Below are 262,898 nucleotides of genomic sequence, written 5' to 3' on the forward strand. Positions count from 1 at the left end.
TTTTTCATGATTGGGCCTATTGAAAGAGTGAGCAAGAGTCAGACATCTAAGACAAGGTCTTGTCCGACTCTACTCCTTAGCATAGAGTAGCTGTATTAGTTGAGGTGGAGGTTTGAAGGTACAAGAAATAAATCTGATGCCATCCTTCCATAAAAGGAGGAGGGTAGAAGATCTCAGTGGGAGTCAAGGAGTCAAACCTCAAAAAATGGCTAGCGGGTATAAGCAGCCATACCTCCATCATTCAGTATTTTTTTTTTGTCCTTGTTAAGTGCTTACTAGGTGTCAAGCACTGTTCTAAGTACTGGGGTATCCACTACTGTAGTGGATACAAGTTAATCCAGTTGGGCACAGTCCCTGTGCCACATGGGGCTCACAGGTTAAGTAAGAGGGAGTAGGATTTAATCCCCACTTTACAGATGAGGTAATTGAGGCACAGAGAAGTTAAATGAGTTGCCCAAGGTCACTTGGGAGACACGTGGCAGGGCCGGGAGTAGAACCCAGGTCCCCTGATTTCCAGGCCCATGCTTTTTTCACTAGGCCATGTTGCTTCTCAAAACCAGTATTCTTTTGTGTTACACAGGGAGTTTCTTTGAGGAACTAGCAGGAATTCTGTTCACTGTAGATCCCTGCTTTTAGAGGGTATTATTAAGAAGCATTATTAAATCAGTGGTGATCTCTCTGGGTTTGTTAGTACCCAGGGACAGTCTGCCTGGAGCGGTGAGGCCCCCGTTGGCTGTGCCCTCTGATCCCTGTTGAGCTGATATGTTTATCGTTATGAATAAGTTGCTTTTGTAGTGTTTACATGATGGTCTTCTGTTTTGTCTCTCCTCCCTTGCTTCTATTGTGAGCCCCTGTGGGCCACAGGTTGAGCCTTAATTAGATCTTGTGTTTTCCCCTGGGTTTAGAACAATGCAGTGCACATGGGGAGAGCTTAATAGTAGTAATGATGACCCTAGAAGACCCCCCCAACTCATATAAATTCTCTACCTATGTTTTCTTTCTCCAAAGGGGGTTCATGTCCTAAAATGGTTGGTATTTGCTGTCTAATGACACCCGAGAGGGTCAGCTATTCTCTATCACACACCCAGGTTTGCGGCTGAGTTAGAGACGGCTGAGGAGCGATGTGGCCTAATGGAAAGAACATGGGCCCGGGAATCAGGGTTCTCCCCACTGAGGGGTTCTGTGGTTCTCTCCTGCTGACAGCTTCTTCACTTTTTATACCCAAAGGGGATAGTTATGAAGCTGCAGTTGTGTAGCTTTACTCTCTGCTTCTGGACATCTTAGCAAGCAATAGCTTGGCAGTTTTATTGTATTGTGTTTTGCCAGGGGATGGAGAGAGAACTGCCAAATGCTTACAGGGCCAGGACCTGCAAGGGCTGCCAGGGGCCACCTTACACAGATCTGAATTTCCACCTTTTGGGGACAGGCCCCTCCAGAGATTAGAAATATTCCTTTAGGCTCTGCTCTGGGTAGACCCTTCCAAAGGAAACATTTGGCCTCCACAAGTACGAGCTGCCCTGTTTCTCGACCTCTGCCTTCCAAAAGACATTATCCTATCGTGTGACCAAAAGAGCTCACTTCCTCAGGGACACTACCATCGCCAACTCCTCTCTAAGGGCACATCTCTCCCCTCCCCTCACCCCAACCAGATCCAACATTTACGTACCCATGGCTGAAGCAAGCAGGGTTTCCATGGTGAGCAAATGGAGATTGTTTTCCAACTTGAGATTGTTTCACTCAGGTCCATATAGGTGAGAAGGAGAATTGTTTGTCTCAATCACTCCTCAGAAATTCACAGAGCAAGTCTGTGGTTCTCTCCTGCTGACAGGTTTTTCACTTAAATCGTGCCCAGAGGGGATAGTTATGAAGCTGTAATTGTGAAGATTTTCTCTCTGCTTCTGGATATCTTATCAAGCAACAGTGTTGCTGTGTGTGTGTGTGTGTGTGTGTGTGTGTGTGTGTTTTGGGGTTTTTTGTTTTTTTTTTTTTTTACTGGGAGTGGAGTTTGGTGTAGAGAGAACTGCCAGATAATTAGGCTTCGCATCCTTCCCTCCCTAGATTTCTAAGAATATATTTTCACTAGACCTGCAATTTGACATAGCTTGTATCCCCCTTTTACTCTTCTGTTTCCCCACAAAAAAGGGGAGGCAATGTACTCTAGGGGATTGGGAGTAGGAAGACCTGCATTCAAGTCCCTGCTCTACCACTGGCCTGCCTTGTGACTTTGGGCAAATCATTTAACTTCTCTGGACCTCAGTTTCTTCCTCTGTAAAATGGGGATGAGAGATTGAGAGCCTCATGTTGGATCTGACAACCTTGTATCTATCCCAGTGCTTAGCTCATAGTAAGTGCTAAAATGCCAAAATAATAAAAAAAGGGGATGGGATGAGTCCTCTGTAGTTCTTTGCTTCTGGTAGCCAATGAAAACTCCTATTCACTGCTCTTATTGGGTTCATTTGTGCCTTTATTTTCTATAAGTATGTAAGATAGTACCCAGCTGAAAGGCAACTTCTTTAAAAAAGTGATTCTTGCTGAGCACTGTACTAAGCACTAAACTTTTCAAATGAATCTATGAAACCAAGACAACTGATGCTCCTCATGATTAGTCATAATAATAACTGTGGTATCTAAGCACTTACTATGTATCAAGAACTGTTCTAAGTGCTAGGGAAGACAAAAGATAATCAGGTCAGATACAGTCCCCTGTCTCACACAGGGCTCACAGTCTAAGTAGGAGAAATGTCAAGTATTGAATCCCCATTTTACAGATGAGGTAACAGGCCCAGAAAAGTTAAGTGATTTGCCTATGGTCACACAGCAGGCATGTGGCAGAGCCTGGGTTAGAACTGCTACTTAGTAGTAGTGGTGGTATTTATTTGGCATCCAGTGAGTGTAATGCACTGTGCCAGCGCTTGGGAAAGTATAACAGAAGCATAGAGACAGTGGGCAGTGTCAAATTCACCTTGTATATTGTTTAAACTGCATATCATTTTGGCCCCATGCTTTCTCAGGCTTGATGGATACCATTTTATCACGTACGATCCCTGCTTACCATCTATATGAAAATATGGGAAGAAAAAGCACCTTCTTGTTATTGGAACCTGCTGCTTAGAAACAGTTATTTCAGGCAACAAAAATGACTGAATTTTCCGGCTGTTGGAGCTTTCCGAACCCAATGATGGTTAATCCTAATTGGCTACTGCGCCGATGCTTTATAAAACCCATTTTCTGACAGAAGTTGTGTATTACTGGAACAGATCCAGAGAGGTGGGCCCCAAAGTGGATGTCGGAGAATGTTAAATGGCAAAAGTCATTATTTTTCTGCGACTGTGATAGTGTCACTGATACCCTGGAATCATAATTCTATAACCTTCCTTAGAGCTCTCAATGTGCACACACCTGTGAGTTATGTTTTATACTATGTCGTTATGCTGCTTTGTCTTGCCCCTGTTATTTTGTAAGCCCTTAAGGGTGGGGACCTAGTTCAGCCTCTGAGCATGAGGTCACTTAACTACATACAGAAAGGCCCAAAATACAGAGCCCCATTCAACAAGTTAATGCTACCTGTGTAATGGAACACTGTTCTTTGCTGTAATGAACTCAGAACACAGATGAATGGTAGGCAAGGTAACCAACCTGCTAAGCTTGTTGACATAAATTTAAACTCATACTCCCAGCTTGGGTGTTTTTCAACCACTCTTCTGGTGAGGGCTCAGAGAAGGGAGGAAAAAAACCCCAAAAGCTTTAGTTACTTTCCCTAAACCTGGCCTATTTGTTATCTGTTCATGCTCTACCACTCCCTTGACTGTGTTCAGAATGTCAGCTCCTGGTGGGCAGGAATCAAGGGGGTGGAGGGTTTGTGTGTGTATGTGAAGTGACATAGAAAATTCTGTAGGCACTGAAAAGAAAATGGAAGCAGCAATCATGCCCCCTTTTCTAGCAAAGACTTTTTTTTTAGTGTTTCTTGTCTTGTACAGAAAGCCATACAACCACAGTAAGCAGCTGAAGTAAGATTATGGGGTGAAAGGATATTAAATTTAACTCCAGGTGTTTCCTCTTTCTCTGTACAGGTTTAGTTCTGGTAGTAAGAAATCTGCCCCTGGTGGGATTTTTTTGGGGGGGTATTGTTCCTGAAAGCAAATGCTTCCAAAAGTGCAAGAAGCATGTGAGGGGGAGGAAGCAGCCTGGCCTAGTGGAAAAAGCATGGGCCTGGGGATTGGAGGATCTGGGTTCTAATCCTGACTGTCATTTGCCTGCTTGTGTAATATTGGACAAGTTGCTTAGCTTTTCTGTACCTACATTTCCTCATCTGTAAAATGGAGATTAAATACCTGCTCTTCATCCTACTTATGCTTGTGTGACAGGAACTGTCTGACCTGATCATCTTGTATCTCCCCAGTGTTTAGCACAGTGTTTGAGACATAGTAAGCACTTAACAAATACCACAATTATTATTCAGTAGTGAAAAGGGAGGAAGGAGGGAGAGAGGTGACAACTTTGGGAGAATGGACTCCGGCAGGCTGATAGGAGAACAAAGAGGTGGCTTTATGAGGAGTTGAGAAAGTGGGACCAGTAAACTTCTTAGACACCTTCTATGTTGAAAGAAGTAGTCTCAATTTGCAGAATTGGAGGAGGCAGCAAAGGTAAAACAGAGGGGAAAAAATTCTTCCTGCCATTCCCCCAATTTTCTTGGACTTTGCCTACCTGCCGATTTTAACTGGAAATTGGGAATAAACAGGCAGGCAGAGTTGGTGGAAAAGTTCATTTCTCTAGTAGTATCCCTCTAACTTGGAAGGTTTACCTGATCCCAAAGTACCTGTTCAAAAGAGTAACTCAGTGCTACCTTGACATACCACATTATGAGTTAGAGTGCTCATTCTGGTCAGGGAACCAACTCTAGTATTGTACTGTCCCAAGCACTTAGTATGATGCTCTGCAAACAGTAAGCGCTCAAGTACGATTTGATTGATTGGAGCATAAATATACTTAATGGAATATTTTTCCACTCAGCCCGTCTCACTCAGCAAATACTGGCCTTTAAGTCTTGTAAAATGCCCCAGGCTCCTTACTAGGTTTCAGGGATGGTTTTTCAGTGGGAAAAATGTGAGGTTTCGAAGATTAGGTCTCCGGGTTATTTAGGTAAAAGATGTTCTGAAACCGGTAACCTAAAATCCAAACCTTGCAATTCATCCCCATGGTAATAATCCACTGTGTGACTCCTGGAGAACTAACAACATTATTAATCACTTGCACATTTTTTCACTGTTTTTTAAAATTCTGCAGAGACAGCCTTAACCTTACAGAGCAGTGAACTGCATATACACTGCCCTTTTATTTGAAGATGACACTTTTGGGTTTTTTTTTGGGGGGGTGGGGTAATTTAAGTGCTTACTATGTGCTAGGCACTGAACTAAATGCTGGGATAGATAAGTGATAATTGGGTTGCACACGGTTCCTGTCCTATTATAGGGTGCTCAGTCTTAATCTCTGTTTTGCAGATGAAGTAACTGAGTACAGAGAAGTTAAATGACTTGCCCAAGATCACATAGCAGATAAGTGGTAGAGCTGGGATTAGAACTACCAGGCCCATGCTGTATCCACTAGGCTATGCTGCTTCTCACTATTGACATTGAGAGTCTATCTTTTTGCTCAAGACCACAGCTCCTCCACTCTCCCAAGCCCTCCTGAAGCCCCACCTACTCCAGGAAACTTTCTCTGATTCAATTAATAACACGCCAGCCACAACAACCCAAGAGAGTGAATATTCATCTTCTGTGTATTCTTCCCAAGCGGTTAGTGCAGTGATTAGCAGTCAGATGCTCAATGAATACTACCGAATGATTGATAAACATGACTGATGCTTCTCTCCACTCTGGGCACAAAGTCCATTTTTGCACCGATTCATTTGCCACCAAATGAAAAATTGCTTGGGAGTCAAAAGGGCCTGGCTTCTAATCCCAGTTCTGTCATTTGTCTGGTCTGTGCCTTGGGCAAATCACTTTACTTCTTTGTGTCTGTTACCTCATCTATGAAATGGGGATTGACTGTGAGCCCCAAGTGTCCCAGGAACTGCGTCCAAACCCGATTTGCTTGTGTCCATCCCAGTGCTTAGTACAGTGCCTGCTACACAGTAAGCGCTAAATACCACAAATCAATCAATCAATCAATCGTATTGAACGCTTACTGTGTGCAGAGCACTGTACTAAGCGCTTGGGAAGTACAAGTTGACAACATATAGAGACAGTCCCTACCCAACAGTGGGCTCACAGTCTAGAAGGGGGCCTACCCTGAGAAGCAGCGTGGCTCAGTGGTAAGAGCAGGGGCTTTGGGGTCAGAGGCCACGGGTTCAAATCCCGGCTCTGCCAGTTGTCAGCTGTGTGACTCTGGGCAAGTCACTTAACCTTTCTGTGCCTGTTACCTCATCTGTAAAATGTGGATTGACAGTGAGCCCCCCGTGGGACAATCTGATCAGCTTGTATCTACCCCAGCGCTTAGAACAGTGCTTTGCACATAGTAAGCACTTAATAAATGCCATTATTATTATTATTACCCTAGCACTTAGTACAGTACCTGGCACATAGAGCTTAACAAATGCCATTAAGAAAAAATTCCCAAATGCTGTAATCCAAATGACCACTAGAGGGCATGGAATTCCTGGCCCATAAATTCCGTAATGACTATTGTACCGTATTGTCAGTGATATGGAAATGGTTACTCCAGTAGTGGAGAAACAGCGTGGCTTAATCAATCAATCGTATTTATTGAGCAATTACTGTGTGCAGAGCACTGTACTAAGCGCTTGGGAAGTACAAGTTGGCAACAGACAGAGACAGTCCCTACCCAACAGTGGGCTCACAGTCTATAAGGGGGAGACAGAGAACAAAACCAAACATACTAACAAAATAAAATAAATAGAATAGATATGTACAGGTAAAATAAATAAATAAATAGAGTAATAAATATGTACAGACATATATACATATATACAGGTGCTGTGGGGAAGAGAAGGAGGTAAAATGGGGGGACGGAGAGGGGGACGAGGGGGAGAGGAAGGAAGGGGCTCAGTCTGGGAAGGCCTCCTGGAGGAGGTGAGCTCTCAGTAGGGCCTTGTGAACAGAGCACGGGCCTGAGAGTCAGAAGGACCTGGCTTCTAATCCAGGCTCTGCTACTTGTCTGCTGTGGGACCTAGGGCAAGTCGCTTAACTTCTCTGTGCCTTGGGGATTAATACTGTGAGCCCCATGCGGGACATGGACTTGTCTGACCTGTTTAACTTGTATCTATTCCAGCACTTAGTACAGTGCCTGGCACATAGTAAGCGCTTAACAAATACCATTAAAAAACAAAGCCAACTCTGACTGTTTCCTTGTTCACTATCCGCTGCTTTCCCTCCTACTTACACTGTGATCCCCATGTGGAACAGGAACTGAACTGGACTTGATTATCTTGTTTCTACCCTAGCACTTGGTATGGTGCTTGGACCATGGTAAGCACTTAAATACTGCTGGGGTTATTATTATGGTATTCAGTGGGTTTTGCTCTGGTGATGCCACAAACTCCCTATTCTAGGTCCCTCCCCCATCTTTTCTAGCCCTGCTCATTACTGCTGAGTGGGTTTGTTATTTGTAGTGTGGAACTTGCCACATCAGCAGAATTGAAATATGATGGTGAGAGTCAGGTTGGTCTCCAACATCCCTGGGGACTCGTTGCATGCTAGGCGAGGCAGCTAGCAGCTGACAGAAACTTTCACATGTCCCCTCCCTTGGCAAGAAACAGCTGTCGTGCTCAGACCTGCTGGACTCCTCCTCAAGTCTACCGAGAAAGTAATTAGAAACAGAGGTGAGACTGGTATACAACCCAAGGCCTCTGCAGCCAGATCATTTCACCATAGAACCATAACACAAATCCCTTTAACTGGGAGCCCCATGAGGGGTAGAGGCTGTGATCTGATCATATTGCATCTAGCGAAGTGTGGAGAACCTAGTAAGCTCTTAATAATAATAGTGGCATATTTGTTGCTTGGTCAGGGTTTTCCTAATTTGGTTCAGAAATGGCACTTGGAAAATTGGTCGTGATGCTTCTCTGTCTTTCTGATCCAGATGCTTCCTGGGAACACATTTTTACCTTTAACTGCTAGTACTACTGAAGATTCACTTAAAGTGCTGAGGGTAGATGGTATTTCGATGGTAGACGATTTTGACACGTGTCTACATGTTTTGTTTTGCTGTCTGTCTCTCACTTCTAGACTGTGAGCCCATTGTTGGGTAGGGACTGTCTCTATATGTTGCCAACTTGTACTTCCCAAGTGCTTAGTACAGTGCTCTGCACACAGTAAGCGCTCAATAGATACGATTGAATGAAATGACAGACTAGGTTAATAGAGTATTTTCTATGTCTTTGGAAAACAAATTTCTTCAGCACATGTCAAAATCTCTGTCACTGAATGTCAGTAGCCTGAAGGAGAGTTGGTGTAGTTTATATTCCTATCAGAATTCTTACTTTCCCACAGCAAAGTTTCTCTGAAATTCCACCTAATTTTAGGCCTGTAGACTGAGAGCGTATGCTAACTTGCATTTCTCTCTCTCTCTCTCCCTCTCTCTCTCTCTCTTTCTTTCTCTTTCACTTTTTGTGTATGAATATGTGACTATTAGGGGAGGGGCTATCCCACTGACAACAGGACTGTATTTGAGTTGCTTTTCCAGTAATGGTGTACAGTAGGCCCTCCACGTTCTCCCCAAAGCGCTTAGTAGAATGCTCTGCTCAGAGAAAACATTTAATAAATACTATTGATTGATTCTCTCCTTGTGCCCCGGTGACTTAGAAGCATGCATAGTAAAAATAATTATGGTACTTGTTAATCACATACTATGTGCCAAGCTCCGTTCTAAGCATTGAGGTAGATACATGTTAATCAGATTGGACAAAGTCTCTGTCCCACATGGGGTGCACGCTTTTATCCGCATTTTCCAAATGAGGTAACTGAGGCAGAGAAGCTAAGTGACTTGCCCAAGGTCACACAGCAGCTGTCAGAGTTGGGATTAAAACCCTAGAGCCCAGATCCTTCTGAATCCCAGGCCTGTGCTCTATCCATAAGCCTTGCATGTATTAGAAGATGGCTGATTGGGGTAGGGTGTGTCCACTGTCAGTTGAACATATGCTTGACTTATTTTTCCAGTACAGGGGATGGTGTGCACTGAGCCAGGCACATATTCTTGCACAGTCTCCCAGTAGTTGGCAGTAAATTGTTAGCACTCACTGTGAGATAGCAGATTAGGGAGTAAGGGATTCAGTCCTAGCTAGACTAGGCCTTGTTGAAAAGATAGTTCCTGACCTCATTTCTGTGAATTCAGAATTGCCATTCTTGTCCCACTGGGGTTTGGTCTGATATCCGATGTATGTGCTACTCTGAGAAGTAATCCAGGATTACGGTTTATAGATCTGGAAAGGGAAGTCCATCAGAAAAACGGTATTAGCAGCAGATGAGTTGGCTGGCCCAGCTGACAGACCCTCGATTTCAGATACCAAACCCCACCTCCAGGCAAACCAACAGGGCGACAACCAAATCGAACAGGGTCTTGCCCTCAGGCTTGCCGGTTTGAGTGGAGTCAAAACTCCTCCTTTTCCTCATTAGCCACCCAGTAATGAGAATCAATGGCTTAATTTGTACCTGAGCTCCTCAACCTGCTGCATGTGGGAAGAGGCAGGGTTTAGCCCACCTGGTTGGCAGAGAGCCACAATGGGCCCAAACCATCAGGAGCTGTGGTGGAGCCCACATCATTTGTGGTATGTGCTGAGCATCTTTTGAGTGTGAAGCACTGTTCTAACCACTTGGGAGAGTACAACAGAAACAAGGCCCCCTCCAGGAGTTTACAATCTAAAGGAGAAGAAGGACAGTCAGATTATTAGTTTCAAACAGTGGGAGGAGGAAGTAGCACTTAGAACAGTGCTCCCCCTTTTAGACTGTGAGCCCGCTGTTGGGTAGGGACCATCTCTATATGTTGCCAATTTGTACTTCCTAAGTGCTTAGTACAGTGCTCTGCACACAGTAAGCGCTCAATAAATGCGATTGATTGAATGAATGAATGAACAGTGCTTGGCACTTAGTGCTTAACAAATGCCATCATTACTATTGCTTAGGCTATAATGCAAATGGATCAGGATGGAGTAACTGAATTAAAAAAAATGAATGCACTAATAAAACTATACCTAGGGTCCAGAAATGATAGTGTTTCTACTCCTCATCTCCTCCGCCCCTATTCTCATGGGTCTTGGCCAAGCAGTTTCACTTAGCCATGGGAGAAGTCCTATTTTCTGTCCCACTCCCTCAGGACCTCTCCCAGGTCTTGTCCAGACCCAAGTGCACCATTGATTCAGGACATGGCCTCCAAGAAGAGAGGTCATATGGGGAAGAAACTGTACCCTGGCTTTTAATTCATTTAATTCATTTTAATTCGCTCTCCTGGTCCAGGATTTCCAAATGGAGTACACATGCGCTTTGGCTTCAGTGATCCCCGTGATTTCTGGCAACATTCCCTGTGGGTGTCTGTGGGGTTGCCCCAGCTTTGATTCTTGGCTCAGTGGTTTGAGTAGCTGCTCCAGCGCTCTCCTCCCTCTCCACCTTCTCCTCCTTTCACCATAACTGAGAAATGATTTGGGATCCAGTCTTCAGCCTGTCAGAGACAGAGAAAGTCTCAGACCTGCTCTCCTGGGACTTTTTCAAGAAGGAACAATACCTCTGATTAACCTAACAATCCACTAGATGACAGCATTTCACACAGGCATGAAAACTCTATCGAGATGAATGCTGACAGCATGATTCCGTCCCACAGAAGGGAAGTCGGATGAATTCCATTTTGTGACTGGTCCCTGGGCTCATGGTGGTGGTGTGTAAAGTATCTGGACTGGAGTTTCCCTTCCATCTCCAAAGAAAGCTAAGGGAGAAACATTTGGCTCTGTCTTTACTTGGCTGGTTTTCCCATTACCATCAGCTAAATGTTGAATCAGGTCTTAAGCAGAACCAGGTGAGAACAAGACGGAGGTCTGAAATGGTTTCAAAATGGGTTTCTTTCTGAGTTCCTTTCTCTCCTCTAAGCTTCCCCCTTCTCACTTCCCCTTCCCTCCCAACCGCAAAAGAAGGCCCTGTCAAATAGAAATTTTGAAAATGGTGGTTGTTTTCAGGCGCACCTCAAATGTCAGAAAACTAGTAGGATTGATTTGTTTCCAGTGAGCCCGCTGTTGGGTAGGGACTATCTCTATATGTTGCCAACTTGTACTTCCCAAGCGCTTAGTGCTGTGCTCTGCACACAGTAAGCGCTCAATAAATGCGATTGAATGAATGAATGAGCATGTGCTCTCTCTCTCTCTCTCTCTCTCTCTCTCTCCCTCTCTCCCTCCCCCCCCTCCCCCTCTCCCCCTCTCTCTCCCCCTCTCTCTCCCACTCTCTCTCCCCCTGTCTCCCACCCCCTACCCCACCCCACAGTAGCCACATCCAGATTTGGCCCCAGCCTTTGGTATTAAAATTTTGAAAAATCGGCCTATGATTCTAAAAGTCCCCTGGACACCTACACAGAGTTGTAAAGTCAGATTACCATAGCCACCCCAGTGAAGTAAGGGAAACAATATAGGAGCTTTTTGTGCAACATAATGCAGCATGTAGAAGAGTTGGGGTTCTTGGTTCAAGAGCAGTCTCTGGCAGCCCAGGGCTCCACTGCCCACTGGGACCAAGAGAGCCAGACGGAGAAAGAAAGGGATTTTACCATAAACTGATACACTCTGGTTCGCCTTCTTAATTAGTGCTAGGAAAACAGCGTTGAGCAAAAGAATGCTTTGTGAAATAGTTTCCCATAGGAAGCAATGAAAAGTGTATTCCCAAGATCCAAAGAATTGGCCAAAACAGCATAAATATATTCACGTGATAAAAATGCATGCCAAATAGAGTTAATAACAATTTACATGATTAAGTAGAAATAAGAAAAGATTATGAATTTAAACAAATGTTAATAGACATGCACATAAGGAAAATCCATTATTGTCATCTTTGCTGTCCCCAACAAACCAAAAGTTTGGGTTATATGATGTTCATCGGAGTCCAAACACTTCAGCACATTTATCTGTGAGACTTAATCTTGAGATTTTTTTTTTCTTTTTCCCTGGCAAGCATAGCTAGCGTGCCATGCTTCAAGGACAGTCATTCATGCATTCAAACATATTAAGAGCTTACTGTGTGCAGGTCACTGTACTAAGGGCTTGGGAAAGAACAATAAATAGTGACAATTCCTGCCCACAATGAGCTCACAGTCTGGTGTGGTGGGGAGACAGCTATCAAATACAAAAATATAAAATTACAGATATATACATAAGTGCTGTGGGGCTGGGAGCAGGGGGGGGAGAACAAAGAGAGCAAGTTAGGGTGAGGCAGAAGGGAGTGGGAGATAAGGAAAAGTCACGCTTAGTCTGGGAAAGCCTCTTGGAGATGTGCCTTCAATAAGGTTTTGAAGGTGGGGAGAGTAATTGTCTGTCGGATTTGAGGAGGGAGGGCATTCCAGGCCAGAGGCAGGATGTGGGCCAGGGGTTCACTGTGAGGCAGGTGAGATCGAGGCCCACTGAGAAGGTTAGCACCAGATGAGAGAGGTTTTCAATATTATGGCCAAACCCAGCAGGGTTCTGTAACAATGCACAGAAGGCTTTTGTGTGCTCAACACACAGTATACGTGTACTCTGTTCAGAGCACACACGTGGCCAGACCAACACATGATCTTGTGATTGGAGGGGCTCTATGGAGTACTGGCATTTAACTTCAATAGCACCATCATGATAATGCACTAAAAGAAGAGCGCTGTGGGGGTGGATGAAAATAGAGAAGCAGTGTGGCCTAGTGGAAAGAGCCTAGGCTTGGGTGTCACAGGACGTGGGTTCTAATCCAGGCTCTGCCATTTTTCTCCTGTGTGACCTTGGACAAGCCACTTAACTTTTCTGTGCCTCAATTACCTCATCTGTAAAATGAGGATTAAGACTGTGAGCCCCATGTGGGACAACCTGATTACCTTGTATCTACCCCAGCGCTTAGTGCTTGGCAAATAATAAGCGCTTAACACATACCATTATTGTTATTATTTAGGACAAAAACCTTAATAGCAGGAACACTTTCCTAGAACAGGAGGAAATTCCTATTTCAGTGGGTGACACCTTGAGTGGGAGTAGAAATATGTACGTGAGATAGTTATTAATGTCTGTCTCGCCCTCTAGACTGTAAGCTTGTTGTGAGTAGGGAACATCACTATTGAATGAATCTTAGAAAAGCTAATTAAGCATCCCTGTCCCTCCATGTGTTAGTTTGGCTTCCTTCACACAGCTGTCTCCCAACCACCAGATCCTCTCATCCCCACCCTCCCTAAGTCCCACCTGGTGTGAGAGAAGACTGACAATTTTGGACAAACTGAGGTTTGAGGAAGAAGGGTGCAATCCCGGCTCTGCCAATTGTCTGCTGTGTGACCTTGGGCAAGTCACTTAACTTCTCTGTGCCTCAGTTCCCTCATCTGTAAAGTGGGGGTTAAGACTGTGAGCCCCCATGGGACAACCTGATCACCTTGTAACCTCCCCAGAGCTCAGAACAGTGCTTTGCACATAGTAAGAGCTTAATAAATGCCATTATTAACAAAAATTGGTTAAAATGGCTTTCAGTGGTTGTTGTACCAGTTGTGGCTACTCCAGACTTAGCTCCTTTTTTTTTTTTCTTGGCCCAGGTCCTGTGCTATTTCCAGACCTCAGTATGCAACACTGAAGCACTTAGATGGTTATAAAATTGTTGTTTTTTTCCAGGATTCATCGGCAGGCCAATGATGGCAGCTGCCTGGAGACCTCCTGGGAATGATTCTCTCTTTTGTTCCATAATGGAGTTTCTCTTCAGAAATAAACAGAAACTCTGCACCATCTGGGCATTGTAGTTCATTAGACTCCTAGTTGTTCTGTTTAAAAATTTATCGTGGGCTCCGGGCTATTTTAAAGCAGTTTCAGTACTAGCACATGAGAAGCAGCATGACTTAGTGGGAAGAACACGGACGTGGGTTCTAATTCCTCTCTGCCGATGGCTTGCTGTGTGACCTTGGACAAATCACTTGACTTCTCTGCTTCCTCATCTGCAAAATGTGGATTCAATACCTGTTCTCCCTTTTACTTAGACTTTGAACCCCATGTGGGACAGTGACTACATCTGACCTGATTACTTTGTATCTGCCCTAGTGCTTAGAACAGTGCTTGACACATAGTACTTAACAAATACCATAATTACAATTATACCAGCATTTGGCTGTGTTGTCCTGTGACTTGATCTGAAAACTCTCGTTTTTCCAGTGCTGACCTCCATCTCTGGGAAAAGCTGAAATGTGCATAGGCTGCTGTGCTGAGCCAGACACTGGAGAGATTGAGCTGGGCTTTGTGAGTGCCAATTAATGAATGTTTGCACTGCAAAGCAAGGCATACAAGCCCACATACAGCTGCTACCTCTGCTGGGTACCAAGATGATTCTCAAATGAGGAGCTGGTCAGGTTGGGCATCATCAGTACAGGGTACTGACATGGAAATATCTCCCGTATCATAGGGGAGCACTGTACTAAACGCTACCACTCAGTGCTTAGCACAATGCTCTGCACACAGTAAGATCTCAAATATAAGTGATTGAGAAGAGAACTCTTGGCTTCCTTTCCTCAGTTGTGATAAGGAAACTGGAGACAGCCAACTGGTAATTCTTTTTTAATCCTGGTTCAGGATGGGTTTTTTAGGATATTTGTTTATTATGTCAGGCACTGAACTAAGTGTTGGGTAGAAACAAGCTGATCAGGTTGGACACAGTCCATGTCCCACATAAGGCTCACAACCTTAATCCCCATTTTACAGGTGAGGGAACTGAGGCCCAGAGAAGTGACTTGCCGAAGGTCACACAGCAGACAGGCAGTGGAGTCAGGATTAAAGCTCAGGTCCTTCTAACTCCCAGGTCCTCACTCTGATCTGGTTGGCTCTCTTGAATTCCACAAGCTCCAGGGAGCCCACTCATCCCAGCTCTTCCAGGAGCAACCCTGGGCCTGCAGGTGGGCAATATGACCACCTTCTCTCCCCAGAGGAAGCCTATTGCCACCTCAATCTCCCCAGATCCCGGATAGATAAACCATTACTCTGAAACCTCTCTTAGTCACTGGAGAACATATGTATGTTTTTAATTATGCATTTATACATGTCTCTCAACAACCAATTATTTGTCCAGCTGTTTCACCCTGATGTATTCCTACTGCTTCCAGATTTATCTTTGCTCTTCCTATGGCCTTCACTATCTGTAAAATAATTAACTGCCTCTGCCATTGAACTACAAGCCATCTGAGGGCTGGGAGTGGGTGTTTTGCTTCTGTACCTTAAGTCCCAAGCACTTAGTCCAGTGCCTTAGCCTCAGTAGATACTTAATAAATTCTAGGGATTGATAATGGCTGAGTTAAGAATGAAGTCTGGATGCCTGAGTTTAAGTCTGGGCTTCCTTCTCTGAAGCTCTTACCTCAGTCTTCCAATTTTTCTACCCCAGAGAGGCTGGAATAGAAGAAAACATCCAGAAAGAGCATTATGTCACACAGAGAAAATCTGAGGATTGTCTCCTCCTTCTTTTTCTACAGTATATTTGTCAGGGCAGTGCAGTAATAGGCACCATGAAAAGGAGTAGATAAGGTTATTTTCATGTTATTAGGACTTGAAAATGGAATTCAATATTTCTTTTTTTCTGAATCCATGAGCAGGAGTGCTTCAACATAGCTTTGCTCCCCATTGCATTTTTCAAACATATGTTGTTCCCAAACACACTGTCAAAGTTAAAATTAAAAGACCAAATAGCATACATTATAGGAAGGTATTTGTTGTAAAGAAGTGTATAGTCTGCAGTTTAATGGAGAGAGCAGTGAAATGACAGAAGTAGAAAAAATATATACATTTATTTTTAAAAAGCAATGGAAAAACTCCCTATTTCCTAATGGAAATCTGAGAAGGGAAATACATTTAATGTAAATTACCGTAACAAAAATACTGGGTTCCTGAATGATGGATCAATAAAAATAATTGGGGAAGGGAAGGTCACGGCGTCTTCAGACGTTCACTGGGTTTAAAGAGAAAACTGTCTCACGCTGTTATCCCCCAACATTAACCTCATTGTGAGCCGTTTTCAGTGCTGAAGAAGGCAGTGAGGGCACTTGAAATAAATGTTTTGGGAAGAATGCAAGTAGAATTTATTTCCATTTCATTGCCATCACTACTGAGTCCTTTAGGTTATCTGGCAAGCCCTTGCAATCATTACATTGTAAGTTCCTTGTGTGTGGGGAATATACCTTCTGCTTTTTTTTGGTATTTTCCAACTGCTTAATACACTGTATTGCACTCAGAAGGGGCCTAGTAAAATCCCACTGCTACTATCACTACTGAATGATGCATAATAAAGAGTTACAGGGTCATGTTCTTGGGGTTAGTTCAACTGCTGGATAATGAGGAGAATATGCCTAGTCGGGAAGCCCTAGATCTTTTAGAACAACTGGTTCTTGAGAACTGCATCTTTAATCAAAACATAGAACAAATAATAAGGTATTTGTTAAGCACTTACTATGAGCCAAGCACTAAACTAAGCAGGTGTGGATACAAGTTAGGTCAGACACAGTCTCTTTCCCATGTTGGATTCACAGTCTAAGTAGGAGGGTGAATGTGAATTGAATCTACATTTTACAGATGAGAAACTTGGGGTTTAGAAAACTTAAATGATTTGTCCAAGGTCTAACAGGCAAAAGACTGAGCTGAGTTTAGAACTAAGGTTCTCTGATTGTGAGCCTCACCTTAAGGGATAGGGGCCAAGGTTAATTCCCATCTGTACGTTCTCTCCCAGCACTTAGTACAGTGCTTTAATGCACAGTAAGTGCTTAATAAATACTATTAAATACTACTAGAGAAGCAGCGTGGCTCAGTGGAAAAGAGCACGGGCTTTGGAGTCAGAGGTCATGAGTTCAAATCCCAGCTCCACCAATTGACAGCTGTGAGACTTTGGGCAAGTCATTTAACTTCTCTGTACCTCAGTTACCACATTTGTAAAATGGGGATGAAGACTGTGAGCCCCCCCGTGGGACAACCTGATCAAGTTGTAACCTCCCCAGCACTTAGAACAATGCTTTGCATGTAGTAAGCGCTTAATAAATGTCATCATTATTATTATTACTATTACCACTACAACTCTGACTCCCAGGCTGGTGCTGTTTCCAGAAGGCCACATTTTCTCTTTGGAGCAGTGTTATAAACAGAGGATTAGTTTCTGAAGAATAGATATGCTATTTTTACCTAAATTACCGAGTTTTGTATAATGACTTAAATTGCAGGTGAATAATATACTTACATTACTGCAACTAGACTGTAAGCTTTTTGGGGGTTAGGGAACATGTCTGCTAACTCTGTTGTACTCTTCCAAGAGCTTAGTACAGTGCTCTGCCCACAGCAAATGCTCAATAAATATCATTGATTGATATTTATATTGTCAGAGAGGTTCCACAAACTGGTAGGTGGCTTTTCTGTACTGGAAAATAAGTGGATGAATTTTTTTGTTTTTCATAGTATTTAAGTGCTTACTATGTGCCAGGCACTGTGCTAAGCACTGGGGTAGATACAAGCCAATCAGGTTAGACACAATCCCTGTCCCATATAGGGCTCGCAGTCTTTAATCTCCATTTTACAGATGAGGTAACTGAGGCACAGAGAAGTTAAGTACCTTGTCTAATGTCACACAGCAGTCAAATGGCTGACCAGAATTAGAACCCAGATCCTCTGACTCCCTGGCCCAACTTGCCACTAGGCCAGTCTATCTAAAAATTGTGTTTTTTTTAAAAGTTTTTATTCTGAGCCAAGCACTGAACTGAGCCCTCTAACTTCAACTGTGAGCTCCAAATGGGACAGGGACTGTATCCAAGTGTGTGCTTAGTACCTAGCAAGCATTTGGTAAATACTATATTATTATCGAGCATCAGGGTAGATACAATATAATCAGGTAGGATCCAGTCCCTCTCCCACATGGGACTCACAGCCTCCTCTGCTCTCTTTAAATATTTCTCACTTCTTTCCCACTCTTCCTCATCACAACTTTTAAAATGGTTTCTCCCTTTTCCTCATAGCTCCCTTGAGACTTCATGAGGATTCCGGAGCTAGTGCCATAAAGCGGGCTAGTCTTGTAATGTCGAAACTTACATATCGGAAAGCTGAAACTGATAGTGAATTTAGTGTCTTAAGTTGACTACCTCTAACTCCAATAGAATTCTTCCCTACTGTTTCAACAACCAAGAGTTTGATCTTCTTTGGAAATCATGCACTAAATCCAAAGCACTTTCTGATAAAAGGCGATAAAACCACAGAGGGCTTAGGATAAGGGAAACTTTCAGCATAAAAAACAGGAACTTGAGTTGACCCCGTGAGTAATGGGTATATACTCATGATTTCTGATTGATTTTTTTCACAGTGCAATAATAATAATAGTGGCATTTATTAAGCGCTTACTATATGCAAAGCACTGTTCTAAGCACTGGGGAGTTTACAAGGTGATCAGGTTGTCCCACGTGGGGCTCACAGTCTTAATCCCCATTTTACAGATGAGGGAACTGAGGAACAGAAAAGTTGTGACTTGCCCAAAGTCACCCAGCTGACAAGTGGTGGAGCTGAGATTTGAACCGTTGACCTCTGACTCCAAAGCCCATGCTCTTTCCACTGAGCCACGCTGCTTCCCCAACTGTGCAGTGGTGCAACTGAGGCAGCAGTGATCGAAACCACCAGGGAAGATGATGGAATTTATGGGTATCTCTGGCTGGGAAGATATAGAAGTAATAGTAATTATTAAGCATCTACTGTTTGCAAAGTATTGTACTAGGAGCTGGCCAAGAATAGCATGCATAGGAATTAGACATGGTCTCTGACTGGCAAGGGATTCTTAATAAGGTGGGCATGAAGAACCAAGACTCTAAGCTCTTTGTGGGCAGGGAATGTGTCTACCAACTATGCCATTTTGTACACCCCCAAGCACTTGGTACATTGTTCTGTCCACAGTAAGCAACAACTACAATTGATTCATTGAAATGATGCAGAGCAAGGATAAAATAAGAAAAAAGAAAAGCAATAGGGCACTGGGGCTGGAGGAGCCAGGTTTCAGGCTCCTTACGGCTCAATCCAAGTTAGGCTCACAGCTGCAATTGTCACTTGGAATTTATCTTCCGTGGTTGCTGAGTGTTGTTAAGAAGCCAGAGCGGCTTCTCTGCGTGGACCTGGAGAACACTTCCGGGTCCTGAGAGAGGATGCAGGGCCTGTAATCTTGAGCAAATAACTTTTTTTGAGGTCAAGGAAGCCTCTCCCTAAGTCTCGGGTATACCCCAAATAGGATCATTCTCCTAGAAGATTGTTAAACCTTTGGGGCTCCAGGAGGGAATGGAAATAGCTGGATGGTCAAGTGGCATTTTCACCCAACTATTTGTTTTCTTTTTCTAAAATTTATATAGCTGTGGAGAGTGGGGGGAAAAGGAGGTGATTGAGAGCACACCTTATTGGGGTTCCTCATGAATGATAAAGAGTTGGAGCAGTCAGAGAGATGCCTAGGAATAGGATGGGGAAGAATTTAAGGGACTTTGTTCCCTGGAAAACCTTTTATCTGCCTTTAGCCACTAGGGTTCTGTAGAAGCATGAAGAAGTCAGGCTGAGGAACCCTGGAGAAGAGGTCTTTTACGAAGAAACATCCTCTGAGCTCCAAAAAGTTGAGGTGCTCGTGAAAATGAACCTAGGGTCCTCTTAAGGATGAATTCAAACTTCTGGGATTTTAAAGAAATAATTATATTTTTATTTCAAATGATTTCATTGTTGTTTGTTCCTCCCCAGCCCCTATAACAGGTCTGATTAATTAACCTCATTTCTCAAGAGAGGAAATGGAGATGCAAAGAAGTGAAGTGACTTGTCAGGGGTTCCATGATGTCAGCAATAAAACCAGATTTTGGAACCCCCAGCTCCCCAAGCCCCCAGCTGGCTGCTTCACCCCCTGAACTGCCTGGCTCTCATGCTCCTGGACTACCAGGGCCATGGACAGGAAGCCAGTCAGACTTGGGAAAATTCTCTAAAGATCTTCTGCTGCAGGGGATTCCAAAGTCTTTTTAAACAGCACCTGAGCTTCTGGCTCTAGCACATCCCTACCTAAAAGGTTTTGCTTTTGGTTCCTATGATAGAAAGCTTGGATGGAAATAATGATTATTATGGTATTAATTGAAGGCTTATGATGTGCTGAAGCACTGTGTTGACCACAGGGGTAGAAACAAGATAATCAGATCAGAAAGAGCACTTGATCCACATGGGGATCTGAGAGACTGTGTCTCTTATCCCAAATTTTCAGAAGAGGAAACAGGCCCAGAGAGGTTTAGTGATTTGCCAAGGACACACAGCAAGGCCAGTGGCAGAGCTGGGGTGAGAAACTGAGTAGGGATACTATAAATCATTATTGCCCATAGTAAGCACTCAGTAAATACCATTGATTAATTTACATTCAGGAAGTGGTCTGACTATTAAATAAACGTACAGAAACCTCCTGATAAATCTAAAACCCAAATGTCAGATGCAAATCCCAGAGTTTTAGTGCTCTAGATCACAAGCTTCTCTCTAGATGTAAGTTTATTGTGGGTAGGAATGTGTCTGTTCATTGTTACATTGTACTGTCCCAAGCACTTAATACAGTGCTCTCTGCACACAGTAAGCGCTCAATAAATGCAATTGAATGAACTCTAAAAATAGAAATTCAAACTTTTCAGAGACACTGGGGCTGGGTAACTGGGCTCAGGGTCACAAAACAAGAAGAGGAAGAAACCACAACCACCCTTTCTGTCCTTAGTCTTGCTCAGCCTCCTCTATCCCGCTACTCACCCTGTCTTTTCTACTCAGCTACCCACAGGGTAGACAGCGAGTATTGCTTATTCTTCTCCTCCTTCTCCTCCACTCATCCCTACCCTGCTCAAAGAGGTGGATCCCGGGAAAGGGAGTGGAGGGGAAGGAAGGACAGACTGGATCTTCTGCCCACTGAGCAGGTGTGAGGGGACTAGATGGGGAGAGAATGTCTGCCAGCACCTAGAGAGTTAAATCCCTGCACCAGGCCCTCTGTGGTCAGAGACAGCTAGAACAATGCAGGTCCTGTTGGATATTCCAAGACAAGCAGAGACCTGTAGTCAATCTTATCTCACCCCCTGGGCTATAACAGTTTCTCTGTTCCAGTATTTTTAGGCTCAGAGAGGCTTGGGCTATTTATTATACACCGGAGGCCACTAAAGAGGCTGACGGCTAAAAGGCTGCATTTTCTGGGTAACAGAGCCACAAAGAGTGCCAAAATCTAAGGAAATCATTTTCAACAAACTTTGCAGAGGAGTTGGGGCGCCAGGGGGCACGAGGGTGTTTGAGAAAAATCACCTCAAAGAGCTGAGCAGAAAGCATCAGACCAAGTTTCTCCAAGGCTGTTGGGAGAATTGACCAGGGGCTAGCTCTCCTAATAGGAATGGTGGACATGTAGCCCCTGCCTTTTCTCCAATGTGAAACGACAGCAGTTGTTTCAGGAGAGTGGAGAGGGGTCGGGATCTTATTTCACTACCTGTCTTAGTTGATTCTGCATGAGCTGCCTCTTAGGATTGATTTATCTCCCTAACTGTAATCCCGTTGCTTAGAAAAGCCCTTGGCAAGGGAGCCAACTGAACAGTCACCCAGATGTGCTCTGAGGGACAGCTTAGCAGTGCAATGACCTTGGAGCTAAGGATCCCAATTTTAAAGGCCAAAACTGTGGAAGAATGGAAGTCAGAATTCCTGGATTCAGTCCTTTCCTTTTGCTTTGAACCTCTATGGGGTGAGTAGGGATACTATAAATCATTATTTTGATGGTATTTGTTCAGTGCTTACTGTGACCAAGGACTGAACTAAATACAGTGTAAGCAGATCGGACACACCCCCATCCCACATCAGCCTTACACTGAGAGAGAAAACAGATGTCTTTGCTCCATTTTTACAGATGAGGAAACTGAGGCCCAGAGATGTCAAGTGACTTGCCTAAGGTCAGACAGCAAGCAAAGGATGGAGTCGGGATTAGACCTAGTTCCCAGGTCCATGCTCTCTCCACTAGGTTGCTAGTTGGGTGATAACTATCCTGCAAAAAGTTTTTATTGCCCTGTTAATAACCACAAAAATTGCTCTGTTTACAGATCCTAGAGCAACCTGGGAACTCCAAAACAATGGAGCCCAGTATCTGTTTCTCACCCAGGAGACAAATGGCATCTGCCTTCCTCTCCAGGTCCCCGGGTCTTGCTACCATTGTCTTCCATAACTTTTGTACTGAGAACATCATTCCTGCAAAACCAAGATCAGCATGGCATGCTTTCTCAGCACATATAAACTGTTTTCATTTATTTTTGTGCCTTTTAAATTTTTTTTTTTTTGCCATTTTTCAAGTAGTCAATGGTATTTGAACTCCTACTATATGAATGACCATTTAGTCTCTAGCATCTGTTGGATAATTTATATTGTTGGGCATGAGGGAACTGGATCTGAGGTCTTTGGACTCTCTTCCTGTGCTCACTGTACCAGGTGAGAGAGATTAATAAAGGTCACTGTGGTCCAGCAGACCATGGGGGTCTCTTCAATGTCAATTTAGTCAATGATATTTATTGATCACCCACTGTGCGCAGAGCATTGTACTAAACACTTAGGAGGGTACAATAGAGCTAGAAGTCATGATACCTGCCCTTGAGGAGTTTACAATCTACCTCCTAAAATAAATTACAGGCAGGAGGAACCAATGATGTAAATATATATATATGTGTGTGTGTGTGTATACATCTGTGGGAAATGGAGGGGGAGGGATGTGAATACATAAGTACTTGGGTGACACAGAAAAGGCAATGTGACAGATATCAAGTGAGGAAAGAAGAGATTAATCATTAATTTAAATGTTAACCCAAGCAGCCCTCCTAACTTGCCATGGGAATATGGTTGCCTCAGTTTACCTCTCCTAGGAGTGAGTTTTCTCATTTTATGAACAAAGGACCAATTCACTTACCTCCCTTAGCACTGAGGTGAAGAATAAACCATAACTGACCAAGGAAATTGGATGTACAGTGTTATACTGTTCACTAAAAATTAAATGATCATGCAGGGCATGTGACTGGTCAGCCTCCGTTGTACTCTCTCAAATGCTTAATGCAGTGTTCAATTCTCAGTGCAGTAAGAAACTACTGATCAACTATTTGGCTATTCTGGGTATTTGAGCTTTTGTATTTTCAGTTATATTTATTGCTTTTCCAGTAAATTACAAGACTGGAAAAATCTTCAAGCAGTATAAAGCTCTACTTTTGGCAAAGCTGTATACTGTTCAACCTCTATTTTATCATGGTATTCTTTGATAGAGTATGTCATTTGTCCTTTATAGAATCCTTAGGTACAGGGACTCAAGGGTAGAGAGCTAGTATGCAGAAAAGACAAGGCAAGAGCAGACATCTCAAGATTTCCTGGATGACTGAATTTTCTTCATGCATTTGGAAGCACAAATTATCTCTGTAAATGTAAATGGCAAAGCAAACTTCTGTTGTATTTTCTTATTTTCTTGCTTTTGTGCAGTGCACTATGTTCTGTGGATACTCATTAATTAACATTACTACTAATATGTGTACCCAATGCTTTCCCCTGCCCAAAGCACAGTATGACTTCATACAGAGAAATATATCAATAAGAGGGTCCCGTATTAGAACTGTAATCATAAGAGCAGGGTACACATGTCTGGCTACTGTTTTACTCTCCCAAGTGATTAATACAGTTTTTAGCACTCTGATACTCAATAAATGCCATTGATTGATTTTGATTATGCATTTTTTGGCTGTGAAAAATACCATCCCAAGATTCTCGTGTTCATTCTCAATCAGTAGTATTTATTGAACAACTTTTGGGTGCAGAGAAACCACTGTACTAAATGTGTATGACAGTAGGATACAGGGAAGAGATATAATCCCTGACTTCAAGGTGCTTTCAATCTAAGGTGGAGACAAACACAAAATAATTTACAGAGAGGAGGAAAAAGGGAATGGAAAGATGAGTAGGTGAATACAGTGTGTATATATAGGTAGAGTGCTTAAATCAATACATGTAAATGCTACAGGTGGCTAAGTGCAAAAGTGGTGCAGTAATCAATCAATATTTGAGTGTTTACTCTTTGCAAAGCATTGTACTAAGTGCTGGGAAGAGTACAATAAAACAATGTTGGTAGACACGTTTCCTGCCCACAGCAAGCTTAAGGTAGTGGAGAGAAGAAAATTAATTGAAGAAAGCCTCCTGGGAGTGGTGGGATTTCAAGAGGGCTTTGAAGCTAGGGAGAACAGTGACTAGAAGATGTGAATTGTGGAGGGAGTTTCAGGCAGAAGGAAGGGCACAAGCAAGGTGAGAGTTGAGAACAAGACACAGTGAACTGGGGAGCATGGGAAAAGTGGAGAGTGAAAGCTTGGAGCTGATGAAGAGAGCTGATCAGTAAGGGCCATCTCCAAGGAGATTGCAGCCTCGATTGATACTAAACTTTGTTGGTTCACCTGGGCAGACATAAATGCTAATCTTTCATTTTGAGTGAGGGGGCGTGAAGGGAACTGGGATTTAGGGATAACATAGACTGGGAGGGGTCAAGCTTTAAAGAGGTAGCAGGTCTGAAGACCTCCATCTTTTGTCTTTTTGGCCTGGGCTGGAAACCAGAGACTTGGGGTAAGTGAGGCTGGTAGTTCAATGAATCAATCAAAGGTACTGAGCTCTTCCTATATGCAGACCCCTCTCAGGATCGCACCTGGAGAGTTTCCAGTACTCTACCAGTCCTGGCTTTGGGATGGAGAGTCAAGCAGAGGCAGAGAAGCAGCATGGGTAGTGGAAAGAGCCTGGGCTTGGAAGTCAAAGATCGTGGGTTCTGATCCTGGCTCCGCCACTTATCAGCTGTGTGACTTTGGGCAAGTCATTTAACTTCTCTTTGCCTCAGTGACCTCATCTGTAAAATAGGGATTAAGACTGTGAGCCCCACGTGGGGCAACCTGATTACCGTGTATGTACCCCAGTGCTTAGAACAGAGCTTGGCACATAGTAAGCGCTTAACAAATACCATCATTATTATTATACCCATTCCTTTCCTGGCTTGGGCAGTGGCTAGCGAGTGGAAGGCAATCTGTTAGAAGTCAAAACTCACCCATGCTGGGCAGCAGCAGCAGCATGGGAGAGAATCGAGGGCAGTGACTCAGGTTTACTATGCGGAAGAAGGCAATGGTAAACCACTTCCATATTTTTGCCAAAAAAACTCTATGGATGTACTACCAGAATGATTGCAGAGGGGGGCATTCTGGGAGAGATGTGTCCGGGGAGTTGCTATGGGTAGGAGATGACTCAACAGCAAAGGACAAGACTATATGCAGAGCACTGTACTCAGCACTTGGGAGAGAACAGGTAGGTGTGTTCTCTGCCCACAAAGATCATACATTCTAAACGGGGAGACAGACAAAATAAATTATGGCTATACATATAAATATGTGCTGTGGGACTGAGGGTGGGGTGAATATCAAGTGCGTAGAAGATACAGATCCCAAGTTCATAGGCAACAGAGAAGGGAGAGGGAGAAGGAGAAATGAGAGCTTAGTTGAGTTGACTTCAGCTAAAACCACTGTGGGGGCTATCACTTCTCCCCGCTCCACAAGGAGTGTTTCCCCGTCACCTGGCTCTCAGAGGTGGGTGATACTTTTCGGAGTGACTGCGGAGAGGCAGGCTACATCTGCAAATGGTCAGCCAAGTCTTTGGTATCATTCTTGAGAGGGACAATAAACCTCCTTTTTTAGGGTTTGCTTTTGAGATGGTGATCCTTTTCCTTGACTGCTTCTCTAGTGGTTATTTATTATTCTCTCAGACTTTCAGAGATCCAGACAGGAAAGAATAACTCAGCTTTCACCTCTCCTCCTCCTTTCTGGGTGCTAAGTGCTTTGAAAAATCAGAGTGACCTAAGGAAACAGGAGAGGAGATATTAACGGGGGAGATGGAGGGAATAGCTGGTCTGGGCATAAGAATCATTTTTCATGATGCCTCCACTTGGAGTTTTTCAGTGGCAAAGACTGATGTGATGACTCAGTTTGCTTTTATAGACTGAAACCTTTGTGAATTCCACCGGTGAGCAACAGATCAATCACTGCCCAGAGAGGTGAGGGGAAAAAGCCATTTCCTTTTCCGAGTCTCTAATCGAATCGACTTTTGTAACCCAATCACATAAATGACGGTGGCCAGTAGAAACCAAGCAACTGGTTATGTTGGAAATTAGGTAATGATCAAGATGGGCTATTCTCACTGTGGCTCAGGATCTGTAACTAGGTGCCATGAGATGGTAATGTCCATTTTGTTCCTTTTTTTGTGTTAGGGTTACAAGCTTAGTGGGGAAGGGAGTGCAGGAGAGGGGACCAGCAAATGATTTTTAAGATCTGCAAGATGAGGCTGGGCTCTGGCCCTGCTTTAAAACACCCAGATCCCTTTGATTCTGGTGGCCCCAACATTAAGGCATTCCAACATGGACTCAACGACCCAGTGTGACAAGCTGGGGTTCGGGGCTGAGGAGAAACAGGCTCCAACAGGCTGCTTGGGGAATGAGTGACAACTCTTGAGCCCGCCTCTTCCAAGCCGTTGCCTGGCTCCCGTTGTGCTAGCGAAAGGGCTGATTTCGTCATGCTGGGTCTTATGCTGGCTCTTGAGGAGTGGCAGCAAATTTCCACGAAAGGTGTTTTCTCCCCACTCCGAAGTATTTGTGAGGTTTTTAACTAGAAAATATGTCCGTGGCCTGTACCAATTCCCATGTTAAACACCCGCCTTCATCATTCATTTTTATTACTCTGTCTAAACACAGACTGTTTCAATGAAGGCCGTTTTACAGCATACAATAAAATTGATTCATTACTCATTTTCCTCTTATTATCTTTCAATTGCTATAGCTCTTGATGCTGTTTAAAGTGGACATTAGGCTTTGGTAGCCAATGCATTACAGTAACACAATTGATGATAACACTTAAAGCCCTCGAGCTGAGAGACAAGGGAGATGCTCTCTCCCCTAATCCCTTTTGTGCCGTTCAGCTTTTCATCACACTTATTCTAATTTTGTCTCATTATGCCACCCATTTTTCACAGGAAATTCTTCCCTCCCTACCCCGTATGATGCCTCCTTGTTTTTCTGCAATAGCCACAGGCTCCACTTGGGTGCCATAATTGCCTTTTAGCAAAATCAAAACAAAAAAATACCTCCCCACATTCACAGTTCTGATGAAGTAGGATTTCTCCTGGGACGGGCGGCAGCAGCCACCGCTGAAAATTAAGTCCAGAATTCAATTCCAATGTAGGTTGGAAGCAGTGCTGTTTTGGCTGGTTGACAGGTGGTTCTGTGGCCATCCAAATTTGGGATTTGAATTGAGTCCCTACATTTACCGCCTCTGAGATTACCCTCCCTCTGGCCTGCCTCTCCCTTCCACTAGTTGACCAAGTATTGAAAGGGAGCTAAATGTCTTACTCTCCCCTGAACCTGCAGGCTAAAGAGGGTTTGCCATTTAAAAGGCAATAAAACATTTTTCAGATCCAGATTACAGATGAATGTTATTCCTAGTAGTAGCATGTATTGAGCACCTGGAGTGGCACCCTGTACTTGGTGCTTGGGAAGGACAGAAAGTGCTCACATTCTTATGGAGGAAGACAAAAATAAAAATATTTACAAGACTAAAAATATTGAAATCATTGAAGACTCTTAAATGCCTGAGAGTGAAGGAGGGTGTAAATAAGTTTATAAGTTTATAATAAGTTTACAAGTGCTAGAGCTGTCGTGCTGGTACATGCCTCAAAATCTCCCTTGTGAGCTAAGGAGAGGGCACCAGGTGTTCTTTCCATTTTACAGATGAGAAAATTGAGGCCCAAAGATGAGCCCTGGGCTTATCCAAATTGATAGCAGAACATTGGATCGCTCCATGGCCCCAGATCCCATTACCCCCCCCCCAGGCCCACCTAGGGTTCTTGGACTTTTTGCAGTGGAAAAGTGAGTTTGCGTTTGCTCTGATCACACAAAACCCTATCACAGTGCTCCAACCACCTTTCCCCCGGTCCAGACTTGTAATTTTGTCTGTGCTCCCACGTACCTCGCTTCATTTGCACTTACCTTCCTCACCAAATGAAAGGTTGTTGAGGGCAGGGACCTTTCCATTTTGGTCAGGGACAGAGAGGAACAGGGGCATGAGGCAAAACCAGATTTCCTAGCCAGAGCAGCATAATAGGTAGATTTGATGAGATTTTTAGGGGACTATAGCTTTGGAGTTGTCTCTTCTGGCCAGAAAAATTGAAATTGATCAACCTTGCGGAATTTCAGAAAGCCTGTCAGTCCACCTCTTCCACCCCCAACCCCAGCCTCTGTAGTTGAAGTTTTTCCATGGAGACAGGTGAAATGTAAAGACATTCACATAAACTGAGCCAGCTTTTTCTCTGCTCAAAAAAGTGCCCAAAAATTGATTTTTGGGTCTGCATCAGCGGTAAGAGTGCTGTGCACGTTAATCTTGGAGACTGGAATTGGGAATTCTGAAAAGCTGCTGGTTGGGGCAGGATGAAGGTAGATCTTGAAAAATGAATCCTCTTTCCCCTAATTGATCTGTTCCTAATTGCCCTCCTGCTAAACCTGGTTTTTAATCCCTATTTTACGGATGAGAAAACTGAGGCCCAGAGGTGTTAAGTGACTTGCCCAAGGTCCTTCAGCAGGCAAGTGGTGGAACTGGGATTAGAACCCAGGTCCCCCAACTCCCAGGCCTGTGCTTTTTCCCGGCAGCAACATATTTATATGAAAACAAATAATACACATAAGGTCTAGGTATCTGGGTAGTTGAGCGGGAGAGAAGAGAGCATGAAGGTCATGGGAGGTCCAGAGTGAGGTGAAGTCAGTTGGGATGAATCTGGAACAGATTGATCTAGGGAGTGTAGCAAAAATTTTTGGTGGATTTGGAAGAGAGAGTGAGAGAGAGTGTTTCTGTTTCTAGAGATTGGATTTCAGGAATGGACTCTCCCACATCCGAAAAACAAAAATGCCTCAAATTCCAGAGTCAACATAGAGTATCATTCAGAATGTGGATGGAAGTAAAGCCCTCCTAAGCAGCTAGTCTAACACTTTTGATAATGTAGTATATGCCCAACCCAGCAGACGAATACTGGCTAGTGCTTCAGTTTCTCTTTTTGATGCACGCACCAAAAGAGTCTATGGAAAATAGGTCAGTCGATTTCCTGAATGCAACAGAAATGTGAAGACAAAGCTAGACTGTTTGAGAATAAAATAAGGATTGAAATTCCACAGTATCCTTACCTGCTTAAGTGTTTAAGCTTTAATCATCAAATGGCGGTAATGTATTTATTTAGCACTTACTATATACTAAGCTCTGCAGTAGATACAAGGTTACCAGACCAGACACAATCCCTGTCCCACAGCAGGCTTCACAATCTAGCTTACCCCATTTTATAAATGAGGAACTGAGTCCCAGAGAGGTTAAGTGACTCACTCAAGGTCACCCAGCAGGCCAGTGGCAGAGTTGGGTGTAGAACCCGGTTTCCTCACCCCCAGTTCTGTGGTCTTTACACAAGCCTTAAAAGCTGGAACTACCGTGTCCCGCGGACAGGTGCTGGGGCTTCTCAGCCTCAGTTTGAATTCATCCTGATTTGCGCCTTGTTACACTCTGGTCATGAAATTTTATCCCCTAACCTTGAGTGTGTCCCCTCTCTCAGTTCAAACATGCAATAATAAGTTGGCCTTTTTTCCTTGCCTTTTTGGATTCCCATTTGGAGCTGGAGTTGGTCCGATTTTCTAGCCTGTCTGCAGAATGCTGCTTGCTGCATATTATGCATCACTGTCTTTGTTTATGCTAATGTAATAAACTCTCCCTTGTGAGTTCTGGCTAAACATGGCATTAAACAGTCAGCAACAGATTCAATTATTTTACCAGCAGGAATGACGTGTTTACTTAATCTCTCTTTTAAGACACTGCCATGCTGAGAAAGGTGTTTGATCCAGGCTTCTTTTTGAAAGCATCAGGAAGTCACCATTGTTAATCAGATCACACAAAGATGATGGCTGGATGGTCTGTCAGCTGAGTTGACTTTGGCCTTGTAAAATTGGGAAAAGGAGTTCCAGGAAGAAAACCATGCAGTAACCTTACACACATAAGCGAGGGAAGGCTAGTAAAAAGTGTACAGGACGGGATGGGCAGGGATCATGTCTTTTTTAATGGTACTTGTTGAGTGCTTACTAAATGCCAGGCATTGTACTAAGTGCTTGGATAGATGCAGGCTAATCAGGTTGGACACAGTCCCTGTCCCACATGAGGCTCACATTTTTAGTCCCCATTTTACAGATGAGGGAACTGAGACCCCCAAGAAGTGAAGTGACTTGCCCAAGGTCACATAACAGACAGGTGGTAGAGCCAGTATTAGAACCCAGGTCCTTCTGAGTCCCAAGCCTGGGTTCTATCCATTAGACCATGCTGCTTACTAACTCTATTATATTGTATTCTCTGAAGCGTTTAGTCCAGGGCTCGGCACACGTTAAGTGCTTAGCAAATACCGCTGATTGATTGATTCTAATTCCAGCTCCACCACTTGTCTTCTGTGTGACCTTGGCCAAGTAGCTTAACTTTTCTGCAACTCAGTTTCCTCTTCTGCAAAATGGGGATTAAAATACCTGTTCTCCCTCTGTCAGACTGTGAGCCCATTGTTGGGATAGGGTCTGTATCTGATCTGATTGTATTGGATTTATCCCAGCACTTTGCACAGTGCTTGGCATTTAGTAAGCACTTAACAAATACTGCAATCATTATTATTTATAAGTGAGGGGACAGGGCCCCAAGCTGACTCTATCTCAGCAGGTAAGGCTGCCCAACCCAGGCTCGGTTCCATCTCGATGGCATGTGTTCGGTCAGAAACCCCTTGGACATAAGAGGTTCTGGGCTCATTCTACAGGGCCAATTTAGGGAGAGGAATTACTGTCTTAATCAATCAATCTATCAGTGGTCTTTATTGAGTACTTACTATGTGCAAAGCACTGTACTATGTGCTTGGGAGAGTACAACAGAATGTTCCCTGCCCATAATGAGTTTACAGTCTAGAGGGGGAGACAGACATTAATATGAATAAGTAGGTAATTTATAATATATAAAAGATATGTGCATAAGTGCTGTGGGGTTAGGGTCACAGATCCAGTGTATATGAGAAGCAGCGAGGCCTAGTGGCAAGAGCCTGGGCTTGGGAGTCAGAGGACATGGGTTCTAATCCTGGTCCCACCAATTGTCTGCTATGTGACCTTGGGCAAGTCACTTAACTTCTCTGTGCCTCAGTTACCTCATCTGTAAAATGGGGATTAAGACTGTGAGCCCCACATGGGACAACCTGATCACCTTGTATCCACCCCAGCACTTAGAACAGTGTTTGGTACTTAGTAAGCGTTTAACAAATACTATCATTATTATTACTAGGAATGAGAGCAAATCGGGGAAAAGAGGACTTAATTGGGGAAGTCCTCTTGGAAGAGATTATAAATCATATTTATTGAGTGCTTACTGTGGGTAAAGCACTGTTCTAAGCCCTTGGGAGAGGAGATGAGACCTAAACAATGCTTTGAAGGTGTAGAGAGTGGGTGTTCTGGCATATATGGAGGAGAAGGGAATTCCAGGCTAGGGGGAGGACATAGGAAAGGGGTCAGTGGTGAGAGAGTTGAGATCGGAACACAGTGAGTAAGATGATGCTAGAGGAATACCAGGAAATAAGTCCAATCTTTTACCCCATCTATAGAAAAAGTCTCATTCCAACCCAGAAGTGGAATCCCGGGTCAAGCGATCTGCTCAAGGCACCAAACCTGTAGTGCCAGACATGTACCTAGCCCTGCCAGCTAGCTCTCCAAGGATTAGCACAGCCATGTACATTCATTCATTCAATCAATCATATTCATTGGGTGCTTACTGTGTGCAGAGCACTGTATTAAGTCCTTGGGAGAGTACAATACAACAATAAACAGATATATTCTCTGCCCACAACGACATACCCTCCATCTGTTTCACACACACACATCCACCACAGACGCACATTCACCAGAGCCTCTAGATGTGGGCTTGCAAGAGCCACTGAGACTAGAGGGTCCAGCCACTGCTGCCATGCCGGAAACTAGAGGGGCCAGCTAGATGACCACACAACCTCTCAGTCCCTAACCACTTCTTCAAACAGGGATATCAAACCCTCAAAATGGGAGGAGGGGGGAAACACCCTTGTTTCTGCCACACTGTGGAGATCAGCAAGTAGAAAGAACAGATCAAAAAGATCAAAAACCAGAGAGGCAGCATCGAGGAATTTATTTTGATTTATTCTGACAGGAACAGTTTATCTTAGTGATTGAGGAAACACTTCATAGTAGGCCAGCATTTATTCTTCAGTAAACAGACATTTGAGCACGGAATTCTTAGCTCTGTGAATTGCATGGGAACTCAGAGCTATTGAATCTTGGTGGAGAAAAGAATGGAACAGTTCTTCTAGTTGGCATATTAAGGAAAAGAGAATCAGAAAGAATTTGCTCTGGCATCTTTGGATGGTGGTATTGTCTTTGATGGTTCAGCTCGTTGTTCTGTCAAGGGGGCTGAGTCAAGGCTTGAGTTCTATCATTCCCGAACAACATTTACCATCCAGTCCCTGAATTATCACAGTGCACTGCTGATTCCTCTAGCCTCACGACCTCCAACCCTCCAGGGTAAAACCTCTGGACAGCAATTCATAGCGGGGAGACTAAATTAACATTTCTAAAGAGGCCTTATGATTCTTCCCTAAAAAGAGTCTTCATAAGGGAAAACTGTTTTGTATTATGAGGAAAAAAATAGAGAAAGGTTGTTGATTTCAAATATTGTGGAAGCTACTGAACAATCAACAAATACCATAGGGATATAATTATCTCCTGAAAGATAGAGTATACAGCTAGACAGACTATAATACAGTGATGAAAGATATATTAAAAGGGAGTTTGATGAAGCCTCCAGGGCATTATTCCCAACTTTGGAGGTAAGACTGCAGCATACTCATATTGGAAACCAATCCCCTTCCCCATAAAGTCAAATCTGATCCAAAACACCCAGGAAGGAACAATAACTGAGTTAATATGCTGTCTGAAATGTCAACACCTTCAGTATTTTCTCCTTGGCACTAAAGCTGGTCTTCACATCTGTAATTGGGCAATTCAGATGGAATAATTCTGCTTTTGCCGCAATTTCTCAAATGAGGGAAAAAGGAGGAATTTGGGGGCTTGAGTAGTCTAGGTGGGCTGTCTACTCTGTCCCACTTCACCAGGTAATTATCACCTCTACCCTCACACTATGATGTGCAGACTTGTAAAGGATCTTGCAGTTTAGAAATGATCTTCAGTGCCTGTGTAGACAGCATTATATTTTCCAGGGGTGATTTTTCTTGTTTCGGAGTAGAAACACACTTCATTTTCACTTCACTTGTCAGCTGTGTGACTTTGGGCAAGTCACTTAACTTCTCTGTGCCTCAGTTACCTCATTCGTAAAATGGGGATTGAGTGTGAGCCTCTCATGGGACAACCTGATCACCTTGTAGCCCCCCAGCACTTAGAACAGTGCATTGCACATAGTAAATGCTTAACGAATACCATTATTATTATTATTATATCAGATAGATGCAGTCCTTGTTCCAGAGGGGCTCACAATGTAAGAGGTAGGGAGGTGAGGAAACTAAAGCCCACAGGGAGATTAAAGGAGGTTGCCCAACAGACCAGTGCAGAGTAGGTCTAGGACCCCAGGTCTCATGATTCCCACTCTTATGCTTTTTCCACTAGGCCGTGTCACCCCTACCTAGAAAAGTTGTCATGCCGGTACCTTGGTGGCCTGCCTCCTCTTCCAGAAAGCTACAGAAACCGCCTGTGCTTGTACCTCTATGCCATGGTTATCAATTCAGAGTAATGCTAACAAAACACCCATCCCCTCTCTGCCTCCGCAGAGCAGAGGCACTGGTGATAGGGAGTAAACCAGATATTGAAATGCAGTTGTGCCCAAAGGAATCATGGTTGGAGCCAATATGAGAATCCAAGAAAACCTGATTTCTAAAACTGATTTCCAATCATATTCACCCCCCACGCCTCACTTCAAACTAACAAGGATCCACTCTTTTCTGTCAACCACTGTCAACCATTATTATTGTTAAGCATTTAGATAGTGATTGAAAATTTTCAATATGCTTTTGAACACTAATTAGCCATTAACCATTGACAGGTGGTTAGTACCACATTTTCTTTCACATCTGAAATTGATGTGACTGATCCATGGATGAAAATGTAAAAAAAGCTCTTTTTTATCCTCCCAAAGAGATAGACTTTTTTAAAAAAATCAAATGCATTACTGGTTTGAAATGCTGCTGGGAAATCAATTGAGAAATTAAAATGAGTGATAATCATAGTGTGCCACTCAGGTGGTGCATTTAACATACATATTTTTAGAAGTGGATTACTTTTTAAAGATTGTTGTAATTATGGTATCACAAGGAAGACAGCCTAAATCTGTTGTAGGTGAGGGTGCGGATGGAAGGATACTTGGGTTTGGTAATTTTGTTCTCCTTGGCCTGCCTCTTTGCAGGATATGAACCCCAGACAAATGCCATTTGCCCAAGAAACTACTGATTTTTCAGACATGAGTGGGGCAGAGCTGTCCAGTTCAACTTCCTACCCAGAGACTAAAATGACCTCTCCTCCTTCCTTTCACCTTCCCCTCAGCCAGCTCAATCACCTGTGACCCTTCCCAGCCTCCCCTGGTGTCATCTGAATATGCCCCCGCAATCCGCTTCAGTGAGAATGTAAACACTGTACCGCAGTGTTCCTTAATAACTACCATAGTTTATTCCACTGCCTAATTAACTAGCTGTTCCCCACCCAAATAGTTTGAATTTTCCATTTTCTCTCCCAGCACTCCTTGTCTTGCCCGCCCATGAATAATTCCCCTCCCCATCAAGTTTCCTCCTCAAGTGTTTATTGTGTGCTTTTTGCTGCCTCTTTTGGATGCTGAACACACCGAAGGTTTTAATGAAGGCCACAAGCGTGGAATAGTGAAGTCCAGAACACCTTTATTTGGCACAACAGAGCCCAGCATTTATACAATGACTTCAGCACCTCCCCCCTAGTCACTTTTCCCTGGGCTCCATTTTTATACTCTCCCGATACCCAATTAACACCCCATTAAATCACAAGCCTGCAGTGTATTTGCAGTATGCTTCGCTTCAACCCCTGGTTGCTGCCTTCATCGCAAATGAGACAGTCCCTTTGGTTTTCAGGTTAGGGAGTAGAGTATAGAGCAAGGAGCTGCCTGTGTGTAAGTGTTCTCAGTTCTGCTCCGAATCCGAAACAATCCCCTTCACTCATCAATCAACCGATCAATCATTTGTATTTATTGAGCACTTCTTTGTGCACAGCACTGTACTTAACTCTTGGGAGAGCACACTATAACAGGTTGAGACTGAAAGCTCATTCTGGGCAGGGTACATGTCTACCAACTCTGTTGTATTGTGCTTGCCCAAGTGTTTAATACAGTGTTCTGCACACCTTAAGCTCAATAAATGCCACTGATGATAATTATTATGGTGTTTGTTGAGCACTTACCATGTGCAAGCACTATTCTAAGTTCTGGGGTAGATATAAGATTATCAGTTTGGACACTGTCCCTGTCCCGCATGGAGCTCACAGTCTAGGTAAGAGGGAGTAGGATTTAATTCCCATTTAACAATCAAACAATGGTATGTATTGAGCACTTACTATGTACAGAGCATGGTATTCATTCATTCAATCATAGTTATTGAGCACTTACTGTGTGGAGAGCACTGTACTAGGCACTTGGGAAGTACAAGTTGGCAACATATAGAGACGGTCCCTACCGAACAGCGGACTCACAGTCTAGAAGGCGGAGACAGACAATAAAACAAAGCATATTAACAAAGTAAAATAAATAGAATAGTAAATATGTACAAGTAAAATGAATAGAGTGAAAAATCTGTACAAACATATATACAGGTGCTGTGGGGAGGGGAAGGAGGTAGGGCGGGGGGGATGAGGGGGAGAGGAAGGAGGGGGGCTCAGTCTGGGAAGGCCTCCTGGAGGAGGTGAGCTCTCAGTAGGGCTTTGAAGGGAGGAAGAGAGCTAGCTTGGCGGATGTGCGGAGGGAAGGCATTCCAGGCCAGGGGGAGGACGTGGGCTGGGGGTCGACGGTGGGACAGGCGAGAATGAGGCACGGTGAGGAGTTAGTGGCAGAGGAGCGGAGGGTGTGGGCTGGGCTGTAGACAGAAAGAAGGGAGGTGAAGTAGGAGGGGGCGAGGTGATGGAGAGCCTTGAAGCCGAAGGTGAGGCGTTTTTGCCTGATGCGTAGGTTGACTGGTAGCCACTGGAGATTTTTAGGAGGGGAGTAACATGCCCAGAGCGTTTCTGCACAAAGATGATACGGACAGCAGCGTGAAGTATAGATTGAAGTGTGGAGAAACTGGAGGATGGGAGATCAGAGAGGAGGCTGATGCAGTAATCCAGTCGGGATAGGATGAGAGATTGAACGAGCAGGGTAGCGGTTTGGACGGAGAGGAAAGGGTGGATCTTGGCGATGTTGCGGAGGTGAGAGCGGCAGTTTTTGGTGACAGATTGGATGTGAGGGGTGAACGAGAGAGCAGAGTCGAGGATGACACCAAGGTTGTGGGTTTGTGAGACGGGAAGGATGGTAGTGCCGTCACCAGTGATGGGAAAGTCAGGGAGAGGGCAGGATTTGGGAGGGAAGATAAGGAGTTCAGTCTTGGACATATTGAGTTTTAGATGGCGGGCAGACATGCAGATGGAGATGTCTTGAAGGCAGGAGGAGACATGAGCCTGAAGGGAGGGAGAGAGAGTAGGGGCAGAGATGTAGATTTGGGTGTCATCAGTGTAGAGATAATAGCTGAAGCCGTAGTAAGTAGTAGTAAGGCCATGGGAGAGTGCAATACAACAGCATTACTAGACACGTTCCCTACCCATAATGAGCTTACAGTCCTCTTTCCAGGAAACTGAGGCACAGAGAAGTTAAGTGACTTGCCCAAGGTCACAGAGCAGTTAAGTGGAAGTCCTCTGACTCCCAGGCCTGTGCGCTTTCCACTCACCCATCCTGCTTCTTATGATAATGATGATGGTGATGCTCAGGTGGTTGTGTTTGAGCACAGAGTATAAGTGATGAGGAAAGGAGTTCTCTTTCCCCATGAGCTCAGTGGAAAACTTGGGACTCTAAGGCCACATTTTTACAAAGCTGAGTGAAAGAATTACTAAGGCAATTATCCATTTTTTGAGTTAATTACCTCCATTCTTCATTTCGCTTTTCTGGGAGGAACCTGGCTGAACTCCGTGAGTTTCTCTGAAATTGAATATTATTATTGCTTATTAAGCATTTAGGAGCATAGTATTGCTTATTATAAGCATTTACCATCTGTCAGGTTCTAGCTGTGGCCTAAGCTCTGCATAGGAACAGAGAGGAATGTGGGGAGAGAGGAGGAAGAGAGAAAAGGGGGTGGGGGGAAAGAGTATGTGTGTGTGTATAAAACACTTCACCAGTTCAGTTTTCCCTTCTTGTCTTTACAGTCAAAGAGATGGAAGGAACTGTGCAAACTGTGAGCCCCATGTGGGACAGGGACTGTGTCCAACCTGATTAGCTTTCATCTACCCCAGCACTTAGAACAGTGCTTGACACCTAGTAAGCACTTAAGAAATACCATAATCAATCTCTGGAGAACCTGGGATGTCTAAGGCAGGCAACCAATGGAAGTGGGCTGATCCTTATTTATCAACTTCCTTCAGAATTTGCTCCCACAGTTTATAAATGTATTCCTGAGTTACTCAGATTGGCAGCGACAGTCCTCATCCCCTTGGATAACTGTGCAAACCAGCTTTGTGAAGTAATGGAGACTTGGCCTTGGAGTTGAAATAATGTCAGCTGTTTGGAAATTGCCCTTTTGCATTATTACTGTGAGACAGCAGTGGTTAGTTCTTCCTCTCAAAGTGTTGACACAGGAAACAGGAAGTGAAACATGCTAGATCTGAGCTTGTTACTCTGCCTCCCTGTTTCTTCATGTTGACTGTATTGTTCAACTTCGGTCAAAACTCAATTATCCGGAAGGCACAGGACCAAGAGTAGGGTGGTTACCAACAGAGGGGATTGCTTTTTTTTTCTTTTCTTTTTATTGAAATGTGGGTTACACTGACTGCATCTCCTGTAAATGATGAAATTAAAAGTTGGGAAAGTCTCACAGATTTCAGGTGCTTCTTCCCTCTGGTTGGAGTCGAGCCATAGATACATTAGTGTCCATTTTATGTTGACACAGAACTTTGAAGTAGAGTACAGTGCTCCACCTTCTATGAGCTCATTTATGCTGCAGTGTCCCTGGTCATGTACAACTGAGGAATTTCTGGGCTAAATTACAGTAAGTGGCCTTGTGCCTCATTTCTGCTGAGTCTTCATTCGAACTTGTCTTTTCTCCTTTGGCTTAAAATCTTTCGGAAGCATTGTTTGAGAACAGAGATTATGCCCGCCAACTCTGTTGTACTCTCCCATGTGTTTAGTGCTCAGAAAATACCATTGATTAATAGATTGATTCATTGTACATGTACTTACTCCCCTCATCTCTTTGGTAGACAAGAATGTCCTGGGCCCACCCAAAAAAATACATATATATATAGTGCCTTTTCACAGAGCTCAAAAGACTTTATTCAGTTTAGTAGTAGTCATTGTAGTAATAGTATTTATTGAGCATTCTCTGAGTGCAGTGCACTGTACTTAACTCTTGAAGTATGAAGCAAGTTGCTCACAGGGAACTTAAATGGCTGGCAATGCTGGGCATGTGTACCAGGAGGGCAGGCCCCAGCCAACTGGCTGGCACACCCCTGAGTTGGCTGCACATGTCGGTTCCTCATCTTCTCCAGTTAGGACTGCAGGTCCAGAGCATCATGCCATCATCCTGGATCCTCTGCTGTCAGCAAACCTTCCCCATGTCCAGCAGAGCTAAAAAGCTGTGGGGTGGGGCCTACCTGTGGGACGGAGAGGGCACGAGGGACTGTTGGACTCAGCAGTGCTGGTGAAGGTTGGTGACTGAAACAGGTCTCTCACAGTCAATCAATCAAGCATATTTATTGAGCACTTACTGTGTGCACAGCACTATACTAAGCACTTGGGAGAATACAATATATCCGGGTTGATAGACATGTTCCTTTCCCACAAGGAATTTACAGTCTAGAGGGGGAGACAGACATTAAAGTAAATTATAGATATGTACATAAGTGCTGTGGGACTGAGGATGGAGTGAATAAAGGGTACAAATCCAAGTGCAATGACAACACAGAAGGGAGATGGAGTAGGGGAAATGAAGGCTTAATTGGGGAAAGCCTCTTGGAGGAGATGTAATTTTAGTAAAGCTCTGAAGGTGGGGAGAATGATAGTATGTCAGATATGAGAAAGGGTAAGTTTCAGGCCAGAGGAGAGGGACATGGTGAGATAGATGAGACTGGGGTATAGAGAGCAGGTTTGTGTGCTGGGTTGTAGCAGGAAATCAGCAAGGTAAGATAAGAGAGTGCAAGGTGATTGAGTGCTTTAGTACCAATGGTAAGGAATTTCTGTTTGACGTGGAGGTGGATGGATAACCACTGGAGGTTCTTGAGGAGTGAGAAATTATGGACTGAACTTTTTAAAAAAATGATGTGGGTGGCAGAGTGAAGTTTGGACTGGCGTATGGAGAGAGAGGAGGCAGGGACGTCAAGCAGGAGACTTATGTAGCAAGCATGGTGGGATATGTATTTGTAAAATGGGGATTAAGACTGTGAGCCCCACGTGGGACAACTTGATCACCTTGTAACCCCCCCAGTGCTTAGAACAGTGCTCTGCACATAGTAAGCACTTAACAAATGCCATTATTATTATTATTATTTATGTATATTAATGTCTGTCTCCTCCTCTAGATTGTGAGCTCATTGTGAGCAGGGAATGTATCTGTTGCTGTATTGTACTCTCCCAAGTGCTTAGTACAGTGCTTTGCACACAGTAAACACTCCATAAATACAATTAAATGAATGAATGATAGGATAAGTGCTTGGATAAGCAAAGTAGCAGTTTGGATGGAAGGAAAAGATGGATTTTAGTGATGTTTAAAGATAGAACCTACAGGGTAGATTGAATATGTGGGCTGAGTGAGAGAGATGAGTTGTGGATAATGCCAAGGTTATGGCTTGTGAGACAGGGAGGATAGTGGTGTTGTCTACAATATGCTATTCTTTCACCCATTATCACTAGACTCCCCACTACCGTGCAAACAAAAACACCTGGTTGCGCCAGGCTCGAGACAAGCTGAAGGCCTGTTTTGATCCATTTCATTAGTAAAATGCAACTTGTTGCTTCCAATTATATCCAGTGGACACTTCCACCCAGAAGATATAAGCATTTTATTAAATGTTTTTCATTATCCAGTATCAATCCAGATGACATCGATTTTAAGAAGCAGTGTGGCCTAGCAGAAAGATCACAGACCTGGGAGTCAGAGGACCTGGTTCTAATCCTGACTCCCCCACTTATCTCCTCTGTGACCTTGGCAAGTCACTTCTCTGTGCCTCAGTTTCCTCATCTGTAAAATGGGGAAACAGTGCCCGTTCTCCCTCCCATTTAGACAGGACAGGGACTGTGTCCTGATTAACAGACATCTACCTACCCCAGTGCTTGAGCTAAAGTAAGCACTTATTATCATTATTACTATATTATTATTACTGTGCCAAACTTCCAAAATTGAAATTAAAATCTATTATGCTTTTAAGGGCTGATAAATATTAAGCTGAGAAAAATATAATCTTAAAGTTTTGTTGAAACCAAAGCCTTTATGGGTGATTAGTAGCATTTCATTTTTAATTCGTCTTTTTAGTGCCACATGAGTTATTAGAATTTTGATAGTTAACCACAGCCTGGTTTTCTAGCTCCTGTCAAAGAGTTTGCCCTTGCAGCTCTCAATAAAAGGAAGTCATAGGAGTTCAAGTGCAGAGAGAGAAAAATAACCAGAAGGAAAAGTGGGTAGGGATGGAACTGCTTAGAAGGAAAAGATACAAAGAAATGATAGGAAATCACAGGATTGAGCAAAGAACAGGGCTTGCAGGTGATCTTAACTACCTGGCTATGTAAACTCTTTAAAGCAACCATCTTAATCAATTATTTAAAGCTTCAATAGGTGAGCCCTCAATTGTTGAAGTAAATAACTTTGGTCTTTAACCTCCTTGACTGTCAAAAATAATTTCCTTATATTTATCTTACACTTACTTTATTCTTGCTCAAAGTCCTTGTTATTTTTCCAGTCACTTGTGGCCAGAGTTGAAAAGATCGATCCTATTTCTCCTGCTCCCATAATTGTCTTCTTTTCGGTGGACTTCTTGTCATGCTGCTTCTTAGACTGTATACATCTAGGGCTTTCAACTATCTCTCCTTGTTAAGTTTTTTGAATCTTTGAATATTTTTGTAGTTCTTTCTACTCTCCCCAATATATCTATTCACTTCCCCAAATGCTCTCGCTGATAATCAAAACTTTGTGATTTCCAGACACGGAAATCTCCCCAGGATGGTTTACATAAAAGGTATTGCTCACAGCTTCAGATTTCTTCCCTTCTGTAATAATAATAATAGTATTTGTTAAGCACTTACTATGTGCTTATCAACCGTTTGCACTTACTATGTGCTTATCAACTGTTCTAAGCACTGGGGTAAATACAGAGTAATCAGGTTGTCCCACATGGGGCTCACTTTTAATCCCCATTTTACAGATGAGGTAACTGAGGCACAAAGAGGTTAAGTGACTTGCCCCAGGTCACACTTCAGACAAGTGGCAGAGCGGGGATTAGAACCCACATCCTCTGACTCCCCAAGCCCCTGCTCTTTCCACAGAGCCACGCTGCTTCACAAGCTATATTGTAAGCTTGTTGTGGGCAGGGAATGTGTCTGTTATGTTGTTGTGTTGTACTCTCCCAAGTGCTTAGTACAGTGCTCTGCACAACAGTAAACACTCAATAAGTATGATTTGATTATGAGCTACTTTGTAGGACCACCAGGTCTGTATGACCACCATTTTTTTTCTCATCCGTAGTCAGCCCTTTCCCAGTTTCCATTTGTTCAAATAATTCCTCCAATTTTGCATTGTGTCTACATAGCTTGGACTATGTGCTTTTCATCACATATAGAACTGAAAGATGTAGTCCCTTCCTCTGAGGAGTGTAGAATCTAATGAGGGAGACAAGTGAATACAAATTGCCTAATAAACGGTTGATAAGAATAGACTGTAAGCTCCTCGTGGGCAGAGAATGTCTAGTAACTCTGTCATATTGTACTCTCTCACGCATTTAATACTCTGCATATAGTAATCTCTCAATAAATATGACTGATTAGAATGACAGAAGGTATGCACATAATGAAAAACAAAAACAATCTCTCAAGCACTGAGTTCAGTACTGTCCACACAGTAAGTGCTTAATAAATACCATTGATTACTAAATAAATACCCAGATATTTTCATAGTCTCAAGAAGATCAAAGTGAGTGGTGGGATAATGGGATCAAGAAGGAGGGGGATTAATCAGGGAAAGCCTTTTGGGAGAGGGAGATCTTTGAAAGGAGGGAGGAATAGCGTTCAGTGGGTAAAGGGAAAGACATGAACAATGGGTTGGAGACAGGAGAGTTGGAAACAAGGTACGTAAGGAGCAATGTTGGCTAGCGGAAAGAGCATGGGCCAGGAGTTAGAGGACCTGGGCTTTAATACTGGCTCTGTCACTTGCCTGCTACGTGACCTTGGGCAAGTCACTTAACTGCTCTGTGCCTCAGTTTCCTCATCTGTAAGATGGGGATTCAGTGTCTGTTCTCCCTCCTACTTAGACTTAGAGTCCCATGTGGGACAGGGATTAATTTGTATCCACCTCAGCACTTAGAAGAGTGAAGCAGCATGGCCTAGTGGGTAGAGCACGGGCCTGGGAGACAGAAGGAATTGGGTTCTAATTCCGGCTCTATCACTTGTCTGCTGTGACCTGGGGCAAGGCACTGAGGCCCTTGTCCCCCTTAGTACAGTGCCCGGCACATAATGTGTGCTCAACAAATAGCATAGATAAAGAGTATTTAACACAGATTAAGCGAATAAACTCAACAGCAATAATAATAATAATGTTATATGGTTATCATGAGAACGAAGAATGTAAGCTGGGATGTAATGGGAGAAAAGAATGGGTAGGTAAGGGAAAGCCATTGATGGTACCAAATTCTTAACTGATCGCCCTTCTTGTGATGGTTTTCCATCTTTTGCTAAATCCACCTTAGTATGCAAGGAGAGATAAATCAAAACCAAATCAAACATATTAAACCTTTGGTAAATGTGTAAAGGAGCTGGCGTATTGTACCTGATTAATCAATCAATTGTATTTATTGAGCACTTACTGTATGCAGAGCACTGTACTATGCATAGGAGAGTACAACACAACAATATAACAGACATATTCCTTGCCCACAACAAGCTAAGGGGAATGAATTTACTAAGGTAGCGACAGTTTCCAAAGGTACAGAGAGGTTGGTAGGATGGAGGGTATGCAAAAACTACAAAATACAGTCAATTCAGTATTTTTTTCCCTTTTCCACAAGTCAACGGTGTTGACTTAATTACCCATTAACTATCTTTTTTATTTATAGATGAGTCTTTTTCCTTCTATAAGGTTTCCCTCTTCCCATGTTGTCTTGATACCACGAACAACTCGTTTGGCATTTTTCAAGGGCTTGAGTAAACTCAACTATTTCCAGAAATCCTCATCCCTTAAAAACTCCACTCTGTAGCCCCATAGGAAAAAAAAAACCAGGAGCTTGCCTGGGAAAATAGATAAATACTTCCCTAAAGAATCCTGGACTTAATGCCTGAGCCTACTGAGAAGGGGACTGTTTTCAGAAAGCTGTACAGTAAAATATGTTACTCATTTCCTAGAAATAGGTTGTTAGGACTGAGCCCATTTTTCACCACAGCTTCTGAATTTTTTCCAGTCACAGTTTATTATGTCAGGAGATAAAATTTTAATCCCGTCCCCAGACTCCATTATCTCCCACGAGGAAAAAAAAAAACCCAGAAAAAAAAAAAAACCAAAACAAAAAAAACAGAATGAAGCCATAATTTGTCTCCAGTAGATGGCACTGTAAATCCAGGCTTTAAAATTCCAAACTGTACTGATTCTTTAGGGTATTTGACTTTGATGATTATATATCAAAAATTAAATGTCATAGTGTGCCGAACAGCAGGTAGAAGACAAAAAAACATGGCCCTTGCCCTCAAGAAACATACATGATAAAAATAAATGACACCAGGCCAGGCATTGTCAGTACTGCACCTTTAAATCTCAAGTTTAAAATTGGGACAGGCATTCCGCAGATGGGCCAAGTGTTTCCTCATAACTGGCCATCTGATGTGACCTGTTAGTTATTTGGGCCAAATTATCCTGCTTGTCCCTTGGAGTTCCTTTCTTTTGCATTTTGCCAATCCCATTCTAAATATTTACAAAACTTTGACCATGTTTACATGCTTCAATTTACAATACACCAAAACCAGTAAGAAGAGTGTGTATATGTACTGTAAACACACGTACCTACTATATGGGCATGAGATATCTAGGATATGTGCATTTATAACCCGATGACTGTTTTGCCATTAGAACAGGTATCTTCTTCAAGAGGGAAAGAACCGTAACTCTAAATTGGCATATCCACAAGTAATCCAACCCAGAACTCAACCATCCCATCTCCTTTAAGTGAGCCGTATGCCAATCTCTGTCTTTTATCATTCTCAAAGTCCTTCAGTTTATGAAAAAAATACTAATTCTGAGTCTCCAGTAAAAGAGTTTGGAATGGATGTGAGATTCAGTTCCTACTAAGCCTAGAGACACAGTCAGTACCTAAAGTAGACCAAGGGGCCAGACAGACAGACAGACACACACACACACACACACACACACACACACACACACACACACACACACACACACACACACACACACACACACACACACACACACACACACACACACACACACACACACACACACACACACACCCCCCCACCTTACATGGCCAAGAAGAAAGCCCACACCAAGCTGGCCATGTAAAGGCCACATTCCCTTTCCTGGGATATATGTTGCCAACTTGTACTTCCCAAGTGCTTAGTACAGTGCAGTAATCGCTCAATAAATATAATTGATTGACTGATGGGCAGCCTGCTGTTGGACAGAGGGAAAAGAAAGGCTTAAACTAGGGGTAGAAAGGAAGAGGAAGGAGGAGGCTTGAGGAGGACATTTGCAGGGACTCAGATCTGAACTGTTTCTTGGGGATTTAGGGGAAAGTACCCTTGGTTCTTGGCCTGGGGAAATGGGGAACAGAAACCTTTTATTTTCCTCCCGCAGAGCTGAATGTAGAACGCTAGTGTCAAAGGGAAGATGATAAGGTCCTGAAATGTTAGGGATGGTATTAGAACACTTTGGAGAGTCGATTTTGTGCTAAGCTAGAATTAGTAGCAGATGGAACTATCTGCTGAGCCATTATGTGCATTAAGAACACATCCCCCTTATGACATTTATCATTCCTGTTGAGGAATGATAACTTAGGAGTGGCACTGCCATGAGTGAGTTGTTCTCATTCTCCCCAGAGAGTGAAGATTAATGTCATAAGAGATCAGCTATCATGTATCTCTTATATATGTGTATTGTATAGATGGTGTTTTTCTCTCACTCTTGGAGTAAGGAAACCATTTGAGGTGACGCTTGCAAAGAGCTGGAAGGTGTCCCAAATTGGTGAGAAATACACCTTAGGTGGTATTTTGGTTCTTTGAATAATGTGTGAATAGTTAATAGAATCACACAAATAGCTACAGTGTTTAGCAAAAGGTGGCACTACCCACCCTGTAGCAGTCCAGTGCTTTCCTAGAAACCGCAGTCCTGCACAGAGCTGCTGCACTATAGATGGTGTGACATCATCATTGTCCTCAACACTAAGACTAAAGAAGGGCTTGAGAATGAATTGCATGTAGGCGGTGAATAAGTGATGTCAAAGTAGAAAGCACACAGGACTGGGAGTCAGGAGACCTCGGTTATGATTCCAGTTCTGCCACTTGCCTATTGTGTAACCTTGGACAAATCACTTGACTTCTCTCCCTCCATTTCCTCATCTGCAAAATGGGGATTAAATATCTGTTCTCCTTTTCCCTTAGACTGTGAGACAGGGATTGTGTTTGACCCGATTATATTATATTCAGTACAGGATAAACCATATAGAGGACCTGGGTTCTAATCTTGGCTCCACCATTTGTTGTGTGACCCTAGACAAATCACTTACTGTGTGTGTGCCTCAGTTACCTCACCTGTAAAATGGGGATTAAGACTGTGAGCCCTATGTGGGACAGGGATTGTCTCCAACTCAATTATTTTGTATTTACCCCTCTGCTTAGTACATAAGACTCTAGACTGTAAGCTCATTATGGGCAGGGAACATATCTGCTAATTCTGTTGTATTCTACTCTCCCACACACTTAGTATAGTGCCTGCATATAGTAAGCACTTGATAAAAACCATTGATTGATGGTAAGCACTAAACAAATATTTAAAAAGCCCTTAAATATCACAGTTACTATTATTGTTATTAGTTTGGATAAAAGTGAAATAATGGTGTCAATTTATGGGTGTGAATATTGATGCTAAGATTTAGGGAAAGCGTAGAGGGATTTAGTGTCATTAATCAGGGGTTTGCTTGGCTAAATGACCTTGTATCTAAATGAAAATAGAATTCCTTCGGTAGAGTGTATTGTTTCTTTTACTTAGGAAAAGCCATCAGTGAGCTTCGACTGTGCTTTTCCTATGGCCCCATCTACTGTTCTTTCCTCTTTAATTGATTTACTTTGGCTGCTACCTTGGGATGTCTGTATCCCCAATGTACCTCCTTATGAAACAAAAATGAAAGTTGGATCTCTTGTGTTTCATAAAGTATTAGACAGGAAGAAGGATCCATTGTAACAAGCTCAGAGAATTCTCTTACAGTGTTCACTTTCCTAATTGAGGGTCTTAGAAAAAGGAGATTGGAAAGAAATGAATACCAAGAGATTCTCAAGTACTATAGAATGACTTCAGACATGGTGGGGGGAAAAGGAAAAGGGAGAGCAGGAGAGAGGGAACAAAGGAATAAATGAACCGCCAGGAACTTTCATTTGTTAAATGGAAATAATCGCTACATACAAAACCAAAATAGATGAATTGCGGGGTGGAAAAGCTGAACTCGGTGTTCTTTAGAGCATCCCAAAGCTCACTTGGCATATCTTCATCCTTCACCAGGTAATCCACTGTGCTGGATACCAACTTCCTAGGTCAGCATGTTAAAGCAGAATGTATTTCTTCCACATAGTTTTGGATCACATGCTTGCTGTGTGTGTGTGTGTTTGTGTGAGACAGACTCTGGACTAAAAGAGGCATTCAGATCACCAGATCGGTACCTTCTGGTGGATGCTACCCTGAGATTCTCCAACTGGGAATTGGGATGCTTTTGCCTATCATTCAGTTGGGTGACCCAGATCTCTAGGCGCCACACACCCTTTGGAATTGGAGATGGGGAAAAGGAGATTTGAGGCAGGCTGCTCGATTCCCGCCCCGTGGGATAAAGTCTGGGCGATCTCCTTCTCCTGCCCGATCCCTCCCTGGCACAGGATAGTAGCGGGGCAAGAGGGGGAACCAGGGGGCAATGCCAGGGGGCAGCTGCCAGGACTGCTCAGGAGCCGAGGAGGTGGAAGCCCCGTTCGTGCCTCTCAAGGAGATGGCGAGAGGGCACTTGGAGCGGGTGGTTTCCCAGCCGGGATCAGCATGCGGGAAGTCATTCATTCAGTTTGTATTTATTGAGCGTCTACTGTGTGCAAAGCAGTGTACTAAGCCCGCATTGGCCCGCCAGTCGGGGTTGAGGTGGGGGGAAGGGATCCCCGGGAGGAGGAGGAGAAAGAGGGAGCGAGGGCTGGCTTGGACAATAAATGGCAAGTCAGGGACGGCTCCGGGCGGTTAGGACACCGTTTACTCATTCATTCATTCACTCAATCGTATTTCATACCATTAATGAATGAATCGAGCCCCTACTGGACGCAGAGCGCTGTAGTAAGCGCTTGGGAGAGCACACTACAACAGTGACCAGACACATTCAGCAGCAGCGTGGCTCAGTGGAAAGAGCCCGGGCTTGGGAGTCTGAGGTCATGGGTTCTAATCCCGACTCTGCCGCTTGCCGGCTGTGTGACCTTGGGTAAGTCACTTAACTTCTCCGTGCCTCAGTGACCTCATCTGTAAAATGGGGATTAAGACTGTGAGCCCCACGTGGGACAACCTCATTACCTTGTATCTCCCCCAGCGCTTAGAACAGTGCTTGACGCATAGTAAGCGCTTAACAAATACCATGATTATTATTTTGGGCTGGCGCCTGGTGCAGAGGAGGTGCTTTCAGGCAGGGGTGTCCCCCGACTCTGACAGATCCCGGGTGTCCCTTGCTCCCGACCCCCAGCTCCGCCCAGCTGGCATCGAGAAGCAGCGTGGCCCAGTGGAAAGAGCCCGGGCATGGGAGCCCGAGGTCATGGGTTCAAATCCCGGCTTCGCCAATTGTCCGCTGTGTGACTTTGGGTAAGTCACTTCACCTTCTCTGGGCCTCAGCTACCTCACCTGTAAGATGGGGATGAAGACTGTGAGCCCCCCGTGGGACAGCCTGATCACCTTGTAACCTCTCCGGCGCTTAGTACAGTGCCTTGCACATAGTAAGCGCTTAGGGACCGTCTCTATATGTTGCCAACTTGTACTTCCCAAGCGGTTAGTACAGTGCTCTGCACACAGTAAGCGCTCAATAAATACGAATGAATGAGGTTGTCCCACGTGGGGCTCACAGTCTTCATCCCCATATTTATCTATTTACATATCTATTACTTTATTTTACTTGTACATATCTATTATATTTATTTTACTGTGTCAATATGTTTGCTTTTGTTCTCTGTCTCCCCTTTCTAGACTGTGTGCCCACTGTTGGGTAGGGACTGTCTCTATATGTTGCCAACTTGTACTTCCCAAGCGCTTAGTCAGTGCTCTGCACACAGTAAGCGCTCAATAAATACGATTGATTGATTGATTTAATACATGCCATCATCATCTTGGATTATCCCGGGACAGTTCTGGCGGCCGCTCCGTGGGTGCCAGAGGGAGTGGGGGGGTCAGACGGGGCTCCCCGCTCTCCAGCCTCGCCCTGTCCAAGGTCCAGCACGGTTCGGTCAGCTAATGGGGGGCGGAGCCCTGACCTCCCCCTCCTCCCCAGCCCCGATCCCCTCGGGGTCTCTCGTCCGCCTGTCAATCTTGCCCCGGGGTCAGTCAGCAGCGGGACCGCCTGCTCAACAACTTCAGCAGCTGCGGATGCTCCCCCCGCGCCCCGGGAGAAGGGGATGGATGGCTGGGTAGGGGTGGTCTCTCTTTATTGCTGCACTGAACTTTCCAAGCGCTTAGTACAGTGCTCTGCACACAGTAGGCGCTCAAGAAACATGAATGAATGAGGAGCTCCTTATAACCGGGCCAAGAGTCACTCCCGCCTCCACGCTGACCTCCTAGGAGGATCCCCCCCCGCAAAAAAACCCGCTTTCTTCTTTTGCAGCTGAAAAAATAAGAAGAAAAGGCACCGCTTCACTCCCCCTTCGAAAGCCTTACCGAAAGCCCGAGGCTAACCCCAAAGGCACTCTTCTTTTAACCCCGCTGCCCCATAATGATCATAATGGCATTTAAGCGATTCTTATGTGGCAGGCACTGTACTGAGCACCATGCCGCCGCGCTCGCCCCATTCGGCGGGCTGCCTTTGAGCCCGTCAATGCGCGTTCATCCATCAGGGCTCTGACGGGGGGGCGTTAAATGAGGGGTCCCCCCCCCCAGCTGCTCTTAATGGCCACGGACCCGACTTCGAATGAGGGCCAAGATGCTACGGCGTTGGGAAGAAGCCACTCCGCCCAAAATCGCCCATTGCAACTTTTCTTCTGCCCCCTCTCTCTAATGTTTCAATTCCACCTCCCTCCCCACCCCCCAGCCTGCTCCCCCCCACCCATCATGTGCCACTTTCGGGTGGCATTTCCTCCCAGTTTTTATTGCACAGTTTCCACCCCAGCCTCCCAAGAAAACGAAGAAAAGAAAAAAAAAATCTCCTTCCAACCCCCTTCCCCTGCCCCCTAAGGACTGACCCTCATCTGCCACCCCACCCTCCCAGAAGGGTTTTGTTTTTATTAAAACAGTGGGTGCCCCCTCCCCGCTGATTTTAAAATTTCGGTAACGCTCCGTTTCCACGGGGGAGGGGGGCAAATGAATATTTAACGTAATTGGATTGTCACCGTCCATCAGCGAAATCGCATCGGGGCGACGCGCGTGTCCGGCCTCTCGACCGATCCACGAACTATATAGAAGGATTAAAAGAAGGAGCAATAGGTAAAAAAAAAAAAAAGCCAATCTTCAAACCGAATCTATCGGGCTATTGTCCCTTACCGCGCGTATGTGACAAACTTTCTGCAGACCCTGTAATAATGTAGGGGAGCTGCAGAAAAGCAGGAGGGTGAGTGCATGGGGGGGCGGGGGGGGTGGAAGGCGGGTGGAAGACAGCCCAGATTGCGACGCGGCTTAATTGGCTTAAGAAATTTGGCAACCGCTGGAAAAGGTCATTGAAGGAGTTGGCTGCAACAAAAATCATCTTAAAAAAGAGTGCTGGGCATGCGCAGAGCGAGGATGCCATATTGGAATGAGTCTGTAGTGAGAGAGGGAGAGAGAGGGAGACTGACTGATCGCCTTTTCGCAACTGAGTAAAGAGGGGGGCTTTGCTATTTTAGACACTGGGGGGGAAAAAAAAACTTCACCCAGGTAAGACACCGCCCCGAGCCCTGGTTCTCGAGGCTGTGCCCCTCCAAGGCGGTCTTAGGCTGGCAGGTTGGGTGCGCCGCTCAGCGCTTTTTTTCCCCCCAGCTGGTAAAAGCTTGGGCAAAGAGGGAGGGGGAGGAAAAGAAAAGAAAAAAAAAAGCGGGGCGGGGGGTAGGGGGGGAAGCCCACCGTGGTTAATGTGCGTGTGAGCGTCGGTTGCATGAGTGCGCTTGTTTCTTCTTGGCTCTCCCTCCCCTTTTTTTTTCATTTCCCTCTGAAAAGCAGCGGTGTGTGCAGGAGCAAGTAGTTGCAAAGTGTTCGCCTCGTCTTGCGGATTGCGGTTCCCGCACCCTCCGGCCCCTACACCTTTCCTCCCTCTTTTCCGCCCAGCCGTCTTCTTCCCCACCCGGGCTCTCTACTTCGGTGGCGGTACGTTCGGTTTTATCCTTTTTCTTTTTTTGAGGGGGGAGGGGAGGAAGGGAAAGAAGGAGGGGGGGTGATTTATTTTTTTTCCTGAGTTGCCCTTGGATGGGTTTGCAGATGCATCGAAAATGAAGTCAGCCTCGGCTGTCGGAGGGTGCCGAGGATGGCCTCCCCTCTTTAAGTGAAATCCTGTTATTTGGGGGCTTTCCTACTGTCGAGGCGCGTGTGACCGCCTTTCGAATTTACTGGACGGATCTATTTCGGGAGTTTATTTTATTTCTGGGCGAAATCCTGCCGGCGGCGTAAACTGTTCCGGAGAGCTTTCTTTTGGCAGGGGTGGGGGTTGGGGGGGGGGGGGGCGCCGAAGTGGGAGAGAGAGCTGGAGCCTGATCCATACATGTTTCCCTCCGGAGCTTCACAACTGCGGTAAATGAATATTTATAAACCGTGTCAGTTTCAACATGGCGGGCGAAGGTGTCTTTTAAAAACTGAAAATAAACAGTTTGAGGTGGGAAAAAACCCCACCCGGGCGCCTACCCTCTCGGTTCCAGTCTCTTTTGTTGGCCAGGACGGTGCTTTAGCGAATTAAATGAGAAAGGGAGGAGGGGGGAGCCTGCTCTAATTTTTTCCGCGGTTTAGATCCTCGCCGTTTGGTGTGTAAAGTCCATTACGAGAGGGAGAGAAGGGCAGCGAAGTACACACTGCTTTGCGCGCGCGCGCGCGCTTGTGTGTTTGTGTGTATATATGTATATGTACGGAAACATACATGACTTGTGTGTGTGTGTGGCGGGGAGGAGGGAGAGTGGGCGGGGGGCGTCGAAGTCGGAGTTTAGTGCGTTTTGGAACCAAATCTCTCCTTTCCCGGACGTGCCAAACTGCCGACACGGTGTGAGAAATACACAGCGACAGATGTAATAATGTATTTTTTTTGTTAACCCGAGGCGAGCTTTTTGTTGTCGTTGTTGCCCCTCCGCTGTCAAAGTCTTTCGGAGGATGGCGGTGCCTGAAAGGACTCAACTGTCCAGGGGATCTCGTGGTTCGTTCGTGTTTGGGGTTTCTTGAGCGGGAGGAGGAGAAGGGGAACGGCGGGGAAGTGGTTTGGGAGGGAACGCGAACCGCGAGGGTCCTCCCGCCCCTTGGGCTGGCACCTTTCGGGCGGGGCGTCGCCGGGGGAAAGGTGTGTTGCTGGAGGAGCCAGCTGAGCTCCGGGAACGTTTTGTTTTAGGGAGATGCGGGTTGGGGGGGGAGGAAGGGCCGGTGGGTGGGTGGGTGCCTGCCTGCCCTGCCAACCTGCCTGCAGAGAGGAGGTGTGGGTGCAAGATGGGCAGCGGGGCACAGAGTGGAGATGGTTTCTTTTTTTTGGGGGGGTGGGGACGCGAAGGGCAGCGTTGTCACCGAAACGGGAGCGGAAAGTCGGGTGGTGGTTGGTACTAGGAGGGGAAATCATCATCATCAATCGTATTTACTGAGCGCTTACTATGTGCAGAGCACTGTACTAAGCGCTTGGGAAGTACAAATTGGCAACATATAGAGACAGTCCCTACCCAACAGTGGGCTCACAGTCTAAAAGGGGAAATGGGGAGGGGGCGCTGCTGCCAGCTACCCCACCGGTAGGGGGCGCCAGCGGGAAAAATGCCCCCCCCCCCCCCCCCCAGCTGCCGGGTTGACATTTTTCGGTGGCAAGGGCGTCCTGGCAGCCCGCTCCCCGCAAACTCACAAATTTAGCCAAAAGGTACGCAAATTTATCGGAATTTTTTTTTCCTTTTTGGCGGGAGGAGACATGCGGTTCAGCAGCTTTTTCTGGACATTTTCAGTGCGTCGAGAGAGGGAGGAGTTTAAACTTTCCCCCCCACCGTCTCTGCTTAAAGGGATGCTTCATTGTTTTGGAGTGCCTACATATAGTTGAGGTGGGGGGGGGGGGGGGGGAAGGGGAGGTAACCCCAACCCCAGCGGGGAGGTGGAGGTGAGGGGCGGTCGAAAAGCGTGCCTCGCCCTACCCTTTTACAGTAGCACCGCCTTCTTCTCTGTACTCTTTCCTCCCTCTCCCCAGGAACCCATCGCTCAGGGCTGGGGGGGGGCGGGGGGGGACGGGGACGGGGGAGGGTCTGGTAAAGTCGCCTAAAATGGCTCTTTGCTCGTAAACCGCATTTTCAGCCGGGAAACCTTCCCCCTCCCCCTGACGTGGCCCACGACCGGCCCAGAATTTAGTGTCTGCCTTCGGCGTGAGCGGCGGACGGGAGGGACGGTCCCCGGCAGAGGAGCAGCCACGACCCCATTTGTGTGTATTTTCCGCCCCGGCGCGGGGGGAAAGGCCCGAGAGAAACCAGAGCAACAGGCCCACCCACCGCCCCTCGCCCCACGGTAGCCATAAAGGCAGCGTGCCCGGCCGGGGCGATCGCCCTGCCATCAGGAAAGGAGGAACGTGATAATAATAATAATGTTGGTATTTGCTAATCGGTTACTATGTGCCAAGCACTGTTCTGAACGCCGGGGGGATACAGGGTAATCAAGGTTGGCCCACGTGGGGCTCACAGTCTTGATCCCTGTTTTGCAGATGAGGGAACTGAGTTACTATGTGCCAAGCACTGTTCTGAATGCCGGGGCGATAAAGGGTAATCAAGGTTGTTCCACGTGGGGCTCACAGTCTTAATCCCCGTTTTGCAGATGAGGGAACTGAGTTACTATGAGCCAAGCACTGTTCTGAACGCCGGAGGAATACAGGGTAATCAAGGTTGTCCCACGTGGGGCTCACAGTCTTAATCCCCGTTTTGCAGATGAGGGAACTGAGGCTCAGAGAAGTTAAGTGACTTGCCTAAAGTCACACAGTTGACAAGTGGCGGAGCCGGGATTAGAACCTATGACCTTTGACTCCCAAACTCGGGCTCTTTCCACTGGGCCCTTCTGCAGCGCCAGGAGGGCAGGCTTTCCTCCTCCTCCTCCTCCTCCCCCGAGGGCCCTCGCACTTGACTTGCTGGAGTCGGGGCGGCCGCAGGTGGTTTGATGCGGGTTCCGCACTGGGGATCCGAAATTTCCTTTTCGTGTTGGCCCCCCAACCTCTCCCGGGAGCCGGTGGACAGCGGATTAGGACCGGTTGTGTGTTGTCCCCGACCTCCGGCCTGCCGCCGAGACCAGGTTTGCAGGGAGGCCCCCGCTGCCTCGAATGGTTCATTTTTATCAAGGGCGCAGGGACGTTGGCATCGGAGCCCGGGAACCCCTTTAGTGCCAGTGGCCTGGCACATTCTCCACGAGGTTGGGGTGGGGACCACGTGGGGGGGGCACGGGGCACGCAGACCTGCTCGCCTTTGGCGACTGAGCCCCTTCCTTCCTCTCCCCCTCGTCCCCCTCTCCATCCTCCCCATCTTACCTCCTTCCCTTCCCCACAGCACCTGTATATATGTATATATGTTTGTACATATTTATTACTCTACTTGTACATATCTATTCTATTTATTTTATTTTGTTAGTATGTTTGGTTTTGTTCTCTGTCTCCCCCTTTTAGACTGTGAGCCCACTGTTGGGTAGGGACTGTCTCTGTATGTTGCCAATTTGTACTTCCCAAGCGCTTAGTACAGTGCTCTGCACATAGTAAGCGCTCAGTAAATACGATTGATGATGATGATGAAGATTTGGCCGGTGGATGGCTGTTGGGAAATGCATTCTTGGCTGCCGTGGCCGGAGGGTCCAGGGTGGCCTTTACTTATTTATGGAGCTATTTATTTTCTCTTTGAAACCTTAACTCCTGGCCCGGCCCGTGGAACTGTTAACCCGCTGGGGCCAGACCGCGCTCCCAGCCCCGCCGGTTCTCTCTCCCCGAAGGGAAAGACCGAGACCCTCGATCGCTCAAACGGTGGTATTTATTGAGCGCTTACGGTGTGCGGAGCGCTGTACCAGGGGCTTGGGCAAATGGTCGGTGCGGGGCAGCTCCGCAGAGTGCACCCCGAGCCCGGGTTGCCGCCGGGGAGCGGCTCTTTGGGGGGAGCGGCCGGGCCCGCGGGGCGCTTAGGAGAAGGGCAGCGCGCACGCGCGGCGCGGCGCGGGGCTGGGGACGCGCACGCGCATCCCGCGCGTATTTCGCGCGGCTCGGCTCGTGGGCCCCGCCACCAAGGCCGGAGCCGGGCACTCCCGACGCTCCGCCCGGATGAGGAAAAGCAACCTGCCCTCCTCATTCTTTTCTTTTCTTTTTCTTTTCTTTTTCTTTTCTTTTCTTTTCTTTTCTTTTCTTTTCTTTTCTTTTCTTTTCTCTTTTTCTTTCTTTCTTTTTCTTTCTTTCTTTCTTTCTTTCTTTCTTTCTTTCTTTCTTTCTTTCTTTCTTTCTTTCTTTCTTTCTTTCTTTTTCTTTCTTTCTTTCTTTCTTTCTTTCTTTCTTTCTTTCTTTCTTTCTTTCTTTCTTTCTTTCTTTCTTTCTTTCTTTCTTTCTCTCTCTCTTTCTCTCCCTCCCTCCCTCCCTCCCTCCCTTCCTCCCTCCCTCCCTCCCTCCCTCCCTCCCTTCCTCCCTTCCTTCCTTCCTTCCTTCCTTCCTTCCTTCCTTCCTTCCTTCCTTTCTTTCTTTCTTTCTTTCTTCTCTTTCTCTCTTTCTCTCTTTTTTCTTTCTTGCTCTCTTTCCTTGACTCTCTCTCTTTTTCATTCTTTCTCTCTCTTTCTCTCCTTTCTTTCTTTTCTTTCCTCTCTCCCTCTCTCTGTCCCCCCTTCTTCCTTCCTTCCTTCCTTCCTTCCTTCCTTCCTTCCTTCCTTCCTTCCTTCCTTCCTTCCTCTCTCTCTCTCCTTTCTTTCTTTCTTTCTTTCTTTCTTTCTTTCTTTCTCTCTCTTTGACTCTCTCTTTTTCATTCTTTCTCCGTTCTTTCTTTCTTTCTCTTCCTTTCTTTCTTTCTTTCTTTCTTTCTTTCTTTTTCTTCTCTCTCTCCTTCCTTCCTTCCTTCCTTCCTTCCTTCCTTCCTTCCTTCCCTCCCTCCCTCCCTCCCTCCCTCCCTCCTTCCTTCCTTCCTTCCTTCCTTCCTTCCTTCTTTCTTTCTTTCTTTCTTTCTTTTTCTCTGTTCCTTCCTTTCTCTCTTTCTCTCTCTTTCTCTCTCTTTCTCTTTCTCTCTTTCTTTCTCTCTTTGACTCTTTCTCTTTTTCATTCTTTTTTCTCCTTTCTTTCCTTCTTTCTCTCTCTCTTTTTCTTTCTCTCTCTCTCTCTCCCTCTTTATCTCGCTCTCTCCCTTCCTTCCTTGTCACAATTCTGTATTCTCTGCAGCTGCCTGCCCTCCCCACCTTTTTCTTTCTTTTTTGTCGCCACAGTTCTACAGTCTTTGGGTCTGCCCCCAAGGATCTGTTCATTTCTCCACCCTAACTCTGGGCTAGGATGAGGTCTCAGGAATTGTATCCTGATTCCCTCTGCATTAGGAATAGAGACTTAGCTTCCTCTTTTTTTAAACCCCCTCCCCTCTGTTTTGAAGGGTTAGGTGGTGCAGTAAAAAAAGAATCCTAAATTCCACATCTCCCTAGGGAATTGAGGTTGCCTGGCCAAACTTACCTTCATAACAAATGGTCAGAAAAAAGCATTAAAATCTTAGATACCAGGAGATGTCAACCCTACTCTAAAGATGAGTGAATATTCCCAATTGAATGTGAGTCTCCCAGTTGTCTTTATAATAATAATAATGATGATGGCATTTGTTAAGCCCTTACTATGTGCAGAGCACTGTTCTAAGCACTGGGGAGGTTACAAGGTGATCAGGTTGTCCCATGGGGGACTCACAGTTTTAAACCCCATTTTACAGATGAGGTAACTGAGGGACAGAGAAGTTAAGTGACTTACCCAAAGTCACATAGCTGACAAGTGGCAGACCTGGGATTTGAACCCATGACCTCTGACTCCAAAGCCCAGGCTTTTTTCTGGAAAGGTTGTGTCTTTAGAAGTGCCAATATACCTCATTATTCATTCAGTCGTATTTATTGAGTGCTTACTGTGTGCAGAGCACTGTACTAAGCGCTTGGGAAGTACAAGTTGGCAACATATAGAGACGGTCTCTACCCATCAGCGGGCTCACAGTCTAGAAGGGGGAGACAGACAACAAAACAAAACATATTAACAAAATAAAATAAATAGAATAGTAAATATGTACAAGTAAAATAGAGTAATAAATATTACAAACATATATTCGGGTGCTGTGAGGAGGGGAAGGAGGTAGAGCTGGGGGGATGGGGAGGGGGAGAGGAATGGGGGGGCTCAGTCTGGGAAGGCCTCCTGGAGGAAGTGAGCTCTCAGTAGGGCTTTGAAGGGAGGAAGAGAGCTAGCTTGGCGGATGTGTGGAGGGAGGGCATTCCAGGCCAGAGGGAGGACGTGGGCCGGGGATTGACAGCGGGACAGGTGAGAACGAGGCACAGTGAGGAGGTTAGAGGCAGAGGAGTGGAAGGAGAGGAGAGAAAGAAGGGAGGTGAGGTAGGAGGGGGCGAGGTGATGGAGAGCCTTGAAGCAGAGAGTGAGGAGTTTTTGCCTGATGCGTATGTTGATTGGTGGCCACTGGAGATTTTTGAGGAGGGGAGTAACATGCCCAGAGCGTTTCTGCACAAAGATGATCCGGGCAGCAGCGTGAAGTATAGATTGAAGTGGGGAGAGACAGGAGGATGGGAGATCAGAGAGGAGGCTGATGCAGTAATCCAGTGGGGATAGGATGAGAGATTGAACCAGTAGGGTAGCGGTTTGGGTGGAGAGGAAAGGGCGGATCTTGGCGATGTTGTGGAGCTGAGAGCGGCAGTTTTTGGTGATGGATTGGATGTGAGGGGTGATGGATTGGATGTGAGGGGTGAGCGAGAGAGCAGAGTCGAGGATGACACCAAGGTTGCGGGCTTGTGAAATGGGAAGGATGGTAGAGCCGTTAGCAATGATGGGAAAGTCGGAGAGGGCAGGGTTTGGGAGGGAAGATAAGGAGTTCAGTCTTGGACATACTGAGTTTTAGGTGGCGGGCAGACATCCAGGTGGAGATGTCTCGAAGGCATTCACTTTTGAGAAAGAAAATGTAGCAGAAAAATTCCAGTGCACTATTTGTATTTGTCAGATGGAGTTTTTGACAGAATCTGTACTTAAAGCTCCCACTAGACTGTAAACTCATTGTGGACAGGAAACAACATCTACAGATTATATTATGCTATACTCTTCCAAGAGCGTACTATAGTGCTGTCAATAGAGTAAGCACTCAATAAGTACGATTGTTACTATTAAGCCATTATCTGGGAAACCTAGGGGTAGAAAGGAATTCTTCGTGGTATTTGAGCGCTTACTGTGTGTACAGTACTGTATTAAGCGCTTGGGGGAGTACAGTATACCAGAATTAGCAGAAACATTACCTACCCATAATGACCTTACAATGAAGACTGAAACCTGACTGTCCAAAAAGAGTTAGGACAGTGCAGACACAGCTTTGGGCTACTCTCTCAATATTCCCTCAGGTGTTAATTCTAAGGTGGATGGGTAGAGAAGTATATTTCCTTTTTTAAAACTGGGGGAATGACTTATGTGAAAGTTAGGTTTTATATATCTATGAAACTGGCCAGACAATGGAAGCTCTTCGGCACAAGAAAAGCCATCAACTTTTGAAACGCAAGGCACCTGCTAAAATTTTAGTTGGTGCTGTTTTTCTCTAGTGCTCTACATTCCAGCAATGTGATGTGGGTGTTTATTTCACCCTCTGGGAGGATGCATCAGCTGAACTGTGAGGTAGGCTTATAGAGGGATTAAAATAGTGTGATTGAGTGTACACAAATTTGTATGTCAGCAAGACTGAATGAAGTGTCAGTGCTGCTTAGATTATCAGGTGTTGGTCAGTCTGCACTATTGTTCCTGTAGGGTGTCTTCTTGTACTCAAGTGTGAATAGGGAATGAATGCAGGCAGCCAGCATAGAATCATATGTGAAAGTGGGACTTGTCTGATATGGTTCAGTTCACACAATCCCAGAGGTGGATTGGCAGGAAAGCACCCAAACCAGGCCAGACAAATGGAACCTGCTGGAAACCTGTTCTTCTGCTGAAAAGTCTGAAATGATTCTACATTCTTCATTCCCACAGTTACCAGGCCTTATTCTCACTCCCTCTACAAAGCTTTTTCATCTCTTGCCAACCCATGCGGTGATATTGTCCTGGGGAAATATACACTGTGTACTCATTTTGTTTCCATTTCCCTGTAACCAGATGTTTATGGGTAGACTAATGTATGAATTCTTGGGATAATAGCTTGGGTATGACATGCCATGGCCAGGACTCCCGTAAAATTATTAGCTAAAACCCCAAACGTCTGACACCTAACTACGGGAGTTATACCACTTCCAAACCTTTCTTTTTTTTTAACCAATCCATTTTCTTTTAGCCTAGCTTCTATCATAAAGATCGAAAAATGTTTTTTGAAAGCATTGGTTCCCTTGGTCCACCATAAATTGCCAGTAGTGTTGGATATGTGTTCAATTGGCAGCTGTCTACAAAGCTGCAATCATTAGATTTGACTTTCCACATAACCATTCTCATAATGAAACACCTTGATAACTCTTTTAGAGAGGGAACTTTTTTTGAATTTCCCTGTTTCGGCCTGTTTTGACATTGATAAGACTGACCTATCTGTCTAGGTGCAGTACTCCAGAGGGGTGATCTGCTATAATAAAGCATCCAGTGAATTTTGCAAAGTAGGGCAAGGAACAAGTGTTGCAGACTATAGCTACTGAGAAGACTCAGAGAAATGCAGTCTAATTCTCTGGGGGATATATTTTCATCCTCTGATTTCTCCCAGGGAGTCTCACAGACTGACAGAAGTATCTTTGGGGAAAAAGACAATGAAGTCAAGCTCATCCACACTCATCCTCTTAGCAAGGTGTATGGATCGGCTTGGTTCCATTGTCTTTCGTTTCAGACAAAATTAAACAAAGAACTGAGTCATCAGAGAACATAAGAAAGATGAGTCTCAATTTCTTGTGTCACCAAGCCTGGCTGCTTGCTATATGAATCTTGCATAAGTTACTTTAACCACTTTACCATTTGAAACATATGCCTAGTATTTCTTAACACTAACCTGTGTCTAGTAGGTATAAGGATTTAATGAAAATAATTCTAGATTTCATTTGAAAGTACAGAACTTAGTAGCAGTGTAGTAATTAATTATTCCATATTTCTTGCTTTGATATGCAATGCAATGCTGTTCGCCCATGTTAGGAGACTGTTTTATGGTTTAAGTTTAAAGAACTTCATTTTTGGATGGAGTCCTTAACACAATGTCCTGATCAGTTTGATTGCAATCGGAAGCCAGAGATGGGCATTTCAAGGCAGTCAGCGTCGGTTCTCACTGAGCCTACAAAATACAAGGGAAGCCATTGATTGAATAAAAATAATCATCTAGACTAGGCTGGAATGATGTTCCCTTTTATGTGACCTGAGAAACTTTTATCAGTGGCAGAACTGGAAAACTGATTTTGAAAAGGCCGACTAACGAATGGCAAAGACACATCAGAATTTTGGCCTTTGGAGATTTTGAAGGACTACAATTTCTAAAAGGCCATTTTTTTTGAAGAGTGTTAACTATTAATCGAAACTGATTTCAATTTCTTTGAGGGTGAGAAAAACAGTGTGTGAGATTCAAAATGTTGGAAGAAGTGAGGAGTGGAAATCAAAAGACACTGTCAAGGGGTAGGGACCTTTCATTTCCTGTTTTTAAAAAAGCATTGGCAGGAGATGAGAACAGATTTTCAGATTTAAACTTGTTTTTTTATTTTTTTTTCTGATCATGCAAAGAAATCTATTGATAAAAAACAAAAGCTTCCGTTTATGTTAGCCCAACATAAACACTATCTCGTGCTTGCTCCGTTGGCTCATTGGTTGTTCGAGACTCTATTCCCATGCTAGGACAGACCTCCTGCTGTGATGTTGGTAAAGCAAAGATCCTTTACTGTGTATGAGCGGAAGTTAGTTTTTGCTTGTTTCAAAGCACAATAGAAAGATCAATGTTTGTCAAGTAAAAATAGGATTTTAAGAGATACTGATTTAAGAGAAAAGTTTCTTAGAGGAGGTGCTGAAGGCAACAGAAAATGACAAGGTCCGTCAATTAAGCAAGACACAAGAAGTTTTTAAGCCCTGGTTTTGGTCCTTTGCTTTTTGGGGGATTTTTGGTAAGTCCCTTACTTTTGGGTTTTATTGTCCCAGGGATTGAGCTCTGAAGACCAAATGGAGTGAGTTAGCAGGGTTTCTCATCCTCGAAGTTTGGGCAAAATTGAAGTAATCTTTGTAAATTGCTCTGACAGCCTTTAAAACAAGTTTAACTGTCCTGAATCACAAAGATAAATGCCTTGGAAGAAATAGCCCAAGATTTCAGTGGAGGGAAAAAATAGCCTTTAGCTCTGCTACAAGGAACTTTGAAATTGCAGAAGCAGCAGTTGTATTCTCAGTGAGTCATTTTTCTTCACCCCCCCCCCCCCCCCCATAGATTAGAAAGGATGTTTCCCTTGGGGGTTTTTTTTCTTTCTAAATTTGTACATCCACAGTACTTATTTTGTCTGTGTACTAAACAAAAACATTCCCTGAATGTTCAACATAAGAGAATTTGTCACTTGATATAAATGGTGGCAATTGATGCGTGGCTTAGGTTGAAGTTCTTAAATTAAAAAAGATAGACATTCATAAGCATTTGTTCCTAACCGCCTTGCAGTAGGCACTCTGTCTAGGAGAGACAAGTTACTTTTGTAGAGAACTGTTTGAGAGGATTCAAAACATGGAGTATTTTAGAGTCCTCGGCAACAAACGCTTTGGAAAATCTGTGTGAATATACAGGAATAGGTGGTCCCAGTATTTAGGCTGGGCCAAGGTTATGTTGGCATATGAAACCAGGGGTGAGTGGCTTGTTTATCCACCCTCCAAGGCCCAAGAGGCGGTGGGAAGAAGTCCACTAGGATGAAGAGAGGGAGGACAGAAAGGAAGGGAATATGGAGATAGTCTGCCCACATGCAGCTGATGGAGGGCAGGTGTGGCTGCTGCAAAAATCTGAAAAGGCTGAACATTTTTGCCAGCAGCCAAAGGATGTTTATTGTTCTAGCCATTGTAACCATACTATAGAGGATCACATTTGTTTTCAGATTAAGATTACAAGAGTAATTATGTTTATTATTATAGACATATCCATGTTTATTATTTATTTAAACATCAGTGTTTACTATTGTTCTACTAGCCATTGTAACCAATTCTAAAGGATCACATTTGTTTTCAAAATAAGATTACAAGAGTAATTATGCAGTCTTTCCCTTTATGTCCTCTCTGATTAAAAAGACTCCAAGTGATAGATAAGGGTTGATGAGTTTTGCTCAGTGGGAATGGCCTAATCCTCTTCCCTCTCCCAACCTTGCCCACCCTTTCCCCCCGACTAAGAGTAAGCCCTTTGGAAGAAGGAGTAGAAGGCAGACAACACCCTCTTCTGCCACTCTGTTGCTGATCTCTGTCCCCTTTTCCAGTTTTAAGTGCCAAGGGTATCAATCCTCGAAATCGTAAGTACACTGTGGGTGGGGAATGTGTGTATCAATTCCGTTATATTGTTTTCTCCCAAGTGCTTAGTGCAGTGCTTTGCGAACATTAGGTGCTCAGTAAATATGATTGATTGGTTAAGAGATAAGAAACGTTTGTACTTATAAAGGGAACCCTTGTTCTCCATTTATAGCAGTGAAGGGGCACAATGAGTACTTTCCAAGATGGTCCACACCCCCGGAGGGATGGGGCCTGTTTGGAGGCATTGCAGGGCAGCCCCTTGGAAGGGATTCCAGGGGTGGAGCTTCCTGGCTCCCGATCTGATGATTGGGGAGGACTGCAGGGGTGCTGCCGGGTAGCCCGGACCCACTGCTCTGATGGCAGCAGTGCCAGCGTGCCAGTTAAAGCGGCAGAGTGCGACTCGCGGAAGTTCAGTATTGAAACTGACAGTTTTGAAGGCTCCTTCAAGCCCCCACGGTGCGGTGTGTCTGATTCCTGCCAACTTGATTTTCTGTGAGTTTCTAAGAGGGGATGTGAATGGTTTGGTCGGATGCTGGTCTTTGATACCAGCTGACACTTCTTGGAGTACCTTTCATCCATCAATCGATCCTTGGAATTTATTGAGTTCTTACTGTGGGCAGGGCACTGTACTAAGCACTTGGAGAGAGTATAATAGAGCTGGATATGATCCCTGCCCCAAGAAGCCTAAAATCTAGTGGGGGAGACAGACATTAAAATGAATTACTAGTACGGGAAGCAGTAGAGTATAACCTAAGTGCTCTGGGGTGGGGTGGGATGAGTATCCAGGTGTTTGGAGATATGAAATCATATGCAGAGGGGAGGGAGAATACCATGGGGAGATGAGAGATTAGTTAAGGGAGGCTTCCTCGAGGAGATAAGATTTTAGTAGGGATTTGAAAATAGGGAGAGTAGTGGTCTGTCGGATATGAAGCAGGAAGGAGTTCCCAGCAGGAGAAAGGGCATGAGCAAAGTGTGGAAGATGAGGAAGATCAGCTGTTCCTATCCCCTTGCGCTGTGAGCTCCTTACCAATTTCATCTTACATTGAAATGCAGCTGGTTCTGCAGTTGAATGTGTCAGCACCTAATTTTGAGACAGTGAATTGAGGGACAATCTGTCCGTAAGGGCCACCTGGCAACCCTCTTAATGGCCATCAACAGCAATTGACTGAAATGGTCAGAAATTCTTAAAGGAGGGAAATATTGAGTAATTTTTTTCTTTAAATTAACCCCACTTAAGTCCCCACCTTGGGGTAGCTCGGGAAACCTGGGGAAGTTGACTGGATCAGTGGCACCGATTGAGCGCTCCTTGTGGGTGTATCCAGTTGGCTTTGTGCTAATGGAAGTTGCCCAGTTCTCCACTGTAGCATCCGATATTCAGCCCTTCAGACTACAGGGCCCCAAAATGGGCAACAGATGCCGTAGATTCAGCTCACGTGTATAGCACCCTCGGACCCTGGTGTCGATTCCTACACCACTAGCTACTCCTCCTGCAGCTTCTCACTGGGGCTTGCAGCTGATTGTGGGGAAAAAAAAATTAGCATTGCTTGTGCTGGGGCAGCAATTTGTGTCAGATTTCAATCTATTTGGAGTGAAAATTGATGAGGCCAGGATGAAAAATGGGGAATAAATTGCTATGCTAATCAAGGTAGTCAAGCTCCAAACATATGGTGGATGGTGAAATCCCTTGAACCTCTTGCCCTCAAACAATCAGCTCCTCCTGCTTGACAAGGGAATGAGGCCAGGACCCTTCCTTTCCTGGAAGCTGGAGAGTTGGAAGGATGAGAGTGTGGTGGATGGCAGGCATTATTAGCAGAGTGATCTGGGTGTCAGGATATGGATAAAAAGAGAAACTAGCAATAAGGGTAATTAACACATTGCTTTTCATCTTCAAAGCCATTTGCAAACAATGGCCCTTGAGGTGCCCTTGAGGGAAAGATGATGCTATTTGCATATTACCCAGGAGGAAACTGAGGCAGGGAAATAGAGAACTTCCCGAACTTCTTAAAAAAATCTCCAGCAGTGTCCTCTTAGATCTTCCAGTCTGACTTAAATTCTTTTCAAGGCTCTTTTCCCAGGCTGCCGTTTCTGGGCTCATTTTAAATTTTTCGAAGTGTGAAATAAAGCAGTTTTCTCAGTGATGTAATAATAATAATAATAATAATGGTAATAATAATAGTGGCATTTATTAAGCGCTTACTATATGCAAGCACTGTTCTAAGTGCTGAGGGGGATACAAGGTGATCAGGTTGTCCCACGTGGGGCTCACAGTCTTAATCCCCATTTTCCAGATGAGGTAACTGAGGCACAGAGAAGTTAAGTGACTTGCCCAAAGTCACACAGCTGACAAGTGGTGGAGCTGGGATTTGAATCCACGACCTTGACTCCAAAGCCCGTGCTGTTTCCACTGAGCCACACTGTTCCTCTGTTATGAACAAGCTTGATTTCTAAAGCCATTTCCTAGATGTGTAGGAATTTCATACCTTCATATTTTGTTTTCTTTCTAGAGGAAATTATTTTTTCTAATTCTTGGTGGGGCGGGAAGCTTCCCAGTTAGGAGGAGACCACCAAACCTAACTGTTTTATCGGTTCTGTAGTCAACCATTCTTCACAAAGTGATTACGGATACAGATTTAATATTGATTTAAAAATTCCCAGTTTTCAGTGAAACTTTTTTGTAAGGGGAAGTTTTGACAGTTGGCAATAGGAGAGGAACATTGAGAATGGATTGCTTTGTTTTTGCTGGATACCTTTCACTGATCGGGGACAGAATATGACTATGAATACAGTCTCTTTGAAAGAAAATATGAAATTTATTTTACTTAAAGGATTCAGGTCTGACTTCCACAGTGTAATGTCGTGCCCTTGAAATGTCTCATCATTTTCTTATTATTTTTGCGCTAGTACTGTAGCATAAAATGCCTCAACTTTGAACAGTTTTGAGAGACTGGATTGATTTAGTATTTCTGCCATTTTTGCTCCAAAGTATTGGGTTCAGGCCAGCACCCGTAAGGATGTAGTTTCTGAGGACAGAGTGAGTGGGAAATGGACTTACCTGCAGCAGGAAGGATCAATTAATTAGTGATAATTATTGAATGCTTACTATGAGATAAGCACTGTACTAAGTGCTTGGGAGACTTCAATGCAACACACTTGGTAGTTGCAGTTCCCTTGCCCATTGGGAGCTTAAGGATTAGAGGGGGAGACAGACATTAAAATAAATTATGGATGTATAAGTGCAGTGGGCTGAGGGTGGGGTGAACATTAAGTGCTTAAAGGATTCTGACTCAAGTGCCCAGGCAAAGCAGAAGGGATCAGGAGTAGGGAAAATGAGGGCCAGGATTTTGGCTAGAGGGAATGGAAAAATTTGCTGGAATGGCTGAGGAGACTCCATCACTGGAGATCTTTTTAAATAGAAGATCCAGGATCATTAAAGCATGCTGTGGACAGGGAATGTGTCTGTTGTTACACTCTCCCAAGGGCTTAATATAGTGCTGTGCACACAGTAAGTGCTCAATAAATACAACTGAATCAAAGGTGCAGACTGTCACTCTTGCTGCATACTGTAAGGTACTGAGAGCTCACCTCCTCCAAGAGGCCTTCCCAGACTGAGCCCCCTTTTTCCTCTCCTTCTCCCCATCCCCCCACCCTACCTCCTGCCCCTCCCCACAGCACTTGTATATATGTGTACAGATTTATTACTCTATTTATTTTACTTCTACATAGTTACTATTCTATTCATTTTGTTAATGATGTGCATATAGCTATAATTCTATTTATTCTGATGATTGACACCTGTCTACATGTTTTATTGTCTTTCTCCCCCTTCTAGACTGTGAGCCCATTGTTGGGTAGGGACCATCTCTATATGTTGCCGACTTGTACTTCCCAAGTGCTTAGTACAGTGCTCTGCACTCAGTAAGCACTCAATAAATACGATTGAATGACTGAATGAATAAGCCTGCTCAAGGGTGGGTTCCCTAACAAATACGGTTATGTGAGTCTCTACATGCTTTTGATTAGATGCATTGTTTACCCCTCCCTCAGACCTACAGCACTTATGTACATATCCGTAATTTATTTATAATTGTGCTTGTCACACCATCTACATTGTAAACTCATTGTGGGCAGGGAACGTGTCTACCAACTCTGTTACATTGTACTCTTCCAAGCGCTTAGTAAAGTGCTCTGTGCACAGTAGACTGATTGATTGTTCTCATAAATCCTAGTCAAGGGTCCCTAGAGCAGTGATCCTCAGATGGAGAGAGCAAGGACCAGGGCTGGGGTTGGCACAGCCTCTTTTTAGTGAAGTCTAGTGTGAGCAAAACTAAATTAAAGTGAATCGGGAGGGCCCATGTTGGAGCTTAGTGTAGGGGAGAAAAGGCTCAGCCCTTATTCCCCAGGATCTTATTGTGTAATTAGGGACAAACATAAAATTCCCATATTATAGATGAGGACACTGAGGCCCATAGAGGTTAAGTGACTTTCTCATGGTCACACAGCAGGCAAGTGGCACAGCGGGATTAGAATCTAGGTCCTCTCTCAGAATTAAATGGAGAAGTTAATTAGCAACTATCCAAGTAAATACTGCAAATGCCTGGTGGACATTGAGTTTTGTGAAGGATCATCATTTTGCCCTGTCAGAATAACGTGAGCATTTCAAGATTTCAACTATGCCACTAAGTAAGATGTCTTTCTCATTGGTATTTATATTGTTACCCTTGAGTTCTATTTAAATGATTGATTTTATGCATTTAAATTGATGTCTTATTTTACAGTCCCAGTTTACCTTTCTATACAGTCTAGTTAAAGGCGAATGTATAAATATCTGAATCACCAAGGAACCATAAAAGCTTCAGCAAAACTTTTTTATTCCCTAATAAGTGTCATGTAAGCCGTTGATATTTAGCTGATTTATTATTGGTTGTGTTTATGGAAACTTCCCAGCTCCTGTCTTAGAGAAAACTTTGTGTTTGATTCCCCCTCCCCCACCTTTATTTTCATGTATTTATATTTTGGTGGGGGGAGTAAGTGATTTTTCCCAGATTTTCAGATAATTAAAAAAGAAAATTCACTGGAGATGACTGATGCTAGTTTGGCTTTTGGAAATGGGGTTGATAGAAATGCAGCCGATTCGATCAAAATCCAGTGGTTAGTGAGGACCCAAGATGAAAGAGTTGCCGAGTGTTATCGGGGAAACTGTTAGTTTTTGAGCACTTACTGTGTGAAAGTTATTGAGAATTGGTGTTGGGAATGAGTTGATTTACTCTGAAAATCTTGGGGAGCTACTGGGAAATGATTTGATGTTGATGGGCCCCGGCTAGACCCAGAATGCTGGCTCTATGGATTTCCTCACCTATTTCTTCCATTTTAAGTGATCTTCTCCTCTCCTCCTACACAGCTCCTATTCCCCTCCCCCCAAACCTCTCCAGTTTTAATAATAATTTTGTAATAATATAAGATTAATATTTGTTAAGTGCTTACTAAGTGCCAAGCCTTCTGTTAAACAGAAGGAGTAGATACAATTCAGTCAGATCAGACACAGTCCCTATCTCACATGGGCCTCATAGACCGATGGAGGGAAAAAAGGTATTTATTCCCCATTTTACGGATGGGAAAAATGAGGCACAGAGAAGTCAAGACTTGCCCAAGATAACACAGCTGGCAAGTGGTGGAGTCAGGACTAGAACCCAGGTCTCCTGATTCTCTGTCCTGTGCTTCCTGGGTCAAGCTGCAGTTTTTTGGTAGGGATGATCCACGTATTTGTTTTTCATTCTTCTCTCTCTTTGACTAAGTGCTTGGGAGAAAACAGCCCAATAGAGTTGCTAGTCATGATCCCTATCCACAAAGAGCTTACAGGTTAGAATAGGAGATAGACATTAAAATAAATTACAGGTAGGGGAAATGAGAGTGTGAGGATATGTACATTAGGGCTATAGGGCTGGTGTGAAAATGAAAGGCTTAAGGTGTACATATCCAAGTACAGAGGTGATCAGTCAATCAATAAATCTTATTGAACACGTACTGTGTATAGAGCACTGTACTAAGTGCTAGGGAAACTACAATAGAACAAACACATTCCCTGCCCACAACGAGCTTACAGTCTAGAGGAGGAGACAGGCATTAATAGAAATAAATTATGGTTAGGTACATCAGTGCTGTGGGGCTGGTGGGGTGAATAAAGGGTTGAATGAGAGAGACGAGTTGAGGATAGTGCCAAAGTTACAAGCTTTTAAGACAGGGAGGATGGTGGTGCTATCTGTCATGGTCCTCCCCTTTGGAAGCACAGTGCTTGGTACTAGAAAGCGCTGAATGTAGTAGCATAATTATTATTAGGAAATTAGCATTGGTTTTGGTAATTCTCAATACCTGCACTCAGAGGGTAGCAAGGTAAGTCATTCTCATTGGAACTTCCAGGCTCTATTGGCATAAGAGGCACTGTTGCCCAACTTCTGGGTTGGCCGTGGCTCTTCTGCACAGGCAGTGTTGCTCCAAGTGGGAAGTGGTGGCCTCAGAAACCTGGGATATCTGTCCTGCCAACCTGGGCACTGCATGCCATCATCTCTTCATCCCCACAGGGCACCGTTGGCTGTGCAAGGGAGGGGCACTGGCTTCTGTCTCTTTTTTTGAAGTGTAAAGTGTGTGTATGTGTGTGTGTGTGTGTGTGTGTGTGTGTGTGTATTTTCACATACAGTTGTATATTTACATGCACATGCAGATGGCATTTGAAGACGTTTTAAATGATGTCATTTTGTTTTATGAATTTTAAATTAAAGTTTTGATTGTGAACTTGCTCCTGAAGCCATTTATTCTTTCACGAAAGGCCTCCTTTGGTGCCACTTTTGGAGGCCAGCTACTGAGCTGCATGGACACTAAGGTGGACTCATACTAGAACTGCTTTTGTTATGCCTGTCTTCCGAGAGGCAAGGCCGGGGTTGGTTGTTCGATGAATGCCCTCGATGCATGCTGGGTGAAGGGGACGTGTTTGGATCCATTCTCCTCCAGACATCCACCGCATCCGCCCAGACAGTCCTGCAATGTATTTTCTTGCCCTTCCCTCTGAGCTTTCTCCGTGGCCATTGTTTGGGTAGATGTTGCAGTGGCCTGTTGCGGTGGAGGCAGAGGCAGGTGCTTGCTCTAAAGTGGGCTGGAGAGGGTGAACTGGGCCTAGAGACTCAGGGCTGCGTAGGTTCCTGCTGCTCTGAGCTGATCATACCCTTAGTGGGGTCCTGCCTGGTGAATATGACCCTTTAATAAGTCCTTTTTTCCTGTGGAGCTTGTGGTGATTATAATGTTTCATAACGTCTTTTCATCAGGAATCTCCTGAATGTTCCTAGTGTCTTCCATTTTATTGATTTATGAGTTTTCTTTGTCACTGCAGTAGCTATCTTTCCAGATAGGTATTGTAAAGAAACAGCGCTTCGTGTACCCCTTACGTCCCACAACAGGAGCCATGTCTAATACCCACCTGTGTATTCTCTCCCAGGGCTTAGTACCATGCTTTGCACAGAATAAATGCTTAATAAATACTATTACTTCTACTGCAACAGGGTGACTGACCCTCCTCATCCTGGACAGTCCAGTTAATTAGTGTGAATAAAAAAAGTCAGCATCTGTCCAAGAAGATCTTGTCTTCTTTATGTTGTTACTTTACTAGTTAATGCTGGGTCTGCATGAGGCAAAGGTTTTTAAGCTGTTTGACTGGAAACATCTAAGAGTTCTTCCCTCTCTCTCAGATTGTCTACATGGAGGCTTTTGTCTGAAAAATTCCCCTCAGTTAAATGGGAATAAATGCTTGGAAACAAGGTAGAAACCCAGGGGAGAATCAGTTTGAAAGTCAGGAGATCTGGATTTAAAGCCCAGCTGTGCCACTGGGTTACTACTCTGTGACCTTGGGCAAGTCACTTAACCGTTCTGAACTTCAGTTTCCTCATTTCTAAAATAGGGATAAAGTAGACTGTGGGCCCTGTGTAGTTTAGGGACTATGTCTGATTTCAAACCTTATATCAATTCCAGTGCCTAGCATATAGTTAGCGCTTAGTAACTAGTTTTATTTATTGAGTGCTTACTGTGTGCAGAGTACTGTAGAGTACTCTGAGAAGCAGCGTGGCTCACAGGAAAGAGCATGGGCTTTGGAGTCAGAGGTCATGGGTTCAAATCCCGGCTCCTCCAATTGTCAGCTGTGTGACTTTGGACAAGTCACTTAACTTCTCTGTGCCTCAGTTACCTCATCTGTAAAATGGGGATTGAGACTGTGAGCCCCCCATGGGACAACCTGATCACCTTGTAGCTTCCCCAGTGCTTAGAACAGTGCTTTGCACGTAGTAAGCACTTAATAAATGCCATAATTGTTATTATTATTACTGTACTAAGTGCCTGAGAGAGTACAAAATAACAGAGTGTATAGGCATATTCCCTTCACACAAGGAGTTTACAGTCTAATAAATGCCAATCTTATTGTGTAGGCCCAGGTTCAAGGCAGAATTTCTTCTGCCATGAGGCCTTTCCAGTCATTTACTGGGAAATTCACATAGCATCTAGGAGATAGGGGTGAGTGTTAAGAACTCCATTTTGACAGGATGACCCTAAAGTGCATTCATTCTTTGTCATATTTATTCATTCATTCATTCAATCGTATTTATTGAGCACTTACTGTGTGCAGAGCACTGTACTAAGTGCTTGGGAAGTACAAGTTAGCAACATATAGAGACGGTCCCTACCCAACAGCAGGCTCACAGTCTAGAAGGGGGAGACGGACAATAAAACAAAACATATTAACAAAATAAAATAAATAGAATAAATATGTACAAGTAAAATAGAGTAATAAATATGTACAAACATATACATATATACAGGTGCTGCGGGGAGGGGAAGGAGGTAAGGCGGGGGGGATGGGGAGGGGAAGGAGGGGGAGAGGAAGGAGGGGGCTCAGTCTGGGAAGGCCTCCTGGAGGAGGTGAGCTCTCAGTAGGGCTTTGAAGGGAGGAAGAGAGCTAGCTTGGCGGATGTGCGGAGGGAGGGCATTCCAGGCCAGGGGGATGATGTGGGCCGGGGGTCAATGGCGGGACAGGCGAGAAAGAGGCACGGTGAGGAGATTAGCGGCAGAGGAGCGGAGGGCGCGGGCTGAGCTGGAGAAGGAGAGAAGGGAGGTGAGGTAGGAGGGGGCGAGGTGATGGAGAGCCTTGAAGCCGAGAGTGAGGAGATTTTGCCTGATGTGCAGGTTAATTGGTAGCCAATGGAGATTTTTGAGGAGGGGAGAGAGATGCCCAGAGCGTTTCTGCACAAAGACGATCAGGGCAGTGGCGTGAAGTATGGGTTGAAGTGGAGAGAGACAGAAGGATGGGAGATCGGAGAGGAGGCTGATGCAGTAATCCAGTCGGGATAGGATGAGAGATTGAACGAGCAGGGTAGCGGTTTGGTTTTATTGAGTGCTTACTGTGTGCAGAGCACTGTACTTAGCTCTTGGGAAGTATAAATCAGCAATATATACAGACGGTCCCCACCCAACAATGGGCTCACAGTCTAGAAGTGCAGAGTGATATGTCCAAGGAGGCAGAGTGGGCTAGACAGGATTGATGGTCATTGAATCGTGTTTCCTCTACCCTAAATTGCCTTCAGGATAGGAATCCCAGCAACAGTGTCAATTGACTTGTTTAAAGCACATTAAGTGCCCCTGACCAATTGTTTGGTTGTCCTCTAGGAACGTCTTACCTCATGATGAATTAGGAAAGGAAGAGAATTTATCTTCAGAAATGGAGAGCAGTGCATCCTTGAGTACTAGCGTGCAGAACGATTCCCGCCCAGCCCTGGAGAAGTGTCCCAGTCCAGCCAATGGAACCAGAGAAATGGATTCAGGTGAGCTCTCACTCTCGAGAAGATCTATATCTTTGGAAAAATCTGTAAGAAATTTAAGGGGATGGGGAATTGGATGGTTTGGATTTGCAATAAAGCATTTTTTTCACTCCAAGTAATCTAAACTCAAAAAAGAGCCATGAATTTAATTTTTAATATTTAGCATATGAACAAAATGAGGTTTGCTATATGGATATTTGCTTAATCCCTTCATGGTGTATCTAATCAAGAATTACAGCATCTATTAAACAATAAATACATACAAAGGCAGCACAACTGCCAGGAATCACTCAAATTTTGTACCACATGGAGTCATTTTAAAATAATTTATAGATTATTTACAAAATATTGGGCTCAACCATAATGTCACCCAGAACTGGTGATATTTTAATCTGTTCAAATTTGGAGAGAATGCCAAAACATTCAGTCTTCTAATGCCTTTGAATTCAGCCAATGAAATTCCTAAACCTGCATTCCTTTAAGAGCCCCATAGAATTTCTTTAGAAGCGACTTGAGAACTTGGAATGGTTTTAATAGAATCAGCTTTGTCTGGTTTTGTTCGTAGATTATTGCTATTATATTTCGATGAGGTGAGTTCTGTATGCCTGCATGAATATATTTTTTTAATCATCCTAGATTATATTAGTAGGTATTAACTTTCCAGTCAACTGTATGTTTTCCTGATGTCTTTAATTGTGTTGTAGCCTATAGTGGGGTTTCAGTTTTTGAGCCCCATGAGCTTTGACTATGTCTCCCTAGCATATGGACTCCAGTCATTCCCTTTCTGCCACTGGGCCTCTGTCCCATAAGCTTTTGAAATTTGGAAGCCATCTGGGACATAAACCCTTCTTCCATGGTCCTCTTCCTTTTCCGAAGTGGTCATCATCGTTCATTTTGACCTCTCGTCAGAGAAATATTCCTACTTTCCTTCTGTTCGGGACAGTCCCTATGTATTAAAACAACCCTTCCATAAAGCACTTAAGAGCACCACACAGAAGTCAGTAGAATCAGGCCCTGCACATTTCTTTCCTTTCCTGCTTGTTTTCCTTCCTAGCTTACTGCAATGAAGCTGTTGTTGAGTATATTTATGTGGTTGAGGGTGGTAATGGTATTTATTGAGACTTGCTGGGGCTCTGCCATCAGTGCAGAAGGGTTCCCCCCCACCCCAGAAGAACCACTTAGGGCATCTTGCTTAAGTGGAGAGGCCCAGCAGGCCTCCGAGTAGCCAGCTTGTGAGATGTGATGATGGTGAAGGTTGCCAGTGGGTAGTTGTCTGCTGCTTGATGGCCCTAAGGGCACAGTATCAGCCCTATGCTGGAGTTACTGTGGCCATATGTTTACTTAGGAGTTTTGCAAGCACTTCCCAGTCTATTTCAACAGGGCCACCTACTCACTTGCTGCCCCCAAGAGGGAGGGGACGAGGGCGTGCCAATGGCACCGGGCCAACTTCTAGCACCGTAATCACTGCGTGCATGTTTTCGGCCACAAAATGTTCCTGCCTGGTCTGGGGCTTATCTGTTATTGATGAAAGGGAATTCCATCATTTACTGAGCCTCCACTGGGATGCAAGGTATTCATTCATTCATTCAATTGTATTTATTGAGCGCTTACTATGTGCAGAGCACTGTACTAAACTCTTGGAAAGTACAGTTCAGCAATAGAGACAATCCCTGCCCACAATGGATTTACAGTCTAGAAGGGACTGTACTGAGTGCTTGGGGAGGATAAAGTAGAAATATAACACAAATTCTCCGCCTGCCTAAAGCAAGCTGTCACTCTCAGTGATTGACTGTGGTAAGGTGTTTCTCAAGGTTACAGACCATGGCCACTTTGCTCACTTGTTTCCCCATCATCTCTGCATCTCTCCTTTGAACGTCGGAGTCCTTGCCATTTTCTGAAGTTTACTTCCTTAGTGGAGCAGGAGTCCTAAGACTGTGTGAAAGCGATCCTTCCCTTTATGATTTCTGCCTGGTCAACTTTTATCTCTCGCTTCCCGGATTCATGGAGCCAGGGGGACATGTATGTGAAAGTGTGTGAACATTTTTAAAAAGAAGAGATCTTTAAGGTATCGGAACTCTGAAGTGAAAGTTGCTGTATGAGCAGAGGTGGAGGCCTCTGGGACAATAGCAAAGCTCTGATCAGCTCTCTGAAAGTGGCTCTGGGAGGCCGGAAGCAGCCAGACAAGGGAAGTTAAACCCTCTCCCCACCACACCACTCCAGTGCAACTTGGGACTTTCTCTTAGGAAGAGGATTTCTTCAATCAATCCATGGTATTTATGGAGCACTTACTCTGTGCACAAAACACTATACTACATACCTGGGACAATGCAGTATCTTCTGCCCCTCTAATGGGACTATCCTGAGGCTTTCTAAGGAGGGAATGATTTTTAGAGTCTGAAAAATGAATAAGCTCAAAACTGTGTAAGTGATTTGATATAATGTGGTGCTAAACTGATATGCCGGAGTTCTTCTGGATTAATTATTTCTGTTCCTTATTAACATTACATGTCTAAACAGCATGCTTGGGCTAACAATCTCTTGTCCCATGGATTTACAGCCACAATCAGACTGTACTCCAAAGTCAGTCATTCAAAAAAGACACTTAAAGCACCCATGGTGACTTGTAAACCAACATGAGGGATTTTCTACAGCAGCTACAGAATGGTTGAAGAAATCCAGGACTCTTTGGACACCTACCAGACTAAAGACTTTTCGGCAGTGCTGCAAGTGAATGTATGTGAATCGTAAAAACCAGATTGGCCTCGCAGCAGAGTGAAGGCGACTCTGCTTTTGATAACTGTCAGAGAGCGAAGTCTTAGGGATGAAAGCGATGCTTCAGTAGTCTCTCGATCTTGCCATTCACGTCCTTGCAGTTATGTAATATGGGTGCCCAGAGCCAAGATGCTACAATATTGAAGAAGTCATTCCAGAATCAGAGCAAAGAGCAGGAAAGTCTCTGGAGCTGATGGGATTTTTCAAACTGGGGGGTAAAGGACTCTGTAGACCCCAAGCGATGGGGCTGGCCTGGACAAGGAGCGCCCGCTTCTGATGGCCGCAGGCCCCGAGAGCATCACATCGGGACTACTGCTGGGCTTGGTCTTCCTCTCTCTGCCTGATTCTGTTTGGCTGCTCATCTGTCCTGTTAGATTGTAAGCTCATTGTGAGTAGGGAATGTGTCTATGTTGTGTTGTACTCTCCCCAGCGCTTAGTACAGTGCTCAACACACACTAAGCACTCAATAAATAGCACTGATTGATTGCAGGTACCTTGAGGGCAGGAATTTTCTTTGATTTGTATCAGTTGTTCCGAGGCATTCCCAGAGAGTAGGCACTCAGTAAGTGCTGCTGCTGCTGAAGATCCATAAGTCTGACAGGTAGATAGAGGGCGAATGGGCCATATTCTTTCTCCAAATCCTGGAATTCAGTTTGCTCTGGGATCACTTGGGGATTGATCCAGGAGCTCCAGGCCCACCTCATGTGGACCCAGAGCTCAAGGGCAACGTAGAGTTGAACTGACTATAGGGTTGTTGGTAATGGAACCCTCTTTATTGTAGAGTGGACAACACTCGCCTCCCTGAGAAGTGTCCGAGGTTTCAAAGACGTTACCACACCATTGTTAGCCTAAAAAGAAGAGAAAGAAACGAAGGCATATCAGTTCTCCCAATGGCTACCAAGATCTCAGTGGACTGGCCCTCTCCCATCATATCCCCTGGGGACAGCTGGGATCTTGGGGCTCTTGTCCCCATGAGGTTATACCCCAGGTCACTTGCGAATAAAAGCCCCAAATCTCATTATCGCCAAAATAGTTTTCCCCTTCTGCCCCATCAAATATTTGATCACAGTTGTTAAATGAACTGATTTCATTGCCTCTGTCCTCCTTCCCCATGTGTCCTAAGCAGAGCTACTCGTGAATAGTGAAATTTCCAGAAAGCATATGTCAGAAGGGGGCTAGTCCTTTCGAGAATAGTTGAGAGTTGATGTGTGGGAGAGAATTTATAGCTGTAGATAGTGTGACTAATGACGAGATTTTATTTGTGGGTGAGATTGGTGCTGAAGAGACCAATGTGTGACACTATCCCTTCTGCATTGGGTGCCTATATAAAGATGGTCCCTGACTGCATTGTTGCATTTACTACACACAGTGCTTGGGTTTTTTTTTTTTGTTTCTGCCTCTAGGTGTTGCAATCCTCTCAAAACCCGAGTCAATAAGTGAATCAGTCAATCAGAAGTATTTATTGAGTGCTTACTCTCTGCAGAGCAGTGTATTGTGCAATTGGGAGAGAATTCCCAGCCTCAGGAATTTACAGTGTAGCATGGAAGACAGATATATAAATCATTTAAAAATAGGAGGAAGGGGAAAAAGGAGGTATGTCTATGAGTTAAGTGCTTAAATAATAGGGGATGTAAAATGTATGCAAATAGTATGGGAGATTGTGAGTCCATAAATGGCACAGAAGTGCTGAAGTGGGCAATTGGGTGAGTATGATCCGGGGAAATTAGAAATTAATTGGAAGACCTGGCACAGTTGTGATTTCAGAAAGGCTTTGAAGAAGGGTGGGGAGATCTGTGATCTGTCGTATTTGAAGACACCAAGATTTTCAGTCAGGCGTGAGGAAAACTTTGGTGATGGGAGAGATGAGAACGAGGCACATTGAGTAGGCCTTAGAGAAATGAAGACAGTGCATTGGGTGTAGTGGAAGAAGATGACTTGCCCCCTCCAGTGCTTAGAACAATGCTTGGCACATAGTAAGCGCTTAACAAATACCATCATCATCATTTCTAATAGTTATGTCTTTTATTGGTTTCCACTCATTCTTTGCTCTGCCATATGGATGGCTTTGGCTTTTCTTCATTGAATCTTCAAGGAGTTTTTTCTGGTTTTACAGTGTACCCACCTGAGTTCACCATTCAGAAGTTGCTGGGAAGTCGTGCTGTCATCCATTCTCTTCACCAGCCTCACCCAGTGATGGTGTAATGCAGGGAGCATTGCTTTGATGTTTGCTAGTGGACTAGCAAATTAGCCAAACCACGACTTCATTGTTTATGATCCTGTCTTGGCATGTGATGTTATACGTATCACATGGAGTAATCTGCACTGCCGCACGTCCACTGTAGGACCTTGGGCAAGTCACTTAGCTTCTCTGGGCCTCAGTTGCCTCATCTGTAAATTGGGGATTTAGAGTTTGAGCCCAGTGTGGGACAGGGACTGTGTCCAACCCGATTAACTTGTTTATCTACCCCAGCGCTTAGGACAGTGCTTGGTAAATAGTAAGCACTTAACAAGTACCATTATTGGTATTAGAGGGAGCTGATGGAACATTCTAGAAGTTGGATGCAGTATCTTCAGTGGACCAAATGGCTGCTCTTCAGTCCTTCACTTGTGTCTGAATTTTGAAGACCCATCATCTCACTGGACAGGAAACCAGCTCAAGAAGGCCAACTTTTGTTTTTGTTTGGTTTATTTGGTTGAGGTCAGGGTGACTGTCTCTTTATATCTTCTTGCAACATAGATAATAATTTGCTGCCTAAGTAGCAGAACTGATTGATGACATTCAGGTCTGTGTCACTGAAGGAGATCCTTGGTTGTGCGTAAGGATTTCCAACAAGAGAAGGAAACAGAAACAAATGTATGTACCCATAGTCTGCTATGATACAGGATTTGCTTGCCTGTATTCCTCTGGGACAAATGATGGTTTCCATCAGGCCTAAGAGCCTGCAGATGAAACACTGGGATGAGGGAAAAATCCTTCCCACTTTGCTCATAGGACCTCCAGGCTATTTTCCCCCTCTGTGGTGCTGGCCATTGCTACTGGTCAGGCAGCTGCTGTGATTTCTGACAGTGATGGTTCCAATGAAACAAGATTTCAGCCGCAAACAATGGGCTCTGAATCACGAGAATGGCTCCTTCCCCTCACATATCTTGGCCTCTTTTTCTTAAGAGAGCTCAAATAATAGTTGGGATCAATAACTGACCACCCAACTCCTGTAAATGAAATAGGCACAACATAAAATTACTCCTCATCTCGGTGAACACTTGGAGTACGTGACTGGAATGAGCACAAACAGATGAGGGAGCCTAGGAACAGAAGGCTCTGCCTCCAGCTGACTGAATCAGCAGTCTGATGATCGCAAGAAGCACAGAACAGGGAATGGACTAAAATACTGCTTTTGGACCTCTCAGTTCCTTTCATTTCACAAGCAAAGCACTCTGTTGACCCAAGAATAAGTGGGTTCCCTGACTATTTTCTTACAGGCCCCTGCAGGGTAATTTTCTCATGAAGTTGGTAGGTAAAATACCTGGTAAATTGTGCCTGGGTGTAGCGGGGAGCGGCAAGATGAGAAGAAACAGCATCAGAGACTGAGAGAGGCAGTGTAGCCACTGAAAAATCACGACACTTCTTGGTTCTGGCTGGGACGGGGAGATTTTTGAAATCCTTTTGGGGAAGAAAGGAACATCGTACACTGGTGCATCTCTCATTTTGAGATCTATTATTGGGCATCCTTGGGGTTTCTTAAATACTTTCATTCAACTCAGACTATGGCTAGGGGGAGTGGCATCTATCTTCCAGTCGATTCTATCCGGCCCATCACCGTGACTGGAGAAAGTGGACACCTATAGAATATCAAGTTTCTGGTGTTTTCATAAGGATTGTAAATCTGTGGGAGTGCCCGGAAGGGTTCTCTGTATAATAGCACCATAACAATTTTATCGATAGGCATTGTGGAGGTCAAATATTTTATGGGAGCTGCCCTCAGCAGCTTACTGAAACACTTTAAATAGCCCTTCAGCCTAAGTAATATCAATCAATCAGTCAATCGTATTTATTGAGCGCTTACTGTGTGCAGAGCACTGTACTAAGCACTTGGGAAGTACAAGTTGGCAACATATAGAGACGGTCCCTACCCAACAGTGGGCTCACAGTCTAGAAGGGGGAGACAGAGAACAAAACAAAACATATTAACAAAATAGAATAAATACCCTTCTCCTGGACAGAGCTGACTTCAGACATTTGGCTGTGGGGGAAAAATTTTGACATTTCCTTCTGTTCAATATGATGCCAATATGTGACCTTTAATGCATGGAGTATCATCATTTTGTGGAAGTCTTTCCAAGACCCCTTCAATCAGGAGTGTTTCTTCTTGGGGTGCAGTGTGGAGAAAACACCCTTGACCCGCTATTCCACTTATCGAAGAATTATTATGTTCCATCAACATGAGCTCTGCTTCTGAAAGATGGATACAGACTGGGCACTTTGCTGCCCAACTGCCCTCCTGGCTGCCATCTTTAATGGTGCGCCCTCAGGCAGTTGCAGCACCACGATCCCTCCTTTTTGATGCCTCATTTTGTTAAACCAGCATCACCCAAAGCCGTGGCCCCGCTGTAGGAAGGCTGCAGAGAGATTTACTTATAATACTTGCCACATCAGCAATGGCAGCACAGCAAAGGGCAATCTAAAATTACCGTTGGGTGAGTCCGTGCCTTCTCTGCCATACCCTCATGCACAGAGAGTGGTTTCTGCCATTCTGCTCGTTGAACAGGGAGGACTGCTGTAGGTATATGGCGCCATTTAGAGAACTGATCTAGAAGTATAGAGGATTCTTTTCCATCCCTTTCTAGGAAGTCCCCATGTCAGCCTGCTGTCTTCTCCTACTCGATTATAAGCACCTGGAGGGCGGGGGTCAAGTGTGTTGCTTGTGGGGTGCTCCATCACATACTTAGTAGCACAATGCTCTGCAAACCCCTTTATTATTCTTAAATTCTGTTATTCTGTTGATAACATTTTATTATCCATCTCTCCTTGTAGACTGTAAACTCCTTGTGGGCGAGGATTATATCTACCCACTCTGTTGTTTGTACTTTCCCAAGTGATTAGTATAGTGCTCTGCATACCATAAGCACTTAGTAAGTGCCACTTATCGGTTGATTGATACCCTTGATGGTATTATGTGAAGGCTGGAAAAGATCCTTGGTACTGAAGTGGTCAAAACTTGTTCAGGATTATTCTGCTGATACCTTCCCCATGCCATTTATTTTTATGCAGTTCTGCCACCTGGAAACAGAGCCCAATAGAGAGGAATTTTATAGATAGGTAAAACGAAACACTCCGCTCCCCCGGTTTCATCTGATGTTCTTCCCCAAATCCTCGAAAGCATTCCCACTGAGGCCATTGTCAACTTTCTCAAGAGATCCAGGAGTCAGTCCCAGTTCTTTGAAATCAATTAAAATTCCCTTTCTCAGTGTTCACTAAGTTCTTCTGGTTTTTAAAACTGAGAGCCTCAGGGCTCAAGTACAATTGAATAACAAAGTCCTAAAATATGTAAAAACCAACAGGGGGCCAGAGATGACTGAAACTTAAGGAAGAAATAACTTAAGAATATGCTCATTTTTCCCTTCCTCCTCCCTGCCAATACCTAGTTCTTTATTTGAGTAATGATTTCTAATTTTTTTGAATTTATATTGGCTGAAATTGGCTTTTGAAAAATTTAGTACGTTGGAGCCTTCTCTCTCTGCGTTTCTCTTCCATCCGTCTTTGATCTGTTGGTTCATTTTTGACATCCTATATACCCCTTTTATCACCCCCACCCAAATCTCAGCATCCAATCCGAGTGGTTTTACTTCATATTCATGTCAGAATATTCTGATCCAAGATATAGTTTTTTGTTCTCTAAAGCTGGGGCCTAATGAAGAACACAGGTAAGTGGGGGCCCTGGCCACTGTTTAAAGTGACTAACATTATGCTCTATGGCAGTGGAACACAGTATTTTCTTTAGAGGGAAAGGGCCCTGCCGAATTTCTTAATTTCATGTATAGGGGTTTTGAAGCCAAAATTATGAGACCTGAGTTTACGTAGTGTCAATGACAAAAGTTGTGTGCCAACGCGTCAGTGTCTGGCCATTGAGGATGATGCCCGCTGGAACTCTTGCTCCTTGGGAGGTGTTCTGTGTTAAAGATGCAAAATCTCTGTTCCGGGGACAATCCTACAGTTACGCATGGTATGCTGGACAAGGCAGTATGCTGAATGTCAGCAATGCCAGATTTGAGTTTCACATTTTTCCCACGAGGGGCTGCTTTTGTTTCTCCTCTTTTTAGTTTGCATGTGAGCTTTTGCGGAGAAGCAGCGTGGCTCAGTGGAAAGAGCCCGGGCTTGGGAGTCAGAGGTCATGGGTTCAAATGCCGGCTCCACCACTTGTCAGCTGTGTGACTTTGGGAAAGTCACTTCACTTCTCTGGGCCTCAGTTACCTTATCTGTAAAATGGGGATGAAGACTGTGAGCCCCCCGTGGGACAACCTGATCACCTTGTAACCTCCCTAGCACTTAGAACAGTGCTTTGCACATAGTAAGCACTTAATAAGTGCTGTCATTATTATTATTATTATTATTATTATTATTACGTGGAGTTTGCTGAGGGGCAAACTTTCTGTGGCTAGCTGCTCCCCTGATTCCTCTGGGTGCTATCCCGATGTGTGGTTACACTGTGTGATCTAGTGGAAAAAGTACAGAGTTTTGGGAGTTGGAGGACCTGGGTTCTAATCCTGGCTCCTCCATTTACCTACTGTGTGACCTTGGACAAGTCACGGAACTTCCGTGCCTCAATTATCTCATCTGTAAAAGTTGGGATTATTATTAATTATTACAATTATTAATTATAATTAAATATTTATATCATTCATATCGAATAATTAATAATATTAATAATATTAATAATAATGGCATTTGTTAAGCACTTACTATGTGTTAAGCACTGGGGAGGATTCAAGCTTATCAGGTTGTCCCATGTGGTGCTCACAGTCTTAATCCCATTTTACAGACGAGGTAACTGAGGCACAGAGAAGTTGTGACTTGCCCAGAGACACACAGCTGACAATCTCTACGCTGATGACACCCAAATGTACATCTTTGCCCCTGCTTTATCTCCCTCCCTTCAAGCTCATGTCTCCTCCTGCCTTCAAGACATCTCCATCTGGATGTCTGCCCGCCATCTAAAGCTCAGTATGTCCAAGACTGAACTCCTTATCTTCCCTACCAAACCCTGCCCTCTCCCCGACTTTCCCATCACTGCAGATGGCACTACCATCCTTCCTGTCTCACAAGCCCGCAACCTTGGTGTCATCCTCGACTGCTCTCTCGTTCACCCCCCACATCCAATCCGTCACCAGAAACAGCCGCTCTCACTTATGCAATATCGCCAAGATCCGTCCTTTCCTCTACATCCAAACCGCTACCCTACTGGTTCAATCTCTCATCTTTCCCAACTGGATTACTGCATCAGCCTCCTCTCTGATCTCCCATCCTCCTGTCTCTCCCCACTCAGTCTATACTTAATGCTGCTGCCTGGATCATCTTTGTGCAGAAACGCTCTGGGCATGTTACTCCCCTCATCAGAAATACCCAGTGGCTACCAGTCAACCTACACATCAGGCAAAAACTCATCACTTTTGGCTTCAAGGCTGTCCATCACCTCGCCCCCTCCTACCTCACCTCCCTTCTTTCCTTCTGCAGCCCAGCCCGCACCCTCCGCTCCTCTGCCGCTAACCTCCTCACTGTGCCTTGTTCTCCCCTGTCCCGCCGTTGACCCCCAGCCCACGTCCTCCCCCTGGCCTGGAATGCCCTCCCTCCACACATCTGCCAAGCTAGCTCTCTTCCTCCCTTCAAAGCCCTACTGAGAGCTCACCTCCTCCAAGAGGCCTTCCCAGACTGAGTCCCCTCTTTCCTCTCCCCCTCCCCATCCCGTCCTACCTTCCTCCCTTCCCCACAGCACCTGTATATATGTTTGTACAGGTTTATTACTCTATTTTACTTGTACATATTTACTATTCTATTTATTTTATTTTGTTAATATGTTTTGTTTTGTTGTCTGTCTCTGCCTTCTAGACTGTGAGTCCACTGTTGGGTAGGGACCATCTGTATATGTTGCCAACTTGTACTTCCTTCCTTCATTCATTCAGTCGTATTGAGCGCTTACTGTGTGCACAGCACTGTACTAAGCGCTTGGGAAGTACAAGTTGGCAACATATAGTGACGGTCCCTACCCAACAGTGGGCTCACAGTCTAGAAGGGGGAGACAGAGAACAAAACAAAATGTATTAATAAAATAAAATAGAGTAAATATGTACAAATAAAATAGAGTAATAAATACGTACAAACATATATACATATATACAGGTGCTGTTGGGAGGGGAAGGAGGTAAGGCTGGGGGGGATGGATGGGGAGGAGGGGGAGAGGAAGGATGGGGCTGAGTCTGGGAAGGCCTCCTGGAGGAGGTGAGCTCTCAGTAGGGCTTTGAAGGGAGGAAGAGAGCTAGCTTGGCGGATGTGTGGAGGGAGGGCATTCCAGGCCAGGGGGATGACATGGGCCGGGGGTCGACGGTGGGACAGGCGAGAACGAGGCATGGTGAGGAGATTAGCGGCAGAGGAGCAGTGGGTGCGGGCTGGGCTGTAGAAGGAGAGAAGAAAGGTGAGGTAGGAGGGGGTGAGGTGATGGAGAGCCTTGAAGCTGAGGGTGACGCTTAGTACAGTGCTCTGCACACAGTAAGTGCTCAATAAATACGATTGAATGAATGAATGAATGAAAGTAGAGGAACTGGAATTAGAACCCATGATCTCTGACTCCCAAGCCTGTGCTCTTTCCACTAAGCCAAGACTGTGAGCCTAATGTGGGATAGGGGCTGTGTCAAAATTGAGCATCTTGTATCTACCCCAGTGCTGTGCTTAATATAGTCCGTGGCATAAAGTAAGCACTTAACAAGTACCATAAAGCAAGCACGCATGCACGCATGTACACACACACACAAACACACACACCCCACGCACACACACCCCGAGAAATTTTTATTTTGATGATTCCCCTAAGTACCAAATGCATTCTGGAGTGTTTTAAGTTATTGATTAATCCAGGAAGACTTCCTGGAGGAAGTTGTCCCTTACTAGGCCAGTCTTCCTTAGAATCCTGCACTTCTATGCTTTCCTTACCGCTAAGGCATTTTGGGAATATTCCAGGGTGATCCATTTGGGAAGTTCCAAAGAACACATCAACATAGAGGAAAAACATCACTGTCTCACGTATGAAGCATGGCGCTCTCTATCTGCTCCACAGATCAGTCTTGGGGGACCCAATCAAAGCTGTATTATCTGGTCCTTTGGCTCGTTTAAAGGTACAAGAACAGCAAGCAGCTACTCCCTTGATGCCATCAGGGCAATTCGTTATAATACCAAGTGTTTTCCAGACTGGCTTTGGAGCTAACACCACTCCCTCTTTCACTGTGGAATTAATACCTTTCCTGGCTTTTGTTTTTGAACAGATGAAGGTTCAAGCATGGAGGACACTGATTTCAACTGGGATGAATATTTGGAAGAAACCGGTGCAAGTGCTGCTCCTCACACTTCATTTAAACATGTACGTTCAAGCCTTTTTTTCCCTGCTTGTCCCCTTCCATCCCGTAGAGAATCAGGCCAAGCAGCATTACACCGGTGGAGGACAATAGGAACACCAGGGTAGGCAGGAACTTGTAGGAAGCACAGAGGCCTAGGTGCTAATGTGGAGGGGCAGAGAATCAGGCATCTGTGGAAGTCTCTGCACACTCACTGAGGCTTCAGATCTCAGGGGCTGCTTGGCTCAAGCGCAAATCCCTCACACATACAAGACCTCGACTCCATCTGGAAGTGAGGCTGGGTTGGTGCAGGCTTCAGTCCTGGAGATCGAAGTCTATACCGGTTCCCCAAATTTATATCCACGCAGGGCTGTATTTTGAGTTTAAATTTAAAGTAGTATGATCTTGTCCTAGGGGGAGTGGGTTGCCTGTGGGATGGCAGGTGGGGTCAGACATCCCCAGTTCCCTTGGCATTTTATAAACTTGCAGTGGAGGCTTAGTGTTTTCATGAGATTGTGTTTTTTCTGGCCCCAGAGTCTGTATCCGAGCTAGCCCTAGTCCTAGTCCTCCTTTTTCACCATCCTCGGTATTTAAATGTAGTCTTTTAGCTGGTGTGACCCAACTTTGGCAACAGATTTGAATTTCAGGCCAGAGGTAGGAGGGGAAGTCAAAGTGAGTTAACTGTGATCAGAAAAACCTTTGTAAAGGGAATCTTCATTAACTTGCAGAAAGCAGCTCTTATTTAGCGTAACCAAACCAGGAAGTGTGACTAATGCTTTGGCTGTTTGCTTTTCGAATAATTTTTGGTGTATATTCAGTCCAGGATAAACCTCAGGAGAAAGTACTGTCCTTTCCCAGAACTACTGATGCTAAAGAACTAAATAAGTTGGACACGAGCACTGTAAGGATTTAGGGTGGCAAATTCCTGTACATTACTGGAGCCTTGTAGATTGGTTCATAAAGTCCTGGGTCCTACAGATAGTTGGTAGGCTAAAACTTCACTACTACTCATAAATGGCATTTATTAAGCATTTGCAGTGTGCTACTTTCTGCAAAATTTGGCCTGGACTGGATCCCACATTGGTCTTTTCAGCCACAAATGCACTTGCAGGTGAACTTCATGTCTTCATCTATTACAGAAAACAAGTATATCTATAAATAGTACTCCACAAACATTCTGTTAAAAAGCTGGGGTAGATACAAGATAATCAATCAGGCACAGTCTCTGTCCCACATGAGCCTCATCATTTAAATGGAAGGGAAGTAGCATGGCCTAGTGGATAGAGCACGGGGCTGGGAGTCGGAAGGATCTGGGTTGTAATCCTGGCTCTGCCACTTGTCTACTCTGTGACCTTGGACAAGTCATTTCACTTCTGTGCCTTAGGTACCTCATTTATATAATGGGAATTAAGACTGTGAGCCCCTTGTGGGACAGGGACTGTGTCCAACCTGATTAGCTTGTACCTACCTCAGCGCTTAGAACAGTGTCTGGCACATAGTAAGTGCTTAACAAATACCATTAAAAGATAACAGAGGGAAGAGCAGGCATTTTGTCTCCATTTTACAGATTTGGGAGCTTAGGCAGTAAACAAATTCTCCTCAGTGCAGCATGTTTTGGGTCTGACTAGGTGGAAATCAGCCTGCAGAGCAGCTTCCAACCGGGGATGAAGTTAGAAGTGGCGAATAAGAACAATTCGGACACCTACTGGGTAGCCACCATCATCACCACCTGCGGGCAGCTTCTGCTGCTGCGTTACTGTGGTTACGGAGATGACCGCCGGGCCGACTTCTGGTGTGATGTCATGACGGCCGACCTCCACCCGGTAGGGTGGTGTACGCAGAACAACAAGGTGCTCATGCCACCAGACGGTAAGTCCGTGAAAGTCTCTGAATCCCGGCGGCCGGGTGCACTTCCTTTTCCGGGAACTTGGCTTCCCGGCTGCGTCATCCCGGTCCTTTCTAGAGAGATGACTTCTGTCGGGTGAATTGCAGCTGGAGGTGTGCAGTTGGGGGAAAGAAGCCAGGGAAGGGCCTTCTTAATTTTCTCTTTTAACTGCTGCAGTATTTCATTATTCAGAGGATCCCTGGGAAAAACAGGATCCCTTTTAGATGTCAGAGTCCTTCCTGACCACTTAGCCAGCAGTGACCTTTTACATATAAAAACATTTGAGTGTAAAATTCAAGTTGTGGGGTTTTTTTTGTGGGTTTTGTTGGTTTTGTTGGTTTTTTTGAAGGAAGGGAGGGAAGAAAGGAAAACTAAAAGGGGTACATGCTGAGAAGGCCCATTTTCTCTTCGGTGATTGATAATACCATTTTTCTTTTAGTTGTGATGGTTGACATTTAGTGCCAAAGTGCAGAGCATCTTAAAAAAAAAACTTTGCCTTAATTTGTCTTGCTGTCGGGAGTGGAGAGCGCAGAGAAGGTTGGACAGATATGGAAGCAGTCCAGTGTCACTGACAGAAATAGAAACTCCACCTTCCTTTAGTCAAGTATAAATGAGAGGAGGCCAAACCCCAGGAAGGTCTCTTAGAGGACCATCCCACCTAAATCTTTGAATTGGAATGTGCACGTTTACACACTCAGTTCTGCCCTGGGCCGGTTTTTCATCCTATGCTCTTGGGGAGTGCGAATTAAGGGACCCTCGACCCACACCATGTGGTTGTCAAGATACATCATGGGGTCGGGAGAAGCGGCTTGGTGCAAGCAGGTGACATTTGAGCGGGTGAGTATCACAGCGCGAGTTCCCTCATGTGATCTTCTAAGAGCGCAAACCCCAGGTGACAGCAGAACTGAGTTGCTGACTTGTACTCCCCAAGCACTTAGTACAGTGCTCTGCACACAGTAAGCGCTCAATAAATATAATTGAATGAATGAATGGGTGTTTGTTTATTTTCATGCCTGTAGATTAGAACAACGTCGATTATATCTGTTTGTCTCCAAATCTATTTAATATCAGGTTGGTCTGTATTTGGTCTAAGTAATAATAGTAGTAATTATGACGGTGTTAAACACCAAGTGCCAAGCATTGCACTGAGCATTGGGGTAGATGCAAGATAATCAGGTCAGACACAGAGAATCACACCTGGTTTGTAGACCAGGGCCTTTCATGGTTGGGATGTGCTGGATGTGGCACAACCATAGGGTGACTCTGAACTGGACAGGTGTACATGCAGGACAATGCATATTTTGCTAAAAATCCCGGCCACAAGAAGTAAAGAAAGATTTCCATGTGCCTGCTGTAGAAAGCTGAACAATACAAGTGGAAAGGCTTCAAAATCGCACCATTAATTTTATTTTTCTCATTGAAAATCTATGTCATTTGGATTACAAACTTTGGACTCACAGTCTAATTTGGAGGGAGAACAGGTATTGAATCCTCACTTTACAAATGAGGCAGCGTAGGCACAGAAAATTTGTGACTTATCCAGGATCACACAGCAGACAAGTGGGGGAGCCGGGATTAGAATTTAGGTCTCCTAACTCCCAGGCTGTTCTCTTGCCGCTAAGACCATGCTGTTTCTAAGTACTGTAAGATCTTGTCTTGTATTCACTTCAAATTCACCTCTTGGGTGGTTTGAAATTGGAACATTTTGGAGCACAGCATGTGCATTATAAGGGATTAGCTGTGCTCCACAAGCCAGTGGCTGTCTTGATCTAACACAGAATATTAAATCTGTAAAAGGTGCCAGTGTTTGATATTGTTTCAGTTGGAGCCTGCATGTGAGATTAGATGAGAGAGTGGAATACCTGGGTTTCCAGTTCACTAATCAACCAATTAATTAGCGTGTCTTTTTTGAGATGCCTCACAGTGAATGGAAACCAGATGTGGGCTAAACATGCTGCTTCTCAGGCCTGGGATCAACCTGCTTCTTTTCAGCGCTTACCTTGAATTAAAGGATCCGTACTGCCACTTGAGAACATGGTGTATTAATCAACTCTCTTTCTTACTTGGATGAAAAATATGTTAGCAGTCACAGTTTCAGAAACACCATCACATTTGTAACCTCCTGGCTTGGGCTGTTAGGCAAGACACAGGGCCACTGAATTTGACAGATTCCAAATGAGAAACCGGAAAACTTGTTACAAAACAGTACACCAAAGTGGAACACAGTAACGCAGCACTAATGTGCCTGAAAGGTTTATTATCCTAACAGTAATAAATTAGGCTAATTTGAGGAGGCTTCTATTTTTTACTGCTCTTTTGAGAGGGAAAAAGGTTTTTCTCAGAATTTATTTAGTCGATAATCGATGTGGCCTGGAAGTCTACAGCCAACAAGTAGAGTTATGAAATAGCAGGTCATGGGGCAAGAGCTCTTATTGATTGGCATAGTACAAGATCATTATTACTTGGGAGCAGGGAGCTGCTGTTCTTTATGGAAATGGGTGATCCTACTTTTGATCAGGACACTTGTCTGTGGGGTTTTAAACTTGGTACAGTCAAGGAATGTTGGGGCCCTAGTTCTGCAAGAAGGGGAGTGCCTTCAAGGGCTAACCCGACCGTGGTGAAGGTGTCTGACTGAAAAACCGCTGAAGGTGTGGTGTGAGGTGGACAGGCCCAGCAGGAATTTTAAAAATACAGCTGGGTGTCCTGGGTGGCGGAGACCACCGTGGCTGCCAGGGCTACCATCTGCTAGGTTACAGGACTGCAGGTAGCATCGGCATTATGGTGGGATCACTTTATTCGGTCAGTCAATCAATGAAACACACTGTTGTTTCTCCTCATGCATAGATGGCCCCGGGGGCAGTTGGCTTGGTGGCTACTGGCCCGGACTTTCTGTATGAGCTAGAATAGGGACATGGGTTTGGGGCTGGGGTCTGGATGGTACCAAGAAGAGAGGTTACTGCTGGTAATCTTCTTCCTCTACTGAGTATCTCAGACCTTCCCTCAGGCCAGATCCCCTCCCATCCAACCACCCCAGGACCATTCTGGGGTTGGTTAAAGGGTCATTGTGCTTTCCCAAGCCTTTGCTTGAAGATGGAGGAGTTATATAATTTCAGAAGATGGTTTTGAAAAGCACTTGGAGCTCTTCACATTGCCACATTTTCTTTCATTGCCGCTTTAAATTAATTTAATCTTCAAATTAATGGGAGCAGCAGTTATGTTAAGTGTTATGAGGAGGCAAACAGCATGGCGGCATCTCAATGGCCTGTCATTAAAATTTGATTTTAATCAGCAGTCGGAGACCTCCGTTAAGAAGGATATCTTCCGAGTGGTCCTGGTTTAAGTGGCAGTTTGGTTGTTCAAAGACCAGTGTTCCTGCTTGGGAGATACACAGAACTAATCGGTACTAATCTCTCCTATTTAAAGTATTAAGAAAAAATACTACTAAAGTATCACTAGCTGCTACGGAGGATTAAGTCTTTTATTAGAGGACTGAAATGTGAATGTTTTAGCTTAGTGAATCAATAATGCTTGATTTATTCATCAGCACCTACAGCACTTCCAAAGGGCAGCTGCCAAATAATTATTGTTTACAATGATAATGTAAGGAAATCACTTAATCCTCTGATTTTTTTCCATTGTTACTCATTAAGAGATAATAGTAACATATCACAGGGCTTGGAGGCCAAGTTCTTTCACATTTGGGATGTGCTGGACATGAACCAACCACGGTAGTAGATAGAGCACGGGGCTAGGAGTCAGAAGGTCATGGGTTCTAATCCCAGTTCCACCACTTAGCTGCTGTATGATCTTGGGCAAGTCACTTTACTTCTCTGGGCCTCAGATACCTCATCTGTAAAATGGGGATTGAGACTGTGAGCCCCACATGGGATAGGGACTGTGTCCAACTCTATTTGCCTGTATTCACCACCTTGCTTACAGTGCCTGGCACATAGTAAGCACTTAACAAGTGCCATCATTATTATTACTGTGGGGTGACTTCAAACTGGATAGGTGCACCTGCAGGGCATTCATTCATTCATTCAATCATATTTATTGAGCGCTTACTGTGTGCAGAGCACTGTACTAAGCGCTTGGGAAGTACAAGTTGAGTGCACATCTCGCTAAAAATCCCATCCATAAAAAATAAAGAAGGATTTATAAGGACCTTCCGTAGAAATCCTAGCAACACAAGTGGAAAGGCTTCAAAATCACACCATTAATTTTATTTTTCTCATTAAAAATCTATGTCATTTGAATTGCAAATGACATAGAATTGTTTGCCATTCAGAGCAGAATCACAACGTCTGAAATTAGTTAATATATAACTTATTTGAATAAGTGGATGTTTATTCATGAACTGTTGGGAGAATGTGTGAAGCTGGCCTTATGTTCCAGAGCTTCAGAGCTGCCAAACCACAAAATGATGTTCCAGTACAACTGACCGGTTCATTGTGGTTTTAGTGGAAAGCGGGAATTGATGGGGGTTATTACTTGCAAAGGTGTACTGGGTCCCCGATGGATTGGAGCCCTGTGCCCAAGAGAGTGATAGTTCTCAGCGTGTCAGTGGCATCCCTGGGAATCATAGCCCGTGGACTGGAGCTGAGCTGGAGCTGCTGACTCAGGGCTCAGGACAGCTTCCTGGTGCATTCAGAATCTCAGATGGTGCCGTACGGTGCTTTCTAGGTGCTAGGGTGATTGTCTTAGTAATTAGTAATAATTAATGATTGTGGTATTTGTTAAGTACTTACTATTTGCCAGGCACAGAACTAAGTGCTGGGGTGACTACAAGCAAATCAGGTCCCTCTCCACCTGGGGCTCAGATTCTTAATTCCCGTTTTACAGATGCAGCAACTGAGGCATAAAGAAATGAAGTGACTTGCCCAAGGTCACAAAGCAGATCAGTAGAACCCAGACCTATACTCTAAGCAGTAGGTCATGCTGTTTCTCAGCTGCTTCTTGTCTTAATGGAAAGACGACGAGGAAATTCAAGTTTGCTTATAGGAATGGGAGAAGATTAGTATTTTCCCCTCAAATTCCCTCCTCAAATCCTCCAGAGAGTTAGGAATGGGAGAAGAGTAGTATTTTCTCCTCAAATTCCCTCCTCAAATCCTCCAGACAGTTATTCTTCCCCCACCTTCAAAGCCTTACTGAAGGCCCATCTCTTCCAAGAGAAGCAGCGTGGCTCAGTGGACAGAGCACGGGCTTTGGAGTCAGAGGTCAAGGGCTCAAATCCCAGCTCCGCCAATTGTCAGCTGTGTGACTTTGGGCAAGTCACTTAACTTCTCTGTGCCTCAGTTCCCTCTTCTGTAAAATGGGGATTAACACTGTGAGCCCCAAGTGGGGCAACCTGATCATCTTGTATCCCCCCCAGTGCTTAGAGCAGTGCTTTGCACATAGTAAGCGCCTAACAAATACCATCATTATTATTATTATTGAGGCCTTCCCTCACTAAGCCCCACTTTTCCTCACCTCACATTCCCTTCTGCGTTGCCCTGACTTGCTCCCTTTGCTCTTTTCTCCTCTCCCTGCCCTACAATATTGGTGTATATATCTGTAATTTTATTTATTTATATTGATGTCTGTTTATTTGTATTGATGTCTGTCTGCCCCCTCTAGACCATGAGCTTATTGTTTGCAAGGATTGTCACTCTTTATTGCTGTAGTGTTTTCCCAAGCACTTAGTACAGTGCTCTGCACACAGTAAGCGCTTAGTGAATAGGGCTGAATGAGTGAATTTTCTCTTGAACCTTCAGGGGCAGAAAGCGGCTGTTCCAAGCAAGTTATTGCCAGATGGAGGGGAAGAATGAGAAAACAGGTTCTGAGATCTCATCCTGCTAAGTCTTTGGTAAATTACTAGACCCATGTGGCTTCTGGATTTTCTTTACACACCACACACGTCCGTGGTGAGAACAGTGAGTCCACCAAAGGAGTAATGTTGGGCAGATGACATCTTGGCAAAATTTATGCTCTATTCTGAATGGGTAGGAGGAACGCTTTTTGGCAAACAGTAAGTTCTTAAAAATGCTTTTATTATTATTATAAAACAGAAGGTTCTGGCTCTTGAGGAGCTTATAATCTAAAGGACTTACATTTTATTACCCTTGAATCTCTCAATCAATCCAAATCCAAAGTGTTTATTAAACACCTACTGGGTGCGGAGTATTGTACTAGTACTGGGGGAGGATGGTAGAATTGGTAGACCCAATCCCTACCCTCAATGACTTGCAGTCTGGTTGGGGAGACAGACACTAAAATAAATAATGGATAGGAGGTAGTAATAGAGTAAAAAGATATGTACAGAAAGAGTCTTGGGGACAGCAGGTGTGGTTACGCAAGTGCTTGGGTGGCCTGAAAGTGCGAAGTGAAAGTAGGGGGATAGAAGCTGGGGTGGTTTACCCACAGATCAAGATGTGTGTATTAGGGGAAGAACCAGAAGGAGGTGGGGAGAAGAGGAGGGTGTAGGGGAAGGAATATCTGTTATAGGGATTGCTAGGTCATTTGGAAGCTGCATGACCTCAAGGATAGAGTCAGAAGGATCTGGATTATAATCCCAGCTCTGCCACTTGTCTGGGTGTAACCTGGGGCAAGTCACTTAACATCTTTGTGCCTCAGTTACCTCATTGGTTGCCTTAATGGTAACGGATTAAGTTACCTTAATGGGGATTAAGACTGTTAGCCTCATGTGGGACAGGGACTATGTCCCACCTGATTAGCCTGTATCTACCCCAGTGCTTAGAACAGTGCCTGGCACATAGTAAGTGCTTAACAAATGCCATAAAAAAGGCCTTGTGAGGGTTGTGCTTGGAGGAAGTAGGGATGCATTTGGAAGGGGTTGGGTGAAGGAGAGCATTCCCGTGAAGCACAGAATGGCAAAGAGGAAGGTTAGGTGTCCAGAGAGTGAGGGCACAGGAGTGACTGGTAACACAGAAGTTCTAGGACTTCCTCCATATACCTGTAACCTTAGTTGCCACTTCTGATGGTGTGGGTTCTGATGTTTGCGGGGAGCATCATACCTTGGCTCTTGTTGGGTTGACCCTCTTCTGTTGCCTTTTGAGTGAAATTAGATCACCTCTAATAAGTCAGGTCAGGCGATCCCGTGGGTAGGTAGTTAGCAACTAGTACAGTGCATTGTGCAGTGTAGATGCTAAGTAAACAGGATTAATCAATGGTAATTTAATACTTATTGTATGCCAAACACTGTACTAAATGCTTGGGAGAGTACAATACAGTAGGTAGACACAACCCCTGCCCTCAAGGAGCTTATAGTCCAGCCGACCAGTACTGTTGTCGCCTTTGGCTTTGTTCAGTGTCCCTTTATGGTCACTGGCTTGGCTGTTGCACCTTCAGTCAATCAATCAAGTAATGGTAATGGCTCATTTGTTTTTAGACTTCAGTGCACCTCTTTCCCATTTGGTATCTGTTTCCCAGTTTTGAAAATTGGAAGTCTCCCCATCCCCCTCCCAGCCAATCTTGCAGAAATAGTGGGAAGGTAAAGATGAAGAGGCCACTCCTGCCATTGGCATAAGAGGGAGAACAGCGTGGCCTAAGTAATGTAGGAATGTGTATGATGTCATCTTCCATGGGGAAGGGAGGGAAGGGAGAAGGAGTACCTTAATGGAGTTGGAGGAAATATCTGTACACCCAGTTCTTCTAAATGCCTTCCTTTAAAAACCCTCATTAAGGAAAACTTGCACTGTAGCACTAACTGACATGTTCTGACACTATACACATATGCACGATGGTTTCTTCCGGCCCCACGTCGCATTGCATCCACACCCACGTTGTTAGAAGATTGTTCCCTGATTACCTACAATGTTCTAGCCAAAACACATAAGGAGGACATGATTTATGGCAGAACTGAGTGTACTCAACAGCTGGAAGTACATGTATATACTCAAGAGAAAACTCTTGGGTATCCACCAGTATTTGTATCTGGCAGAACAGATTTGGGGTGCGTTAAAATTGCCAGCCAAATTTTGTTGAGCAAATAGATTTTAAATGAGCTGTGTTTTCCTAACTGTCCAAATTGTTCTGCTAATTTTTCCATGGAAGCCCCGGGAGAGTTATCAGCATCCAAGAAATCTTATGGAGAAGGAGGAAAGAAAGCAGCCGGCTAGTGGAAAAGTCTGCAGAAGGGGCCTTGCAGTTAGAGTAGCCCACAAAGACATGTTTCGTCACACTTCTGGAAGTAGATGCGCATCATTTTCAAACCCTTCACATTTTCAGTGAAACAAGTGTTTGAGCTGATCATTTTAGTTTGGAAACACGAATGATTCAATAAGGAGAAGACACAGTGTGGACCTGTGCCTAGAAAACAGCCCAGTTCCACATCTTATCTCTGGTTCTGTGGTTGTTTCTGCACCAGCGGACTTCTGACTTGATTTTCCCAGATCTCGGTGCAGTCTATTGGCTGGGGCAGGAATTTGAAAGTGTGCTCTTTGGTAACAGGCAGTAAATCAGCAGCTGGTTAGGAGCTTCCTTTTGAGTTATTTTTAATATAATTTTTAACATTTAAGCTCCTAGAAGGGCTATTAGCCCATAGTGAAAATTTACTGCGCCTGAGCTGAATCAAAGCAGAGGCGGTGAACTGTAACTTCTGGGTTGGCATACCGGTGTCGGGTCAACGATTACTAAATGAAAAGGTCCCTCTGGGGTGTAATCTGCCTGTTTTACAGTTTGGAAATTGGAGTCCAGAGAGCTGGGGACTTTGGTTCTGTCACTGCCTTGCTACAAGTGTCATCTTGGGATGTGGGCCAGATTGTGGTAGCCCTGGCAGGTGACCATTTGGAGAAGGCATCTTCCATTTGCGCAGTAAATTTTCACTATGGGCTAATAGCCCTTCTAGGAGCTTAAATGTTAAAAATTATATTAAAAATAACTCAAGCTTAGAACAGTGCTTGGTACTTAACAAATATCATAATTATTATTATTTATTTATTGAGCACTTACTGTATGCAGAGCACTGTACTAAGTTATCATCCTTCATATTTGAAGAAGACCCTGCTGACGTCAAAGGGGTGAAAATAGAATCAGGGTGTCAAATATGGTCCCCGTATCCCAGCACCAATCTCTCACGGGTGTGCCATAGTCTCTCCTTTTTCAGAGATTGCTGTATCCATATACCATGAGGACACCCAGGTGCAACCCTTTGAGAAACCCTGAGATTTTCATGTCAGTGACTCCTGAAGAACCAGTGAGCAGAGCATTTATTTCTTCAACAAACTGAACGTGTATTAGTGTTTTCAGGGTGAATGGCAGATGATCCCAATCCCCAACAAGAATTCCCAAAGGGCCCCTATCACTATGCTTCTTTGCCAAAGTGGCATGTGTTTAGAAAAATGCCATGATTGTTTATTTTTATGATTGCCTCTTACCAACCAAAAAAGCTGTTAGGGATAGTTGAGTAAACAGTACTAATTTTAAAAAAAGCTATAATGACATATTTATACAATAGTCACTAATGGCCTCTAAAAGCCCATTATGGATTACAGAGAAAGTTATGGCCATTTTAAACAAAAATTCTGTAATTATTTTTACACAAAAGACAATAATTGTTCCAAGCCATCAGCATCTGTTGTGCTCATTTCTCAGAAAATTGCATGATGAATTCCTTTACCATTTTGTCAAGCAAAACTACCCTCGTTCCCCCCCCCCCCCCCAAAAAAAAACAACTAACCAAAAAATGTTCCAAAGCACCACCCGGAATTTCAACTCATTTAATTACTTTTGTAGTTAATATTTTTCTCACCTTTCAGAAATCAAATGATAATTTATGTGCTTTGGAGCGTATTTGGTGATAGATTTACTTTGTTTTTTGGCTGACGAATATTAAAATAAAGAATTCAACTCTTTGATGAGTCTTCTTCATCTGAGGATTTAGTTTGTAATTTGTTATCCCAGAAAGAAATTAATTTTAGAACCCTTAATATACACAGGCTTCTAGATTTACAAGTACTGTTAATGGTTCTTCCAGTTCATTGTACGTATTCATGTGCCTTTCGAGAGTGGGTTCTGTGAAGTATTATACAGGGAAGGCACTCAAATAAATAACCAGTCAGCAAATAAATGTCAATTAAATATTCTATTAACATAGCTGGCAGCAGTCTTTATGCATTGAACACTCAATGTTTAGATCAAATTTTATTTTCTGAAACACTTGCTAGTTGAGTTTACCCATTTGAATATTGCAGGAAATCTAACAAAGAACATTTTCTGTTTTAAAGGGGAATACTGATGTGAATTCAATCATATTTATTGAGCGCTTACTGTGTTCAGAGCACTGTACTAAGCGCTTGGGAAGTAGAAGTTGGCAACATATAGAGACGGTCCCTACCCAACAGTGGGCTCACAGTCTAGAAGGGGGAGACAGAGAACAAAACAAAACATAGTAACAAAATAAGATAAATAGAATAAATATGTACAAATGAAATAGAGTAATAAATACATACAACATATATACATATATACAGGTGCTGTAGGGAGGGGAAGGAGGTAAGGCTGGTGGGATGGAGAGGGGGAGGAGGGGGAGAGGAAGGAGGGGGCTCAGTCTGGGAAGGCCTCTTGGAGGAGGTGAGCTCTCAGTAGGGCCTTGAAGGGAGGAAGAGAGCTAGCTTGGCGGATGGGCAGAGGGAGGGCAATCCAGGCCGGGGGGATGACGTGGGCTGGAGGTCGACGGTGGGACAGGTAACGAAGTACGGTGAGGAGATTAGCGGCAGAGGAGCGGAGAGTGCGGGCTGGGCTGTAGAAGGAGAAAAGGGAGGTGAGGTAGGAGGGGGCGAGGTGATGGACAGCCTTGAAGCCGAGTGTGAGGAGTTTCTGCCTGATGCGTAGGTTGATTGGTAGCCACTGGAGATTTTTGAGGAGGGGAGTAACATGCCCAAAGCGTTTCTGGACAAAGACATGTGAATGTGTTCAAGTCTTCTTGTAGAGACTCTTGATTATTTTTACAATTGGAAATCTTTATAAAACAAGCAGATTTTGGATGTTTAGGGAGTACCCAAGCATAATAGCACATTTTCTACTTTCGATTTTTTTTTTCAGGATTCCCAGTCTCCGCTAAATTGGAGGTTCTTTGGGGGACTGCAGTGCAGTAAGAGGGGCCTCCAGGAGGGGTTGTATTCTAGGGAAAGAGCATATTTGTGTGGGTGCTCTGTTATCACCGTAATATTTATTAAGTGCTTACTATGTGGCTTAGTGGAAAGAGCACGGGCTTGAGAGTCCGAGGTCGCGGGTTCTAATCCCGGCTCTGCCACTTGTCAGCTGTGTGACTTTGGGCAAGTTACTTAACTTCTCTGTGCCTCAGTTACCGCATCTGTAAAATGGGGATTAAGACTGTGAGCCCCATCTGTATCTATTTCAGTGCTTAGAACAGTGCTTGGCACATAGTGCTTAACAAATACCATTATTATTATTATTGTTATTATTATTATTATTATTATTATGTACTAAGCACTGGACTAGATACAAAGTAATTAGATTGGTCACATTCTTTGTTCCCCTGACATCATAGTCTAAGATGTCAGGGGAACAAACATCCTATTGCTGTTTTTACAGATGAGGAAACTGCAGCCCGGAGAAGTTAAGTGACTTGCCCAAGGTCACACAGCACTCCAGAGGTGGATCCAGGATTAAAACTCAGGTCTCCTTACTCCCAGTCCTATGCTGTTGCCACTAGACCATGCTGTTTTGCATTTGTTCAGTTTAGGGGTGAGAGTATCCCCCAAGATTCTACCCTCCATATTTCTCCACATTCCCACTCCTGGAGTCTTTCCCTATCTATGATGTATTTCACTGTCTCTTGCCCCCACTAGTTTGTAGGTTCCTTGAGGACAGGTATTGTGCCTACCAACTCTGTTGTATTGAACTTTCCAAGTGCTTAGTACAGTGTTCTGCACACTGTAAGTGCTCAGCAAAAACCATTGATTACGCCTAATTGAGCACTAGGCCCATAGCTCTAGGAGAAGGGAACCAAGGAAGGTACCAAAGGATCCCTTGGTAGTTGAGGCTCACTCATTTTCTCTGTTCAGAAATACTGTGCTATATGAACTGGATTGCAGTCCTGACAGATCTACAGCAATGATCCCGCCTGCTAAGTGTCTCTGGCTGAATCAGATCCCGGTGCTTAGTACCTAGGGATCAATGTGTCTTTAACTGTTTTCCAGATCGACTAAATGTCAATTTCTCTCTCCTCTTAACCATTTGTTTCATTAATTTGCTGTGATTCTGTGAATTACTCAAGGGTTGAGTAGAAGGACCTTTGATACAGTTCCTTGGACTTTTGGGTGAAGACTGTGGGTTGTTAAAGGTGAATGAGGAAGCCTAGATTAGTCTTGTTTACCCAGTAAGGCGGTTGAGGTTCCTTTTATTCAGTAACACACACAGGGGACTTTTGCATGACTCTCAGGTGTTTAGCCAGCAGAACTCTGGCTCTGGGTTATCCATTTATTTTAAGCACAGGCAGAATTGTGTATGGGGTTTTGGGGTGTCACTCTTCTGAGTGTGCTGAAAAGCCCACAGTAATGCTGTTATTCATATATTCTGTATGAGGGCCCATTTTCAAGAGTGGATTCTGGTATTGCGGATAGAATTGAATTATGACACCAAAATATTTGCCTAATTCCATTAATCTTAAGGCTCAACTTTCAAAGCCTTTCCTGTGTAAACCACCCACAAAATGTGGTATTGACCGCTGCCAATTTGCATCTTTACCTTGATGCATGCTGAATTGGACTGACCGTGCTCCAGTATTTCTTTGTTTGTCACCCAGTATTTAATGCATTTGATGTTGTGTGCATGAAACTCACATTGTTGGACCCGCTCTCCAAGTTGGATGGGGTGCCTGTGGGCGGGCCATGGTAATACCATGGATCTATGTAATCGAAGAACTCCTTTCTCTAAACTGTAATTTTGTGTAATAGGATCCTGAAATTTACAATTCAGATCCTATCAGCCAACTATTGACTTAGTTCTTAATAAAGATTTGATATTTTAGAACACATGTCACAAAGGAATTTTAAGGAGGGAAACTGTGTGCCACCAGAATTGTCATGCATGAAACCGCTGGCCTCTTATAAGACTCTGTGTTTTGGGATGTACTTTATGTGTTTTCCAGTTAAGCCTGTTCTCTGTGGTGACAGGGCAATCGAGGAGTAAGTGTTGATTTCACTTTCACTATCCAATCACCTCCTCAGGAAGAGTGATCTTTTGACCACAGAAGAATGTGTAGGTGTGAATCATTTATGCCCTAATTTGCAAAGCCGATTATCATTACTGTTTGTGGCTGAGATGTCAGAACTCCTTATGTCACTGCCAGAAGCTTGTGGAAACAGATTCTGGAGAAATTTAAGCTATTATGCAGACAAGTATTCTGCTTTTAGTTTGAAGTCTGTAAACCCAGCTCCTTATCTCCATTCATGTGTACAAGCTCAGGGCCCTTGTTTCCAAGGAGCAGTTTGCCTGCCTGGTTATCACGTTCATCTTCACAGCTTAGATTTGTGCTGTTGGACTATGTTGGTGTGTGGTTGTAGCATGCAGGGATCTGTTTCTCGCCATCGTGAAGTCAGCCTTTTCCCTTAGTCTGTGGGCGCATTCTACTATTAGTTGGCTACTATTAATTTTTGAAACTGCGCTTCTGAGATAGCGCCTTCCCTATCAAGGAGATGATCAAAGAGGTTAGACTCTTTCCCTCGTCCCCAAAGCAAGGCCTATTAGCTGTTCTAGGTCAGGGTGCACTCTTTTGTACAGCAGTTTGTTAGAACTTTATGATATCTGGAAGGACTGTCTATACCAAACAGCTATGAGAGTCTAGTGAGAAATAGTAATCGTAGTAGTAATTTTATGTTTACTGAATACAGGGCCCTGAATGATCTGCTTGGGAACTGCAGCAGAAACACAAGACACATTCCCTTCCCAAATGGAGCTTGCACTCCAGTGTACAGGGAAGATTCAATGATAGATTGCTGATATTTCATGAACTCTTGCTTATATTTTTAAAGACACTAACAATACCGACCTGTTTAGCTAACTTCAGAGAGATTTGATGCAGGGTTTTTTTTGTTGTTTTTTTTTTTTTGGTAGCAACTGAGCTCAAAAGGTCTAAGGCATGCAGGTTAAGTTCTTGGAGTTGGAGCACTTAGCAGCTAGAAAAGAAATGTGTGAGATTTCTTCTCTGAACTGCTAAAATGCCAGTTCAAGAAGACTCTTTTTTGTAGAGATGCATAATTCAAAATGACATTCTATAGGAGGGAGTCTATGAAAAAAGGAGCCTGGGCAGAGAGGGGCTTTTCAGCCCAGGCAACTGAGGCCAGCAAAATTTCTTTAGGGCCAGGAAGGGAAGCAGAAGAGAAAATGAAATGCCCAGGAAGGTGTGGGCTCAGTAGAACTATGGCCCTTGAGCGATTCTTGCTTTGTTCATTGAAATCGTTGATTAAAATTTATTTCTGAGCCCATGAAAGCAGCCTCTGGGTGCACTTAACTGGGGATAATAATGAGGGGGAAAAGGTATGGGAGAAAGGTATGATCTGTCATTTGGGGACTGGAGGTAGTAGAGTGGCAAGTTTGAAGGTGGAGCCATAATGAGGACAAAACATCCCTAATAAAGGTTTAATTGTGCAGCTAGGAAACCAGTCCCTAGGAGCAAGCAGTGTGTGCTAATTTTTCTATGTAGTAAATTAGCTCTTTGGCCAACTCCTTGGAAAATTTCCCTATGTTCCAGATTGGGCAAAAAGCACTTTCACCACTAAATCCAGTGAAATCCCACTGTAATTTGCCATTGGAAGGCCAGTAATCCCCTTTTGGGAAAACCAGCTTAAGCTCTCTGCCATCCCTGTTGAGGTGGATGGGTTCTCCGAGGAGCACATGGTTGGAGCAGTGGAGTTTCTCCAGAGGAGGTAGTTCTGTTGCATTCCCTTGTTAGTCCTTGAGCTTCTATAGAATTTTATAGGAGTCTAGAATTGGACAAGACCTCACTCATTCAATCAGTCAGTGGTATTTAAAGAGCACTTACTGTGTACAGAGCACTGTAGTAATCGCTTGGGAGAGTACAGTGTAGTAGAGTTGATAGACACAGTCCCTGCCCCATAGGAGATTTTAATCTAGTGAGCTAGACGCTTATTAAAAAAAAAATTACAGATAGGCAAAGCGGCAGAGAGTAAGTGCAGTGGGACTTGGGGATGTCTGTCAAAGTGCTCAAGGGGTACAGATCTGAGTGTAAAAGGTGAAGCAGAAAAGAGGAGGATAGGGTGGGGAGATGAGAGGTTAGTCAGAGTATGCTTCCTGGAGGAGATCTGATTTTGGTAGAGCCTTGAAGATGGGGAGAGTGGTGGTTTGTCCATTCTGGATTTAGAAGGGCTGACTGGGCCAGTTTTCATTTATTCAGGAAAAACTTCTTGTATATCCTAGTACTAAAAGTCTTAGTTGTAACTGTTTCCCCAACCAGATTGAAACCTCCAGGGATCATGTCTAGTAACTCTTTCATACTCTCCTAAGTGCTTAGTATGGTGCTCTGCATAAAGTAAGCTCTCAGTAAACACTATTGATTAGTTGAGTGAGGTCAGCTTTGTTTGGATTGGACCAAGTCAGTCTGTTTCAGCGTACAGTGGAACGTTTATATTTTTCCAATAAATTAACTACATCAAAAACAGTAGTCTTCCAGTATTCCCTGGTGCACATACAGATTGTCGGCTCAGGATCTGGTGCCCATGGGGTTAGTGGCTGCTGGAATCGAATCCTGCTTTGCCTGTGATTTTACTGCTTGATAGGCCCAAGGCACTCACATTCTTTGTCTCTTGGATCCCTCAGATGCCAAATGGAGCTAATAATACGTATGTTTCTCATCGGATTGTTGTGTCGATTAATTAGTTAATGTTTGTAAAGCGCTGTGTAAGTGCCAAGTAGTGTTATTGTGTAAAGGTTGAGCTCCAGCTAATTCTCGTCTAAAGAAACCAGTGAGGAGGAAAGGAAAAGTTAATTACACAGAAAAATGTGCTTTTATGACTCAATTAAAGTATTACTCTATCCCACCTTTTTATTATTTTAAGGCAGCATTTCATTTGTGAATTATTCTGGGCTTTTTCTGTGGCAACAAAGTGGGTTGGAGGTTCATGGGAACTGTAAAATGGTGGCGTTTTCCTGTACTGTCTTCCTGAATGGGCATTTTGTGTGGGTAAGAGGAATAATGGATCTGGATTGTTTCTATTCACTCTGGAGTGATTCAATACAAGTAGAAAAAACATTCACAGTGTGATATTGCTTCAAGTCTTTCAGCCCTTAAAAGTTTTGAATGTAGGGACTACGCATGCTTCAGAACCAAGACGAGTAGCTTAGAAGACAGTAGACCAGGAGCTTTTACCTCTCTTTTTCAGACTTTCTCCTTTGTCATCTCAGAGAAAGGCATGCAGTGCCTGCCTTTGGCCCATTATCTGCAGTGTGACTTGAAAAAGGCATCTTTTTTGCTCAAGAAACAGCACAGTCTATTGTAATGGACCTTAACATTTATATCGCACCCCTCATATGAGTAGAACTGAGTGAATTTCTTTTCTGAAATTAAGTGAGATTTGAATAGCAATTTATAAAGCCCTAGGCAGAGTTCTTCAAATCCAGTTCCCTGGGAAATAAATATTTTGCATTTGAGATTTTATCTGTGATAGGCTGAAAATTTTCCATAGCGACCTTGGGATACACACTGACCACTTGAAGAATGCAGAATCCTAAATTAACAGTGGCCATTATGAAAAGCTACCCAACAAACCACACCATGGAAACAATGGCATGCACTTCAATATGTTAGTTCCATAAAGACCATATATAATGAAATAGTAAAGAATGGTTTATTTCTCACAAGCCCTCTGTTCTAGATCATCATGATCATATAGGTCAGCTCACAGTATAGATTTTTAGGGAACTTGGAAAAAAAAATGCCAGTGAAAAATTCAGCCCCCTCGAAAGGAGGCTTTTGGAGTGAGTTGAAAACAAATGCCTTCTCCCGCAGACCTAGATCAAGTTATCTATTGGGTTGAGTGGGTGGCTGTCCAGAGCATGCCAGCTTTTGGGGAGGGGAAGACATTGTGATAGACTCTCCCTGCTCCATCCCTGATGTTTCCTCCACCATGGCCACTTGTGCTAGGCCAAAATGTGCCCTAGCTACCCCTGCCTGAGAGAGCCCACCTGTGAAAATAGAGCTAGCTCATCTCTGGAAAAATTGGGGAGGGCCAGCTTTGGCCTGCCAACCCCATCGCCCAGATCTGTCCTGGCTGTGGCTCCCAGAGAACCCACCTCGGGTGCTTACGGTATTTACTAGCCTTGCCAAGCCTTGAAGGGGGCTCGCTGAAGAATAATCAGATCAGACACAGTACCTGCCCCACTGAGGGGCTCATACTCTGAGGCAAGAAGAGCAGTGTCTTATCTCCATTTCACCGATCAGGCTACTGACACACCTAAGGCTGTATGGATCTAGAACTCAGGTCTCTTGAAACCCAGTGCCAAGATCTTCCCACTAGGAAGATTTTCCCACTGCTTACCACAGAGAAGCATTGTGGCCTAGTGGAAGGAGCATGAGTCTGGGAGTCAGAGGACTTGGGTTCTAATCCTGGCTCCACCATTTGTCTGCTGTGTGACCATGGACAAGTCACTTCACTTTTCTGTACCTCAGTGACTTCATCTGAAAAAGGGGGATTCAATCCTACTTGCTTCTACTTAAACTGTGAGCCTCATGTGGGACAGGGACTGTGTCCAATGTAATTAACTTGTATCTACCCCAGTGCTTAGAACAGTGCTTGGAATGTTGTATGCTCTTAGCAAGTACCATAATAATAATAATTATTTTTATGATACACTTCCTCCCATTAACAGTGATAAAGAGTCATGAGAAGATTGTCAACCCCTGGTGGAATAACATTTTAGCATGAAAATCTGGGTTGATTGTAATTTTTTTTTTCCTCCTAGAGCACTGTCCCCAACATCCCTGAGTTAGGATTGGAAACCAGCAGCATTTGGAAATCAGTTTTCCAAACAGTTGAGGCCAACACTTATAGTTGGGGAGGCTTGAATTACCCAGATGCTTTGCTAGAGTAGATCCAGCCTGCGTTTCCCCGTTGGTTAAATGAGAGAAGTAATACTGAGATATCCTGCTGAGGAATAACTAATGAACAAACGCAGAGTACTCGGGAAGCACGAAGTAACAGGCATGAAGTTCTATTAACAGGTTTCTAGGGCTTCACATTCCCGGTAGGAATCTTAGTTTGTTATTGTAGAAAGAAAAGTCAGAAGCCTGCACAATCACCACTGCAGCATGTTCCCCGTGCCAGGTGGATCTGACAGCTAGATGCTGGGCCAGCTGTGAATTGCACTTGATTTTTCTCTCATTATACATCATTATGTTGGGCTTATAGTCATCAATTAAGGGTATTGTTTCCTAAAGTAGACCATATGTTCCCGTAGTCTAGGGATGAAGCTGCAATGCAATACATGGAATTTATTCAAGCAAACATTGGAAAAAAATAGGATTTCTTCCTAATGGTGACTAAAAAGCTATTTCTCAGAGAGCAAATCTTGTCCCCAAAGATCCCAAGGCCTCTTTTCCAAGTAACAAAGGAGGTTTTTAATCTTGACATGGAGGGGTTTTCACCAGCGGGAATGAGGTGAAACAGTACTTGTGCCTTAGACCATCGTGCTAGAGAGGAGAAGCTCTCTGTCAGAGGATATGTTGCCACCTGTGAAGGGCTGGACATTTCTTTTTCTTGGGATTTGGCATTTGAATCCTGACCTTGCTGCATCTTGGAAAAAAAGAACAAGTCAGAATCCTCTGGTTTAGACATCTGCTCTTCAGGACCTTGAAGATTATTCTTTAAACTCATATCATATATGCTCATTTAAGTCCAGGGCAGGAGAGCCATCTGATGATAATTATGACATCTGCAAAGGAACTTCATGCCAACCACTGTATTAAATGTTGGGGTAGATACAAGCTAATCAGGTTAGACATAGTCCCTTTTCCACATGGGGCTCATAGTTTAAGAAGGAGGGAAAACAGGTATTTTAATCCTCATTTGACAGATGAGGAAACTGAGGTACAGTCAGAGAAGGTAAGTGACTCGCTCAAGGTCACACAGCTGGGAAGTTGGCAGAGGCAGAATTAGAAACCAGGTCCTCTGATTCTCAGCTCTTTCTACTAGGTGACACTCCGCTAATCCATGGTGAATTGTACAGGTTAGTTAAGGATTTAGCTGATTCTCCCCATTCCTCCTCAGTCTCCTCATTATTCTCATCCTCATATTCATCCTCCTGTTTGTCCTCCATCTCTTCCTCATTCTCGTTTTCATTGCCATCACCAAGCATATTCATTCAATTATATTTATTGAGCACTTAGTGGGTGCAAAGCACTGTACTAAGCACTTGTGAGAGTACAGTGTAACAGTAACGACAGACATTGTGAGGGTCGTGAGGATCTATGCGAGTTCACCAGGTGGGCAGAGGACAGGGTGGTAGGACCTGCATGGGGGGGGGGGGGGGGGGCACTTTAAGGCTTGAGCAAGAGGAAAGCCGCTCTCTCCTCTGAGTGAATGGAAATATGGAATGTACAGTGAGTTCTTATGAGAATACTTCTGTATAGACTCCATACATTTCCCACAAAAGCAGTTCATCCACCAAAGGGCTTAAATGGAATTTGGGAGCTGGGTGTGATGGGGATAATATATCCATTTTTCCTGTCAGAGAATTTGAGGTACAGAAAAAAACGCTATTCAGCCACAGTGGTGATACTGAAATTAGATCTTGTGTTTGAAGATATGGTTCAATGGACAACTATTCCACCATGTTTGTAGGGTGGCAGCATTCTCCTTCTCTAGACTGTAAGCTCCTCATGGGTGGGGAACATGTCTAGTAGCTCTGTTATATGGTTATCCTCCAAGTGCTTAGTACAGTGCCCTGCACACAGCACTCAATAAATACCATTGATTGATTGGTAACATTCTTCCTTTTTAGATGATATCATGGCATCAGAGAGATAGTGATAATGTGAGTTGTAATATTATGGCTGCCTTTACAGTTCTGTGTGTATACATATGTGAGTGTGTGTGTGTGTGTGTGTGTGAGTGTGAGAAAGATAGAGTGAAAGAGAGAGACTGGGTATGAAGGGTTATTTCATTATTTTTTTAATAACCCACTTGCTGAAGCAAGCCAGAGAGTGAATTTGAAATTAATTGCATGGTGAACTCTAAAATGAAGGAAAGATCTGATAAAATCTTAGTCTCCTTTGGATTTATGAGGTGTCAGAGTATAGTAATGATGGAAATAGCTTTACTTGTATTTCTTAACAATAACAAGATACCTAATAAAGATTTGATAAACTCAAGTCCTCTCATCAGAATACCAGAACAAAAGGGGAAGTGTGCAAAGAATATAGCCGAGAAGCTATTAGGGAAAAACAAGAGTTAATCAACCAGCTATCTCTGGGTCTATAGTGGCATTTAGAGTGGTTTTAACTGTGCTGTATTTGTACACAAAGCATGTTACACCTGTGTTTTACTGTACCCTAGATTTGAAAGTGGTTTCCAACATGCTGACAGTCACTCATCAACAGAAGGCTTTCCCAAATGCTTCAGAAGTCTGAAATTAGAGAGCTTTTTTTTGTGTGTGGTGGTTTTCTGCTAGCAGCAAAAGTGTAGTCCTGATATTAATTTTCACTGCTTCTATAGAACTAAATAAACCTTTCTGTTGAGGAAAGGGGTATGTGGAAAGAAAGAGATGGACTGTGGTACCAGGACAAAAGGTGGATTGATGGAGTTCTTGATTATTTAATTTTGTTGATTATAAATTAACCCCCTTACTTAGGCAGTAATACACCCCCTGAGGTTATGTTGTGTTAAGGTTGCCTGATTAAAGGCATGAAAGCCTGTGTGATATATGTCCATAAGGCCACCCCAGTGCTGATTTACTCAGCTTACATGCTATATCCGTATGGGACTAGAGGGATTAATTAGGGCTTGATCGTAAGAAGTCAGGTGATGTAATTCAAATTAATTATGGGAATGTGCTCGGAAAGGAAGAATGGACCTTAAGTAGTTGGTTTTATGAGATGTCAAAATAGCAACCGTGGAGCTGGCTGGAGTCGTTATTTTTAAAAATAATGAGAAATGTAATAAAGTTGGCTGATGGTATCGATTCATCTTGCAAGAGGTACTGAAAAGAGTCTGGAGGCTTGAGCGGAGATGCACAGTGGTAAGAGGGGACCATGCAGGCTATGCCTCATTAAAGCCTCCTCAGGAACTAGGGAAGAAAGATGTGTGACTCCAATACCCTGGGGTGACACACCTCTCCAGGGCACTGGGTTCACGGGGGAGGCTGCCCACATCACCCGTAGTCTCAAAATAAGGCATCTCAAAGGGCACAAGGGAATGTTGGGTGAGTGTGATCCTTGCCAAGCTGGCTCTGCTTCCCAAAGGGCAAGGGGACCCTGCTAGAGTGTTGTGTGTGTGTGTGTGTATATATATGCCTTTATTATGTGTATATTATTTGTGTATATACCTTTATTCATTTTAATGACTGTCTCCCCCTCTAGGCTATAAGCTCATATGGGCAGGAAGCATGTCCACTAATTCTATTGTACTGTACTCTTACAAACACTCAGTACAGCTCTCTGCATATAGAAAGTACTCAGTAAATACGATTGATCAATCGATGTACTGTTCAACTGTACCTCCAATCACTGCCTTTGATTATTTGTAAACATTTTTGTTTCTATCTCCTCTGGGAGAGTGAGGGCTCCTTGTGAGCAGGGAAGGTTTCACTTGCTTGTTTTGTACTTCCCCAGAGCAGTGCACCCAGTGGAAGCTCAATAAATGCTATGACTGCTGCAGCAACTTCTTGGTAGGGGCTAAATGTTGGCTCATTCAGTCTCCTGACCCCTGTGGGCTGGGGAAGAGCTTCATTCATTCATTCAGTCAGTCATATTTATTGAGCACTTACTGTGTGCAGAGCACTGTATTAAGCGCTTGGTAAGCGCTCTCTAAGTTGGCAACTTAGAGAGATGGTCCCTACCCAACAGCGGGCTCACAGTCTAGAAGGGGGAGACAGACAACAAAAGAAAACATATTAACAAAATAAAATAAATAGAATAAATATGTACAAATAAAATAAATAAATAGAGTAATAAATATGTACAAACATATATACAGATGCTGTGGGGAGGGGAAGGAGGTAAGGTGGGGGGGATGGGGAGGGGAAGGAGGGGGAGACGAAGGAGGGGGCTCAGTCTGGGAGGGCCTCCTGGAGGAGGTGAGCTCTCAGTAGGACTTTGAAGAGAGGAAGAGAGCTAGCTTGGCGGATGTGCAGAGGGAGGGCATTCCAGACCAGGGGGATGACGTGGGCCGGAGGTCGAAGGCGGGACAGGCGAGAATGAGGCACAGTGAGGAGATTCACTCTAGGCCTCCTGCCTTAGGTTGCAGAAGCGACCCTTCAGGGTGTCTCGCTGGGTTAGGAGCGAGGTCTGAGTGCTGGGAATACCCAGAGATGGGGTTGTGGAGGTTCAAGATGATGATAATAATAACGTTATTTCTTAAGTGCTTATTTTATGCTAAGCACTGTACTTAGCTCTGGGGTACATACAGGATAATCAGGTCACACACAGTTCCTGTCCAACATGGGGCTCAGAATCAGAGCAAAGGAGAACAGGTATTGGGTTTTTTTGATGATATTCATTAAGCACTTAGTATGTGACAGGTACTGTACTAAACGCGGGGTTAGATACAAGCTAATCAAGGTGGACACAGTCTGGGACTCACAGTCTTCTCCATTTCATAGATGAGGTAACGGAGGCACAGAGAAGTTGTTACTTGCCCAGGGTCACACAGCAGACCAGTGGCAGGATTAGAACCCAGGTCCTTCTGAAGCCCAGGCCCATGCCCTATCCACTAGGCAGCACTGCTTCTCTTCAACTCCCATTGTACAGATGAGTAAACTGAGGCACAGAGATGTTAAGTGATTTGCCCAAGGTCACACAGCAGGCAAATGGCAGAGCAAGGATTAGAACTAGGGTCTTCTGACAGGCCCATGCTCTTTCCATGGGCCCAACTGCTTCTTAAGACTAGCCCTCCAGCAGCCACCCATCTAGTCTTCCCTTGGGGAGGTTTAGGCTGTGTTTAGTGATGGTGCCCAGGGCATTATCAACATCAGTGGAGTGGGCAGGGAGGGGAATGGTAGTGCGTGGGCACATGGATCACAGTTAGTCCCCTGGGTACACCTACTGGAAGACTGGGGCAGTCGAGAGGAATAGCAGGTGGCATTCATTGGGGACCCGGATTGAACTAGATGTGCTCACTCAATCAGTCAGTGGAATTTGTGGAACACTTTCGTTGTGCAGAATACCGTACTAAGCTCTTGGGAAAGTACACTGCAAAAGAGTTGGTTGACACAGTTCCTGCCCAGAAGGAGATTATAGTCTGCAGGGGGGAGACTGACATTAAAATAGATTATGGGTAAGAGAAATAATAGAGTATAAAGATATGTATATAAATGCAGTTGGGCTGGGGTGAGTAACCAAGTGCTTAAGGGGTATTCTGCCAAATGCATAGGTGACACAATGGGGAGGGTGAGCAGGGAAAAAGAGGGCTTAGTCAGGGAAGGCCTCTTGGAGGTGTGATTTTTAGGAGGGTTTTGAAGGTTAGGTAGAGTTGAATATGAAGTGGGAGGGAATTCCAGGCCTGACAGAGGCAGTGGGCAAGGGATACAGAGAGAGTATGTTGGCATCAGCACCTAGAACAGTGCTTTGCACAGAGCGCTTAATCAATGCCATTATTATTATTATTATTATTATTATTATTATTATTATTATTATTATTATTATTATTATTATTATTAGAGGAGTGGGGTGTGTGGATTGGATTGCATAGGAGCAACCCTCCCTCCAAGGGTGGGCCTCAAAGTCCCCGCCAAGCAGATGTCAGAGGGTCACCTAGAGCTGAAGGATATCACTAGGATGCTGGGTTTTCAAGAAGTCCTTAGGGACAAAACATTCCCAGGATGTAGGAAGAGGAGGAGGAAATAAGCGTGGATAGATGTGAAAAGATAGAGAGTTGAAGCCATCCATTTTCAAGGCTGATTGATGGGATTTAGATACGACTCAAGTTGAAGGTTAATTAGAGTCACACAACAAAATTGCCACGCACGGCTTGGAAAATGGAAAGGTAAAAAAAAAACTTTCCTCTGTGTGCTGCAGTGAGATAGCTTTATTTCTACACAGTGTAGGGTGTTATCAGCATTTAGGTTGTTAATATTTGGTGTTTGTGGAATGGCAGAAATGTTCCCAGTTTTGAACCAGGTGCTGAAGAAAACCCATGCCCTAAAGTATCTACCCTTCCTAGGGGTCCTATAGATAACAACAGCAGACAATGAAGTGAGTAAGTAGGCAAAGGGCATCATAGCTGTGGAAATGTCTGCCCTGGGTCTGGGGGCGAGGGGAGCTTCCTCCCTACAGCACTGTCAGATAAATCCTGGGAAGTAAACCCCATTCTGGTGTTACATTGAGCCTGGCGGCTATCACTGTCCTTGGGGCCTCTTTGACTGTCCTCAGTTTACCCTTCCCAAGGGCTTGCCTCCCCTCTCAGCTCTCCACCCATTCTTTCTCTCCCATCCCTTCCTTACCTCAACCTTTTTTGTACAATTCACATTACTGTTATTTCGAAAGTGTTCATTGACTTTAAATTGTCGTACACAACCATCAATCATTCAGTGGTGTTTATTGAGCACTTGTTGCGGGCAGAGCACTGGACTAAGCACTTGGGAGAATTCAAGGGAGAAGAAATGTATTCATCCAGCAAGTGGGTAGATTTAACAAACCTTGGACACCCTTCCTCCAGGCACTGCCAAGAAGCTCAAACATTTGGATCAAAGGGAGAAAAATCTTACCTAGCAGTTTACTCCGATTTCCCCTCCAGGATGGTTGTTCGCTTGTATACACATGAGTAATCCTGTAATAAAATGTGTCAAGTTATTAATTGAAAACAGTGCAAGTAGGATCCAGGGGGAACTGACTATGGCAAAAGGATTCGATGCATTTTGAATAGGAATCCTTCTAAGATGGAATGCCATTTCATTCTCTTTCCCAGGGCAGAAACGGTGGTGTTAGGGGTTGAGGGAAAAGGCACTCAGGAAAACATGTTTGGGGGCTCCCCGCCCCTCCATCTTGGCAGTGGAATGCCAGTGTCTGAACATCAGGGTTCTCAGAGTAAATCATTGTCATTTCTGTCACTGCACAGGGACGGTCACATGTGGCTTGTCAGATTGTTCCCCTCCTCTCCCCACTCCCCTGGAATGTAAGCTCCTTTACAGGCAGGGGATATGTTTTTTCCTTCCATTGTATTTATCCAAATGTTTAGTGCACTGCACCCAGAGCATACTGAGTAGATGCTATTACTACTACCACCACCACTCCTCCTCCTCCTCCTATTATTACTCCTCTTATTGTTAGTCTTAAACACTTTGTACAGTGCTTTGACCCAGTGATAATTATGGGATTTATGGAAAATCTGATGTCTTTAAGGGAGCAAGTTGAATTTTGGTTGGGTGAATTAAGTTTCTGTTTTTCAAGTTGCAGGGAGTAAAAGTCCAGGTTCTATTCACAGACTAGAACAATGGAGAGGCCGGAATGGCTGGTCTGCTAAGGGAGATGATGCATTTTGGCTTGTTTAGCGTATCACCACTGTGTGTGGCGGGGTGGGGGTGGGGGGGGCGGGGATAGGGTTTTAAATCAACACAATATTTTGAAGATTTTAAAACTCGAGATTTGATTTGCATTGTAGGTGTGTACATCCTTTTTTACGGTATTTGTTAAAGCACTACTATGTGCCAGGCACTGCACTAAGTGCTGGGAGTAGATACAGTCTAGTCAGGTTGGACACAGTCCGTGTCCCATATGGGGCTCACAGTCTTAGTCCCTGTTTTGCAGATGAGGTTACTGAGGCAGAGAGAATTAAATAACTTGTCCACATCGTATAACAGACAAGTGGTGGAGCTGGGAGTGGAACCCAGGTCCTCTGACTCCCATGCTCAAGCTGTTTCACAAGATGGGTTCAGTTGCCTCTGCAACTGCCTGCTGGGCATAAATATGAATCCTTTTGGAAGCATTTAAGGAGAGGGCTGTGACAAGTGGCATCTCGGCAGATTAATTTAACTCATGTATTTTATCTACATAATCTGATGGTAATTTATATATCTTCAGTCTAGATAGAGTAAAGCCATTTCTCATTACCAAATTTTTCTTTTTGCCAACATGATGTGAGTGGGATATTGACTTTAACTGAAAGATGGTGATTAATCAAAGCAGTTTGCAGGGAAATCATTTATAGCCAGGGTAGCTGCTCGGATAGCTGTGTTTGCAGGAGTCAATCAAGATAAACCCAGGTGGGTTAATGGCACCTGGATTATGATGATGGGTTGGATTTATTAGCCAGGTTTTCTTCACAATCCTTTAACATTCTCAGCAGCCTAATTTGCAAGTAGAAGTACCCAGACTGGCTCTCAATGACAGAGTGTGCTTCCTTTTATTGTACTGCTTATTAAGTCAGCCCAACATCATCGTAATAGGTTAGCATCACCATAATATCCAGGGGCCTCATTTAGCATAGCATAGCTAAATGTTTAAGATGGCTGTATTTTTTAAAGTGGTGATATTTTTTGGAGGCAGAGTGGGGAGTAGAAGAAAGTCAGGAAAGGAGGGCAGATTAAGAGCCAGACAGAAAGGAAAGAGAAATGGAAAGGTAGACGGGGGTGATAGACAGACAAACTATCCCTATCCCCCAAGATGGTGTCTTCAGTGAAAGGTAGTCAGCACCAGCAGGAAGTGCACAGAAAAGGCTGCTGCTCCCACACGCAGCTGTGGGAATACAGCTCCGGCCATCCGGGCACACAACTTCTGTAGGCTCCTTTAGGGCTGTATGCAAGGTGGCCATGGTGGCTGCAGTGTGCCTAGAGCAGCAGGTGGAAGTGTCCTGGTTATTTTCTCTGTGTGTTTAACTGCTGCGGCTGTTTTTTTTTTTTAATGGCATTTATTAAGCACTTACTATGTGCAAAGCACTGTTCTAAGCACTGGGGAGGTTACAAGGTGATCAGGTTGTCCCACGGCGGGCTCACAGTCTTAATCCCCATTTTACAGATGAGGTAACTGAGGCCCAGAGAAGTCAAGTGACTTGCCCAAAGTCACACAGCTGACAAGTGGCAGAGGCAGGATTTGAACCCCTGACCTCTGACTCCAAAGCCCGTGCTGTTTCCACTGAGCCACGCTGCTTCCCAGGCTGTTGGTGCCTGACCTGTATTGGACTCTCCAGAGAGCCCCCATCACAGGTGCCCCTGTTATCACCTCTCTGGTGGCTGGCAACAGGAGGCTTTGGTGTCCCTCCAGCTATTTTTCTGGTGGGAGGACAGGTGGCCTAGTTTAGGATGATTCTGCCCAGAGTGGGACTCCTGGTCACTGTTCACCTGTTACATGCAATATGAGTCAATTCTCTTGCACAAAATTCACATAGCCTAGGAAGAAGAAAACATTTCATCCCCCAGGGAATGCGTTTTCAGTGTGAACCCCCATGTGGGACAGGGACTGTGTCCCAACTGATTAACTCATATCTACCCCAGCGCTTATAACAGTGCTGGCACATAGTAAATGCATAACAAATGTCATAGTAATTATAGCTCTAATTATTATTGTTGTTGTCCAGTTTCCTGAAGGTGTCAGGATCACCAAGAATGTAGTCTCTGCTGTGATGGAAAAGTGGAATTTGCTGGTAAATCTTATTTATAACAAAGAGTAAGGACCAGGCACATTCCTACTGCATAATTTTTTTCTAAAGAAATGGAAAATGAAAGAAAGTACTGAGTTCTGGTCCAGTCTTACATAGTAGGACTAGAATGTTAAAGAATGTCAACACCCATCTCTCTGTGGTGGGAGATTCCTCTTCAGATTCTTTCCTCCTTTCCCTTCTCTCTCCTTCTCTCCCTCTCCCGTTTCTCTTCTGCCTCCTTCTCCTGTCACAGGTTCTGCAAAATTCCTGATTATCCTAGTCATGGAAATGAGGGGAGGGGAGGGGTGTGAGCAGCATGAGAGTTCAACCCTTAATCAGGGTAGACAGTTTAGACTGTAAGTTCATAGTGGGCAGGGAATGCGTTTTTATTGTTATATTGTAATCTCCCAAACATTTAATTCAGTAACAGCCCAATAAATACGAATGAATGAATGAATGAATGAATGAATGAATCCTGTGTGCAAAGCGCTGTATTAAGCACTTCGAAGAGGGGACCCCCCCCCCCCCCACCCCAGAAGCAAAAGACATGGACCCTGTTTTCAGCTAGCAGAATGAATGTGGTCTATATGCCTCCTTTTAAAAGTAAAGGTGCTCACCTACTTGAGGTAAATTCCCTCTGCTGGCCTGGCTACTTACCTTCAAAGAGTAGCGTAAGATTTGAGCCAGTGGTTTATAAGTGTTTGGAACTCCTTGCATGAGCAAGTTCATTCACTCCATGTCCAGAGATAATAACAATAATAATGATGGCATTTATTAAGCGCTTACTATGTGCAAAGCACTGTACTAAGTGAGCTCTGGGATTGCAGTGCCTTAGCTTTTTCTTGTGCTGAAAATGATTTCACTGTCCATGAGAGAGAAACCAGGAAAGCACCACTTAATTCAGGTCATTAAGATTAGAGCAAGATCTACTTTCTGCAAGTTGCTGTGACTGCTGACCGGATTGTATTATTGAGTGAACGAGGGGTGTGTGTTTGGGTGTGTGTTTGTGTGTGTGTGTGAGTGTGCGTGTGAATAGTGAGTCTGATTTTATTAGATGTAAAAGGGATGTATGTGTAAATAGAAAGCGGGATTTTAGTATTGCATGAACAAGTGTGTGTGTGTGTGTGTGTGTGTGTGTGTGTGTGTGTGTGTATGTGTGTACGTGTACCCTGTTGGGTGAACAAAGCGTGTGTTTGTGTAAATAGAGAAATTGGTTTTATTAAATGAACAGTAGGTGTGTGGGTGAGGATCAATAGCAAGCCCAATTTTAATATTGGGTGAACAAGGGATATATACGTTTGTAAATAGTAAACCCCTTTGAGTGAACAAGTGGTGCATATTTGTATAAATAGTGAACAGGATTTTATTGGATGAACAAGGGGTGTGTGTGTATATAAATAGCAAACGAGAGTGAACAGTATTTTATCAGATGAACTAGGGTGTGTGTGTTAGTGTCAAACAAACCTGATTTTATTGATGAACACGTGTGTGTTTGTGTGTGTGAATAGTCAACATGAACGTCTTGTCTGAGGCTCCTGAGAGTGAAAAGTGCTTCATGGGAATCGTGGAGAGGGAAGTTACTGCTCCTTACCCTCTCCCTTGGGTTCTGTTTGAAGCAGCCTCACTGACTTTCCCACTGCAGCTCAGTGCGCTGTGCATCTTCTGGACAGAAGCAAAACTTCAGGGGTCCTGCGGATGGCAGGGCTAAAGACACCACACTGTCTCTGCCTCGACCCAGGCCCAGGGTGGGGATATAGTATCACCTCCATGCCCTGGGAGTAAGAATGGGGGAAACAGCACTCCTTGCTGGGAGGGATCTTGACACCAATTTGAGCTAGTTCTGCCCTGGGCAGCAGGGAGAATCAAACCCAGAAATAAATATCATCCTTACTGTAATCAAGGCTTAACAAATTTGGAATTTTAGTTTCTTTCTCCAGTAAGAAGACCAGTCAGTCAGTTTGTAGTTTTTGCCTGTGACTGTGTTTGTGTGTGTATGTGCTATGAGTGGCATGTTTCTTTGCTTTGCGATAATGTCAATACCTCTCTACCTCCCACTGCTTGGTTTGCTACTTACCCTGTGATGTCCAGCGAATGGGCCACACAGTGTCCCCAAAGAATCACAAACCTTGTAAAATAAGAAAATGATCATGATCAAGGTCATGATGTAAAATGTCACCTTGCAGGTCCAAATGTTTACCAACCAGTGCTTTTTTCTTTTTTTTTTTTTTGAACCCAGCTACAATGGAATGGGCAGGTCGTTATATGAGGTGAACGGTTTTAATTTGTACTTAGTTGCATTAATTGGTTTTTCCCCTGGGTGAAGAGGTTAGTGGACAGTCTCAGGGCCAGCAATAATTTTTTTTGTATATTTATAGGAGTGATGTGTAGCGCTAAAATGGATGAGCACAAATCAAAAATAACGTTAATCCTTTTACCCCTCTAATTTTTATAAAGGATAAATTGCCTATTTATAAATATGACCATTTGTGAAATCCTTTTATCGTAAATCCAAATTTTGTAAACTGTTTGATCGCAGCTTACAAGTAGGCCTAGGAAGGATTTGGAAAACTCATCCTGTCTCAGTGGAGCCTGCTGCCTCTCGAAGAACTGGCAAATGAAGTAATTGCAATGAATTCCTTTTGTAAAATAAAGCAAGTGACGTGTATTGTTCTGTCCAAGTGAATTACTGTCAGGCAGATATAGTACACTTCTTTTTACGAGTGTAGTCCCTGCTGGGCAATGTTTACTGAAGCCATTTGCAGAGGGTTCTAGTACAGGAAGACTTTTTTGTGTTTATAGAAATCCCAGAGAGGTGGGACTATTTAGTTCCCTCCCCTTATTGATACTCTCTCCCCACCTGGAGAGGAGAGGTGGAGAGAGTGTCAAGCAGAAGATAGCTAGGTTTGTGTGCCACAGGTGGCAGAGAAATCTTCAAAAAGAACTGAGCTTGGCTAATAGCTTGGATTCAGACATTTGGCATTTCTGACATTGGAAGGAAAAGTCACACTACAATTTGGCTTCCCTACGCCTTTCTTCTTCTTTTTTCCCCATTTACTTGTAGTTTGTATATTATTCATTTATTTAAAATCTCATATATAGAAGCATTATTTCTAAGCATGGTCCTCTGAACTTTTATATCGGAGCTCTGGCTTAATGATTGCATTTATTAAGTGCTTACTATGTGCAGAGCACCGTTCTTGGCTTCCATTCCATGCGTTCCAAATAAATATATTTTTTACTCTAGATAACCAATTGCATACTTATAGTTCTTGTACTGTCATTGTGATTGGTACTTAAAAATCTGGTCAGGTCCTTCAGTATAATTGTCCCTATTTTACAGTGATTCAGAGAGGAATCCAGGGTGAAACAGAATCTGTGGCAACATTGGCATTATAACCCTATGTTCTATAACCTATGTTCTAGCCAGTGACTTAGCCTCATGAGTGGTGTGGGCTTTCTGTAATGTTAATTAATTAATGCTAATTAATTCTCACAGCTTTCTGGCTGAAACAAATGCTGTGGCTGGGACAATATTAATTAAGATTTGGAAGATGAATTATAACTATTAAAACTGAGTTTATTACCAGAATATTTCAACGAAGTGAGCAGAAGAGAGGAGTCCTTTGACTCTTTTGAACCAGAATGGTAACCTGTTGTTTCTCTTTTTTCTCCAGTGAGTTTAAAGTGAGAGGAAGTAAACTTTGACGCACCTGTAGGTTTGGTAGAAGAGAGAACCTTAGAGAAGCTTCAATGCCTAGTGGAAAGAGTCAGTCTTGGGAGTCAGATGACCTGGGTTCTAATGCTGGTTCTATCACTTTCCTGTTTTGTGACTTTGGGCAAGTCACTTAACTTCTGTGCCTCAATTTCCTAATCTCTAAAATGGGAATTCAGTATCTTTTCTCCCTTCTACTTAGGCTGTGAGTCCTATGTGGGATAGGGATTGAGTCCATTTAGTGCAGTTTGGCAAACAGAAAGAGTTTAACAAATGCCACAATTATTATTAGTTCTTTTAACCTGCTAATGGGAAAGGCTGTTAGCTAGTGGAATAGGTTACTCTGAGGTGGGAACCATTGGGAGGACAGGAAAAGGGTCAGCTTAGGGGGAGTTTCAGTTCTGCTGTTATCTGTGGGTATCCCATTTAGTTCCCCCAGGTTAGGGAAGAATTTACCAGCTCTCCTGTTCCATACTTCAGTATGTTGTTCAGTGTGACATCGTGTAGATGTCCAACTGAGGCTCTGAACCTAGAATGTTTCTCCCAGAGACTCCCTCACCTGTCACCCCTTCCCCACGGTCATTATGTTCCCCTCCCATGTCCTTGTTAACACAGGCAACTGAGGCAAGTGCTTTCAGTCTTAACAACCCCTGTCTTGGCCTATCCCCTGCTGCCTTCCCCAGCTGGGCCCCTGGGCAAGCGCCTGTCCCTTGGGGTAAATGCTTGGCAGCAAGTTAGAGTCACTGTCAGAACTAAGAACAGGATCCAGGAATCCGCCCTTTCGTCTCCATCCCAACAGCTACTACGTTGATCCTAAGAATGTACATCCTGACTCGACTACTGCATTCTACCCTGCTTTGAGAGCTTTCCAGCCAGGAAAGCTCTCTATCATTGCCATCCTTTGCTCCCATCCAAAACAATTTGATTATTCATTCTCTTAGTTTCCTTAAGTTCGAATTAGATTAGGGCATCATCTGCCATCCAGGGAACAAAATGTCTGGGAATGGCAGCTGCCAGTAATCAGCCAATCAATCAGTGCTCTTTACTGAGTGCTTATTGTGTGTAGAGCACTGTACTAAATGCTTGGGAGAGAATTCATTAATTGGTAGACACATTTCTGCCTACAGGAATCTTAGTCTGGAGGGGAAGGTAGCTTTGATTGGGTACTCCAACTTATTCCATGGTTTTTAAGGAGTTTTTCACCTTTCTTTTTGCAGCAATTAAAGAGAAGTACATCGATTGGACGGAATTTCTCATTCGTGATTTGACTGGTTCTCGAACAGCACCCGCCAATTTACTGGAAGGTGTATGTATTACATTGTTCTATCATTTCTCTGTGACTCTGAGTTGTTGCGTTTGTACCTGCTCAAATCCTTCAAACCTGAAGGGGAGAGCCATAGATATTGCAATGTCTTTGGGTGCAAGTGACCCTGCTGAAAGTATTTCCCCACTGTGTATCTCCTCCTGAGCAGGGTGAAGCAGATGCCTTATTCTTATGGTAAAAAGCCCCCAAATGAATGACTGAGCCTTAAGCATGTCATCCTGTCCTGCCCACAGAGACAGGTGAGCACCTTCTCACCCACGAGATCAAGCTACTTTTTTCTTGCTGTCAAATTAATTTGTTCCCTAGTCACCAAACAGATTTATGTTCTCATCCATGGTTTTAACCCATTTTTGTCTGGTAATGCAGCGACTTCAATGTTTAGAGGTTCCAATTTTATGGAATGTCAGGATTCCAACATTTGATGCGGAACACACTTTGTAGAAGATACATCTCACCGCATATTAGTAAATAGACTAATGTCCTGTAGACTAGTAGTAGTGCTTGGAACTGTATGTGCTGAACTTTAGATTCTTGGGTTAATCCTAAAGTAAAATATTCACTATAACTGAACCATTTAAACCCTTAGGTAGTGACAATAAATGAGTAAGCCTTTACTTACAAATCAGAGGGGAAATATTTAGCTATGAAAAATATGATTATGGCCATTATAATTTGTAGGAATGAAGTTATACATTGTACTGAAGAAAAATAGCATTACATGGCTTATTTTGAAGCCTAATCATTTTTAGGCAGCATATTCTGACAGATTGTATTCATATACTTACCACATGCCACAAAATAGCTAATCCAGTAATAACATTACTGGGTTAAAATGTGAACCTTTTTTATGTTTTAATTTTTCTTTTACCCAGTTCTCCAGAATCTGTCTTTTAGGAATCCCCTGAAAAGGCAAATCTTTTGGTTCAGTATACTCAGTTCATGAGTAATTAACTATCAGGAAACATCATTCCTTTCCAATGTAAATAACCCATTCTGCTTGGTTCCTTGCTTTATGGATTCAAATAGAAGGGAAGTCTTGGGACTCTAAAACAGTGCTTGTTTTAAGAATAATGGCTTCTGGAAGTGTTCTTTTTATATTATTAATATCTATTAGGTGGGCTTTAGGAACATTATTTTATTAATCCCCATGAGATCCATTTTATTGGGTAAGGAGCCATAATTCTTTCTCTGGATGAGCACACTTTTAGATTGCCCTGGACCAGTGAGGAATAGCACTCTCTTTTAACATTTGAATCATTCAGAAGAAATCTTTACAGAAGGAGGTGTGGGGTTATATTGTGAGAGATGAGCACAAACTGTTATTTTCTGTTTACTTTTGATTTTGTTGCTAGAATGCAGACGTGGGTAAATTAGTGTGTGTGTGTGTGTGTGTGAGAGAGAGAGAGAGAGTGTGTGTGTGTGTGTGTGTGTGTGTGTGTGTGTGTGTGTGTTGGGGGGGGTATATGGAGGTGTGTTGTGTGTGTGTCCCAGGAAGGGTCGGGGGAGGTTGGGAGGGTAAGACTTTCCAGATTGTTTGCAGTACCTTGGATGATGGTGGGACAAAAATGTAATCTTCTGCTGTCATCTGTTTCCATGAGAAGTCTTTAAATAAAGTTTAAAATAAGGAGTTTTGCTTCTGTTTAAACAGCCTCTGCGAGGGAAAAACCCTGTAGACCTCATTACAGTTGATTCCTTAATAGAGCTTCAGGATTCCCAGAACCCCTTTCAGTACTGGATAGTTAGTGTGATTGAAAATGTTGGAGGAAGATTACGCCTTCGCTATGTGGGATTGGAGGAGACTGAATCCTATGACCAGTGGTTGTTTTACTTGGATTACAGACTTCGACCAGTCGGTTGGTGTCAAGAGAATAAATACAGATTGGACCCACCTTCAGGTAAAGGTTGACAGCTGCAGTAACTTTGGAATGACTACCGATTTTTTTTCAGCAGGTGGTAAATGCAAAATTGCAATTTCTCTGCATTTCTCTTTGACTTTGGCACTTGGGAATGACGACGAACACAGAACCGCTGGAAATCCTGAATGGTCTTTGCTGTCTTTTTTTTTTAACTTCTTGGCGATCAGCAGGACCCAGATTGGGGTCTGGCACATCAGCCGGAAGCCACTCTGAAAATGCCCCGGTCATCATCTATGGGTTGGAAAACTTCCTTGACTTTTGTGTCATCTCATGAATGGAAACTCTTGGAAGAAAAGTGTCATTTGACTAACTTGCTAGTATTAATGCTCACTAAACATTATCTAATGATGGTACCTAAGGCGTTGTATAGATTCAAGGAGACAGGATCGTACTTAGTCCCTGTCACACATTGGGCTTACAGTGTAAAAGGGAGGGAGACAGATATTTCATCCCCACTTGACAGGGGATGAAACTGAAGCACAGAAAAGTTAGGTGATTTGCCCAGGGTCACATGGCAGGTAAGGGATGGAGCCAGGATTATTCTCCCAGTCCTGGGCTCTTTCCAGTAGACCTCATTGTCTGGAAGTGATCATCTTTTGAAGAAGATTTCACTCATGCAGTTGTTATGTAGCCAGAGGGATTGCTGAAGTACTCTCTATGTGCAGAGCCTTGTATTACTTAAGGATAGCCATAGAAGAAACGGGATATATTTCTTACCCGTAACAGAGGAAAACACATAAACATAAAGACACAAATGTATTAAAATGTTAGTCACAAAGTCAAATAGACCTAATAAATATATACATATATATATATATATGTGTGTGTGTGTGTGTGTGTGTGTCTGTGTGTGTGTATATACATATAAATATATATGTAAATATATGTATAATATACCAGAAATTGCTGAAAAGTGTAACCAGTGTGACTAGCCAAGTGGGTTAGTCGGAGTAGACCCCATGGACCAGGTGAATTTTTAAAGCAAGCTTTGAAGGAGAGAAGGAAAGGGAGAGGGGTTGAAGAGGCGATGAACCCAAAGCTAATGGAGATCCCAGAATAGCTCAAGGATTGTGAAACCCTTAGACTGGAGAAGAAATGGTTTTGCATTCTGCCTTTCCTCTGCAGAGGTATTATCGGCCTAGAGCAGCTTTTGCAAGCGAGCTTTGAAAGTGTTCACCCTCCATATCTTTCCCATCTGTCTCCGAAGGTAATACACAACCTACTAGTACTCAGGTAGTAACACACTTAAAATCAACCTTCTCTGTTACTGGCACCTGCATGCTGGCAAGTGGCCAGATGAGAATTGTGCCCATTCAGGCTCAGCATCCCACAGCTCTCTGATTCTATCAGTCCTTGGGAGAAGTCTGAAGTAAATTCAGGGGCCTGTGAGAATTAATGGTGCTGGAGAAATGTTATTTTCCTGGGGGTTTGTGGATCTCAGTATTGAGCCAAAACCCGACAGAGTAATTGAAGAAAGAACTGACAGTTGTCCCTGAACATGGATTGTGGTGAAAACTTCAGCTTGAGTAGCTAAATTTTCTGGACTCTTCGTCCAGGTTTTTAACAGAATAAACCCTGGCCTCTTCTCGCTTCCAAATGATCATGTTTGGGTTCGGATTTGTGGAGAATTTTAGAGGTGGAAGATGGCTCTCTATAGCAAATATTGTTTTGGGGAGTATTTAGCAGGAAGCCAGGAAACCCATTTCCACTTTGGGTAATTGTGGAGTCTGATAACAAGCAATCTCCCCAGGCAGGGAAACAAAGGGCCTGTCAATGCTGCAAGTCTTTCTCAAGACAGCTGTGTAAATCTTAACTCAGTATGTAGTTACTTTATAAATCTAGGGGAAAAAAGCAGCTTTTGACTCCTCTCTGAATTATAACAAAGCAAAGAGTTATGATTGGGGCACCTTGTGTTGTTCTTCTAGCTCAAAACACTGTCTTAGGATGCACCCTTATCCAAAGAGATTGAAGTGTCACTGCCCTCTTTCCCAACAGGGTGGTAACAATAATAATAATAATGGTATTTGTTAAGTACTTACTATGTGTCAGGCACTGTTCTAAGCCGCTGGGGTAGATACAAGGTAATCAGGTTGTCCCACATGGGCCTCAGTCTTAATCCCCATTTTACATATGAGGTACCTGAGGCACAGAGAAGTTAAGTGACTTGTCCAAAGACACACAGCTGACAATTGGCGGAACAGGGATTAGAACCCACGACCTCTGACTCCCAAGCCCGTGCTTTTCCCACTAAGCCATGTAGCTTCTCAACCAATGGTATTTATTGATTGGTACTTCAATCTCAATCAATCAGTAGTATTTCTTGAGTGCTTGTGAGTGTGGAGCAGTGTACTTAATGCCTGGGAGAGTGTAAAAGAAATAGGAGACATGATTCTTGTGCCCAAAATCTTATAATCTTAATTTCTGTCAAACTCCAGTCACTCATCCAGTAGTATTTACTGAGCATTTATTCTGTGTAGAGCACTGTACCAAGTTCTGGGTATACTGGGCTGGAGTTACCAGCATCCCTTATATGCTGGACACCTTTTATTATTTGCCAGACATTGATACCATATCCACTTATTCTATTAATCATTTTTGCCCTATAGAGACCCTATAAACTTTTAAACAACTTCCTTTCTAAATCACTGTAACCGTGTATCAGAAGAGGGATGGAAGGGAGACAGAAAGTTGGAGGGAAAGGAGGCATCCATCAAAGACCTTTTTCACTCCAGACATACTACCCTCTATGGTTTCTTTACCAATTTAGTGAGGTGCCCAAGTCATAATAATGCTTTAAATTTATATGGCATTTTAATTTTCTGTGAGGCTCTCACATTACTTGTATTTTCTCCTTCCAGTATCTGACATACTTGCCTCTTGCTATTTTACACGATGAGAGTCTTAGTTCACCTCGCATTGCTGTCTTCCAGGGTTTAGCAGCAGCCTAGAAAATAGAAACTAACATTTCTCTTTGGAGACAAAATGGGAGTGGTCCATTAAAAGGAAGACAACCTCATTTCTAAGTTGTTTTCTGGATAAGGATAAATCAGGACTCGATTCAGTTGCTTAACACTGCCAATAAACACAAATTGACATGGGGCATTTTGTTAAATTACCTGCAACACTGTCATTTAAAAAATTATTTATGCCCCCTAAACAGTGCTGTTTATTGTCCATAAACTTACCAATGTAACTGAAGTGCCTCTATCTAATGAATTGCTCACACACAATATTGCTCATCACTTATCCAAGCCATTAGGGGTTAGCCTACGGTGCTTAGAGTGTTGAAATGCTGAAGAAATGGTTTGTAAAAGCCTCTACTTCTGAAAAGTCACAGTGATGGGCCAGGAAGAAAAATGCCACCATGTAAGTTAAACCTGTCAGCATCAAAAAATGCCACCATGTAAGTTAAACCTGTCAGCATCAGAGAGGTTTTCTGGCCTAAAAGTGAAGTGACTTTTGCCCAGCAGTTGAAACACTGCCGAGTTTATTTACTATCCTCAAAGTGGTGGTGCATGTTGAGAAAACACTTCTGTCAAACAGTACCCTTTGGGCAGCTTATTTGCTTGGCTGGGATAACTGGAGCCTCCCCCTTTAAAATTGCAAGTGTGAGCATCCCCTGAAAGAGTCCAGCTTCTGCTGTGCAGAATTAGATTCCTACACAGAAATGGAAGGTTTGGGAGCAAGAATTGTTCTTTGCTAAACCAGGCCTAGATCATCTGGAGTAGTGTTTTAAGATATACAATCCCCCAAGGCCAAAGTGCAAAGATAAGGAAAATTGGTGAGTGTTTGTCAGGTTGAGAAATGCTCCCTGATGTTTTCACTCCCCCCATAGGAGGACAGAGAAGCAGTGTGGTCTAATGGAAAGAGGTAGGGCCTGGGGGTCAGAAGATCTGGGTTCTAATCCCAGCTCCACCACTTGCCTGCTGTGTGAACTAGGACAAGTTGCTTAACTTCTCTGTGCCTCAGTTTTCTCGCCTGCAAAATGGGGATTAAACATATGTTCTCCTTTGTACTTAGACTGTGAGTCCCATGTGGGATAGGGACTGTGTCTGACCTGATTGCATTATACCTACCCCAGAGCTTAGCACATAGTGCTTAAGTACCACCATTATTATTATTAGATCCAGTGAACTCTTCTGATGAGGTAATCTGCACACACATCTTGCCAAGAACTCAGAGTAAGGGGTGACTCCCATAGTTCTGAGAATCAAAATATATGTCTGTATGCTACAGAGATGACATGTGGAGAATTAAAAATATAGCCCCAGAGGTTTATTGTTGCCTTTTAACTGTGCTTAAATTCATATTCATATCCTAACTCTCAGTCAGAAGTAGTCTAGGTTGATATAGTGATGGAATACATATATCCACTTCCAGTGAATGCTTCAGCAAATCCCATTTTGATAAGATCTTAAATCTGTACAGATTAGAGCATAAAATTCCCCTGCAATTTCAAGACTAGGCAAAAACAGGACTCAACAATTTCTTTATTTTTATTTTCTCATTTAGTCTGCTAACTTGCATTAGTCATTTTTGTACATGCATGTCTTCCTGTGGGAAACCCGTGGTGCATTAACAGCAGCAGTTCAGATGTAAATATTAAACTCATTTGGACAATTTTAATTTACCTTTTTAAGGCTCACACTGACTATATTTAGCATGCAGAGAGTTTTTAGATGTAATAATCAATCTGTGGTAATAACTTGTGACTTCCAGCAACAATAGTCTTTCTAGTATAGAAACACATTAGATATTAAGTTCTTCATCAGTGGGTATTGTTTCCTAGATGATTTATGGCATTTTGGGTAATGAATCACTGAAGGTTTTGCTAATGTGACTAATACCATTAAACCCCCTTTGGAATGCTAACAGAAGGTATGCAAATTTTCCCTGTTCAAGAGCCCTATTAAGGCTATTCTGCTTTTCCAGTGGTATCTGAAGTTGCCGCTAATTTCTGATTGTGATGTCGGCAGTGAACATGTATTGTGAAGCAGGACTGTTTCAGTTGTTGATTGTGTAGTAGGTTGTTGGGGAAAACTAGGGAAGTAACTATTCAGGAGGTAACACATGGAGTCAGAGGAATTTCTTTCAGTCCTCATATCTGTTGGATTTTTGTGTTGTTCTTGATGCAGAAATCTATTCTTTGAAGATTACATCTGAGTGGAAATGTGCTCTTGAAAAATCCCTTAATGATGCTGCAAAGTTTCCTCTTCCAATGGAAGTATTCAAGGTAAGAAAGCTCAAACTCACCTGGAAAAAGAGGGAATGGGGCAGTGATTTTTAAATATGGCATCATTCCAAAACTGTGATCCCCATTTTAAGATTATTCCTCACAGATTGAATGCTACAGAATGGAAAAAAACTCAGTTTTTCTAGTAAATGTCATTCATGCACATTCACCCCCCAGATCACCCTGGAAGCAGGGTTTGGACATTGCTGTGTCAGTGAGCCCCACGGACAGGAAAGGCCAGTATTAGCCTAAGGCTAGTGTACACTGTACATCCTGGGGAGGGAGATGAGGGTGGTGGAGAGGGTGGGAGGCAGGTCAGAATTGTCAACAAGATCACGGTCATTTTTATAAAGCCCAGATCCAAGGTGAAGTCCTGTGTGAGCAGGGAAAAGAAGTGGCTAAATTCATGTCCAAGATTTCACCTGAGCTTCGGAGCCATTCTTTATGAATGGTTTTCCAAACCTCCCAGGGAACACCTGAAAATAAATCCTAGCATGCACACGTGTCCACTTCCGCCCAAATTCCCATTTCAGACACATAACTTGGAAGATTTTTCCCATTTCCATGTTTAAAGGGGAAGTAATGTTTAAAAGTCTGTAAGCATTCAATAATCCTGTATCCTAAATCAGGGATCACATCATCTTGGCTTCAGGCAGCATTTCAAAAAAGAATCTGAAAGTTTAATTGTGGTTTCTTGTCTCCTGCACACCCTATGCTTAATAGGCAGCAGGTTGTATCACCCTTCCCCCTTCTCAACTATATGCTATGGCTGTGAAAGTGTGTTAAATGTTCAGTTGGTTTGAGGTAGAGAGTTGCTCACAGAAGTGCTTGAAGAAAACCCTCTTGATGGGAAATCTTAAAGGAATTTTAGGGTGGTTGTGGTTTTAACACCCGCCAGAGAGTTGGACTGCTAGGAGACAACAGTGTCAAACAGAGCATCCGGGAATGGTGACACTTTTCGGGCAGAGCCATCTGCAAGTCTGTGATGCAAGAGAAATAATCAAAATCCATGCCAGTCACTGCAAATTGCCAAAGCACCATAAAGGAGGATCTAAAATATGTGCAGTGGGAGAGGAGTGGCTAGCCATTAAAATTTCACTGCCCTTAGCTTTATCTTGAAACAAGGGTAATTTATTAATATGCGTGTCTATGCGCACACACATAGGGTATATTTTGGACAGGGAATTCAAGAGACGTGACTCCTTTTGTAGGGCTAATAAACTCTACTGTGCTCCACTGTTTCCGAGAAGAGTAAAGGTGTGGAGATGTTTGGTTTTCAGACATTTGTATCATGTGATATCGTATTTTAATAAGGAAAATTGGTTGAATAGGTGCTAGTTGTGATGTTATGAAATGGACCTCAGCACCCCATCTGTCCTGCAACATGGATCCTTACCCAATATCCCAGTTTTCTCTGATTTCTGTGACTCTTTTGAGACTGGCAGATTTAGAATATGGGGAACATACAATGCTGGGAAACAGCCTGATAGTTTAAATTATTTATGTTAATGCCTGCCTCCCACTCTATACTGTAAGCTCAGTGTGGGCAGGGAATGTGTCTACCAACTCTGTTATATTGAACTCTCCTAAGTGCTTAGAACAGTGCTCTGCACACAGTAAGTGCTTAATAACTATGACTGTTTGATCAATTGATTGATTTTTGTAGGCTAGCTAAGTGCAAAGTGGAGCCAGGATCTCTGCTTTACCTATCCTGTGAGCATGCTTTGTAACCCAATGGGAGTTGCTCAAAACCATATAACTACATTATAGCGCTTATAAAATTAATAATAGATGATTACAAAATATTATGTTTTCTAGGAGATTTAATGAAGAATTGTAATGCATATTCCTTTGAAAATGTTATCCAAAATCAATCCTCTTGAAGTTATGTAATATAATGAAATATCATATAATCCCTTATAAGTCTTGATCCTCTTATTAATGGATTTTGTATTTTGAGTTGATGTGGTATAGTACAGGTTTATTCTTCAGAACAAGGATTGATGAAGAGAAGTTACAAATGAACAAATCCTCATGAAGCCTTTTCTTTTTAAAAAAAATAATCACCGTATTTTCTTAGTTTGAGAGGTCCATATATATTTTCTGCATTGTCTGAATTTTACTTGGGATAATTTTTTGGTAGAAATTTCTAGCAGAGTGAGTCATGGAAGTTGCATAAACTGCACCAGATTCTGCCATTCAGAAGCATCCGTTTCCATAGACTGAGAGACTGTCCTATGAGACTCCCTCAGTCTTTAACTAAGTGGTGCGAAGTGAACACTCCAATTTTTAAGATTTAAAATACTGAAAATTGACCTACCTCACTTGTGAGTGCGTAATGTACTCACTGAAGCTCCTTGTTCAATTTGGGAGGGGAGGAAGGACGTGACGGAGTCTGAAGTGGGAGCAGCAGATGAGGCAGACGGCGAGAGCCAGCTCCGGAGAGCTGGGGGAAAAGGGGCTGAGAATTGGTGAGAGAGGTAGCTTGGTTTTCCACATGCCCCCACCCCCTGGCTCAACTCTCCTCAGCTGAATCTCTTCTTTCAGCTTTTCCCCACAACCCACTTCTCTCCTTCTTGGAACATCTCTCTCCCTGGCTCTCCTTGCGGTAGCAGCAGGTTCTTTGTTGATTGGTCGGAGACTATGGTGCATGCTCAGTATTTGAGATAGCTAATCAGCATCTTTACTAGAAGATTATGATGTCCTTTTGCCATTAGGAAAGTTTCTGCCAACAAGGGTCATTATTTCTCCACAGGACCCTGTGCCATTAGAAACGTTTCTGCCAGCAAAGGTCATCGTTTCTCCATAGGACAACCTATTTCAAGTTCTTTTCACTATGGTACAAGGAATCTGTATTTGGATTGAGCTGTGAATCATCCCGGTTGTGTTTTGTGGTGGGAAAGTGCCATAATGTTCGGCCGAGAGGAGACACACTTCAAATCAGAGGTCCTTTAACGGCCTGAGATGAGCACTGTTTCAGGGCCTTTCTGTTTGTTCTTCTTATGCTTTAGATGGGATGGACATTTTAATGGATGAACCCCTCCAGCCAACAAAGATCCCCACCATATAGAAGTAAGAGCTTGTCTTGCCAGAGTCTGGGTTTTAGCTCTTCCTTGTAACAAGTATGCTTTCAACAGTGCCATGAAGGCACCATCCCCATCAGAAGGGATGCCCCAAAATCTACTCTGGCTGCTCGTTATCCCTTTCTATATTAGAGTGTAAGCTTCTTGGGGACACATATTACTTCTCTGTTAGGTGCTTCTCAAGGTCTTAGTATACAGTGCATTGGACTCAATGGGTGCTCAGGAAATGCTACTACTGCTAGAAGCCATGATCAAAGCCAGAGATCTTTTCTGCCATGGAAAATAGGGATCTGTATTTAGCTACCAGATCCTTTCTTTCTGTACTTTCACCCTCCAGTACTTCAGGGAAAGAAAGAGGTCCTCACCACCAATTCCGTATTTTCTGCAGGCAACTGAAGCATCTTGTATTCTCAGAGGCCAGTGCCTGGCCTGTCCTTTGAAGGCATTTGGAACAAGTCCCAGCTACGGAGCATCTGCTCCAGGGAAACCTCAAATGGACCGCAGTGCAGAGCTGGCTGCTTTGTCAGCCTGGCTGGAACTGTGTCAGGGCTTGGATAAGCTACTGAGGACCAGGCTTTTGTCATTTGAGATAATGACTAAGATGGTGCTTCATCCTCAGGATGAACCGTGTGAGGCCCACCATATCGATCAGTCAGTGGTACTTACTGTGATGTGATCCCTACCCTCACAGAACTTACAATCTAATGTGGGAAAATGGTCATTAAAATAATTCAGTAACACATCAGCTTGGTCAGTGCATGAATGGAGATGCCAAGTAGAAGGTTCCGTAATCCTCACCTCACCTCACTTGTAGAGCTCTCTAGATTCCTTATGCAGTTGTAAATGTCAGGATACTGAGCTGGTTGATGACTGGGCTGCAATTAGGGCAGGGACCTAATGGCTGTAATTAATGAAATCTTAGCCACCTTTAGCAATCCTCTATCAGACATGTACCTGGCTGTGAGTTTTGGCTGCCGTTTTTATTTCCTATTTTCCTCCTTTGTTCATTTCACCCCTTTCCAGAAGAGTTAGTGAAGCCCTTCTCTTGAAAACAGCAGCACCTAGAGTCAGTGAAGGGTTTTATGCTTCTCCCGAGTCATCTTTTTCCTTATAATTTATGTAACTTCATCTTCCCTCTTCCTAGTAACTCCAAACCCACACCCCCCACTTGCTAACCCATTTTAAATTCCAGCTGCTTCCCCGGTAACTGATGTATCTATCAAACAGAGAGTCTGCAAACGAGGAAAAGACTCTCCCAATCTGCTAGCTAATGGAAGCAAAACTATTTTTGTCTCCAAAGGAAATGCAAATACATCAGAGAGAGAAGAAACTTTGTCAAGCCAGTCTCATTAATAAGCCCCCATGTAGGTAGGCGGAAAGAAAGAACATTACTTGAAATGCCACTAACAATCCATTATCCATTTTTCCCCCTTTAAAAAGTGACATCGTTTGAACCTTTGCTATTTTCCCCCTCTGGAAAAATGCAAGAAATCTTGCAGTTTGTGCTTATGAGTCATTTTGTCCCGGTGAAGGAACCAGTAGCTAAACAAAGACAGTCAAGACAACCGTACAGGACTCTCCTCAGAAGACGAGAAACTTGTGGAAACTCATTAATTGTTTTTACTTCTCCACTACTTCTTTACTTTCTAAGCATTTCAGATGGTACATAGAAAGATTAAGAGAGCTAAATGTGCTAGGTATGACTGCATTGTGACCTCTGGTGAAAGCTATGTGATCAATCAAAAATGTGGCCTAGCCGTAAATATCCACATTAAGGGGAGGAAGTTTGAAGGCAGCACAGGGACATGTTAAGGATAAAATGAGGTCGAAGGGTATATGATGCTTCAACAGCAAGTGTCAGACTTTGGAAAGTCACAAGATCACCAGTGGTTGAAAGCAGGTGTGTTTCAGGTGGTAATCCTTGCTCTGTGTTGCCTCCTGTTACCTCAGGGAGGGAGTGTGTCGGTAGGTTAGGTGTTCTAATAGGTGCTTTCTGGCCCAGATTGGGGGTAAAGGTGCTGTTGAACCCTTGGCCTGTGTGGCCCTGCCTTTAACTCGGCCACCATTGCTGTCCCCATCTCTGACTCTCTCTCTAGCCGGGTGTGGTGGAGGGGATGCCAAAGGGACCTCCTGAGATCTCAGAACATCAAGAGTTTGCTCTCTGTAGCAGGTTTAAAGTTTAGCTGCCTCATGCCACTCTTGCCATCCAGTTGAAGATGGTCTCCTCACTGGAGGAGGGGCTAGAGCGGAAGGAGGTGTACGGAAACCGAAAATGCAAACCAATCTGCTAGAGGATATACATTCCTTTTACCAAAAGCTCCAGGCTGATCCAGTAGGTGGCAATGGTGATGGCTCCTTCCCCCTCGAAATTAAATTCCAGCAAGAGGCTGGGCTCTGCAGGTGTCTTCTAAGTGAGTGTGTGCAGTGTACTGTTCAAACCATCTTCTGACAGACACCAACACCCTTAGCTACCATTGGGCTAGCACTGCCTGGACTTTGGGGAGGGGCTCTGGGCTTGTTTGAGTCCCACCAAAGGCAGCCGAGGAAGGCGTTAGTATAGCCATAGTGTGACAGAAATCAATCCAGGGCCCTGCCCTGCTTCAGAAGCCTGTCCAGGGTACAGATAGTCTCCTAGACCTTCCTGTTCCTCAAGGTTGTTTTTTAAAGATGGCAAGAAGGTCAGCCAAGGAAAGGCTAATTGAAGAAGAAAATACCATGTGAAACGATCGATCTTCCCCGAGGCAAGTGAATCAACCACACTTGTTTTGATCATACTAAGAGGTTCAAACAGTATCACCGTAAGATGTGCAGAAGATTTCACGCCTTTGTCTTTCAGGCCTAGACATAAGCATCTGGTGTAGATTTATTCCTTAGGAAACCATCCCTTCTCCCATTGCCACCTGAGCATTTGGAAGAGGGCTAAAGAGGGGAGAGTAGCTCTCAGACAGAGGAAAAAGCTTCATTCCACCTGGAGTCCCCTAAGTGGGAAGAGAAGAAGAGCTCTTTTGGAGTAACTACGTTGTGGTGTTTCTATGGTGACTAGTTTTTGAGATTGTATAGCAGTTAATTACAGTAGCGCCATGAATCCCGGGACCAACATTGCTCCCTGGATAGGCAGGTGAATTTTCTCTCAATTTCAACCTGAGCCATCTGCCTACAGGGCCAGAATTTATCCGAGTCATGTATCTGCTCCTGACCCTCTGGGTGAGGAAAGCACAAACAGTGTTTTGAAGGAAGATTTTGTAGAAAGTTGCAATGATTGATCGATTGTTTGGTCCACTCTGGTGTTCGGCTGTTTTCTGCTTCTGCTTCTCCTGTGAGTGGAGACCTGTGCCGTTGGCAGCATTTGTTGTGGAGTTTCCAAGGCTGAAACAGTTTGGCCAGGGTTACGCTAGAATACACCTCCCAGAGTAAGCCAACCCTCGATGAGAGATGAGCCCCTGGAACTGGCTACTTTTGTGTGAATGAATACTTTTCTATAGCAGAGCATACTTTCTTGTGTTTTGCATTGTGTGGTTTTGTGTGTGTGTGCGTGCTCATGCTCACACACTTACATTCTGTACTGATGTTTTTGTGTGTCCTCAAGGTGACTGGGGCCCTCTGGCTTTTTGGCCTGCCCTGTGGGTCATCTAAACTTCCAACATAATGTATTAGGAGAAGGAGGAAGGAGGGAGTAGGAAAGGGAAGGCAAGATAAATGGCCTCTATGTCACTCTTTCCTCCTGCAGGTTTTTTTTAATGGCATTTTTTAAGCACTTACTATGTGACAGACACTGTACTAAGCACACTGGGGTAGATATAAGATAGGTTGGACACGGTCAATGTCCCTCATAAGGACTCAAAGTTGCAACCCTCATTCTATAGATGAGGTAACTGAGGCACAGAGAAGGTCACACAGCAAGTAGGCAAAGAGAAAGAACCAAGACTAGGATCTGGGTCTGGCTGGAGTGGAGTCCCTGTTGGAGCATCAAGGTCTAGGCCAAGTTCAATGTGTGCCTTGTGTTCTTGTGTAGGTGTGTTTGTACTGGGGAACTAATGTCTTTGCAGTTTCCCGTGTGCACATTTGCCCTCTTAGGCTTTCATTCATTCAGTTCTATTGAGCGCTTACTGTGTGCAGAGCCCTGTACTAAGTGTCCCAGACCTTGAGGTTGTTGCCAACTTGTACTTCCCAAGCGCTTAGTACAGTGCTGTGCACACAGTAAGCACTCAATAAATACGATTGAATGAATGTACATGCCCAAAGCCACCACACTGTTGGCAACACCGCAGCTGCTCCCCCGGTCTCTTTTGGCCCAAAGCCTGGAGACTGTATTGGGAGACATTGAACCTAGCCAAACCTGGGCAGCCTTGGCCCACAGGCCCTTGGGAACCCTGCAGGAGCTCTCAGCTCCTCTGTGGCAGAGGCGTCTCCTCTGTGGCAGACTGGGTTGGCTGCAGGGATCCACAAGACCAGTCTATCTCCTCATTCTTGAGGTGATCCTACCCAGGGGCAGGGTGGTCCAGCAAGACAGGGACAGTTCAAGCGACAGGACCTTTGAGACCTAGTTCTGGCTCTGCCACTGACCTGCTGACTGGCCCTGAGCAGGATACAGCCCCATAAACCCCCTCCATGCCCCATGGTTTTCTCCTAAGTGAGGATATCAATCTCCATCACCCTTGCCATACTCTTTGTATTTCTGCTACATTTCCATGCCCCCAGCTGCATGTGTTAGAGGGTTAGCTTTTTTACATCAGGAAGATTATTTTTCATATCATGGAATGGCGAACCCAATAAAGAAGCAGCTTATTTTTCTGACTTGTATTGGGGGTGAGTTGATGTAGTGAATGTTAGACTATTTTGTGAATTTTTGTGTTCTGTTTATTAATTTTAATCAAATGAGGCCAAGGGATAGTTAGGACAATAGCAAAAATTTCATCTAGCCTACCTGAAATTGCACTGGGAAGGGGAGCCACTTTTGAAAGGAAAGAGAAGGGTTTGGTTGAGACAAAAAGCACAGCGTTCAGTGGGATGAAAGCAGATTCTTTGGGTGAGTTTTGAGGAATATAAGGAGAAGGAATTAAAGCATTATTAAAGAACTTTAGAAAAGGACTTTAGCTGAAAAGATTTGGCATGGGCCATCATGCAACACAAGCAAATGCTTTTCAAATGGTAACATAAAGTTCACAAAGGAGAAAGACTTAAAAGCAGAAGGCCAGAAATGAGACAACACATTGGAGATGTTTCTAGGGGCCAAAGAACCTGCGAAGCAATGGGCAAACTAATTGGAAAGGCCCCAGATTACAAAATTTGAGGTGACATTTTGCTGTCATGTAAAGCCATAGAATGCCCATGCCTGAAAAACTGAGTACACTCTTAGAATGGACTTAAGATTTGGAGAAAGTAGAGAAGAGCAGCCAAGAAGATGGGGAAAATGGAGAACCTTCCTTATGAGAACATTCTTGTATTTTCTTTAATTAATTTGATGTGTTGTCTTCCCCTCTAGATTGTAAGCTCCTTTGGTCACGATCGTTTCTACCAACTGTAATGCGTGCTCCCTAGCTCTCTATACAGTGCTATGTACAGAGCAAGTGCGCAGTAAATGCCACTGATTAATTGACAGGCTTAAAAGATTATGACTTTTCATTCTGGAAAGGTGAAGACTGAAAGGGGTCATGCCAGAAGCCTACAAAATCATGAGGGGTGTGGACAGGGTGAAAATGGAACTATTCACCAAATTCCAATCCACTAGGGAGAGGGGTACCCCCTGGACCACCTGAACCCCCTGAACCTTGAATAAGGCAACTGTCAAACAAACCAAAATCAATCAACCAATCATGGTATTTATTGAGCATTTACTATGTGCAGAGTACAGTACTGTACTAAGCACTTGGGAGAGTACAGTACAACAGAATTAACAGACACTGTCCCTGCCGATGACCTCTCTAGACTGTAAGCTCGTTGTGGGCAGGTAATGTGTCTGTTTATTTTTGTATTGTACTCTCCCAAGAGCTTAGTACAGTACTGTGCACACAGTAAGCTCTCAATAATTACGACTGAATGACTTAACTTAATCTGCTTCGTCACACAGCAAGTGATGCCAATGGATTTCATTTTCAATAAACTGTGGAGGGTGACAATACCAGCAAGTTCAAGCGGGGTTTGGATAGTAAAGCAATGTGGCCTAGTGGATAGAGCACAGGCCCGGGAGTCAGAAAGACCTGGGTTTTAGTCCCGGCTCTGCTGCTTGTCTGCTGAGTGACCTTAAGCAAATGCCTCTGTTTCTTGATTACCTCATCTATAAAATGGGAATAAAGATTATGATCACCATGTGGGACGTGGATTGGGTCTAACCTGATTAGTGTGTATCTTCCCCAGTGCTTAGTACAGTGCCTGGCACCTAGTAAGTGCTTAACAAATATCATTAAAAAAAAAACCCAAATAAAACAGAAACAAAACTCAAGGACAAGCAGTAAGGAAGGGGAAAGTCAGGTCCGTAGTTGGGGTATGGGCTAGTTAAAGATATTCACTGCCCCATCCCAAGCCATGAACTTGGCTATTATTCTCCATCTTGTTGCCGCTGTTGGCACCAGAATGGAAACAGCGGTCCCAGCAGTCTCTTTTGTGGAAACAGGTATTTTCTCAGAAATATTTTCCCAAATAACTCTGAGAAACAGGCAGTTCCGAGTGTTCAGAGTCAGGGTCCCCGTGTTCCTGGAAGGAAGAGTCCCAGCAGTAACATGGCCAGAGTCAGAAGGACATGGATTCTAAAACCAGCTCCACCACTTGTCTGCTGTGTGACCTTGGGCAAGTCGCTTAACTTCTTTGTGCCTCAGTTACCTCATCTGTAAAATGGGGTTTGAGACTTCGAGCCCTATGTGGGATAGGAACTGTGTCCAACCCAATTTGCTTGAATCCACCCCAGTGCTTAGTACAGTGCCTGGCACATAGTAAGTGCTAATAAACACAATTATTGTTATTATTACTACACTTCCTTGAGCTCCTCAGTGCCCTGATCCATGGGTAGTGAACTAAGGAGGGGTGATAGTTGGGTGGGAAGGGGATCACTGTTTTCCTGTGGGTATAAAAGGAGAGTTCTATTGGCTCCCTCAGAAGGGGGCTGGATATAAGGGTGTATTAGTTACCACTTATAAAATGCTTTAAAAGCACTAAATGCTGTTATTAAAAAACTGAAGCCGTTCTCCCAGGCCTTGGTATTGCGGGCCCAGCCAGGGGCCTTTGGAGAGCCAGTGGTGAGAACACTGTGAAATAGTTCAGAGGTAATTGCAAGTAACAAATCTTTCAGTTCAGCATGCAGGGTGAGGAATCACCTTTTGTCATCACTCTACAGTTTTTTAATGTTATTCTTTAATGCCTGACTTGTAAAGAGCAGCTATTTACTACTGTAAGTAGAAAACGGAATTACTCATTATGCATTCAGCTTATAGATTCCTCATTACATTTTTGCTATAAATATTTCATTGGCTAAATTTAATCCAGTGCAATGGAATTGAAATATAGTAATCCTATTGATTTAATAAATACTGGCAGTCTAATAGCTATTTCTAGATGCAGCCAGTATTAAGGGAGTAATCTTCTAATTTGCAGGGGGTATTTTCAAAGGTTGTTAGTAAACAGGCATTGGGTCAGCTTTGAGGAAAAAATGGGAGGGACACGATGATGGATTATATTGAAAGCTTGTGAAATATGTCATATGCTGATAGGAATAAAGGAATTAGAGAGCAGTTCATTACATATTGATTGGAGAGCAATACTAATTAAAAGCCTTCCTTTCACTTCACTGAAACCTAGTCTTAGAAATTATGCAAATTAATTGGGGCCTTGAAGAAAAGCAAATGTGATATACTAATTCCCTATAGATATAGAAAATCAGTGCATTGGAATCGAAGAATTGCATTGTACCTACTTTGAGTGGAAAACTGACCTTCGCTACTTTTTTAGATTTCAAAGGGTGCTTAATTTGAGTTTTTCTTCCCACCCCACCCTACTCCAAAGCAAGCGATAATTGAACAAAGAAAGTCGAATTCCCGGTACCCTCCGCTAGGGAAAATGTTCTATGGTGTGGGTATCTGAGTATATTGTATTATCCACTAAAATCCTCTCTGAGAACATTTTCATTTGATTGTGTTAATTAGTTTGAACTCATTCTCCCTAGGGTCATGTTCCTCTTATTTTGATAGCACTCGAGTTGTAGTTATCTAATGGAGCAGAGGTAGAGGGAAACGTAGCTGATAGGCACTCACCAACGGAGTCTCCCATCGAGATCGAAGGATGAGCCTCAGTATTTGCCTCCGGGCACTCACCACATTTCCTTCAGTTGTTTTCAGGTGTTTGGGGTTCTGCTCCCTATGGGTTAGAGAGCTGCCATCAGCTCTAGTGGGACTGGAGACAAGTACCGTTAAAAACAACCCAGTCAATCAGTTTGGCTTTTCCCTTATTTTCCAATTCTTTTAAGTCAGGTTTGATTTCCCTCTGCCCTGACACGTGTTTTCCCTTTTCTGTTTGACACAAAGCTGCATCTTTTCCCCCATCTCGCATGTCCTCCTCTCCTACGTGATACATTGCAAGGTAACGTATTTATTTTGCCAGCAACAACACCATGCAGTGCTCTAGACTCAATAGTGACAAGCGATCTTGGGGAGTTCTGATATCCAGCCAGCTCTCTAGCTGTATGATTTATTAACTGACACACTTTGTTCTTGGGGTGGATAGCACCTAGTGCCTCTCCTCCAAAAAGAAACCTCTTTTTCTCCAGATAGGAACATGAAACCCAAGACACTTACCCAGGGTGATTTATTATTTATCACTTGTGTGTGCAACAAAATTTATGCTTGGTTTGTAATCATTTTTCCTTGGGGAACCCAGTGAGGTTGGCCTTCTGGTCCTCTGTATTACAGAAACAGAGGCCGAGAGAGGTTAAGTGATTTACCCTACATCAGGCAGGGTTGAGCCTCCTTGGCAAGAGTGGGTACGTTTGGGCTGACAAGTGAGCTGCTTGGGGAACAAGCAGCTGCTGGGCAAGGGGGATTCACCACATTGCAGGGAGCTTTCCAAGCAGCAGCATCCCAGTCTGTTGTCAGTGAATGAGTCCTGGTCAGTGGTAGAAACCATCGGCTTGACCTAGTTGGGTAGTAGCTCACCCTTTCTTTCCAGCAACTTCTTCTCTAAGCTCTCAGTCAACCAGCAATATGGAAGGGTGTGGAGGTGGGTAATATTTTGGCCAGGTAATAAATTACAACTTGGAAACACCTGTGGACCCAGCCTATCCAGCACTACTGTTTATTTAGTGCTAGCACAATCTAGTGGAAAAAAGCAGGTATTTGAGAGTTCAGAGTTCTGGGTTCAAGTCCTGGGACTTTGGGTGAGTCACTTAACTTTTCTGTAAAACTCGTCGGTAAAATGGAGATATTAATAACTGCCTCTCTTTGTTTCACAAGGACTAGATAATTGTAAAAATGCTTGGGATAAAATGAAAGCATTAAACAAATTCAAGGTTATTTTCTTTCTCAGGAGCCCCATGAATGTATTGGAAAACAGTTATTTAGAGCACAAAGTGTTTGGTTTGTGGATTAGTCAAGCCAGCTGGCTGACCCTTTGCTATTCACTCTCTTTATAGAGGCATTGTTAAATTTTATGACCCAGAATTTTATTTAGTTTAAAAGCCTGTGAACAGGACTTCTAGTTAGAGATTGGTGTGGTTTCTTATATACTTAGCAGCAGGCTTTCCTTGTCATTCTTATTACTATTTCCACTGAAGAGGTGTTTGGTGTTTCTCCTTACAAATAAGTGAGTGACAGTACAGCAGGGGTTGTTGATAAAGAAGGGAATACAAGGAAAGGAATCAGTCAAAGTGACAGTGTGAACTTCACACTGTCATGCCTGTCTGCTTTATGGCCATGGTGCTCCCCTCCATAGTGAGTGGAATTGAATAGAAATCTGTCCTCCAAATTTTACCCGGGGGCGTGTTGTCTTCAACCACATCTTGCAAGTTGTGGGTCCATCATGTATGGACGGGGGCTCCCCCAATTGCTGTCAGCACCCCTCCTTATGACCTAATTTTTAGAGGTTTTGCCATGGCCAAAGCTACCAGGTCCTTGACAGCTGGGGTGTCCCAGTCCCCTGGGGAGGTCTGGGGGCACCTAAAGAAACCACTCTGAGCTCACAGCATCCCTCACTGGGATCCAGACTGGGCCCATTCTCGATTAGCGGCTGAAGATTCTCACTAGGTCCATTTTTATCATCAGTCGCTTCATCCTGCAGGGAAATTTTACAGCTCCACGGAAAGACAGCCTTAAAAAGAAATGATTGGAATTTTACTTATGATCAACATAAAATAACTCGAGGGCAAGCAGAAAGTGGGTACCAGAGCGTGTAGATGGGAACAGCGTGGCACATGCTTGGTAAATGGAAGTAGGTTTTCTGCATGTCATTTGATGGGAGGCAGCACATTTTAAATGGAATAACTCCATCCTTACCATGTCAGGCGTATTTGCAGGTGGACTAAGTATTGGGAAATGCTTAGGGAACGTAGACGTCTTGTCATTCCTGATCTAATGTATGCAAGACAGAAACTGCTTGCCAGTGTTGTCCAGAAGCAAGAGTGAGCCTATCGCACCATTTGAGTAGAATGACAGATATCTCAGTGGCCAGATTCCAACCCATTTGGCAAATCTGAATAACCCAGGGGGAGCTAACAGAGAGGCAACTGGGCAGTTATCCTTGGGGCATCCAACACCCTAACGGTTGCCCTAAAATGTTTCTGCACTGTGAGTTTCTAGAACTGCCGTGTCATGGGCTTGGACCATGCCCAGGAAACTCGTTATAGGTAGGGAACATGACTGCCAGGCAGGACTGACTGGTAATTCCCATGTTGAGGCTCAGAAGAACTTCCTTTCCATTGTCCTTGCTGTTGCTTTCCAATTGTTTGAGGATCCATGGAAGAAGGGAGCTGCAGAAACTCCCTTTCCCTTAAAATCCTTTCCTGAAGATTTAGTCAGGGTGGTGCAGAAATGTTCAACTTTCCCAACAGTGGGAATTTGCACTATGGTACCCACATCTTGACCGGCAGCTGAGCCCCTTTGGACTCTAATCTTATGAATTTGCTGGAGAAGAGCTTGAAATTTGAAACCCAAAGGAAATATGGCTCTCCAGATATTTTTATGCTTTATGTCTGATTGAAATATTTTGAAATCTGCTACCAGCTCCATAGCTACTCCAATACTTGGTATAGTGCTTGGCATAGGGTAAGACCGTAATGGATACTGAAGTATGTTATTATACCACAGTATATTATCATCATCATTATTATTCTTGTTATTATTACTAGGATCTCTTTCCAGCTCTTAGTTCCTCCGAGGAAGGCCCACTTCTCTTTACCTGGTCTGCATCTTCAAGTTTGAGATATCGAACTTGCCTCCTGGGGTGGAAGAATTCTGGATATTGGACTTGGTTTTCTTTAAAAGATGGGCAATCTCCCTCGGGAGTGGTTTTGAGTTGGTCATTACTCTGACAGAGCAGGAATAAACTGTGGCTGATCTTCATAGTTATGGAAACAAGGTCAAGTTCTCGTTCTCCATGAAGAAATCACAGCTCCCATTTTCCTTCCCCTGAAAAGAGGTGTCTTCCAAGATCAGTGAACAGGATGTGTCTAATGGCAGGAGGCAGGAGTATGCTATAGTACCCTCAAGGAACTCTCCGAAATCAATTGTAACTTCAAAAGCAAGAGGCTTAAGTTTATGGAAGATGCCGTTCAACCCCGTCACTTTCTTTGCCTTGAAGATGAATGATGGCCTCTATTTGCTGTGTTTCAAATGGAAGCATCTCTGCCTGGGAAAATCAAAGCAGAGCTTTGAGAATTTGTGGCTTAGTCTAAATTTCAAGTTTCGTTCAGAGCTTTTTCATTTCCCCCCTGGAAAAGCTATTAGCCTGCAGAAAATAATCAAAGCGGCAGTACATTGCAATAATTAGAAATTTGAAGGAGTGAGAGTTAATTATTTCAGGCAAATTTTCGATGTTGCCAAATAAAATGTTCACTAAGATCATCCTGCCAGTTTCTGAGTTAATTTACAGGACCGGGATTGTGTTCATTATCACCATGATTTTTTTTTCCCCCTACTCCTGACAGGATCATGCAGATTTAAGGAGCCATTTCTTCACAGTTGGGATGAAGCTGGAGGCTGTGGCCATGAATGAGCCATTCAATATCTGTCCTGCATCAGTGACTAAGGTGAGTCCCCCAGCAGAGAAATCTCAGCTAGAATGGTCCTCTGAGGTAACAGGCAAGGACACTTTTGCATCACACTAGGCTCAGATGTACCACAGTTGATGTCATATGTGCCAGCCAGTTGGTGGACGCTTACCTGAAGCCACCCCTAACCTGTCACCCATCCCTCCTGCCCCCCACCCCTTTCTTCTCTACTCTAGAGCCATTGTATCCACTCCCAAGGCCCCTGGTAACACAGGCATTGGTTCTGAACTGTGGAACTTGGCAGCTGGAGCCGAAGCAGAGGAAGCCTGGGTGCTTAGAATGAAAGCACCAGACAGGGGCTGCCTGGTATAGAACCAGATGACTGGTCACACTTCTTTTGGCTGAGGTTTAAGACCCAGGCTTACAGTCTAGAGGGATGAATTCAGAATTTACTGATATGCTTGACTCTCAAAGGCTGTGAGAGTGGAGAAATGCAGCCACAAAAGAATGGGGAGAAAATGGGGGGTAGAGAAGAGCCAATTCCTGTGTCCTCCTTTTCCCCTAATCAATCAATCCATCAATTGTATTGCGTGCTTTCTGTGTGCAGAATACTGCACTAAGCGCTTGGTAGAGCAGTGCTGGACACAGCAGTGTGCAGCCATTTGCCAAAACACTCCTCTCCCTCTCACTGCTCTTTAAACTGAAGCCATTGAAGGCAGCCCTTTGGGGGCTACAGACAAATTGGTTCTTCCCGTCTGGGTTCAGTCAATCAATCAAAAGTGTTTATTGAGTGCCTACCATGTATTAAGCCCTTGGGAATATAGATTCTGAATTCACCCCTCTAGACTGTAAGCTTTTTGTGGCAGGAACCTGCCTACCAACTTTTTTATATTGTACTCTCCCAAACACTTAATACAGTGCTCTGCACACAGTAAGCACTCAATAAATATGATTGGTCATAGAACAGAATTGCCAATGAAAAAACCACCATCCATCATTATCATCAATATTTTCAGCAGTCTCAATTGTATTCTCAGCCGAGTATTTGGGAAAGAATTATACACTGCAATAATTATTCTCCCCATGATGATATTAGCAATCCTCTCACTGCTCCGTTGACAGTCCACTTAATCTGCTGGTACTTTAAAACCAATTTGACCTTAATCGGGATGAACATCCTCTTCTGGGCAAGTATCCACCCCAAAGCATCAGTCCTTGCTTGGGGTTTCCTCTTCCATCGTCTTTGAGGTGAAAATAGCTTTCTTTCCTGACTAATGGAAAAATCTGTGCAGGTAAGGAGTTTGGACTTTGTGTTAATGAAAACATAATCCATCAAAAGCAGGCTTTCTAAATCAAGGCATTTATAGCCTGAAGCATTATTATTCTTAAAATGCTAAAAAATATTATTTGTCTCATGCAAGGCCTTGGTGCTAGTTTTTAATACATGGGGAGACTGAAATGGAAAAGCGAAATAATTACCCTGTAGGTTCTGTAAGGAGTGAGCCCTAGCCAAGTTATTTATTGTTGACCTCTGCCCTCTGGATGGCACTTGCAGAAGAAAACTCTTTCTCCCCCTGTCCTTCCTTTCCCTTCTTTCCTCTCTCACCCTTCTTCCCTTGCTACTCTCCTGCTCTCTCTCCCTCTCCCTTTCTTTTGTTCTCTCTTTCTCCTGCTACACTCACTTCTCAAACCAGGCTTTCACCTACCTCCTATGAAAAGTCATTCACCTTGTGCCAGTGGTGTTACTGGCCACCAGTTGTGCAGTTTGTTTATACTACTCTGCAAGTGATCCAAGGGTTGGCAGGATAGCCATGCCCTCTTCTCAACCTTGATCCTGGACCGAGACATGGGGGTACCCCAGTGTAGGGTTCTTGTACCCGTGCATGGAGGAAGTCACAGCTATTCTCCTCTTCCCTCCCTTTTAAACCCTCCCAGGAGAATGAGGGCAAGTGAGTCATTGGTCCCTCATGCAGGCAAGGGGGCTGAGGAAGGAGAACTAGGTTCATTCATTTCTTCAGCTGGGCTGATAAAGATAGGGCCTTAAGGATTCATTATGGTACAGCTTAGGAGGTCCCTAAGGTTTCTGGCTCAACAAAGGAGTGGTGAGAATAATAATAATAATAATAATAATGTTGGTGTTTGTTAAGCACTTACTATGTGCCAAGCAGTGTTCTAAGCGTTGGGGTAGATACAAGGTAATCAGGTTGTCCCACATGGGGCTCACAGTTTTCATCCCCATTTTCCAGATGAGGGAACTGAGGCCCAGAGAAGTTAAGTGACTTGCCCAAGGTCACACAGCTGACAAGTGGCAGAGCTGGGATTAGAACCTATGACCTCTGGCTCCCCAGCCCATGCTCTTTCCCTTGAGCCATGCTGTTTACTCCATAGGAAGGCCTGCCCTCTCTCAAGACTAGCTGGCAACATTGGTTACCAACTTTCTAACCCTTTGACTGGGGCTGTCTCCAGGCCTCCCAGCAACCCCATGCAGTGAAGTCCAAGTTGTAGATTGTAAGCTCCTTAGGGCAGGGATTGTTCCTAGGGCAGGAGCTCTGTTGTTTTGCACTCTCCCAACTGAGCAGTACAGTAAGCACTCAATACAATGATTGATTGATTGGGAATGGGGATTGGAATTGACATGCTAATTCTGATAGCAATTGGTATGGCTTTTTCCCCCACTCTAGAAGGCCACCTTCCTCCTTGTTCCTAGCTTATTTTAAACGTCCCTGAAACAAAGCAGAAATCTCTCCCCGAGAGACGGTTTTCTCTCTGAACAGATCTCGTTTTCACAGTGGCCTCTGCTAGATAGCTTTGATTACCCTTTTGTGAAGGCTGCATGTTTCCTGTGCCTTTAACATTTCCTCTCCTCTCTGTCCCTAAGCCATTTTATGTTGTCCTAGTTTAGTTAGTAATGGTATTTATAAAGCACTTAGTATATATCAAATACTGTCCTAGTCAGTAGCTCTGTTGCTTATTACCTATGGACCTGAGCATGTACAGAAAGATGAGCTTTGAGCAAAGATGAGGTAATGTAGGCTCTCTTAAGAGTTTGGAAACCTAAGCCAGCCAATACCCGACCACTTCTCTTTCAGCATGTTGTGTGATCTGTGCCAGAATGACTCAGCATAATGAGAAATTTCATTGCTTGCCCAAGGCTATTCACTTCAACAAATTTAGTTTCCTGGAGAGCCTTCTTTTTAATAACAGAGTAAAATGCATACGAGGAGAAGCGGTTTGGGTTGTAAGAATCAGCAGTGGAGAACTGTGCTGGAGCAATCTGGAGAGATGACTGGCACTCGTAACTCGAAATAACTGCCCACGGACAAGGCACAGTGGGTAATGGAGCTGTGCGGTGGGGGGCTGGACCAACTGACATCGAGGTCTCTTTCTGTTCTTAGGTTGAAAAGTCACCCCTTGGTGGCTGAAATTATCATCATTATGATTTCTCATGGAAAGCAACAGGAATGGAGTGGAGGTGGGGTGGAATGGGCTGAAATCTAAGAGGAGGTGCTGAAAATGAAACATTTGCCAAGGAAGAGAGTGGTCTAATGGTTAGAACAATAACCTGGCAGCCAGTCATACTTCCTCTTCTCCTGGGAGAGGTCAGGCTCCGTAATTTCTTTGCCAATTTCATCTTTCTGAACAATAGCCCAAATGCCCACCTGTGCCTCTTGGGCAATCACATCAGCTGGAATGTGTCGGTTTCTGCTCGAATTTAACCATGTGACCTAAGGTTAACAATTGACCGGTCTCTCATTTTAGGTTTTTAACCATCATTATTTACAAGTGACGATCGATGACCTGAGAATGGAGCCTAGTGAGATCTCAATGCTCTGCCATGCTGATTCCCTAGGGATTTTACCTGTTCAGTGGTGCCTTAAAAATGGAGTCAACCTCACACCTCCGAAGGGTATGTTTTAGCGGGTAACACACTCTGAACTGGGAGGTTTGTGGGGAGGTGGTGGTTTGGATTGGGTTTTGTCTAATCCAAGTTGACACGACACTGACTTAACTGTAACAGTATCTGACAGCAAAGATTAGGGGGAGGTCCTGAGTGGGGCATTGTTTGCAGAAATGATGGCAGAAGCAATGGAGGGCTGCTCCTGCAGGTCCTTTCCTGCAGTGCTCACAGGGTACTTGACCTCCTCGGGGATTTTGACTCATTGGTTGGGTCAGTTGGGGAATAGACAAGGACTCATTTCCTTAAATGATCAGAATTTATGGGTTTCTTAATGGGACAGCTGTCTCTGTCCTTGGGGGAATGGGAAACCAGCTAGCTTTGCCTCAGTGTCTTCTGACCAACTGGAAGCTGTGGATTTCTGCCCACACAGTGGGTTCGTGGGAATATCCCCTCCTCGGCCGCCCTTAGGGACCAGATCTGCCCAATTGAGAGCTGCTTCCTGGGAGTGCTGTTGGCTCTGGGCTGCTCTCCTTGCTCCATTGCGAGCTTCCTGCCCTTTGGCGGTCACTGTGAGCCCTCCCAGAGCAGCAGTGGGGTGATAGCAGTGCTCTTTGGCTGCCAGAAGTAAGCGCTGATGGCAGAGTCTCCAGAGAAACTCTGGGGTGGCTTCAGGAGTTCGGGGCCCCATAAATGCTTCCTTCTAAGCCTTGGTTTTTGTCCGGCATTAGAACCCAGGTCCTCCGGCTCCAAGGCCCATGCTGTTTTCAGTAGGTCATGTTGCTTGGATTAATTGATGTGCTCAGGAACTCATTCATTCAGTCGTATTTATTGAATGCTTACTGTGTGCAGAGCACTATACTAAGCGCTTGGGAAATGCAAGTTGGCAACACATAGAGACGGTCCATACCCAACAACGGGCTTACAGTCTAGAATTGAACTCTCATTGCTGTTGTATTCACCTGTCATCAGCTTTCAATTTTCTTCCTATTTTAGTGTCTTATTTACACTCACATTTATTATGCCCACTCTCTCTTGGTCATGGAATTGTGTTCCATGCTATGCTGCCTTAGGGTTTGCTCATCTTCTAAGGAGAAAGCATCACAGATAACAGTTTTCTTGTCTCCATTCACCCTTCTTCCTCAGACTCAAGAGAGAGTTTAGGTGAAACGGGTTGCAAAAGACTTGCTGGAAATGAGAAGGCCCAGTCAGAGAAAGCTTCCCAGTGGGCAGTGATTTTAGAAGTTGACCTGTAATGGAGGAGGTGATGCCTTGTGTGGTTGTGAGTTGGAAGTCAGTTCCAGTATGGAAAAAGGGAAGAGTAGAATAGGCAGTATCTTCTGAAGTTAACTGTACCAGACTTGGCAGGAGCAAAGGTACCCTGTTAAGGAGAGGATTTTTCTTTCCTTAAAATGATTGGGAACAGTGGGCATGGGAAAGATATAATAAAGGACTCAGAAACCAGTCTGAAAAATACTTTACACTTGGGTTGCCTTTCAGCCATCAGGTTTCATTAGTTTTTTTCCTTCCCTTTGATCATGGCCTGAGACATTCACTTTTCTTTAAAAGGAAGTTAGCAGAAAGCCAAGAGGCTCTGCCTCTCTATAATGACCTGGCATCTTCCCTGGAACTTCCAAATCCAGGCCAGAGTTCGGAGCATCCAGCCAGTAGCCCTTGCTTTAATCAGAGGCCCACCTTCCTCATCCCTCCCACCCAACAAGCCATGACCAGAATCCCCTGGGATTTTTCTCTGAATTGAAAGCTTCTGAGGGACTTGCCCTGAAGTGTGGCAAAATAAATCTGGGTCTTCCCTCCCCAAGAGCCAAATGGAAGATAGGTTGCCACTTCCCAGGAGCCAGCTGGGTAGGATTCCACATGGGGCTGTGATCATGGATCTCTGTGGCATTAAGCGCCTGCATCTGTTCACTATTCTTGCTCGCAGGGATGTGCTTCCTTTTCTGATGGAACCACTCTGCGGCTCCTGGCTTGTGCAATCACCATGGAGTTCGCTTCCCCACCCCCTTACAGTATAGTCGATAGTGGGCCAATGGCCTGTCAGTGGCAGACCAAATTCTCACCTGCCCCTGGCACAGACTCTGCCCTTGGCCTTCTTGGAGAAAAGTTCCAGAGCTTTAGAACAAGTTAAAGTAGGTGAGAGTTAAGGCAGGGCCTTCTCGTCAACAATATTGTTAATAAGTCACGTAGGCCCGGGTGTCATTTGTTAGAGTGAACCAAGGATCACACTGCTGTATCACAATAGCTCGCCAACCAGGTGACCCTTTTTTTTTTTTAAGGATTTCTGCTATTTTCTTGGGTCCTTGTGTCTTGGGCGGTATTTCAGAGAGGATTCTTTCAACGATTTTCATCCTCATCCTGGTGATTTCTATACCGCCAGGCTACTTGTCCTCCTTTCCCAATTGTGGGGACAATGCTACTAAAGTTCCAGACTCCCACTGCCTGGATCGACTTGAGGGTGGATATGAGTTGGGACAGCGACTAGCTCCTGGCCAGATGAGAGACCGTGTGCTTGGGAGTGAGGTTGCCTGCATCACAACGCCTTGCAGAGTCAGAGCCCAAGGTCCCAGACCATTAAAGAGGTGTCACCTTCCAAATGCCCGTTGGCAGTGCGACCGCTTGTCTTTTACGCCAGGGGCCCCGCTGTCATCGAAGCAGTATTAGAAAGAGGAAGCAGTATCCCCTCTGAGTCCATGAATGTTCAGTTGGAAGAGGACGATGCACCGATGAACCTATGAGTGACAAATGATCCCGACGTGCCTGGCCGCTCCCAAAGATGGGTACCTTCACTGAGCTGTACAGCTGGGTGTCCTGTTAGGCACTCAGTTCCTTGCCCAAATTCTCCTCCCATTTCACTGTTTCCACTCCCGAAGCTCCGTCGGCTCGTTCCTTTTCAATCAATCTGCCACTCATATTTATTGAGTGCTTACTGTGTGCAGAGCGCTGTATTAAGAAGTGCTTGGGAGCACAAAGCAAAGTTGGTAAACATGATCTCTCCCCCAAGGGGTGAGTAAACTAGGAAAGGAGACACACATGTAAAAAATTACATGTAAGTTCCTTGCTGGCATGAAAGAGTTAATGCAGCTTCAGAAGGAGTAGTTGAATCCCAGGAGTAGTTGAATCCATGAGACAATTAGGATCTTTTGGGGTGGATCTTTAAGGAATCCTTCCCCAGAATGACAGGCATAAGAGGTACTCTTTGGCCATGCTGGCCCAAAGAAGCGTTAATTTTTTTGGACCAGTCGAACACTTCAGAATATCCATTTACTGGTGTGCAGGAGAGCAGCAAGGAGCTGGGTGCCAGTTACTGGAACGACACCTCGATGACACCTCAATGGACCCCTCTCTCTTCCCTCTCCACCTCCTCCCCCCTCAGGCGGCTCAGTTTGGAGCTGGGACCCCGAGCCATTGCATGCTTTTAATTGGAGATGAGAGACCCTTGTGGGGCAACTGTGAAATCTCTTTTTAATTTCTTTTGACACTAGTGTGTTTTGACAGCTGGTCCCTGCATGAATCTCCTTCTCTGGTCACGGATCCGTTATTCGGAGGCAGTGGGATTATAGCCCTGGGATCAGGGATTTAGGGAAGCCTCAGGATCTGCTGGAGTCGGGGTAGAGACTTGTCAACAGGCCGGCTGAGTAACATGTTGAGATTTGTGAAGCAGGCACACCTGAAGTTCAGGACAGTTGGATTAGCATGGCTGTTATTTGGTTTCATTCGCAGCTTTTTCTGTTGTGGTTTGCCTCCTTCTCGCTTCCCCTGTTTGTCACGTGTTCATGCCTCTGCCTTCCTCTCCACTGGCAGGATTCCCTGTTACTTATTCTATTTCTGAAAGCTGCCCTGGCTCTGAGAAGCACAGATATGCGCAGCCAGTAATAAAATTTGACTCTCTTTGGTCACTCATAGCATATGAGGGACTGGAGTGGAAATGCAATCAAGAGCTACACTGGCCTCAGGAGCTACTCTTCCCTCCTGCTTAAACTTCGAACCCCAGGTGCGATAAGGACTTGTATCTACCCCAGCGATTAGTACAGTGCTTGACATGTTAAGCGCTTAAAAAGTACCATTTTTAAAAATGGGGGAAACCAGAATTTAACTCTGGTTAAACTCACATTCAGAACTGGGGCAGTTTTTCAAGAAACTGTGGTGTAGCTTCTTTGGTTCTGAATGAGCCAGCAGAAAGCCAGAGCAGAAGGAACAGAAATCACTCTCTAAAGGGTTTTCTGGGAAAGGAACTCCAGAAAATTGGGATTTTGGCTATGGTAAATGGGTAATTGGGCTTGCAGTTTTGTCTCGAGGGAGCTTAGGAAGCACATGAGGAGGCAGAGGAGCAGTAGAAAATAGAGGGGACCAGGGGGAAGAGGAAAGAGGGTGATGGGGTAGGGAAAGGAAGGAAGAGACTGTTGGAAAGTGGTGATTTCAGAGTTTCTCTGACCCCAGGAGATGAATGGTTTTGCAAACAAAGTAAAATAAATCCCAGGGCACCCTGAAACAGTCATGAGGGTGGCTTGAGCCACCATACAGATAATCAGTCAGTGATATTTATTATGTATCATATGCAGAGAACTGTCTTATGGCTTGGGAGACATAAGGAAGAGTTGGTAAACATGATCCCTGCCCTCTAGACGCTTAAGTAGGCAGTGCCCAAGTAAGCTGGCAGGTTTCCTATGACGCATCCCAAGGATGATTCTCGAGGCAGCTCCATTTTGCCCAACCCCTGTCAGTTTCATCCCTGTGCCATTTGCTTGCTGCCTCAGATCCCAAAAGTCAGCATAGATCCAGGACAGTCAATAATGGAGATGATGTTACCTGCATCTCTGGGTTCCTCTGAAGAGTGAGTTCAAAGGAGGATGGAGGGGAGTCTCCCAGCCTGGAAAGATTGGGGTACATTAGGCCAATTCAGTTGAGTGTGTAGGAAATGGTTCTTGCCCATTCCTCCCTCTTACACCAGGAGACAATTCAGTCTCATCCTGAGCAAGTCCAAAGAGTGAGTCAGTGTCCCTGAGTTGGGTTTCTGCAGTCTGTTAGCAGTGTGAGCCAAATATTAGAGAGAGAGAGAGAGAGAGAGAGAGTGTGTGTGTGTGTGTGTGTGTGTGTGTGTGTGTGTGTTTTCTCTTCGGGTTTACAACACATTTTCCTGACTGCAGTGAAGCCTTGTTCCTCCTTGTTCTGTCTTTGTTGATTAATGAGGGTAATTGACCCCTGTGGTCTTTATAATACAATCCAAAGCAATTTGTTTTTATGTAGCTTTCTCTGTGTGGCTGTCACAAGGAGCTTTACAAAGAGAGCTCATTATCAGCTGAAAGGAAGAGAAATTTAAAGAGATGAAGTGACTTGAGTCCCCAAGGGAAAGAGGAGGAGAATTCTAGACAGGTGGTATGGCACAAGGGAACAATAATATTGCGGGGGGGGGGGGATTGTAATGAGCCATCAGACTGATGAAGATGGTAAGGTAGAAGGATCTCTGGGATGTGGTCAGAGTGGAAGGTGGGATTCAGAAGAGATTTGGCTCAGGGAAACATTTGGCTGTGCCAAGCCATGGTGTAACCAGAAACTGAGAAAAGAAGAGGAGCCCAGTGGGCTGGCGGTGACCAGCAGAGAGCTGTCCCTTTAGTAGGACCCTCTAGGGGACTATGTCTTAAAATTCCTTTATTATCCCCCTCCCCAACAGTGCCCAGAACTGAGCTCTGCACACCCTGAGCTTTCATCAAATAAGGCTGATTGACTAGTGACAGGTGTCAGCTGCCTAGAAAGACAGAAAGTGGCCCAAATCAATCAGTCAATCAAATTTATGGAGTGCTTACTGTGCACAGAGCACTGTGCAAAGCGCTTGGGCGAGTACAGTATTGCAGAGATTTTAGACAGATTTCTGTCCACAACAAGCTATAGCAAAGCCATTTGACCACCCAGTTTCATTACTGGCTTGGGTTGACATTAAACTCATTAGGATGTATGTCAGGAAGCGTGTGATTTATGCAACTAGCCCATTATACAGCTAAGGAGACCGAGGTCCAAACCCACTGATGAATTGTATTCTGCTTCCCAAAGGTGGTAAATTGTCCATGGCTCTTACTGAGTGGATTTGCAGCTCAGTGTTACCCCCACTCACTGTCTAAGTCTGCGAACCTTCAACTGTCCCCTCCTTCCTCAGTAAAGAGAGCAAGACCTATCCCAGGTAGGCGAAATTGCAAAGGAAAAGAACATCAGCTGGTGGCTCGACAAGTCTCAAGGGGTCTGAGTCCATCTCCCATCGGTGCCTGGGGCTTGGGCAGGTGCAGGCCCAAAGCTGCCCAGAAAGTGGATTGAATGAGCACCTTGACTGTGTCCAGTTCAGCATCATGACTTGTGTTCGATCCATGTCTTGCTGCATCCAGGTCACTCCGGCCAAGACTTTGACTGGGCGGACTACCAGAAGCAGCATGGGGCCGAGGCAGCACCGCATTTCTGCTTTAGAAATGTAAGTTGGTCACTCCGTGTTCCCGGGAACAAAATACGGCTCTTTTTCCCCCCATTCCTGTGTTTAGGACACGTTGACAACCAGTTTCTGTCTGTTTCCCTTGATAAACTATTCCTTCTCCCTCCCATCCCACTGCCTGTGTTAAGACGATAGATGGTTGTCTCCAAGACATAAATAACTAGAGCATCAATGTTCTCACTATGGTCTCCTGGTTCTGGAGTGTTGTTTATGAGTTTCTTTAATAGAGTGATGGTAATGTGCTAGGATATGATACATCATTAGATTGCAGGGCCGTAAAAGCTTTGGAGTTTTTGAAGTGTCCTTCCTCTCCCTGGTTGGCCGAACTGCCTGCATGCAGCAGGACTACAAATACCCCAAACCCCGACTCTTGAAGCATAGACTTCAAACACCTTTTAAGTCTCTGGGCCTTTAGTATGACTCATTGTCAACAACAGAACCACTCCTGGCTTGTCCTAAGCTGGTATCTCTAGTCAAGTGGAGGTTTCTGGTCAAGGAGGCTTGGGGGCAATTGAAATAACCGGCTTATGTATAATAACATCTTGTTGCATTTAGTCCCCGAGTTGCGTACAGTTCTTTCCTGGCATTGTTTGTTTGGTCTCGGTGGCGACTCTAAACTGGGGGGTGGGAAAGTCCATGAGATCGAGGCTCCAGAAGACCCTATTATGACGAAGTTGGGATCAGACAGCAGCCAGTGTTCTGAGCCAGAGTCCTAATACCTTTTCCACCTGTACCACAAACTCCACCACGCTAGCCAGGCAGCTTCAGTAGACCCCGCCAAATAGGCTAATTGGATGCCCACTTTGCAATCTGCCATCACTACCCTTAATCATTCCTTACCTTAATAATTTTAATAACAACGATACTGCTATTTGTTCCGTGCTTACTATGTGCCAAGCACTGGTGTAGCTATAGTTCCCGTCCCACGGTGTTCACAATTTAAAGGGGAAGGAGAACAGATATTTAGTTTCCATTTTACAGCTGAGGGAACTGAGGCACAAGAAAGTGAAGTGATTTGCCCAGGGTCACATAGCTGGCAAGTGTCAGAGGCGGGATCGGAACCCAGGTCTCCTGACTCCCAATCCGGTGCTTTGTCAACTAGGTCATGCTGCCTTCAGTTAATTAGTCATTACTGAGGCCAAGCAATGAGCTAAGTCCTGCCATTGGTACAAACAACAGTACGTCTTGCCAGGAACTATGCCAACGTCACTGTCGAAACCGTGGTGTCTGAGAACTGAATTGTCATATGGTCCTTACCCTCTCCGTTGCCCATTGCTCATCCCCTTTCCACTCATTGTGGGGGTGGTATCTCATTACCTATCATGGACTGTTGGATCCCCATATTCTTTCCATCCCTTTTTCCAATTTCATGGTTGTAATACACACATCTGCTGCTCATACATGGAACTCCGTGGGTTCTCCGGGGTCACAAGATGTTCATTAAACATAAGCTTCTTGAGGGCAGGGGTCATGGCTACCAAATTTGTGGTATTCTCCCAAGTGCTCAGTGCAGTGTTTTGCACATAGTAAATGCTCAGTAAATACCATTGATTGATTGATTGGCAAATTAATTTTCCAGTCAGTGGATTAATTAACATGTAGACTTGGTTGAGCACCTGTTGTGTGCAGATCCCTTTCACCTAACTGCACATGGTCAAAGAAGGAAATTGGGCCATTTCTTTCACGTTCATATTTCAGCACTTTCCAGTTGTTGTTCCTTAAATGCCTCCTTGATGTGCCTTCTTTCTCTCTCTGCCTCCTATTGGCTTCACCTTTCCTAATAATAAGAGTGGTACTTGTTAAGTGCTTACTATGTGCCAAGCATTGTACTGAACTGTGGTAATCCAGTGCTTAGAACAGTGCTTTGCACGTAGTAAGCGCTTAATAAATGCCATAATTATTATTAACATGAGCAGGTTAGACACAGATTCTGAGAATGTCTAAGGGTTTGCAGGTCTCGGAGCAGTGACCACATTCCCAGTTGGCTTTCCAGGGTTCAGGAACATTCTCCCAAGATTACATCCACTTGGGTGAATTTAATGGTAGGTTCGTTAGCTGTGTGCTTTCTCTTTCTGTCTCTCTCTCTCTCTCTCTTCCTCTCTCTCTCTCTCCCCTCTCCCCCCCCAATGCCTCTTTGTTTCCTTGCTTTCATTTATTTAATCTTCAGGACTGAAATCTGCCCATTGGCATATGCATTGCATTACTGGCAGGTTGTTGAATTTGTTAACTTGTTCCAAGTGCTCTTTGATGGAATGCTTATTTTGAATTCATTTTTTAATCACACATCTCCAGTGTGGCACGTCAGATCCGATGTGGATGTGGATAGCTTGTAGCTATTTCTCTGGGGATGCTTAACAATCAGAGGCAGTTATGAGATGGATTGATACAGCCAAATGCTTAGTAAAATAAACTCACAGGTAACTGTTTTGCCATTGATCCCTTATAAATTAGCCTCAAGCAGTGAGCCGAAATGAAAGTAGGTTGGGTGTTTGTAGCTTTCCTTTAGTAACTAGGAGAGAAAGCAGTCCCACTCATTTGAAGATTTTTCAGGCATTCCATTGGGGCTCTTATCAGGAAAAAGCATGTGCGCGTGTGTGTTTGTGAGTCTGTGTGTATTTTTGCGCATGCCTATGTTTTGTCCCAGTGGCGAAGGTTATAAGAAAATGGTTTGGGTGTGAAATTTTGATCTGGTTTCCACAAGAAACGGAAAGGATGAAGCAAATCTATCTGGGTTCAGGCAGGGGACAGATTCTGGCTCCAGCTCCTTCCCAGGTCACGTACTCTTGCCCCAAACCGAGGACAGCATTTAGCTTTATTTGAGGGTTTGCTCCTCCAGCTAAATACCTGAATGCAGCTGCCTGTCGTGGTGGGGGTTTAACAGCCCCTGGGGAACTTAGCACTCTGGCCACATCACCAAGAGAACCTCACAGAGACCCAGAGCAGAAAAGAGAGAAAATAGGTTGCAGTTGGAGGCCGGAAAAGGTGGGAAACACCCAGCTTCAGCTTTGGAGTAAAAACAGATCTGAAATAAAGCATCACAGACACCCTCTAGGGTGGATCAGCCTGTTTACAGATGGTTCTTTATTTTCTGTAGTACAATTGCCCACCTTCTGCCACTGCTTTCTTCCATGCAGTGTTAGCAGAGTGAAAACCAGGGCAAACACAGATCGAGTTCCAGGTCAGTTCATTTTGCTGTTGACTGGCAATTCTGGAGGCTGAGGCTAAATTTCTGCTGGCCACAAGAAGGCTTAGATTTTTTTTTAATGGTATTGGTTAAGCGTTTACTCTTTGTCAAACACTTTTCTAAGCTCTGGGGTAGATACAAGTTAAATAGGTTGGACACAGTTCCTGTCCCACATGGGACTCAAAGTCTAAATAGGAGGGAGAACTGATGCACAGACAAGTTAAGTGACTTACCAAGGTTACACAGCAAGCAATTGACAGAGCTGGGATTAGAGCCCAGGTCCTCTAACTTCCAGGCTTGTGCTCTTTCCAATAGTCATGCTGCTTCTCCAGGATGTTGTCTCATCCTTTCTCCCCATTCTCACCAGTGAGTGAGAGTTAACAAACTTCACAACAGCAGGATGGGAGGCTCAAGATGGGGCTCCTTCCCATTCCACCCAGCTGCAAGTGGAATCAGAAGTGCTGGCTTCCAGGCTGCAATTGTGATCAGGTGAATTCTCCTGCCTGGGCCTCCATTTTCTCAAGTGTAAAATGGAGCAATGCTGCCAGAACTGTGGGAGTGATGGGGGTTATCCCTCAGCTTGTGCCAACCCTGGGGATAACCGGCACATATTTTGCCTGCCCCTTTATAGTATTTCCACTCTTCTGCCATCCCTCCTTCTTCTTCTGCCCTCCTCAAACCACCACTTCCCAAGCAAGGAGGAGTAAGGAGGAAAATGAATGATAGCAGCTTCCTCCCTGCTCCCCAGTGCGACGCAATCTCAGGAGACCATGCTTAGCGACAGAGGCCTCATGGTTGGGCATTGGTCTCTTTCAGACTTCATTCAGTCGGGGATTCACAAAGAACATGAAGCTGGAAGCAGTGAACCCCAGGAATCCTGGAGAACTCTGCGTGGCCTCCATTATCACTGTGAAGGGAAGACTGATGTGGCTTCACCTGGAAGGTAGGCATCAGGGTTCTGGTTGGCAGCCAGCTCCTCGCCAGAGTCTTCCTTCCCTCTCCCCTTCCCGCTCCTCTTGCCTTCCACTGCTCCTTTCCTCTCAGGCACACACATATTAAATAACTGAAACTAATCAAATGTAAGTCCATCCTGAGCCTCTCTTCCTAACTGAGAATTTTGTGAAGTGTGATGGGCGTAGGATAATCATGTTTGGACCCCAGTTGTCTTGGGCTTGCATGATCACAGAAGCTAGTGTTACAACCAAAGACACGGGAGCCACTAAGATGGAAGGCTCAGTGTCTCGCTGATCGTCTGGTTGGAATGTTTTTGGCAGAGCACATTCCTTCTTTGCAGTAGGTGTTTATTTAACGTTACCTGAAAAGAGAAATTATAAGCTGGCTTTATCCAGAGTGAGAATTGAACCCAACTTAGTGGAATTTCTCAGGAGCTCTGAGAAAACTCATAGGAATTGTGCATGGGTAGACAAATAATGGACAGGGCTAGTATGATTAAGCACAGTAGGTTTTTAGAGAGGGTTATTAATCAGATATTAGACATACAATACAGTCAATACAAGTTTTTAGTGTTTTTTTGTTGCCAGCCTTTCAGAATGAAAGAATAGATGTGTGCCTGTGCTCACTGACATATGCTAATCAACCCTCCCCCAGTTCTTAATCCTGTAATCTCTGAGCCCCTTCCCTGTAGTACTCTGGGAAGCGGCAGGAAACCAATCCATATGGGGCAGTCAGTCATTGTAGGCTTTCAGAAGAATAAGTTTTATCTTGGGTTCCCTCTCCAGGAGTCAGCAGAACAGGAAGTGGTAAAATTCTGGGAGTTTTTCCTGTCACCTCCATTTTTTTCCCCTCTCCCAGTTAAGTGAAAAAGACTTCAGTGATCAATCAGTGGTATTTATTTAGTGCTTACTGTGTGCAGAACACTGTACTAAGCATTCATTCAGTCAGTCATATTTATTGAGCGCTTACTGTTTGCAGAGCACTGTACTAAGCGCTTGGAAAGTACAGTTGGATTGCACTTGGGAGAGTACAATACAACAGAGTTGGTAGACATGTTACCTTCCCACAAGGCGTTTACAGTCTGAAGGGGAAGCTTATGATCCCTGTCCTTATGTCCTTTCTCCAATCTCTAAAGAAGAAATAGGATTTTTAATATAAAAGCATTTTAAGATTGGGCCTTGACTTAGAGGCAGAGGACAGCAGTGCTAGACACCCCCCACCCTGCCACCCAACTGCCTGGCTGAAAATTACAGTAAGAAAAGTGTGGCCTAGTGGAAAGAGCACAGGCCTGAGAGTCAGAGTACCTGGGTTTAAATCCTGGCTCTGCCACTTGCTGCTGGGTGACTTTGGGCAAGTCACATAACTTCTCTGTGCCTCAGTTTCTTCACTTGTAAAATGGGGATTCAATACCTGTTCTCATTCCTACCTAGGCTGTGAGACCCATGTGAGACAGGGACTGTGCCTGCCCTGAATATCTTGCATGTACCTCCTTGCTTAGAACAGAGCTTGAAACACAGAAAACACTTAAATACAACAACAATAGTAATAATGATAGATGTGTTGAGGGTTCCATCTCTTCCAGGCCTGTACACCCCCTCCAACGCAGGGATACAGTCCCTGTCGTACATGGGGCTCACAGTTTAAGTGAGCATCATGCTCTCTCCATAATGCGGGAGAAGGAATTGGGGCCATTGTGTAGCTGATATTTGCAAGCCCTGGCCGGCCCTTTGGTTTGGCCATTTGGGAATATACTCTGCGCTGCATTGACCCACCGCTTTTTATCCTGTACACTTTCAGCTGGATTCGGGAAATGGAAGGTCCGGTTTCGGAGATAAAGTATGCTTTCTTTCAAAAAGATGATCTTTAGAGCTTTGTTACACCATTCGATTTTCTTAGCCAAAATTTTGTGAGCCAGCTGAAAAGCAGATGAAAACCTTGAGCCTTACCCGTGACGGTTCATAGCAAAGCCCATCCATAATGCGCTTATGGGCTGTTAGCCCTCCCGGCACATTTACCTTGGGAAATGACAGCCTAATGGCACGGATTTCTCATTAATAGCCGTTTTGCACTTAACCTGTTTTCTTAGTCTTTTGGAAAGCATAATGGCCATTCCGTGGTTGTTAAATTATTTTTATGGCAATGATTCTTCTGATTATATAGCACTGACATCACACAATGAATTTTCAAATGTCTTTACAATCGTTTTATTTGTTATTTTTATGAGTTAAATTGATTTGTAATATTTTCAGCGCATGGTTGATTGACTGTTTTTATGTAATCAAACCGGCAACTTTAGTGTTTGATTTTTTCAGGCAGATATTTTTTTCAAGGGCTTGTGAAATTAGCTGCCGTGGAAGATAAGGAATGTAGAGCATATTGAAGTAAACTGTATTTTTCTTTTAGGAACAAGTTTGGAGATGATCCTTTTGTCCTTAAAAAAAACAAACCCAAAACTGATGACATCTAACCAAACCCATTTGAGCCTCAGGTTTTAGGTCTTCTGGCATTTTCTTAGGTGTAAATAATTTCCTTGAATAATAATTGCTAAAATGAAGATCATCTTTGTTATGGTCTATTGTGTGACCTTAGGTGAGTTTTCTGTGCCTGTTAGCTTTTCTGTAAAATGGGGATTAAGATTGTGAACCCCATGGGGACATGGACTGTGTCCAAACTGATTAGCTTGAATCTACCCCAGCACTTTTGTAAAGTGCCTGGCACATAGTAAATGCTTAATACCATTCAAAAACCAAAAACCCAAATTTACTTTGGCGAATGGTTCTTGCGTAGTATCCTCAGACCCAGGATTGAAAGTCCTGGTTCCTGTTCCATTTGCTTTATACCTGAAAATGTACAGGCGAGTCTGATTTTTGCACTGATTTAGCTCTTTACTTGAAATCCACAATTTCTTTTCCACACCTGCACTGTTCTCCAGCACTTTACCCAGTGTTTCCGGGCTTGTGGACATTTTAAACAGGTAATTTATCAGGCAGTGTTGCTGCTGCGGAACTCCCATTCCCAGCTGCCTCCTGGAGCAGTGTCAGGGGGTTTTGAAGGTAATTTTGTCCACCTTTATGTTTGTGGGGCCAGGTGAGAGGCAGGACTTCCAGAATGGTGGTTAAGAAAAGACTGGAAGATTATAAATCCCTTGAGGGTGTGGACTGTATATCTTAATTTTGGTATTTGTTAAGCGCTTACTATGTTCCAGGCACTGTTCTGAGCACTGGGATCCAAACAATGCAGTCAGGTCCCTTGTAGGGCCCACAGTGTAAGTAGGAGGGAGATCAGGTATTGAATTATTTTCTAGATAAGGTAACTGAGGTCCAGAGAAGTTAAGTGACTTGTCCAGGGTCCCACAGCAGGTATATGGCGGAGTCAGGATTAGAACCCAGGTCCACTGACTCGCAAGCCTATGCTCTTTCCACTAAGCCATGCTGCTTCTCTGCTTACTGTTTTTGTAGTCTCCCATGAGCTTAGTACGGTGCTTTGAAATCAGGAGGCACTCCGTAAATACCATTGATTGATTGAGGCAACCCAGAGATTGCTGCCAGAGGGCTCAAGGACCAGAGTCCACAAGCAAGGACTCATCAGAGACCACATGGAGGGGGGAGGGAGGGATGGAGACCCAGATAGGCTCACTGTAGCTCCAGTGGGCTACTGTCAAATGGGGGTAAGCTTAGGCCTGAGCCAGTATTTTGGTGTGTTCTAGTTTTTTGGCTCTCCTAGCCAACACCAAGGGGGAGGGGATAGGTAGCTATGGTTGCCCCCAGAATCATAGGGGTGAAGTAAATAGACCTGTGAATGGTTAGGGAGGGGGCAAATTTCTTCCTTGCGATTGGAGATCCCAAATTGAAACAAGGAAAGTAGGCAACAGCTGAATTTTAAATGATTTCTCTTATGGTGGAGGTCTGGATTTTGGTTTTAGTATAAATTTGAACAGACTAATATAATTTGGAAAAAAAAAAAGGACTGGGATCAAATCGAGTACAGATGTAAATTTACAACAGTCTTGCAAAATATTCTAGTTATTTTAGTTGTAACTACCCAGCCAGGTCTGATTTAAACATCCACTGGGTGCAGCCTGGGGAGGTGCCGTAGCCAGTGATAGAAAGAACAGGACAGCGGTCCTTCCCCGCCATGAATTTACAGCCCAAAGAGAGAAGCAGCTGACGATCAAATCTGTAGACATCGAAAAGAAAAATAGTGCAAGTGATTGAGACCTCAAGTGGAAGAGTACAAACAACAGATGAGAGGTGCATATTTATCTTTTTTTATGAGGAGTTGGGGTTATCTTCGTATACCTTGGGACACTTTTAAAAAATTGAACTACCCCTCTCCAAAATAAAGTCATTCTGGCTAAAATGGTACTACAGTGATCCGGACGTTGTTTAAGGAGCGAGGGCACGAGGTGAAGGGAGACGTAACCACCAAGCAGTTTCAAGTGAAGTCCCGAGCAGGGAGTTTAGGAAATGCTGGTGGTGTGTGGAATGTTAGGGGAATTGGTTTTGATCCACATCCTTTTAGCAATTATTTTATGAAGGTGTAGCATCAAAGAGATTGACTTATACAGCATTCCAGGTGTCTGTATCTGCAGGCCACCACCCAGGGGGAAATGGGAGGATCCCCAGGAGGAATTTTCACTTTTCATGAACACTGTGGAGTATCACAGTGTCTCCCCCCATCCGCCACCACAAATCCACTGGCACCCCAGGATTATGGAAAACAGAGCAACACCACCCGGGTGGCAAGTGGTTCCATCCCCTTTCAGATGACGTATGCCTGCCATGGCGAAAGCAGAGTTGGGAGTGGAGTATCCTCTGTGTGTGTGTGTGAGAACCTGACTCTGGGGACCCCAGGCAGTGTACAAAATGAGGGTTTATGGTCACTTTGGTGTTGCATTTCATCAGGGCCTCCCTGAGCAAGGAACGAGTAGTGTTGTCACAGTATCCATAAAGGCTCAGTGAGGCCCAGCAGGAGTACAGGGTCAGGTGGCTCAGTGGCCTTTGGTTGGCCAAGCTGCAGAGTGGTGCCCTGTGTTCTGTCAATCACTAGGAATGGTGTAGAGTACTTACTGTATTAAGCCCTTGGGAAGTTGAGGTGGTTATTGCCCTCAGGGAACTCAAAGTCTGTTTGATGAGGAAGGTCTCTTCTGGCACGGAAACATGAGAAAATGTACCTTTTCCATTTCTGAAATATCCAGTCCGGTCTTTAACTTTTTCAGCAGGACCCACTCAAACTAGAATGCTCTCAGTCAGTCAGCTGAGAAGCTGTGTGTTCAGTGTTTATTGCTTGTGATCAGCGTTGTTAAGTTTTACTAGTTCATTTTAGCTGGAGAGCCCAACTTTTTCTGGTTTGTGGATAGAAAGCGCAGAGTGGATAGTCAGTGCAGCGTCATAAAGCTTTGAACTTAGGAGGTTTTGCTCATGGCATAATGGTGGCAGACGTACACATGCATAGGCATACATGCAGAAGCACAATCTTAAAAACTAGCTGTGATTTATTTTAGAGTTCCACCTCTTCACGGTTATGGACAGTCTGTATATTATTGCATTCATAGATCATTGTCTGTGATTGCCAGTGGGGAAAAAAAAAAACCTCAACCATCCCACTGGCTTTTTTCTTATGCATATTTTATATGTCACAGAACCTGGAGCTTGTACATGAATTTTACAGTTTTGATGTCAGGATCGTTGAAGTGGGACATTTAAATTTGCTTGCATACTTTTGTTGAGTGATGTAGAATGAGATGGCAAATGTACACAGCAGTTGTAATTAACAAACCCATACTAAAGTCAGGGGAGTGGTCTCCCTTGTGCTCCCTTCATTGGTCTCAGAAGGGGTGACACTGCATGTTGAATGAGTTATGCAGAGTGCAGTGTGTTCCTGCTGTTTATGCCTAGACCACTAAGCTATTTGTCACCTGACATGGCAGAGGGCAGAGAGTCAGTTTAAACAGATCATGCATTTCAGGAACCAGTGAAACATAATCAGTCCATCTCCCTAAATATACATTCATACTGTATGCCTCGAGATTTTCATTTACTTGTTAATTCCTGAACCAGCTTCAAGCCCTAGTGTCTCCCATTGTAGTCTGGGCCATTCTTGTCCAGGGGAATTAGCCATGAGGTGTCTTGGTCCGAAAAGGTGAGGAAATACCTGGGCGGAAAGGGAATTTCACACATTGTGGGTCTTGTCGTTCCTTTATTCCCTTTCAGGCCCAGGGATGGGTGCTGAGCTTAGGCCCTCGCAGTTCCCATTGCATCATAGCTTGTGTCTACTGCAGGTCTGCAGGCTCCAGTTCCCGAGTATATTGTTGACGTCGAGTCGATGGACATCTTCCCAGTTGGCTGGTGCGAGGCGAACGCGTACCCCTTGACCCCACCACACAGAGCGCTTTGTAAGTATCGCCCGTTACTGTTCAGCCGAACACATAGTCGTGCCTTTGGTCTGGTAGAGGAGGGCTCCAACTCCTCATTTTACACCATCAGCGTATGTGATTTCCCAGAAGCGGTCTGTACACCTTGTATTAGCATTGGGCCTTCTTCTGATAAACTCAGATGTTCCCTCAATATTGGTGGCAAGGGGAGAAGCTACTGTTGCTCCTGGTAGGTGAGGAAACTGAGAAGCAGAAAGATAATACTATCCGTGTAATACCCCTATAATCGGGGTGGCTTGGCACTCATGTGAAACCAACCCTACATCGAGGGAAAACTCAAGCAGTAACACTTATCTGTTTCAAAGCTAGACTCACACTGTGGGGGGGCTGCCCTGGAGGGGTGGGGAGAGCATTCTGTAATTCCCTAGCTAGGTTCTGGGCATTATGGCCGGACTGAAAGTACCCTGAACTGGATAGCGTAAATATATTTTCTTTTATTCCAAAATGCTTTCAGATCAATTATCTCATTTCATTCTCCCAAGATCCCTGTGAGGTTAAGATAAAATAATTCCAAGCCTAAAGGCGTGGACTGAAGTGTCCAGCTAGTGTCCGATCTACTAAGTGTTGCTAAAACCTCTTTAAAATGAGACTGAAAGATGCTAAATGAATTCCAAACCACCAGTCCTATTTTTTACATAATTATTATGTGAAGGAGGCTAATTTTTCCTCCAAGATTCACAATTGGTTCCAGTAAATTACTGGTATAAATAGCTAACAGCTAACCAAATGTCCTGTCTACTTCATGGAATGAATCAAATGTATTCCATTGGATCGTTGTGATCCCGGTTAGTTTGGCCCATCTTGGTGTATCCAGACGATTAAGTTTGTTGTTTCCTACCTCACCTTGATGTTCCATAAAGGAAAGTCAGCAAAGCTACAGGGTTTTTGGGTGTTGGGTTTTTTTATTTATTTGTTTAATAGATCAGATCCATGTAAGACATCCCAGGTACAAATATATCATGGTTCTAAGAGCTAAAGAATGGAAAATTGCTTCATCCTGTAGCTCCCTGTGCAAGACCTTGGCTTTGGATTGGGTCCGTCTTTCTGACACAGTGAGCGAGCTCTTGAATTGCTCCAACAGAGCCTGGTTTCTGAGCCGGCAGGATGGTTTGCTGCATGGATAGAAGCCTGGGAGGCCTCTGAATGGACCATCTGCTGACCTAGGCAGGGAGTGTCCAGCACCCATAGTTGAACTCATGCTCCCTCTAAACAGAATGACATGTAGCTTCAACTTCTTGGGGAAAAGGGTCTACCTAAATGCAGAATAACTGCTGTAGGACCACAGCACATCTTCATATGCCAGATGAGATGTCAGCTTCTTTTCCTAAATGCTGGTAGAGCATAATACAAGGTAATAATATTTTTTTCTCCTTGGATCCAACTTTACAGTTCCCCACTTGTGCATTTGATCCCTTTCACTGATGTGCCTGGAATTCTCATCAGGCTCAGAGAGAATCAGGGGAACTCAGAAGCTGAACCAGGGGGATCAGGACACATGATTGAACAGTCCCAGACTTACCTGTCCAGTCAGCAATCGGTAAATAATCATCAGGTTAAGAACTGCTCTTCCATTTCCTAGACGCCTGTTCCTAATGCTAAGTTAAAGCCCAGCCCTTGACCAGAAATTCCCAAGACCTGGGCCCTGTTCTTAAAGCTGCCACAAGCCACAGAACTGAGATGAACTTTAGCTGGCCTACACAGTCTCATCTCCTGTGCCACCCAGGCTTCAGCAGGCCAGGGTGAGCATGGAAACTTCCTTCTAGCTTGGTGGCTGGGCCACCTTCTTGGGCACAAGAATTACACTTGGGTGGAATTCCTGTGTGATCATGGGGACTACAAGTCCCCCAGTGTCCCATGGGAGACTGTGTGGGCCCAGACTGGCTCCTTCCCTCTCCACTTCCACCCCCTTGAAGTGAAGACAGGCTGAAGTGCTGGGAGCCTTGCTTCCCCGGGGCCCTAGACTGGGCCCAGATTTGCCAAAAGATTTGGGTTTGTGGAAACCAGATCACCCAAGTTGTACTGTCTTCATCTCAATATGCCATGTCCTTTTGCCAGTGAAGACATTACCTCAGAAGACACAAGTATGTGAGTTTTCTTCCTGCCTCTGCCACTGAATGTCTGTGTGACTCTGGGTATTTAACTCTGCCTCCCCAGTTCTCAGATTTCCCTCGTGGGAGGTGCCACAGGGTGTGAGAACAAGTCACTGCAATGTGGGCACTTGGGGAGTGGGATTCTGGACTGAGCTGGACTCCTGGGTTGGGGCCCTTGCGGTCGGGGACAGACAGTTCTAGGGTGTCTGTCCTTTCTCCCCACCCCCTCTGCCTCCAGGTTCTGCTGCCCTTGCAGAGGGTCCTGAAGAGATGGAGATCACACTAGCCCCAACATTTTTCTGGCCCCTTTCCCACTTCCCAGGCCAGTTCTTTGCAAGTTCTCCTATCCCTTACACCCTCTGGATCCTGGTGGCTCAGAGGAAACTCTCCAGAAGCACTCAGACCGTTTCTGGCCTCAGAGCCTGCCAGCCTTTAGAGGGAGACTGTGCTGTACATCTGATTAATATGGCATTTTGCATCTAGCCTAGGGTGCGGTTTAGTCATCTGGATAGGGCCCAACTCAATCATCCCTCCCTACTCTTTACGAAAGCCCCCAGGGTGCCCTTAATGCAGCTGGTGAATTCTCGGGGATCGAAAGGGCTGTTCTCTGCAGTCAGTGTAGAAACTTTAATTATTTATTACCCCCTCCCTCCCATCTGAGTCGATTCCGGACACAGCTAGGCTTGGTGATGCCTTTTTCATTTGTTGTCTGCAAGTGATTGATTATTAATCAAAAAATGGAGACTCTTTGTTTTTCAAATCCCAATGTGTGAGAAGATTTACCATTAAGTAGCTTGTGTTACTTGTGGTGGTGGAGGTGAAGCTGTTTATGTCAAAATTCATAGTTGCTCTGAGACACTGGTTTGACTTCTGACTTTATTAAGGGGATGCCCAGGCAATAAGATGGGTAAATGAAAACAAGTCTAATAGGAGGAAAATTTCTTCAAATGAAAAACTGTCATCATTTTGTTTATGTTAACAGGTGACAGGCAAATGTTTAATGTGTCCCCCTCTTTCGATGACTAAAATATGTTTCCGTTAAAAATAATACAGCTCAACCTAATTTAGGGTTCTGCATTGGCACATTATTCAGTCTTATCACTATATACAGTGAGGGGGAGAATCACATTGGTAATCATGCTTGTAACAATTTATCTTACCCTGTGTGTTTATTCACCATATGATATTTGTGCTGTTTTCTTTATGTCTTTCTTTAAAGCCCATCGGAAAACATATCGGACATTTAAGGGATATGATTAAATACACTAAGTTCTATTTAGAACACATTTCTGAAGAGGCAAAGTCCCTTTTTAGACCTGAAGATATTAGTATCAAATTTGGGCAGGCAATAGATGACATTTCTTGATTAAAAAAAAATATTTTAAAGCCAGTGAAGTTTTTCAGCAAGCAGTTTATTAAACCAACCCCAGTTGCCTGGATGGCAGAACTAAACTGTGTTTCTTTCTCTCATTCCACAGTACAAAAGAAGAGAAAGATTGCAGTCGTGCAACCAGAAAAACAGTAAGTTCCTCCAAACTCAATCTCCCGCTGCATTACTGATGTGTTCTTTATTCCTGTGAGAGGCTATTAACACCAGTTAAGCCACGTAGCAATGACAGGGTTAGTAAATGACCAGATTGGGTTCAAAATAATACACTGCAGCTTGCTGTAATATAGGAACCGAGAGAACCGAGATACATGTCCCTGTAATTTGACCCGCTTTGCACCTACCAAACGCATGTGGGTTCAGAGCCAATGCTGTTTAAAGATGGTAATCTTCATGGTCACAGCCCCTAAGAAGGTAAACTCAGAATAGTTAATGACAAGAAGGACATTTAGCCACATCACGCTCACCACTGAGAGAGTCCCACCACAAATCCCCTGCTTGTGGGCCCTCAGTCTGCCTTGCAGTGAATGAAGCCGGCTTACAGCAAGCCCCACGAGATCTCGGTGATCTCTGGGTTTTCCATTGATTGTCCGGGATGCCCCCTCCTTAGGTTCTGGGAATGAAGGAAATTCATGTGGATGTGTTGAGATACATGGCTCCAAATAAAGGGTTTTGTACAGTACTCTGGACCCAGTAGGCATTCAGTGGGTGATGATGATGGGCTTGCTAGAAAAAGTGCATTTTATCCCTCTCCTATTGCAATTGGGAGGTTCAAAATGTGTTTTGCTCTTGTTCCTTTTATTTCCTAAATGTCATTCACTTTTAAAAATTTGAGTATTAAAGCAGATCAGGAAAAAAAAGGCAAGGGGGAGATGGCCAAAAGAGTCCTAAAAACAGCCATTATAATAAGAATACCTTGCACTTTTTTCTTTTTCCAAAGTCCTTTCCATTGATTATCTCACTTTAGCCTCACAACTTGCCTGGTGAGGTAGGGAAAGACAAGTATTATTACCCCATTGCTATTATTTTTGACAAATAAAGAACTGAAAATCACAACCCACTTGTAGGAAGAGCCCAGGTTCTGGGGTCCTCTTTTCCTGGCAGGACTAAGTTCACATGTTTGACCTCATTTCAAATGAACAGTAGACTCTGGTGCCTTTTAAAGTTATTCTTCTCCCTTAAGTCATGTCTGCACAGGTCATTTTTTGGCATTCTTTGAGAGGAAAATTGAGTCCCTTTGTGTTTGTTATAAAGAGGATATTTGGTGGGAGGTGACGGGATGGAACTGAGCTTTGTGGGGATCTGTAAACACAGGCCTGGACCAACAGTAAACATTCACGGAATTACACTTGCTAAATCTGCATTGGTGTGGGCCAGAGTGGTCCATGGTGGTGAAGGTCATTTTGTAGGGAAATGAGTTCCTCTCTGCGGTGGTTTACCCTGTCTGAGGCCCTTGAAATCATCACAGATCCCTCCAGATTGCCTTGGTTCATTATTCCTACTGAAATTCGGTTAAGCTCAGTAGTATCATTGCCTGCCTACGTATGGCATTCCAGCCAATGGGGGCACTGAAAAGTTATTCGGTGTGATTCCCAGCCCATGTGGCAGAGTCAGAGTTGCAACTCTTGTCCACTCTGCCTGGAAACCAGGTTCTGTTCATTCTCCAGTTTGGCATTTGGCAGTATGACACCTGTTTGGTGCATTTTCGCCTTAGGAGAGGCCTTAAAAAATCACCTGCTTCTACTCTGTGGGTCATATGCCCTCGATCTTAGCCGACACCACTACTGCTGTCAGTAGTGCCCAGCAGCCTCTGGATGCCTACATTAGCTTCTGGCAAGGCTGCATAAACACAAAGGAAAATGTTGGTCCAGGCCTCGATCCCTGCTCTCAAGGAGCTTCCAAACTAGCAGGAAGAAACAATACAATCAAAAACAACAAAAGATGTGGGCAAAAAAAAAAAAGAAAATCAATCGTCATGCAGTTGTATCTTGTTCTTTTCTCACAGATTGCCGTCCACAGTGCCTGTTGAGAAAATACCTCATGACCTTTGTTCGCTCCCTCAGCCCGACACAACAGGTGAGTTTGGCCCTGCCCAGCATGGGCAAGGGTGATGTGAAATGTCAAAGTGAATTTAGGACCTTCCTGACTTTATGGCCCATGGGTTCACTCTTGGGCTGGCTGCAAGGGTGACTGGAATTGGGGAGTGGTTTTGAGGTATTGAGCATTTAGTCTCTGAGGGTCAAGGCAGGACCCTGACTCTTGTCCTGTGGGGAGCTGCCAGTGTTGCGCTGCTTTGCCTACCGAGACCTCCCTCCATCCACTGGGGTCTCTTAAAAGAGGTCTGGTGGTCAGGGCCACATTTAGAGAGACTGTGGGGAAAGGCCTGGTCTGTTCACCAGCCCCGGACCCAGGGATTTCCTTTTTTTACCACCAATCTTTCCTCCCCCAGGAACCTGAAAGCTCACTACCCTCTAGCCCTCAACCTTCCACCAAGAGAGTTTTGTAGGGGTTTGGGTGCCCAAGGGCTTTGTCTGTGTAGGGAAGTAGAGAGTTGCTCTCTCATCCGGCCCTCCCAGTGTGTGAATCGTGTATTCAAACGTGTGTAAACAACTGGGGTGAGGGTGCTTTCCAATGTTCAAAAACCTTTTGCATTTTTCTTTAAAGTCTGAAAATGCCAATGTGATGCTACCCTTTGATCATCAGATTAAAAGTAGGGCTGTAGCTTCCTCCCATTTTCTAGCTCCTGCCTCGAATGTTCTGAATGCTCAGAGCTAGTGGGAGATGCCTGAGAACACAGATTCCAAGTTAGAGGATGCACCCCCTTGGGAGAACAGGTCTTCATTTGGCATTAGCTTTGCATTAAGAAAAAAATAAGACTGTGATTTTACAGGCAGACTTACTAAAATGGTTTCTCTCTATAGGACCAGTGTGGGTTAATCCAGGTGAAGAATTTCCATGTAAATGTAAAAACAGACAGAACTCTGCATAGTTGGGCAGAATTCAAACTATAAAATGACTTCAAGGAACCATGTCTGATGGTTTTTCTATAGTCTATAATTGTCATTTTACTCTTCCTAGACACAGAAAGATAACATTTCTACCCTCTACCTATCACGTTCTTTGTCTGGGAACCTGGAGCAATATTAACATTTTCTATTCTGCTAGGAAATTCCCAGAAGGCATTTTGCTCCCTGCAAAGCAAAATGCCAGTATTTTTATTGCACTCTCCCAAGTGCTTAGCACAGTGCTGTGCACATAGTAAGCACTCAATAAAATGCCATTGATTGATTAAATCCCTGGGGCTAAGAGAGGACCAGCTGGTGGGCTGGCAGCAGAGCTAACTCCCTTGATGGGACATTATGTCTCAATGAGAAGCAACATGATATAGTGGAAAGAGCACAGGCCTGGGAGCCAGAGAACCCAGCCTCTAATTCTGGCTCTGCAACTTGTCTGCTGTGTGACTTTGGGCAAGTCACTTAACCTGTCTGTGCCACAGTTACTTCATCTGTAAAATAGGGATTAAGACCGGAGACCTGTGTAGGACAGGCACTGTCCAACCTGATTATCTTGTATCTACCCCAGCACTTAGTACAGTGCCTGGCACATAGTAAGCACTTAAATACCAAAAAAATAAAAATGGGTCTGATCCCTTACAGGTATTCTCCTTGGGGGATGCCCTGGCTCCATTTTCTGCTGGTGGCTCCCATTTTCAAAGGACAACCTGAAACAGAGAGATTAAAGGACCTGGCTTGGGCCTCTCTCAAGTTGAGAAGCACAGGCAGAGTGTGTCATTGTACTATATCACCTTCACTTTCTACAGTGCTGTTCCTTCAGAGAGCCAGCTAGGAAAATGAAGGTCTACCAGAAATCCCATTCATCCAGGGCCACACTCCCTGCTCTTCCTGCCTCTACTCCATCGCTGGAGAGCCAGGGAACCTGCCCTATTGGCCCAGTGAGCAGTGTGAGAAGCCTCAGCATTTGAATTGAAACCCCAATTGACATGGCTAAAGGGAGGGGGAAAGCTGTCTGGATTTCTGTTCCTCTGGGAAAATTTTAAGTCCTCAGAGTGCCTGGTTCCTGTCAGTCTGAGTTGCTCCATGAAGCAGAGTGGACAGTGAAGAGCCCTGGCCCAGTTCAGTCTTTCTAGACCCAAGTTAGGCTAAGTCTCTCCAGCCTGTTTGCCAGCGTAGGTGTCTGGCCAGGCCAGGCTCTCGGTTCCTCCCCTAGTCAGTTTGGCCTGAAAGTCTGTGAAGTCGTGAGGGTGAAGGGAGACACTTTGTGGGCTTGGCAGTGACCGTGTTGCACTCTCCCCACAGGTACCATCAACGGGAAATACTGCTGCCCCCAGCTCTACATCAACCACAGGTGTTTCTCAGGCCCGTACCTCAATAAGGGCAGAATAGCAGAGCTACCTCAGTCCGTTGGGCCAGGCAAATGTGTACTTGTTCTTAAAGAGGTAAGCTATTTTCCTGGTTGCGCTGGGTGGGGGTGGCTCTATTTTGATATCACTGTTCATACGCTAGTGGGACTGGGAAGGGGGTAGGAGGAATGGGAAAATACAGCAGGAGATGGGACACAAAACAAAGTCAGGGGTGAGTTAGAAGTTTCCACCTTGCCCCTTCCTGCTTCTCTGGGGCTCAGGCTTCTAGGTCTAGCCTCTAGGTCTTGGTATCCTGGGCTGGAATTGCCTGGGGCAGCAGCAGCCCAAAGAATTGGTCCAGACCTGGGGCCTGTGACATGCCTGTGATTGTGTCCCTGGCCTACCAGGCCCAGGGGTCCTTCCCATTATCTACTTCCATCTTATAAATCTGAACCATTGCGATAAAGCACCTAAAATGAAATACCTTGAAAGGACAACTCAGCAGGAGGGTGATTTACAAACTTGGGTCTCCCACCTCAGGCCTCTCCTTGACCCAGGAGATGGGGAGGAGCTAAGTTCCCTAGATGAAGCCCCTCTAATAATGATGGCATTTGTTAAGCGCTTACTATGTGCAAAGCACTGTTCTAAGCACTGGGGGGGATACAAGGTGATCAGGTTGTCCCACAGGGGGCTCACAGTCTTAATCCCCATTTTACAGATGAGGGAACTGAGGCTCCGAGAAGTTAAGTGACTTGCCTAAGGTCACACAGCAGACATGTAGCGGAGCCGGGATTCGAACCCATGACCTCTGGCTCCAAAGCCCATGCTCTTTCCACTGAGCCACGACTCTAATCATGCATCTGGGTTGGAGGTGGCGGGGAAGGCAGTTGCTGCCTGAAGGAGGCCTTTTCTATTTATCCAGGAGTCTTTTTACCTCTGTCTCATGGGAGCTTTTAATCTTTACAAATGGTAAAAGAGGAGTCCTCGTGCCAGGCTGACTCCCGGGCTGAGTTTGGTTTTCTGGGGGCCCTTGTCGGGATTGAGGGTAGAGATTATTGGATGGGAAAATGAGGCTGATGGGTCATGGGACGCAAGACTGCTACTTGGGATATGATTGGCTGCTGGCCCCATCAGACACTCCAGCATCTCTGGGATGCTGTGTCAAGCCAGCCAGGCTTCCAACAGGGCTGCTCCTTTTCTCCAGGGGGAAGATTTTACTCGACTAAATGAAACAGTCGCCAGAATTCTCTGTACCCCAGCAGGAAACAAAGCCCTCTTGTTGTGGGGGGAGGAGGAGGAGGTGGTGGTGGTGGTGGTGGTGGTGGTGGTGGTGGCGGCGGCCAGATTTAATAGCCTGGCCTGAGCGGTTTGCTGATCGCAGAACTAGTTTTCTGCTGATGTTCGGAAAGTGTGTGAGGCGGAAAAAAAAAGCGCAAGCTCTTCAGTTTTGTGAGTGTAAGAAAAATGTAAGTTACGCCAAACCAATATTTATGCTAATGGTCTTCCCTCAGCATCAGTGCCTTAGTGCGTTTTAAGAGCAGAGGAGGTAATTGAAGAGGAAAAGCTAAGTGCTGCCACCTCTCCATGCAGGCCATGGTGTTCCAGGGTAGCTGCTTGTTTGTTGGCTGTCTAGTCTCCTAGAAGAATAGCAGAATATGTGTGGGTGGGTGCTTGTTTTCATGCCTGCACTGTAGGGCAAGAGTGTAGAACCATGATGTGGATCTTAAAGAAGGAGCACGGTGTAGTGGAAAGAGCACAGGCCTAGGAGGCAGAGGCCCTGGGTTCTAATCCCACCTCTGCCATTTGTCTAATGTGTGACCTTGGGCAAGTCACTTAACTTCTCTAAGCCTCAGTTTCTTCATCTGTAAAATAGAGATTCAGTACCATTTCTCCCTTTTATTTAAACTGTGAACCCCATCCAACATGATCATCTTGTATTTACACCAATGCTTAGTCCAGTGTTGGGCACATAGTAAGCAGTTAACAGATACCACAGTTGTTATCTACATCGCCAATGCCCATGGCCTCTCAGATCCCAGGAACAGTGGTTGGTTCTGAGTGTAGGGCACAATTCAGGGTGGCTCAGGAGAGAGTAAGCACTCACCTGCCCAAAGGTCAGGCTGCAATCGAGCCAGTGCTGCCATCAGGGAGCAGAAGAAGGGCCACAACCATGCTCCACAAGGCCTCAGCACGGGGCTTGGACGGAGCTGCCACTGAAGGTGCAGGTGGTAATGGAGAACAGTGCAGGCTGCTGGGGAGAGAAGAGTTCCATGGAAACAGCCATGGATTATGAGCATGGGTTGGCAAGAGACAGAGGCAAGCCTCACTCTAAATCTAGAGTGGCAGAGGCAGGTGGTGCAAGGTGCCCAGGGCAGCAACACAGATGGGGACATAGCGAAACTGGTAAGAGCTCTCAGGAGATGCCATGCCCCTCCCCTCCCTTCCCCTTCTCTCCTCTCTATTCAGTTTGGATGAAGTTGCTAAAGCAAATGTGCTGTTGACTTACCTAAGTCTGAAGGCTTAAAAATGATAAGACTACTGAACTGGCATTCTGGCAGTGCCACCCCAAGAACCTTGGATCTTTTCTTGCCCTTTCACGGCAAAGCACTATCAAAAAGTATGTGACCTGTCTGGGGAGGGAGAAATGTAGTTATGCAGGGACTTGGGGAGCGTTTTCCCCATCTTCCTGCACTTTTATCCACAGGGATCAGAATAGGCTTAGGAAATTGAGTCAGATTTACATGACATCTTCCTGGTCAAATGGATCTTGTTATAAAGTTGGAGAAAGGAAAACTGGCAGCCCCTGGACAGGAAGGACCACGGTGTTCAGCCCCAAGGACCTGAGGTGGACAATGGGACTGACCAGAGGGGACCCAGATCGGGATTCCACACTAAAAAAATCCTCACTCTCCTCCTTGCCTTTCCTGCTGCTGCTGGGATGGGGGAGCCTTACCATCTGAGAGAAGCAGGGTGAGCCTGCGAGACAGGAGACCAAGGTGCCAGTCACAACTCTGCCACATGCCTGCTGGATGACCTTGGACAAGTCACTTACCTTTTCCATGCATGTTACCTCATCTGTAAAATGAGGATTAGATACCTGTTCTCCCTCCCTCTTGGACTGTAAGCCCAAAGACAGAGACTTTGATTTGATGGTATTGTATCTACCCAGTGCTTATCACAGTGTACTTGGCCCATGGTAAATGCTTAACGAATACCATAATTCTGATTACCAGATGCCAAAACAGTGCAGTGCTGATCAGAAGGGCCTTTCTTTCCCTGACGCACTAGGGATTGGGGAAATGGAGCCGTAGAGACATGAAGATAAATTCCTTTGTGCTAAGTGAAGCGCTGCCTCTTCAGTACTGTAACAACTACAATCTCATAAGAGAGCAGATTTTAAAAATACTTGCCTCTGTACTTGGTGTGGCATGGGGCGGAGAGACATGTTCTTGTCTCTATCCAGTCCTGGGGTGAGCAAAAAGTGCATTTGAAAGGTTCCAGTCTGCAAGAAGCACACTGACCTCGGTCCATTTAGCCTGACTGGATGGAGGGTGGTCGCTGCTGAGCAGAGCATAGATGTTGGTTGTGAATTCCTTTTGAAGTAAATTTGCTCCTTCCCATCAAGGAAAAAATAACAGCTTCACCCATCAAAGATGGGATTTTTGCTGAAAAACACACCAATGAGAAAAGCACCGGTCAGGTACCTGGCAATATCAGAGGAGTGGCAGTTACGGCTACTTTGATTTCTTGTCTGCTGCCAGTTTCCTGGGAGGCAGAAAGGAGGTGATCCAGCTAGTCCTAATTGTGAGCACTTGAAAGGCCTAACATTTCCTAATTTGGCCTGGGCTAATAGCTCTTCTATCACTGGGGTACCTGAATGATCTAAACTGGGTGTTGAGCTCCTGTGAGGAGGCCTGGGCTTTGCCCAGGGCTTAAGGAGACACTGGGGGGAATCCATTTCTGGAGATGGGCCAGGACTGAGGCTGATGGGACCCAAGTAACAGCCCCAGTGACTGGCAGAGAAAGTCCAGTTTGGGGGGCGGGGTGGGGGCAGGAGTTGGCTGCATGTTTGTGATAGTGGTGAGCGCTCCGCTCCCAGCAGCATCTCACAGACCTGAATTCTTAATGCCAGCGATGTTCCCAACACCCGAAACTGGAGAGAGGGCACAGTATTGTCCTGCACAGTCAGGCTCCTGCTGGACAGAAGCCTGGATCATGCATTGGCACAGGAGTAAGGGCAGGTCCAGGATCCTCCAGTCTGAAGGGCTGGAGAAGGTAATTCAAAGTAAGAATGGGAACACCTTATCTCCTCCTTCAGTCTCCCATGGAGGTGGCTTGGCCTAGAAGGTTTTTCCCAGGGAGGTCAACAAACCTTCTGCTGGATCCAGGCAGTAGAGGAGAAGGGATGAGTGAGTCTGTCTGTGTGTGACAGCCCTCTGTCGCCGTGGTCCTCAGCAGAACCACTTAGGGTGAGAGCAGCCCAGAGCCAGAAGGACATGGCCAAGCCAGGCACGGTGGACAAGTACCCCAGGACAGTCATTCCATCATTTGCATGAGAGTTGTGGTACAGAGTCAGTCTCCTGACCGCCAGGCTCTGCTCACTTTTAACGCGGCTTCGCTGGGAGAGACATGAAAAGAATGGGCTCCAGCAACAGCTGCTACACAGACGCTGAATCTGGGAAACTGAAAGCCAGGAGGGCAGAGGTAGCATCTTAAGGACACGGTAGAACAAAACTTCAGACCATGCTGTTACCCAGCTGAAAATGGGGAGTTGTTGCAGGGGACAGACTTGCATGGCACACGGCCTCAGAAGGGAGTAGTTCTCTGAGCAACCTTTGGGTGAAAAAGGAGATGGAGGCAAAAGAAAAAATGGGGATGGGGGTTGGGGGTGTCAGGAAATAGAAACAGATGAGAGTACAAGTGGAGAGAGCTGTGTCCTTGAAGAATCTTCTGTTCTGAGAAAATCACAGTGCAGTTACCTTTGATTCCATGAGATTTAATGAGTCAAGGAGTAGATGGTTAGAAGATACCAATCACCAACACTAATGGTTTCAGTACCATCATTTCTAAGTTGAAGTCAGCACTGGCATAATGCTTTTCCCCCACTTGCCACTCCCTGATATTGACCGTGTTAAATTCTGTAACACTGCAAATACAGACAGACCTGCATGGCAGGGAAGGGAGTAGCTCTCTGAGCAACCTTCCTGTGAAAACGGACAAGGAAGGAAAAATAGAAGATGGGGGTGGGGGCACCAAAAAATGGAAATCCATGAGAGTAAATTCTGTAACACTGCAAATACATGATGAAACAAAGTGCTATAAAGTACAATAGGGCAGAATCTGGGAAATGTAACTGCATTTTGACATCGCATATGACACCAGACATGCACACATTCAACTGTTCCTTCACTGAATCTACCTTATGCTCAAGAGTTAGGACTCATCCTTTTTGATCCCAAGCTATACCTCCAAAGTAGCCCCTGTAACCTAGCTTTAAAGATTCATGGGAGAAAAAACATCATAGTCATTGGGATGACATTTGGGCAACTGTCCTCCACCTCCCTCAAATCATTTTATGTGCACAAAACTATTGGGAGAAGTGCTCTTTCCCAGTTGTACCTGCTTCTCTGGTGGTGAGTGGAGAGGAGGGCAGTTCCATATGCTCTGGAAACCGTCTCTTCATTGGTGCCTCCCACCTTAAACTCTTCTTTCTAATCATCATAATAAGAAACATATTTATTAAATGCTTTCTATGTTAAGTACCAGGATTGAGACAAAGTTATCAAATCAGATCCAATCCCTGGCCTACCTGGGGTTCACAGACGATCTCATTCTCATTTAACTGATGAGACAGAAACCCAGTGAAGTTAATTGACTTGCTCAAGGTCACACAATCAGGGTCAGGGTGGGCATAGGTTCCTGACTCATGACCTCATACTCTTTCCACTAGGTCATGCTATCCCAGGGAGTTCTGTTTCACCCAGTCAGCCCTGTTCCTCTGCTTCCTGGGTACGAGCACATTTTGCTATCTGGCTGCCCCACTCCACAGTTTTTGTAAAGCAGCCTTGGGGTGGAACTGGTCTTGGCCAGCTGGGTACGGTGCCACTCAGAATTCTTTACCCAGCTGTCTTCCCTGTTAGCCCCCCAGACCTCACCCAGTCCCCCGTCACTGGACTGGGCCAATCCCTTGGGATTCCACTCCTGCAATCCCAGCAGCCCCCTGACTGCAGACTGCGGCAGAAAGCCTGGGATCGGGTTTTCCAGCAACGAGCCAAAAAGATAGAGTGTGTATAGGATTAGAGTCGAAGAAAATTAGGACACAGTAACTTGGCTCAGAAAATCGGAGGTTGTTAGTTCTAATCCCTGGCTCTGCCGCCGTCAGGTGACCTTGAGGAAATGACTGAGTATTCAGGAACCTTAGTAAATTGAACACAACCATACCAGCCTTCCTCGCGGGGATGTTAAAGGAGCAAGCAGTCACCTTAAAGCACTCCCCAGCTCCGCTTTAGAGCTGGCGTTGCATTCTTGCGGAGAACACCACATTAAAGAAAAACCATATTGTAGCGCTCACCTGATGACCGCCGCATCACGTAGCATGCAGAACGTGGCTGGAAGGAAGTTCTCCGATTCGGCCTTCGTATCCTAGCCAAAATGCAGAATGCAAAAGCCAAAGTGAAGCAAGTGCTGTAGCAGAACCAAGTGTACGTCACCGATACAAAGTGTCACATGTATATCGCTTCTGCCCTGTAGTTGGGGGCAGCCCTGCTATGGGTCTGGGGAAAAGAGTGGGAATCAAGGCACAAGTCTCTGTTCTGCCTGGAGTTGGCTAAAAGGGGCAAAGACCATTCGAGCATTTCGCACTGTGCTATACCCCTGCCCTCCTGCAGACTTGTTGCACTCCGTGCCTCAGTGGGAACATGATCGGCAAGGACAAGAGAGAAAGAGTGCGAGTGCAAAGCTGCTAGCACCATCATCAATTCCTTCACATGGGCTCGTGGTCTCAGGACAGAGTCTCAGCTGTAGCTCCAGATGATAAGACTCCATAACTAGGGGCAATACTCTCTTACAGAATCTTGGGCAGAGAGAACCATTTTGTGAGGTGTGAGCCTCTTCCAGAAACAACGGAAATGCATCAGTAGTTAATGTTCCAGACAGACAGCTCTGTCTGAGGAACAGTTGCCACCCGAACAAAATCAATGAGCAAAAAGCACATAGCAGCTTTAGACGTGCGAATGAAGACCGAGTGGTTTGCTTTAGGGGAAGTGGGAGTATATTTAGCTGAGGAAATGCCTTGTGGCTTCTTCATGCTTGGTCCCTAATAAGACCGTTTTAGGAAGCAGAACTAAACTGGGTCCCATTAGTAAACAGTGCCCCATTCCAGACTCGGCTATTCTAAACAGTGTTCCCCTTGAAAGCCTGAAATGGCCACTGAGCGTGCCTGTAATGTAAAAGCAGCTCCTTCAGGCTGGGAGGCCCCACAGTGGGCAGAGAACAACGACTTGCTGGATCCCCTGGGTTGGGGCACACTTGCTTGGGATCGCCTAGGTGTTAAGGGGGCATCTCAAGAGTCCTGGCTCCAGTATCCAGGAGGCAGGTTGTTGGATGATTCATTCATTCATTCATTCAATCGTATTTATTGAGCTCTTACTGTGTGCAGAGCACTGTACTAAGCGCTTGGGAAGTACAAGTCGGCAACATATAGAGACGGTCCCTACCCAACAACAGGCATGATCCCACCTGTCTTCTGACTTTGTCTTGTAGAGCCTCAGAAGCATGGGCTGAGTGGAGAACCCCCCCCCCACCCCAACCCCAGCCCCTTTCTCCCAGCAGCCACTTCTACAGTTGACGTTCCTCAGGGAATCCACTGGGGTTTGCACTATCAATCAGTCAGTGGTATTTACTCTGTGTGGAGCACTGAACTAAACACCTTGGACAATACAACAGAGTTGGCAGGCACATTCTCTGCCCACAACGACCTTGCAGTCTAAAGGAAATATGGGAGACACCCAAGACTGCTACCTCTGTTAATACCTCTCCCGTTTGCCACTGGGTTTACATTACCCCAGCCACTCGAGTGCTCCAGTCAGACCCTGTATCAGGAATCCAAGACAGGATGGGGGCCCACGATAGTTCGATAGGTAACCCACTCGGGCCACAGCTTCACCCATAAAAGTCAGTGGCATTTTAACAGATATTAGTATGCTCCAGGTAGCCCACCTAACTGGATAATGCAAGAGAAAACCAAAATTCACATTGGGTCCCCCAAAATTTCAGATTGGCTCCCTCCACTGATCAAACCTCAGTAACTGCTAACCGCATATGCTTGCCAACTCAGTGCTTTCCTTGAGGCTGCCCAGGCTTTGTCACCCTTGAAGACAAGCTCCTTCCTAGAACTTGTCCTTCCCAGCTACACCATGGGGGGAGGCGAGTCATGCCTGGAACACACCTACAGTTACTTGAACGAGAGATGCTACTCTGTCCGCAAACACTATTAATATGCACAATCCCGATGCTTCCCAAAGGGGTTGGAGAATATGGAGACAAACGATGTGGCCAGGCGAAAAATCACAGCATTCATCTTTTGTAAACGTAAGGTATGGGATGCTTTGTACAATGTGATCGCTGCCTATTTCTTTATTAAATTGATTCAGACTGTATTTTTATAAGGACAAAGTACAGTTGGATGCAACGCCAAGAACATCAAACTCCCAGGCCTCTTTCGGCTGAACACAGAGAGAGGCATCAGCTGAAATTTTATTGTCTGTTGGTAACCACTTTGTGCATTATTTCCTGCAGCTCTAATTAGATTTATTTTAAAGCTCAGTTCCTATAAAATGTTCGAACATCTAACAATAAAATCAAATGCTGATTCTAAAAAAAAAAAAATGCCAAAGAGCACTGAAATGGTTTGCTATACACCGGGGCAGGCTTTTATTGTTCTCACACACAAACCACCACCGTGACCCAAGCAGCCACCTTGGCCCTCACACCTGGACAGAGGATGGGTAGCCACTAACCACTAGCCACCCCAGCGAGGTGTCAGAAGCCATTCCCTAGGTGCTAAAAAGAAGAGAGCTTTGTTGCCTGAAGTCAGTCTGATTCCAGAGCCAGCTGCTGCCCTGCCCATACAAATGCGAACATTGTTCCTAGGAGATAATTGGTAACAACTTTCAACATTTCAACATAAGGAATCAATCGAACCATAAGTCTAAGGGCTGCCTGGAGGGTGGAGTTAAAGTCATCCTGAATTCTGGGGAATGTATGCTACAGGTATAATAGTTACTACCAGTGGGTTGTTTTTTAATGGAATTTGATAAGTGTTTACTCTGTGTCAGGCACTGTTCTAAACGCTGGGGTTGATACATGTTAATCTGGGTGGACACAGATTCTGAGCCCTACATGGGACAGGGACTAAGTAGGAGGCAGACAAGTTGAATCCCCCGTTTAGAGTTGAGGAAAAGGAGGCAGAGAGACATTACATGAATTGCCCAGGGTGCCCAAAAGCAGGTTTATAGTACACAGGTATAATGATTACTACAGGAGGGGTAGATCCAGCTAAACTAAGACATGTGGTAAACCTATTATATTGGAACAAACCCAAAGACACTAGTAGTAGTTACTCGAGAAATAAACACATTCAAAGTATATGGAGCTGGTTTCAGTTTCAGAACAGGAGAGCGAAATCATTTCTAGTGAGTGAACCATTCAGCCCTTCCTAACTGATGGGAGGAAGCCCAGTTCTTATGACCTGCTTTATCCAGGAGACGGACCATGAAGGATCAGTGGTTTTAGCTTTCAGAGAGACCCCATTAGTCTTGGCTTTAGTTACGTTTAAAGCAGTGGCTTCTCAATGCACTGCTAGTTTGATCCACCATGAGCATCTGTCAAGGATACCCCGAGGTTAATGGCAGGTGGGGAGGGTCAGATTGCAGCCAAGACCTGACACTCTTCCTCTCCTCCACCCCCTAGAACCCCACCCACCTTGTAGTGGATGAAAAGGGAGAAGGGGGGGAAGAAGTGGGACAGATTACATGGCTACTAGATGGGGCCATTGACCAGAAAAGTGGAATGTTGGATGCCACTCCAAACGTTTGCCCTTTGTCCAGTAGGGCCTTCAGCCTTGTATGTGGTAGCTGCTCTCCTCTTCACCACAGGCTGGACATGCCTCCCTGCCTAGTGTACCTTGAGGAGAGAATGGGTGAGGGCTGCATTTCATCTATGTTTAACTAAGTGGTTGTTGTCCCTCCAGGAATGAACCCTCCTGGAGATTTTAGTTGTGATTGCTTTGTTTCCTCCCTAGGTTCTCAGCATGGTGATCAACGCCGCTTACAAGCCTGGAAGGGTGTTACGGGAGCTACAGCTCGTGGAAGACCCCCAGTGGAATTTTCAAGAAGAAACCCTAAAAGCAAAGTAAGCGTTTCACGTGCCAGTAAACCTGCTTGGTACTGTTAGATTTCTTTATTGATAAGGGGGAAGGCCCACAATGAATGACCACAGGAAAGCAAAACAATCTTAAGGAAAAATAGAGCTCTACCTTGCCCTTCACGGGGATTGCATCCCTATCTTCCAACCCCATGAGTGGTGGAAAAATAGGGTGTTCACTCAGAATATTTGGACACCACACTACCTGACATCTAGGGAAGAGCAGTTACTGTAAAAAAAATTCTTCAACCTGCTTCCACCCAAATTTACAACCCTTTCCAGCAGGCAAATAAACTTGATATGGGGTCACTCCTGTGCAGTGATGCTGCTGTCTTATTTTTTAGACATAATTGGGGGCTGGAGACAGTCAACTGGAGCTCCCGGGGTGACCCTGGGAGGTCATTTGCCTTCTCTTGGACTTGTCCATCCCTTGCCTCCAGATTAGGTTGCATCTAAAAGATCCTGAAAACATGAGGCTTTATCCTCTTCTCAAAGCCCTCCCGGCAATGACTCCTTAATGGTTCTTCCAGACAGAAGTTAGCACAGAGAAGTTAAGTGATTCACCCAAGGTTACCCAGCAGGCAAGTCGGGAAACCAAGAATAGAACTCCCAGACCTGTGCTCTCTCCACGTGGCCACACTCCCTCTCCCCACTTGCCACATATCTCAGTAAGCAATCCCACTCAAACAGGTAAAACAAACAGAAATGGAAAACTTCAAGATCATTTAACTTCATGAAAAATACTAGTTGCCCTAAACCAGCTAGAAGCCAAGATGGGGAGAGTTTGTTTTGCAGAGTTTGCCCTGGTTCTCGTGCTAGCAAGTCAGTCAGAGCTTTTATTAAATCCTGCCTGATAGAATCAAAACAGACATTGTGAAATCCAGCCCAGCTGAATTCTAAAAGCGACACATTACCTATTATATCAAAAATGACAGTAAGTTCCATTGCTGAATCTTGCAGAGCAACTTATAATGAGAAAGTGTCTGTCTCAAATGGGTTTCAAGTGCATTAGATCACAATAGCATCTCTGAGCAGCTGCTAATGATGACAGCTTTACAGTCAGCAGGAATGTTCCTGTTCTACTACTACATGTTGAGTCATCTCATTCCTTCTGATGTAAAACGACAACTTTTTAGATCTTGACAACTTTGCTGTTTACTTGAGAATGTAGGAGAGGAGGGAGGCCGCTTCCCAATAGCCTAAAAGCTCAAACGTTTGCTGTCATGAATAAATTAACTCGGCCGAAGAGTAAACTGCATTTAATGCACTCGGTTGTCACGGGGGGGATATCACCAAATCAATCCCGAATAGTGTTTCAAGGAAGATCGAGACAATTTGGATTGTCTACGGAGGCGGGGTGATTACTATCACTTAGGATCAGGGTTTCCTGCTTACTGGAAAGGGCTAAAAGTGTGATTGCAATGGCAGTGAGCACATCTATAAATGTGGGGCACGGATAGCACGCAGCAGAAATCTGCTGGCATTTTCCATTTATGTATTCAAAATGAAGTGTGGGGCACTTTCATTAAAAGAGATTCTTGCTGGGCTTCTTCTGAAGGAGGATCCATTTTCCTTAGTATTTAGTAAAGGGTGAGTGTCCTAGTTACAGCACAGAACATCAAATTAGACCAGAGTAGCTAAACCAGACAGGCGGGAGAGATAGAGAAGTGAGCTGAAGATGAAATATGCAGTTCTGTTGGTGATGCTTCTCAGAATCTGGGTCCGTGTTAGATCAGTCGATCAATCTATTGTATTTATTGTGTGTGGGTGTGTGTGTGAATAAAGTTTGAAAATTTATAAAATAGAAATATCTGAAGGCAGTATGTGAGGGTTCTTCAGAACCATAGCGTTTGTGTAGGTCTTGAGGTTCTGTTGGAATCATTCTCTGGTTGTAAGCTGTGTGTCACCCTACCAATCTCTGGTATACGCTGTGAACAACCCCATCGCGTTGGTGGCGGCGGGCAGATCAGGGAAGCAACATGAGGTGGGTCCAGAGGATAGCACCAGCAGTGACTAAAGAGGAGGAAATTGGCCCCACAAGGAAAGGCTAGGGGAGCAGGGTGGCATTTAGCCTGCAGAAGAGAAGGAACAGAATAGCACCACATATCTACAAAGAGAGAAATGCATGGGAGCGGGTTTTCGTTTCCATTTCCGACCGAACGAGGGAAAACGGACTCATGTCACAGCAAAAGGGACTTGGGGCAGACACTGGTGGCACTTCCTGACCGGCAGGGCCAAGAGCTGTTTGAGTGGGTGGCCTGGAGTGCTTTTCTCCACAGAAGTTAAGGACTAGAGTAGGAGGTCTGGAATGCTTGTTTGTCATCCTGCTTGGAAGCAGGAGGGAAGCCATTTGATGCTTCTAGCCCTCCGGTTCTCTGACTATAAGTAATCGGGATATCCTCGCCACAGAGCAAGGGCCAGCCCCGGGGGTGCTTGTGGGTGTTTCTGAATGAGTCTCACCGAGCCATATGGGAGGGGCCAGACTGAACTACCGACCCGCCTGCTCTTGCCAGGGGAACAAGGTCAGCTCTCTGCAAATAGTCGCTTGCTCATTATGCAACTCCCTCTTAACTCTTTGGCTTCTCTCTTCCTGAAGTGCCTATTCTGTCTGTGGCGATCCCCACTTTTGGACTCTGCCACAGCCTGACTTAGGGGCAGCAGATTATTTAATATTATAATCGTTTGACACCAAGTGATTTATGTGACCGTGAAAAGAAGCAAGGCTTCGTAAACCAGAAAAGTTTCCCCAGTAAAACTTTACTACCTCTCAGCATTTAACACTGTTTACTCTCACAAAGCCGCAAACAGTTGAAATTGGCTTCGGGCCACAGTCCTAAAACAGGGCTAAGTCATCTGGACAGATGCAGAGCTGAATTCAGATGAGGGTATCTGGGAGTCATTGGGATGATGGAACCTTCAGCCGTTCAGAAGATGAACATCCCAGGCTGCCTCTAATTTTAGCAGGGGCCAGGTAGGGGTGCTTTATTTGTCACTTCCCTGGGAAAAAGCAGGGACAGGTTTCAGGGAGGTCGACGGGTGAACTGGGAAGTTCTCTAACCATCTCTTGACTATGCTTGGGTTGGTGGGTCTAATAAAAAACCGGGTCCCATCTTCTTCTACCGTGACGAGGGATGAACTCTGATTCTGATGATCCTATCAGTTGCTGATGGCGATAACCTCGCCTCCCCCTTTACTGATTGTAACAGTGATAATATTAATTGGGGTATTTGTTATTATGGGCCAAGCCCTTTACTAAGCACCGGGATAGATACAAGTCAATCAGGTTCGACCAAGTCATTGTCCCTCATGGGGCTTCTAAATAGGAGGGAGAACAAGTATTTAATCCTTTAGACTGTAAGCTTGTTATGGGCAGGGAACATGTCTATCAGTGCTGTTATATTGTATTCTCCCAAGTGCTTAGTACACTGCTCTGCACACAATAATAATAATAATAATAATAATAATAATGATGATGGTATTTGTTAAGCGCTTACTATGTGCAAAGCACTGTTCTAAGTGCTGTGGGGGGGATAAAAGCACTCAATAAATACTATTGAATGAGGCACAGAGAAGTGAAGTGGCTTGCCCAAGGTCACACAGCTGACAAGTGGCAGAGCTGGAATTCAAACCCATGACCTCTGACTCCCAAGCCCACGCTCTTTCCACTGAGCCACGCTGCTTCACATAGTTAGTGCTCAATAAATACGACTGATTGATTGCAAATAGGAAGTGCTCAATAAATACCATTGATGAGGAAACTGAAGCACGGAGAAGGTGACTTACATATTGTATACCTAAGTGTTTTTCCCCTAGGGTGCAGAGTTGTCCAAAGTGACTCTATCTTCTCAATAGAGAGGCAGTTCGTTGGCTCTCAGGAACCCTTGCAGGCAGATACAAACCTCTGGGTGTAGTCTCCATTCATTCATTCATTCATTCATTCATTCAATCGTATTTATTGAGCGCTTACTGTGTGCAGAGCATTGTACTAAGTGCTTGGGAAGTACAAGTCAGCAACATACACAACACTTAAACAATGGTGTTGATTGAGCCCTTACTGTAAGCAGAGCATAGTACTAAGCATCTGAGAGAGTTTAATACATTAGAGTAGGTAGACATTAAGGATAGAAATGTAGATAAGTGCTGTGGGGGTGGGGTGAAAAAGTGCTCAAGGGGTAGAGACCTAAGTGCAAAGGTGATTCAGAAAGGTAGATTATTGAGTACATACTGGATACAGAGTCCTGTACTAAGCACTTGGGAGAGTACAACAGAATCAGTAAACATGATCCCTGCCCTCAGGGAGTTTAGGATTTTGTAGGGGAGGCAGACACAATACCAAATTAGAGGTGGGGGAAGCAATAGAATAAAGATCCGTACATAAGTGCTATTGGGGCGGGGGCAGGGGGGCATGCAGGGCTCCAGTGACCTCCCTGGGTATCCCCTGATGACTAGGCCAGCCTTGGCAGGGCAGCTGTTCTGGCTGAGCAGACAGAAGGTCCGTGCTGGTACCCACCAGCAAGAATCCAGGGGTCGGGCTCCAGGCTTAGATCACATGTACCCATTTTACTGGTCTGATCGGAGGGGTCCAACCCTTTGGGGCTCAGGCACCACAGGGTCTGGTCAGCCCCGGAGCAGCCACTCTGGGTGCAGCAGCATCATAAGACTGTTCTCCCCCAAAATTGTCCATGTGTGGTCTTGCAGGCATCGAGGCGCTATTGACCAATTTCCACATCCAAGTGAAACCCAGGTCACTTCGGTGCAGCACCCCCAATTTTGATTTCTTTGCCTCACATGACCCTCCTCTGTGCTCCAGAAATCCCCAATTGTTTCCTAGCTCCTTGCCTGCCCTCCCTTTTACAGATACACTTCACTGAGTTCTCCCCATGTCCACTGGCAGTGGCCGCTGAGCAGGCCCTTCGCAAAGGTCCTAGCCATCTGGCAAGGGGGTCAGGAATGCTTCTTCCGGGCATGCCTTGTCTTGCTGTCTGTGGGGCTCCTTAGAGTGGAGCTGAGATGTAGCGAAGGACACTTACTCAGCGATTTCATTCTGACATATTTGTACTCACCTAGACTATGAACCCCATGTGAGACAGGGACTGCATCCAGCCTGATTATCTTCTATCTACCCCAGTGCTTAGTACATCATCATCATCATAATATCACTACCTGTTTTACCCTTGTTCTAGCTCCTGCTCCTACTCTTTGCAAATACCATTTGTCTGTCTCCCTCATTATATAATGTAGAGACCATATGCCTTGCTTCTATTGAACTCTGCCAAACACTTATTACAGTGCCCCACACACAGTAGGCTTGCAGTAAAATTCCGTCAACCAACAGACTGATAATTGCCTCATTTTTAAGCCGAGCACTGCGGTCACCAGCACTGAACCAAGTGACTGGCTTTTTTGTAGATCTTTTCGTTTGCTGGAAGGGCAGCTGGGAGACCAGCTACCACGTTTCAGTCTCAGGCCCCCCTCTGGTTGTTGCCTTTGGGTAAGTCACTTAGCCTCTCTGAGTCTCAGTTTCTCCATCTGAAAATTGGGGATAGCGGTATTGACCCATTCCAATTTCCCAGATAACGAGCAAAGGGGTGGAAATAAAGGCACCCTGGAAAATGCAGTTCATTTGTATGATTTCCAGGATGTTCATATTATAAAGTCAGTGATCCTGAGGAGAAACTCCAAATAACCTTTCATCTCTCTAACCTTTGACCTGTGCAGCACCGAGGTCTGACTTGCAGGCTGTTACTGTAGCCCTCAGGGTATTTCAACTCTCCCTAGCCATTCCTAGGTGGACTCTACTGCTAAGTAAAGAGAGTTTGACCCCGAGAGAGAGAGAGAGAGAGAGAGAGAGAGAGAGAGAGAGAGAGAGAGTGTGTGGGTATTACAGAAGGACTAGTAGGGCCCGCACAAGCTCAGAAGACACCCTAGGTGTCTAAACTAAAACGTAAACTCCCCTCTTGGCTGGCCCAGACTGTTCAGGGCCAAACCCGGACAGCAAAGGTAACCTTGCAGGCCAGCGTATGGTCTACCGGAAAGAGCATGGGACCGGGTGTCAGGAGACCTGGGTTTTAGTCCTGGGTTTGTGTGACCTTGACCTTAACAACTCACTGGGCCTCAGTTTCCTCATCTGTCAAATGGAGATGGTTTGATAATTTGCTTAAAAAGACCCTGTGAGTCAGAGACGGCTTCTGAGCTGATACCCTTTTAATTACCCCAGTGCTTAGCCCATAGTAAGCGGCTTCAGAAATGGCCATTCTTATTCCTTGCTGTGCCTACTTGGGGTGATTCTTTCTCCTCCCAACAATGGTTATCATTTTTAGTGGAGAATTAAGGCAGTCCAGAAGCCTCTGCTGTAAAGAGGAGGCCCCTTCTCCATTTAAAAGCCTTCCTGCTTCGACCACCTAGCTGAGCCTTTGAAAGTAGGTCTGCTGATAACCCATAAAATCCGAGTGCCATCAAACACGAACGCTGCTTGCATGCATGCAAAGGCCATGCTTATCACGGGGGTACCTCCGCCTGCTACTGTGTTGCACAAATGCCATGTTTGCATAATGGAAATCAGCCCTGCTGGAGCCACGAAGCTGACGCAGCCCGATTTGGGTGAAGACCAGATTTTTGAGTGCTGGGAATTTACACCAATTTCAAGGCTGAATAACAATACTTTCTGCTTTCAGAATTTTTCAAAATGGAAACATTTCAATCAAAAAAACACAAGTACTACATCAGTGCACTTGACTTTTGTTCATTGGACACATCACCTGAAATACCAGTTATCCATGGAACTGAATTTTGTAACTGGATCTCCAGATAAAGCTAACTTTTAAACACGGATCCTGTTTTAGCACTTGAAGCTTTTTCATCAAACCGGTCCAGTTATTAAGGCATAAACATTTTCTGAAGCATTTGCTAAGAAATATAAAACAAAAGCCATTGGAACCCCCTTAGTGCTTTGGTGATGGACCATGTGATGGGCTAGCTATGTTGATACTTGAGGATTGGGGACCAGTCACGATGAATAATGGCACCCAGTGTTTTCTGATGCATTTCTCTCCCCTTGGTTTCTAGATACAGAGGCAAAACTTACAGGGCGACTGTCAAGATCGTGCGCACATCTGACCAGGTAGCAGATTTTTGCCGGAGAGTCTGTGCCAAGCTGGAGTGCTGCCCGAACTTGTTTAGTCCGGTGCTGGTCACTGGAGTCTGTCCAGAGAACTGCTCCATCCACACCAAAACCAAATACAGTAAGTTGGCCAGAAACATCTGCCTTTCCCCCACCCACACCCGGTCCAGAACCAGAAATACAGGTGATTCTCCTAGGATTGGTCGAGGGGAGGTTGTATTCTTCTAGAAAAATTCAGTATTTATTGAGTGCCTACTATGTGCGGAGCACTGTAAACCCCAATATGTAATGTAGTGCTCACCTCATCCCTGAAGCCCCAGCCATTTCTTCCCACACCACCACATCTTCCTGTATTTAGACAGTTGGTGGTTGTCGGAGCAACGTTCCTCAGTTCCTTAACAGCACACTGTTCAAACACATACAGTAAAAACCCACGGTGTGCAAGACCCTGATTCTGAATCAGGTTGGGCCAGATGAGACTAGGCTGCTGGCCTGAAGGAACCAAGATACGCTCTATCTCTCCTTGGGTCCCCTGGGAATCCTGGATTGTAGGAGAAATTGTGCATGTGGTGTATGTGGTCTCATCTGTAGCCTAATTTCCGAAAAACATTGCTGGGGACAGAGCTAAAATGGAAAGTCCTTTAGCCAATGTGGCAAAGGGTCATTTTGATTTTTTTTTTCTGTTTCCCATTAACCAGGTCAGACTGTCAATCACATGGCAGACACTGGGGAACGGAGGGGATTGGACCAGCCAATCCACTGCCCGGAAAGCTAGCTACCAGGGAGACAAGGAGAATGGGATTCCCTGAGTTGTCCTGGTGCTTGCAAGAGTTAGTGCTCTCCTCAGTCAGTCAATCAATCAATCAGTAGTATTTATTACTTACTGGGTGCAGAACATTGGTAAACACTTGGGCAAGAACAACAGAAGCAAAAGGCCCGGCTCCTACTCTCAAGATGCTTAGAACATAACGGAGAAGACAGGCAGACACATTCACAGAGACTACGGAAGCTAGAAAAACAGGGATAGTAGGGTCCGTAACCCGCAGATGTCAGGAAGAAGTAACAATCAAAAATTGAGTGTGAAATTGTGTGGGCATATAAACAGAAGTACCGAAGGTGCGTATAAATACAAACCTGCTAATGGCGGCTGCTGGGTTGATATGACTTGGTCAACTCAACAGCCATCATTAGCATGTGAGCGAGAGTGTCTCATCCCCGTTCCCGGGCACCTCTGACACCTATAGGACATAGTAGGGACATGGGGTGGGGATGCGGTTGGACAGTCCGGAGTGAACACCTCCCGGCTCAAATTCGAGGTCTTACTCTTCTGGTGGTGCCAGTGGCCACTATGGTTTCATGCCTCAAATCCATTTCTTTAAAAATGCAAAACGACAATAGCAAATGTGAAATCCATTCAGGTCAGGGACCATGTTTATATCTTATCCACGTGTTTCTTTCCCACTGTTCTGTAATCAATCATTGAATGGTATTTATTGCGTGCTTCCTATGTGCAGATCACTGTCCTAAACTCTTGGGAGACAACACAACAGACTTGATAGGAGCGTTCCCTGCCCACAACGAGCTTACATTCTACAGTCTGTGCTTTTGTGCAGAGTAAGCGCTAAATAGATACTGTTACTACTACCAGGTCAAGTGGGGAGGCCCTGGGGGAATGTGGAAGCTGGAAGCCTCTCCCTAAGCTGCTTGTGCCTCCCGCCCCCAAGGGGCCAGGGAAGCAGCCCCACCACCCAGGAAGTTTGTCAGGGGGCGCAGCGGATCTTACCAACCAGCCATTCAGCCTGTCAACCGGCAGCATTGGAACTCCCCACAAAGACCCTAGGGGACAGGGCCTGGAAATCACTGCCGAAATTTAGGTATTCTCTCCCAACTCCTCCACAAATCCTGTGCAGATAACCCATCACATTTGGGTGGCGGTTGACCCCACCCCAGGGGGGTTTGCCACTGTGACAGGCACAACCGCCTCCCCCTTCACCCCCAACCATCAGCATCCTGGTAACAGCTCAGCCTTCCTCTCCTTTTCTAGCCCAGGGAGATTTGATGACATTTTCTTTGCTTTTAGCAAAGCCCTAGATAGAATGAATCCTTTCCTGCTATAGCCATCAGAGTACAAAACCTGCTTTCTGTAAACTAATGGAGACTGGATTAAGGACAAAAACTGGAAAATTCTTTTTTACCCAGTCACATACCATTATTTATAGGGAAGCAGCATGGCCTAGTGGAAAGAGCCCAGGCCTCGGAGTCAGAAGACTTGGGTTATAATCCTGGCTCTGCCATTTGCTTGTTGTATGGGCTTGGGCAAGTCACTTCACTTCTCTGTGCCTCAGTTTCCTTAACTGCTTGACCCACAGTAAGCACTTAACAGATAAAATAATAAATATAGTAATGATGATAATAATAGTAATAATAATAAAGCCCTCACTTGTGCAGAGTATGGCATGGCCCCTGTCAGAGGGCTTACAATCCAACAGGGGAAAAGGGCAAACACAATTTACAACAAAGAGATAGACCTGGACTAGGATTGACACCTCAGTACCAACAACTAACACATCATGTTTCCCCTCTGGCATTACTGGAGGTGGGTGAAGTTAGGTAGGCTCCCAGGTAGAGATGGATTTTTAGGAAAGCCTCAGAGGAACTGAAGGATTTTTAGGGATAATCCCTATTTGTATGGAATCGTTGCACTATTCAGGCACAGTTGTGCAATAACATGAGTAATTCTGTGTCCCTGGGATTTGGACAATTCAAAGCCCTTTTTCTCCCCTCCCACAACAATGTTCCCCACCTTTGCTCCCCCTATTTCCGAATGACAGTCCTAGAGAGATCATCTTGTATCTTATCAGTCAGAAAGGCCATGCAGCAGCACCTAGCACTGCCAGATTGTGCTGACAATCTCCTTCCTGTGAGGTTCAGCCAATCGTAACTATCTCCTAGTGCAGAGCTCCATGGATGTGCGTAAGATTGCCCTTTTCGGGGGTCTGGCTGTGAACCCTCTTCAGGCCCAGCCCTTCCAGAACAGCTGCCCAAGCCATGAAGGGAGTTAACTTTGGGCCACCAATTTGCCAGCTCTGGCCTCAGGAGGTTTCAGGGGGAAATTAGAAAATTACCTTCCAAGCTCTGCCACCTCCTCCTCTTCCCTCTCCTCTCCTTTCCTCCCCCCTGCAGGTTGCCCCCACTCTGGCCCTGGCCCCAGCCCCCTGGGCTTGCAGGGAAGCAGGTGACTGCAATTAGAATTAAATGCTATTGAAAAGAAATCTAAATATTTTTTCTGGCTCTGGTCCCAAGAGCTACAAATCTCAGACATCCCCAGGGAGGCTTACAGCAAACCCTGCTGATGGCCAGATTGAATTTCCACAATAGCCAGTCTTCAGGAGGGATGGGGGACCCCAAATCTACAACTCTGAGGTGCCTGGCCTCATTTCATGTCATCAAGACAAAGGTCCAGGAACCCATATGTGACTTGTGATGCCCATTTCGGCTACCATGCTTCCCTGAATAATAATGATGGCATTTGTTAAGCACTTACTATGTGCAAGGCACTGTTCCAAGCGCTGGGGGGATACAAGGTGACCAGGTTGTCCCATGTGGGGCTCACATTGCATGCTCACTTGTACCAGTGAGCAGCGAGTTCACTTGATCTCTCCCTCTATCCGCCAGTCAGGGGTATTCGTTGAATGCCTGTGCAATGCACAGGACTGAACTAAGCTCTCGGAAGAGTACACTGGAAGCAGGACACCCGTCCCCTGCCCACAAGAAGCGTATAGTCCAACAGGGGAAACAGAAAGTATTTTCAAATAGTAAATAATAGCAAAGAAGAGAAACCACTTAAAGATTCTTGGGTATATTCCACGGCTTTCAAGAAACGCATCGGAGAATGCAGCTAGTCCCAAATCCCATTGGCCACGATATTCTTTTCTAAGTCCTTGGGTGGGCTCAGGATGGATGGTTGGAGGGCTAAGAACAGATACATGTTGGAGGTCATCGGCATGGACCCACTTTCCAGATGGTGATGACCTCAGGTCAGCTCAGATTTCAATGCATCCGAGGTTTAGGGAGGAGGATTTTTGGCTAACGAACTTTGTGGGTGGAGATTTCTTCCAGTTGTGGCTATTCTCACTCCCAGAGAGCTGCCTTCCCGCTTGTTGCTGCCCTTTTGAAAAGGAGAGCCCCATGGTGAGACAGCTGAGTCTCTGATTAATTAATGAGCTCTCTTGATCACGATCATAACGGGGGCACTTGGCTCTCCATTGCCATTTCAATTGCCTGAAAGATTATGAATTTTCTTCATGAAATGAATGACTCATTCGGCAGAGCTATTCAGATGTGCCCATTTCCCACTGGCCTGTGGATGCTGGTATTGGAATCATCACCTTCTTAAGCCCGGGGACCAAAGATTGAGATGCCTTGTAAGGCAGAGGGGGAAGGAAAAGTCCAGCAGGCCAAGGGGCCAGCGGGTCCTTCTTGTTTTGGTCTGAAGGAAGCTGGGAAGCTCAGGACCAAACTCCACGCCCCTAGTTACCCGAGGTGGACAGTCATTGTCGCCAGGGTATTTTAACGGCCAAGGAACCCTATAAATGCTGAGCGCGATTTGGCCCCATTGCCCTTCCCCCCGTCAGATCGGGAATCCCGGGAAGAAAGACTGCCTCCCCTTTGAAATGGATAGAGCCCTGTTTTCCTGATACACGCAAGTCCCCTCAGATTTCTGATTCCCTTGACGAGAAGAGAATCAGTGATAGATGTTGAAAGATAAAAGCGGCCCTTTTTTGAGCTATGTTTCATCTTGGGTACATTTCTCCTGCAGCCTATTATTATGGAAAGAGAAAGAAGATCATTAAGCCCCCAATTGGGGAAAACAGTTTGGAAAGTGGACATACCAAGCCAGCCAGGCGCAGAAAACGGCGTAAATCCATTTTTGTGCAGAAGAAAAGGCGATCGTCTACAGTAGATTTTACTGCAGCATCTGCAGAGGTACACCCCCCCCACACCCCTCCCACACTAAAAGCACCTTTTCCTGACACCCCCAACTTGACTCTGACCTGGCCGGCTATTCTGACCACCAAGTCCACACAGAAAGGCTGACGGCATATAGATGATGCTGCCCCGAGGGGCAGCTAGAAGCAGGAGCCTAGGACAGCACCCAGGCTGTTCTCTCATTTGAAGCAGAGTGTGAATGGTCCTTGGTTTGGTCTGGGGCTGGTGTTGAAGACTCATAGGGCACAGAGTAAAGGCAAGTCTGCCAGCCCACTGGCCTTGGGAGACCCTAGCACCGTTCTCGGTCACCTGAAGGTTTGGAAGGTGGAGCTGGCTCCCCTTGTTCTTTGGAAAGCTCTCAGAAATGCTTTGGAGAAGGGATGATAGCAAATGAATGCCGAGTGTGGCACCGTGCAGAGCACCTGCCTGCTGTTCAGCAGGCCACAGGGGCCCAGAGTCTGCCAAGGAGAGCCCAGGCACCCAGTGGCACAGTGGCGTGGGGAGCTCAAGAGAGGCAGAAACCGAGCAGAAGGCATCCCTTCCCATCCTCCCCTGTGTTGGGCCCACCTCTTTGCCATGTTCACATGTGCCCTCTTCCTGACAGGAGAGTGAAGAAGAGGACCCAGATGCTATGGAAGAAGATACGGGAAGTGAGGAGACCAGCTCAGAACTCCGGGACGATCAGACGGACACATCGTCTGCCGAGGTCCCCTCGGCCCGACCCCGGAGAGCGGTCACCCTGAGAAGCAGCACGGAATCTGACCGCCCCCCGCCGGTGGAGAGAGCGAGGAGGAGTCGGCGGACTCCAGCCTTCTCCTATGCCGAGGGAGACGCAGGCCCCCAGGCCAAGCAGGAGGGGACGGAGGTGCGGTAGCCCCAAGCCCTTTGGGTTTGGGTCTGGGCCATGAACTGCAAGGGGCAGGAGCGGGGTGTTGATTTTATTTGGTTCAGCAGGTATGTCTGAGTAAAGTCATGGTGGACTTATACGAATTGGACCAATGAGCACACAAAATAATGCCTGAAGCAGTAAAAATGGATCCATTCGGCCAATTAGAGCCCAGGGGAATTAGGAGGGGGGTGGTCATTCGTCCAGCATTAAGCTCTACAGAGCACTAAGGGGAGGAAGAGAGGGTCGGTGGGTGGCAGTGGCGGGGAGAGTCCAGGATCCTGAATGCCGTCGATAGCCACCGTAATGAAGAGGCTGACCGCAGCCATTGCTGGAAACCTCCAGTTCCGTGCGGGCAGGGGGGCCATTGGCCCCTCAGGGCCTGAGGAGGATGTTTGAAAGATGCTCCAGAAAAGCAAAGCCATGAGGATGATGTCACTGGCCTCTGGTTTCAGCCATCAGAAAGGGGCGGCTTGGCCCCAGGTACTGGCAGTCCCTAGCTGGGCCCCATTGACCACATTCTTGGAGGGCCCCCGAGTGGTCTGAAAGAGCTCGCTCAAACTCCCCTCCAACACCCACCCCCCCGCCACTCCCCGGGGAATTGCTGACCTCTCCAGAGAGTCTGGCTCAGAGAGGAGGAGTGAAGAGATTCCTGCAGTGTGAGACCTACCCGGCCAGAGAACTGCACCTTCACCTGCTTATTTGGACTTTTGCAGGAAGTTAAGCAAGAGGAAGAGGAGAAGCTAGTCCTGGAGAGTAACCCGCTCGAGTGGACAGTGATGGATGTGGTGAGGTTTATTAAACTGACAGACTGCGCTCCGCTGGCCAAAATATTTCAAGAACAGGTATGGGACTCTGGTGGCCGTCTTTCCACCGGCTCCCCTTACCCCAACCCCAGGTAGTTCTGGAGGCTGACCCTAGCAGGGTGTCTGGGTGGGAGGGTCTCTGACCAGGGATTGTTTACTGGCCAGTAGCACTCAGATTCCACTCTCCTGATTCTTCCCCTCCCCAGCAACCAGGAAAAGTTGAACCCGGACCTGACTTTGAATTCTCCCTTGGAAAAGAAAACATGCCAGGTGTAATGGATGATATTTTTTTTCATATTTAGAATCTAACATTTTTACCCATTCCAGTAGGAGACTATGTCCTGCTGAGCCTTTTGAAGTGATCGGACACTTGAGCCCTTTTCTGCTCAATCAGGCTTTTAATTACTCTCGTGTACTAATTAGTTATCACCAAGCCAAAAACGTCTCTGCCCACGAGCAGGGGCCCGGAGTTGGCTGACTGGCGGTGCTGGTTTGGCTTTTATGTGAACCCCAAGGCACCCGGTGGAGGCCGCAGCGGGGCCAAAGTCAAAGGGCAGGGAAATAAAAAGTCTCTGAGTCCACTCCGGCAGGGATTACTGACTGAGAGACCGTCATAATTACCCAGAAAGAACAATGAACCGGTTGAAAAAATTGTAGCTTGTTAGATCACTGGTGTCTGACACCGTTTCATCCTGAAAATGGAGACAACTGCTTAGGAAAATGGCAGGGGCAGAAATCCAGTGCATGTAACATGTACAGAAATATGGGGTTCCTGGACAGAAGCATGGCTATCTGGGGACTTTCCTAGAGTAGGTTTAAATGTAGTAATAATAATAATTGAGCATCCACTTGGTGTAGAGCACTGAGATGCTTGAGAACAACAGAATAAAGAAAAGAAATGATCCCTGCTTACAAGGGACTTATATCCTGAAGCAGGTTCATTCCCACTTGGCTACGTCAGCGCTGCCAGTCTTTGCTGCAGACAACTGCCCCGATCTCCTCATATTTGCTTTCAGGGCCTCCTTTCCCACGCATAGGTCTTGCCTCTGGGCCCACTGGGGGCCACAATTCATGGCCCATCCAGAAGGGTGGCCAAAGTAGGCCGCACAGGTCCTGAAGTTCCTTCAGATGCCCAAAAGGCTCCCTCCAGCAATGAGAGATGCATGGGCCAGTTTTTCTAACAGCTAAAGTGAATGAACCAGTTGAAACAACTTTACAGGTAATTGAAGGCAAATACATTTTCCTAGACTGTTGTATTGTACTCTTCAAAGAATTTAGAAAAATGCCTTGCACTCAGTAAGTGCTCAATAAATACCATCTATCAATCGATGGTATTTACTGAGTGTTTACTGTGTGTAGAGCATTAACTTTTTTGATGGAATTCATTCAATAGTATTTATTGAGCACTTACTGTGTGCAAACTACAAAGCACTGTACTGAGCGCTTGGGAGAGTACAATACAACAAATAGATCCATTCCATGCCCTCAACAAGCTCACAGTCTAGAGACTCTTAAGTACTTACTGTGTGCCAGGCACTGTACTAAGTACTGGGGTAGATACAAGATGATCAGGTTAGACACAATCCATGTCCCACAAGGGGCTCACAATCTTAGTCCCCATTTTACAGATGAGGTAACTGAAGCACCGAGAAGTTAAGTGCCTTGCCCAGATCACACAGCGGACAAGTAGCAGACCGGGATTAGAACCCCCATCCTCCTGACTCCCAGTCTCCTTAATTCCCTTTATAATTCAGGGAAAAGTCCTATTTTTTTCCTTTCTGCCTTAAATACCCAGATAGTTGGTGGTGCTGTGTAGCTTGCTTGGTAGACGGACCTTTCTCTAGCAGGCTCTACCTGGGTGACATGATAACTCTCTATTAGAAAGCCAGAAGCCAATACTCTGACACTCCTATATCCTGATTCTCTGGTCCCATAGTCTCTTGTAGAAGCTGGAAAGTGTAGAGAAAGCATCTCAGAGAACTGTTTATTTAGGGTCTGAGTCCTGAGATTGTGGCCTAAAGACACACTGAAGTCAAAAATCCCATTTTAACAGGAGCCAACAGGGAACCAGCGTACTTAGTTGAACACCTACTGACTGGGAAGCACTATCCTAAGTGGTTGCCCAAGTTCCCTGCATTCAAGGAGTTCACTGATGGGGGAGAAAGACAGACCAAAATGATTCACCAATGGGGGAACAGGAAAAACAACCAGCTTAGAACAGGAAGTAGTATTAGTGCAAGTCAGGATGTAGCTCATCTCTTTTTCTCTTTCTACCATCTTTTAGCTTAAATCAAAAGAAAGCTCCTGCAGGCAAACCAGATTTTCTCATGGGCTCCCCTCACCATTGCCCTTGAATTCTACTCCCCAGCTGGCTCTTCCAGATGGCCCTGTTGAGGACTAGCTCACCAGGGGAGGGAGTACCAAGTTGCCCCAGAGATGGGCCCAATTCCAAGTAATCTCCCTCTCCCGCTCCGATAACCTGCTCCATTATCCCTCGCTAACCTGGTTCTTCTCTCACCAGGACATTGACGGCCAAGCGCTGCTGCTGCTCACCCTGCCGACGGTGCAAGAGTGCATGGAACTGAAGTTGGGACCCGCTATCAAGCTGTGCCACCAGATCGAGAGAGTCAAAGTGGCTTTCTATGCACAGTACGCCAACTGACCCTTCAGGCTCCTCGGCCTGGCTGGTGAGGGGAAGGAAGAGGGAGGGCATTCACCTGAAGGCCACATGCTTTCCAAGCAGGCAGTTGAAATGTGCAGCCCCAAGACACCTCTGTAAAGGATGCGCCCCATGCATCCGCCCTCTCCCACCAGGCCTGCTCAACATTTCCATGTTTATAAAGCACATCCAATTGCTGCCACAGCCGCTTCTCAAGAGCAAAACTGAGTGTTCTACACGGTGGCCCGCCACAGCCTGACAGACGCTCCGGTTTCTGCCCTGGCTACCCTCCCGTTGAGATTCCCCAACCAGCCAGACACATTCCCACAAGGAAAATGTTCGGGATCAAACTGGTTCGTCCTTCATCACAACAGGATAATGGGCTCTGCTGAACACAGTGATCTTCGAACACATTCCTTACACACTTCTTTCATATTGAAATGTGTGTCTGGGGTGGTGTAGAGTGACCTTTGGCTCCCTCGCCCTTTACCCTTCTTGGTGGTCAATCTCTTTCTGCCTTGTACCAATGAGAGCCTTGCGGGCCCTAGTAACACGACGTGATCGAAAGCGAAGCTGAAACGTAACTAAAGCTCCGTTCTGGGCCGGAATCTGTCGCTCAGGAGAAACATTTGAGAAGAAAAGAGACATACATGAAGCAGCGGCGGCGGAGCCAAATGTGGTGTTAGACTCTCCCTTCGCCCCCCCAGCCCCGCAATTTCCCCAGAACCAGGTCAGCTCAGGGGCAGGTTCATTCACAGTCTGACTGCAAGGAGCCCAGGAGGTGAAGGCACACGACTAGATGTGTAGGCTTCTCAAAATCCACATCCACTGGGGCAGAAGCAGGAGTCAAGGCTCAGGAGTCAAGGAGCAGGAGTCAAGCTCAGTTGGGCTGGGGCGGGGGGGTCCCAGATGACTCACACACCTGGAGGCCTGTGGCCTGGTTAGCCAGGGCTCATTAAATGTCTGTGGTCACCCTCCTGGCTCGACCCCCACTCTCTCGGAAGCTGCTCGGGTCAGGAGACTGGGGATGGGGCCGAGGCAGGAGGGCCCATAGAATCAGGCACATCAAAGCAGTCCCCGCTCCACCCTCCATCTTGCTATGAAAAGGGTAGCTTCCCCAGCTTGAGCCTCCCTGCAATTCTTCTCGATACAGGATTTAAGCAAGTCCTTTTTCACATTCACTGTCATCTCTACCTACTCTGCCTTGATATCCAGTGAAGACAGATTTTTTTCCTTGGCACCACTAAAAGTCTCACTTCCTTTTTTGGACCTTTGACTGCCTATTATCATAAAAAAAAAATATCTCCTCTCCCTGGCTTGGGGCCCCAGCTTTCCTTGACTGCTTAAACTTTGGTGAGTCTCTTTACCCTTTGCCCAAGTTTGGAAGCGGCTCGGGGATGTTTCCTCTGCATCAGTAGTTGTTTTGGACCTTCATGGTGCTTTCCAAGGAATCGTTTTAGTCCTTTGCGGATCTGAAGAGCACCCCAAGTTCCCCAAGGATTCGAGTCATTCAGAGGTTAGGCTCAAAAGCCATTGTTTCGCCCCCTCAAACTGGTGCTTTTTGAAAGGATCTACCTTGATCACTAGGTATCTTTCCCCAGAAAAAAAAAAAAAAAACTGCTGTAATTCTCTTGAAGCCATCATTTTGGCTCAGTTCCTTTAGGGACAATGTGAAAGCTTTTTTACCTGTTTAAAAGAGAGACCAGAGATAAAATAATAAAGCATTTGAAGCTAAAATGAGAAAAGAGAGATCACCATTTCTCGTGGAGTTGAGTCCTTTTGCTTTGGACAGAAAACAAAAAGTAAAGTTCTAACCTCCAGTGCATGGATTTTATAATGGGGTCCCTGATGGGTCATTAACTGGAACACTGCCAGAGGGGCCTATTGTACTGTGAGAATCGTAGGCCATGACTTATGGTTAAGTTGCAGCAGCATTTCCCCTTCTGCAAACTAGAGTTTTGTGGCCATCTGATTTTCTCTCGCCTTTTAGCCTTAAACACTCAGTCCAGGACACAACTGAGCCATGACCATCCCAATCCAGGACGCAACTGAGCCACGATCGTCCCCGTTTCAAGAAAACCGGGACCTTCCCTGTGCTGAGTCCTGACTGGGCCTGCAGAGGGGTCTCTGTGAACCAAGCGGGTCTTGAGTCTTCAGGATCTGGAGGGAGGAGGGGCTACCAGCGGCCCAGCAGCACATTCTGCCAATGTCCTGCTCTTCAGTCCAACCCATTCACCCTTCTTCGCTCATCAGGAACTGCATACTGGTGTCCAGAGAGGAATTACGAAGCGGAGAGGGCATGTGGATTGAAGGCAGTGGGAGGTGAATCCTACCCAGCAACTTGGGATAAGCAAGCTTTCTGACTTGGTCTCACTTCCCAGTCTCCGTCCACCAACCCAGTCTGGAAACCATTCCTGTCTCCAGGACCTCCAACGAGGGACTGGTGGGCAGACGCTGTCCATGATGCCGACACCTCTGCTTGGGAGGTGTCAAAAGACAGACACCTCCATTTCCCTGACCTGCCCTATTCTCCCTTGGCCATCGGCTGCAGTGGGGGACATTTTGGTCAGGAGTAGTTTTGCACCCTCCGGTCTTGCCGGCAAACCTATCTCCTGTCGGCTGGACATTTTGTTTCTGGCCTGTGGAGCAACGAGATTATTGACTGTCCTGTTCCTGGAACCGTCTCTGCATCATGTTGCCAGAGAAAACCCGAGATGTTGCCAGGTACCATTGGGCCTTGGGCGAGGCCTTTGGTTTGCTTCGCCGTCACGGCTCGTGTCTTCCCTCCGCTCCCCTACCCTGGAGAGCCTGGCAGTGTACGAGGTTGCCAGGGATGCCGATGTGGGTGGGCTGTGCAGGGAATTGGGGTGGGGGGACTGGCGGGGTCCATTGTCAAGATTTTGCCAGTTCCCCGCCTGGAGCCGCAGCTGACCAGTTCTGCACTCAGCCCAGCGTGGAATTCATCCCCATTTGGAGCCACTGCTAGGGCCAGAATCCCACCTTCTAGAATGTGTGGGTCAGCCCCAAGACTGTAGCTCAGTGGGAAGCTGCTGCTGGCCTGAGGCATCCTTGGCATTCTCACCTTCAAATTCCCAACACCTCCTGGGGCCCTGTGGGCCCTGGGCCACAAGCTCGTGGAGTTGCTCCAAATTCCTCCCAGTTCCCTCCTCCTCTTCTGCCCATCTCTGGACTCAGGACTCCCCATCCCCTTCCCATGTGGCCCCCCCCTACCCTGGACTGCCCCACTCTTCTCCCTGTCCCCCACTTTGCTGGCCCACATGGAGTGTGAGCAATGGAACAAAAAACAAGAAATGTCTGGGATCATGGGCTGAGATAGTCATTTACGTGTATTCTCAACCCAAACCAGAATCAGGGGTGAGGGGTAGTTTTAGCCTTGGTGCAGTCAAAGCTTTGTCATCTCGCCTGACTGGTGAGTGGGAGGTGTCGGATAGACGGGGCAGGGAGAGGGCTGCCCAGCAAGGGGCATGGGAGAACCACACAGAGGCTTTTGGACTGGTCCCCCAGTGGCCCTTGAGGGTGGGAGAAGACATTTGACTTATCAGGTTAGGAAATAACCTGTATGAGTTAGAGCGCTTGCTCATTATCTTAGCAGAGCCGGAGAGGAGGGTCTAGAGTGGGGAAGGGGAGCAATCCATAGTTTGGGGTGGAGGAGGGGCTTCAGACTTTCCCATTTCTGGAGGCTTGCAGATGATAACGGGCCCAGATAACAAAGCTTCTATTATGTAGTCTTGGTGCAGTGAAAAGTATTCTCTCCCACTGCTTCTCCTTTCCTCTAAAGGCTTTAATTATGAGATGGAACTATGAGGCTGAGAGAGTAGAATTATACTTGGGCTGAGCAGAGAGATGGGGCCATTCTAATGAAGGCCTATCTGAATCTCCCCATCTCCTCCCAGGTCCCTGGCAGGCAAGCAGGGACCTCGGCAGGCGGGGACAGCCTCTTGCTTTTTCTTTCGCCCAACTATTTGCGCTAAGCAATGTTTCCCATGAAACAGCTATATTTTGGAAGCACTAGGGTTTTTCATACTTACTTTGTAACAACAGTTTCTATTTCTTTACCAATTGTACATAGGCCTGAAAACAGAAACCATGGGCTTTGGATAAGGTTAACCCATGATGTGGAGATTTGAAATGTTCAAATCTGCTTATTCGTCAAGATTGTGAGTCCAGTGTCCCCACCCTAATCCTTTCGGCTTTAAGGGTCTGTAATGGAACATGCAGTGAAGTGAGTTGAAGGAAATCGGTTACTGAAGAAGAAACCTTTGGATGTGGGGGGAGAAGGGGAGAGAGAGAGAGAGAGAGAGAGCACAAGTGCAAACCTAGGCTCTTGGGTGTCTCTGGTGCAATAATCCAGCAGCCAGTGAAAGGTATGTAGTGCTGTGGCAACTCTTTGAGGTTTATGTTTTCCCCTCAAAATGCGCTATTTGTTTTTGTGTAACAAGCCCTGTGAAAAGGAAACCTTGCCCCTTTCTCCTCGAGGAAAACTGAAGATGGTTCAATTCTATAAATGCTTTTCTCTCATTTCCCTCAGCTCCAACCCCCAGCCCAGAGTACCCACAGCACACTAACGACTATGGCAAGAACCAGTAATTAGTCGGAGACCGTTTATTTTCCCTTGCCCTACTCCCTCCACACCCAAGACCGTTTGCCTAGTTATTGCTGAGCTGGCCAGTAATCAATCAATCAGTCACGCAGTGCTGCTTACTGAGGGCTTACTGTGTGCAGAGTCCTGTACTAAGCACTTGGGAGAGCACAGAAGAGATGGTTGTCCTTGAGGGACTTACAATCGATTGGGAAATTTGGTCTACTTGTTTTGTCCAGCCCTGTGGTTTTCTCCATTTTCTAGAATTCTTAAAACGTCAGCAGAGATGGTTAAGGTGTGTCCCCCTTGAGAGTGGAAGGAGGGCAAGAGGCACAGCCAAGGAGTCCCAGATGCCTTGCCTGCACAAAAGAGCAATGGAATGAGACAGAACCTCTCAGAGTCCATCTTTTCCAGACAGGTCACCAGAGGCTGGGGACTCAGGGCCAGATGGGTCGAAGAGGATTGGGGAAAAGAGACAACCGTTTTGTCTAATGTGTCGTCAGAAATGGGAACTAGCATGTCGTCTATACAGCATAAACCATTCCTAGTGGCGAACGTTGAAAGCTCTATCTAGCGATGTTTTGCATTCCAGTTTGAATAGTTTGTATTGAAATTTGATTCCTATGTGGTGTACCCTTTGGTGTGGAAAAGAGGAAAAAAAGAAAAAAAATCGATGGTGTTTTTACTTTGAAAATTTTCAGGGCACGGGGCATGTGGTTCAGTTTGCTGTAATATTATATTCTGTATATATGATTTCATGTAAATAAATGAAAATCTATATTCAGAGTTATATTTTAATTTTTATTCTAAATGAAATAAATCCCTTTTTACTTGAAGACTTGTAAGCCACATTGTTAATAAAGTGATGATAAATGCTGTTATTATCTCCTGGGTTTTGATTGAGTTAATGATGACCAACTATGACAGCAATACTGTAGCAAGAATTTTTGGAGTCCGTTGTTTCCTCACTGGGCTGTGCTTTGTGACCTTTTCCAAGTTACTTAAACTCTCTCAGCATAATGATAATAATAATAATAACAATAATGGCAGTTGTGGTATTCGTTTAGTGCAGTGCTTGGCACATAGTAAGCACTTAGCACTGGGCTAGATATAAGATAATCAGGATCTACATGGGGTTCACATTCTAAGTAGGAAGAAGTACAGGTATTGATTTCCCATTCTGCAGATGAGAACTAAGGCACAGCAAAGTTACGTGGCTTGCCCAAGGTCACACAGCATATTCATGGCAGAGCTGGAATTAGAATCCAGGTCCTCTGACTCCCAGGGCCCATGCTCTTTTCCATCAGGCCATGCTGCTAATTTGCCCCAAACTGTGGTATTCAAGTTCGATGGTGATGGGAAATAAGGACTGTATATGTGAGAATTTGGGCCCGAAACAGCTTGGCGTAGTGGAAAGATCATGGGCTGGGGAATTAGAGAACCTGGGTTCTAATCCTGACCCTGCCACTTCCCTGCTGGGTGACCTTGGATAAGTCATGTAACTTGTCTGGGCCTCAGTGTGCTCATCTGAAGAACGGGATAAAGTACTCATTCTCCCTTTGTCTCAAAATATGAGCCCCACATGGGACTGAGATTTGTATCCTATCTGCTTCTATGGTATCTTCCCCAGGGCTTAGTACAATGCTTGGCACAGAGTAAGCACTTAAACAAATGCCTCAATTAGTGATACTATTATTACTATTAGATGGTTAGCAGATTCCCCATCTACACATCTACCAAATCGCACTTGCCTTCCATGACTAGAATGAGCTGTCTTCACAGCCTAAATTTACCAGATCATTGCTCGCCTTCTGCTCTACTCTGTGCCAGGCAGCACTGCGAAAAGAGGAGACCTAGGGGGAAGGAAGGAAAGTCTTCCCTTTCCAGGTGCTGCCAAGGCCCAGAGAGAAGCTATGCTTACTCAGTAAGTGGTCCAAGGACCCACGTCAAAGGGGCCGCTTACACACACGCAGTCCTTCGGTGAATTGTTCGAAAAGACAGGACATTTTGTCAGCGAGGAGAAAATACAGCTGCAAATAATAAATGGGCTGTGGAGATTTACAAGGAAATAATTCCATCAAGGGGTTTTTTATGACGTCCACAGCAGCTTGAGATGGAATTCGTTCTGCACAACTCATTACAGCTCATTTTTTGTTCTGAGCTCCAGTGTCCAGAAAACTCATGTAACTGACACGTCTAAATGGTGAAAAAAAAAATTCCAACCACCGCCATCCATCATCCTGAGGTCAGATCGATGCCTGACGCTTTTTTCTGGAGCATGGTTGGTGATACAGTTACTGCCACCACCTACATGTGATCTATGGAACTGTGACTGGGCTAAGGGGATATGTATGTGAATATGCCCATGAGAAAATCATTCCAAGAGGTTTAGGCTGTCTTGGAAAGTCTCTGGGTGATCGGGGCCCTGAGAGGTTTTATGAGAATGCTGGGACTCAGAGATCAATGAATCCACTGATAGGCACTGCAGCTTGTTGCTGGACATCAAGGTTCGACAGTCTCAAAACAGATGTCTTCCCACCAACCCCCCAAAAAAATTCCAGTAGCCCAACACTGCTCTCCAGGTTTCTGAACACATTGTTGGAGATGGCACAGAATAATAATAATGACAATTGTGGCATTTGTTAAGTTCTTCAATGTGCAGACACTGTACTAAACACTAGGGTAGATACAAGATAATCAGGTAGGACACAGCCCCTGTGCCACAGGGGGCTCACAGTCTAAGTAGGAGAGGGTAAGACTCCATCTCCATTTTACAGCTATGGAAACAGAGGCACAAATGACTTCCCCAAGATTGTACAGCAGGCAAAGGTTGGGATTAACCAGGTCCTCACTAGGCCATGCTCCTTCTCAGAGTGTTGAGACCAAACAAAAACTACTCTGCACTATTCATGTGGTGCAAAAAAACCCCTCTGCCCTCAAGGAGTTTAAGCTACTGTAGGGGAGAAGAGGAATCATAAGTGCATACCCAGTAAAGGAGCATACTAACAGGCAGAAAATAACAAGCCCAGGTAGAGAGAAACAGAGAGGAGCACCCATAAGATGGCAGAGTTGGCTGAGGCGATGGTATGATCAGGAGAGGTGGACTTGAGTGGCGCAATGAGGATATCCCTCAGACTAGATTAGTTCTGGGGTGAGAAAAGAAATTCAGGAGAGCCTGACAAGAGGGAAGAGAGAGCAGGGGTCCGGATTGGGATCAGGAGGGGAGCAAGAACTGCCAGTGAAGGGAATGGCAGGAGAGGGAGTGGACCACGTTGGAAGTGGAAGCCACAGACTTCTGAAGAGAAGAGTTGCCTAGAGTCACCTATACAGCGAGTCGAGGATTCTGATCGTCTCCCAGTTCCAGCCTAGAGTACCCACAGCACACTAACATGGGGATTAAGACTGTGAGCCCCCCGTGGGACAACCTGATCACCTTGTAACCTCCCCAGCACTTAGAACAGTGCTTTACACATAGTAAGCACTTAATAAATGCCATCATTATTATTATTAGGGCAAGAACCAGTAATTAGTCGGGGTCCCCCCTTGCGGCTTTCCCACAGCACACCAAAGCAACGCAGACCAGCTTGACCTGCCGCCTACGACCCAGCAGGCTTTGGGCCCAGAGGAAGGCACTTCATTTTTCAGACGGTCTGTGGTGTTCTCAAGGGTGGGGGCTATTCAGTTCGACAGGGACGGGGAACATCCAAGAGGTAGTCAGGGGAAGAATCGGTGAAATGGCTGGTATCGCTATGGGGCCATTATACAATGGGTATGTTTGTTTATCACACTGCTGGTGATTGATCAGGGGAAGCTACTCTTATTTGCATAGTTTCCTTATCGCTTTTGTGCGGTGCTTATATTTTTTCCCATGTTATGGATTATAAATGTGACAGAAAGTTGGGCAAATTACAGTCTTTGGAGCATTAATTGTCTGTTTCGAAGAGATTAATTATACAGTAGTTCATACACCCACAGACTGGTATTAGCACAACAGAAATTATTTCCCAGCATCTCTTGATGAAAGCCCTGCTCAGTCTGAGCTGAGTATAAACAGAGGCGAAGTGGTGGGGGGGGGGGGGGGGGAGGGGAGAGGGAAAGACAGGGAGCAAAGGTAGGGAGAGAGGGTGGTGGGGAGGTAAAAGGAAGGAGGGGAAGCCTGGAGGGGGAGAAAGGGAGAGAGACCAGACCAGAAGGGAAAATGGTTTTAACTAAAATTTTGCTCTTGTGCACTGTCCACAAAAATAGTCCATAACCCGCCCATATAGATATTAACCCCTCTTTGGCCAGGGACCACCTCAAACCACCACCCTGACCCTCAGTACAGTGCTTTGCATCCTGGAAGGCTGAAATAAGTGTCATTACCCCTCCTCCTCCTCCATCTGAAGTAACAGCTGGTTCAACTTGGGACCCTTCTCTTTTATCCTCTCCGGCAGCTGCCTCGAAGGTTTACAGCAGATTTGGGAATAGGAGGCTGCTCCTTTTCTCAGAACTGACTGCCTGCCTGGCCCCAGTGGCATAGCTAGACCCATTCACAAAAAGAACTCAGAATCCCTTTTTCCCCCGTTTATGTCTACCCACCTTCCCAAAGAGCCTAACGCAGTGCTCGGGACCCACAAGGTGCTTATTAAAAATGGTGACTAGTAGTAGTAGTAGAAACAGGGTATTTATTAAGGTCTGACTAGGTGCCAAGCCCTCTGCTAAGGGCTAAGGTAGATATGAGTTCATCAGATTGGATACAGTCCATGGAGCTTACAATCTAAGCACAAGTATCTTAGCTCCATTTTACAGATAAGGAAACTGAGGCCCTGAGAGGGTGGCTCTCTCAAGGTCACAAAGGAGGCCAATGGCAGTGCTGGGACTTGACCTCCCCATGCAGTAGGCCATGCTGCCTCCTAGTAACAGTGAATATGGTTGATGTTGATGGAGGTTGTAGTGCAAGCGTTGATTTCACCAGTAAAATTGGCCTCAAAGGAGGTGAGGAGCATGGGCCTCGGAGTCAAAGGATCTGGCTTCTAATTCTGCTCACCACTTGCCTGCTATAATAATAATAATAATAATGGCATTTGTTAAGCGCTTACTATGTGCCAAGCACTGTTCTAAGCACTGGGGTAGATACAAGGTAATCAGGTTGTCGCATATGGGGCTCACAGCCTTAATTCCCATTTTCCAGATGAGGTAACTGAGGCACAGATAATTTAAGTGACTTGCCCAAAGTCATACAGCAGACAAGAAGCCGAGGCAGGATTAGAACCCACGTCCTATGATTCCCAAGCCCGTGCCCTTTCCACTAAACCACGCTGTTATGCAACCCGGGGCAAGTCACTTAACTTCTCTTTGCCTCGGTCCCCTCCTCTGTACAATAGGGATTTCAATGCCTGTTCTCCCCCTCCCTTAGACTGTGAGCCCCATGTGGGACAGGGACTGTCTGATCTGATTCTATTGAATCTCTCCCAGTGGTTAGTATGTTATACCGTACTCTCCCAAGTGCTTAGTACAGTGCTTTGCACACAGTAAGTGCACAATAAATGCATCTGAATGATTGGACAGTCCCCAGTCTAACTAGGAGGGGGTAGGATTTAATCCTCATTTTACAGATGAGATAGCTGAGGCACAGAGAAGTGAAGTGACTTGCGCAAGGTCGCACAGCAGACATGTTGCAGAGCTGGGATTAGAACCCAGATCCTCTGACTCCCAGGCCTGTTCTCTTTCCTCTAGGCTACGTGAGAGAGCCTGGGCTTTGGAGTCGGAGGTCATGGGTTCAAATTCTGGCTCTGCCAACTGTCAGCTGTGTGACTTTGGGCAAGTCACTTCTCTGTGCCTCAGGTACCTCATCTGTAGAATGGGGATTGAAGCTGTGAGCCCCCGTGGGACAACCTGATCACCTTGTAACCTCCCCAGTGCTTAGAACAGTGCTTGGCACATAGTAAGCGCTTAATAAATGCCATCAATATTATTATTATAAGGTGGCTCCAGATGGGGAAAGACGGTGGGTCAAGGCAGTCCCCAGCACCAATGGGATCCAGCAGGGTCCAGTACATAGCATAGTGCTTGGCACACGGTAAGCATTGAATAAATACTACAAATACTATTAGTAGTAGTATTATATTACATGGTACATTCATGTAAGGTATTCATATTAATGTCTATCTCCCCCACTAGACTGAAAGCTCATTATGGACAGGGAACATGTCTGCTCTATCTGTTGTACCGTACTCTCCCAAGCACTTAGTACTGTGCTCTACACATAGTGAGCACTCAATAAATACGACATTGTCATTCCAGCAGCCGGGTGACAGTTAATGTATTTTCTAGAGGTCCTATTTTATGGGAGGAAATCAAATTACTCCTCTTCAAGGGGGGCTGGGAGGGGCAGTGGAGTGAGGAGACAATCAAGACTGTATGATGCTGAGCTGGTATTCCAGTGAAGAGTAGCACACTCTTTTTCACTGAAACCCGGCCCTCAGAGACTCTTCTGGGGCTTGGGAACTCAAATTGTCTTATTAAATTGTGCAGAAACTGACACATTCCAAACAAATAGAGAATGTAATCATTGGAGAGTGCACAATAATCTGGCAGGATGGAAATTACAAATGATAATATTTCCCTCCAAGAGAATGAAATATGCAAGAGAACAATTTATGATAGAGGCTGTGTAATCCCTGGGTGACTATGTTTTTAATGGTATTTGTTAAGCACTTAGTATGTGCCCCACACGGTACTAAGGACTGGTATAGATACAAGAAAATCGAGTTGCACATAGTCCCTGTCCCGCACAGGGCTCAGAGTCTTCATCTCCATTTTACAGATGAGGTAACTGAGGCACAGAGAATTTAAGTAACTTGCCCAAGGTCACACAGCAGAGAAGTGGCAGAGCCAGGATTAGAACCTAGGTCCTCTGACTCCCAAACCCGTGTTCTTTCCACTAGGCCATGTTGTACTCTTAGTTAACAAGGTATTCTACCACACTTGCGTCCTTCCCAGTTAATAATAATTGCAAAACATTAAGTTGGAGATAATTATAAAATTCCTCATAAAGTTCAACAGCTAATATCAAAATGAACTAGCTCCTGGCAGCATTAATCTTTCAGAGAGACTGAGCTGGCTTACTGACATGCCTAGAAAATTCCTTGATTTTTTGCTCTCTACCAAGATCCTGCAAGTGGGTATTTTCGATTCAGCACACTACCGTACAGAGTCGACAGGAAGACAATATTTTCTACCCATTTATTCAATCTTCCATCTTTCCTTTTGCTTGCTGTGGGCAACTGTATCCCTATTTTATTCTCCCTCTCCCCCTAACTGTAAATAAAGGGGTCTGCCCCAGTATCAGCTCTGTAGCCCCAAGGGGTTGAACCCCAAAGAACAGGAAAGCATGGTGGTAATAATAATCGTGGTACTTGTTAAGGGCTTGCTCTGTGCCAAGCACTGTACTAAGCACTGGGGTAGATATAAGATAATCAGGCCAAACACAATCCCTGTCCTACATGGGGCTCGCAGCCTAAGAGGGTGAAAGGGTACTGAATCCCCCTTATATAGATGAGGAAACTGTGGTCCAGAGAAGTCAAGTGACTTTCCCAAGGTTACACAGCAGGCAGAGCTGAGATTAAAATCTAGATCCTCTGACTCCCAAGCCTGTGTACTTCCCACTAGGCCATACTGCTTTTCCAGTTCCTGTCCCACCCAGGGCTCACAATCTACAATAGTAATAATAGCAATAATAACAGCTTTATTTGTTTCTAACAGCACTGCAAAGATTGCAAGGACTTTCAATCGTATTTATTGAGTGCTCACTCTGTGCAGAGCACTGTACTGTGCATAAAGGAGAGTACAATATAACATATTTCCAGCCCTCAAACAATATAACATATTTCCAGCCCTCAAGGAAGGATCTTCCTTTCCACCATGCCTTAGGGTTCAACACCTCCCTTGGTCTTAACAACAAATTTCCCAATCTGTTTTCTCCCAATGCTCCTTTCCCTCGTCATTGCCTGGATCCAGCTGTCCCGGAAACACCCAGAGAGTTTCTTGTTGCCTAAGAAGTAGTGATAAAAACTACTGGGGATTTCCTCCCCACTCTGAAACAGGCGGGCACATTTGATTTTGGAAAACACAAATACTGTTCTATTGTACTCTCCCAAGCACTTAATACAATGCTCTGCACACACTAAATGCTCAATAAATACAATTGATGGATTCTCTGAAGCTCCAGGACATCTTAGGCTGGATGTGAAACTCAGAACCTCTGGGGATTTCATCCCAGCAGCTTTACTCTCTCACCAGTGTTGATCTTCCAGGCCTCAGTTTGGGGGACTTTTAAAGGTTCAGTGATGTTCTGTGCAGCAGAACCTCAGCATCTAGACTAGAAGCTCCTTGTGGACAGAGAACGTGCCTCCCCACTCTGGTTTACTGGACCCTCCACACAGTGAGAGCTCAATATGATTGATTGACTGATTCAAGCTGTAACTCTTCTACAAATGGGACATTTGAGCCTCGGCGGGTCCTTTCTCTGAGGATCCAAACTAAACGCACCCCTTGCTCCAATACCTGAGCTCGGCCAACACGTCAGACTTGGCACACACCTTTAACTTTAACAGCCAGCCATTCTTCCCTTCCTCCCTCTCTCTTTATGAATCTCAGTTAAGTGGAGTTTGCAGAAAAGACACTCGCTCTGCATAGCTGCTATTTTATTGAATCAATTCTATTTTTTTATGAGACTCTGCCCTTTTGTGCACAGTACTGGCGATGTTTAATCCTTTACTGGGTGTTTATAGAGCCATTATCCTCTATCTAACTGTGGCAACATGGTCGGCTGGTGACCAGAAAAGTCTGCAGGTGCATCAGGAGTTTCTGGGCAGTCAACATCTAGTGGCAGGTGACCCTCTGCCCCTCCTGCTCCCGTTCACCTTACATCCTCACCTCCATCCGGCCCTGGCAGAGATCAGAGCAGCTACAATCAGTCTGGTGGCTCTTGGGGGATATGCTTCAGGCCGGTTCCAAAATCCTATACGGGCTCAGGGGGCAGGGTGTCCCATGGAGCCCTGTTCCAGCCACGACTTTCACCTTTTTGGAAGGACGGTAATGACTGAAATTGCTATCAACATTTCCAGCTGAAAGACTGCAAGTTGGAAATTGGATTTCCCCCTTTCTCCTCGTTAATGAGCTCTTTACTCAAGGTGCCAATGCCCTGCAGTGGAAAATGAGAACGGTCAATTGTTTTCTGTGTTTTACACCCTCTGATGCTCACACCTTAGCTTGAGCCCTACCCCTGCTGCCAGGAACACTTTGAAACTCCTTTGCATTATCCTCAGCCCTCCCATATTTTTGTTCGTTCCACTATATGCTATTTTGACTACACCATTTATGAGTATTTTTATGTCAGCCTCCTCCTTTAGAGCATAAGCTCCTTGTGGGAAGGGATTGCATCAATTCTTGATTTTGTTCTTCCCAAGGGATGGATGGTTATCTCTCCAGCAGAAAGCCAGTGCACTGCTGGCCATGCTGAATAAAACTGTTCCAGGCTGAGGTGAGAATCCTCCTTGCTACCTGAGTTCCCACTAAGAAATCTCTGTTTTTATTTATGAAACTCACTTTTGATCCATATTTTTGTTGAACCCGGTTTAGGCTACCGCAGAGGCGTGGGTTCTGTGGAAATGATGTTTCTCGTTTGAGGGCACTGAGGTACAAAGAAATTAAGTGACTTGCCAGAGGTCACACAGCAGGCAAGTAGCTGAGCCGGAATTGAACCCAGGTCTCCTGACTCCCAGTCCTAGACTTATCATAGTACGCTACACTGCTTCTTTACTTCTTTTAACTCTCATCTCACAAGGGGTCTAGTTTTGCCCTGACCATCATACATGTAAATTGTATGCTGGGCTCCCAGAGCTCACTTCAAATAAAGTTCAGTACATCGGAACCTTAAAGGATGTTCCCGAAGCTGTGGTGGCCGGGGCAGAGAAAGGAAGTGTCAGAGCTAAAGCCAGGGAGTTACATTAGATTCAGGGGACCGTCAAACTGATGCATGCTGAGCTTCTGGTTTGGCAGAGACAACAGTGAAAATTTTTTTATGAGTACATATGTTAACATTGAATTGTATAAATCATAATCTTTCATTATTGGTACATATTTACATTGCTTTTTGACCACAGAAGTGAATAAATAGTGTTGCCTATATTTGTTGTGTTAGCTATCACTTTTTCATATGTTTATATTGTTTTGGGGTCACATTAATAGTGCTTTACACTATTTCCTCGGAGAAATTCTACTTTGTTCACCACTCCATCTGCCCATATTGAAATTACACTCTATCCTCAGATTTTCCTACAAGCAGGGGATGCAAAAGGAAGAAAATCCAACTCAAAGGGCACGAAGTGAGCATTGGAGAGCTAAAGAAAAGACACCTTTGAGCACCAGGAGTAGCAAAATCTTCTCTAAGAAATCAGTGAAACTCTCTCCCATAACATATTTTAGAACTCCTTAGACCCAAGGAGGCAGGACTGAGGCATGAACCTTTAAAAGCAAACTATATTGGCCATATTCCCTTTATCATCCTCAAAGAACCAGATCAGGCCCTTTAAGGAAGAGTGAATAAGTAAATAAATCAATATAATAACACAGTGCTTAGTTAGGTTTTGATGATTCCTTTATGTTTCCTAACATAAGCCCTGGCTTATAAATTGTATTTTTCTAAGTGCTGGGTTTTTAAAGCCAGCTTTGCTAAAGACATGATACCAAGGTGTCCTGTCACAAGAGCTGGGGTGGACTTATGCATTTATATGGCTGCTTTGTACCTAGAGTGCCTTATAATACTTCTAAGCAAGTGCCCCAGAGGCCCCCAGAGGAATGCTAACCTCAGGCCACTAAGCCAGCGATAGTTTCAGCATCTCTTGGCCAGTCTGGGGAGAAAGCAGGGATTGAGATGAGCCAGTGCTGCTGCCGTTCCCTGGACCAAAAGGGCTGGCTGTGCCCCAGAGCAGAGCCCGACCCGCACAGGCAAGGAGCAAGCCAGGGCTGAGGTTTGTCCAGAAAAGACTCGAGTCTCAGCGATCGGGCACTGCACTTCAGAAAAACCCAGGATTTGGGACTCTCGGATCAGCCCTCCTCACTGTCTAAGCCTGAGAGACAATAAATTGGATCTAAGATTTACTTCCTCTCCCACCACAGCCCAGCAAACACACTTTGCTCCTCCAATGCCAACCGGCTCACAGCAGCTCACTCTCATCTCCCTCATTTTTGACCCCTTGCTCTCGCCTTCCCTCCAGCCTGGAACTCCTGCCCACTGTACAACCAACAGACCGCCACTCTTCCCATCTTCAAAGCCCTATTAAAAATCACATCTCCTCCAGGAAGCCTTCCTTGACTAATCCCTCATCTCCCCACCCTGTTTTCCCTCCCTCCTATGACATCTAGGCACTTAAATCCATAGGCCCTAAGCACTTAGGTATCCACCACCCCTACCACCCCAACAGCCTCCATATCCCTATGTCCTGGTTGCCTCCCCTATCTGTGATTTATTTTACTGTCTGTCTCCCCTGCTAGATTTCATACTCCCTGAGGGAAAAGATCAATCACTCAATCAATCCTATTTATTGAGCACTATGCCATGTGCACAGCACTGTGCTAAGTGTATAGGAGAGTACAATATAACAGTATAACAGAAACAATTTCTGCCCAGAACATGTCAACTTTCTATACTGCACTTGCTGCAATGCTCTGCACAAACTGATCAGAAACATGGATGATCTCCATTCACAATGGTAATCATGCTTCTTCAGTCAGGGGCAGATTTGGGCCAACTAATTTCCACACCAATTCTAATTTCATTAAGACTATTCTTTGTACAACTTCCGGGAAGATCCGAGTACACAATTTCACTACTGCTCCTTTCCGCATTATTACATTGGGCTCCTTAGGAAAAGAAACATCAAATAGAAATAGAGTCCCCACACAGAGAGCTATTGAGTGGTAGATATTATCAAACAAACATTTGTACTGGACTCCCTAATAGCATTATTCAGTACATTACAGAACCTTCCCTAGCACATCAGTCTTTACATTAACATTGCCATTTATTTTTAATGGAAAATTCGAGGGAACATCAGAGCTTTGGCTGCTGTTTCTTCGCTTGAAATGAGATTTCTCTTCAAATAAATATTCTTTCTCTATGTGTCTCTAATTCATATTCCTTCTCTCTCTGGGCCTCCCTCCTAAGTTTGTTTCTTTTCTGCTTCTGCATATTGAGGCATCTGGCTACAGAATAAACACACAGCTCACAGGAATCTTCTGATTTGGTTTCCTCTGGAATTTCACTCAGACATTGAATTTGGCACTACCGTTAAGGTGTGGGTGCAAAGACACGCTCTCTACTCTCACACTGAAATCCAGGCATATTTCTCTTTCTGAAATGTTGACCCAGAGCAAGCTGGACTCTTCCTCTTCCCTCTGCAAGTCCCAATGAAAGCTCTTCTTTCAATAAGGGTAGATAAATTGTCCCTTGTGCGTAGGAAGAATATGATTTGGAGAGCTTGGAGAGCTTCCCAGGCCTCACCACACAGCGCTCCGAAAACCAAGTTAGTGGGCAGGATTCAGCATCACCCCAAAGTGAGATGAGAAAGCCCCAAGGCTGGAGAAAACCCTTCTCTGGGGGCTGGATCACTTGGCCCTCAGTCAGAGCGCTACCCAGCAGACCACACTGCCACCCTGGCCCTCCCTCTGAACAGAGCCAAAATCCCAAAAGGCTACTCTCTCTTTTGCCACATGTCACCAAAGCCCAGTTGTAGCCTGTTTTCTATTAAAAATGGCCCAAAGAGATGAGGGGCCATACAATCTCCCTGGAGCAGGGCAGGCAAACATTCAAGCGGTCAGGAAATGGTCTACTTAGAGGTCCATGTCGCATAGTTTTCCGGCATGTGGGTTCAAATTTGAGTTTTTCCATTTTTTTCACCTCCATCTTTGGGATTGTATGCTGTTTGAGGGCAGGAAATGTGCCTAATTCATGTCCTTGTTTTCCCCACCCCTCTGGTCAGTACAGTGGGTGCTCAGTAAGCAATCAGATCACTGATGTTCTGGCCCTTCCTAGGAAGAAGGAGCAGCTGCTTAACATCAAGAGTGCCATTAGCACTTGGGGCCACAGATAAGTCTTGCTAGGCTGAGAAATGGAATTTACTGAGAACCAGTGTAGGCTAGTGAAAAGAGCAAGGGTTTGGGAGTCAAAGGACCTGTGCTCTAATCCCTGCTCTGCTATTTACTGGCTGTGTGACTTGGGCAAATCTCTTAACTTCTCTGAGCCTCAGTTCCCTCATCTACAAAATGGAGATTCAATACTTGTTCTCTCTGCTACTTAGACTGTGAGCTCCCCTCTAGACTGTAAGCTCATTGAGGTCGCTGCCCACAACAAGCTTGCACTCTAGAGGGATGAGCTTGCACTGGCTAGTTCATATCTCAGTTTTTAGGAAATAATAATAATAATAATAGTGGTATTTGTTAAGTGTTTAGTATGTGCCAAGCACTATTCTAAGCGCTGGGGTAGATACAAGGTAGTCTGTCTCACGTGGAGCTCACAATCTTAACCCCCATTTTCCAGATGAGGTAACTGAGGCGCACAGAAGTGAAGTAACTTGCCCAAGGTCACACAGCAGACATGTGGCAAAGCCAGCATTAGAACCCATAACCTTCTGACTCCCAGGACCATGCTCTATCCACTATGCCAAAATATTATGAAGTGATATTGGAAATTCATTTGCTTCCACTCCTTAACTAATGTTAAATCTTTAATGCTAATACATATTAATGTCATATACATATTTAATGTTAATATACTGAGTTGACTTTTAGGTTTGAAGATGGAACCTCTGATGGCGAACTGCTCCAAGGACGCGGCAGTGACTGACGGGACGAAACAAGAGTCCGAGATCCCCTTCCAGCCTGTGCTCAGGAAAAGGCCGACTTTCACAGACTTGTTGCATTTACAGTGCTTTGCACATAGTAAGCGCTTAACAAATGCCATTATAGATTTGGTCTATAAAAATGAAAACCTAAAAGGATGCTGTCTGGGAAAGAATAGTACCTGAAGAGTTTTCTAAGAGTTAAAACTGTTTTTGTACAGAATTGTATGGATATTTTTATGGTAAAAGATCTTTAACAGCATTTCCTTCAACTAGGTGATTTTTCGTTTAGTCATTACCCAATGAGGAAACCTATGAGAAGCAGCATGGCTCAGTGGAAAAACCATGGGCTTTGGAGTCAGAGGTCATGGGTTCAAATCCCAGCTCTGCCAATTCTTAGCTGTGTGACTTTGGGCAAATCACTTAACTTCTCTGTGCCTCAGTTACCTCATCTGGAAAATGGGGATAAAGACTGTGAGCCCCCCGTGGGACAACCTGATCACCTTGTAACCACCCCAGCGCTTAGAACAGTGCTTTGCACATAGTAAGCGCTTAATAAATGTCATTATTATTATTATTATTATTACTACAAGTAGCATTTCAACTAATCAATCAAAGGTCTTTCTGTGTGCAGAGCACTGTACTAAGCACTTCAGAAAGTACAATATAACAGAGTTAGTAGATACGTTCCCTAACCATGAGGAACTCACAGTCTAGAACATTTGGTGTTAGTAGTTAATAATTGTAGTGGTAGTACCACTGCTCTCCCCACTTACACAGCCTTCCTAAAATCACATCTCCTCCAGGAAGCCTTTCCTGACTAAACCCTCATTTTTCCGTATTGTCTCTGCATTTGGATCTGTAAACTTTAAGCACTTAATAATCACCCCAGTCTCAAAGCACTTATGTACATATCCTTATACCCTGTCATTTCCCCTATCTGTAATGTATTTTGATGTCTGTCTCCCCCTTTAGACTGTAAGGTCCTTATGGGCAAGGGATGTGTCTATGAACTCTGTTGTACTGCACTCTCCCAAGTACTTAGAACAGTGTTCTGCCTACCATAAGCACTCAATAAATACCACTGATTGAAATGGTAATAATGGTAATTTGTGCCTACTCCCTGAATTTGATGTACTAAATGACTGAGATGGTTACAAGAAAGCAAAAGTCATGTTTCCTGCCCACACAGAGCTTACAGTCTCACGGGGAGAGAGAGACAGGGGAGAGAGAGACATCCACCTCCCGGTGGCCCTGTCTATTGTTTCAGTTTATACAGACACATCCCACCTCACCTTTGAGAAGTAGGTGAGAATAGCTGACCTCCACTTCACAGGTGACCAACAGACCACAAATGCCCTGAATGTGGTTCCGGGCCAAGCCAATGATGGGGATCTACATAAAGTGATAGCCTGGCTGGGGCAGGGGGGAGAGGAGTCTGGCACCTGCCGGACTAGGCAGTTAGCGAGGTCTTGGACACACTCTCCCTGGACCCTGACTGGGGAGTGGGATTCGAACTACTCTCCCACCCCTGGACTTTGGAGCTGTGGTGCCCCAAGATGGACAGTGTGACAAGGAGCGTCCATCCCATCCTTTCACAGTGTAAAACCCGAGGGCAATAGAACTGGGGTGCCCTGAAAGGGATTGGGGCTGTTGGAGGCTATCGGTCCCCACAGCTGCAGACTGTCAGAGTCCAGGGGGATCCTCTCAGAAAGAGGGTTCGGGGACCATACACCAGGTCCTTCCAGGTGAGTGGTTATTTGAGATGAGATCACTAGCATCCATGCCACAGAGTCCACCATCTCTCCAGAGTGCTAGAACTTCCAGCCTGGGGACAGTATATGCTGGCGGATGAGGAAAGGAGACTGCTGAGCAAAAAATAGCTTGCTCACAGATGACACTACCATCCAGGGGCCCTGTTTGCCACCGCTGTTTCCCCACCCTCTTCCAACCCTTTTGAGTCAGGCTTCCTTGTGCCCTTGGGCCATTACATCTGCCCACCCAGCTGACAGACATCCTTTTTCTCCTTGCCACCCCAGAGGCCAGCATCCCCAGCCGGACCAGACAGCCGGTCCCACCAGTTCTGAAGTGGTCACCTTGGCAACCAAGCTCCACCAGTTGGCCAGGGGGTCCAAGATGGAGACCAACTGCTTACCAAAAATCCTCTAGAAATGGGTGCTGTAGCGTTTGGAGTTACTCCTGATAAACCCAGTCCTTCCATAAGAAGCATTTTCCCATGGATTTTGGATAGAACACCATTAGAGGGAAGGTTTCACAGTCAGTTGTGGATGCAAACTATTGAAGACTGAGTTTTCCTTAATGCAGAGTTTTTCAGGAACAAAACTCCTAAGTTATAGAAGGAATGGAGGGTCTGTTATCAGAAGCAAATGTAGATTTGGATTTCTGACCCCAGACTATTGTCCTACAATGCTTCTTCATAAACAGAGATATGGCTCCTTCTGCAGGGATCCATATGCCATCCCCCTCAGCCCTTCTGGATTGGAGCCATAATCAAGCTGGAGGCCAGCTGTCAAGGTAAGTTACTGTCTCAGCTACACACCACTGGATTTCTGAGCAAACAAGAAGTTTGCTATGTTTCTCCCCCCTGAAAAGCATTCTGGGGAATTCTGCAGCAACCTTAAGACGGTAAGGGTCGTGGTATTTTATTTCCTCTCCTTTCTCCCTTGAGAATTGAGCAGAACCAGCCATTCCAAGCAGTGGTGGGCTCTGAGGCAGTCCCTCTGGGATGGTGCGGAAATGCAGGCTGCCCTCTCGGTCAAACAGCGAGCCTGCTGGGAAATCTCACAGAGCCAAACACCTCTGGGTCAATGCTCCATCTCACCTCAGCCCTGTTTTGTCCTTAAAAGCAACCTGGGGAAAATGGAGCTTTGGAGAGAATAAGCCCTCAGCTGCTCCCCGAGTCCCTTCAAGCTGGTTTCTCCATTCTCTCTTCCTCCCAGCCCCTCTCCGTCAGCAGAAGATTTCAGCCTTTTCCATGACCTTCTCTCCCATAAGGGAGATCAGAGTTCTGTTCCTTAATGGGACTCTGCCCCATTGGCTTGACCTGTGCTGAAAGGACCAGCAGTTAAGTAGTGAAGAGCTGGACTGGGAGAATGGTGGGGAAAGCCTGATTATAAACAGAGTGATCCTGCTCAGCCCTTGACAGATGGAGTCGATCACCAGAGAAGTTTTGAGGTCCTATTTACCCTGACTTTTTGGGGAATGGGAAGGGGTTGGAGAGGCCTGGGTGGGAGAGTGAATCTCACTGGCAGTCTGAAGTAGCTAACTCCCCAGAGGCACTGGGAACGATGGCCTCCGCAGCCTTTAGAACTGACAGGACCAAGGAGTTCCCAGGCCCCAAATGGTGGCTTTCTGGCTGGTTAGATCTCTGAATCCTGCCTCCTTCCAGGCCCCACCATCCCTAAAATCCCTACCCCTTTCCACCCCGGCATGTAAAATGAAAAGTTGACGATTATGGCACTCTGAAAGTGAGTCCCTCTGGGAAACTGCATGCTGCAAGGCAGAAACAGTTGGTATCAAAGGAGCTAAAGCAGAGGAACTACAAGCAAGGAGGGCATGACAGCCTCTTTAGAGATATAGTGAAAAGCCCATCATAGAAAGGAGTGCAGTTGTAGGCCTCAGAATAACAAGCACCTGTCCCATCAGCCTCTTGCGTGGTAATGGGGTGAGGCAAAGCTCATCTAGAAGAGAGGATTTGGGAAGATTGAGAGGGCAGAGGGCAGAAGGCACTGCCCATAAATACTACTGCCCCACAAAGACTGCTCTTTGAGGGCAGAAGGAGGTGGGTTGGCTGCCCACACCCTTGATCTTTCCAGCCACCCCCACCCACGTGGATAAAACCTCACAGTGGTGGCCTTGACCCCACAAACGAAGGGCAGTTTTTCTGGCCACTCGAGGCCAGCCTGCTTGGAAGCCCCGCCAGCTTTCTGAATGGAGAGCGTCACCTGACCCATCCCTTTCAGGCACAGTTCACAGAGCTAAGGTGACTTCTAAGACCAATCATGTTCACTGCATTGTCATGAGCGCTCCCTGCTCTCCAACAGCCCCTGCAACAGGCACACAGTGTGAACAGCCTCGGGCAATGTGTCCTGGAAACCAAACTGGTCAGAGACATGGGGAACCACCTGCAGAAATTAATGAAGCACTAGCAAAGCATGTTCTTCTTTCCTTCTGTTGGGGTAAAGCAGCCCAACCTCTCCCAAGCTGCTGCCTATGGATTACCTGGAAACTACAGCATCAAGTGGGAAGCCTGGCTTGGCTCTTAAAGCAGAGGTTTCTGGGATGCCAGAGCTTAGTTCAGTGCCTGGCACACAGTAAGTGCTTAGCATATAGCATGAATATTATGTCAGGAAATCTAGAAGCAGAATACAAAATGGGGGCATTTTGTAATCTTCATTCCTTCCAAGCCATCCTCCTAGCCACACCTTGCTCTCAACTCTCCAGCTTTTGTCCCCTTGCTTGGACCTCCCTACCTCCCCACATCAAACAGGCCACTGCTCTCTCTACAGTCAAAGGTCTCCAGAAATCCCACCCACTCCGATGAGGCTTCCCTGATTCGTTTCCCAGGTTCCTGAGCCATATCATTCCTTCAGCCAACTCAAGCACTTTAGGAACTTATTTATGCCCACCTCTGCACTCATGCACATAAATCCATGCACCACCATTTAATTTGACCATTCAAGTTGTAAATATTTTTATGTTTATCTCCCACAGAGTGAGCTGTTATGAGCAGGGAATGTGTCTGTTTGTTGTCGTATTGTTCTCTCAAGCGCTTATCACAGTGCTTTGCATACAGTAAACACTCAATAAATAATACTGAATGAATGAAAGGTTCTTGTGGGCAGGAAATACATCACTTCATTTTTCTGCACTTCCCAACTACCTTACTACAGTGCACTGCACCAAGTGGGGGCTCAATAAATACCACAACTACTATACTGCAGGAAGCAATACTGACAGCACAGCAAAAGACCACCTTAGGGTGTGTGAGGTATAAAGAATTACAGATTTGTGCCTGAGTCTTTTCTGTCACATCACAACATCGTTCACACACCTTTCCATACAGTCATTCTCAAACCCAAAGAGATGGTATGGATCTGCCTGTGTGTGACCGTTTTGACATACTCCCTTGAATTGTTTAGCACCCTTTTTTCCTAAAACTCTTTCACATCATTCTCCACTTTCTCCTCATTACCTGCTGGGGAAACGTAAGGAAACAGATAAACTATTATTATCCTTATTTAGGAGAAGCAGTGCAGGCTAGTGGAAAGAACATGGGCCTGGGAGTCACAGGACTTGGGTTCTAATCCTGGCTCTGTCACTTGCCTGTTGTGTGACTTTGGGCAAGCCACTTAAATTCTCTGTGCCTCAGTTCCCTCATCTGCAAAATGGGGATTCAATCTCTGTTCTCTCTCCTGCTTAGACTGTGAGCTCCATGTGGGACCTGATTAACTAGGATCTACCCCAGCACTTAGTACAGTGCTCAAGACAGTAAGCTCATTCATTCATTCAACTGTATTTATTGAGTGCTTACTGTGTGCTGAGCACTGTACTAAGCGCTTGGGAAGTACAAGTCAGCAACATACAGAGATGGTCCCTTCCCAACAATGGGCTCACAGTCTAGAAGGGGGAGACAGACAACAAAACAAAACATGTAGACAGGTGTCAAAATCGTCAGAACAAATAGAATTAAAGCTAGATGCACATCATTAACAAAATAAATAGAATAGTAAATATGTACAAGTAAAATAGAGTAATAAATCTGTACAAATACTTGTATATAATATACAAACTTGTATATTATACAAGCGCTGTGGGGAGGGGAAGGAGGTAGAGTGAGGGGGATGGGGAGGAGATGAGGAAAATGGGGGCTCAGTCTGGGAAGGCCTCCTAGAGGAGGTGAGCTCTCAGTAGGGCTTTGAAGGGATGAAGAGAGCTAGCTTGGCAGATGTGTGGAGGGAGGGCATTCCAGGCCAGGGGAAGGACGTGGGCCGGGGGTCGACGGCGGGACAGGCGAGAACGAGGTACACTGAGGAGGTTAGCAGCAGAGGAGTGGAGGGTGCGGGCTGGGCTGTAGAAGAAGAGAAGGAAGGCGAGGTGATGGAGAGCCTTGAAGCTGAGAGTAGGGAGTTTTTGCTTGATTCTAGGTTGACAGGCAGCCACTGGAGCTTTTTGAGGAGGGGAGTAATACGCCCAGAGCGTTTCTGCAAAAAGATAATCCGGGCAGCAGAGTGAAGTATAGACTGAAGTGAGGAGAGACAGGAGGACGAGAGATCAGAGAGGAGGCTGATGCAGTAATCCAGTTGGGATAGGATGAGAGATTGAACCAGCAATCCTGATCCTCTAGATCCTCTAGACTGTAAAATCATTGTGGGCAGGGAATGTGCCAACCAACTCTGTTATACTGTACTCTCCCAAGCTTTGCAATATCCCTCTAGACTGTAAGCTCATTGTGGGCAGGGAATGTGTCTGTTTATTGTTATATTATACTCTCCCAAGTTCTTAGTACAGTGCTCTGCACACAGTAAGCTCTCAATAGATACCACTGTTTGACACATAACAACTATTTAACACCATTATTATTTTTTTTTACAGAAGCAGAAACTGTAGCACAGAAAGGTTAGTGACGTGTTTATAGTCCAGCTTTCCAGACTCCCGGGCCCAAGCTCTTTCCACCAGTCCATGATCCTTCCCAACTGCTGTGTGAGAAACAAGTTGCTCCGGAGAACCAGCCTTCCAACATGGATTCTCTTTCTGAGGGGTGAGAACCGATAGTCAGTATTATCTCCGTTATTGGCAATAAACATTATTCCTGACTATAAGCGTGCCTGGTCCTGCCCAATAAATAAAACAGAATCCAAACAGTGGTGTGTCCTTGTCCTGAAGAATTTATGCTGCCCTCTGATCCTGCCCAAGCTACAAACTTGGCAGCCAACAAACCCTTTCCTCAAGGCATCTTGTAATGCGCACAGTGTTTCTGGGAAAAAAGCAATCTCACAAGTGCCTGGTACACCCAGAACATTAATCTGTATTGTTTGCCACGAGCCACTTGATAACCGAGATAAGGTTCTGCTGTTTTGATTGTACTTAATCCTTTGTGGAACTAACTGCATTACAGCACACCTGTTTGCCATATTTCCCCAGCTCCTTCCTCACCTAGCGGGACTGGTCCTGGAGGGAGCTGGATAGTAAGGGCCACTGGCAAGCCCATTTTCCAATTGGAGAAACCGAGATGTGAAATGACAATAGTAATAATGGCATTTATTAAGCACTTACTATGTGCCAAGCACTGTTCTACATTCTGGGGTAGATACAAGGTTATCAGGTTGTCCCACCTGGGGCTTACAGTCTTAATCCCTATTTTACAGATGAGGTAACTGAGGCACTGAGAAATGAAGTGACTTGCCCAAAGACACACAGCTGACAAGTGGTGGAGCCAGGATTAGAACCCATGACCTCTGACTCCTAAACCCGTGCTCTTTCCACTAAGCCACGCTGCTTCTCTAATAATGATAATCAGGGTATTTGTTAGGCACTTACTATGTGCCCAGCAGTGTACTAAGCGCTGGGGTGGATACAAGCAAATCAGATTGGACATAGTCCCAGTCCACATGGGGCTCACAGTCTCAATCCCCATTTTGCAGATTAGGTAACTGAGGCACAAAGAAGTGAAGTGACTTGCCAAGGTCACACAGCAGACAAGTGGAAGACCGGGATTAGAACCCATGACCTTCTGACTCCCAGGCCCGTACTCTATGCCATGAGTCCTGGGCCACAAGCCAGATCAGATAGAAGCAGTGTGGCCTAGTGAAAGGAGCACAGACCTGTGAGTCAGACAACCTGAGTGCTTATCCTGGCTCTGCCACTTGTCTGTTGTGCAACCTTGGGCAAGTCATTTCACTTCTCTGAGCCTCATTTCCCTCATCTGCAGAACGGGGATTCATACCTGTTCTCCCTCCTATTCAGACTGTGAGTCTTATGTGGGGCCTGATTATCTTCTATCTACCCCAGCACTTAGCACAGTGCTTGGCTCATAGTAAGCACTTAACAAATATCACAATTATTATCACTATTATCATTATTCTTATTATAAGAAACTCCAGGACCTCTAATCCCCCGGTTTCTCACCCTGTACTAACTACTGACCACAGGGGAGGAGGCCAGATTTTTACTGAAAAGCAGAGGGCTGGAACACTATCCTAAGCATGTGTGCCTTTCTCTTTCCCCTTGGGGACCAAGGAAATAGGAGATGCTGGGTGAAGAAATGTGTGCGATCCAGGGCATTCTGAGGCAATTGTACTGCAAGACCCAGAATACTGCAAAAGCAGATACCGAGCATGCTCCAAGCCTGGGCAGAAAAGATTAGGACTCTTCAATCCGGAAACACATAGGCTAAGAGGCGCATGACTGACATAATACACAAAACCATGAAGGGTGTGGACAAAGCAAACTCAGAATTGTTCACCAAATCCCACGCCACCAGAGCGAGGGAGGTGAAGCTTGAAGGTGACAGGTTCAAAATACTACAGCTACTTCTAATAAAGAGGAAGTCCTTACTTTGCCAGGTATGGGGGTAGATACAAGATAATCAGATTGGACACCTTCCCTGTCTCTAAAGAAACAAAAGGACACCTTTCTTCACACAGCGGACGGGAAGTGTATGGAGTTCCTTACTCAGGGAAATTGTCCCAGCTGAAAATACTGGCAGGTTCAAGGAGGGTTGGGGGAAATGTATGGATGAGTGTTCCGTCAAGGGGGAGAGAGAGATAAAGAGGGGACAGTTTGGGATGTAGCAGGAAAGCACAATGGCCTATGGGAAAGAGCTCAGGCCTGGGAGTCAGGGGACCTGGTTCTTAATGAGGCTCTGCCACTTACTCGCTGGTTGCCCTTGGTTAACTCAGTTAACTCTTCTGTGCCTCAGTTTCCACATCTGTAAAATGGAGATGCAATACCTAGCCTCCCTCCTACTTAGACTGTGAGCCCCACATGGGACTGTGTCCAACCTGATTATGTTGAATCTAACCCAGTGCTTAGTAGAGTGTATGGTACAGAGAAAGCACTTAAATACCACAATTACTATCATGAAATTAGGGATGAGTATGGTACATCCCTATGCATGAGAGTGGATGTCAAGAAAGGCAGCCAACCCAGAGTTCTACCAAGCATCCTGGTGACCCTTTTGAGACAGAACACTGGTCTGTTTGGTAATGGCTTAAGTTCTCACTGATATGGAAATTTAAATATCTCTGGTTGGCAAGATTGGATGATAGGCCAAATCCAGGCCAATTGCTTCTAAAATTCCGGGGCTGTCCTGGCTAGGACTTGAAACTGATTTCAAGAGTACGGGGTCATCCATTCAACTGAAACTTTAAATGCCATTCTAGAAAATTGGTGGGGCAGAGGGGGATGGGAAGGCCTCTCTTGCCAGTCTCATCAAATAACTATAATTGCTGCTCACCCTGCCATGCTGGGGGCAGGTCAGAATTAAAACCCCACGACAAAGATCCTATCTATGGGCAAGATTTAGGCACAGTCCCAAGTCCACCTCAATTTCCCCGAATGCGAATTCTAGCATGGTCACAGGGAACACAGCGACAGGCCCTGGAAAAGGGCAGAAGGCACGGAGGTCAGGAATCCATGTTATTTTACTGTCTCCATCCCCTTCATGGTAGTCAGACTGATTTTCCTCCTATATTCTCAGCCTGTGGTGACTTTAACCTTTAGGAGAAGGTCCTAGATGGATTAAAGAAGATTGCTTTTAGTTTAGGGGGCACTTACTTTCCCTCCCCTCCTCTTCCCACAAGAAACATTTTACTGCCTCTTTAAGGGAATGATGAACTCGGTTCCAAAAAAAAAAAAAAAAAGGAAGCAGAGACAAGAGAAAAAGCTCGTGTAGAAAAACCTCGTGTCCCTGCCGCAAACTAACAACACTGTAGATCACCCTAACTGAAGACTCCACATCTTATAAACATAACACACTGCATTAGTCAGAGCTGAGTTATTATGTTTCATTGCAGCAAGCAGCCGACTCGGTGAATATATTAATGATTCATGCTTGCCTTGGCAGAACATAATGTATACTAATCATACGGAACCAGTGTACAAGAGTACTTTAAACGCATTTGTCCAGTTAATAGTTCGACTTAATCTGATATTTCCCTGGGTCACTGACCTTTTCATTGTAGGTAATGTACAGAAGAAAATGTATAGTCAACACACTGTTGAATCAATAGAGGACTCTTCTGTTACCAGGCAACCGGCTCCTTAGCTTTACCTCGGCATAATTCTGCAAATACTCCAGCAGCTCACTCAGCTGATGATCAACTTAAGTGTGGCTGTGTGTACATGTGTGAGTGGGTGTGTTAGGGGAGCAGAAACACAACAGGCAAGATAGTCTCTCAGTTATACTGCTTTTTACAAGCATTAAGCAATAAACTCCCATAATAAATGACTGTGCCACAGCTAATACTCAATAAACAGTATGGTTTATAAGCAATTAGGGACTCGAATCGCAAAATAAGACATTTCAGCAGAATGCAAGCTTCTACCGGAACAATGCTTAGGAAGACAAGTGGCTTGTTAGAAATGTCATAACTCTCCTTTAAAAATCAATTAACAGTTTGGTGTATTTCGGTCTGCCAAGAGCAGAGTTGCTTAATCAGAGGCGGACTCTATCGGAGAACAGTTTGTAGCTCGTGTAATCAATCAGTCAATGGTATTTATTGAACACTTATTTTGCACATTGCACTGTTCCATGTGCTTGGGAAAGTACAGTACAATAAAATTGGTAGACACGATTCCTACCCTCATGGAGTTTATAGTCTATATGGGGAGCACAGCTAGCCCTTTTTCCCTTCAATGAAGTTGGAAATCAAAGGTTTAAAGGACTTGTTCCTCTCGTTTTATCAACTCGAGAATGTGTTGAAGATGTTAAGATGAGTCACACTTACAAAGAAAGCTGAGAAGCAGCCCCATTGCACCCTCACTTTCCTGTTTCGAGGTAACGTCCCAGGTTTTAAAAAAAAGTTTGTTATGAAAATGTGTTCCCTGAATTATGGTGGGCTGGCACGAGATGAATGGGAGGGTGTCAGAGGAGGAGGGGAGGAGAAGGAAAGAAGAGAGAAGGGTGGGTAAAAGGAGGAGAGGGAGAAAGATGACCTAAGATTGCCAAGTACCCCTTTTATCCTTCTTCTCTGCATCTGCATTGTCAGCAGTGAGATTGGTTGAAGCTGCTTTGAGATTTGTTGAAATACCATTTGAAATCTTTCCCCTGACCCACCCACACTCTCCTCTCCTAAACAGAGATTGTTGGCAAAGGCAGATATTAAATTAGATTAGAAGATGCACCCTGAACATTAGGGCACTGGGGACCAGCCCTAAGCGAGGCCCAATGATCCTGGGTGGAGTCAGTCACCAGTTTCCACAGCAGTGATGGAGTGGAACAGCAGCACAGTGAGGATGGGGAGGAGGAGGAAGAGTTCATCTGTAAAATGGGGGTTAATACTGTGAGCCCTATGTGAGACACAGACTATGTCCAACCTGATTAGCTTGTGTCTACCCCAATGCTTATAACAGTGTCCGGCACGGAGTAAACGCCTAACAAATACCATAAAAACAAAAAAAGAAGGAGGAGGAGGAGGAGGAGTCAGTCGGTCAGTTAACTGTATTCACTGAGCATTTACTTTGTGCAGAACACTGTACTAAGTGCTCGCAAGAGTCCTGTCTTGTCTTATGCTATTGAGTCATCTCTGACACAAAGAGACTTCCAGGGACACATCTCTCTCAAAATGCCCCACTTTCCATCTGCAATCGTTCTGATAGTGTATCCATACAGTTTTCTTGGTAAAAATACAGAAGTCGTTTACCACTGCCTCCTTACGCACAGTAAAATTGAGACTCCACCCTCGACTCTCTCCCATGCTTCTGCTGCCTAGCACAGGTGAGTTTTGACTTGTAGCAGATTACCTTCCACTTGCTAGCCATTACCCAAGCTAGGAATGGAAGGGGTATGCCTCTGCTTGACTTCCCCTCCCATAGCTGAGACTGGTAGAGTAACAAAAACTCTCCAGGTGCCATCCTGAGGGTGCAGGAGAATACAATATAACAATAATCAAGACACATTCCCTGCCCACAGTGAGCTTACATTCTAGAGGGTGAGACAGACATGAATATAGGAGGAGGAGGCAAAGAAGGAGGAAAAGCTTTAACAGCTGCCAGGGGTGGAGGGAGAGTGGTAGGGTGATCACTGATAGCTTTCAAGAACAACAGACAAGGAGATGCACGTAATGTCACAAGTTATGCCTGGCACACAACTTAACAAAATGACAGCATACATGACATGCATTCTAAGTTTGCTAGAACTTTGGGTGTTTCTTAAGGGACAGCTCTGATCCTCTCTTCTCCTTCCTCCCGTCACCCATCCCCCCCACCACCAACACACACACACACTTGCCCAGACACTTTGCATTTCCTTCCAATGTTCTTTTGTACACTATGCTTCGAGCTGCTGAATTTGGAGCCAGGAGGTGGGCCGACTGCTTAAAATTAAGTACCAGACTCTCCCGGTGATGACTCCACAGTGGTCCATACCGAAGAGGGGACTGCCCAGCTGAAAACTGGATGGTCTAGTAGCCTGGCCACTCTAGGCACGTGGCCCTTTGTGGACCACATTGTCATGTAGAGCCAAAGAACCCTCTCTCAGAGCCAAATGATGGCTCAGGAGGTGAGAGAGACAAAAGGATATCCTGCTTAAATAATTTCTATAAAGTACGATTATGTGGAAATGTACTGAATCCCATCAAGATCTCTGTACTCTGGCTGTAACCTCGAAGAGCAGTTTACTCCCTGTCAGGGTTGGAGGACATTAGAATAAGATTCCTGGAACCTCAGCAGGGAGAGATGGCCATAACCTCCAACCAAATGAAGAAAGCAGACTTTGGAAAAGTTGTCCTGTAGATAGAATCCTCAGGAGTGCACAAGCACTAGCTCCACCCTCAGACCTGCTTTATGTAATCTGCTGTAAAGGGAAGTGACCATTTTCTCCATTCCTCCCCTGCCAAAAACCTCTGTCAGCCCCTCTGTTACAGCCACTCATGTTTCCTTTCACTCATGGATTAATAAGGGATTAATAATAAATAGTTGTTCTCATTAAACACTAACTGTGCTAAGTGTCGGGGGTAGATACAAGATAGATTGGACCCAATCTCCATCCCACAAAGGCTGATAGTCTAAGGTGGAGGAAGAGCCGGTAGCTTATTCCCATTTTACAGATGAGGGAATGGAGGTACAGAGAGACTGAGAGACTTGCCCAAGGTCACAAATAATAATAATAATATTGGTATTTATTAAGTGCTTACTACGTGCCAAGCACTGTTTTAAGCGCTGGGTTAGATACAAGGTAATCAGGTTGTTCCACACAGGGCTCACACTCTTCATCTCCATTTTACAGATGAGGTAACTGAGGCACAGAGAAGTTAAGTGACTTGCCCAAGGTCACACAGCTGACAAGCAGCAGAGTTGGGATTAGAACTATGACCTCTGACTCCCAAGCCCAGGCTCTTTCCATTAAGCCATAGTGCTTCACAAAGCAGGCCAAGAGTAAAGCCAGGACAAAAACTCAGGTCTCCTGACTCCTAGACCTGTATTCTTTCTAGCAATGAGGAGAATGAAAGTTTGAAGCCAGAAATCCAAACTTTTCGGGCATTTTTGTTATCTCCTCCCACAGCTCCCACACACCCCACTACAGTGCCCAGAGTCACTCTAATGGTGGCTGAGGGCTGAAATTCTCTCCAGGAAAATCCTTCTCCATATAGCCTGTGCCTGGTAAGGAACTGACATGCTGGGAAGGCTCTCTGAGGCAATCAATCAATAAATAAAATGTATTAAGCACATACTGTATGCAGAGCACTGAACTAAGTGTTTGGGAGAGTACAACACAACAGAATTGGTAGACATGTTCCCTGCCAGTAATGAGCTTACAGTCTAGAGGGGGAGACAGACATTAATTTAAATAAATTACTGGTATTTACAAAAGTACTGTAGGGCTGAGGAAGGGCCAAGGCAGCCTCCTTAGCATCAGTCTGTCCCTCCCCACATCTGGATGGGATGAGGATAACCAACCAAATCGTAGAAGCACTCATTGGCCCTCAGCTTGACCAACTGGGGTCTGAAGGGCCCAGGTTCAAATGGATTCTTTAGCTCTCTCTCCTCTCAGGGACTGTACAGGTGTAAGCAGATATCAATTTGGTGTGTTGTTGAATATCGAGGTTTATCGATGTGAGCAGCATGGTAAATATTGACTGAGGTGATGCCGAAGTCAATATTTACCTCTAGGGACAATAAATCTCGATACTCACTGCAACAGGAAGTCAATGTTTGGAAAGCACAGTCTAAATGCCTTTGCCACCAGTGTCTAGAAATCTCTCTCTGATATGGGTGCTTTCCTTAGCATCCTTGCTTCCCTGTCTACCTGGGCCAATGGCCTGGGAGGTACATAAGAGAACCCCTAGCTCTTCTACTCTGGGAGCTCAGTTACATTTAATACAGACACACTCTCTCACACACTTTCACTTCCAAGGGATGGAAAGTTCCAAGAGATGGAAATTCTCATCTAACGGCATTTGTTTCTCCCTACTTGACAAGCCTGGACTTTTTCTGTGCATAGCCAGTAGACAGTGCAGTCCACCCTCTAACTTAACTGTCCCTTCCAGTTACTGTGTGGTGGGAAAAACAGAGAGGAATGACTTCTGAAGAGAGTCAGCCCTGAAAAATACACACAGGCTTATTTCTCATAGCTCAATCTGCCAGAAATCATTTTCTCCCTCTTAGCAGTGATGTAGTTTACACCATTGATTTTCTTTCAACTTGTTTTAAATTCAACCTCCCCTTCCCTGATTAATTATTAAGCCATTAAATAAAATGTGATAATGGTAGGGGTTGGTAAATAACTCTCCCTTCCCCTCAACATCCTGTATTGCATTAATTGAATATTGTCTAAGCAGGGGGCTCTATCCCCAGATTGTACTGTTCTAAATAATCCACTCCTATTTGCCAAAAATTGTTCTTTAAGTTCTGGGGTAGGCAGATATACACCATTTTAAAAAATGGTATTTGTTAAATACTATGTGTCAGGCACTCTGCTAAATGCTGAAGTAGATACAAGTTAATCATGTTGGACACAGTCCCTGTCCCACATAGGGCTCTTAAATCTTAATCCCCATTTTACAAATGAGGTCACCGAGGCACAGAGAAGTTAAGTGACTTGCCCAAGTTGACACAGCAGACACATGGCAGACCTAGGATTAGAACCAAGGTCCTTCTGACTCCCAGGCCACAGCACTATCTACTAGGCCACGCTGCTTCTGTCCTTGATTCTGCATGCACATTGTGTGAACACAATGTGAGTACCCATCTGCATTTAAACATGCCTGCTGAGGGAAATCATCTCCCAAAGACCTGCTGCTTCCAGTTAGTGAACTTGGAGAAGGGCTGGGGGCACGGATGGGTCACAACATTCTCTGAATTTTGGAAAATGCAGAACTCTTTCCTGTGGTTTTCCTCCTCAAAACAGTGCCCCACTGGTCTTCCTCACCACCCTGCTCCTAGCCCCGTACATGACATCTTCAGCAAACAAAACAAAATGAAACAGTGGTCTGCCAATACACTTAAGCAAGTGAGCACCAGTTTAAATAAATTCAGCCCGTTTGAACAATTGAAGACAATCTGGGGAACTCGGGTCGGGCAGTCATTCTGCAGTGGTCAAGTGAGCAATCAAAACCATAGAACATTATCTTGGGGCACCCAGAGGGTATGTTTCTCCAGAGGATTCAAAGAGAGGTCAAGGCTTTCCTCAAAAACCATTACCCTATCTTGCTGGGGGGTGAGATAAAGGACCCATCTGACACCATTAGCCTATTAAACCTGTGGCCTGAGAGGTGGTGTGACTTGCCCAGAGCCTGCTGTGTGACCTTAACTCCTCTGTGCCTCAGTTTCCTTATCTGTAAAACGAGGATTAAATATGTGTTCTCCTTTCCCCTGCGATTGTGAGCCTCATCTTGGGTAGGGACTGTAACTGATCTAATTGTTCTGCAGGTTCTGGGCACGTAGGAAATGTTTAACATGTACTACTACTACTAATAACTGTGATATTTGTTAAACGTTTACTATGTGCCAAGCACCGTAATAAGTGCTGGGATAGACACAAGATAATTGGGTCTCACATGGGGCTTCCAGTCTGAGTAGAAGGGGGAACAGGTATCAGTATCCCTATTTTGCAGAAGAAGAAACGGAGGCCCAGAGAAGATAAGTGATTTCCCCAAGGTCATACAGCAGTCAAGCGGCAGAGCTGGGATTAGAACTCAGGTCCTCTGACTCCCAGGTCCATGTTCTTTCCGTTAGGCCATGCTGCTTTGCTAATACCATCATTATTATTATTTGCTTCCAGGTTCCACTTCCTTTGCATCAAATCCTTATTAAAGTCACCCCTTCCGGAATTCTCATCTACAACAAATATTTCCTTAGGAGCCAAGTCCTGGCTTATAGTGGTCAAAAACACTGTCAGCACAAATCCTGTGACAAAGAAATCTTAATTATGATTAGAGTAAGTACTTAACAAAAACCACAATTATTACTATCATGATTACGTGCCAGGCATGGTTCTAAGCACTGGAGTGGATACAAGAAAATTGGGTTGGACAAAGTCCCTGCCCCACAGAGGGCTCACGGTCTTAATCCCCATTTTCCAGATGAAGTAACTGAGGCACAGAGAAGTTAGATGACTTGCCCAAGTTCATACAGCAGACAAGTGGCAGGACTAGAACCCAGGTCCTTCTGACTCACAGGCCCATGTTCTATCCACTAGGCCATGCTGCTTCTCTAATCAATGCAAAGCACCCACTTTTCCACCTTGCATTATGTTCCAAAGTGGAGTATTTGGTGGCAGTCATGGCAAATTTACCCTTTTCCCCCTGCTCGGTGGTGTGCACAGATTAGCAGGTATGGGTACATCTGCCCTGGGTGAGCAGCTCTCCAGATGCTTTACCAGGAGGCAGCAGTTTCATTTGCTTTCAGATGAGGTGTTTGTGTGGCTCTGAAAAGGAGCTGTCATGCTGAAATGTTCTAATGGTCAAAGCAGGCGGCTGCAGCTCGAAAGCAATTTAAATGTATACTACGTTGTCTTGGGCATACTCAAAAAATGAATATGGGTGTCCTCCGTGAGAAACATATAATGCATATGAAAATCAGGGGAATTTACTGGTGTGTTCTTCTTGGCCTCCCTTTGATTTCTTCCCAATCCTTGCTGGCACCTGGCGATCCGGTGTGCAGTGCTTTTTTATTATCATTGGCAGTGACATAAATAGAGAGAGCGAGAGCACTGGACTGTGCCCAATAGAGAGCAGAACTCAGGGCTCCTCTGTGAGCTGTCTGCAGGGAGGCTACGGCAGAGGCTCAGCATAAGCCACCGATCTATAAGTGATGCTTCTGGGAAGAGGATTTACAGAATGCCGTCTGGCTCTGTGACTCCTTGTGTGCAAGGTGGCTTCTACTCTAGATGAAAAATGGCCTCTCTCCTCCCTTTCAGGGGTTTCCAAAATAGGTTTTCATGGGTTTGTATCTCAGCAATCAATCAATCACTCGGTGGTATTTAGTCAATCAATCACTCGGTGGTATTTACTGAGCGCTGATTGTCTGCAGAGCACTAAATGTTTGGGAGGGTACAAAGCAACATAGTTAATCCCTGCCCCCAAGGAGCTGACAATCTAGGGGTGGAGGGGAGAGAGACATTAAAATAAATTACTGATAAAGGAAGCAGCAGAGTATAAAGATATGTGCCAAAGTACTGTGGAGTTAAGTGCTTAAGGGGCACAGAGCTATAGGGAACATTTCTACCAACTCTGTTATATTGTACTCTTTCAAGCACTCAGAACTGTGCCCTGCCCACAGTAAGTGCTCAATAAATACAGTTGATTGATTGCAGAGATGATGCAGAAGGGAGGGTAAATCAGGGTGGGGGAATGAAAGGTTAGTTACGGAAGGCTTCTTGGAGGATAGGACCCCCATGCCTAATCTCGCACAAAAATGTCACCTAACTTCCTGGCACGGAGTGGGGAGAGACAGCCTCTTTTCAATCACATATAGGGCACTGACTGCCTCTTCTTCTCTGTCACTAACAGACACTGAACCCCCTCAATTGGTGTGAAGGACTATGTGCTTGGCAAACCATATGGAAAAACAGAGTTTAAAGACACTATTTTAGGATTGCCCTTATTTATTATTAATAATAATAATGGTATTTGTTAAGCATTTACTATGTGTCAAGCACGGTTCTAAGTGCTAAGGTAGATTCAAGATAATCAGGTTGGACACAGTCCCTTTTCCACATGAGATTCACAATCTTAATTCTCACTTTAAAGATGAGGTGGCTGAGGCACAGAGAATTCAAGTGTCTTGCCCAAGGTAACACAGCAGACAAGTGGCAAAGTGGGGATGGAATCCAGGGTCTTCTGACTTCTAGGTCTGTGCTCTACTAGGGCATGCTGCCTTCTCTAAGTGGTGAGAATCAGGCTCAGTTGATTTATTTTTGTTCATGTTCTAGTTTTGGTCTAGTTCACTTTTCCCCTAGCATTAAGTCTGACAGTTTATGGCCTCCCAAGTTAAATCTCCCTTTGCTCTACTCGCTGCACATTTATGACATCCCTCCCTACGCAACTTGGCATCCTTGACCATACCAGTGTTTGAAGCCTCTTCAAAACAATACAGAAAACTAAAACTGCGTCCTAGGAATTTTATACAAGTTCTGACACTCTGAAGATTCCTGGGCTCCCTCCAGGATCTTGATAATGACCCCACTCTGAACTAAGTGGGGATGGTTTGCCTTTAGAAGACACAAGTTCTAGAGGATGTCTATAGGAAATACTGGAATCCAAAGAGTGTGGAGGCAGAGTGGCCCAGTGGAAAAAGTATGGGCCTGAGAGTCTGGAAGATATCAGCTCTAGTCCTGGCCCTAACACTTGTGTTACCATGGACAAGTCACATAACTTCTTGCCCTTCTGCATTTGTAACATGGGGATAAAATATCTTGTGTCCCTCAGACTGTGAGCCCCATGAAGTTCAGGGACTTAGTGGGGTCCGATTATCTTGAATCTACCCTACCGCTTAACACGGTACTTGACACAAGGTAAGTGCTTAATAGATACCATCATCGATATTATTATAATTGTTATTTTTCCAGAACAGGAGCTGCAGAACGGAGCTTGAAACAGGCTCACTTGTCAATAGTCTAATCTTTTAAATAAGTTGTTTGCTTTCTAAAACCTGCCCAGACTGGTTTATTCCTCAGTGAAGACACACAACAAAACTGAAATAATGCCACATCAGGAAGGAGCAGTTGACATTTTTCTGACCGAGTAACTCTTAATAATTTAGTATCACCCTTGCCAAAATACCTCAACGTTGTTGAGTGGAGAGAATAAAAATTTAGTGATATGTCAATGCCTGACTCCTTGGTGGCATGAATCTTTTATTCTTACATTCATTTCAAAGAGAAGAATGTAAAAATGTGACCAAAGTCTTAGGGTTGGCATCTCCTTATCTTTAATATTTTATAGCATGCCCATTAAAAGAATGAATATTTCTGTTCCACTCTGATATATACCATCCTGCAACAAAAGTGTCATCCAGGGTGGCTATTTTTATTTCAGAGCGGCTTAGAAGAGCGATCCGAATGAAAATTAAGCAAGTACTATTTGCAGATTGAAAAATAAACTGGAAGATACTTAAATGGACATAATTATTGGAAAGTGAGGGGATGGGGAAATAGGCTGAAAATGGAGAGAGGCACTGAATGAATTGGGGTGGGAATGAGGAAGCACAAACTGATAGCCTAGGGTTGCACCAGTGAACTCTCTAAGCAACTGGAAGGGATGCCCATTCTGTTTCCCAAGATAGGCCAGTTACACAAGGTAACCTGATGACATCACATGGAACCTTTTGCCAAAGTCCTTAGAACCTGCAGCATTTCTTTGGATGAGGAGCACTGTCTATGAATCATGGAATTCAAAATAAAAATACTGGACAAAAAAGACATCTGGTTCTCTAGCCAGACTGGACAGACCAACTGAAAACCACACGTTTGGTTCGGTGGGGATTAAGCCCCATGAAAGGCCACTGAGGATGTTTGAGGAATCAAAGCAGTGCAATTAGAATAAATAAAGGTAAATGGTTAATCAAATGTACATACACACACATTCTCTCTCTCTAAGGGCATAACTAAATTCCGAAGAGCAAGATTCACAGCATCAGACATATGTAAAATGGTAACACACAGCTGGACAAAGTTGATTTATTCACTCATTTATCCCAGCCATGCTCTTCCTTTCAAAAATTGGAGTCCAGTTATTTCTTCTGCCCCAACTATCTGTAAAATAGCTGTGTCTCTCTGCCTCCCCATTCAAGAGAAGACTCCTTGAGGGCAGAGGCTGCATCTCCTATTTTGACTACCTTTCCAAGTGCAAAGCACAGTGCTCTGTACATAATAAGCACTTGATAAAAGTATTAGCACCATCTGCAGTAGGACTTGGAGCTTGGAGCCTTCCAGGATGGATCGGCCAGAGTCTTTTCCCTGTCCACCAAGATAGGGGACTGGAACCTTGAAATATGGAGGGTGGGGAGGAGAAGGTCTCCAGATCTGAGATACTGGGCTACTTCATTCATTCAATCGTGTTTTAATCATATTTATCAAGAGCTTACTGTGTGCAGAGCACTGTACTAAGCGCTTGGGAGAGGATGATATAAAAATAAACAGACACATTCCCTGCCCATAACAAGCTTACTTGTCTGGTTTAAGAGGAAACTGCACCAGTTATTCCAGGGAGGTCAGGAAAGGAGAAAATAGCACCCAATTGCACTTTTCCTGCTGCTGGGCTCAAAGAGGGTGGAGAGAATTTTCTTTTCTGAAAATTTTGAGACTAGGGGAGATGGCTTATGGATGATTTCAGTGCACAGAAGCAGCCTAGCTGTGAATTCTCCAGGCTCCTTCTGGCCCTAAGGCCCCCACCACCCTTTCATTCTTGGGTTTTGTAGTCACACAGAGAAGGGAGCACCTGTCTTCCTCGGGTTGCTGTTCCCTTGATGTACCATAGCCCTTCAATCATCTCCATTTTCTGCTCAAGACCCTGAGCAACAAATGAAAGAGTCTCTTCCAGCCCCTGAGGATTATATGCTTACAAAATAAGAATGAATGAGAAACAAAGCAGAATTTATTTTTCTTCAGCTGGACTTAACTAGAAAGGGCCTGTCAAGCTTAGCCACATATTAGTATTTAATTCAGAGAGATTCTGGAAAGCAATCCTTAAATCTCCATTAATAAATTTCTGACAAGCTGGCAATACCCACTTGGGCATTTACCAGCAGCAGGAGAATGTTATTGGGTGACAATTTTCTCCTTTTCTGACCTCCCTGGAATACCTGTTGCAGCTTCCTCTAAAAGAAATAAAACAGCAGCAAAAAAACCCAAAAAGTTTCCAAGCTCAATACTTACAGGGAACTTTATTATCTGCCCAGAACCAGTAATGCTACGACCCTTACTATACAAAAACCTCATGTCAATGCTTCAGATGACCACCCAGGATCCCGTAATGAACAACAAATAATAGTAATGCCTTTGTGCTTCTGGATCACTTTCACCTGAATCAATTAATATCAATCTATCAGTAGTATTTACTGAGCACTTACTCTGGGCCGAGCACTGTGCTAAATGACTGGGAGCGTATAATATGGTAGACACTATCCCTACCCTCAAGGAGATTACAATTTACGGGGAAGGAAGACACTAAAATAAATTACAGGTAGGGGAAACAACTGAAAATAAAAACAGGTACAGAAGAGGGGGCTGGTGATGGGGTGAGTATATAGATGCCTTGTTATAGCAGCTCTGAGATTGCTGGAGGAACACTCGCCTGAAATAATCCAATGATTAAAGCAAAGGTTGGACATATTTCACTTAATCTACCTGCTTCTCAATGATACAAATGATAGCTCACATGATATGAGTCATTTAAGTCCTATTTGTTGTGGTTTATCGTAGCAGACCCCCAAAGACTAGTTGGACCTACGGAAGGCTGTATAGCTTTTATGGGAGACTACAGTCTCAATCGTGCCTTCTAATTGGCCCGAGAGTTTTACTAATTGATCATTATTGCTTAGGAGACAATTAGAATAATAATGATAATAATAATGATGGAATTTGTTAAGCACTTATGTGCCAAGCACTGTTCTAAACACTGGGGTAGATAGAGGGTAATCAGGTTGTCCCATGTGAGGCTCATACTCTTAATCCACATTTTACAGATAATGTAACTGAGGCACAGAGAAGTTAAGCGGCTTGCCCAAGGTCACACAGCAGACAAGTGGCAGAGCTGGGATTAGAACCCATGTCCTATGACTCCCAAGCCTGTGCTCTCTCCACTAAGTCACGCTGCTTCTCTAAGATGCAGATGGCCCAGGACAGCCATTTTGTCTGAACTCTGATGGGCTTCTCTGAGGTCTTCCAAGGACTCAGAGGGGTAGGAGGCCATGGTGGCAGTTAAAATTTTCTCTGGACCTGGGGACATCAGGTGGATTGCGCAGGATTGGAGGTCGCGCATGTAGCTCTGAAAAAGTTAATCCCTGCTGCACAATTCAGTTTCCACTAATGTTCATTTGGTTAATGCTGACTGCTGTCAGGATTACTCAAGGCAGAAACAGGCCCAAACCCAAATTTTCTACAGGACGATTCCTTTCAAGGAAATGCCCCTTCCCCATCCAGACACTATCAATGAATATTATGATCAGAATTTATGCATTCCGTAAACACTTAGATGCCATTGGTTTGTTCCATTTGCAATGGGGAAACACAGCTGCAACTTAATTTTACTTTTCCCAACATCTGTTAGATCGTGGAAAGTTTAATCCATTTTCTTTACACCCCAGAAGCTGATCTGCCATTTGAATTCATCTTTCATTTAGAATGCTGTGACTGTGGCATCTACTGATATTATCATTGCTAAAAAAATTCATTCCCGACCATGAAAAAATAAAATGCCAAATGTTTTTGCTTGCAATCAATCTGGGGCTACTGTAAACTGACCTGACAGATTAAGAATGGCCCTCCCTGGGAAATGAACATGTTATAGTTCTAGCTGCTTTACTCTTAGGAATACCTGAAATTTACCCAAATGTAGGGCTTAAGTTTTCATGTATCACTTACTATTACCCTTTCTAATTGAAGCCTCTCATCTAGTAGGATAAAGTGTCATGGAATGGGTTAAGCTTTCCTAGGATGGCATTACTGATTTGCTATTCTCAGTGTAGGGCAGAGAGTAAATTATAGATACTGTATTTAATGAGGGTGATATGTCAGCATTTATATAGCATTACCGAATGCACAGTGTTGGAAATGTGTTTCGTGCCCCAGTGACCAGGGGAGAACCGGAGACTTAGAAGTAACAGGGACTTGTTTGAGGTCTTTCAATCAATCGATGCCAGAGCAAGAAGCAGGCCAGGAATCCTGCCCTCTGACCTCCAGTCCAGCAGGATAACAAAGGCTAAAGGATGTATGTGTGTGAGAATGATGATGATGATGATGGCATTTGTTAAGCACTTACTATGTGCAAAGCACTGTTCTAAGCACTGGAGTGAGTGTGTGTGTATGAGAAAGAGAGTGTGTGTCTATCCTTTATACTTAAAAGTGATTCTACTAATGTTCAGATTCTCTTTCCACATGCAGATATAGCTGAAAAATAACTAATGTGACTGCCTACTCATTTCTCAGTGTGCTACATAAATACCCCTTTCCCACACTGATGCTTTTTGCCACTTGCAACACCTGCCACCATTTTCAAATCCTCTCCTTGGTCTTACTATCTTCCTGAAATCTCTCCTCAAGGAGGCAATCCCTCTGCTAACTGCCTCTAGCTGACCGGGCTTGCTTGTTCAGTTGACTGATGTATCTTATCATCCAGAGTTGCTCCACTGCTGGAGAGTTTGCATTTTCATTAAATGCAAAATTTCATATCCCATCCTTTTTTTTTTTTTAAGTAGTATTTGTTATGTGCTAGTGCCAGGCACTGTACTAAGTGCTGAGGTAGACCCAGCTGATCAGGTTGGATGCAATACATGTTTCATGGGGGTCTCACAGTCTTAATCCTCTTTTTACAGATGAGGTAACCGAAGCACAGAGGGTCAGCAGCAGACATGTGGCAAAGCCAGAATTAGGACCCAGAACCTCTGACTCCCAGGTCTGTGCTCTTTCCACTAGATCACGCTGCTTTTTTATGTTCACCCTCTTCCATGCTTTTCCAAATTTCTGGACAAAGATGTCTGGCCATTGATTTGGTGGGCACCTTGATACACTCCCAGTGGGCCCCTCTTTCCAACAATCGGTGGTCCAGTAAATTTTGCTCTATGTACCATCCGTTGCATCTTTGAGTCGTGGGGTGCTCCCACAGCAGACTGACCTTTAAAAGAATGTTGCACATCTGGCGTTCCACTGCTCTTCTGGTAATTTGTATATTCTCCTCTTCTTCCTACTATATATCACTGAAGCCACTTTATTTTTTCAAAAGTCTTCAGGATGGTTAGTGTGTCTCATATGGGGATGAATGTGTTTCAGGGAGCCTTTCTTTCTAATTCTGCACCCAGATCATTGTTCATTTTACTACATCTGAAGTACCTATATGCTGACCCTTCTTTCTGTTCTCTGAGAAGCAGCAGGACCAAGTGGCTACAGCATGGGCCTCAGAGTCAGAAAGACCTGGGTTCTAATCCCACCTCTACCACTTGCCTGCTGGGTGTCCCTGGGCAAGTCACTTCACTTTTCTGGGCCTCAGTTCCCTCATCTGTAAAATGGGGATTAAGACTGTGAACCCCTGTGGGGCAGGGACTCTGTTTAACCCAATCTGCATGTATCCACCCCAGCACTTAATACAGTGCCCGGCACTTAGCAAGCGCTTAATAGTACTATAATGATTATTATCATTATCATTCTCTATGAAAGGGATTTCTGCACATTTCCTCATCCACTGAGTTTTACCAGTATGCACTTCCAAACCTATTTTCTCTACTTCTGTTTGGATTTTTCTGAGATCATTGTTGAAGTTTTTGTGGGGTCTAGGTTACAAAGATTACATCAACAGCAAACTTCAGCATTTTCCATTTCTCTGTGTTCATTGGGAATCCTCTTTTGGCTTGCTTTTCTTCAGTAAATCAGAGAACTCCTTGGGCCAGAGCCCTCTGCCCCATCTTCCCCAATCCTGGTGTCTGTGATGATAATATTATCCAATAACACAATCTTTGTGTTATATTCACACTGAGGCCCTTAAACATACGTGGGTGGCATTCCTTGTTTTAATGGCATGTAGGGAACTGCAGAATGTTTGAATAAAATCTTTTCTTGAAGCTGACAAACAGAAGGCAGGGTGAGATGACTGGCATCGTGACTATGATCTAACATTGACTATCCATTTTGGGGTCCATCTGGTTCCTACCGCTTATGTTCAAACCAATGCTCCCTGAACTCAGTCTGCAATGACTCCTATCCCAGGGACAACAAAAACATTGGATGAGAGCTTTTCCAGGCCTTCTGCATTGCCTCTTTTTGGGAGCAAATGGTCTGAACCAGTTTCCAGTGTTCAGGGCCTTTCGCTTTGCTGATGCATTCTGAAAAGTGCTGAGCCAGGGCTTCCAACCGCTAAGTGCTTGGAGGAGCCGAAATACTAATTAGAAGCAGGCTGAGAGGCACTGGGCAGCCTCTTGTGTGCGGGCTGTTCCAAACCGTCACATACACATGGTGGTAGATCATGGGGACCCCAAGCAGACAATCTAGGGCTGAGAGAAAATGGCACCACCCAGGAGAATGTACAATAAAAATAATAATTAATAATAATAACGATGATGATGGTGGTATTTATTAAGCACTTACTATATACCAAGCACTGAACTAAGCACTGGATTAGATGGGGCTCATGGCCTCAGTAGAAGGGAGAAGAAGTATTGAATTCACTTTCAAAGGAGGTTGAATACATACTGACATTTGAACTGAAGCAGACATGGAATGACTTGCACTGAGTCTCTAACCTAATTCACACAGTGGAGGGAGTGTGCATGCAGAGAAACAGGAGAGAAAGGCTTTATTAGGGAAATGATCCACTCTCCCATCATGTGGGGAAGAAAACACATCAGCAGCTGAATCATTTTCCATTTCTAGTCAGAATCAATATGTGTCTTGTAGCTTAGCTGTTTACTCTTATTTTTAAAAGTGATGTCATTAGCCACAATATTTATTGTGCAGAGCACTGAACTGGAGGCGGTGAAAGCTGACGATTCCTCTCCTCTTGGATCTTACAATCTAAGAAGTGGGGTGGGCTGGGAGACAAGACCCAAACCAAAATACATAAAGATACAAGAAGACCAAGAAGAAAGCCTCAGGGTGATAAGACAAAGAGTATAAATAACAAAAATATTTACTCAAGATTTACAGAGAGATCACTAAAATAAACAGCATCCAGGGGGAGAGAGGCTGGAGGGGAAAGGAGATTAATTTGGGAGGACTTCAGTGAAAAACTATTGAATCCTTCCTAAACAGGAGTACAGTCTTTTCACATTCGGAGCATTCCAGTAGTGTGGGAACACAGCAGTAACAGCAACTGATAAGTAGTTTGAATGAAATAAATCAGTAGTTTGTCATAATATAAAATCATCAGTGCTTGGCTTATCAGAGCAGTAACAATAATAAATGACTTCTGAATTTGTTGTGGTTAACCAATTGGCGCTCTGTGTTTCTGCATGCTTTGAGGCATTACCATTTTTAATGAGTTACATGACAAAGACGGTATTTATTAAGCACTCAGTAAGTATCAGCCTTAGGGCACATTAAAAAATAATCAGGTTGGATACAGTCCCTGTTCCACATGAGGAAGTTAGGAAGCAGCGTGGCCTAGTGGATAGAGCACAGACCTGGGAGTCAAAAGGACATGGGTTCTAATCCTGGCTCTACCACTTTCTGGGGTGTGACCTGGGGCAATTTGCTTAACTTCTCCATTCCGCAGTTAGCTCATCTGTAAAATGGGGATTAAGACTGTGAGCCCTGTGTAGGACAGGGGATGTGTTCAACTTGTTTATCTTGTATCTACTCCAGTGCTTAATACAGTGCCTGGCACATAGTAAGCTCTTAAACAAATACCACAAAAAATATTTAAAAAGAGATAGGGGGAGCAGGGATCTTTCCCATTTTACAAATGTGAAACTGAGGCACAGAGAGGTTATGGGACTTGCCCAAGGCCACAGAGCAAGTCAGTGGCTGAACCAGGTCTCGACTTTTTCCACTAAACCATGTGTTTGAATTGTGCCCTGGGCTATGAGTCAGGTAACCGGCTCAAACACAGGCTCTAAGGTCCAGGACAAAGTCACTAAACAGGGATTACATGACAAAGTAAATAGATGGACTCCTTCTGAGACCGGCTAGCAAAATCAGAACTGTAAACCATCTTAAAATTCTTGGGAAACCAACATCTACTTCAATAGAGTGGCCTGTATGCAGTAGATGCTCAAGAGGAGGGGCCAGGAGACCTAATTTCTAATCCCAACTCCATTATATGTTTGCTGTGTGCTCTCGGGCAAGTCACTTGAATATTCTCCACCCTTAAGCAAAAATTTGGGAGTAACAAAGTGGTGAGCCTTACCCTATGTCTGAAGCATCTGGAGCTTGAACTTGTTCTCTCCACCTGGAAAAAGCACTCCAACAGGAAGGCTTCTCCACTGCCCCCTCCAACCACTGGGAAGGGGATTTTGGTTAAAATCCCACCTGCCTTCAGTCCCATCCCACTGTGGGTTTATGGTCGCCCAGTGCCACTATCTGGTGTGCAGATGGAATGTCTCTGACTCTGTCAGGTTATCAGCTGCTGAACTGTCAGGCTCGAATAATAGTCAAGGTGATGGCGATAATAATGATAATGGCAAAAATGATTTAAAAAACCCCCACACCAATAAGGTAAACATTCCTGACAGAAAGAACCTTCTCATCCTGTGCTCTTTTATTCTGGGGTTATAGAAATACTTTCCTTTATTGCTTTGGTAAATGATTTCTTTTGTGAAAAAGGGATGGCTTCCATTATCAATGCAATCATTTTCAGGGTTTAATGTCAAGTGGATGGCTGAAAGGAGACAATTGTAAAGCGAAAAATGAGGAGACATGGTGGAGGTGAGTTTTGAAAGGAGGCCTGAACTGGAGGCTAACACACTAATTTTCCCACTTTTTGTAATTTGAAGAAGGATACAAGCTAATTAGGTTGGACACAGTTCATGTCCCTCATGGAGCTCCCAGTCTTAATACCCATTTTACAGGCAAGGTAACTGAGGCACAGAGAAGTGAAGTGACTTACTCAAGGTCACACAGCAGACAAATGGCAGAGCAGGGATTATAATCCAGATACTGCTGACTTCCCATCTTTCTCATCCATTATCTCATGCGTTTGTCCACATGTGAAGTTGGAGGGGCATTATTAGCCCACTGAACAGATACTAAGTAATAACTAAGTACTAGACTACGAGCTCACATGGGCCAGGACTGTGTCCAACCCAATTTGCTTGTATCCACCCCAGCGCTTAGTACAGTGCCTGGTACATTGTAAGTGTTTAACAAATACCATAAGAATAATAATTTTGGTTGGGGAGTGTGCTTATCAAGCTACTGTACTGTTCTCTCTCAAGCAGCTAGTATACAAGATTCGACACCCAGTAATCGATCAATAAATATCACTGACTGTTAAGTGGTGACTACAGTTGCCCGTAAATCAGGGCAAACCTGGAGCTAGAATTGGGGTTTCCTGATTCCCAACTTAGAGCTGTTCCTCCAAGGCTGAGCCCGTCACACTGGTGTGCTATGATGACACACCCCTGCAGGGATCAGTCCACCTCATCTCAAATAGGATGAGATGCATTATCTGGAAATAGTTTGTCTCATGCCACCATCTTTTTTTGAAGGAGAGAGAGAGAGAGAGACAGAGAGAGAGAGAGAGAGGGAGAGAGAGAGAGAGAGAGAGAGAGAGAACAAATGATTCATCAACAGATTTCAAGTAATTTAGTCTTTCTTAAAAAACCAAAAAGGAAATAAAACAAACAAAAAGGGGGAATAAATGAGAGGCAAAGTCAGAAAGAAAAGTTAAAGGTCTGAAATAAGAAATGGAAAAAAATGGACTGAAAATGGAGATGAATCATCCTAAATGGCATCCCAAGGTAATTGGCTTCAAGTTTCTAGGAGGAAATGGGTCTCATGAAATGGTTCCAATAAAGGCTTGGGTATAATAAAAGTGATTTTACCTTCAGAGCTGATAAAAGCTTAGGTACGGTTATAGAATAACTTATCCGGCGCATGACCCTTAAAACACAGGGTTACCTATCCTAATAGGCACATCTTGTTATGGACCTTCTTAATCTAATGCCAAGACAGTGGGCATTGAAGTTCTTGCTTCTAGGGAAGTTTCTGAAAGGGCAATTTTCTCAAAGCTTTATCTCTGAGATGCCACGCTAAAAATCCTGTTCCCTCAAAGCAACGTTTTGGGAGGCTCTTTCTGCTTCTATTTTCAGGGTTTAAGTTGCTTTTGAACATGAGCTTCCCATGAAGCAAAATATCCATCTCAATAATTCATGGGGTTGAGAATTCTGAGGGAGTGAAGAACGTTATCCTTATCTCTGCCCTTGAGGAGTGGGGGAGACAGACGCTAAAATAAATTTCAGACAGGGGCAAGAAACAGTGTTCAAAAATATGAATAAAAAGTCCTATTGGGTTCGACTGCCTATTGTGCAGAACACTGTAATAAGCACTTGGGAGAGTTCAACAGAGAGAGGTAAGAGAGACAATATCTGTCCTAAATGAGCATGCCAGGCCAGGGATATAAACTGCTCCCGCATGCTCTTGAACTCTTCATCATTATCAATGGCATTTATTGAGTAACCTCTATATGCAGAGCACTGTACTAAGTGTGGGACTGGACAGGACTGGGGAGGGCAAGGGAGGCCGGTTCAGTGGCCAGAGCCCGGGCTTGGGAGTCAGAGGACATGGGTTCTAATCCCAGCTCTGCCACTTAAGCACTTAACAAATACCATCGTTATCATTATTATTAATATAGCAATTCGGTTAAATATCTGCATCCAATTACAGTGTCGATGACAATCAATAAGTGGATGTCAGATGGAAGGGTGAAGATTTCCATCATGGAAGAAATTAAATGTTTCCACTGACATGCCAGTCAAGTGCCAAGTGATTAGATCAAAACCACCACAATCTTTCCTCTGAGAGCACTTATTTGGCCATTTTTAGCCACAAAGGCTCAGTTTCAGAGCAAATTCCGGTTCCTTATTCTCTAAGGAGAATTCTCTAAGGTGCCTTATTCTCTATGTCCACAGCCTAGTCACTCTTTACCACTGACACTTGGATTAGATGGTACTGATAACAGAGATGAAGTGTAATCTATGAAATGGAGGTGGTTATTTAAGTAATGAATTGTGGTGGTTCACTTGGGGCTCGGAGCAATTTTGTTGTGTGATTTCAGAATCCAGGCTGCAAAACACTTCGGAGGAACCAGAGATAAAACCATTCACGTGCCTCTGTCTTGGTTATGATTTTCAAGTGCTCCAATTTTACCCAGCGGCAGATGAGCAAAAGGTCTGTTCCTGAGAAATCAAATACTGTTTGATAGCCCCAAAAGGGCATGTGCTTGTGTTTCATATTCTACACAGTGTCCTCCTCATCGGTGCCCCTCAGTATCCTTCCCCATGAAGAGAATCTCCGAGGAAACTGCAAGCCAAAAGACAGAGGCTGGGAGGGCCTCTTCTTTCAGATGAGTTCCTCTTCAACATTTAGAAATGGAAAATTTGGTATACATGATGAGCTCTCACCACTCACTCTTCAAAGAGGCAGGGACTGCCTAATAGAAGGTCACCAGCAATAACAGCGGCAGTGGTAGCAGAGTGGACCACCTGGCCCTTAGCCACCCAGATTATATAGAACTGAACTAGCCGCATTGTGATACTCATGTACATATCTCTAAATTATATCTTACAAATTACTGTAATGATCATTTATTTATTTTTATAAATCATTTACTTATATTAGCATCTGACTCCCCTCTGGACTATATGCTTGGCCTAGGCAGGGAATGTGTCTACCAATTCTGTTGAATTGTAATAATAATGATGGCATTTGTTAAGCACTTACTATGTGCCAAGCACTGTTCTAAGTACTGGGGGGGATACAAGGTAATCAGGTTGTCCCACGTGGGGCTCACAGTCTTAATCCCCATTTTACAGATGAGGTAACTGAGGCCCAGAGAAGTTAAGTGACTTGCCCAAAGTCACACAACTGACAAGTGGCGGAGCCAGGATTAGAACCAATGACCAATGACTCTCTAGCCTCTCTTGCAACTGAGCCATGCTGCTTCTCTGAATTGTACTCTCCCAAGTGCTTAGTAGTGTGTTCTGCACACAGTACGTGTTCAATAAATACCATTGTTGTTGTTGTTAATGATGATGACGATTAATAAGGAGCATTAGGGGAGCAATCCATGCAGATTTTTGGGGTCTTTCCAAAATTGGAGCTTTCTCTTCCTTCCACTGAAGACTGTAAGCGCCTTGTGGACAGGGATCATGTCTACCAACTCTGTTGCATTGAGCTTTCCTAAGTGCTTACTTGGTACAAGGCTTTGCACACAGTAAGGGCTCAATAAATCCCATTAATTCAACTCTCAATTTAATTTACTTCAAGATACATTTACTTCAGCACCTGCAGACAGCTCATAGACAGGAACTTGGGGTGCCAATCAGTATGAGAATGGTCTGCAACAGCTTCCTAAATTTCTTGTTTTCCAATCGTCTGGAGGCTGGATTGAGCTTTCTGCTCTCTCCCCACTTGTTACTCTCTTTGCCTCTCAGATATTGTTGCTGCAGTAAACCGGGCTTCATCAGGAGGTTCACTTGGCAGGAGAGTCTTCACCCTGAATGATCTTGGGTAGGCTGCAGCCCAGACGTATGAGGGGCAGCTAGGAGCACGTCAACACTTATGCTCTGCAGATAGGGGAGCTGGGTCGGGAGGAAGCGGGGCTTGGGCAGAGGGAGGAAAAGAGGAGCAGAGGACTTTAAAAGGTAAAATAATTTATTTTACGCACTGCATTTTGACTCAGGAACCTGAATTCAGTATTTGCCTCTTCTATAGTGCTATAAAGAGATGGCGCATTCCATTGCCAAGGGAGACATTGTCTTGTGCCCACTGATGTGTATTTAAGCAATGGGAAAAATGTACTAGGCTCCCTCTCCTAGAAGAAAAGTGCTAGCCACATATGAGGAACTGCAAAGGAAATTACACATGTAACTTTGACTGTCACAGATTCTGTAGGGTAGCCCTAGGCTAGGAGCCAAGAAATCTGGGTTAAAGAGCTGATTCTACTGGCTTGCTGAGCATCACCGGGGAAGTCTAGTTGTGCTTTGTGAATCTCCACTTTCTCATTTCTCGGGCCTCCTCTCTGTCAGAGGGGTAGAGATCTGGCCCATCAAGGGCTCTAAGCTCACAGGAAGCAGGACTGGAAGTCAGAAGAAGCGGGTTCTAATCCCAACTCTACCACTGGCCTGCTGTGAACCTTGGGCAAGTCCTTAACCTCTCTGGACCTCAGTTTCCTCATCTGCAAAATAGGGCTATAATGCCTACTCTCCCTATCAGCGTGTGAACCCCATGTGAAACAGGGACTATGTCCAATGTGACTATCTTTTATCTATTCTAGGACTCGTATAGTAACTGCTTAGTAAATATCATTATTATTATCATCAGAAAAACATAACAGAACAATGTTGGAATGGTCTGAATTCCCTGTGCTGTTGCACACACTGCTTCAAGGGAAAATAAGGAATCCCGAAGGAAGTAGTTAAGGGACCTCCCAGCAAAAAGCAATCTGACCAATGTGCCTGGTGAGATCCCTGTTGATTGTAATCCAGGAGCAACTCCTGATTTGCAGGGTCAGGCACGTCCTTAAATGTTGGCATGGATTCTGAAACTGCTTGCTTTTTAGAGAGCGTAAGCATTAAGTAAATAGAGTTGGAGTTGCATGGAACTTGACAGGTCAACTTCCTTATTTCATATCGTAAGTGTCATAACTTGCAAACCCGGGTTTGGGGTCAATTCATGCTACTTCTAAGCAATTTCCTTTCAGTCACAAGTCATTAACTTCGTATAATGTACAATCACTCACAGTTGTCCTAAAATAATAACAATGCTACTAATATTGTCATGTTGTTTTTAATAGAGACATTATCTGTGTGTGCAACATTTCAATTCATAGCTCTATTACCCTTAATCTGTTCATTCATTCACTTGCTCATTCATCACAAGTTGCCTGTCTCTGAATATTTATCATCTATGCAACTTAGGTCTGCAATATATAGTTTAAAAAGAGAACTGAAGGATGATAAGAGAGTGCACTAGCATTCTTAACATAACACCAATGGGCTTTGAAATCTTATTTTTATACTTCACATATCTGTTTGCATCCTCGACCCCTAAAAGCTCACATACATGACTTCCTCTTGTAAAGATACTCAGGAAGGCATTTAACTGTTAACCACCAAAATGGTGCCACAGGAGGGAAAACATCTAGATTAGGGAGAGATGAGGAGAGACAGGAGGGTAACCACAGAGGTGTTCTGAGACCAGCAATTTTGAGGAATCTCACCATGCCCCTCCCCAGAGCCACAACAATACTCACACAAGAAAATCAACTGTTGTGGATTCTTAATGTTGGAAATAAAAAACTCCTGGGTAGTGAGAGGACCAAATGTGTACTGATATGAATATATATGTAGTCTATGGATGGGGCTCATCCACAGGAGTTTAGGATCAGTCAACATCAAAACGCAGGGAGAGATGGTCAAGGGAATGGGAAGAAACCTGGCTCCTGGCTCCACTGCCACTTTCCACCTCCCCCACCCATGCCACCATGTTGAAATTCATTCATTCATTCATTCAATCGTATTTATTGAGTGCTTGCCGAGTGCAGAGCACTGTACTAAGCGCTTAGGAAGTGCAAGTTGGCAACATATGGAGATGGTCCCTACCCAACAACGGGCTCACAGTCTAGAAGGGGGTGACAGACAACAAAACATGTAGACAGGTGTCAAAATCATCAAAATAAATAGAATTATAGCTATATGCACATCATTAACAAAATAAATAAGTAAAATAAGTAAAATAAATAGAGTAACAAATCTGTACAAATATACACAAATGCTGTGAGGAGGGGCAGGAGGTAGGGCAGGGGGATGGGGAGAAGGAGAGGAAAAAGGAGGCTCAGTCTGGGAAGGCCTCCTGGAGGAGGTGAGCTCTCAGCACCTTACAGTATGCAGCAAGAGTGACAGTCTGCACCTTTGATTCAGTTGTATTTATTGAGCACTTACTGTGTGCACAGCACTATACTAAGCCCTTGGGACAGTGTAACAACAGACACATTCCCTTCCCACAACATGCTTTAATGATCCTGGATCTTCTATTTAAAAAGATCTCCAACGATGGAGACTCCTCAGCCATTCCAGCAAATTTTTCCATTCCCTCTAGCCAAAATCCTGGCCCTCATTTTCCCTACTCTCGATCCCTTCTGCTTTGCCTGAGCACTGGAGTCAGAATCCTTTAAGCACTTAATGTTCACCCCACCCTCAGCCCACTGCACTTATACATCCATAATTTAATGTCTGTCTCCCCCTCTAATCCCTAAGCTCCCAATGGGCAAGGGAACTGCAACTACCAAGTGTGTTGCATTGTAGTCTCCCAAGCACTTAGTACGGTGCTTAGCTCATAGTAAGCATTCAATAATTATCACTAATTGATCCTTCCTGCTGCAGGTAAGTCCATTTCCCACTCACTCTCTCCTCAGAAACTACATCCTTACAGGTGCTGGCCTGAACCCAATACTTTGGAGCAAAAATGGCAGAAATACTAAATCAATCCAGTCTCTCAAAACTGAAATGAATGCCACCTCTACCACCCCACCCCTGTGGAGGTCCCTCTGCCCCACCCATGGCTCACACTGCTTAGCTCTCCCAGATGTCACCACTCCCCCTGGTGTGATGGGGCCTCTTATCTTATGTACACAACATGGAGACACTCACCAAGCCGGAAACTGGGAATGGAAAACCCTCTATCAGATAGTGTGCTTGCCTAGGAATTAGATGTCACCAATCAATGGCATTTATTAAGCGCTTACCGTGTGCAGAGCACTGTACTAAGCTCGTGGGAGAGCACAATACAACAGAGGCGGTGGACACAGTCCCTGCCCACAATAAGCTAGATTCCTGGCTGTACCCCTAAGGCAACTGTGGCAAAGTTCAAAAGACTTTCAGGAGGCCGACTGAGAAGGAATAGAGCAAGTTGCCTGCTTTTGGGGCCACTTCACCCAGAAAGTTCTCCATCACCTCTCACTCTTCCAGGCTTGCCAATGGGAGCAGAAGCTCGTTCCAATGCAGGGGTCAAAGGGAAGGGGATGGGGACTCTACCCCAGGCCTCCCCTAACTTCAGTATAACCCTGTGGACAGTGAACATGTCTACCATCTCTGTTATACTGTACTCTCCTAAACGCTTAGTAAAGTGCTTGGCCCACAGTAAGCCCTTGATAAATACCATCGGTCAATTGATTGATTGCTGACCCAGAAGGACTTCTAGATGGATATTTATTGTAGTGCGGGAATAAGGGTTCCATTGCTTGCCGCAAGGTTGGACGGGACCAGCCTGCATTTAGGAAGGGTTCCCAGAGATAATAATAATGATGATGGTATTTGTTAAGTGCTTACTATGTGATAGACACTGTACTAAGCATAGGGGTGGATACAAGCAAACTGAATTGGACACAGTCCCTGTCCCATATGAGGCTCATAGCCTCAATCCCCCTTTTCACAGATGAGGTACCTGAGGCCCAGAGAAGTGCAGTGACTTGCCCAAGGTCACACAGCAAATGGCAGAGCCGGGATTAGAACCCACGACCCTCTGACTCCCAGGCCCGTGGTCTATCCACTAGGCCATGCTGCTTCTCGAGATGAATGGCTGACCTAGCAGAACTGAGTTTTCTGATGCTGTGGACTTGGGGAGGCAATGTTCAATATAATTTTATTTTCCTGATGTCTCACCACTGTCTGCAAAAGTAATAAACTCGTTTTGCCAATAAAGTAGATAAAGCTCAGAAGAGATACTGAGACCAGAAGAGGGTAGATCAAGGAAGAATTTTCAGGTTTCCATCTTTCAAGATACAACTTCTTAAGAGTGAGAGATTCCCAACTTTATGACTTTACTTCTGAAACCCTCACTCATAGGATCAATGGCAATCAATCATATTTACTGAGTACTTACTATTTGCAGAACACTGTACTAAACGCTTGGGAGAGCACAATACAACAGAATTAGCAGAAACATTCCCTGCCCACAGTGCATTCTCAAACACTTACTGTGTGCAAGGCATAACTTATAAGTATTGTATACAGTAAGAAAAGTCACCTCTAGACTGTAAGCTCGTTTTGGGCAGGCAAAGTGTCTGTTTATTGTTGTATTGTACTCTCCCAAGCACTTAGTATAGTGCTCTGCACACAGTAAGCAGTCAATAAATACAACTGACTGAATGAATGAATTATTCTTAGGCAAAGGCTTCAGATAAATTCAGAAAGGACAGGTGGCACTGATTTTCTACGAGCTCCAGGCAAGGATGAAAAGTTATGGCATTCATATATTTACTAAAACCACAGCACCCAAGTGTCTAGGCAAGAGCTAGGTGATGATGGAGTGGGTAAGGGAGGTGAGGAGAGAAGTGGTTACTTTAGTCTGGTATACACAATCCTGGAAAAAGAAGATGATGATCTTCTAAGACACTGTAACCTCCATGAGGCCCAGGACACCATTAGAATTTTACCAAAGGCCACATTCTGGGGTAGAAAATGATTAAGTGGACGACCAGCGTGTTGGTGTAGAGATGTGAATCAAGTATTGGGCCAAAGTTTGGGTGAACGGCAAACTCTTCTTGGGCATTTTTCAATTGAAAATGAATACTGTCACTCTCCCTGAGGTTGTCAGTTTCTGATTTTTTCTTTTCTCTCTTCCCCGTCATTCACTCTCCCTCCTTGACCTACATCTTGCACAGCAGGAATGTGGGGAATCGACAGATCAAAGAGACGTATTCTTCCTTGACTAGGCACTGGTGAGAGATTCCTTACAACAGCCAAAGGTTCCTTTGCCTCGTGAGTTTGCCCCGAAACGAGCCAGTTTGGAAGGACGCGAGAAGCTTCTCCTGGGACTAAGGGCCTTGAAGGTAGAGGAAATGCTGCTGAGGGCATCTGGAAGACAAGCACTTCCTGTCACTCCTCCAGAGGAGGTTCCTGATTGGGCCCTTAACCTCAGGTTCTCATCCAAACAGACCCTGGCTCCACCTCTAGGCTCTAACTGGTTACAGAAAGTTAAAAACTGCTAAGCAAGGATAAAGCAGTGTGGTCTAGAGGGAACAGCCTGGGAGTTCCAGCCCCCTGCTTGCCTGCTCTGTGACCTTGCACAAGTCACTTAACTTCTGTGTGCCTCAGTGTCTTCATCTGCAAAATGGAGGTTAAATACCCTTCCCCTCTAGACTGTGAGCTCTATGTGGAACAGGGACTGTCCAACCTGGTTTTCTTGTCTCTAGCCCAGTGCTTGGCACATTGTAAGTGCTTAAACACCGCAATTACAAACCTGATATCCTGCTTTACCAGGTTGAAGGGGAGAGGGGAAGGAGGAAGGAGGGAAAACAGTCAGTCACAAACTATCCCTCAGCCCAACCGTCGGAAGAGGGGAGGATGGGGGATCGGACCCCTCACCAAAGACCTCCTTTAGGCCACAGTGGCCAGGCAAAAGTGACATGGAGGCAGGGATCCCCATGCAGAATCAGTGGTAGTGGCAAAAGCAGGTAAAAGAAATTGCAGGCACTACATCTCTCACTGCCGCTGCCACCTCATCTGCCACTCCTGACCTTCCTAGGCTGTTGTCGCCATTGGCCCAAGAGGGTTGGATGCCAAGAGGCTACGGAGGAAATGCTGGGGAATAGCCAGGGGCCATGGTAATTCAAGGTGGCGATGGGGGCTGCACCGGTTGCCGCTTCTCCTCTCCGCTGTTTCCTTGGCACTGAGAACCTAAATGCAGGTTTCCGTGTTTGTGAGTGCATGTGTTTTGAGGGTGGAAGAGAAGAGGCAGTTGTTGTGGGAATGTACTTCCATTTGGGCCTATCTGTGCCTTCTCTGTATGGGTATTTCATTTCCTTTTCTCCCCTCTTGCTGCTCGCTCACTGCTTTGACCACTGGCCTTGCCCCCTAGAAGCTCCCACCCTTGTCCCATTACACTTTCCTAATAATAATAATAATGATGACGGTATTTGCTAAGCACTCATTATGTGCAAAGCACTGTTCTAAGCACTGGGGAGGTTACAAGGTGATCAGGTTGTCCCACAGGGGCCTCACAGTTTTAATCCCCATTTTACAGATGAGAGAACTGAGGCCCAGAGAAGTGAAGTGACTTGCCCAAAGTCACACAGCTGACAAGTGGCAGAGCTGGGATTTGAACCCATGACCTCTGACTCCAAAGCCCAGGCTCTTTCCACTGAGTCACGCTGCTTCTCCGAGCGATGGTAAACCCCTTGTAATGGGATCACGTCTACCAACCGGGCTATATTGTACTTTCCCAAGTGCTTACTAAAGTCCTCTGCACACAGTAAGTGTTTAATAAATACTGTTAATTGACTGATTGAACTGAAAGATGAAATGGAGAAAACTCCCTTTCAGCTGATTCAACTAGGCCTTATTCCACCTGGGTCCATAAAGAGAAGGATCAATACTTTTGAGTCAGATTGAATAAAGCTCTTTGTGGGCAGGAATGTGTCTGTTTGTTGTTATGCTGTACTCTCCCAAGAGTTTAGTACAGTGCTTGCGTACAGTAAGCACTCAATAAATACGACTGAATTGAATGAATGAATGAAAGAGAGAGGGGGACACAGGTCCATCGCCTGCATAACGAAACTTCACTTCTGCTAGTTCAGCCATTTTTTCACCAAACCCGCTTTCCTCGCTAAGGGGCAGCTGCCCAAATGAACCACTTAAAATTAGATTTGTCAAAGAAGGGGTATAGATGAAAATGTCTTGGCTTAGGACATATTAGACTCCATCCATGTAGATGGCCAGTCTTAAAAGTGTTGAGTCCTTGTCTTTTTATGTTCTTTTTCTGTTCTCTTGTTCCACCTTTCCTTATGCATCTGTCGCCAACACTTGCTGTTTGTGAGAGCCGGCAGGCCAAGGACCAGGTCTAACTTTCACCTGCACTTGTTTCCCCAGGACTTAATGCAGTGCTTTGCACACAGTAATTGCTTAATAGATACTAATACTACTATGTAGCCAGCATGTCTTGCAAGTGGAGGCCTTGCCTTTACCCACAGACCTCGAATGACACTGAACCAAGCTTTAAAAACATTGGTGATTAAGGGGAAAAAAAAATATAGTGTAAATACTAAGGAAAACAGCGACTTTTTCCGAAGCCCCAAAATCTTCCCATCCCACATTATGGGCTGCTGCCTTGCACTCTGAGACAGCTGCATTTCAATGAGACACTGCACAGGCAGAATCCTTCAAGATGAAAGACTGATGGAAACAGGTTGGCATGGTTTTAGCCCCCCTGGGAATGAAGACAGTGCTAACTTGCTAGTGGATCACGTTAACTTCAAGGTCGGTGATCCTCCATAAGGGACTCCACAGGACTTCTGATTATTATGGGGCTGCTTATCTGGTTTATAAATTAGCTAGATCCCTAGCTAAGATTTCTCCCTGCCCATTCTCCAGTTGGCAGCTCCCAGGGCCTCTGCCAGACAGTGTGTTGAAACTCAACTCTAAATTTGCCATCTACTCCTTAGCTCTAGTGAGATGTTGACGGGGGAGCTGTTCCTAAACCTTGGCTAAAAATGAGGATTTTGGATTATCAGGAAGCGTATCATTTTCCCGCCTCCTGCCTTGGCTAATTGACACTGGGCTGGGTAGGACTGTTGTGATTATCATGACTTGATTTTGTGATTACCTTTATTCTGAGTGAAAAGGCAAATAAGCTAGCAAAATGGCTCCATTGTGATTCCTGAAAACCTGCAGCGTTTTGCCCTCTCTGGCAGCAGAGGAAGGTGGGATAAAAGGAGAATGAAAAGGTTCTCAGCCCGATTGGTTCTAACACCCGCGTGCAATAAAAACAATCCATTTTTGGATCACTGGGCTGATTTTGCTGGAGACTATTTGAGACTTTGCTGAAACAAAATCCCCCACTATATTAATCTTCAAGGAAAAGACACACCAGCCTGACAACCTAACAGCCTCCTGTGTAATTTACACATTTCAAGTATGCTAATGGATTCTTTGTATCCAGACCACTATAGGCAGGGAGCCTTTCTTTGAATCATCATCTTTGTGGTGTGGAAGAAATATGTGAACTCCTACACGAGGATTATTAAAAAGGAGGGTATATTAAACTGTGGGATAAATTAAATAGAGTGCACTTCGAAAAGTAGGATCTCCACTTAGGTACCTAATGATAAAAGCAAAGAGTATATCAAATTAAAATTCAGATTTCTTTGTGCTCTAGTCTTTCTGCTGAACACCAAGTGTAAGTGTCTCTAAGTGACACCAGTGTAATTTAACAAGGGTTTTGATACTCCATAACTAGTACGGCAATTTCCCATTTACTCTCATGTAGTATTATTCGGTAACGTGGCTAGAGGGTTTCTGAGGAACAGAACGATTTACTGGCTCTGTGAACCATTGCCAGCTACAGGCATTATTATTCAATGACTCCACCTTTTAAATATCCCTACCCTGTTCAATTAATAGTCACCTGAAAACTCCTTTTTTCTTTTCCCCCTCCCTCCATTCTGGGATACTTTATTACCCAATAGGGTTTTATTATCCCGAATGGTGCTCAATACTGAATGGAAGGTTTAAATGCCCAGAGAGATTGTTCTACACGGCTCCGATTATCTGACATCTTGAAACGATGCATTAACACACATAAATGATCCATAAAGAGGAGAGGGAGACTCCTCCTGAAGTTTGATTCATTTTAATTGAGGCTAGGGAAAGGCAGCCCATTTAAAAAGCTTGGGATCAGATTTGGAACCAAGTCCAGGCCTCAGGGACACTGGCCATAGAGGTGGGGATTTAAAAATATACTTATGCAGGAGAGAGAGGGAGAGAGAGAGATATTTAAAAGTCCTCTGAAACAGAAAAACTGATTCCACTGGGAAACTTGAGCTTCCTTCACCTCTTTTTAAATGAGCGGCTCTGCTTTGCCCTTCGTCTTTGTTTTTATTTTCACTCTTAAAGAGCAGAAGCCTTTCCTTTGTGTGCTATTGAAAATGTTCATTTTCTTGCCAGCGAAGATTTGCTATTGTTTCCACTCCTAATTTAACCCCACCCCTTCCCCTATACAGACCAATCCTGCACTGCTGAATTCTTCCCTGACCAGATTCCCCTTCCTCCAGATTGATTAGTAAGTATCATGATGGAGGTGAGCCCATCCTCAGCTCAGAGAGAAATGTGAAGTGGCCCAGTGGAAACAGCACGGGACCGGAGTCAGGAATCCCAGGTTCGAGTTCCAGCTCTGCCATCGGCCTGCTGTGAGACCTTGGGAGAGTCACAACCTTGCCAGGCTTCAGTTACCTCATCTGTGGAATGGGTTTGCTAAGATTCAACTTCTCAAATACTCTCCTTTACTAGATGATTTCTAAGTGCTACATTTTAACACTTTGGTTTCCCTCTGTCTTTCCAAAAACAAATAGTGACTGTGAATGTTATCAGAATGTCAATCTGACAATATGGATCAGGTTATAAGTGCCAGGCATCAAAGTTGTTGAATCAGTTAAACAATGACATTTGCTGAGTGTCTTTGGAGTGTTAGACACTGTACTAGGTGCTTGGGAGAGTACCCCAGTAGCAAGACACACAACCCCTGACCTTGTAGATGTGCCCAGTGGTGAGGGGGAACTTGCTCTTGGAATACATTTTAACCTAGTGAACAGGGAGAAAAGAGGAGCACTAGAAAATGAAGTCATTCATTGTCAAGAGTTGGAATATCTCCTCAATATGGGCTGAAGCCAGACCACAAGGCAGGAAGAAATTACTTGCTAAGCATCATATAAACTGAAATGTGGGTTTTCAGGATATAAAAGAGAACTGAGGTACAAAACCAAAGGGGAAATCTGAGCTTTATTCCCTCTTCACTGGGCTTGCCCCTCCCTGAAATGCCTTCCCTGCTCCTCTTCGCCAAACCAGGACTTGCCTTTCCTTCGGAAATCAAGAAAAATCCATTTCCTCCATGATTTATTGCAAGATTAATCACAATGCTCCAACCACTCCAGTAACCCTTTAACACTTATGCATTTAGGTGTAGTGTGTGTCTGTGTGTATACACATATAAAAGAAACAGAGCTTCTTTGTTTGATCTTCTAGTCATTTAACTTTAGCGCCTATATTCAAACAAAGGCTTTTCATTAATCTATAAGGCAGTTCAAAAAAATTAGATTTCCAGGGGGGATGAATTCTATTACCCATTCTACTGCCTGCATAAAGCCGACATATGATACCTGGCTCTACAGACCTTCCCTCCGAGGAATGTATTTATTTTGGCATGTTTGGGAGAAGCCAAATTTAACCTCTTCAATCGGTGGTTCACTGCATAAGGTAAATCAGGTAAATTTGGGACTGGTATATTTCACACAGATTCCCCACCCTGCCTTCTGAATGACTTGAGTTGTTGGCCACAGGGAGCAATGCAAAGTACATCCAGTGGTGAGTCATCTGTTGTGAGCGTCCCTGCTTTCCTGTGGTTAAGGAACATCGGACTGAGACCTCCCTGCCTCAGAGGGCTACATAAATGACCCATTCAATTAAGAGTTTCTCCAGAAACCACACCGTTGCAGCCAGGAAAACAATGGTGGCAACAGTGTGAGAAACAGAAGTGAAGCAGTGAAGCTGCTGTTACACCGCGGGCAGAAGAGGGCTGCTTCGCTCCTGCGGCCTTGCCCCGTGTCGGAGAAATGTTATTGTCTTTTTAATTTTCGGGCTCACTTTGTAAACAGGCATCAAAGCTAATAGCCATGTGCCCGTTGGATGCCAAAAGGACGGTAATGTGAGATGGGTGCAGTGCGGCCACCCTCATGCTACAGAGATAAAATGAATATGCAAATATCTAGTGCTTTACAATCTGAGATTAATCCAACCATGAGAATTCCCAGGGCAGATGCGAACGGAGGAAGGAATATTTAAAACAGCCAGTGCCTACTGCTAAGGGGCAGGGGGAATGGTTGATTGGTGGTTGTCTCCAAACCTTAGTTTTCATGTTTATTGCTTAAAATCAGGGAATATTCCAAATGGGGTCCTGCCTGGGCCAAATCTTGGACTTGGTGCTAACCAATACTTTCAACAAAGGGGGTAATAGGAAGGTTGGTCTTTAACTTGGCAGATGACGCTGAATCAGTGAGCTCCTTGTGGGCAGGGATCATGTCAACTAACCCTATTACTACTATTATTACACTGTAATAATAATAATAATAACAATGACATTTATTAAGCGCTTACTATGTGCAAAGCACTGTTCTAAGCATGGGGGAGGTTACAAGATGATCAGGTTGTCCCACATGGGGCTCACAGTCTTAATCCCCATTTTACAGATACTCTCCCAAGCGCTTAGTATAGTGCTCTGCACACAGGCAGGTGCTCAATAAATACCACTGACTGAATGATTGATGTGGTTAGGTTTTTGGAGAACAAAACAGGCAGGGGGAGAAGGGTCAGAAATTACGCAATGCATGCAATTCCTTGGGGCTGTTGCAGGGTAATTCGTTTGGGGAGGAAAGTCAAACTGAGTGGAGAATGACTGGTTATGTAAGGTGTGCAGAAAGGGTTCTAGCGATCTGAAAATCTGAAAATGTGGAGTACAATCCTACAGCATTGTGGCACAAAAGCTACGAACTTTGCAGTACAGTGCTGTAAAATACATTTTCCTTCCCACTCTTCTTCTCCTCTTCCTCATTATTATGCTTATTATGATGTTGCTTTTTATTAAGTGCTTACCACGTGTTAAACATATAATAATAATAATAATGGCATTTATTAAGCCCTTGCTATTTTCAAAGCACTGTTCTAAGCACTGGGAAGGCTACAGAGTAATCAGGTTGTCCCACGGAGGGCTCACAGTCAATCCCCACTTTACAGATGAGGTAACTGAGGCACAGAGAAGTTAAGTGACTTGCCCAAAGTCACACAGCTGACAATTGGCAGAGCCAGGATTTGAACCCTTGACCACTGACTCCAAAGCCCATGCTTTTTCCACTGAGCCACACTGTTTCTTATCTACCAAGTTAATCCTGTTCGACACAGTCTCTGTCCCACATGGGGTTCACAGTCTAAGTAGGTGGACTATAAACTCTTCATTTTAAGAGTTAAACCCTGAGGAGTGGTAAAAAGACCACTGTGAAGTTCTTGCGATCCATCCTGCTGGGCATTTAAAGCCAGCTTGAAGAAGGGCTGGTGTTTTAGGAAACTGCACCTGTATCGGCTCAGGTTAAACGTATTGAATTACCCTAGTTGGGAGATGCCATTGTGAAAATAACAAAAGGGACATGGATTCAGGTGTCAATGAAGAGGAATGAATGCTGATTCCAACCTATCTCTCTAATGCATGAGGGATATCCGTATCGATTGCTAGTCTCCAGAGAACAACCCATTTGTTGTAGTCCCTGGAATATAGAGCTGACACTGGGGCTCAGGTGGAAGTGAGGGCTCACATGCTAATTTGCTAATTAGCTTCAGGGCTGTAAATTGTGCAGTCCCCAGTCCCCTCAACCCCTGTGAACAAGAGGAGTTTTTCTATCCCAGATGGACCACAGGTCTCTAAGACCTGTTTCCTCCTCTCACATTTCCAAGAACCCCCTTTTCGGAGGAATCTCGTTGCAAGTGTTTTCTCCCATCCAGGTGGAAGTGTTGAGAAAGGTCCACTGCTCTCCAAGGTTTTTCTATATGCAATATATTCTACAAGCCCTCTTGCCATCTACTCAGGTTCAACTGATTCCCGCCAAAACACACACTAAACTCCCCAACTTCTGGAATTAACTGATCAATGGTATTTATTGAGGGCTTACTGTGTGCACAGCACTGTAGTAAGTGTTTAGGAGAGTACACGATAATAGGGTTGGCAGACATGATCCCTGCCTTCAAGAGACTGTAAGCTCTACTGAGCCAGCATTTTCCATCCTGCAATAAGGAGACTGCGCTTACCCAGCCCAGAGATACATACCATATTGGGTCTAACCTGATTAGCTTGTATCTACCCCAGCACTCAGTACAGTGCCTGGCACTTAAATTCTGCAATTATTAGAAGCAGCATGGCTTGGTGGATAGAGCATGGGCCTAGGAGTTTGAAGGACCTGGGTTCTAATCCCACTCCACCACATATCGGTTGAGTGACCCTGGGCAAGTCACTTAACTTCTCTGTGCCTCAGTTACATCGTTTGTAAAGTGGGGATTAAGAGCATAAGCCCCATGTTGGACAGAGACTGTGTCCAACCTGATTAACTTATATCTACCCCAGCCCTTAGAACAGTGCTTGGCATATAGTAAGCACTTAACAAGTACCATAGTTATTGTTATCATATAATCTTCTACATTTTTACAAGTTAGCAAATGGAGGCCTGGCGAGCCCAACTGATCTTCCCACAAGATTCCAGCAAAAACCAGCACCCTCTGGACTTATCTCCCAGTTCAGCTGCAAGTTCCTAAGTCCGAAGTACAGTGCACTGCTCTTGGTAGGCACTCAGTAAATACCATAATTTCTTCTACTCTACTCTCTCCCACAGCAATACTTTAGCACTGCTTCAAGTGTTCCATGGGGAGTAATGATTCTTACTTGGATGAGTGGTATCCAGGGGGACAGCTCACAGTTTGGAATGTAGTCACCCTCCAGCTTGGGGCCATAACACCCTGATTCTAAATAATTTGAAAAGTTTTGCACTGGCTACAAGATTCTTAAAAAAAACCCCAAAAACCTGCTGATGCCGCAGCTGGCCCAGAGTAAACAAATTAGAATTTCCTTTGGCAGCAAAAACTGTGGAGGACGGAAGGTGAAAGACAATTCCTTCAAACTCTTCTCCAGTTCCAAAGGGATAAACCTTGAAAGCTGGCCTGGAGGGAAATTTATTATAGTGGAATATGCCCTCTGGGTAAGAGTGAAATAGCACCTCTGAAGCATGAAGTTTTGGGTGTGGAGGTTGGACAAACAATTCAAGCCAAATATGTGCGCAGATTTTCATGCAAATATGTACACAAAAAAGCAAACCTTACT

The 262,898-nt window shown here is 44.9% G+C and overlaps 1 protein-coding gene and 1 non-coding gene across 2 annotated transcripts; one reads left to right on the plus strand and one right to left on the minus strand.

Annotated features, from left to right (window-relative positions):
* The first annotated feature begins 72,677 nt into the window (after positions 1 to 72,677).
* SFMBT2 (Scm like with four mbt domains 2) lies at positions 72,678 to 202,286 on the plus strand. Its single transcript, XM_038741150.1, has 20 exons — positions 72,678 to 72,826; positions 85,124 to 85,218; positions 86,821 to 87,061; positions 119,771 to 119,859; positions 121,526 to 121,772; positions 126,929 to 127,026; positions 142,231 to 142,332; positions 146,053 to 146,200; positions 152,578 to 152,660; positions 156,679 to 156,805; positions 163,097 to 163,210; positions 166,818 to 166,860; positions 168,732 to 168,802; positions 171,043 to 171,182; positions 181,387 to 181,496; positions 188,574 to 188,749; positions 193,448 to 193,614; positions 194,222 to 194,482; positions 195,220 to 195,348; positions 197,831 to 202,286. Exons 1-20 carry the CDS (start codon positions 72,724 to 72,726, stop codon positions 197,969 to 197,971), a joined length of 2,685 nt encoding a protein of 894 aa, XP_038597078.1. The 5' UTR covers positions 72,678 to 72,723; the 3' UTR covers positions 197,972 to 202,286.
* A 26,131-nt stretch (positions 202,287 to 228,417) lies between these two features.
* Positions 228,418 to 228,554, minus strand: LOC119921198. Its single transcript, XR_005448503.1, has one exon. It is a non-coding gene; the product is annotated as a small nucleolar RNA SNORA7 (small nucleolar RNA).
* Positions 228,555 to 262,898: the final 34,344 nt, after the last annotated feature.

Source organism: Tachyglossus aculeatus (genome assembly GCF_015852505.1).
Source record: "Tachyglossus aculeatus isolate mTacAcu1 chromosome 12 unlocalized genomic scaffold, mTacAcu1.pri SUPER_6_unloc_1, whole genome shotgun sequence".
NCBI lineage: Eukaryota > Metazoa > Chordata > Mammalia > Monotremata > Tachyglossidae > Tachyglossus > Tachyglossus aculeatus.

Bases quoted from the DNA above. Each gene is read 5' to 3' on its own strand.
- SFMBT2 (XM_038741150.1), top strand. From the start codon at position 72,724: ATGGAGAGCAGTGCATCCTTGAGTACTAGCGTGCAGAACGATTCCCGC. The intron at 142,333-146,052 runs GTGAGTCCCCCA...CTCTCATTTTAG, and splicing joins GTCCTGCATCAGTGACTAAG to GTTTTTAACCATCATTATTT. The intron at 181,497-188,573 runs GTAAGCGTTTCA...CTTGGTTTCTAG, and splicing joins GAAGAAACCCTAAAAGCAAA to ATACAGAGGCAAAACTTACA.